This window comes from Globicephala melas, chromosome 20, assembly GCF_963455315.2.
Source record: "Globicephala melas chromosome 20, mGloMel1.2, whole genome shotgun sequence".
NCBI classification, from domain to species: Eukaryota; Metazoa; Chordata; class Mammalia; order Artiodactyla; family Delphinidae; genus Globicephala; species Globicephala melas.
Window position 1 is genome coordinate 40465505 of NC_083333.1, and position 275732 is coordinate 40741236.

The 275732-nt window shown below is 52.2% G+C and overlaps 12 protein-coding genes and 1 long non-coding RNA gene across 35 annotated transcripts; 8 read left to right on the forward strand and 5 right to left on the reverse strand.

Moving 5' to 3' along the window:
* Positions 1-1088: 1088 nt before the first annotated feature.
* On the forward strand, positions 1089-58992 carry LOC115843647 (zinc finger protein 385C). Of its 11 annotated transcripts, none has more exons than XM_060291316.1 (10): positions 1181-1211; positions 22653-22787; positions 27381-27635; positions 48420-48568; positions 50346-50456; positions 51776-51941; positions 55493-55786; positions 56313-56509; positions 56810-56920; positions 57451-58991. In XM_060291316.1, exons 3-10 carry the CDS (start codon positions 27383-27385, stop codon positions 57685-57687), a joined length of 1518 nt encoding a protein of 505 aa, XP_060147299.1. In that variant the 5' UTR covers positions 1181-1211; positions 22653-22787; positions 27381-27382; the 3' UTR covers positions 57688-58991. The 11 variants fall into 11 exon arrangements, with proteins under 11 accessions (XP_060147300.1, XP_069900644.1, XP_069900646.1 ...); XM_030839851.2 differs by lacking the exons at positions 1181-1211; positions 22653-22787; positions 27381-27635 and adding exons at positions 39019-39158; positions 43385-44121; positions 45289-46081 and having other exon boundaries at positions 57451-58992; XM_060291317.1 differs by lacking the exon at positions 22653-22787 and having other exon boundaries at positions 1089-1211.
* Positions 52972-63170, reverse strand: NKIRAS2 (NFKB inhibitor interacting Ras like 2). 3 transcript variants are annotated; one of them, XM_070044548.1, is made up of 6 exons: positions 63049-63170; positions 61953-62060; positions 61312-61553; positions 60577-60669; positions 56084-56148; positions 52974-55944 (listed from the first exon to the last, which is right to left on the reverse strand). In XM_070044548.1, the coding sequence occupies exons 2-6, from the start codon at positions 62044-62046 to the stop codon at positions 55902-55904; spliced, it is 537 nt and encodes a 178-aa protein (XP_069900649.1). In that variant the 5' UTR covers positions 62047-62060; positions 63049-63170; the 3' UTR covers positions 52974-55901. The 3 variants fall into 3 exon arrangements, with proteins under 3 accessions (XP_069900648.1, XP_069900649.1, XP_030695719.1); XM_070044547.1 differs by having other exon boundaries at positions 52972-56148; XM_030839859.2 differs by lacking the exons at positions 52974-55944; positions 56084-56148 and having other exon boundaries at positions 60290-60669.
* Positions 63171-64889: 1719 nt separating this feature from the next.
* Positions 64890-92714, forward strand: DNAJC7 (DnaJ heat shock protein family (Hsp40) member C7). 4 transcript variants are annotated; one of them, XM_070044465.1, is made up of 15 exons: positions 64890-65511; positions 73339-73377; positions 76407-76495; positions 78208-78332; positions 78712-78825; positions 79474-79548; positions 83207-83325; positions 84030-84183; positions 84716-84880; positions 85704-85795; positions 88811-88884; positions 89263-89409; positions 89642-89794; positions 91905-91967; positions 92376-92714. In XM_070044465.1, the coding sequence occupies exons 1-15, from the start codon at positions 65435-65437 to the stop codon at positions 92411-92413; spliced, it is 1524 nt and encodes a 507-aa protein (XP_069900566.1). In that variant the 5' UTR covers positions 64890-65434; the 3' UTR covers positions 92414-92714. The 4 variants fall into 4 exon arrangements, with proteins under 4 accessions (XP_069900566.1, XP_030695714.1, XP_069900565.1 ...); XM_030839854.3 differs by lacking the exon at positions 73339-73377 and having other exon boundaries at positions 64894-65511; XM_070044464.1 differs by lacking the exons at positions 64890-65511; positions 73339-73377 and adding an exon at positions 73510-73536.
* Positions 92715-93922: 1208 nt separating this feature from the next.
* On the reverse strand, positions 93923-101098 carry CNP (2',3'-cyclic nucleotide 3' phosphodiesterase). Its single transcript, XM_030839856.2, has 4 exons — positions 100945-101098; positions 99000-99669; positions 96855-96994; positions 93923-95441 (listed from the first exon to the last, which is right to left on the reverse strand). The coding sequence occupies exons 1-4, from the start codon at positions 100945-100947 to the stop codon at positions 94992-94994; spliced, it is 1263 nt and encodes a 420-aa protein (XP_030695716.1). The 5' UTR covers positions 100948-101098; the 3' UTR covers positions 93923-94991.
* Positions 101099-102451: 1353 nt separating this feature from the next.
* Positions 102452-129942, reverse strand: ODAD4 (outer dynein arm docking complex subunit 4). Its single transcript, XM_030839852.3, has 12 exons — positions 129754-129942; positions 127950-128081; positions 127545-127695; positions 126843-126904; positions 126210-126375; positions 124670-124894; positions 124288-124495; positions 118684-118770; positions 111173-111369; positions 107574-107674; positions 105870-105954; positions 102452-103211 (listed from the first exon to the last, which is right to left on the reverse strand). Exons 1-12 carry the CDS (start codon positions 129865-129867, stop codon positions 102790-102792), a joined length of 1950 nt encoding a protein of 649 aa, XP_030695712.1. The 5' UTR covers positions 129868-129942; the 3' UTR covers positions 102452-102789.
* Positions 129943-140310: 10368 nt separating this feature from the next.
* On the forward strand, positions 140311-183198 carry ACLY (ATP citrate lyase). 2 transcript variants are annotated; one of them, XM_030840277.3, is made up of 29 exons: positions 140311-140474; positions 145451-145632; positions 146808-146930; positions 148650-148712; positions 149167-149357; positions 149823-149902; positions 150982-151112; positions 151910-152028; positions 152622-152758; positions 153590-153651; positions 155454-155571; positions 157555-157709; positions 158160-158250; positions 159337-159366; positions 162500-162641; positions 162926-163094; positions 164855-164959; positions 166136-166332; positions 168783-168864; positions 169561-169671; positions 174003-174130; positions 174728-174821; positions 176860-177014; positions 178358-178508; positions 178708-178851; positions 180901-181014; positions 181380-181462; positions 181745-181821; positions 182239-183198. In XM_030840277.3, exons 2-29 carry the CDS (start codon positions 145474-145476, stop codon positions 182331-182333), a joined length of 3306 nt encoding a protein of 1101 aa, XP_030696137.1. In that variant the 5' UTR covers positions 140311-140474; positions 145451-145473; the 3' UTR covers positions 182334-183198. The 2 variants fall into 2 exon arrangements, with proteins under 2 accessions (XP_030696137.1, XP_030696138.1); XM_030840278.3 differs by lacking the exon at positions 159337-159366.
* Positions 183199-184164: 966 nt separating this feature from the next.
* KLHL11 (kelch like family member 11) lies at positions 184165-194970 on the forward strand. Of its 2 annotated transcripts, XR_004035881.2 has the most exons (3): positions 184165-184755; positions 189205-190960; positions 192504-194970. XR_004035881.2 is itself a non-coding variant. In XM_030840279.2 (2 exons), exons 1-2 carry the CDS (start codon positions 184211-184213, stop codon positions 190784-190786), a joined length of 2127 nt encoding a protein of 708 aa, XP_030696139.1. In that variant the 5' UTR covers positions 184165-184210; the 3' UTR covers positions 190787-194970. The 2 variants fall into 2 exon arrangements, 1 of the variants encoding a protein (XP_030696139.1); XM_030840279.2 differs by having other exon boundaries at positions 189205-194970.
* A 208-nt stretch (positions 194971-195178) lies between these two features.
* On the reverse strand, positions 195179-200778 carry KLHL10 (kelch like family member 10). Its single transcript, XM_030839812.2, has 5 exons — positions 200585-200778; positions 197692-198181; positions 196209-196826; positions 195773-195922; positions 195179-195553 (listed from the first exon to the last, which is right to left on the reverse strand). Exons 1-5 carry the CDS (start codon positions 200776-200778, stop codon positions 195179-195181), a joined length of 1827 nt encoding a protein of 608 aa, XP_030695672.2.
* Positions 200779-201642: 864 nt separating this feature from the next.
* NT5C3B (5'-nucleotidase, cytosolic IIIB) lies at positions 201643-209308 on the forward strand. Of its 3 annotated transcripts, none has more exons than XM_060290387.1 (9): positions 201649-201675; positions 201899-201997; positions 202568-202637; positions 202724-202770; positions 205026-205111; positions 205678-205767; positions 206753-206915; positions 207751-207951; positions 208808-209308. In XM_060290387.1, exons 1-9 carry the CDS (start codon positions 201664-201666, stop codon positions 208940-208942), a joined length of 903 nt encoding a protein of 300 aa, XP_060146370.1. In that variant the 5' UTR covers positions 201649-201663; the 3' UTR covers positions 208943-209308. The 3 variants fall into 3 exon arrangements, with proteins under 3 accessions (XP_030696145.1, XP_060146370.1, XP_060146371.1); XM_060290388.1 differs by having other exon boundaries at positions 208672-208809; XM_030840285.3 differs by lacking the exon at positions 201899-201997 and having other exon boundaries at positions 201643-201898.
* A 1183-nt stretch (positions 209309-210491) lies between these two features.
* On the forward strand, positions 210492-214811 carry LOC132594124 (uncharacterized). Its single transcript, XR_009560313.1, has 3 exons — positions 210492-212027; positions 212698-212841; positions 213220-214811. It is a non-coding gene; the product is annotated as an uncharacterized lncRNA (long non-coding RNA).
* Positions 210874-218843, reverse strand: FKBP10 (FKBP prolyl isomerase 10). The gene is made up of 10 exons (XM_030840282.3): positions 218326-218843; positions 215609-215754; positions 215092-215281; positions 214832-214977; positions 214184-214373; positions 213927-214072; positions 213136-213328; positions 212676-212818; positions 212284-212447; positions 210874-211912 (listed from the first exon to the last, which is right to left on the reverse strand). Exons 1-10 carry the CDS (start codon positions 218685-218687, stop codon positions 211727-211729), a joined length of 1866 nt encoding a protein of 621 aa, XP_030696142.1. The 5' UTR covers positions 218688-218843; the 3' UTR covers positions 210874-211726.
* Positions 218844-219469: 626 nt separating this feature from the next.
* On the forward strand, positions 219470-226004 carry P3H4 (prolyl 3-hydroxylase family member 4 (inactive)). The gene is made up of 8 exons (XM_030840283.3): positions 219470-220210; positions 220325-220477; positions 220595-220766; positions 221496-221624; positions 222512-222657; positions 223314-223397; positions 224867-225011; positions 225337-226004. Exons 1-8 carry the CDS (start codon positions 219728-219730, stop codon positions 225357-225359), a joined length of 1335 nt encoding a protein of 444 aa, XP_030696143.1. The 5' UTR covers positions 219470-219727; the 3' UTR covers positions 225360-226004.
* Positions 226005-236876: 10872 nt separating this feature from the next.
* Positions 236877-263561, forward strand: JUP (junction plakoglobin). 4 transcript variants are annotated; one of them, XM_030839689.3, is made up of 15 exons: positions 236877-237029; positions 247721-247936; positions 251227-251483; positions 251721-251959; positions 253055-253256; positions 254044-254188; positions 254315-254418; positions 256125-256463; positions 258081-258236; positions 258447-258566; positions 261049-261199; positions 261308-261429; positions 261977-262016; positions 262282-262447; positions 262776-263561. In XM_030839689.3, exons 2-14 carry the CDS (start codon positions 247729-247731, stop codon positions 262431-262433), a joined length of 2235 nt encoding a protein of 744 aa, XP_030695549.1. In that variant the 5' UTR covers positions 236877-237029; positions 247721-247728; the 3' UTR covers positions 262434-262447; positions 262776-263561. The 4 variants fall into 4 exon arrangements, with proteins under 4 accessions (XP_030695549.1, XP_030695551.1, XP_030695553.1 ...); XM_030839691.3 differs by having other exon boundaries at positions 236888-237113; XM_030839693.3 differs by having other exon boundaries at positions 236888-237048.
* Positions 263562-275732: the final 12171 nt, after the last annotated feature.

The window sequence follows — 275732 nt, forward strand, 5'->3', positions numbered from 1 at the left end:
GGGCTATTTCTGTAGTAAGCAGCCCAGCAGGCAGGAGTCACCTTCAAGAGGAAGGGAGGGGGCTAGGGCAGAGATTTGAGAGCAGGATGGCAGTCCTTCCTGCCATCTAACCTCCTTCCCTCTGGTACATCCCTGGTCCTGCCTAAGGGTAGATGGGAAATAATGTGCACTCCCTTCTCCCAGCATCTTTCTTCATCTTCTGATTGAAGGCTGACATTTCAGTACCAGTCTTTTTGGCCTCCACTCCCCCAGAGAGTGTACCCCTCTTTCCTAGGGCCTCTCTTCCTGCTATTCTCCATGGCTCCAGGAGTCACCCTTCTCCTCCCTCCTGTCCCATCTCTGCCTCCCGGGGCCCCTTCTTCTGCCCCTCTGCTCCCCACTTCACCTTCACTTGTGATCTCTCCTGCCAGCAACGTGCCTTTTACAGGTCAATAAAATTAGCGACTGGGGGCAGCGGGAGGGGGGCAGGGGCCCAGGGGTGCTAAGCTCAATGGCCTTGAGTGTGGCTGGATGCGCGGAGTCCAGATGCCTGTCATTCCAGGGCTGAACAGTGACAGCTGAGGGACCTGAGCTGGTGTTGAGGGCAGGGGTGGGGGTGGCGTGGGGTGTGTGTGTGTGTGTGTGTGTGTGTGTGTGTGTGGCTGTGTTGCTGGGAGAGAGATGGACTGAGGATAAAGATGACCTGGGCACCTAATGGTCCCCTCGGTGGCCTGAGCCCCTACACAGCTGACCCCTGGATGGGGGGGCCCTGACTTTAGAGGACGTGTCCTATCGCGCACCCACCTTGCCAGGCTGGGAGAGCTTTCCTGAGCTCAGCTGGAAGGGGGAAGGCAGACGAGGAGGGGTTCCCGGGCTTGCTTCTTCGTGTGAGGGGGTCTTCATGCGGAGCCACTGCCTCCTGGGCACTTGGGTAAGGCTGCCTGAAGGAGGGCACTTCATGAGGTCCTCAGGACCCAGGAATCCTAACCCCAGCCCTCAGAATAGCTAGAGCTCCAGAGCCTCCCTAGTGGCCCGGATGCTCCCCCCCTTTATGCCCACCTGAATAAACCGGCCCGCTCCTCCCCGCGGAGACTCGGGGAGGGGCTCGGCCGCCGCTCCCCCAGGCCCCGCCCCCGCGCCGGCCCCGCCTCCGCCTCGGCAAGCGCGAAGCCGCTGCGCTACGGAGCGCGGTGAGAGCAGGTGGCCGCGGCGGGCTCGTCTGTGCCCCGCAGGTAAGTCAGCGACGCAGGCTGGTCCACGCTGAGGACCTCGAGGGCAGTGCGGGAGAACAAGGCAGCCCCTTCCACCTGTCCTGTGCCCTCGCCTCAAAACTGGGGGACCCCAAGGGGCAGGGAGGATATCCCTATTGGATCTGAGCACTAATGCTGGGCATCTAGGTAGCGGGTGAGACTAAACTCTGGAGAAGTTTAGAGGGTCACGGCTGGCGTTCCTTGATGCCGAGGCAGGCTGTGAGGGACAGAAAAGGACAGAGCCGGACCTGAGGCACGCAGCTTTCTGGAGGAGAGCAGGTTACGGGTGGTGACTGCGGGGCTCCGGGTGAGGAACCTCACTGACTCAGAGTGCCCCGTGCCTCATTCAGTGCAGCATCCTACTCCCTCCTCCCACTTAGGGGGTGATGGGGTGACCCAAACGGCCTCTGAGGGAAAATGCGGTAAGAGACACTGCATACCTGAGTTGGAGCCTGGGTTTTCTGGTGTGCCCCAGGGCACCTGCATCATTTCTTTACACCCTGGAAACAGGTGTGTGGGGGTGAAGGGGAAGAGGGAGCAGGGGCTGGTCCAGATGGCCTGGGGAACCCAGAGAGCCTGGGGACTGAATAGATCTTCTCTGCGTCCATGTCCCAGAGCCGGATGGGGGAGGTGATCACAGAAGTGGGCGTTATTGTAGACGTGGGTGCATTTGCACCTTCTGTGTTGGGATTTGGGCTGTAGGGAAGGGGTCCTGCCTCCTAGGACCTCGAGGAAGGCTTCCTGGAAAAGGAGGTCCTGAGCTGACAGCTCAGATGGGATGCTTAGAGCTCTGAGCCACAAAGGAGAGTCAGACTTTGGGCCTAGCTGCTGTGTTAGGGTAGAGCAGAGGACCCCAGATAGTAGAACGGAGGGAGGTCAGGGTGCTTGTGTCTGGATCCAGCCAGCACCCCATGGACCTTCTAGAGATCATCACAAGCTAACAGACAGACCAAGACCCAACTCAGGTGGCGGGGCTTTCTGTGTCTGTCTAGTTTCCCCATTCCATTGTCTCCTCTCACCACATACACTGTCACTGTCAGGAAGTTCTCTCTCCTATCTGACCTTCATCCCTTCTGCTTCTGTGCCAGCTTCTTGCTTCTGGGAGGCAATGTGCTATGGTGGAAAGAGTGGGGACTCTGGGGTCACTTAGACTTGGGTTCTGTCGCCTCTACCTACCGTGTGACCTTAGGCGAGTTAGTTCACCTATGAGTTCGCTTCCCCACCTGTAAAATGGGGATAATAATAGAACCCACCTCATAGGGCTGCAAGGATTAAATGAGAATGTGGGCATAGAGTGCTTAGCACAGTGCCTGGCGCCTGGTGAGGGCTCAACAACTGCAAGTGTCCCCTCCTGGGTAGGACAGCAAAGCCGATCTGCCAGGGGTAGGGGTGGGGTTGGAAATTCTTTTTTAAACTTGGCCAGAGAGAGCCGTGCCCTTCACCCCCACCCCCACCCAGCCCCTGCTGGTCCCTGGATCTTGACTGGGTCTGTCTGGGCTGCCCAGGTCCCCTCACCATCTTCTCCTTAGTCACCCTGTTTTTTGTCTCCAGGGTGAGAAGACAGGGCGGGGACCAGCAGCAGCCCACTTGGGGAGGGCTGTGCCTCAGGGGAACAAACTGGCTTAGAGACCCAACCAAAAAAAAAAAAAAAAAGCCCTGTTGTCATCACCTCTCTGCCCTCCCCACATCCAGAAATCCACAAGTTGGGATCAAGCTGCACTAAATTTTTCCAGGAAGATAAATAATACAAGTGACTGAAAGTCCTGTTTGGGGACTGTCCAAGCTGCCCTCCAATGGAAAGACAGCTCCCGTTCCTGGCCCGAGTTCTGGAGGCTGCCAGGGAAGTCTGGGTCTAATGAGCGCCCTTAAACCTGGGTGAGGGAGGGGTGGCCCATACCCTGGCTGGGTGCTTTCAAGGTCTCTGCTCTGACCCTCCTCTTGCCATCCCTCTCCCTGTCGGGTGAGGAGTACTCCGCAGGGCCAAGGGGATGAGCCTGGGTATCCCCTTCAAGACCACAGGCGCCACACCTGTGACTCCGGAGGTCCCTGCCCAGAAGGTCACTGGCTTGCTCCCAGCACATGCAAGCCTCTTCCCTGGGCCTGTTCTCCTCAGGGCAGGTCATGCCACTAGTGTGTGCACCCCTAGACCTGAAGGACACCTGAAGATGGCTAAGGGACAGCTGTTTGCAGGGCGCGAAGATGGAACCAGGATGTGAGTTGAGGCTGGGTGTCGACCTCCATGCCTATGAGTCCCTTGCAGTGTAGAAAGGAGCTGGCAGTAGGAGGGGGGGCTGCTGGCGGGGCGCAGGGTGGGAGTGGAGCTGTCTCTCCCTATACAGAGTTGTTCTGCAAAACTCCCAGGAGTCAGAGGCATCTAAATTGGAAGCTGGTCTTCCAGGACATTATGAAAGTGTATTTGTCAAGGTGGGAGGTTAGAACTTATTTCTTTATTTTATTGGGTTTGCTTTTGGGCCGCACCACGCAGCTTGCAGGATCTTACTTCCCCAACCAGGGATCAGACCCGGGCCCTGGCAGTGAGGGCGCTGAGTCGTAACCACGGGACCGCCAGGGAATTCCCAGAACATATTTTAATTAGCAGTTTACTAGCTCGATTTATAACTTTTAAATATTTAGACATGGGCAGGTGGGCCCCCATTTGTGCTCCTGCTTCAGGCCCTGCAAATGTTAGAGGTGGGCCTGGCAGCATCTGTGACCGAAACCGCTATTTGGTGAATTCCCTTCCTGCTCTCTCTGTCCCCCAATAGCACCCCTGTAAAACTGGGCTTAGGACACGCCCACCTGGACCAGGAAGGAGCTGCAAGGTGAAATGAAGACTGTCAGCTGCCACCGACAAGCAGTCCCCCCTTGGGCCTGCTGACCTCATTCTCCATGCCAAAACTGGGACATTTAAAAAATGTCCTGTGATGCTTAAGAGGGAAGGGATGAGAGGGAGAGAGGTTGCTAATCTCCTGACTGTAGGGCGGGTGTGGGCACTCACTGGACCCAAGGAGCAAGCAGGGAGTTCAGTGGGGCTGCAGCAGCAGGAGGGATGGAAGTCAGACTGGAGCAAGATCAGGGCTGGACCATTTCTCCAGCTGCCCTTCTCAGAGGGCGTGGGGCCCGCAGCCAAGAAGGGGGCCGTGTGTCTGGAATGTGGGTCCTCCTCTAAGTTTGGATCTTGGGCTTTGGATGAGGGAGAGTGTGGGGGCCAGCTGGCCAGGCAGTGGGGTCATCCCCAGCCGGAAGGAATGGCACGTTGGTCTCGACTGGAGCTGAGTGCCCTGTGGCACCTGAACACACCGTCTGTTCAGAACGAGAGGCGCGCAGCCTTCTTGTGGCCGCCTCCGACTCACTCATGGGTCCTGACTGGGCTGCTTGAGGATCAAACCTGCTGCCTTGGCCTCATTAGCGCTGTGAAGTGCTTGGTTGAACTGGACACACACACACACTCGCATTCAGACACACACCCAGGCAAGCATGCCCACCCACACCAACCCACAGACGTCACTGAACCGTGGCGCACACCTAATCACCACTGCAAGTGCAATCCGAGATACAGATCCCCCGCGGACCCATCCTGACACGTGCACTACACCAGCTCCTTTGCCTTCATTACAGTTCACATTCCCTCTCCCCTATTGGTGACTTCTCATTCACCTTGGGTGACCCACCAGCTCCAGTGGCCAGGGCTTGGCTTACTTGAGGGTGGTTGGGGGCCAGATGCCTGCAGGGGTTCAGCGTTAGGGACAGGAGGCAGCCATGCCGCCCTCCTGGGACTCCCTGCAAACCCCGCCAGGCTCAACAATCGGCCCCTCTGTTCCCCCGCGGCTCTCAGGGAGTGTCTCCAGGTCCCTGTGTAGTTCTGGAAGCCTCTCAGCCTGTACGGGTGTCTGTCCCTGTGTCCCGTGTGCTCTCTGGGCGGCCCTCCCCCTGCTCCTGTGCCTGTCATTTTCTGTCTTTCTCTGAGTCTCTCTTTTTCTGTGTGTCTTTCTTTGTTCCTCTCCCCTTTTCTCTGTACATCTGTCTCTGTCTCTCTTAGTCTCTTTCTGTGTGTGGCTCTGCCCTTCCGTCTGTCTCTCTGGCACGGACACATGCCGCCTCACTCTCAATCTCCTTCCTTGTCCGTTGGCTCTGTGTCTCTGGTCGTGTGGCATCTCACTAGTTCATCTTTCTGTGTCTGTTTGTCTTTGCCTCTCCCCATCTTTGCCGCTAAGTCTAGGTCTCTGTCTCTCCAGTCTCTTTTCCTCTCATGAGGCGTCCCAGGGAACAGGACAGCCAGGTGTCTCTGAGTGCAGAAAAAGGTGATAAAGCGTCCCCAGGCACTGCCATCACCTCTGGCCCCTCCAACTGCCAGGAAGGGGGAGGACTATCAGGTTCTGGGGAGGACGGATGTCGGCCCACCCGCCCCAGCTCCTCTGTTGAGAACTTGAGAATCTGGGGGCTTTGGCTCCAGACAGAAATATTCACAGCATCTTCTTCTGCAACAAGGCTCCAGGTCACAGGCCTGGGAGCAGGGCTGGGGGTTCAGAGTGACGAGGGAGAGAGCCCCTTGTCTGTGGCCTTGAGCCGAGGGAAAGGTCTTGGGGGCTACGAGTCTTCCTCAGAAGCGTCACTGACCAGAAGCGTCGCTGACCACTGACGCTTTTCTTTTTCCTCGAAGCAGCCCAGCTCAGCGCACCCACCCCAGGCCCCAGTGGATCCAAACCACCACTGCGCTCCCCGCCCTGTTCCAAACATTTCTGCCAACTGCCCCAGGGCCGCGGGGCCTGTTCAAACAGCCTCCCTGCCCTCTCCCACAGCCTCCCCACTTCAGGGGGCCTCTCCTCACTGCCACGGCTTCTTGGCTTCTCTTACAGGAGCGGCTGTGTTGGCTGTTTGTTTATTTGACTAAGGTTTCCTCGGGTGGGGTGAGGACCAACTCCATAGGTGCTTTCTTCCCCCACTTCAGATGCCCAGGCCAGAGGCCAGGCCGGGCCCTGCCATGCTCCAGCCGCCCTCACTGCCCTCCCCCAGCACCCCCATCAGCCTCTCCTACCTCCCCAGGCCCCAGACATCTCTACCCTCCTGATCTCAGGTCTGTTGGTTCCTACATCTGATGCCAGCGACCCCCTTCCCACTGGCCGGGCAGGAGAGGGAGCTATGACACAGCCCTGCAACCCCCATCCCTCACCTGGGGTTGGCGGAAATACCCTGAGAAGGTGTTGGGAACTGGATCCCTTGGGTTCTCTGGGGGTTCCCAAAGAGAACACATGGGGTGTAGTTTTCAGAATGTGGGAGACGTCTGCCCACCTGCCTACCCACCCTCACTGGCTGAGCGTGGAGCCAGCGGTAGAACAAGACTTCAGTGGAGGAATATTTCTCTAATGGGTTTGGGGCCCTTCCCAGGATTCATCCCAGAATGATCTCCCTCGGACCCCAAGGGTTACTCTGTCCCTGGATTTTGTATGGTACTGTACTGGGTACAGAAGTGCCACATCCCACCCTATGAAACCTGGAGAGGTCATGAAGTCCCCATCCAGGCAGAGTGTGGACTCGACGCCAGGTCTCCTCATTCCCCACAGCTAGGCCTCCTCCCCGGGCTGAGCCAGAACTGCTCTGTGGGCAAAAAGGAGCCCAGGCTGACTTGGCACTCCCTGCATCTCACCCTCACCCACGCCTCCTCCATCTTCACGGGCTGCACTGGAGACTCCCGTGTCTCCAGCTGGGGAGGGAGTGTAGGGGCACGAGTCTTGTGACCTTGTTCCGAGATCTGCTGTCCTAGTTAGCGGCTTCCTGAGGGGAGAGGGACACGAGAAGCTTTTAGAGATGGTTGCAACCATCTGGGTGCTAATTGAGAATGCGACTGTCCCTAGGTTGAGGCCGGGGACAGCTATTCCGGGGCTGTGGGATGAGGTGTGGGAGCAGAGAGGCCAGAGGGGGGATCAGGAAGTTTCCCCAAATAGCCTGGCCAACAGCCAAATGTGGGAGCCAGGCCTGGGGGGGGCAGGGTGCCTAGCCCAGCTGGGGTGGGGGTGGGGCAGCTGGCCAGTTGGCACATGGGCTCGGACCTTGGGAGGCTGGGCAAGGGGCAGAAATGAAGCAGAACTTGTACTGTCCCCTCCTTTCTGCTGAAATGGGCTTCTCCAGAACCTGGTGTCATGAGTAAGAGGGGGTTAGAGGTGGAAGACTGTTCCCTTGCCCTGTCTCTTTGCTCTCCCGGGGCTTTTGTAAGCCCTAACCCATCCCCCCGCCCCTCACCCTGGTGCTACTGATTTATTCATTCATTCAACAAATATTTATTGGGACTTCCCTGGCGGTCCAGTGGTTAAGAATCCACACTTCCATTGCCGGGGGCACGGGTTCGATCCCTGGTTGGGGAACTGAGATCCTGTAAGCCGTGTGGCATAACCAAACAAACAACTATTTATTGAGCACCTACTACGTGTTACAATTTGGTAGGCCCTGCCCTGGGAATTCAAGGAGGAATAAGACAGGGGGAATAAGAGAGCACATGAGGAGGCAGGAAGGACATCTACCTTAAAGAGGGCAAGGAAGGAAGGCCTCTCAACGGTATTTCAGCATCAGCCATGAGAAAGAGAGGTAGGAGCCAGGGGGAAAAGAGCGCTGCAGGCAGTAAGAACAGGTTCTGAGACCCTCCGGGGTGAGGGAGAGCTTGCTGTGCTCCGGGGAGAGAAAGAGCCTAGTGTGGCTGGAGTATCACAAGAAAGGCAGGGAGAGGCACGAAAACAGATCCGAGGGGCACAGGATATTTTGACCTGGACATTTTGACCCAAAGGATGTTTTGAATGCAAACATTTTAAATCAAAACATACCAACACTGAAGACTTTTAGAAAGTGTTTTCCAGTTTGAACCCTATTCATCCAGCTTAACTCCTTGATCAGATTTTTCCATTTTCCCCCTACAATTAAACAAATTTCCTTTTTTTTTCCATTCTATTTTAATTTTACTGAAATTATTTTCACTGGCATCGATTCTGTGTAGATTTTGCCACCGAGATTTGATTCACTGATCAATTTCACAACGATCAAAGACCCCCAACCCTAGTCTCTGCCATTGCGTGAGTGACTGGGTAAACTCCAATTTTGGAAGATTCGAACGTAAAAAGAGATTTGTGGTCAAGATTAGATTCCTGTGTCCACTTTAGTCAATAACGAGTCTTCCTGTATCTGGTTCCTAGCTGTTACCAGTGTTACTTCTACCAGCCATAGCCTTAAGTGGAGAGTTGCATTTATATCTCAGTTAATCTGTGGGCAGGATGGTGGGTTGCAGAGGAGAAGGGTTTTGGGAGACGGGTAGGGGCCAGATCTTCCAGTCGGTAAGGATTCTCTTAAAGTGAAGGAGGGACTTCCCTGGTGATCCAGTGGTTGGCACTCTGCACTTTCACTGCCATGGCCCAGGTTCAATCCCTGGTGGGGGAACTGAGATCCCGCAAGCCGCAGAGTGCGGCCAAAATAAAAAATAATAATAATATAATAAGATAAAAATCAGGGAGTTCCCTGGTGGCGCAGTGGTTTAGAATCCGCCTGCCAATGCAGGGGACACAGGTTCAAGCCCTGGTCCAGGAAGATCCCACATGCCGCGGAGCAACTCAGCCCATGCGCCACAACTACTGAGCCTGCGTTCTACAGCCCGTAAGCCACAACTACGGGGCCCTCATGCCTAGAGCCTGTGCTCCGCAGCAAAGAGTAACCCCCACTCACCGCAGCTAGAGAAGCCCACGTGCAGCAAAGAAGACCCAATGCAGCCAAATAAATAAATAAGTAAATAAAATTTTTTAAATAAAAATCAGATTTGATATTTAAAAAAAAATAATAATAAAGTGAAGGAGAAGCCTTTGGAGGTTTTATGCAGGAGAATGATAAGTTCAGATCTGCCTTTTTTTTTGCGGTACGCGGACCTCTCACTGTTGTGGCCTCTCCTGTTGCGGAGCACAGGCTCCAGACGCGCAGGCTCAGCGGCCATGGCTCACGGGCCCAGCCGCTCCACGGCATGTGGGATCTTCCCGGACCGGGGCACGAACCCGTGTCCCCTGCATCGGCAGGTGGACTCTCAACCACTGCGCCACCAGGGAAGATTTGCCTTTTAAAAAGGCTCTTCTGGCCATGTGGAGAATAGACTGGGAGTGTGGGAGGTGGAGGAGTGGAGGCTGGTGAGGAGGCTATGGTGCTAATCCAGGTGGTAAAGAGAAGTGAACAGATTGAAGACAGGTTAGGGAGGTAGAAAGGGCCAGGTACCCTCATCTCACTCCCTGGATCCCACCACGGCCCTCCCCACTGCCCCAGAGTGGCCTCCATGTCATTCCTCACACCCTCAGCTCTTGCCCCTCCCTTCCTCTGAAGCCCCAGACACCCCAGCGTCCGACCACTTGAAGTTTGCACAGGATAGAGACCGAGAACTAGGGTGTTTTCCTCGGGGCTCCCTCCCAGTCTGTCTCCTGGCTGAATGTGGCGAGGGAGGGTGAAGGATGCCCTGCTGAGGTTGGGGTGGGGGGCTGGGAGGGGTGGGGATGGCCCTCAGGCCCACCTGCCCAGAGCACATGGCTGGAGCAGCCAGGGCGACCACAGATCTGGCCGTGAAACAGACCCAGACACAAGGCGCTTGTCTGGTCCGTGGCTCCAAGCTCTGGGTGTGACCCTGGGCAGGGGTACAAAGGGGCCTCTGTCGGTGCGGGGCACAGAGCCCACCTGGGCCAGGCCAGGCGCCTGAGGAGTAAGGGAGGTGGGCCTTGGGGTGCTTGAAGGGAGAAGGCTTGAAGTAACTGACCTGATCCTCAGTCTCCTCGCCTGTAAAATGGAATCTTAATCCCAGCCTCCCAGAACTAGCGCATCGTCAGGACCCACTTTGTTGACTGACTAAAGCATCACCTTCCTGGAATCGTGTATTTTTAAAAATTAATTAATTAATTTATTTATTTATTTATTTATTTATTTTTTGACCGTGTTGGGTCTTTGTTGCTGCGCGTGGGCTTTCTCTAGTTGCGGCGAGCGAGGGCTACTCTTTGTTGCGGTACGCGGGCTTTCTTGTTGCAGTGGCTTCTCTTGTTGCGGAGCATGGGCTCTAGGCTTGCGGACTTCAGTAGCTGCAGCACACAGTCTCAGTAGTTGTGGCTCACGGGCTCTAGAGCACAGGCTCAGTAGTTGTGGCGCACGGACTTAGTTGCTCCACAGCATGTGGGATCCTCCTGGACCAGGGTTCGAACCTGTGTCCCCTACATTGACAGGCGGATTGTTAACCACTGCACCATCAGGGAAGCCCGTGGAATCATATATTTTTAAATATTATTTAACAAACACACATAATGTACGATATACCTGTTTGCTAAACACTGTACAAATTTTGACTCATTTAATCCCCGTAACAACTCTCTAAGAAAGATACTATTTATCCTTATCTTACAGATGGGGAAACTATGGCACAGAGGTGGCCAAGGTCCCACAGTTGGGAAGTGGCAGGGGCAGGATTTGAACCCAGTGTGGGGATATGGCTATACTACGCTGCTTCCCTAAAGGGTGAGCATCCCTTAGGCCAGGCAGCTAAAGCATGAGGCGGGGCGGGGACCTGATTCTTCAGCAGGGATGTAAGGGGATTCTCTCCCATCCCAGGGCCTGGCCCTTAGGGCAGGGCTGAGAGCGTAGTGGGAGGGAGAGAATTCAGACTCCACGGGAGGAGTCCTGGGATCAGAGACCCAGGACAGGAGAGGGGGGTGGAGCAGGGATTTCCAGGAGCAGGTCACAACCCTGCCGCCTTTGGCCCAGTTGTGGGAGCAGCTGTGTCCAGCAGAGGCTGGGGTAGGTTTGGTACTCCTTCAACCAGGACGAGTCCTACCTGTGGGGTGCCAGACTTGGAGCCACGTGGTTGGACATGAAACATGGACATGGAACAGAATGGCGTGGGGGCTTCGGCCAAGAGGCTGAGGAAACAGAGTCCAAGCCCACAGCGGTGGGGACCTTCTGTCTTCACTGTTAAGCCCAGGAGCATGCGCAGAACTTGACGGCCTGAGAAAGGAGGCGGGGCTTCCCAGGCTGAGGTCAAACAGGTGGGTCCTTTTGCTCCTAAGCAGCAGGGCGTGGCTCTGGACAGGACAGTGCTGGAATCCCAGACCACACCTCTAGGCCTGTCTGCTCTTCAGAATCACCTGGGTGCTTGTTAAAAAGGCAGACGCTGAACCTCACGCCAGCCCCTGAATCTGAACCCCTGGGATTGGGGCCCAGCCCAGGATGACCAGCAAGCTCCCAGGTAATGTTCAAGGGGCCAGCCATTGGGGAAAACTGCAGGGTGAGGGGTTCTCACCCCTAGCTGCACGTGGGAATCACCTGGGCAGAATTGAAAAGTCCTGGTGCCCAGGCTGCACCCTGGACCAAGTTCATCGGAATCCCTGGGGAGGGGCCCCAGCATCATTTTCAAAGCTGCCCAGGTGATTCCAGTGAGCAGCTACAGTTGAGGACCCTCAAGCGGGCCTGTCCCTCACATCAGCCAGCTCTGGGCTGAACCGTCCTGTCCTCAGAGAGGCCTTTCCTGGCCTCTTGTTCTCCCTGACCTTGTGTGTTTGTCTGCGTATTGACCTGACCATCTCCCTAGATTGCAAGCCCCGTGAGGGACCCTTAGGACTTTTGTTCACTGCTGGATCCCCGGGGCATAGAATGGAGGGCCTGGCATAGAGTAGGTATTCAATGAATGTTTATTGAGTGAGTTTATCGAGCCCCTACTCTATGCCAGGCCCAAAGGGAGACACTCTCCATATATATCCCTTAATTTTCCCAACAACCCTGCAAGGTAGAGTCTATTGTGCCCATTTTACAGATCAGAGGGGTGAAGCGACTTGCCCAAGGTCTGATGGCTCCAGAGCCCAGGCTCTGTCCTGGGGCCCAGGCTGTCTCCCAGCCAAGGCCTTCTGGCAGCCTCTACTGTGGGAAGCAGCCTGGCAGCCTGGAGGCTGAGCGGAGGGCCTGGGGGGCTTAGGGCATGTTGACACAGCCCATCCCCAGGGCGTTTCTTGGAGCCTCTCTGCTGGTTTTGAAAGGCTTCCTTCATGGCCTGCAACGGCCCTGTGCTTCCACCCACCCGACTGATCTGAGAGGAGGACTCCTTGTGGTCGGCAGCTGCTCCCTGGCCAGCAAGGTGGACCGCGGCCACCCCACCATCTCCCTCAGCCAGTGGGCTTGGAGTCTCTCCCCCACCTCGTGCCCCAGGTGACCCCAGATCCTCAGGGTCATCCTCAGCCTCCCCCTGCCTCCATCCTTCTGAGGTTAGGATGCGTTAAGTTCAGTTACTTATACTGAGGAAGAGGAGAGGACCTCAGGGTCCGGTGGGGTGGGAGCATTCTGCTGGACAAACTAACTAAATAAAAGCATCAGGAAATGAAGGGTGGGTTGGGGAAACTCAAAGATCTTAATTTCCTCAGGGTTGATCCTGGCTGGTAGTCAGGGCCTCTCCCGGCCTCTTCTGAATACAGCTCTTTAAGTAAGAGGGAAGGTAGCCAAGGTCCCAGTGAGGACCCCTGGGCCCTCAGCCTTTCCTTCTCTTCCATGGGGCAGTATGGGGAAGTCCCCCCAGTAAGCTGACTGCCTTCTAGACTGCTGCTGTTGCAATGAATATTCTGGGGAGGGGGCTACCCCTGCTGTGGACACGTCAGTTCCCAGCCTCCTCTCCTCCAGCTTCGGCCTCTCCTACACAACACAGGCAGCTTTGCCAAGCTGAGTGAGGAGGTTGAAATAATTTCCATTGCGTTGGTAACAAAAACAAGTTGGATATAGCTCTGGGCTGGGAAAGCCTGGGGACGGGCTGATAGACTTGTGAGGCAAGATGACAGGCAGGAGGGGAGGGGTCTAGTCTGGGTATGGGGAAGGGCACCCTGTGTTGGGAAAGGGGATCATTGGTGAGGTTTTGGGGGTTCTGCCCAGGCCCGTTTGTCTTCCCTCTCTTTTGCCCCATTAGTTTCCATTGCACAGCTGTGAGGAAGTTCTTTCTGCAGTCTTACCACTGTCCCTCCTGCTTTAACTAACAATGTCATCCCCTCACATCACAATGGCTCTCTATAGCCTGCAGGGTATTTTCTATTTGTTATCTTATTTAATCTTCTTAGCTGCCAGCCTTGGGTTAGGGGAGTTATTATTAGTTATTATTATTGTCATCCCCATTTCACAGATCAGGAAACTGAGATGTGGGGAAAAGGGCCGTGTTCCCAGTCACAGGTCAGTACGTGGCAGAGTTGTACTTAAATGCATGTTTCCCTGATTCCAACTTACTCCGGTTCTCATGAGACTCCCCCAGATTACTTTCACAGACACACACTTATCCCCTCCCCGGCTCCTCCCCTTTCCATCTCACCACAACTCAGAAGCAGCCCAGGCCTGGAAAGGTCGTCCTGTCCATCCTACTGCCTCTAAGCCAGTGCAATGGAGCCTCCGTGTGGCCCGTATTTGGAGCTCATCTGGCCATGTTTCCAGGAGAGGGTGATGGTGGCAAAGTCAGGGGAGTCGAAGGCGTCAGCTGCTGCTGCTTCTTTTTATTGTTTGTTTGTTTTATTTTATTTATTTATTTTCTTATTAGTTATCTATTTTATATGTATTAGTGTACACATGTCAATCCCAATCTCCCAGTTCATCACACTACTACCACCACCGCCCGCCACGTTCCCCCCTTGGTGTCCATACGTTTGTTCTCTATATCTGTGTCTCTATTTCTGCCTTGCAAACCGGTTCATCTGTACCACTTTTCTAGATTCAACATATATGCGTTAATATATGATATTTGTTTTTCCCTTTCTGACTTCACGCTGCTGCTTCTTTTTGAGCAAAGACTTTTAAAGTTTAATGTGAGAATCTCATCCTGATTACTGAAAACTGAGGACCTCTTGCGCGTCCAAGAATCCACTACTGACCATGCGCGAGGAGCAGGGAGACTGTGCTGGGCCCTCCCCCCACCCCCCATCCTCATGCATGTTGAGGTGGCTGAGACTTTAGGTTTTGTGTTTTGTTTTGTTTTTGTTCTTAGCGGAAAGAGGTATTTTTAGATCATGGTAGGCATGATTTGGGCCTCCCTACTTCAAGACCTGGACCAGGGGATCCCAGTCCTTCCCTTTTACATCTAAGAAGTTGATGTTCTAGGAAGGAACTGCTGGCGAGTCTGGGTGTGAAGCCAGTCAGAGGGCACAGAAACTCAGGGACCCAGAAGGTCATCACGTCTCCCCACCCCATCGTCCCGGCTGGGAAACCGAGGCCTGTGGCTGTTGTCTCCACATCATGCCTGCCCAGAAGTAAACCAATTAGCACCGTGTCTGGTTCTGTGTTCCCAGCGCCTGTCTCATTATTTGGGGATTTATGTCTCGGTCACCGTGAAGGACAGCTGTCCCAGCTTCCCCTGGGGGGAGCCCGGCCAGCCATAGAGCCCGGCGGCGGCAGCAGGTTGTGCCATCCTGCTTCGGGCAGGATGGGGATTTAATTTCAGAGGGATTTGCAACAAGTGGGGAGACGCCCTGGGCACATGGTGGCTCTGGGCTATTTTAGGAGGCAAAAGGCTGGCCCCCTTGGGGGGAGGGCTCTCAGCCGTTAGTGATTCTGCCCTTTCAGTGGGAACGGAAAGGACCCATGATGGACAGGGCAGGCCCACCTGAGGTTGGGGCTTCCCCCGCCTTCCTGGAACACAGGGGCCTAGAATTACTCTGCACCCCCAACCCCAGGTGGGGCCATGAGCAGAACAGGAGCTGCTGTCTGGGCAGGGGTCTTTGGCTCCTCTCCTGAGCCCCTTTGCTACAGGCTTTGCCTCAGCTGGGGCCCTTGGTGTTATTAGTATAACCATCTCCTATCTTTGTGATAGGGATTTCTATTTATTGAGCACTCAGGGGAGGCCCTGCGGTGCAGGGAAAAGGGCACAGCCTTAAGGCCAGACATACCGGGCTCCCATTCTGTATGGGCCACTTCCAAGCTGGGCATAACAGCTTGTGTGTGTTACGTAAGTCCCTTCACCTCTCTGAGCCCCGGCGCCCCGTCTCTAAAGCAGGGACCATAACACCTCATTAATGATACCCGTTTTATTAATTGGGCACATATTATGTCAGTCATTCTGCAGGGATGATCTCACATCACCCTCCGCCATGTTATTATGTGTTCTTTTTTCCTTTCTTTAAAACAAATTTTTTTTTTTAATAAATTTAATTTTGGCTGCGTTGGGTCTTTGTTGCTGCGCGCGGGATTTCTCTAGTTGTGGCGAGCGGGGGCTACTCTTCATCGCGGTGTGCAGGCTTCTCATTGTGGTGACTTCTCTTGTTGCGGAGCACGGGCTCTAGGTGCACGGGCTTCAGTAGTTGTGGCTCGCGGGCCCTAGAGCGCAGGCTCAGTAGTTGTGGCGCACGGGCTGAGTTGTTCCGCGGCACGTGGGATCTTCCCGGACCAGGGCTCGAACCCGTGTCCCCTGCATTGGCAGGCAGATTCTTAACCACTATGCCACCAGGGAAGCCCTATTATCTGTTAATTGTCCTGTTTTACAGATAAGGAAACTGAAGCTCAGAGAGGGAAAGTAACTTGCCTCAGCCCACACAGCCAGAGCAAGGAACCCAATCCATTTTTCGTGCCCACAGTGAGAGTTGGTTCGTCCCTCAAATCCAGCAATACGTGTTGGCTGCGTTTGGTGTGCCAGGCACTGTTCTAGGGCTGAGGATTCATCACAGACAAAACAGAGGAAGAGGAGATAATGGGATGAGACTGAGCAGCAGGGAGAACTGAGCGGCCCAACTAGAGACTCCGTAGCCTTATTTAGACTAAGGGTCATTTTTCTGGCGGCATTGGAGGGGGAGGACAATAACTAGGGGCCTGAATCCCTCCTTGGATGAGTGATGGGCGGGAAAGGGAGCACCAGCCCAACCTGGCACCTCCAGCTCTCATGACGAAGAAGAGGTTTTCTGTGTTTTCTTCCTCCTCACCCACCTTTATAGGAAAAATGTCTGGGTATATTGGGATAAGGCCTTTAGAGGCACCATTACATAGAGGAAAGAGGCCCTAGAGTTTAGAGTCAACCAGATGGGGTTCAACTTCAACCCTTTCTAGTGTGTGACCTCAGGCAGGTAAACTAACCTCTCAGAGCTTCCCTTTCCTCATCTTTAAAGTGAGGAGAGGAATACTGACTTTTCAAGGCTATTTGGGAGGATAAAATGGATCGATAAAGCTGTGGGAAGGGTCTGGAAGGCAGAAGGCTCACAGATGAGAGCAGTGTTGTGTGTGTGTGCAGGGTTGGAGTTCAAGGGCGTGTTATCCCTGTGTATCTAGGTGAAGCCACGTCTTTGTGGTGGCACTAAGCTGGCACTTGTGGTCCCGCTGAATGATTTCATCAGGCTGGGCAGAATGGGAGAGCCAGCAAGCCCAAACACAAGGTCTGGTTGTCATAGTTCGAGAAATCACGCTCTGGGCAGCTAGATGGGGAGGCTGAACTTGCCAACATATCACGTGAAAGTAGACATGGGAGGTCCCCTCAGCTCTATATAGAGCTGACTCAGGAGGGCAGAAAAGTTAAGGGCTGGGCAGCATTCATAGAGGACGGGATGGAGGATGGGGGGAGGTGATTATCTCCTTTGCTCTGTTCTAAGCAGGACATTGAAAGCCTAAGTAAGTTTAAGAGGGATGTGAGTGGGGTCATAAAACCTCTGGAGACAAATTTTTATTGAGTTGTGCAGTTCAGGTCACTGGATCACCATGCAAGGGACTGAGCAGAAGGGAATGAGTAAAGGCCCAGAACTAGCCTATTCAGCACAGTGGGATGGCTGGGGCAGGGTTTGGGGGACACAGTTCAATACAGTATGATAAGTGCAGTGTTAGGGCCCATAGGAGATGCCCTAGGAGCATGTAGGAGGGGCTTCCTGGAGGAGGTGGCCATGTAAGGGAAAGAATAGTTGAGGAAAATAGGTCTATTTTGCTGGGAGAAGAGACCCCTGAGGAAGAGGCTGCCAGCCGTCTTCGGCAGGCTGTGGAAGTCAGGGTGGGTTTTTTCTGCATTACCAGAGAGCAGCTCTAGAACCCTTGCACAAGCATTACAGGAAAGCAACTTCCAGACCCCATATTGACGAGCTTTCTATCCTCGAGAACCATCCATCAGCGGAATGGGCTGTGTTGTGAGAGAGTGAGTCATCAGTATAGGCAAGCAGAGGCCAGAGGCTAACCTGTCAGGGATACGTTACAGAAGGGACAGGATGACCGCTAAGATCCCTTCCAAGTCTGAGCAACTGCAGTTCCCCATGGACAGACACAGGATGTGGACTGTGACGGAGAGAGATGTGACTGGATCAAGTTGTGGGGGGGGGGGTGCTGGGGGATGGCGAGGTACCCGTGGGGGACCATGACTGTCAGCCCCACCCTGCACTGATTGATTTGTGAGTAACCACTTTATTGAGATATGTCACATAGCTTACAATTCGCCCATTTTAAAGTAATTTTATTTATTTTTGGCTGTGTTGGGTCTTCGTTGTTGGGCGCAGGCTTTCTCTAGTTGTGGTGAGCAGGGGCTACTCTTTGTTGAGGTGCACGGGCTTCTCACTGCAGTGGCTTCTCTTGTTGAGGAGCACAGGCTCTAGGCACGCGGGCTTCAGTAGTTGTGGCTCGCGGGCTCTAGAGCGCAGGTTCAGTAGTTGTGGCGCACGGGCTTAGTTGCCCTGCGGCACGTGGATCTTCCCGGACCAGGGCTCGAACCCGTGTCCCCTGTGTTGGCAGGCGGATTCTTACCCACTGTGCCACCAGGGAAGCCCAGTTCGCCCATTTAAAGTGTACACTTTAATGTGGATTGACTCTTAGCGTGGAAATGAATTCATGCATTCGTTCAACAACTCTTCACATGGAGCATTTATTAGGTACGCATCAAGCTTTGCGCTGGTGCTTCCGATATCTGGGAAATAAAGGCCCTGCCCCCATGAGGGAGACAGGCAAAAGCATTACATCCTGGGAGATGTGCTAAGAGGGAAGTTAACCAGGGGCTGGGATAAGGTATAATGGGGCTGGGGAAATGGGGTCCTGGGGAGGTGATACTGGAGTTGAGGCCTGAGTGACGAGGAAACAGCCCTGTGAAGATCAGTTCCAGGCTGAGGCAACAGCAGAGGCCTCAAGACAGGAGTGAGTTGGTGGGTGTGAGAACCAGAAGTGCTGGGAGGGAGCGGGCATGGCATCTCCAGGGCTCCCCACAGCGGGACCTCCTCTCTGGAAGGCCTCTTTCACGTGAAGCCTGCCCGGAGCATGAGGTGGGGTGCGCAGCAGTGGTACATCTTCTTTAGGTACATAAGCCATTCCTATCCCCTTTTGGGGGGACTCCCCAATAATGGAATGATGGCAAGAGCTGTTAGGACGTTATGCCACTGGCCCCTGCCTCCTGCCCTCCTCTGCTTGGCTTCATACCCCTGCCTTGTGCCCTGATGCAGCCCAGACCCAGTGCACTGATTCCCTGGGAAGAATCAGAAATGTCTCCCAGCTGCACACACCGGTGATATCTCCCCAGCAGGCGCACCGGCCTGGTTTGGTGCTCTGACCTCCCGGCAACCTGGAGTCTCCTTTTCGGCGCTCACTTCCTGAGTGACTTTGGACCAGTTGCTTAACATCCCCAATCTTTCATCTCCTGCTGTGTAAAATGGGAATCAAACCAATCTGGGCTGAGTTGTTAGGAGGATTGAATGCCATCCTCCTGGCACCCAGGAGGTGCTCCATGAATGTCAGCTTCCTCCTTCTCCCTGAACTTCCCCTGAGAAGAGGGGCTGGTTTACAAAGGGGTAGGGAAGGTCACAGCAGGCCACTGGGAGGTGGCCACTTTGGGGTCCCCTCCCCTAAACTCTGGGACCCCTCTGAAGGCGAGGAGCGCTCAGGACTGGCCAGCCAGGGGTAGGGAGGATACTCACCCATGGGCCCAGCCCCGCCACCAGGAGAGCCCCTGGGTCTCCCCTCCTCTCCTTCCTGGGGAGCCCCATCGAGGGGAGCAGCCCCTCTCGCAGCCTGCTCGCCTGCCCTCCGTTCGGGGCGGCGTGGCTCCTGGCACCTGCTTCTCGCGGGCCGCCCAGGGGCGGGCTCCGGAGACTCCGCGGCTGCCCCGGGACGCGGGGGCCCGGGACTCACCCGCCGCTCACCTCTGGGAGCCGAGAATCCAGATCGCCCCGGGTGGCCGCGGGCGGCTGGATGCGGCCCCGCTCCGGTCGGGAGCGCCCTTCAGGTAGGGGCGGGCGCGGGCCATGGGACCGCACTCCTGGCTCCCCAACCGGGACCGACGCGCCGCTGGGGCTGAGCGCCCGAGAGGGCCCGCGCGCGGGGTGGCGGTTTTGGTGTCTCTGTAGGGCTAGTGGCAGCGGCGAGGACCCTGCCCCGCCTTGTGCTGGGGTAAGGTGGGAGACAAGAATCACGACTTAACCGGAAACAGAGGTTGGGAGCTGGGACAAGGGTGATGGCCAGAGGACTTCCAGCTCCCACGAGGTAGGGGAAGGGAGGCTGGGGACCACGGGGCAGAGACGGTGAGACTCTCATCCTAAAAAGGAGGGGACCGTTCTCTGCAGACAGGGGGCTCCACCAAATAACCTACCTTCTTCGTCTAAGTTGTTTAGAGACTCCAAAAGTCAACCCCCCCTTATTAGCCCCTGGGATAGAGTAGAATGGAAGGGGTGGGGGATGGGAGATCTGTTGTCTTTTGGGGCAGGGGTGCAAAGAGTATGCTCTCCACCCCCGGGTCCCATCCCCCTCATTCACCGTCTTTGGAGGCCTTCCTGCCCGCCCCTCCCCCTTCAAGCAGAATGCTTCCTCTTCTGTCAGGGTCAGGGGCAGAGGCTGGCCCTCGCGGTCCAAGGGGGAGGCAGGATTCTATCTCCCACCCACAACTCTCACAGTCTTAGGACGTCTCAACCCTCCTTCCTCTGGCTCTCAGGACGCATTCACTCAGCCCCAACTTGGAAGTGCTGATAGGGAGTTGCTCCCCATTGTGGGACAATCGCGATGGCGAGCACGGATTGGGGGAGCCGCTGTTCAGTCTTATGGGGAGTTGTGCTGGGCGAGCAGGCGGTGGATGAGGCTGAGCTGTGCCAGCGTCCTGGGCAGGCAGTGTGGAGGGTCTCCTGCACAACAAGTAAGGTTCCTAGGCCTTGCCTGGCAGCAGAGGCTAGAACAGGGGGTACTGAGGCTCATACCCCCTCCCCCACCCCCACCTCAGAGGCAGCGGTTCTGTGTTGCCACTGTGGACCCTGCAGGAGGGATGCAGCTTAGATTGCAAGAAGGACTTCCTTCCTGAGGGTGGCCTGAGGGTCTTTCAGGGGAGTCTCAGTGTCCAGGAGAGGCAGCCCTTATCTCTGGGGGTGTCAGGAGGGAAGGAGGCCCTCTGGGACTCCCAGCCAATAGGGGGTGAGGACAGATTGGGGGAAGAGAGGGCCGGGGGGGGGGACGGTGACCTCATCTCTGGGCCATCGCTCTCCATCACCTCCCATGCCCCCTCTCTCCCATCCTTGGAGCTGGAGTGTTGACTTTCAGCACCTCTTATCCAGCTCACCCTTGAAATCCCCAGCACCCAGTAGTCCCCAGGGAGAGGTGACCGGCTTTCTCTGTCATCACTTCGGGGGGGAAGACAGACACGGCTGACTTGGTTTGCCTAATGGATCCCCACCCCGCCGCATCTGACACCTGGACCGGCTGTTGCCTAGCCCCAGGGCCTCCTGTTCTGGCCAAGCAGGGACGTGTGGGTTGGGGGTTGCCGTGGCTGCCCCCACTCGCGCCATCCCACTCCTCGAGGTGGGGGTCTCTGACTCCTTTGGGGAGTCTTTTGTGTGAGTTGAGAGACCCCAGCTCTCTGGGCCATCCCACGTCGGGTGCCGCTCTATGGTGGCCGCACAACTGAAGTGAGTTATTGCCCTTCCTCACCCTGCAAAGTGTCAGCCTTGGGAGAGTAGAAGTGGCAGGAAAGAGAGACCAAAGTGCTCAGTGGTGGCTCCTTGGGGACACTGAGGGGGCAGCCAGGCCCAGGAGGGCTCACACTCCATTAGGACGAGAACGGATGAGGCCTCTCTTCTTCCAGGCACGATCCCACACTCATGCTCGTGACCCTGTGAGTGACGGGGATGGGGGCCGCCGCGGTGTGCACCCCCTGCCCCTTCATCATAGGATGGTACAGAACTGACCCTTTTCACCTGCCTCTCTTTTCGACTGTGAGCCTCAGCTTCCTCATTTGTAAAGCCTCACGGGGTTGTTATGAGGGTTAACGGAGGTGCTGTCTACACAGTGCCCAGATGGCAATGGACACTCTCCATGGGGCAGTTCTTTCTCTATCCCCACCCTGCCTTTCTCTGGCAGCTGAAACAGACAAATACAACTTGGCTTCCCCCCTCCCACCCCAATCTGAGAGGCAGCTGCTCTGTGTTGCCACTGCCCACCTTCAAAGGACCTAAGAGATTAGCCCAGCCCCACCCTCTCTCTTTGAAGAAGGGGAACTGAAGCCCAGAGGGGCAGGGACTGGCCCAAGGTTGGCTGGCCAGCCAGGCTCCCTTCTCAGAGGCAGGGCCTGGGACCTGGCTCAGGGAGGTGGGAGGGTAGATATTGACAGACCTGGGGAAAAATACCGGAGTGTAGTTGGGCTCATTAAGGGTTTGGTGAGGGAGCCCTTCATGCCCTGCCAAAGGCTGGAACAGGCCTAGAACCTTCCTCTCCTGTTAACCCTTTGGCAAAAGCAGCGCTTTCCCGAGGACACCCTTCCCCAGGCTGCGGCTGAAACAACTCCCCGCTCTGCACTTACGGCCTCCAGAGTTCTTTCTATCCACCCCTCTTTGGATAGTACAGTCAGAGAATCCCACACAGTGCCCGAGGACTCCACTGAAACCTGGGGCCCTGGGACTTCCCTGGTGGTGCAGTGGTTAAGACTCCGCGCTCCTGGTGCAAGGGACCCAGGTTCAATTCCTGGTCAGGGAACTAGATCCTACGTGCATGCCACAACTAAGAGTTCAAATGCCACAACTAAGAAGCCCGCGTGCTGCAATGAAGACCTGGTGCAACCAAATAAATTAAAAAGCAAAAAAGAGGCTTCTCTGGTGGCGCAGTGGTTGAGAATCCACCTGCCAGTGCAGGGGGACACGCGTTGGAGCCCTGGTCCGGGAGGATCCCACATGCCGCGGAGCAACGGAGTCCGGGCGCCACAACTACTGAGCCTGTGCTCTGGGGCCTGCGAGCCACAACTACTGAAGCCCGCACACCTAGAGCCCGTGCTGGGCAAGAAGAGAGGCCACCGCGGTGAGAAGCCCGCATACCACAACGAAGAGTAGCCCCCCGCTTGCCGCAACTAGAGAAAGCCCGAGTGCAGCAGCAAAGACCCAATGCAGCCAAAACAAGAAAAAGAAAAGAAGAAACCTGGGGCCCTGAAGCCCACTGTCGCCCAGGAAGAAGGGATGGAAATGGGCCCTGGGGCCTGCCTGAGTGCTCCTTTCTGATCCCCTCTAGCTCCATATGGATGGACACACAGACAGACAGGCAGACAGCAGCCCTGGCCTCCATCAACTCTCCAGCGCTGCTTTGAGCCTGCCTTCAAGTACTGGCTCCCTCCCTGCTGCAGCCTCAGCCCATCTCTCGGGGAAGGTGAGAACAGAGGGAGCTTTACCCGCTTCCCACGTAAATCAGACAGACAGACACCTGGGTACACGCATGCTCTTTTCCTCTGCTTTCACCTGGTCTTTTCCCAAGTTAAGTTCAATTCTCCCCCTGTCTTCACACCCCTTACTCCCAGCCTCTCTGGCTCTGGCCCCCACTCTCCCTGCCCAGGGTGTAGCACCTCCCTGCCTGCCAGGTAGGGGCTGGGCATCCCTGAGCCTCCCCAGAAGCCCTTCTCTGTATCTGTAGCCCCCCTTCCCACCCAGCAGTTCAGATCAGGACTTGGCAGGCTTTAAGGAGAGGTGGGACGGGGCCATGAAACCTCTCCATGCTTGTTCTCTAATCTATGAAGTGGGATAATAGGTCAATAATGGTACCCACCTCATGGGGTTGTGAAGTTTAAAAGAGCTCCTGTGTGTAAAGCACCTGGCACACAGTAAGCTCTCGGTAAACAGAGGTGTAATGATAAAGAAGAGGTGGTCTGGGCAGCTGAGTGGTAGAGAGGGAAGCAGGGAAGCTTCCAGAAGCAGTTCTTGTACTGCCTGTCCATGTACTTTGAAGCAAGTCCCCTCCCCTGCTCTGGGACTCGATTTCCTCTTTTGTTAAAGACAGTGTGTCCTATCCAAATGTGGGTCCAGCGAGGGTGAGTCATGCTGGTTCTGAATAGGGGCCAGCAGGGGGTGTACTGGCTTCTTGATGCCCACAGCAGGGGTTAGACTGACCTGTGTGTGCCCTAAAAATTGCCCACCCCTCCACATTTTCTTGCTGGGAGCCTTAGCTGAGCTGGAGTGGTGGAGCTCCTGAGAGGACAGCTGTGAAGCCGGGGTTAGGCAGGGCAGGCTGCAGCAGCCCCAGCAGCCTGGCTGGGGGGGGGGCACAATTAGCCCCGGAATCCAGGAGGGCTCTGTGAGCTCAGAGGCTGTATATCACAGGGGTTTAATCAGCCCCATGGCAGGTATTTTTTGTCTGCTCTCTTGGGCTATGTCCTGGGCCTGCCTGTCATAAGTTGCACTGAGATTTCAAAATACCCCTGTCCCCTTGCTGGTGGAGCAGGCAGCTCTCCTGGGCATGGCCAGGAAAATCTCATTCCCCTGAAGCCTCTTCCCCCTGGCTGGTTGGACCCACCTCCCAATACCCAAACCTGGTACTTTCTTCCTGCTCCTCTTTCCTGCTGGGAGAGTGGGGGAAGACTTGTAAAGGCAGGAGAATAGCTGTGATGACCTCCATCTAGAGGTGAGAGCAGGTAGACTCTCACAAGGTGATGGAGTGACTTTCCAGTGTACCCTCCGTGGGCAGAGCTGTCCCCTGGACCCCAGACATGGTGCCCAGGAGTTTGGCATGGCTCAGAGGGGGCAACCTAGTTGCCTCAAGAGTGTGGAGGAGTGGGGTCCACCACCCTGCCGGGTGGGGTACCGAGTTCCACCTCTTATCTTCCCGCTAGATGCTCTCTGCGCCACCTGGAGGCTATCTCTCATACTGCAGCCCAGCCAAACCACCAGGCACAGTGCCAGGGCCCCTCAAGTCACCAGGCACCTGGGACTGCACAAGGGTCAGATCCATGGTGTATTCGTTTTCTAGGGCTGCCATAACAAAGCACTACAAACCAGGTGGCCTAAACAATAGAAATGTCTTGTCTCACAGTTCTGGAGGCTGGAAGTCTAAAATCGGTGTCATCAGGGTTAGTTCCTTCTGAGGGCTGTAAGGAAGTCTGTTCCATGCTGTCGTGGTCCGAACGCGGGTTGGAAAAGAATTTCCAGACACAAAGCAGAATGTAAAGAAGATGGAATTTATTAGAGGGAAGGGTCACTGCCAGAACAGCGGGCCGACTTCCTAGTAGTCTGGGAGAGTCGAGCTCGAACATGTGCTATTGATCAGTTTTTATAGCCAGAAAACAAAAGAATGGTCCGAGGTGAAAATTTCCTTTACTGATTGGTCGAGGCACATATACCTTCCTTCTATAGGGTGGGAGTGGGACAGGGCATATGCCTTTCCTTATTTGGGACAGGTCCCGTTGCCCAGGTGGGCGTCTGCAGGGCATGCTTCTGGTGGCCGCCCCCAGGAACCAGGAAGAAATTCCGGCCCTTCCCCCAGTGTCTCACGCTGGGCCTGGTTCATAACCTGTTTCCCCTGCCGGCCAGCAGCCTGCTGTTCCTGGTCTCTCCCATGACTCCCATGTGCTGACGTTTATAGGACCCTGAGAGGCGTTTTATATAGATCAGCTTGTCTAATCCTCACAGTGCCCTTATGACTTGGGAACTGTTCCTCATCACCCCCATTTTACAGATATACAGATGAGAGGACTGAGGCTCAGGTCACACAACCAGTAAGTGACAGAGCTGAGATGTGAAACCAGGTGGGGGTCAATATAGAGCTCGTGCTCTTTTTTTTTTTAATTTTAATTTTTTTAATTTTAATTTTTTGAATTTTTGGCTGCATTGGGTCTTTGTTGCTGTGTGCAGGCTTCCTCTAGTTGTGGTGAGCGGGAGCTACTCTTTGTTGCGGTGCACGGACTTCTCATTGCGGTGGCTTCTCGTTGCGGAGCATGGGCTCTAGGCGCGTGGGCTTCAGTAGCTGTGGTGCGTGGGCTCAGTAGTTGTGGCTCGCGGGCTCAGTATTTGTGGCGTATGGGCTTAGTTGCCCCGCGGCATGTGGGATGTTCCCGGACCACGGCTCGAACCCGTGTCCCCCGCATTGGTAGGTGGATTCTTAACCACTGTGCCACCAGGGAAGTCCCAGAGCGCGTGCTCTTCATTACTGTGCCCCTCTGTTCCATTCACTCACAGTCCCCACACACGTCATGACAGCCCATTTTGTGGGAACATTGCCTGCAAAAGTGACAAGCAGCTTACTAAGAGCAGGAGGTGGGGTCCAGGGACTGCAGGCAAGCTTCTTGGCTGTGAACTTGAGAAATTAATTTTCTTTGTTCAGATGTGGGCTCCACTACTAGACATGTGGCCTTATGGGAACGTTATGGCATCACTTGACTTCACTGGGTCTAATTTGCAAAATGAACACAAGTCTAAAGACACAGGAAATGTCTTTTAGGAGGATGTATTGGTTCGCTTAGGCTGCTGTAACAAAGAACCACAGACTGAGTGGCTTAAATACCAAAAATTTGTTTTCTCCCAATTCTGGAGGATAGAAGTTTGATAGAAGTTTAGGCTCAAGGTGTAGGCAGAGTTGGTTTCTTCTGAGGCCTTGTTCTTTTGCTTGCAGATGGCCATCTTCTCCCTGTGTCTTCCCATGGTCTTCTCTCTGTAAACGTCTCTGTCCAAATTTCCTTTTCTTTGTTTTTTTTTTTTTTTTTTTTGGCCGTGCCACATGGCTTGTGGGATCTTAATTCCCCAACCAGGGATCTAACCCGGGCCCTCGGCAGTGAGAACATGGAGGCCTAACCAATGGACTGCCAGGGAATTCCCCAAATTTCCTCTTCTTATAAGGACAACAGCCATATTGGATTAGGGACCACCCTAATGACCTCATCTTAACTTAATTACCTCTTTAAAGACCCTCTCTCCAAATCCAATCACATTGTGAGATACTAGGAGTTAGGACTTCAACGTATGAATTTGTGGGGAGGGGGGCAGGGTGGGGGTCACCAGACATAATTCAGCCCATACAAGAGAAATGGGCTCTGTCACTTCTCACTCAGGCCCTAGCCTTGGGGCTCCCCAACTCTGAGCGAGAGACACAGTCCCTGACCTCAGGAATTCTCTGTCCTGGTGAGGGGGACACCAGGCCTGCCCTCGGGAAATACCCAATCTGAAGCAGAGGCAGGAAGCATGCACACAGATTCAGGAGGAAAGTGAAAATCAACCCAGTTCAGTCTGAGGAAGGTCATGGGGCAGAATAGAGCCAGTTAGAGGCAGAAAGGTCCGGTGGGTGGGAAAGGTTCAGAGAAGTGAGTGGGAAAGGAGAAGGGGAGGGGCCTGGAGGGGCGATGCGCATGCTCTGCAGGGCCCAGCGCGTGCGCCGCGTGCGTGCGTGCGCCGCGTGCGTGCGTGTGTGTGTGTGTGTAAACACCAACTGTTGCCCTAACAGCAGGGGGCATCGGGAGCCACGCGGGGCAGGGGTGGGGATGGCTTCACGCACTGTCACCGTTTGTGAATGTCACCGGCACTGGGCACGAGGTGGTTGGGTTTCTGCAGTCATCCTCTGGCGGGCAGCTCCTGCATCTCCAGCAGGCACCACAGGCCTGCCTGTCCCAGCACTGTCAGCGCCTGGCCTGCCTTGGGCCAGGCTAGTGTCTCCAGTAGCCTCTCTGCTGGCTCTCCCTCCACGTCGCCTGCTTTCTGAGAGCCCCGCTCTCCCTCTGAGCGCTTTGCTCTGAGCCCTCAGGTGTCGGCCCCCCAGTGTGTGGCCATTTCTGACACTCTTGCAGATACCCCTGCATTTTACTGCTGCTTTGTTTAAAACAGCCCCCCTTCTGCTCCCTTTTGCCATCCTCGGGTTGCGGCTTTCAGAAGGCCAGGGAATTTCAGCTGGGATATGGGGCACAGGCATCTGGGTCCCCAAGCCCTCTTGCTCCTTCTGTGTATTCATTGCACTCGCCTTTGTTTACTTGTCTCCCGATCTGCCCAGGTATGAAGCGGCCACTGAGCCCATCTCCCCCGGGTGAGAAGGAGCCCCCCGGAGGATCTGCAGCTGCTGAGTGCCCCCCTCGGCCTCCAGAACCACCTAAACCCAAGCGGGAAAGAAAACGGCCGTCGTACACCCTCTGCGACGTCTGCAACATCCAGCTGAACTCGGCAGCCCAGGCCCAGGTGCACTGTGGGGGGCGGGCCCACCAGAGGCGCCTGCGGCAGCTCAGCTTGGGAAAGACGCCCCTGGGGCCAGGTCAGTGTGGAGGGGCGCTGCTCCCACAGATTTGGTTCTGGGCCCCTGTGAGGGGCTCTGGGTCTGTGGCCTCTCTCTGTGGGGTCTTTTGGTCTGGGGTACCCTCCATGGGGTCTTAGAGTCTGAAGTTCCCCAGATGCCATCAAGTTTTTTTGCATCCGGACAGCCCTCTATGGGGTCTCTCAGGGCCTGAGGTCTGAGGCCTCCTCGGGATCTGGGGCTCTCCCTGTGGGGTCTTTTAGGACCAGGCCCCCTAAGCAGCATTTCTCCAGCCAGGAGCCCCCTGGCAGATAGTTTTCCAGATAAGGGCCTCACCTACGGGGCATCCCGGGCTCCTGCTCTGGTCTCTGAAGGCCAGGGTCAGCGAAGTACACGACACTCCGGCTAAGGGCTGAGAGGTGGTCAGGGGAAGAGCGGGGAGAAGCCCCTCTCCCTTTGGCCACTGGACTCCTGGCCAGGATTTCGGCCTCTCCCTGGCTGGCATGACTCTGCAGAGGTTGGGCTGCAAGAGGGCCGCTGGCTGCAAGGCAGATTTCTGGGCGAAGTGGGTGAATGGATTCGTGAGTATGATTCCAGCTGACAGGCACATGGGAGTCATGGGAGAAACCAGGGGCAGCAGGCTGCTGGCCGGCAGGGGAAACAGGTTATGAACCAGGCCTAGCGTGAGAGGCAGGAAGGGCCGGAACTTCTGCCTGGTTCCTGGGGGCGGCCACCAGAAGCATGTCCTGCACACACACGCTGCAGCCCAGGTTGGTAGCTTTGCCAGAGGGCTGCACTCTGACCTCTTGAGGGCTGCCTGTTGTTTGGGTGAGTGTTTATGGGATGCCCTCTGTGCTCCCCACACTGTGCTGGGGCCTGGAGACGTTCCAGTCTTGCTCCTCCCGCCACGGCCCCCAAGACTGAAACTGTCTTTTAGGCTGAGACAGATACGAAATGAGCAGATGAGTGTTGTGGGTGCTACATGGGACATGACCCCAGGGGTACAAAGGAGAAAGGGCGATTCTACCTGGGGTTACCACGAAAGGCCTCCCGAAGGAGGGGGGCTGCAGTGAGCTTCGGAACAGGGGTCAGAGGAGAAGGGACCTCGCAGAGGTCACTGAATAAGCAAAGCAGGGAATGCTCTAATGGCTGGTACCATCTTCCCCACCTGAGCACTTGGGGCTGGACCCCAGGATGTGACTCTGAATAAGGGCATATTCAACTGTATGGATGTTTCTGGAGTGTGCGTGTGTGTTCAAAATTCATTCATTAATTCATCAAATACTTACAGACAGCTTACTATGTGCAAGCTGCTGATTGGGGGTATTCATATTTTTATTTTTATTGTTTTTCTATCGAAGTAGAGTTGATTTACAATGTTGTGTTAGTTTCAGGGGTACAGCACAGTGATTCATATATATATATATACATATATATATATGTTCTTTTTCAGATTCTTTTCCCTTTTAGGTTGTTACAAAATATTGAATATTGAGTATATTTCCCTGTGCTATACAGTAGGACCTTGTAGTATTTTTTATTTTTTTGTATTTTTCTTTATTGAGATATTACTGACATATAACAAATGTAAATTTAAGGGGTACAGTGTGATGATTTGATACATGTATATATTGCGAAATGATTACCACAGTAAGGTTAGTTAACACCTCCATCCCCTCACATAATTCTGAGTGTATGTGTACAGATAACAGTTAAGATTTACTTCCTTAACAACTTTCAAGCGTATAAGGCAGTTCTGCTAATCACAGCCACCATGCTGTGCATTAGATCCCTGGATCGTAGTTATCTTACAGCTGGGACTTTGTACCCTTTGACCCACATGTCCCCATTTCCCCCACCACCAGCCCCTGGCAACCACCACTCTACTCTCTTCTATGTCTATGAGTTCCGGTTTTTTAGAATCTGCATGTAAGTGAGAACATACAGCATTTGTCTGGGAATTTGTCTTTTTAAAAGGCAACAGAGCTGCCTGTTAGGAAAGAACTGTCTAGATAACTACATGCAGACAAGTTTGTCCAAGATAACAGCAGGCTTCATAGATGTGGGGATGGGCTCCTTTGAGAAGTGGGAGGGAGAGGTGAATTGACATAAGTCAGGGAACGCTTCAGAGAAGTGACACTGAAGGTGGATCTTGTTGGCTCTTGTCGCCCAGGCAGGGAGACAGCTACAGCAGCTAGAGCAGTGGTCCCCAACCTTTTTGGCACCAGGGACCGGTTTCGTGGAAGACAATTTTTCCACAGACTGGGGGGGTGGGGGAATGGTTTTGGAATGATTCAAGTGCATTACATTTATTGTGCACTTTATTTCTATTATTATTACATTGCGATATATAATGAAATAATTACACAACTCACCATAATGCAGAATTAGTGGGATCCCTGAGCTTGTTTTCACTTGCCACTTACTGCTAGGGTTTTGTTTTTTTAAAAAAAATATATTTATTTTGGCTGTGTTGGGTCTTTGTTGCTGTGTGCGGGCTTTCTCTAGTTGCGGTGAGCGGGGGCTACTCTTCGTTGCAGCACATGGGCTTCTCATTGTCGTGGCTTCTCTTGTTGTGGAGCACAGGCTCTAGGTGCGCAGGCTTCAGTAGTTGTGGCACGCGGGCTAAGTAGTTGTGGCTTGCGGGCTCTAGAGCTCAGGCTCAGTAGTTGTGGCACACGGGCTTAGTTGCTCCGTGGCATGTGGGATCTTCCCAGGCCAGGGCTCGAACCTGTGTCCCTTGCATTGGCAGGCAGATTCTCAACCACTGCGCCACCAGGGAAGCCCCCCACGGATAGGGTTTTGATATGAGTCTGCAGGCAGTTGATTTATTGTGGTCTCTGTGCAGTCAGACCTCTCTGCTAATGATGATCTGTATTTGCAGCCGCTCCCCAGCGCTAGCATCACCGCCTCAGCTCCCCCCCAGGTCATCAGGCATTAGATTCTCATAAGGAGCCCACAGCCTAGATCCCTCGCGCGTGCACTTCACAGTAGGCTTCGCGCTCCTATGAGAATCTAATGCGCTGCCGCTGATCTGACAGGAGGCGGAGCTCAGGTGGTAATGCGAGCAATGGGGAGCGGCTGTAAATATAGAGGAAGCTTCATTCACTAGCCCACTGCTCACCTCCTGCTGTGCGGCCTGGTTGCTAACAGGCCACGGACCAATACCAGTCTGCGGCCCGGGGGTTGGGGACCCCTGAGCTAGAGCAAATGCACCCAGGCCTGAGGCCATAGCTTTGCAGGGACAGCAGGTGGTGCTGGGCTGGGCAAGTGGCTGGCGTGGCAGGAGGTGAGCAGGGGCTGCCTGTAAAGTCCTCAAAGCCAGGCTGGGCATCTGGCCTTCGTCCTGAAGGTGACAGGCATCGCTGAAGTGTTTTGAGCGGAGTAGTTAGTGTTTTTAGACGTCTCTGGTGAGGGGGAAGGGTGAGTCTCGCGGGTACATGAGAAGGAAGGGGGAAGGATGGTGGAACCAGATTCCGGGGTTTTTTCTGCAGGACTTGGTGACTGACAGGATGTGGGGCCAAGGGGAAGGAGGTGCCAAGGATGACTCTGGCTTAGGGGATGCTGTGTGGACAGTTCCGTTATCGGAAAGGGGGCGCTGAGAGGGAGGCAAGGGTGGGTGGGGAAGGCCATTCCTGTGACCAGAGGACTTGGTCCCACCCCTGCTCCCCTCTAACGCTGGCTTTTCAGGCCTTCCTTCCAGGCAGTGGTCCTTCCTTCTCTCCCCCACCCACCATCCCAGTGTGGAGAGAGCAGGTGGGGTGTGAGGAAAAGGACCGCAGCACTAGACACTGGTGGCCACAGACAGGCTGCCCAGAGGGATGGGGTCCCCCTTCACTTGGCTTCCCTTTTCTCACAGTCCTTATCCCCCGAGTACAGGGTAGGTTTGGGGGGTCACCAGGAGACACGATGCCTGGTACTCCCTCCCAAGATTGTTAAACAACACCTCGTAAGTCATTGGCCCTCCAGTCACCTGTCCTGCATCACCAGCCTTCCAGCCCTGCGCTGGCCCCGTGCAGGATGCCGGGATTCTGTACTGAGCAGTGCTGGGCATTCACGGTCTGGAGGGAAAGACAGCCACGGGGCCAGACCATCCCCCACCACCATGCTAAGAGGAGTGAGCGGCACTGTGGGAGCATGGTGGGCCGGGGGGTGATCTGTGACTAGAGCGAGGATGTTGCATCCTCAGATTTCTGGGAGCCCTGGAATCCCGGGGCTCCAGCGGAGAACCTGTGTTCCATTGGCCTGGTTATCTTTTTTTTTGGCCACACCAAGAGGCACGTGGGATCATAGTTCCCTGACCAGGGATCAAACCCGTGCCCCCTGCATTGGAACCACGGAGTCTTAACCACTGGACTGCCAGGGAAGTCCCTTGGCCTGCTTATCTTTGACCCTACTTCAGGTCATGACCCCCCAGCAAACCACCCCCTCCATGGACTCTCCTGTCTCCTTGGCCCTCTGGGAGTTGGGGGTGGGAGAGGCAGCCCAATGCTAGCAACTTTCCCCAGGGGTGAGGGAGTGGGGACCTCAGTCATGCGGAAGTCCTCTCAAGGAGGCTGGACCAGAGCAGAGAGCCCTGAGGGCACGGCTGACTGGGGCACCCTCCGGAAATGGAGAGAGTCACGTCTACTTTCAGGCAGCTTGAGGCAAAGTGTGAGGAGCCCTGAACGCAGGGCTTTGTTCCTGGACACCTGAGATCTCAGTCCTGTGGCAGCCAGGAGGGCCGCCCCTTCCCTGAGAGGGTGCTGAAGTGGTGGGGGTGACGGCCCAGTCATGCCCCTTCGAGGCTCCCTTTCTGGGAGGCCTCCTGGGGCTGTCACTCTGATTAGGGGTCTGGGGGGGCTGGCGCCTTGCACAGTGACAGGCCGTCACGGGCAGTGAGGCGGGATCCTGTCTGGAGGATCCTGTCCCTGAGGCCATCTGTGGGAGGGAGATATGGGGGGCGGCTGTCCCCTCTCTCAGCTTCCTCACCAATGCCTGTGTCAGAGGCCTCCTTACTCAGCCTCACCCAGCTGCCCACCATGAGTCAGCCTGGAACACCTAGGAAGGGGAAACAGCAGGAACCGCACCCTTCCCCGGCCCCTCCTCCAGGTCATTCCCCCACCTGCCCTCCTCCCGATCTGTCTCCCACACAGCAGACCCTTTCGTCCCTCAGGAATGAGCCATCTTTCACCCTACCTGCCCCCCATGGGAGGTGTGGGCACCAGGAACCTCCGCCTCAATGTGGCTGAACTCAATGACCCTACTGACCATCACACACACACACACACACACACACACACACACACACACACGTGCGTGCGCGTACCCCTAAACAATTTTAGGTAGTTCTTGAACATCTGTAGAGAGAAAGGTTTGCTGCCTCAACCCTCCTACCTCCAACCTCTAGTGTAGATGTTGGGCCAGCACCGGGCTTGGGGGACGGACACCTGGACCTGGACCTTGGGGAAAGAGCTGTGACCTACCCCCAGGGCCAATGAGCATGTACTTAGGAGATGAACTGTTTGCAAAGCACTTCCACAAGCAGCACAGCATTCCCTCCTCACCCAGCCATCCCCGGGCGTAGCTGACTGGCATTCAGCCCTCACTTTAGAAACTAAGATACTAGAACTCAGAGAGTGTAAGCAACAGGCCTGAGGCCACAGCGAGGTTCAGATCCCAGCATCTCTGACTCTGAATCCTGTCCCTCACGTGCCTTCCCCACCTTGCTGCTGAGGAGAGCAGCATACCTTAAGAGAGATAGAGCCTTAATGTTTCAGGAATGGGGAGGAGGGATGGCCCAGCGCAGGCAGACCAGCTCCCGTGACAGGCAGTTCAAGTGCTCAGAACCCCTGCCTTGATGTCCTCAACTGAACAATGGGGAGATGCCAGCCATCTCCCGCTCTGCTTAGGCTGGCTCGGGACAGGGAGGGGAGCCTTCTAACTCCAACTGGTTCCTCCCCCTGTCTCTTGGCAGGACTGACCCAGCTGCCCAATTTAGGGCGCATCCCCTGTTCCCCACCATTGCAACATGACACCAGCGGGGAGAGAAGGAGATTTCAAAAATGACTTAAGCTCTGGCTTACCGAAATGGCCAGACGGGACTCGGATGGGGAGCACAGGGCAGACACTAACGGGGACAAGAAAGCAGAGATGGAGTCAGACTATATTGGATTTCAGGGCAAAGTTGGCTGCAGCTGTACCAGACACCCCTGTGCCTTTGGGGACGGGAAGGCATCAGAGTGGCAGATGGAGGCTGTCCCCGGCCCTGCGCCCTCAGACCTCTCCTAGATCCCGTTCTAAGCAGCCCCTCCACCTCCTCTCCTAGTCTTGACTGCAGAAGCCTCCGGCTGCATTCTGAGCCCCAGAGATCAAAGGCCTTGAGCTTGGGTCACCCCTGAGTCACTGGCTTGATGAGCTCCTCTCCCTCCACTCCCCGCAGATGGATTAATTTCAGTCCCATCAGGAGGCCCCGGAAGCCCTCCAGCCTGTCCCCCCGTGGCTTCAGTATCTCCCTGGGTTTCCAGTTCCTCCTCAGCACCCCTCCCAACCCATCCCGAGGCCTCTGCATGCCTGTTTCACCTTGGCTCCCGCAAGGCCACTAAGAAGTTCTTGGGGTCTAACCAGTGCCTCCTGCGGTTCTCCTTAAGTGGCCGGTGATGGCGGTGCCCTCACTCTCCCTGGACAGCAACCCCTCACAGATGTGAACCTGACCATTAGCACCTCCCCCCAGGGGCCACCAGGAAAGGCAAAGCTGTCTGGGTGGAAATTAGGGGGCTTAGCTCAGATCCCTGCCCCCGCAGAAGACAAAGGTTCCGTCTGTGTCTCTGGGTGGGTTAATTAGCTCTGGGCTTGAGTTTCCTTCCTCTCCCCACACCAGCAAGTCCTTCCTCCCACAGAGCCTCTTCCTAACAAACCTGTTTTCAGGGGCTGCTGCCGCCACCCCCTCCCCAGACCTTCTTTGCAGCTTGAGAACCGGCTACTCCAGAGATTACGGGTTATTGTCTGGTGGAGACAGGATGCTGGGGGGGTGGGGGGCTAGCGCTGGGACCCGGGCTTGGAATGCGAGACTGGATCCAGCTGTGGCTGGGCTGTCTCCTCTCCCGCATTCCACCCCCCTCCCGGCACCAGGTGCTCAGGTGAGTTAGGAGCCCGCAGGTTTCAGGAAGAGGAGGGGGAGGAAGAAGCCAAATCAGAAGAGAAAAGATGGGTGGGAGGGAAGGGTGCGGGCAGATGAGGCGCGTCAGAAGTTCTAGGTGATCAGATGAACACCCCTTCCCCGCTTCCTGGCATTGCCCAGGTAGCAGGTCCGGCAGTCCAGGTACTGAACTGCAAGCCACGTGCGCTCGCTTCCCCCTCTCTGAGCCTCGGTTTCCCCTGCAGCAAAAGGAGGTAAATAAAAGGGGATGGGGGGGCTTCCCTGGTGGCGCAGTGGTTGAGAGTCCGCCTGCCGATGCAGGGGACGCGGGTTTGTGCCCGGGTCCGGGAAGATCCCACATGCCGCAGAGCGGCTGGGCCTGTGAGCCATGACCGCTAAGCCTGCGCGTCCAGAGCCTGTGCTCCACAACGGGAGAGGCCACAACAGTGAGAGGCCCGCGTACCATAAAAAAAAACAAAAACAAAAAAAAGGGGATGGGGGCAGAGGATAAGTAAGGCTAGATAGGAGAACGGGGCCCCTGCGGCAGCAAGCCCTGAGGCAGGGCTTCAAAGTTCACAAGAAGAATTTTCTGGCAGGCAGAGAAGGGGCTGGAAGCACCTCCTGTCCTGGAGGCCTCTGTGGGCAGGGTCAACTCTTCGCTTCAGTATAAGAGGCACTAGGTCCCCGGACACCCTCCCCCTGTCCCCATACCTTCGGGGAAGAAGCGCCCTGTTCTTTCCACCGGTGGTTGGGATGGGGAAACCAGGGAACAGGCAGCGCCTTCCTGGAGAGGGGAGACAGGGCCCGGTAACCGTGGCTTCCCAGCAGAAGCAGGAGCCCCTCCCTCGCACCCTCCCCTCCTGTCCCTCCACTCCCCCACCCCTTCCCTCTGTCGCTCTCCGGCTGGGTCTCATTCGCTTCTCACTCTGCGCTCAGCGGTTCCTCCAAAGGCAGAGAATGCTCTTGGGTGAGTGCTGAGGACGCCTGAGCTGGGGGGTTGGGGCGGGGGCTTCCAGCCGAGAGTGGGCCTCTCCCCTCTCCCCTCTCCCCTGCCCTATTCTTTTCCTCCTGTTGTCGGCCCCCCCAGAGTCGTCTGTTTAGAGGCTCCAGTAGCCAGCTGACTCTTGGTACCTTTTCCCAAGTTCAAGGATGGGCAGGGGGAGCCCCCACTCTGGCCGGGAGCAAAGGTGGGGCCGGGGTGGCAGGAATGGTCGGGAATCTGGAGGTCCAGACTGCAGGAATGAGGCTGCTGCGCTCTGGGGCAGGTGTGCATCATCCGAGGAGCCGCTACAAAGGTTCCTTGTATCAAATCACACCTTCAGCTGCCTCTAAGGGGCTGCCTGGAGGAGCAGGGGTCGGGGGTTAGAGGCAGTTGTTAATGCAGCAGAGGAGAGAGCCAGGCGCCCGCTGAGGTCCAGCCACCGCGCTGGGGTCCACATCAATGCCCCCCGTGCTTCGCTCGTGGTCTCCGGGCTCACCTCCCCACACAGGGCTTGCCTGGTCCTTTCTGAGGGAAACAGCCGTTACCCTTTAAGGATGTGGGGGATCTCCTTCCACAAGGGCAAGGGCTGGAGGCCATGGGGCTGGGAGCAGAGTTCCTCTTGTGACTGGGCTCGGGGGTCTTCCTCAGGTGCAGGGAGGGCGGGAGTCTGGAACATCAACGCCTCCACAGTGCTGGCCAGCCCAGGGTGGTTTGGGGGCGCTGGGGAATGTGGGGAGGAATCCTAATCCTAGCGGGGAGTGAGCAAGCTGGGGGCTTGGTTCAACCTCTCATTCCCTGCCTTTGGCGCTCTCTCCCTCCTGGACTCCCTTTCTTCAGAGTTTTGGTTTTATCTGTGATAGAAACGGCAACTTTACTATTTGAGAGGTGTGTGTGTGTGTGTGTGTGTGTGTGTGTGTGTGTGTGTGTGTGTGTGTGTGTGTGTGTGTGTGTGTGTGTGTGTGTGTGTGTGTGTGTGTGTGTGTGTGTGTGTGTGTGTGTGTGTGTGTGTGTGCGCGCGCGCGCGCACGCGCGCATGTGCGTGTGCATGTCTGCCTTGGGGAGGACCCTACCATCTGCCCCTATGGCTCGAGGCGGGGGTGGGAGGGGGACTCTGGGTTTGGCTACATGAGCTTGTGTGTGTGTCAGATGCATTTAATTTTGTAAGGGTGTGTGTGTGTTTCTGTATATGGATGTTTGTGCACGTGCACCTCTTTGTGATGTTGTGTGCCACTGCATGCCTGTTGTTCTGTATTGTCCGTATGTGCGTCTGTAGGGGTCTGCGTGTCCTCGTGTGTCTGTCCCTCTGGGTATATATGATCTGAGTGTGTCTTTGTTGCTCTTGCCTGTCTGTGTGTTCACGCATGCTCATGCGTGGCCTCTGTGCCCGCCCCTTGGCCAGCAGGGGTATCTGTCTGTCTCTGCGTGGGTACCACCTCCGTATGTACACACATCAGTGTGCATCGACGGTCTCACCATAGGGAGATGTGTGTGTGTGCCTTGGTGTCTGTCCCTGTCACTATCTGTGTGGATGCCTGTGGACCTCAGGGTGTGTGTCCCTGTGCTCTTCCGTGTGTATCTTTCCCAGTGATGGCAAAACAGCAGGACGTAGTTTCCCCGGATTCTCTCCCTTGGATGGCAGGCAGGGTGATGTTATTTCATGAGACACCTGCTCTGCGCCCCTGCCCTAGGCTCTGTTGGACCCCTGGGGGTGGCCTTTTCTCCGTCACTTCGTCTGGTTTATTCCTGTTTGATCAGAGTAGCAACCCACCCTCTTGAGGCAGCCATCCAATGAGCCCCGGGTCCCGGCTGTGGACCCCTGGCCAGGGGTGGGGAGGGACTGCTCTGAGACACTTAGCCAGGGTGGCTGTTCTGTTGCAAGATGCTACCCGAGAACACCCCCCAACACACACCTGACCGTTTTTGGGGTGCAGAATTCTAGACCCGTCAGGCTGTGTGGTACCATCTTGGGACGGGTGGGGGCTGCCGTGTCTCCCTTCATCTGAGCGCACCCACAAGCCAAGTGGCCACACGCGTGTGTGCATGTGTCATGACTCGTGCGTCATCCCAGCGGCCCTGGGGGCCAGGGCTCACAGTGAATGTCAGAGGCAGGTGGTGGGCGGCTCAGAGCAGCGCTGCGTGAAGGGGGCTGCGGGGAGCTCCCAGCAACCACTGGAGAGGCCCTGATCTCAACGTGTGCCTTAGGCCTTGAGTGGGAGAAGAGTGTACCCAGTTGTGCAGGGGCTGGAAGGCATTTCCGGGTGACTTTGTGCTGACCAGAAGGGTAGACTGGGTCACCAAGTGCCCTGCACCCCCTGTGCAAACAGCCTCCACACCCAGCATCTTATTTGGTCCTCAGACCCATTCCTGTCCTGCCCCTTCCTCCTTACCCAGCTGTAATTTCCACTTCACAGGTGAGGAAACTGAGGCTAAGTCCTGGGCTGCCAAGGCCTCAGAGTTTGATGTCATTACTGGAGCTCCACTGCAGGCTTCTAGGTCTAGGAGGGTGGGGTACCACCCACATTCCTCCTGCAGGGAAACCCACACAGGGGTGAGGGTCTCCTGGGCATCTGAACGTTCTAGGAAGAGGTCACTCCTCCCACCCACCCCATTTGTCATCCCTGTTACAAATAACTCATTAGATTAAAACACTGATTTCCTGGGAATTCCCTGGTGGTCCAGCAGTTAAGACTCTGCGCTCTCACTGCTGAGGGCCCAGGTTCAATCCACATGATTTTCTAGCTCACCCGCCTCCTGAGGTTCCCCACAAGGCCGGAAGGTCAAAATCCCCAGCATTCACTGTAGAGCTTCCATACCTCTGTTCTACCTTGAGCTTTGAGAACCTGCACTCGACTTTGAACTTCACGATGGTTCCCAATGGCTCTGCCATTCCCACTGCTGAAATGCCCTTTGCCTGGTGAAATCTCACTGACCCTTTTGTGAAACCTAATTGGCTCTCCAGGCTGATGACCTTCAGCTGCCCGCCTGCTCCTCTGTGATCCCAAAGCATTTTGTTCATCACTCGCTCGGGGCATTTGCCAGAGTGTAGCCTCCCTAGCGCTCCGCCTGTTTGGCTCTCACCAGTCCGCTCTCACCTGTGAGCTCCTCTAGGAACCCACGGATACCTGTGGTGAATGAATGACCACTGTCCCTCCCGCTGGCGGGGAGCATCCTTCCTGCGGTCTAACCTGAGCTGCTCCTGCTGCAGCGCACGCGGTGGGGAGGGTGAGAGCGACGCCGGGCTAAGGGTGCGCCGGGCCAGAGCGGCGGCAGGTGGGCGCGGCCGGCCGACCCCCGGGGGCGCCGCCGCCCTGCCCGCGACCCCGGCCCGCGCCGCCGCTGGCGCCTCTTCGCCCCGGTAACCGCTAGTGGCTGCTGTCGCTCAGTGGAGCCCAAGGAGACCGCGGCCAGAGCGTCCACCGCGCAAGATGGTGGCTCCCGAGACTCAGTGAGTGCGTGCGTGCGGGGGCCGGGGAGGGGAGGGGGCCGGGCGGGACGCCCCCTCCAGGAACCTCCAGGCAGGGGGCGGCCACAGGGGCTGGGGGTCCTGCGGGAGAGGCGGCACGGCGCGGGCGGCGCCCATCGAAGAGCTCCTGCACCACGCGCCCCCCAGAGGAAGTTCCCCAGCCCTCCGCATCCAGGCCCCGGGAGGATGGGCTGCCAGGGGACGGGGCTCCTGCCCCTACTCTGCCGGGAGCGTGGACTCCTCTTGTGGGGTCCCGAAAGTAGGAGACCCAAAGAAGCCTGGGGAGGGGACTGGGGACCCCCATCCTGGGGCCATATAGACACTGTTTGAGGCTTAAGTGCTGGGGTGGAGTGGGGACCACCGGCCAACACACATCGCCCCAGGGGCCCCTCAAGAGTCACGTCTTACATCCCGCCCCACCCAGCCGGTTCCCTCAGGTTGAGGTAGGAGAATGTCAATGGCTTTTGCCTGGTCTTTTAGAGCCGCGCTGTTCAGTAGAACTTTCTGGGTTGCTGTATATGTTCTCTATCTGGGCCATCTAGTACAATAGCCACTAGCCACACATGGTTATTGAGAACTTGAAGTGTGGCTCGTGTGGCTGAGGAACTGAATTTTTAAAAATTTAAAATTCTGGGGAATTCCAAGGCGGTCCAGTGGTTAGGACTCTGCGCGTCCACTGCCGAGGGCGTGGGTTCGATCCCTGGTCGGGGAACTAAGATCCCTGCAAGCCACGTGGTGCGACCATAAAAAAAAAAAATTAAAATTCTGATTAATTTTAAACAGTCACATGTGGCTGGTGGCTACCCTATTGGACAGTACAGTTTCAGAATCTCCATCTTCCCAGGCCTCCTCCCTCCCTACTGTTTTGTTCTTTTCTCAAAAACCCAGAAGGGTGTCACCTTGACTTTGCACCTCCTCTCCATTCTAAGACCCTTTGGGTGGTGGGCTAGACAAAGTCACAGAATCACGGGATCTTAGGAGGAAAGGCCGTCAAAGGCAGCTGTTTTAGCCACCCAAAAAGTGCCCAGGTGTCCTCTCCATTGCTCTCTCTGCCTGAGAGCTTGTGCTTCCTGATTCATTTACTGCTCAAATTTTGTGGAGCACCTGCTGGGGGCCAGCCGGTGGTTCCCTTCTCTGGAGTCCAGAGAGGAACAAGTAAATTACCTTACCTGCCCTCAGGGAATTTTCCAGGGGAGGGGGGCGGACGGCAAGAGCGCAAGCAATACACAGAAATAAGCATATCTGTAAACTTTGGGGAGTGCGCTGGAGGGAACAAACGGGGCAGTGACAGAAAATAAGGGGACTTGCTGGGGAAGGATAATTAGAGAAGCCTCCCCTGAAGACGTCATTATGCTAAGACCAGAGGGAAATTGGATTAGGCAAAGTGTTGGGAGGGAGGGTGGGAACATTCTGGAAGAAGTCGCAGCATGTGCAAAGGTTCTGGCGATGGGACTGTGGCACTCTGGAGGAAGAGAAGGCCAGTGTAGCTGGAAGGGAAGGGAGGCACAAGTGGCTCCCAGAGAGGTCAGCAGTGCCTGGGCATTTGGTAGGTCTTGAAAGGGATTCTGGTGCTGGCCTCAGAGCAATGGGCAGTCATGGAGGGATTTTAAGCTGTATGTTTTAAAAAGCCCCCTCTGGCTACTGAGAGTCTCTGACCCCAGACAGGGGTAAGAGTGGAGACCCAGAGTGCCATCGGGAAGCAACTGCCGTAGTCCAAGCAAGAGATGATGGTGGCCTGGACAGGGATGGTGGCAGTGGCATGGAGAGAAGGGATGAGTTAAAGGTAGATCGTAGAGGTGGAATCAACAGGACCTGTGGACAGACCAGGTCCTGATGCGGAAGAGAGTGCGGGTTGGATGGGCAGTTTTCCAGCCGGAGCAGCTGGGTGGGAGAAAGGGCCGTTTTCCTGAGCGGGGCAGCCTGGGAGAGGAGCATATTTTGTAGGGACAGATACAGGAGAGATCTGTTTAGAAAAGCCAGGAAGGCAGTTGGATGGAAAGGTGTGGTGCCCAGAGGAGGGTCCTGTAGAGATGGTTCTGAGCTCTTGGGACAGTTTGAGATAGGGAAGAAGAGGATGAGATGACATCAGAGGAGTGGCTGACGGGAGCAAGGAAAACCAGGGGCTGTGGTGTCCTGGAAGGCAAGAGAAAAGTGTGTTTCAGGGGGGTGTGATGAGCAGTACCAACTGCCACTCAGAGTCCAGGGGAAGAGGACCAGCAAGGTTCACCCACTTCTGGCAACATGGAGTGCTTCTCCTTACACTGAATGGGCTGCCCGTGGAATTCTACTCATCTGCCCTTACTCTACCTACCTACTAAGCGCCAGGTTCCACACAGGGCGCTGGGTGTAATATCAGGTGGGCAAGACAGTCACTGCTTTCTCAGAGTTTAGAATCAGCTAAACCAACAGCCTCAGAAACAGGAAGTTGTTGGGACTTCCCTGGTGGTCCAGTGGTTGGGACTTCGCCTTCCAGTTCCGGGGGTGCAGGTTCAATCCCTGGTCAGGGGAGCTGGGATCCCGCATGCCTCCTGGCCAAAAAACCGAAACAGAAGCAATATTGTAACAAGTTCAGTGAAGACTTTGAAAATAGTCCACATCAAAAAAAATCTTTAAAAAAAAAAAGAAGCAAGAAGTTGTTTCATATAGCCAAAATAATCCTTTCGTTCTTTTAAACAACCAGCTTTTGCTGAGAGCCATCTGCGTGCCCAGTCCTGTACAGGGACGTAGAGGTACAAAAATGAACAGATGTGATCTTGACCTTCCAGGAACCAAGTACAGAGATACATAGAGCATCCCTGCGTTCACCATATTGTGTTACAAAGACTCATCCACGGGGAATTATGGGAGAATAGAGGACAGGTACCAGCCCAGGTTCGGGGCGGGGGGAATTAGGGTGGCAGAGGGGATGCCTGAGCTGCTCTCCAGGTATGAATGGGAAATAGCCAGGGAAAGAGGAGGGATAGGGAGTTCCAGGCACAGGGGATGGAGGCAGGAGCAGAAAATAACAGTAACGTGTGTGGGACGTGGGAAGCCTTTGGAGCTGGCTGAGCAGACAGGAGTGGGAAGGCTCTGGAGGTGTCCAGAGGCTGGGGGGGGGTCTCGCTGGCTCACGGTGAGGTATGTAGACTTAGGCAATGGACACCACCAGAGAGGCGGAAGCAGGGCAGTGACACAGTGGGATCTGTGTGTGGCCTTGCTCTCTGGCCGTTACGTGAGGTATGAATGTGGTGGAACAAAGGCAGAGGCGGAAGCCGCTGTGTAATCCAGGTGAGACGGTGCAGGCCAGGGTCTCAGCATGGCCTGTGGAGTCAGGGGGACTTGGGTTCTAATTCCACCTCAGCCACTTACTGCTTGGCGAACCTCGGGCAAGTCACTTAAAGCTCCCGAGCTTCAGTTTCCTCCTGTCCAAAGTGAGGATGATAGCATCCTCAGAGAGTAGTTGCAAGAGTAATCTTGGTCTCCTGATGGGGTCACCCCAGTCCTTAGCACAGGGCCTGAGTCAGTTCGCACTCGGTAAATGGTAGTTCAGTAACCGTGGAGGGGAGGGGCAGGTGTGAGAGATAATGAGGAAGCAGAGGTGGCAGGTCTTGGCCATCAGCTGGACTCCTCATCCTCGCCTCGCGCCTGGCGTGGTGGTAGAGGGAGGGAGGTAGAGGCAACCAGCTGGCTGCCTTTAGTCTGGAACCCAGCCCCCGCTTCTGGGCTACCCTTCCCAGAACCACACAGCTGGTGTGTGTGTGAGCGTGCCCACGCGTGTGTTTAGGGAAGGGAGCTCCAGAGGAAACAAATCCCATTCCTCAGTCCTGTGGCTCTGGGAGCTCAGCTTCGTGCTAACTTCCTTCTGTTGACACAAATGACTGTGGCCTGATGGTACCAGTTATCCTTCGGGCGAGGAGCCAGGATTCAGCCCTGAGTTATTCGTGAGCCCTGAGAACCAGCGCTGTCTCGAGATTATACAGTGTGTTTGCATTGATGGTGCTGGTCTTTCCAGCTCTGAGTTCTGACATGCCTTGTCCTGGATACACGGAGACCCTTAGAGGGGGCTGCAGACCCCGTACCTCTACCCACTTTGGATAACGCTTTATGGCCCACTCCCAGTAGCCCTTCCCCATTGGGTCCAGTCCACCCCTCGCCCGGGGAGTCCTCTGTGGGCAGTGTGAACCCCCAGTGGACGCCTAACACCTCTCCCTTGTCTCTTTCACCTCCAGTCTCCCACCAGCGGAGTGGAAATAAACTTTCCGGGCTAAGTTAGATGGATGGTCCCCATTAGCCTGGCGGGCTGCCCCCCTCCTGCCTCCCCACCGACTCCCCTTGTCAAAGGAGGTGCTTCGGTGTGCGGGGCAGGCTGGGGGGACAAGAGCATCTGGGTGGGGGTTGGAGGTGCCCTGCCCCTCGAGCAGGAATGGTGCCCCCGGGGAAGAAACCAGCCGGAGAGGCTTCCAACTCCAATAAGAAGTGCAAGCGTTACTTCAACGAGCACTGGAAAGAGGAGTTCACCTGGCTGGACTTCGACTACGAGCGGAAGTTGATGTTTTGCCTAGAGTGCCGCCAGGCCCTGGTGCGGAACAAGCACGGCAAAGCGGAGAACGCCTTCACTGTGGGCACCGACAACTTCCAGCGCCATGCCCTGCTGCGCCACGTGACCTCGGGGGCCCACCGCCAGGCTCTGGCCGTCAACCGGGGCCGGCCCACTTTTGAGGGCCAGGCTGAGGGTGGAGGGACCTGTCCGGGCCTGGCGACCACCCCCAGCTTCAGGAGTGTCAAGGTGGAAGCGAACCCGGCCAAGGTGGCCGTGCTGACCACAGTGTACTGCATGGCCAAGGAGGACGTGCCTGACGACCGCTGCTCTGCCCTGCTCGAGCTACAGAGGTTCAACCTGTGCCAGGCGCTGCTGGGCATGGAGCACGGCGATTACTACAGTCCTAGGAGGGTGAGGGACATGCAGGTGGGTGGCAGCCAGGGCTGTGGGGGAGGGACTGAGGAGGGAGAACATCGAGCCATCTGGGCATGGTACCAGCACGCCAGGCCCCCGGGCAGCAGCCAAAGCACTTCATTCACACCTTCGCCCATCAGAGCCTTCACTGAGGGCGTACCAGGTGCCAGCTCCTGGGTGCCCAACAGTGAAGAGGCCGGACCAGGCCCTGTCCTCAAGGGCTCAGGTCCGCTCCCCTCACTACCTAGGTCAGAGGTTGCAAACTGGTGGCCTGGGAGCTCGACTGGCCCACAGATGTGTTTTGGTGGTTTTCACAGTTTTTAAGAAAACTTAAATTAGTCTCCAAGATAAACAAAAAACAACAACAAAAAAACCCCAAGAGATTACATATAAAAATGTGGATTTGTGACTTCTACTAAAAAGCTAGGTCCTGTGCAGTCAGGGCATGAAGTTCTGGAGTTGGAGAGCAGGGCATGGGCTTCCCCATTCCCTTTGGTTTATCCCTGGCCCACTTCAAGGTCAGTATCACCCATGTGGCCCCTGGGGGCATGCATGTTGCAGCTCTGTCCTAGGCACTGGCTGTATGAGTCCTGGGGGCTGGTAAGGGGGTGGGGGAGTTGGATCTCATCGCCCAGAGAGACGACAAACAGCACACAGTTGGGGCCCTTTGTAACTGGTAGGGAGTCAACGTGTCTAGCAGTTAATCCCTGAGCAGCAGAGCAGAGGGAGACCCCAGGAATAAGGCTGACAGGGGCAATGCTGTAGAAAAACACACACGCACAAAACGCTGTAGAATCTTTATGGTTCCTAAAGCATTTTTACACGTATAAGTACAACACAAAATTACATTGATGGGAATTCCCTGGCGGTCCAGTGGTTAGGACTCCACACTTTCACTGATGAGGGCCCGGGTTCAGTCCCTGGTCAGGGCACTAAGATATGAGTCACAACAACCTTTTGAGGAGCTTGGGGGCAGGTATCAGCCTGGCTTTAGAGCTGAGGAAACAGAGATGAACAGCGAGGTGAAATGATTTGCCCAAGGTCACACAGTAAGTGGCAAAGCTAGGGTTAGTCTGACCCCAGGCCTGTGCTCTTTCTATCACCCCACCCTGCCTGCCTCCCCTTCCCCGGACAAGCCTAACTCTGTCCTCCCTCCCTTTCTTTCCCTGGCTGTCCCAGGTGGCCATTGCCAGTGTCTTGCACACAGAGGCCTGCCAACGCCTGAAGGCATCCCCGTATGTGGGCCTGGTGTTGGACGAGACCAGGGACTGGCCTGAGTCCCACAATCTGGCCTTGTTTGCCACTTCGGTGTCCCCCTGCGATGGCCAGCCTGCCACCACCTTCCTGGGCAGTGTGGAGCTACAGGAAGGCGAGGCCACTGCTGGCCAACTCCTGGACATTCTGCAGGCTTTCGGCGTGTCTGCATCCAAGCTGGCCTGGCTCAGCTCAAGCCTCCCCAGTGACCGCCTGGGGAGCGTGGGCCCGCAGCTCCAGGCTGCCTGCCCACTGCTCATGGAGCTGCACTGCCTCCCCGGCCGGACAGATCCCAAGCCCCCTGCCTACCTAGGTGAATATGAAAGTGTGCTGGATGCCCTATTCCGCCTCCATGGTGGCCCCAGTTCCCACGTGGTCCCTGAGCTCCGGGCGGCACTGGACCTTGCAGCTATTGACTTGGCAGGACCACGGCCAGTGCCCTGGGCCTCCCTGCTGCCTGTGGTGGAAGCAGTGGCTGAGGCTTGGCCTTGCCTGGTGCCCACGCTGGAGGCCTCTGCCCCAGCCTCACCTACAACCAGGGCACTGGTCCTCGCCCTGCGCCAGTTCACCTTTGTGGCCTTCACCCACCTCCTGCTGGATGCTCTGCCGTCCGTGCAGAAGCTCGCCCTTGTCCTGCAGCCAGAAGAGCCGGACTTGGCCTTGCTGCAACCGCTGGTGACGGCAGCTGCAGCCTCCCTCCAAGCGCAGCGCAGCTCAGGTGGGGCGCGTCTCCAGGGCTTCCTGCAGGAACTGGCAACCTCCAGCCCTGACTTGGGCCGCGGCCGCTGCACCTACCGCGGTGTGGAGCTGGTGGGCTACTCCGAGGCTGCGGTCCAGGGCTTGGAGCGGCTGCGGGGGGCTTTCCTGGACTCCATGCGGCGGGGGCTGCGGGACTCCTACCCCGGGCCCTCGCTGGACGCCGTGGCCGCCTTGGCGGCGATCTTCGACCCCCGCCGCTACCCGCAGGCACCCGAGGAGCTGGGCGCGCACGGCGAGGGGGCGCTGCGCGTCCTGTTGCGCGCCTTCGCCCCCGCCGTGGTGTGCCAGCGGGCGCTGGGCGACTTCGCGCTCTTCAAGCGCGTGGTGTGCAGCCTGGGGCGGCTGGGCCCGCGGGCCCTGTGCGCCAAGCTGGCGTGCGCGCGCTCTGAACTGCACGAGCTCTTCCCTGACTTCGCCGCCCTCGCCTCCCTGGCCTTGGCGCTGCCCGCGGGCGCCGGCCTCCTGGACAAGGTCGGCCGCAGCCGGGAGCTGCGGTGGTGGGGGCCGGGCGGGGCGGGGGAAGGCCGGGGCGGCCCCGCGGTGAAGATCGCGGTGGATGGGCCGCCGCTGCACGAGTTTGACTTCGCGCTGGCGGTGGAGTTCCTAGAGAGTGGGTGGGGCGAGGGGCTCCTGGGCTCGCAGCTCACGTGAGGGCGGCCTCCTCTCCTCTGTCCAGCTAACCCGGGGCCCTAGGCTCTCTAAGGGCCAAGCCGGACTTGACTGTGCTGCACCCAAGCTGACCTCCTAGCTGTGGCCTCCCATCCAACTTCCCCGTGCTTGCTCTGCTCCACGCTGAGTACTAACCCAGCCCCGTGGGCTGTGGAGGAGGGGCTGGATCGGGGGCGGGGCTCGGGCCAGTGGGCAGAGGTGCTGGGGTCTGGGGCACCCTAAATATCACTCCTGACCTTTCCAGAGTTTGGTGAGAGTAGCTCACCCCTTTCCCTCTGAACTCAGCCCAAGTTTTGGTCCTAGAAAAGTTGAGGGGCTATTGGTTGGAGGGAGGAAGACAGGGTCTGCGCAATTCAGGGGTTGAAGGAGAGGAGACTGGGTCCTTGACTGTTGGCCCCCACTTCTAGCAACATCTCTTCAGATGTGACTGGAGAGCAGATGACAACCCTTGTTTTTGACACACAGCACAGCACCCTCTCTGTGCACAAGCTAACAGTTCAAGGGAAGTGGTGGTGCCCTCCTCACCAGTAGGCTGCCTGAGGCTTTTCTCTATATGGCTGTGTATATCGACATACACATCTATAAATGTAAAATAAATCTATCCTATCTTTCACAGTGTTAATACACGAAATCTAAAAGGACTTACTTTGGTTTTGCAATGACAGGGTCCAAAAAAGTCCCAGGTGGACTCAATTTATTTCTAATTTTTTTCTCCTCAAAATCTGGTTGCTCTCTAAGTTCCTAGCCTTCCCCTGCCCTTGCCTCAGACTTTTTTTTTTTTTTTTTTGCCACACCAGGATTTTAGATTTTAGTTCCTCGACCAAAGATTGAACCTGGGCCCTCGGCGCAGAGTCCTAACCACCGGGCTGCCAGGGAATTCCCAGCAGATTTTTTTTTTCTCGCCCACTGCTTGGCTTGTGGGATCTCAGTTGCCCGACCAGGGATCGAACCTGGGCCCCTGCCTCAGACCTTTAAGACCAAAGACTGTAAAGCCACAGTGCTGGACTGGCTGACTCCGAGATGCAGCCTCAGGCCCAGCACAGGGATGTCGGAGGGCTTTTTGCCTCCTGAAGGAAGCAGCTGGGGCCTCACCAGAGCTGGGGAACACATCCTTTCAGGTTCCAGTGGGTTTCCCATCCCCTCTGTCAGCCCTTGCTGTGAACCATGTGGGGATCTGGACAGGGTAGGTAGTGAGAGGGGAGGGGGCTGGCCTCTCCCCAGGCCTCCTGGGTTTGGGTTTAATTTGCAATAAAGTGGAAACCCAGTGCATCGTGCAGTCTCCGTGGTGGTGTGTGTGTCAGGGGCCTGACTCCCTTGGCCTGACTCCCCTCTGGGCTTCATTTAGGTCGTTACGCTGCCCCTATGGGTGGGGTGGTGGTCATCCTTCTGGGCTGGTAGCCTGGAACTGTGGACTCCCTGCTTCTGCTTCCCCAGTGGTGGAGAGGAGAGGCACAGAAACGCGCTGTCCTCGCCCTGGACTCGGCCAGTGCTACTCTGTGAACAGGGAGACAGGGGCTTCTGCTCTCTCTCTCCACCCAAGAAGCCCATCAGCCTCGTGTTCTGGCTGCGGAGGGAGGAGTGAGCCCCGTGGCTCCCCGTTTCAGACCCTGCCCTTCTTCCTCCTGCAGCAGGCCCGGCCTCCAGCACCCCCAGCCCCCTGCTGGCCTCCCTGCCCCTGCCCGCCAGGCCTCTGCAGCCCCCGCTGGACTTCAAGCACTTGCTCGCCTTCCACTTCAATGGTGCCACCCCGCTCAGTCTCTTCCCCAACTTCAGCACGGTACGGGCTGGGCTGGCGGGTGGGGGGCATGCAGCCGAGTGTGGGGGTGGAGGGGAAGGGGGGCTGCAAGGGCCCAGCTCTCAGAAGCTGGTCACCAGAGTGACCAAGTGCTCCTGAAATGGGGCCCAGCTCCCACTTAGGCCAGGGATCCAAGATGGTATCACCCCCTCCCCCCAGCAACTACTGCTGGGCCCTGGGGGGGCCTGTGAACTGCAGGTTTCACTTGAGTTTCTCTATGGGGATGTCTGTGTGCACTTGGGGTGTGCCTTTCTGTTTTAGTTTGTCTCTATAGGACTTTGTCGTTCGTGGGTGTGAGCTTGTGCATGTGTGTTTATAAACTCTGTGCCTGGGTAGTTGTCTGTAATTAGTGTATGTGCCTGTGTATCTGAGTTTTTTGTGTCTTGGTGTCGACTGTGTATGTGTTTGGTGTGTGTCTGGCCTCTGAGTGTGTGTTTTTGGTGGTTTGGGTGACCGTAAGTGTGTGGATGTTGGTGTGTATTTTTCTACTTGTCTCTGTAATTTGTAACTGCCTGTAAGCTTATGCGCTGTGTGTCTGTCTACTAGTCTGTATACACGGAAACATGTATTTCCATGTGTGTATGTGTGTAAATATGAAATTTACTTCACTACATGACCTATAAGGTACGTCCCCTTTTTTAAAAAATTTGGAAAATCAAATATAATCATTGATGAGCCCCACCCCATCCTGACAAGATGGTAGGAAATTCCGTCTCAGTCACCCTTGGGAGCTCCTTCCTTCCCACCCTCCGGGGTTGTGCAAACGTCCTATGGAGCCTGAGACATTTGGGGAGGGTCCTCTGGTCTTCGGTCCCCACTGTCACTTGCTGACATGCTCACTGTTCAGGCACATAATCCCTAAGAGGGGGTCAACCCGCCGTCGTCCTCTTACTGGGGGCCCTGCAGGCCACTCTCCTCTGAAGTTCTGTCCTCTGCACGCCCCCGCCCTGGGTGCTGTGGGAGTTAGAGCCTCTTTCTCTTGTCAGGGAAGTTTCTCTCAAAGTTTCTGTTCTCCTCTCTCAGGAAGGTTTGGAAAGTTCTTCTTCCAGACAGCTTCTGCTTTGGGCCCAACAACCTAGCCCCTGAGAAAAGGGAACATAAAAGCTTGGTTTGATAGAAGAAAAAAAATTTATTTAAAATAAGGAAAAGAAAAAAACACGCAAATTAATATGCCAGAGAAACGACCCTACTACTCGGGGAACCCCCCTCTGGCTTCCATTTGCTGCCCCTGCTGCGCCCGCCCAGCCCCCCACCGCCCCTGGGCCGTGGCTGTCCCTCTCCCTCCCAGACCCGGTGACAATGGCAGAGCTGATAAGATAAGCCTTATGTCCCCCAGCCCGCAGGTCCAGCGCAAGTCTGGGTTATGGGAGAGGAAATTCCAAATTCCTTTCTCTGCTTCTGCCTGCCCCCAACTCTCTGTCCCGATAGTTGTGACTCTTGCGAATGAGAAAAAAAAAGAGACCAGAGGGGCGGCAAGAGATGCCAGTGTGATCGCCAGCGCATGGTTCTGTTCCGCAAGGTCATGGAGGTCATCCTGGCCATCCCCCTGCCTCTAAGCAGAAGCGTAGGCCTACAGGGAAGGTCAGCCAGGGAAGAGGCTGTTTCTTTTTCTCTAATATCCACAGACATGGGAAATTTCTTCCTCTGGGCTGGTCACTGCCCTCCTCCGTAGTCTTAGTTTTTGGCATTTTGCAGTGCCCGCCCCCCGCCCTTACTGAGCTGACCCCAAAGTTACTGTGCACTCCCACCCCCTTCACAGATGGACCCGGTCCAGAAGGCCGTCATCAGTCACACGTTTGGGGTTCCCTCCCCTCTGAAGAAGAAGCTTTTCATTTCCTGTAACATCTGTCACCTGAGGTTCAACTCAGCGGTGAGAAGGAGTAGTGGAAACAGGCTGGGGAGGGGGCTGGAGACTGGGCTTCTGGGGTCTTTCCTGGAGGAATAGGGGTGGCAAAGGGACTGGGCTCCGTATTTTCTGTCCTTCGTTGCAGAAGAGCCCCTCCTGGTTCTGTATCCATCCCATCCTCTCCTCTCTCCAGATTCCTCTGCCCCGTCCCATCCCATCCCCCTGGGATTTCATTTCCCTCCCCTGTGCCTCTCTCCTGTGTCCTGGACCCTTCTGCCAGAGAGAAGGCTGCCCTTCCCTACTTCGGGTCCCAGGGGTCACCATCGGCTCTCGGTCCAGAGCTGAGTTCTTAATGCACCTGAGAGTTTCCAGAATGTGTTCATGCCTATCCTCTTAATGAGTTCTCTTGATACATCTGTGAGATGGATAGAGGTGCTATCATCAGCCCCACTTTTCAGATGAGGAAACTCAGCCTCAGAGAGGTTAAGTGACTTGCATGAGGCCACACAGCTGGTAAGTAGAGCTGGGATTTGAACCCAGGCCTGGCTGACCCCATAGTCCGCATGCTTTCTACCATGGCCCGCCCCTAGAGAGCGGACCTTCCCTGCTCTGGTGAGAGTGCCCAGGGAGGGGCCACGGGGGCCTGTCTTTCCTACTTTCGGGAGCAACAAGAAGGGACCTCTAGTGGACAGGCCAGATCTGGAGGGTCCCTCCAGGCCTTCAGGTTATGTAAGTCATGCAAGTGATGGACAGAGAGACTTCACTCTGAGGGAGGAACCGTTATCTTCTTCATACCAGGCCCAGCACAGTGCCTGGCACATAGCAAATGTTCAATAACTATTTGTTGGGAAAATGTACAAAGGGTTGAATGATCTGAGGTGCACATTCCCGAAAGTGTGGGGACTGTTCTGTTTTTCCACTTGTGCATTTATAAACCTGTTGGGAACTAACATTCACTGAGCACCTACTGTTTGTACTAGGCCCTTATCATTCATGTTCTCATTTTAATTCTCACAACTCTGTGAAATCAGTATTATCATCACAGAGCTCACGAGCGAGGAAACTGAGGCTCAGAGAGGTGACGGGACCTGCCCAAAGATGCACAGTTAATAAGCTGCTGAGGCAGAATTTGAAGCCAGGAGCTGCTTGCCTGGGAGCTCGTGTATGAGAATGCATTCTGTAAACCTCAGGGCCACACACATGCTGTGATGATGACAAGGATGCGCCCCCTGCGTGGCCGGAGCCGTGCCTCCCTCTGACCTGCCCCCTGCCCAGCGCCAGCTCATGGATGGGGCAGGTGGATTCAGCCAATGAATGGTGACCCCATGCCCTCCCCTCCCCAGAACCAGGCCGAAGCACACTACAAAGGCCACAAACACGCCAGAAAACTCAAGGCTGTCGAGGCCACCAAGAGCAAGCAGAGGCCGCAAACCCTGGCCCAGGATGGGACGCTGGTGTCCCCATCCCCGACTCCAGCCAGTGGAGCCCCTGAAGAGCCACAGAGCAAAGGTCAGTCCTGAACTTTTCTCCCCCCATCCCACTCCAAATCTGGCTCTGACAAGGGGTTGAGCGATTTCTGCCTATTATTATTCCTGCTCGTGTGTATTCCATACATACAGGGAAAGGCACACATCACATGTGTAGAGCGCCACGGATTTTCCAGTCTGGATCTGCTGAGATGAAGAAATGTGTCACAAGCACCCCAGAAGCCCCTCCTTGGGTCCCCTCCCGGTCACTACCTTGTTGTTAGCTTCCTAGGGCTGTGATAACAAATGACCACAAACTGGGTGGCTGAAAATAACAGAGATGTGTTTTCTCACAGTTCTGGAGGTCAGCAGTTTGAAGCAAGGTGTCAGCAGGGTTGGTTCCTTCTGGGGGCACGGTTGGGTGGGGGGAATCTGTTTCCTTCCGCTCTTCTAGCTTCTGGTCGTTGCCGGCAATCCTTGGCTTGTGGATGCCTCATTCCGGTCTCTGCCTCCGACTTCACATCACATTTTCCCCAGTGTCTCTGTGCTTTCACATGGTCTTCTTATAAGGACACCAGTCATTGGATTAGGGCCCACCCTAGTCCAGTATGATCTCGTCTTAACTAATTACATCAGCAAAGACCCTATTTCCAAATAAGATCACATTCTGAGGTTCCAGATGGACATGAGTTTGGAGGTGATGCTATCCAACCACCTACACCCCTCCCCCAGAATAACTGTGAGCCTGACCTTTCTCACCAGAGATCAGTTTCACCTGGTTTTGGTTAATGATATACAGATGGTCCCCGACTTCATGGTGGTTTGGATTATGATTTATTTATTTATTTATTTTTTTTGCGGTACACGGGCCTCTCACAGCTGTGGCCTCCCCCGCCGTGGAGCACAGGCCCCGGACGCGCAGGCTCAGCGGCCATGGCCCACGGGCCCAGCCACTCCGTGGCATGTGGGATCCTCCTGGACCGGGGCACAAATCCACGTCCCCTGCATCGGCAGGCAGACTCCCAACCACTGCGCCACCAGGGAAGCCCTGGATTATGATTTTTTGACTTCACAACAGTGTGAAAGCCATATGCATTCGGTAGACACTGGACTTCCAATTTCGAATTTTGATCTTTTCTGGGCTAGCAACATACGGCAGTGGTCCCCAACCTTTTTGGCACCAGGGACCAGTTTCACGGAAGACAATTTTCCCACGGACCGGGGAGGGAGGGTTGGTTTCAGGATGATTCAAGCGCATTACATTTATTGTGCACTTTATTTCCATTATTATTACATTGTAATATATAATTAAATAATTATACAGCTCACCATAATGCAGAATCAGTGAGAGCCCTGAGCTTGTTTTCCTGCAACTAGTTGGTCCCATCTGGGGATGATGGGAGACAGTGACACCCGAAGTGTGTTGCTTATGTCCAGTCTACTCCATAAGATGCAGCTTAATTGTCACTTGCCACTCACTGATAGGACTTTTTTTTTAAAAAGAAATTTATTTATTTATTTATTTTTGGCTGCATTGGATCTTCGTTGCTACGCATGGGCTTTCTCTAGTTGCGGCTAGTGGGGGCTACTCTTTGTTGTGGTGCACAGGCTTCTCATTGCGGTGGCTTCTCTTGTTGCAGAGCATGGGCTCTAGGGCACTTGGGCTTCAGTAGTTGTGGCGCATGGGCTTAGTTGCTCCACGGCATGTGGGATCTTCCTGGACCAGGGCTTGAACCCGTGTCTCCTGCATTGGCAGGTGGATTCTCAACCACTGCGCCACCAGGGAAGCCCACTGATAGGTTTTTTCTTTTAATTAATTAATTAATTTGTTTTTATTTTTGGCTGTGTTGGGTCTTCGTTGCTGTGCATGGGCTTTCTCTAGTTGCGGCGAGCAGGGGCTACTCTTCGTTACGGTGCGCTGGCTTCTCATCGCAGTGGCTTCTCTTGTTGCAGAGTATGGGTTCTAGGGCACTTGGGCTTCAGTAGTTGTGGCGCATGGGCTTAGTTGCTCTGTGGCATGTGGGATCTTCCCAGGCCAGGGCTCGAACCTGTGTCCGCTGCATTGGCAGGCAGATTCTTAACTGCTGCGCCACCAGGGAAGCCCACGGATAGGGTTTTGATATGAGTCTGCAGGCAGTTGATTTATTGTGGTCTCTGTGCAGTCAGACCTCTCTGCTAATGATGATCTGTATTTGCAGCCGCTCCCCAGCGCTAGCATCACCGCCTCAGCTCCCCCCCCAGATCATCAGGCATTAGATTCTCATAAGGAGCCCACAGCCTAGATCCCTCGCGCGTGCACTTCACAGTAGGCTTCGCGCTCCTATGAGAATCTAATGCGCTGCCGCTGATCTGACAGGAGGCGGAGCTCAGGTGGTAATGCGAGCGATGGGGAGTGGCTGTAAATACAGATGAAACGTCACTCGCTCACCCGCCGTTCACCTCCTGCTGTGCAGCCCGGTTCCTAACAGGCCACAGACTGGTACCGATCCGATCCGTGGCCTGGGGGGTGGGGACCCCGATATACGGTAGGTGCATACTCTTTTGTGATGCTGGTCAGCAACAGCCGCGTGCCCAGGAGGGTAAACAACTGACACACAACCCATTCTGTGCCCATGCAAGCAATCTGTTTTTCACTTTCAGCACAGTATTCAATAAATGACATGAGATATTGAACACTTTATTATAAAACAGGCTTTGTGTTAGATGACATTGCTCAACTGTAGGCTAATGTAGGTGTTCTGAGCACATTTAAGGTAGGCTGGGTCAAGCTATGATGTTCCGTAGGTTAGGTGTATTAAATGCATTTTTTAAAAAAAATTTCCTTCCTTTTTATTGATTGATTGATTTTGGCTGTGTTGTGTCTTAGTTGCGGCACACGGGATCTTTCGTTGCGGTGGGAGGGCTCTTTGTTGCAAGGCGCAGGCTTCTCTCTAGTTGTGGCATGTGGGCTCAGTTGCCCTGCAGCATGTGGGATCTTAGTTCCCTGACCAGGGATCAAACCCATGTCCCCTGCATTGGAAGGCAGATTCTTAACCACTGGACCACCAGGGAAGTACCTGCATTTTCAACTTATGACATTTTCAACTTACGGTATTTTCAACTTACGATGGGTTTATCAGGATATAACCCCATCAGAAGTTGCTGCGTGTAGCTGTATTTTGTCCTTTTTCATTGCCATGTAATATTCCATTGCGTGCCCCATCAACTCTTTTCACTATTCTCCTGCTGACAAATATTTGGATAGTTTCCAGTTTTCTCCGCTATGAATAGAGCTCCGTGAATATTCTAGCACATCTTTTGGGTGACTTCCACATATTTAACAGCTCCCTAATGACTGCAGATCATCAGGGCTGGGTGGGCTCTCTGAGACCACTGGATCCAACTTTATCATATCAGGTGGGAAAGCTGAGGCCCAAGGAGGCCCAAGTCTGCCCAGTGCTTTGGTGGGGAGTCTGGAATTCAGTGCTGGTCATATCTACACCAGGGACCCTTTCAATCTGCCATGCCACCCCCAGAATATCTGTGCTTAAAATCGTGGTCTTGAGAAATCATCTTGGGCCTCACACTCTTACCCCACGCCTTCCATCTCCCCAGCAGTTCCTGCAGCCCCTCCTCCTGGTCCCAAAGTCCAGCCACCCCTGAGTCCGGAACCCACGCCCAGGGAGCCGGCCCACTCAGACGTCTTGGATGCTGCCTCCTCTTCCTCCTCTTCCTCTTGCCCACCCTGCTCCCCAGAGCCTGGGAGAGAGGCGCCAGGGCCTGAACCGGCGGCGGCTGCTGTGGAAAGTGGTGTGAGTGGGGAAGGCAGGAGCGAGAAGGGGCGCCTCTACTGCCCCACGTGTAAGGTGACCGTAAACTCCGCCTCCCAGCTTCAGGCTCACAACACAGGTCAGTGCGCCCCTCACCAGCTCGAGTCCCGGGGAGGAGATGGCCCTCAGCAGGCGTGGGCAGGCGAGAGCTTCCGGGCACTTTGCTCCAGGGCTAGGCGACAGAGGCGCTGTGCTCAGCTATGGCTGGGCGGGCATTTCAGGTCCTCCCGGTAGTGCCTGAGGAGGGAGAGTCGGGGAGAGAAGTCAGGCAGCAACAACTGGAGGGTCATCACTGAAGACAGGAGACACCCCCCCATCTCTCCTTGCATCAGACCCGAGGGAATTGGGTTGGAATGACAGCCAAAGGGAAGCCGACCTGTTACTCAGCAACGAGGCCTTCCTTGGGGGATGCTGGCATGAAATGAGAACAGCCGGGAGGACCTTTGGGAGGGAAAGAGAAATCTCACATGGCTGGAGGGGCTGGCGGTGGCTGAGCAGCCTGGAGGCTTCAGGGGGCAGCCAAACTGACCTGGTTTGGAGGGGGTCTCCGTGGCCCCTGAAGCCCCTCTTTGGTGCTAGCAAACTGTCTTCTCTCCTCCCTCCAGGAGCCAAGCACCGGTGGATGGTGGAAGGTCAGCGGGGCGCTCCCCGCAGGGGCAGGGGCCACGCAGTGCCCCGGGGAGGAGCTGGACACAAGGCCAAGAGAGTGACGGGGGTCCGCGGGGGCCGGCAGGGGCCCAGGCCCCCTTTCCACTGTGCTCTCTGTCAGCTCCAGGTCAATTCAGAGACCCAACTCAAGCAGGTGGGGCAAGTGCGGCTGGGATTGGGGGTGGAGCAGGGGTGAGGGGGGTGGGCCCAGTGCCAGGCCAGGAGGAGGGAGCCTGCGGGGAGGAGGTGGGTAGAGCAGAGCAGGGAGCAGTGGAGGAAGAGGTGCGAGGCTCCTGGAAGGCGAAGGCCAATTCTTAACCTCCCCTTCCCAGGGCCGCTGCAGGGCCATGTGCATTAGGTGTGTGAATTGTGGGTAGAGGAAGGGTGAGCTAGCCGTAGTTTGGGGGTCCTTGGGTTCCTCATCTTGTTCCCAGTCTGTCTGTCTGTCCATTAGCACCTGAGCAGCAGGAGGCACAAAGACCGCCTGGCCGGGAAGCCCCCCAAGCCCTCCAGCCAGCACAGCAGGCTGCAGAAGCACGCAGCGCTGGCTGTGAGTATCCTCAAGGTATCTGTCTCCGGGCGACAGAGCTGGGACCCGGGTCCAGAGGGGAGAGGGTAAGGGGAGAGGGTAGGCCGGAAGGGAGGGCCAGCTGGGGGGCTGGGAAGAGGGGCAGGAAGGAAGCCACCCCCGTAGGAGGCTGCCTGGGCAGGGAAAGAGCTGGGGTTGGGTTTTTGGCTGTCTGGGGATCTGCTCAGAAACATTTCCGGGGGGAAGGTGGGCCCAGGTAGTAACCTCAGGGGCAACAGCGAGGCGTGGGCGTGCATCTCCCGGAGACCATCTCCACCCCCGCTCCCCATAGCCTCCTCCCTCGGCCCATCCTAAGATTCTCCTCCCTCCAGGCAGGAAGGCAGGTGGTGGAGAAAGCCCTTTGGAATGAATGTTTGGGGGTGGGAAGGGAGGAGGATTTAGGTTTGGAATCCTGACAGGCACGTTTCCCCCCCACTCCGCAGCAAAAAGCCCAAGGAGGGGGCCCAGGGAGGGGACGGGATTTTCCTGGGGTCAGAGACTTGAGTCCTTTCCTCTCTTCTCTGCAGTCTAAACTGGCCTTGCAGAAGCAACTCACCAAGACGCTGGCAGCCCGCTTCCTGCCCAGCCCGATCCCCACCGCGGCGGCAACCATCTGTGCCCTCCCAGGGCCCCTGGCCCTCCGGCCTGCGCCTACGGCAGCCACCACCCTCTTCCCGCCTCCGATCCTGGGCCCAGCTCTGTTTCGCACCCCAGCAGGAGCCGTTCGCCCTGCCACGGGACCCATCGTCTTTGCCCCCTATTAGCCCTCCTGGGGAGCCCGGGGCTGATTTCCCAGCAGTTGCCCTCCCCCTCCTCCTCTCCCCAAGATGCCTCGGTTCCCTGCGTCCCACAGGAGACTGCCTTTTACAGCCTAGGGGTTCCTGCCCAATCTAGGAAGAGCTGGGCTAATGCTAAGAGCCCTTCATTCAATCTGCACTGGGGATTCAACTAATGCCCCCACCCCCCCGGCCCGAGGACCATCCCTCTGCACCCTCCCCTCCCCAGGCCTCTAGGGCTAGCCCTGGGCTCCCCTCCATTTCCCATCCTGATTTATGGGGAACAAACTGGAAAATCCAAAGATCTATGCAAAATCCTAGCCCCAGCCCTGTGGTGCTCATTCTCCCACTCAAGACCTATATATACCCATGTGGCCGAGGTCCGAGGAATCTTACCTTTTCCTAGCCCGACCTCTATACCCATGCCCTGGGGGCAGGGAGGGGAGGCCCTCCCCATTCACTGGATTCTCTAGAGAATCACTGGTGTTGAGGGGGCCGTCTCAAGGGAGAAGCTAAGGGGACAGTCACAGCCATCCCAACCACAGGGTCTCAAGATGGAGTGGGTTCAAGGTTACCTGGACGAGCTGACCATTGGGGATGTGGTGGAAGACTGTGGAGGAAGGGAGCAGTGCTAAGTGGGGCAAAGCCAAGGGGTGGCTGGAACTGCAAGCCTCTGGGGCTTTCCATCCGCTCTGACAGGATGGGCTACGACGGGGAGGCCAGGGTAATGTGCTGGCCGGGCCCAGTTTTTAACAGAGGAAGTGCTCAGTCCCACACACGTCTCCTCTCTTAGCCTTTCATCGATTCCTCCTGAATCCCAGCTCTCGGGGCGGGGTGGGGGGAATGGGGGGGGTGACACTGGGTCTCCCTCAGACTATGGGTCCAGCTAACACCGAATCCCCCCAGGGCTCCCAAACCAAGAGCTTTCCCTTCCAGCTCTCACCCCAAACTGGCCCCTAGCGCTCAATTCAGCTTTCCCTTCCCCCACGAGCACCCCAAGGCCCCCTCACTGTGACTCACCTGAGTATTGGGATCCACTTGGAGCCACTCTCAAGACCCGTTTTCATGCTGTCAAAATTAATGTCATAACCTCCATCCCACCCCAGCAGCACTGCCACCCTCACCCCACAATATGGGACTTTGCCAGTATCCACCTGTATCTTTTTTAAAGCTGTTTCCAATGGGAGAACAAGAAAAAGCGGGGAGGGTGGGAAACTTTTTGATAACAGTTGTGGTTTTATTGTGTCCAACGCATCAATAAATCAATTTAAGCCCAAGCCTGTACACGCCCTAACTCGCCCAGCCTGGGCCACCTGACCCTGCTCACCTCTCCCATCTTGGGGAGAAGGGGCGTGTACTGAAGGTCACCTGGCTGTAGTGTCTTCACCTATGCTAGGTGTGTACATCAGAAGCACGAAGTGGGCACGGGAAGTTGTGGGTCACCAGCTCACTTTACAGCGTGTTGGAAGCGTAACCACCCTTCTGAGCCCCCAGAGATCTGGCAGCTCCTGAGAAGCTGCTGTTGGCCGGCTTTACTCTGTTCAGGCATCTGAGGTAAGAGGGGAGGGCTAGACGAGCACCTTGCCCAGCCTCCACCATGGCGGCAGGCATATAAACACAGGTAATCTATAAATAGAAGTCCAGCTATCAGCTGAAAACAACCACAGGAAAGGGTGACGACCAGTCCCCAGGGCTGTGAGGTCCGTGGATCGGGCACTGGGCAGCCACTCTGGCAACTAGAGTGGGTAGTGCACTCCTGCCCCCTGGTGGTTGGGGGGTGGGGAGCAGTGTCCCAGCCTCCAGGGCCACAGGCATAGCACCTTGAAACGGGAGAAGCTAAGGGAACAGTGCAGCCAGCCCAACCATGGGCAGTACACACACAGGGCTGGAGAGGATCTAGATCATCTAAGCAACTGCCGTCACCTTACAGCTGAGAAAACTGAAGCCCCTGGAGGCGAAAGGCCTCGCAGGGCCACAAAGCCAGCTGGTGACTCCCAGCCCAGTCGGCATTCCATTCCACCTCAACCAAGAAAACGCTCCCTGAGCAGGAAGGGGAAGCAGGAAGCTGGGGGAAGAGTTGAAACAGAAGATTATGCTCCCAGCAGGCTAGCTTCTCTCAGCCCAGGAGAGGACAGGAGAGAGGTCAGGGTGTTGGATGAGGAGGCGCCCCGAACACCAGCACACACACGTGTGCACATCTACACACACACACACACACACACACACACACACACACACACAAACGAGACACCTGGATGCCCTTTCTCTAGAATCCAGGCTGGTGCCGTAAGCGTGTGAGTGTGTGTGTGTGAGATTGGCAGGAAACCCGGAGGTGTAAGACCCCTGCGATAAGAATCAGACCCTAGACTGGGCACTTCCACACACAGCTCTGCTTCCTGTCCAGGGCCGGCAGAAGGGACAGTGATCCAAAACCACCCTAGACCTGCTTAAAAGCAAAAACTGATCATGTCACTTCACTGGCATAAATCCTATCAATGGCTTTCCATTGCTGTTAGGATACAGCAGGATGGGGGCTGCGGGCTTGGGGACCGCTAACCTAGACTATTTGCATTTCCCAGAGTTGGCAGGGAGCAAAAGTGACCTGAGCCTGGGACAGCCCAGCTGCCTGGCCTAGTGGGGAGCTCCCCCCTTGACTGGGAAGGACAGCTTGCCTAAAACCCCCCCTCCCTTTCCCCTCAACCCATCTTCCAGAGCTGGCAAGGCAGCTCTTCAGCCATCCAAGGAGCCGCTGCCCTTGTTCTTGCGGCTGAGGGGGAAGGCAGACTTGCTCTGGGGCTGGGTCATCCTGCTGGCCAGGTAGACGAAGGGCTCCAGCAGTGAACGGCGGTCAGCCACCGACACCTCCCAAAGCTTCACCTTCTCTGACTTGGCCCAGTGCTGAGCCACATCCGGGTCTACACGCCGCTGCTCCTGCAGGTCACACTTGTTGCCAAGGACCACGATGGTGACCTGGGGAAGAGGGACAGAGTAGAGGCCCGTGGCTGTAGCATGGACCTCAAGAATGGTCGTGAGGGCCAGTGACCACCTTGGGCTTGTAATGGAACGCCTGGAGGGGGTGCCAGATGGAGGCCAGAATTTGAACAGAGAGAGGAGAGGAAAAAGCAACCATTTCCACCTAAGAGTCCTAGGAGAGGGAAAGTCTCAATGGCTGATGGCTCATCTCTTCCTGTATTAGAAACTGTGAACGGGGGCCTCCATCTGGAGGAGTTCCATTACAAGCCCTGTGTCACCAATGCCTGATCATTACTGGCAGTCAGTTAGTTGTTGGCAAAGTAACCGGTGAGGAAGCGCTCCCAGAATGCCTGCAGCTTAAAGCGGGATTTGAGAACAAAAGGGCCTTCACAGGGGAGAGCACAGAACCATTATAAAGAAAGACTAGTGGGGACGTCTTAAACTGGAGAAGCCTCTTTGGTAGAGCTGCCTCAACATACGGCCACCTCTAGGAGTGAAGACACCCTCCAGTGGCCTCCATCTCCGCCCTCCAGCTCTAAACCCACGTCCTGGCAAATCAGTGAAAAACAGAGCCTTTCCAGGCCTCCCAAAGCCAGCCCAGGGCCCACTCTCTCTCATCACCAGGGTTCCCACACACACCTCCTTCTTGTCTTTGGATTTGTCAATCTCCTTCTTGAGCAGCTCCACGCGCTGAAAGGACTCTCGGCTGTCCGTGCTGTAGACTAGGACGTAGCCGTCAGTGCAGGAGAAGCAGTGCCGGGGCAACTCAGCCCCATCTCGGAGCCCCCGGGTGTCGTAGAAACGCACCTGCTCCCGCACCCCCCGGTCAGTCTCAATGGAGCCCACGTAGATGTCCTCCTGCGTCTCGATCATCTCAGAACCTGGGACAAAATGAGGAGAAAACTTGTTTCTAGGGAGAAAAGAGATTGGGAACATGAGTGACTGAATATATCCTAACAGGCCAACCAGACAGGGAGAGAAAGGTACATGGGGGCTGAGGAGAGAGGGCCAAAGACTGCGAGTCTGGCCAGACTGGAATAACTTGGGGGGACAGCTCTAATCTCACGCTGATACCTTGCTAAACACAGTGTGACACGGAAGTTTTTCCTTCCTATCTCGGACATTGGGTTTTCTCTTTCCAGATGTCCTCAGTGTTGTAGAGTTGGGATCTTTCGGTGTAATGACCAGCAGCAGCGACCTTTAGCCTTTTCGTGTTGTGATCAAATCCTCTCCTCATTCTTCCACTTCCTCCACCATGCCTCACGCCCAGCAACACTCACCCACTACGTGGTTTCCGTACAGAAGCTGCTCCAGAATTGAAGTTTTGCCCACAGAAGCCTGGCCACACACGACCACCTTGCAGCTCTTCCCCATGCTTAGCTTTCAACCTTGAAGAACGGAAGCACACTGGGTGAGGCAGGATCAAAACCAAGGGCAAACTTCCCTTGACTGAGGACGCAAGTTCTGAAGTGGATGCATGGCCTCAGGGGTTCGGCCCTGTCTGCTACCCTAGGCAGGGTGTACTAAAGTGATGTGTCTATATCCACTACTGGACAGTTAGCTGTATATTATTCATCTTATTCCCAGTACGAGGCCAGTAACTGGCACAGAGCAGGTGCTCGGTAAGCGTTGCCATAAAGGGGGAAGAGAGTCGCTGGTTTAAAGGAACCACTAGCCAGGTTCCTTTCTGTGCACAGGATGTGGAGGACCAGTTGCTGAAGGGAGCTCTGGCTCAGCTCCCTCTCTTTAACCATGACCCCATGGGGAAATAAGCAGGACTATTATTTTGTGTGGATCTGTCTTATACCACTCTTCCTGGGGAGAATGGACAATTAGGAAGAACATTTTGCTTTCCCGTATGGCTTATCCAGACAATTAGTTCCTTCGAATTCCCAGTCAAGGCCATGGCTCAGATGAAAAAGACAGAAACAAAAGAGTGAAGGAATCTAAGGAAAAAAACGCTTCAGAAAAAAGAATAATTTTGTTTCTCTTGAACTGACAAACCCAGATAAGGCCTAGACACAGAAATCCCTTCTCTGTTTGGAGGTCCCAAACAGAGATCTCCTCGAAGGCATCCCAAACACAGGCTTCCCAGAAGGAGCCCCAGACGAGGATTCCGCCCCCGCCAGAGGAGAGATACAGAGATCACTCCCCAAAGGGATCTTAAACAGAAAGCTCTCCAAAGTAAACTCTTAGTACAGATCCCCCTCCCCGCGAGGGGCCTCATATAGTGAGCCCCGAAATTAAGGGATACCCCGACTGCTAGGCGGGCCTCCGGAACAGAATTCCCCACGAGAGGGCTCCCAGAGGGAATCGGAATCCTGCCACCTAAAGGGTCCGGAAGCAGTGGTCGATCCCGGCCTCCCAGCTCCGTACCTCCTGGGGCCCTAGCAGCAGCCCGGCCGGGCCCCTCTACGCGCGGCGGGACTAGGGGTGGGGCAGCACGGCCGCAAACACTCGGATCTTCCTCCGGGTCTTTCCGGGCTCCGTCTGGCCCCGCCCCGTAGCTTCCATCCCGCAAGACCTATTTTGGCGGTGGAGAGCCGGCGCCAGCCGAACAGCGCCTCCAGAGGCCGGCGGGGAAATGACGGCCGGGACCTGGGCTGAATGGTCTCCAGAGCACAGGGTTCTAGGCTCCCTAGACCGGCCGGGTGCTGTTTTGGTGCCTCAGATGCCCATATGTTCTTTCTCTACAGGCTACTACAGTAACACTTTGTTTACTCAGTCATTTATTCATCCAATGTCTTCTGAGCTCCTACTCTGTGCCAGGTACAGGACCACGTACTGAGAAAAAGCGGAGGAATTAGACACCGTTGCCGCCCATTAGAATGTCACCATCTAGAGGAGCTAGACATCTAAACCAATAATTACAGTACAGCATGGTAAGAACTATTACAGAGGTGCTATGGGAGCACAACTAAGGGCATTTAACTTGGGGGCAGTGGGCATTACATTCTCCGTGGAACCTTCCTAGAGGAGGTCAGGTCCGTGTTGAAGTTTGAAGGGTGTGGGAGGAAAGGGTGGAGGAAATACGGCAAGAGTCATGGCATTTACTGGAACTACAAGTATTTGGGTTCATTATTGATGGTAGAAAGGAGCCAAATAATCAAAGGCCTGTGTGCTGGCCAAAGAGTTCAAACTGTATCCTAACAGCAGTGGAAAGCCATTGATACGACTTATGCCAGCGAAGTGACATGATCAGTTTTTGCTTTTAAGTGGATCACTCTGGTAAAAGAGTGAAGGTTGGAGAGAGGTGAGACTTGGGGTTAGTTAGACTATGGTAGTATTCCAAGTTTTCCAAAAAATGATGAGAATCTGAATTGGGATGGAAAGGAGATAGATTTGGGAGACATTTGGTAAGAGAATCAACAAGACTTGGTGATAACTTGGGAGTTTTAGATGCCGAGAACACAAAGGAGGAAGATGGTTAAAGACAGATGGGCCTCCTGCATTAGACTGTAGACCGTGAGCCATTGGCAAGCAGGTTAGATGGTCTGAGTCTGCGCTTTCCCAACCCAGCACAAAGTAGGTACTTTGGAGAGGGCTGTTGAATGACTGGCTGGCTGAATGACTTCTCTCTTCCAAACCCCTGAGCCTCTCCCATCTTCCGCTCCCCAGTGTTAGGTGTGATCTCAGCTCCCTCAGCACTGTGATAGGAAGAACCATGCAAGCGTCCTATGGACAATGGCACAGACTGTTTTACTGGAGAAGCAAGCAAGGGCGTCAGGGGTCTGGGGGGCGGGGTAAATCCTTTTAAAATTCTCTTGACCCATTCTTATTTTAGTACCCTTTAACTTTAAAATTTTAACCTCAAACTCCCCCAGTTTAACCTCAGGAAACCCCTATTTAACTCAAGTCCACAAAAATTACTAGTTTGGGTGAAGGGAAGTACTACGAAGGGCTGTGTCCTTGCCCCCTCTGAGTTCCCAATCCAGACTGCAACCGGCAAGACAAGCGTGCTGAGCACAGAGTTTATATGAGGGTTGGGAGCACTGAGGACACTGTAGAGCAGGGACTTCACCCCGCGAGCTACCTTATAAACTCCAGGACAGGGTCTGGGGCCCTGTGCCACCCTCCCTAGGCTTAATGCTGAGATGGCATTCCCAGGCGGCTGACATGAAAGCAGCCTCATAAAAAGGTCAGCGTCATTAGGGTGATGAACGAGTTGGTGCTTGGAGATCCGGAGGGGATGAAAGGCGTGGTGTGAAGACGCCCTGCGTTCCCCTCGCTTGGTTGGTCAGGGCTTCCAGGGGCCGATGAACGCTGAGGAAACTGGATTCAGAGTGTCTCTTCTTGCCTTTCGCGGGAGGAAGCTGTGGACATACTCCAAGGTCGGGAAGGTGGTAGTGGGGAGCACTTTCTCTGCAGGGTACAGGGTCACCGCGTCTCTACCCAACGCAGACTCCCTGAGCCTCACAGGAGACTCTCTAGGATTGGAAGTTGTTATGGCAACGAGGCTCTCAGAATACTGAGGAAAGCCAAAGCCTAGAGAGCCGACACCCTCCTGTATTCCCCCTTACGACCCACGGGTAAAGTGGCGCCCCCTACGCACAGAAACCGTCCTTGGGCCCCCGCTCCGGCGAGGAGACCACCCTGGACCTCCGGGGGCGGGAGGCCGCTCTGGCCCCAATCAGGGCCTCTCGCTGGTAGACGGGCCCGAGGTAGCCCCTCTGGGCGCAGCGCCGCCGAGCTGCTCGATGCTCCGACCGGAAGTGCTCTTCACCGCCGACCTCCCACCCGGCTCTCTGGTCCCGGCGGTAAGATGGCGGCTGCCGCGGAGTGCGATGTGGTAATGGCGGCGACCGAGCCAGAGCTGCTAGACGATGAGGAAGCGAAGAGGTAAGCGGGTGGCAGGGTAGGGGAAGGGGCGATCTTCAGCTCCATGGCTCCGGTAACCCCGTCCTTGCCGTGGTGCAGGCCCTACAGAGGCAATGCCCCGCCCTCCGAGAATCCCCCCTCCCCCATCTGAGATCGAGTCCGGATGGACCCCCTGAAGGGGCGCTCTCGGAGGTTTGCCCTCCTCTCCTGCTTCCGCCTGGCTGAGGAGCTGAGGCATGGCGTTGTTGCCCAGCAGAGAGGAAGGTTGTCCTCATTGTAGAGGCCGGGTCTCTAAGGGGGTCTCGGAGGTCTGTTGCCGGGGGGGGGTGGCGGCGCGGCTGTGATGACGCCTTCTTACATCGCCCCCGACCCCTTCCTTCTCTTGTTAACTTCTGTATCTTGTGTCTCAGCCCTTTGCGTCTCCGAAGCTCTTGCTGTCCTCACTTCCTTTCCTCAGTAATTATACCCCAGCGAGCGCTAGTCTGGGCTCGAGGTATTGTGTGTCTCCGTTATTGACCTGGTGGTCCCTCGGTTACCCCAGAAGTCTAAGGTGATAGAGAAAGAAGGGTGAGGGGTTTTGTCTCGTGCTCCACACGTCAAACCCTCTCCTTCCACCCTTTCTAAGGTCATTCTTTCAGGGCTGTTTCTTAAATTAAGCAGCAAGGAGGAGGGCAGCTGCTTGGGCGCTGTTGGCTCTGCTGGGCAGCCGCAGTGGCTCGAGATTGCCAGTCCGGACTCGGCAAGGGAGCTGCAGAGTGAGTGGTTTTCGAGAACGCTCTGGATTTTGGCTACAGCTAAGGCAGGTTATTGGAAGTGGGGTTGGAACACAGTTGTGGGTAGTCATACTTGTCCTAATTCTGGAGCAGAATTAACGAAAAGCTTCTGGAAGTTTGGAGCCCTGTCCTCGTCAACCGCAGGTTAACTGACTACAGTTCTCTCAGTCTCCTTCCCACATATTTCATGTCTTTATACCAAGCCCATTATGGTTTCAGTCTGGAGGATTCGAGGTGGTGATTAGTTCATGAGATCTGAAATCAGGATTCCGAGAATTTTTACCTTTTTTAACTATCTAGGTTTGAAACATCAGAGGTATTCAGGGAGGCAGAATGAATAGTTATCAAGCTTAAGGGTAGTTACTACGGCCAGTGTCCCAGGTTCCTGATCTGTTGCGAGCAGGAGCTGAGAGCCTTGACAAAGTGTAGTAGGTCCCTGGGATATCAGAGAAGGCAGGAAACCAGAGCCTAGTCTCTGTCTGTTCCTGGTTTTGGGGTTTCACAAACCAGTTCTTTCCAGGTGTTTAGAATTAAGCATCATTAAGGAACTGCAAAACAGGACACAAAACTCCCACCAATACAGGCAGAACTTAAATTAATTGTAGGGATTTACTTTACTTGTGTTTGGAAGGAGTTCAGTGGTTCTTTGTGCTGTAAGAGGGAGTTGGGCTATATGTAATTTAAAATAAACTCAGCCTATTTAGTATAAATCGCTGACGTAGGCACTGTCCTTAATTTGAGTTTCCCTTCAAAGTTCCTATGTAAAGCAAATTTTTTTCCTTAAAACAAAATCAGGCCTTTTATGATATTCTATCATAAAAAAACATAAAACAGGTGATGCCGTAATGTGACCACATCAGACACACAAAAAAGTATGGTATTTGGTAGCAGTAAACAGAATAAGGGAGGGTGTTGACTGATGTTAACTGCCTTATTTCATGGAGTTTTAAGATGTCATTGGTTGTAAAATGCACGATTGTTTTCTCTGCCACTAAGAAAAAAACTGTAACTGAAAAACGCATTCTTATGAAATAGACTTATATGTAAAACATACATAGATCTTTTTTAGACATAATAAAATGTAAATGTTTATTGTATACCACTTATGTGAAAAAATCAAAAGGAAAATACAGTGAAATAAAAATATCACCATTTGACTTTCCGCCATATAAGGCATCCTTAGGAGGGTAAATACTGGGCTCTGTTAGTAAGAAAAAGCCTTGTTTATGTGTAGTTTTCCAAGGCTGAAAATGGAGTGGTGACTTAGAAGTTTTGGAGGAAGATTGTTTTACATTTTTCACATATCCTGGAATCCTCCTGTGTAGCCACAGCAGAGGGCAGGGATAGGCACATCTCTTACAAATGCCCTTTACTATCTGACTTGGTTAGTTATTAGGCCAAGTTCGTGTCTCTTGTTACAGTCCTACTCCTAGTTCACTTGGGGACACAGGAGTTGATGGGTCTCGGGTTGTTTTTGTAAAGTCCAGCAAGGAGTCCTTCTTTGCATCGTGGCCCAAGGGCATCCTGCTGCTGCTGCTGCTGAATTGTCACAGTCCCACGGGGGGGGGGGGGGGGAGGGCGGGCACAGTGAGAGGAACTTTCAAGAAGTTGGACCTCATGGTTGTAGCATTTTAAATGGCTACATGTTTTATTTCCTTAGCATTAGAGTCTCTACAGAAAAAGAAATGGACTCCAGTTTTTTTGCCTGTCACTCTGGACAAAGTTCTTTTTCCCTTATAGCAGCTGAGAAGCTAAAATAAAAGATGTGTTATTTGGCACTCCAAAATAGATCAGGGTTCTGGACATGAAGATTATTATTTCTCTTTGCCCACCAGAATAGATAAAGCTGCTTGGGGAGCCAGAGGACTAAATTTCAGAGGTTTTACATTTCAGCTAATTTAAAAACTTACATTTTCCTGGGAAGTTGCTGATTGTTTTACCTAATACATGAATGCCTGTCTTGAGTGAAGGCTGTCAGGTCGTATTTCCTGGACTGGGGAGTAGTTTGGTCTCCGTAGGTGGTCTTTATTATGGTAAAATCGAAGGATTTCAAGTTGCTAATCAACAGAGGAAGTACTTCTGTGTCTCAGCATATATCTGGCCTGACTGGGCAGTGAGGTCCAAAAGAACCAATGGGAGCCATCGACTTAGGAGCCAAGGGCATCCTTACCTGATTCCTTGGGCTGATAATCTTAACTTCTCAGTGTCTGTTTTCCTGGTGGAGGAGAGCAAGAACAATTATTAGTAGGCCCTTTCTTAGTACCTAGGTATCGTAAACTCTTTTGGGATTTTGCCTTTTATTTTTCTATGAATATTGTTGGTGGGAAGCACTGAACCCTGAATCCATATCCTGGGGGCTGCTGTAGTTGCTATTAACTGCAGCTTCTTGGGGTGTTTTGGAGTTTGTGGCCTTAACTGCAGAGCTTGTGGGGTTACTTTTCCCCCTTCTTCCCCACTCTGTTTCAAATTCTTAGGTTTGTGTCCCCCTAAACTTTCTCTTGAAGTTCCAAGGCAGGCAGCTAGACAAAGCCTGCAAACTGAATGGGAATTTATCTTTGACCTGGAGCCCAAATCAGTGAGAAACACTGCTTTCAGCCTTCACTTTCATTTTGGTATGCTTTAATTGTGGGGTCAGAGATGAAGAAGTGGGACAAATAAGTCACGGTTAAGGAAGGGATAAAGCTAGGAATACAGAATCCTGAATACCAGCAAATAATTGATTGAATTGAACCCTGGTATTAACAAGTGGCAAAACTGTTAAATAGTCTTTACTGGAGCAAAGGTAGAGCACAGAGAAAGGGTCTCTCTGTTCCTTGCTGGTTTAATTCAGATTCATGTATTAACTGAAGCCAGGTAAATTGAGCGATTTTAATAAAATGTTGGGCCAAGTGAGTGGCAGTTGCTCTAGTGTCTAGGTCATTCCCAACAACCAGAACTCTGATTGGCTTAAAGATCAGCCTTATTGTACATTCCAACCAATCAGGAATTGGTTTAGTCTTTGAAGGTAGTATTTTTTAAGTTTTTAAAAGCTGCATACTGGGCACTTGCCTTTGCTTTCTTTCTCTAGGACTTTAGAAGATTGGAGAACAATGGTCAGTGGCTGCCTAGGTGCCTTGTGGTCTGCAAAGTCTCTGAGAGCCCATTTCTCCCTTACTCCACTAATGTTTGGTCCCCTTTCTCCAGTGCTGAGTGATGTGGAAGTTACTTAGAGGTCGTTCCAGGTATTCTTTTAAATTGTCTGGATTTCAGCAGTAAGAACAGGATTCAGCATGCAAGTTTTTCCAGTAGTTTATTCATTTTATTGGATTAACAGTTTTTTTCTTTCCCATGCAGATCCAAACAGCAGTTTCTATGTTTATCCCGCCATGGCAGGGGTATGAGTGATTGAGGCTTTTGAGAATGGTAATATGATCAGGAATATTTGACTTTCAGAGTTGATTCTGAGACCTAATACTCTGTTGGCCTATGATTTTGTGTGGGGTGGCCAGATTGTCAGATAAGCAAAGTGTTACCTGTCTTTTCTGATTCTAATATTAGGCTTTTGGGGAGGGTGTGTGAGGCAGGCAGGGCTCTCTCTTATTAGAGTTTCTGTCCTGAGAATTCTGCCTCGGGCAGTTTGCTCTGAGACAGTCAACCACCTGATGAGCTAAAGAACCACAAAAACTTGGGAAGCAAAATAACAGTTGACAGTGTAGACTTCAGACTCTAGTTCCCATCTCCATCTCCCCCCCTCTTTCCCCACCCCCACCAAAAAAAAACAACCAAAAAAACTCAGAAAGCAACCTTTTTCCTAATTATAGTTCCTCAGTTCTAGATTTTTTTTTTTTTTTTTTTTTGGCCGCACCACATGGCTTGTGGGATCTTAGTTCCCTGACTAGGGATCAAACCCGGGCCCTCGGGTGTGAAAGCACAGAGTCCTAACGACTCGACCGCCAGGGAATTCCCCAGTTCTAGATTTTTGATGAGTGCTAGTGTCCCCGTGAGGGTAGTGGGAGATGTCACAGAATGGGAAACCAAGGGATAGAAAATGGTGGGTTTGGGGAGGTATTATGAAAACAAGTCTCTGGCTAATGCCAAAAAGCCAGTGGCTTGTGTCCTCAGAGTAGCTTCTGAGAAGCTTATTTCTCAGAAGCAACTTCTTGGTTGTGTCTCCTGCCCCCAGGGGTAAATGAAGTTTAGGTAGGTGCCACTGATTTTGACACCTCCCATTTAAGGAACTAGCAGAAGTTTTTAACACAGTTGAGGCTGCTATTTCTGTGTGAATATCCTTCTGCCTGCAATGATGGAATTTCCGTCCGGATTGCTTGCTTGCTTGCTTGCTCTTTTTCCCCACTGAATAAGACAGCCACCTCCAGTGCGTTGCCTGGTGTCCTTCCCTACTTGAGCAGTAGAGAGAGCTGCTGCCTTGTGTAGTCTGTATCTGTGACTGCACTTGGTGCCTTTTGGTCTCTTCTGGCTCTGCCCCTGTTGAGATTCCCTGAGTGTCCAGACGGAGGACAGTTTGAAGTGGTATATTTTTTTCATCTTCATCTCCTTCTCTTTTTGGGGGGAGGGTGGGTGTTTTAACTGGGCTTTTAAGTGAAAGCAGAAGCTGCCTATTCTATAGGAAATTGGGTAAAGGAAGCTGGGTAGCCCACCCTTACCAACAGGTAGAAGTTGGATAGAGTCCACCCTCTATTTTCTCTGGACCTTTATGAAGCCTTTATTTGCTCTCAACATTTAGCGCCTTGCATTTTGGCAAACACTCTCTCTGTGGAATTGTTCCCGCTCATATATGGCTTCCACCTATCCATGTGAAACTTAAATTGTTAGAGGATAAAAAAGAAAGAAATCGAATAATATGCATTTGGTAAGATGGAGTAAAAGGCTTCTGGGCTCCTTTTACTTTACTCTCTCATGAAGGTCAGAGAGAGTACAACATGAAACAGGCCCTGTGACATGCCTTTGGGAACAAGAGGTCTTGTACTGTGGGAAGGAGCAAGGAATTTCTACTCTGAGACTGGCCAAGATCCCGTAAATTCTGAAGGGTGGAGGGCATTCCTTCATCAACGGGCAACTAGTAAATTTGACTGAATAAAAGAAATGGGTGCAACAATCTAGAGTAAGGGTGACATTTTGGAAGTAGTAAATATAATAGGAATGCATAAAGGATATTTGACTGGTTGGCAGTATAAAGTATTATTATTAAAGACCTGAGGGTAAAAAAAGGAAAGATATCTTTCTTTAAAGTTCTTCCTGCCAGTAAAATAGTCTCCAGGTCAGAGGCCCCTAAACGCTCCTCTGCTCTCACAAGAAATCACGTTGTCCTGAGTTGTAATTTTAGTAGATTTCTCTTCCACTTCTGGAGTAGCAGACTACATCAAGAAAATGCAAAGAAAAAGAAAAAAAAGATCTCATTCAAGCTGCTACGTCTGTTTTGATTTAAACTGGTATTAATGGCTATTGGAAGAGCGGAACTTTATTAAAAATACATTATTCTAGCCAAATACTTGAAATAAATAAGAGTACTGTGGTTCACCACCCCGCTTCCCCCCCTGCCCTTGGTCATTCAAAAATCTAATCAGTATTTCCTCAGTTGCAAATGTAGAATAGTGAAGCCATGTTAGTCTTTATTTTTCATGCAGTGGGGTAGAATAAATCTAAAAATGGTACATTACACATATACATGTGAAGTAATTCCAGAGAGAACCCAGAGATGTTGAGACGTTTTTTAAAAAAAATACTTGCCAGTGAATCCTGCATTAGTGAGAGTTGAGTAAAGTTTCTAAATACCTCTTTAATTTCTAGAAGATAGACTAGTTGGCCTAAGGCAAAGATATTGCTTAAGGTTCAACTTGGAAGTATTTAGAGAGAAAATGGAAGTTTTTATAGAGCATCTAATTTGGGGCACATTACGATTTCAACTGTGGTGTTTTAATTTGTTTTTAATTTATCTGTAAATGTGCAAAGTTGGCTGGTGATCATAAGCCCAAGTTGTCTGATTTGATCACATGATGCTGAGCCCTGCTAAGACCTGTGTGATACCAAATGATTCCCTTGGCAGTGTTTGTTGGAGTAATTAGCATCTGTGATGAATGAGTGCTAAATTGGGAGAGAGAATGGAACTGTGTGATCAGAGGATATACAGATTTTTCACGCACATGTAATGTTAGAAGAGCAGGTTTTCATACTGCAGTTTTCTGATTGATGAGGTTGTTTCTGAAAAATAAATACATTTTAAAATAGCAAAGCAGAGCAAGAGTAGAATGTATTCTCCTTACCTACATCTGTCAGAGAGAAGGCCGGCCTGGCCCTCTGACACTGATCCCGTTGTGGGACACCCTCCCATCATACATCCAAAGAGGGCAGAGTTTTTGGAAAACCTTTCATGAGCTGTTTTCACAGGAATTTGTTGCTGGCTATTCAAGTGAAAGGACTGGTCTGGTAGAGGTAGTCATTCCCAGCATCTCTTGGTGAATCAGAGAAGTGAAGCTTTTTCTGCTTAGAGGTGATCCAAGGATTGGGTGGGGAACTGGATAAATTAGTTTTAATCCAAAAACCTTGCCACTCACAGGATCTAGCGGGGAAAACATGGGACTCTAAGATTTAGGAAACCTGTGCAGCCACCTTGGGTGCCTCACTAGCTCTTCGTCTGTTGGAGGACACGTGATATTATCACCATCACCACTTCAGAAGGCTGTTGTGAAGACCCTCATCGTAAATGTTTTGAAATTTTGAAAATGCACTAGAGATACAGTCTCTGTTAATAGTGTCATCGGGTCAGTTATGGCCAAGTCTATATTTTGATGTGGTGTTATATTTCAGGGTTTAGTCTGAATTTCATTTTGTGGCCACAGAAAATAGTCTGTAGTTTAATGTAGTCCCTTTTGGAATCTGTTCCTTTTTTTTACCTAATCCAGGTGAACTCAGTTAATCCTAATTCTTCCTTTCTTAGTACTGATGTGTTTTAGTTAGATACATGTTGTAACCTCACTTGGTTCTCAAATGAATTGACTGGCAGTGAGTGGAGTGACAGATGCCACCGCCAGATTGCCCTCAATTCTAGTGTTAACCAGCTCTTCTCCTTCTTTTCCAGTCCTACGCCTTTGACATCTCATCCTTCAGTCCCTTTGCTGTAAGGGCAACTTGAACAAGCTTCAGCCCTTTCTCAGACTCCCAGGCAGGACTTGAATGGATTTGACCCTGGAATTGTTCCTGATGCAGCCTTGTTCAGTTCTTGCTGCTGCCATGCTGGATTCCAAAGATCCACTCTTTCCTCGGCTGGTCTCGCAGGGTCAGGCCCATTGGTTAAAGCTTGTTGTGTATTTGGTGGGGAGGTTCAAGATGACGGAGGGACTCCACTTTGGGCGTTGGACCTGGAGGCAAAAAATAAGCATTCAGTCTAAAAGCACTAAGTGCCCATTGTTTAGGCAGCTGTTAATCAACCATGTTTCTATGAAAATAAGTCCTTTTCATAAGGCAGTTGTGTGGGAATAGCTAATTCTGGCCTGATGCTGTGCAGTGTGAGGTTAAAAACATGGTAACGTGTCACAACACAATTCTTCTTGTTCTTTTCTGCTGTGGGCTGACTCTACATTACTCGCTTTGTTTGCTCTAGAATGGAATCTACTCACCATTTACTAAAATGAAATGCATTTCTTGGGGGAGGCAAAGTCCAGTTCACTAGGTCTTGCATCTTAAAGGGAAAGGAGCCTTACTCTGTCTGTGACTGATTGTTAGGAATGTCATTTGGCTTGTTTAAATCCAGGTTGCAGTTCTGGAGTTGGATTTTATACGCTGGGCAGTTTTGTGTTTTAGTTGAAAGAAATTCATATTCATTGTTCTTAGCAGTACAGATTAATTTTTAAAGTCTTAGGCAATAGGTAGAGGTGAGTATTAGAGAGAGCTTAGCATAGTAGATAGGGCACAGCTCTGGGATCTGCAGGTCTGGGTTGACACCCTGACCCTCTGGACAGTTTTTAATCTCTAACCCTTAATTTCCTCTGTTGAAAAATGGGAATAATGAAACTCACCTGATAAGATAATGTATGGAAAGTACCTGGCCTCAGTAATAATTACTGATTTTCCACAGAAGTCGTCCTTTACATTTTTGCTGGAAAGCCAATGCTGAACTCATGGCCTCCACTGGAGTGAGTGTTTCAGGAAAGAAAGGGTATCTCTCTGTATTTCTACAGATTGTCCCCCCTTTGACTCACAAGCTTTATATGCTGATACAACGTCTGTCCAAGTGCTCAGATGCCTTTGGTTTTCCTCAAGGATTTGTGTGGTCTTTGCCACTAGCTGACTGAATAGAAGGCTAGATCTTTTCAGGTACAGTTTGGGCCTATTGCTTTTGAATTTACTACTCCATTTCTTCATAGTGGTTTAATTCAACTTCTGACATCCTGTGTTGGGGAAGCCCCTTCTTCAAATCTTTTGGCATGTCTGCTCTTAAAGGATAGGTTCTTCATAGTTCTTATAGTGCCTGGCTTAATTTAGAGTTGTTCAGCATGTGGAAAGTTTGTGCTTGGTCTTATAAGTCTTGCAGTTGGGGGATCCTTCTTGAGAACTTTTAATAGCAGATGGCCTCTTTACATCATTGTGACAGTTGGTGTAATAAAATTATTCAAATCCATCACAGTTCAAATCTGTCATTTATAGGTCATTTCCACTTTCCTTCTCCCTTTTTTTTGGCCATGCCACACAGCTTGTGGGATCTTAGTTCCCCGACCAGGGATCGAACCCAGGCCCCCTCAGTGAAAGCGCCAAGTCCTAACCACTGGACCCCTAGGGAAATCTCCCATTTTCCGTCTCCTTTCTGCTAGCAGACTTTTCTTGTTAATAGGGCTTGCCAAGACAGTGATGGAGAAGAATGGAAAGGGAGATCGCCTCAATAAAAGGAGGGTGGTTTTGCCAGTTTGTAGTTTAAAATACGTGAGTAAATAAAATCACAAATCTTCCCATTGCCGATGTCCATGGAATCAAGCTGTAAACTCCTATACCATCACCAAGGTTAAGAACTGTATTTTTGTCCCCACTTTAGCCAGCCCTTGAACTGGGCTTTTAGCATGCGTGGAGGACAGAAAAAGAAACAAAGATTCTTCCTTATAACAGAAATGCCAGATATTTAGCTATGTTGCAGTAATCATTTTGGTAAAGAATTATCTTTGTCACTCAAGTTGGTCATTAGAGTGATTTTGGGTATCTCTGATAGAGGTTACAAGTTTGTTCTTTGAGACATTGTTGGTCATGTCTGAATTGATTCTAGTTCTTTGGTCAAGAATATAATTTGCAATTATATATCATTGTTTCTTTTGGAAAGTATAGTTTGTCTCATGCACAGCTTCAAAAAAATGGATCTTGGAGTAGGGCAAAATTTTTGATATTCATAACCACGCCATTGGGTGGTTATACAAGGTACTAGAGGGATGGTTGAGGAGGCAGTTAAGTATCCACATAGATGTGATGGGCGGAGAGCATCAGTAGGTGGGTACTTGTTAGAGCATGGCACTGGCAGTTTATATTTTGTATGTCCCTGTCATCGAAGTTCTTGGTCTCTGCTGTCACTCAACTCTGTCCTCCATCTTAAACACCAATATGCTGTGCTTTTAACACCTTTGCGACCTGCTTTTGCTCTGCTTGTCCTTCCAGTGACAAATGCATGAGCCAGTTTTCAAGAGAATAAATCATTAAAACTCCAAGAATATGACCCATTTCACATTGAGAAATCAGTTGCCCCTGAACAGCATTACCTATAACTGACTTTCTGTAAGTTTGCTAAAGAGGCAGAAGTTGTGGCACAGTGGAAAGGAAATAAATATAAAAATTCTGTCTCTGTGAGAGAATGTCTAAATTTGCCTGTCCTAAGGGGAATGATTACAGGTAGGAGTAGTGAGGAAAGGTCAGGCGACATCAGAGAGGTTTCTTGATTTAGTTTGAATGTATCTAAGTGACAAAAAATAGCATCTGAAGAACTTGGATTCGTTCATTAGCACCTCCTTTTGGTCCATCAGCCCATCAAACAAATCTATAAATTCCTTCAAGTATCACATAAACTTTCAGCTCAATGTGCTGGGGGCTCTAGACCAAAAGATTGTTCCCATGAGATTACAGGGGTTATTCCCTCGGTATAGTAACATGATTCTCTTTCTCTTTCCTTTTCAGGGAAGCAGAGTCTTTCAAGGAACAAGGAAATGCATACTATGCCAAGAAAGATTACAATGAAGCTTATAACTATTATACAAAAGCCATAGGTGAGAAGGGATACACTGGAAAATAATTTGCCAAATATTGTTGTTGTTTTAAATTTTTATTTATTTAATTTTTTGGCTGCGTTGTGTCTTCATTGCGCACGGGCTTTCTCCAGTTGCGGCAAGTGGGGGCTGCTCTTCGCTGCGGTGTGCCGGCTTCTCATTGCAGTGGCTTCTCTTGTTGCGGAGCACGGGCTCGAGGCGCCCGGGCTTCAGTAGTTGCGGCACATGGGCTCAGTAATTGTGGCTCGAGGGCTCTAGAGCGCAGAGTCAGTAGTTGTGGTGCACGGGTTTAGTTGCTCCGCGGCATGTGGGATCCTCCCAGACCCTTCCCGGACCAGGGATCAAACCCGTGTCCCTTGCGTTGGCAGGCAGGTCCTTAACCACTGCACCACCAGGAAAACCCCCCACCAAATACTGTTATAAATAGCTCCTCTCTAAGAAGTAGTCTTTCTGCATAGTGGGTTGATAACTGTTACTATGTGAAGTCTTTGGGTTTAATGTCCTTAGTGGCAGTGATCCCCAACCTTTTTGGCACCAGGGACCAGTTTGGTGGGAGACAGTTTTTCCACGGGGCGGGGTGGGGGGGATGATATGGTTCAAGCGGTAATGCGGGCAATGGGGAGCCGCAGATGAAGCTTCGCTCACTCACCCGCCGCTCACCTCCTGCTGTGCAGCCCGGTTCCTAACAGGCCGAGGACTGGTACTGCTTGGCGGCCCGGGGGTTGGGGCCCCCTGTTATGAGGGATAACTTTTTCTAGCTCAAGCAGGTAGTTCTTCATTTGGCAAATTAAAGGCAGTTCTAGAAATTCTAGATAATATGGCAATAAGATACCCACCTAAATGCATCTCAGACATTGCCAATTCATTTACCGTCTTAGAAAATGGTCTTTGTAGATATTAACAAGTCTTAGTTACCTCCATGCTCAATTTGCCAGTATATTTTAATCCCATGCCAGCATTTTTCTCACCTAACTTGTTTACAGGCTCCCCACCCCCAACTCAACAAATGCAAATTCATTTTCATGTCTTGTTACATAAAACACAAATCATTAAGAAGACAAATATGCTAACCCCTTAACCCATAAAGGATAATCAGTGGACTTGAAAGCTAAGTATAAATTATTATTATTATTATTATATATATATTTTTAAAGTATCCTAAGCAATTCTTTTCCCAAGCTTTTTTTTTTTAATGTTGGGGGTAGGAATTTATTAATTAATTAATTTATTTTTGCTGTGTTGCGTCTTTCGTTTCTGTGCGAGGGCTTTTTCTAGTTGTGGCAAGCGGGGGCCACTCTTCATTGTGGTGCACGGGCCTTTCACTATCGTGGCCTCTCTTGTTGCGGAGCAGAGGCTCCAGATGTGCAGGCTCAGTAGTTGTGGCTCACAGGCCTAGTTGCTCTGCGGCATGTGGGATCTTCCTGGACCAGGGCTTGAACCCGTGTCCCCTGCATTGGCAGGCAGATTCTCAACCACTGCGTCACCAGGGAGGCCCCATATTTTTAAATAACTTGTCTTTGTAAAGTGGTTGTACCATTGCTGCTGTCCGTTTGTCCAAGTAGTCAAAAATTTGGCTGTGGCCTTTTAGAGTATGTCAGCGTTCCTGTTACAGTTTGATTGCCTTGATATAGCTCTGAGGGAGACGGCCCCTGAGTTTTTGAAGCAGTGACCCATGCTAAACTTCGTTTCACATTCTTCTGCCTTTCCTGTAGATATGTGTCCTAAAAATGCTAGCTATTACGGGAATCGAGCAGCCACCTTGATGATGCTTGGAAAGTTCCGGGAAGCTCTTGGAGATGCACAGCAGTCAGTGAGGTTGGATGACAGTTTTGTTCGGGTATGTAATGGGGCTGTTTGGGGGGGTCTGAGTTGCTGTAGTTGGATTCCTCTAGCCCAGGGTTTCTCAGTTTTGACACTGTTAACATTTGGGGCGAGATAATTCTTTATTGTGGGGAGCTATCCTGTGCATTATAGGATGTTTTCAGTAGATCCCTGGCCTTTAACTACTAGATGTGAGTAGCACTCTCCTCCCTTCCCAGTTGTAACAACCAAAAATATCTCTAACGTCGCTGAATGTCCCATGGAAGGCAGAATCACCCCTGGTTGAGAACCGCGCGGCTCCATCCCTTGTTGGTTGTGTGGGCATGTTGCTGCTGTTGATTTCCTTTGGCTTGGCCAATCATGCTCCTTTTCTTCCCTCTTTGTGTTTCTTCTAGGGACATCTACGAGAGGGCAAATGCCACCTATCTCTAGGGAATGCCATGGCAGCGTGTCGTAGTTTCCAGAGAGCCCTAGAACTGGATCACAAAAATGCTCAGGCACAACAGGAGGTATGGGTCTGATGCTGTCAGTATCAGAAGAAACAGCAGGGTGGTATATTTGGAAGGAATAGTGACTTGAGAATCAGAACTGAGATCTTGTCTCACTTCTGCCATCAGCCACACCTGGGTGAATGTGTGCAAGTCTCATAGTCTCTGAGCCTCAGCTTCCTTATCTGTAAAAGGAATTTTGCATATGATTTACAGCTTTGAAAATCTGTGCAATTTGGAGGGTTTCTGAGATAGCTGGGAGGATGGGCAGATGCGTCAAGGAACTGATTTGAGTGAGGTTAAAAAATTTGAATTCATATCCTGATTAAATTGGTAGCAGCTAGAAGATGTTTTAGTTGCATCTTCATATGTACCTAATTTACTCCTGGATGCATTTAGTGAGAATCTCACTGAACCTCTGACAGTGCCTTTTATTTTATGTATGTGTATCATGGCTCCTTTGTTTCTGACCTTAAGTTCAAACTGAGGGTAAAGGTTGGGCCTTAACCTTTCTGTTAAGGAGTCTCGGCTACATCTTCACCAAATTGATTTGTGAAAAGTCTGTGGTTCTGATTTTCTTGAAATAAACTCATCAAGTCCTTGTTGGTTTTTCTGGTTGTTGAATCTGCAACTTCATTAAAACTCTCTTATATGATTTTTCTGGTGTAGTTCAAGAATGCTAATGCAGTCCTAGAATATGAGAAAATAGCAGAAACGGATTTTGAGAAGCGGGATTTTCGGAAGGTAAAGTAAAACTGTGAGGAAGTCTCATCTACACTTTTCTCACAAAGTTCTCTGTGTGTGTGTGTGTGTGTGTGTGTGAGGTAATTAGAGGAGTAGTATGGTACAGAAGATCTAGAATAGTAAATTATCACTTTAATTTGGCATTGACCTTTTCTTTCCCTGTTTTTTTTTAAGACTTCTATTTATTGTTTTTAGAGTATTTATTGTTTTTAGAGTTTTAGGTTCACAGCCAAATTGAGAGGGAAGTACAGAGATTTCCCATATATCCCCTGCCCTGCACATGCGTAGCCTCCCCCATTATCAGTGTTCCCCAGAGGAGAATTCCAGAGGTACATTTTGTTACAACCAAGTTTTTGGCAATTATGAATAAAGCTGCTCTGGATATTTTTGTGCAGGTTTTTGTATGGATATAAGTTTCAACTCTTTTGGGTTAATACCAAGAAGCACGGTTGCTGGATCCTATGGTAAAAGTATTGCAAGATTGTTTTGCAAGAAACTACCAAACTGTCTTCAGAAGTGACCGTATCTTTCTGCATTCCCACCAGCAATGAATGGGCGCTTCTGTCGCTCCACATCATCAACATTAAAAACATTTTTTTTTGTTAAGGTTCTTATTTTCTTAGTTATATTTCGCTTTATCATAAAAAGCGGTATGAGTTTGTTACTTGAGTTCGTTCCTGTTTCTGATATAAGGTATGCTGGTTAGTAGAGGAAAAGCCAGTTGGAATTAAATATTAGGTTTGGATAACCCATTTTTATTAGAATAATGAGAGCTAGCTTTAACACCTGCTTTGTGTGATCTAGATGGAGCCATAAATAAAAGATAAAGGCCCCTTTTACATTTTTGAATAGTGTACGTAACCTGTCGTCATACCTTTTGATGTTAAGCCTTTCCACAGAAGCACACTACCGTCCTTTATGGAGCTGTGTGATAGTACGTGAAGAATGTACATGCCAAAGGGATTGACCTATGTGAAGTATGGGAAAGGTATCAAAGTTCCAGGTATCTTTCTAAGTCTTATTTGTAGTGGTTATCTCTCATCTGAGTAATTCCTGATTCCCTTCTTTAGATGGAACTTGGAAGTAGCTTTCACTAGAGTTTCAAAAGGGAGGTAAGTGGCCTCCAAAAGGGTTAAAAACCACTGATCAGGATCAGTTTTCAGGATCACTTATGATTGTATCATCCAAGGACTGGAGTCGTCACTTCATATGTGGGAATTTGCTCAGTGCTTTCTGTAGCAGGTACTCAAATGCGTGATAAAAGGGTACAGTTAAGAATCATTCTTAAGTCACAAACTGTGACAGTCTTTTATTTGGTAATATCTGATTAGCTTATACAGAGTCCTAGCATTAACTTATTAGCGTCCCTCTTCTGTCCATTGGTTTTAATAACCACAGTGTCCTTGTAGTGCAGTTCATACTTTGTTTTGTGTGTGTGTGTGTTTGGAAAGCAATTCTGCCCCGTGTCACATTTTTAGAGCTTTGCATAGGCAAAAGCTTTGTCTCAAAAGGCGGTCTTTTGGGTTTCTTTTCTTTCTTGCCCACCCTGGAGCCAGAATCCCTAGTCTGTGACAGAATCCTCTGTTTGTGACATCCCAGCACCCCCACTGTAGTTCATGGTGATGTCACAAATGAAGAATTATGATCCTGGCAGGGGAAACAGATGAACTTGGAAGAAACAAAGATCTTCTTTGCCTGCAGCTGTCCATAGTCATGGGGAGGTGGGGGTGGGAAGTGAGGCTCCAACTGACACTCCCCACCATGAGCTAAACCCTCTCCGTACAGAACGTCACAAAGGCAGCAGGTTGTGGCTGCTTACATTTTGACTGACTGCCCTCCTCCCAATTCTTTTTCTGTTTAAGGAGGGGAAAATTAGCACCATGACTGCCCTGCTCAGTACCTGCATTTTCATATTGTCCTTAGAACATAAGCTGTGCCATTCAAGGAAAGGTGTCCCCACCACTGCTCTGTTGACCCTACGGAAAGCCTTGCCAGTGCAACAGCTCATGGTGTTTACCTACTTCCCTTTATTTTTAAATTTAAATATTTGAGTAGGTGCTATTCTTGGTTCAAAAGTTAGAAAGTATAAACAATTACTCAGTGATAAGTGCTCCCCCCAAACTTATCTTCCATCTGCCTATTTCTCACCCTTTAGGATAACCACTGTTCTTGTTCTGTTTACTGCCACAGTTTTGTTCTACATAAACAAATACAAATACAGCATTTTTTTGGCCGCGCCTCGTGCCTCGTAGGATCTTAGTTCCCCGACCAGGGATTGAACCCTGGTCCCAGCAGTGAAAGCACCAACTCCTAACCATAGGACCGCCAGGGAATTCCCAACAAATACAAAGATAGATTCTTAATTTTCTTTCTTTCTTTCTTTCTTTTTTGCATGAAAGGTAATAACGCTCTGCAAAGTTCTGTACCTTGCTTCCCCCCCCCCCCACTTAATAGACCTTGGAAGTCTTTCCATATTAGTATATGCAGAACTTCTTCATTCTATTTTAGATCCACATAGTAGTTAGTGTTCTAGTATATGAGTGTCTACATTGCCTAACCAGTCTCCTGTTGATGGAATTTGAGTTATTTCTGCTTCCAGTTTTCAGACTTCATCTCTTCCTGATCCCTATGACCAGATTCTTAGAGGGAACGGGTGTCCCTTAACTCCAGATTTCTCCATTGGGTCAGTTATTCTTGGAGGAGAGTATGATTCAGGAAGGATTTCCCAGGAATAACAGATAAACCAAAGTGAAAGCTCAGAGAACAAACTCAGAAAAAATAGGAATATATGGAAGTCTTTATGAAGCTGAAAGACTGAAATAATCTCAGCTGTGTGTGTGTGTGTGAGAGTGTGAGAGAGAGAGAGAGAGAACCTTTTTGGTTTGTATAGCAATGTGTTAGGTATAGTTTAGGACTATTGAAAGCAAACTAATGATCAGATATTTCTGTACTAAAGTGGAAGTGGAAGAGTGGCCACCATGTGAGGCTTATGCCACAGGAAGGAGGGAACTGTGAGCAATTTCAGTAATATAGGGAGTAATGATTCTTTATCAGGTTCTCTTTTTGGTATTCCTTGTCTTATTAGTAGGCTAAGCATGATGAATTATGCAAAGTAGCAAATAATGGTATTTCTACTAGAAGAATGTGAGTTTTGATCACAGTCACTATCGATATGATTCCCTGTGGAGGCACCTTAGTATGGTGATTAAGGTTATAGGCTCTGGAGTCTTTGTGTCTAAGATCAAATTCTGTTCCTATTTGGTCCAAGGTCCAAGCTTTGGTGACCTTGAACAAGTTACTTAATCTCTACTTCAGTTTTTTCATCAGTAAAATAAGGGTATTAATATTACCTGCTTCAGAAAATTGTTGTGGGCATTAAATGGGTTAATATATAAAGTACTTAGTAAATGTTTGCTGTCATCATTATCATCTGGATCGGCTGCTCTCCTCATTTCAGTGGTTTAATCAAATAAATTAGGGGTGTGTTTGTGTGTGTGTGTGTATATATATTTGTTTGTTTGTTTGTTTGTTTAAACAGGTATATTCTTAAACTCTGGTATTACTTCCCTTTGAATCTGTTGCCTGTAACCAAACTAAAGTCAAGACATTTTCTGGAGTCCAGGATGAAGAACCTTATTTGCTTTCTTCTTCCCCATAGGTTGTTTTTTGCATGGACCGTGCCCTAGAATATGCCCCTGCCTGCCATCGCTTCAAAATCCTCAAAGCAGAATGTTTAGCAATGCTGGGTCGTTATCCAGAAGCACAGTCTGTGGCCAGGTATGAAGTCAGGCCAATTTTGTATTAAAATGCCAGATACCACTGGACGAATGCTGTCTGGCAGTTCCCTACAACAGGAGTTAACATATTGTCCTGTAGGTAGGCCAGCCAGGGTGATCAGACCTTCCTGGGACTTAAAGCCAAAGGTTAGACCGGGTATTATACCGAAAATCCAAAGGTATTTATGTAGGAGTTCAGTAGGTACTTGAGCTATATGTGAAAGAAGAGATGTGTGGATTTTTTGGTGTGTTTTTGTTTTTTTAAATGTCCGTTTCTTTCTACTCAAGGGGTTTGTGAACTCTAAAGGGCTGGATAGTAAATATTTTAGACTTTGCAGGCCGTGTTGTCCCTGTTAACAATTCAACTCAGTCACTATAGTGTAAAAGCAGCCATAGATAATAGATAAACAAATGGTGTGGCTGAGTTTCAATAAAACTTTATTTACAAAAACCAGCAGCAGATAGGATGTGGCCTGTGGGCTGTATTTACCAACCCCTGATCTAATAAAGATTGTGAGACACAAGAAGTATATAAGGATAGATACAGGTGATTTATTTGGGGACAGGTTGGGAAGAGTGCTTGGGAATCTACTTTTGGATACTTTCCATATTAGACACATGGTCAAGAAAAAAACTGGCCAAATGATAGTAATGGTGGGAGAGATCCTAACCACAGCTGAATGTGCCCCTTTCTGGCTATTGCAGTGACATTTTACGAATGGATTCCACCAATGCCGATGCTCTATATGTACGAGGTCTTTGCCTTTATTATGAAGATTGTATTGAGAAGGCGGTTCAGTTTTTTGTCCAAGCTCTCCGGATGGCTCCTGACCATGAGAAGGCCTGCGTTGCTTGCAGAGTAAGTTCTAGGCACCAGATCTGGGTAGGAAAGAAAGCTTTCTTTTTGAGCCTTTTAGAGAGTTAGGGTGGAAGGTTTTAGAATCACAGGGAATGTGATAGCACTTCTTCCCTCCTTGCCAGGATGCTTGATCCTTTCATGAGAAATTATTTCAGGGCAACTTTTATTTGCCTAAAGGTAAATGTGATCTATAGGGTCAGATCCTTTTAATATCTAAGTGTGTTTTTTCTTTTTTTCTTCCTTCAGTGAAGAAAAGATAGTAATGCTTATCCTGGGGAGTGGAGGTAAACCCTGGGTAACACAGGTCTCATTGGTATTCTTTTATAAATCTTGGTTTCCCCTGTCCACTCTGTAGGAAGCACCAATGAGCAACAAATAGCCCAGGTGGTGGGGTTGCGCAGGGTGGAGGGCCATGTGATGCTAAACCGCTGGGATCTAAGCAATTGAAAATAGACTCTGGCCTCTCTGTGCAGTGGCCTCTCAGACGAGGCTTTCTGGATGTGAACTGACCTCCCCTTGCTTTTCTCTGTAGAATGCCAAAGCACTTAAAGCAAAGAAAGAAGATGGGAATAAAGCATTTAAAGAAGGAAATTACAAGCTAGCATATGAACTGTACACAGAAGCCCTGGGGATAGACCCCAATAATATAAAAACAAATGCTAAACTCTACTGTAATCGGGGTACGGTTAATTCCAAGGTAAGCACTTGGTCTGGGGCTTGGGGCCTATGGAGATATTTTTAAGGGCCAACAAAGCAGTCTTGGGAAATTTGCCCAATGAGGGTAAGCCAGATGAGAAAAGGTTGATGTTTCAGCTTGTTAGGAACTTCCTTCTGAGAGGCAAGCTTTTAGTTTTTCTGTGGAATTTAGGGGCACTTGAGGGACAGTTCGGAAGGATATTGCCACCTGTTGTTCAAGTTTCTTTCTTCCAGTAAAAGAATGGCTAGAGGCTTTGGGACAATTTTTAAAGCAAGTATTGCTTCTTTTTGCCTAAGCAAGTGATTATTTCTTTTTTAGGAGTGATTTGGAGGAAATTTGAGTATGAGGCAGGCTTAGTTTTTTTCTCCAGTATAACTGATGGTCACCATGCTCAGTTGAAAATGTCCTAAGTTCTGTCCCACACAACTGTCAGAAAGAATAGGCTCCTTGCTCTTGCAGAGTCCTAGTGGTTTAAAAATCACAGTAATTCTGATCCCTCCAGTTGGCCTCTGGAAGAATAGGAGGCAAGAACCACCCTTACTCTTTCCATGTCTTGGTTGGGCACTAACCTGGAATGGTAGAGGTGGTTTATCCTTGCAGATAAGTGTGCTTTGCTTCCATCATTTAGAAAAGAAACCAATTTTGAATTTGGTGTCCTTAACCCTCTGAGATACTGGCTTTCCAGTGACCAAGAATGAGTGTGGCGGTTAGGGGGCCAGCATGACTGATCGATCCTCCTAGAATTTTGAAGCCATGCCCACAGCTTCTGGGCTCCCTCAGTCACCCAAGATGTGAAGTATGACTGCTCCTCTTTTTCCTGAAGCTTAGGAAACTAGATGATGCAATAGAAGACTGCACAAATGCAGTGAAGCTTGATGACACTTATATAAAAGCCTACTTGAGAAGAGCTCAGTGGTAAGTTCCTCTGGTGGGTGGGAGGAAGAGGGTGTTGCTGCTGGCCTGCCAGGGGAATTGCATTATGGATGATGAAGCAGACCCAGGGATGTTGTGAGGTCATTTGGTCCTTCCCCCTGCCTCTAGGTGGGATTGTTCCAGCCCTAGACTATCTTTATAGACCTCCAGCGAAGGAGATTGCACAAGCTCCCTCAGTCTCCCATGCCAGTGTCTTACGCCCCTCACGGTCAGTAAGTTTCCTCTGATGCCTGACCCAAATTCCTTTTGTTAAAGTTTAAATCCATTTCCTTTGGAGATTTTATTTTGTGTTGTACACTTTTGCTCTAACTTGGCATAGTGCTTGGTGCTTGGCACACAGTAGGTGCTCACTCAATTAATGTTTGTTGAATGAATGTATGGTGCTTGGAAGAGGAGGAAAGGTATCTCTTGTGATAGTTGAGAGTTGTGCCTATCCTGTATGTTCTGGGTTAGGGAAGCCAGTCTTTTGACAGGAAGGGATTTAATCTGGCTCAGCCTCCCAGCAGTATATGGAAGCCCCTTTTGAAATATCCTTGTCTGACTAGGATATTCCTGCCTAGGTCTAGTGCTCAGATTTGCCTTCAGAGTCAGGTTGCTCCCCAGCATACTTGTTCATTTTATTCTTGACCCCACTAGACTCTTTTCTCCGGACAGGAACATGAGCAGGGGCTAGGAGAGACCTCTTCCCAGAATCCGTCTTTTCTTTTTTCAGGTTAATTTCCCAGCCGGAGAAGAATGTCCTGTCTTTAAAGTTCCTAAAGGAAGACCTATTTGTTGTATACCAGTCCTCCAACACCCATCCCATTCCTTGTCATGAAATGGCATAGCCAAAGACAGGTGCTGTTACTGCTACCTGATGAGCCCATAGTTCTTCAAGCTTTCCAGTCTCACCAGTTGTGCAGAGCATGGGCTACTCCCCATTTAGTTTTCTCAAAATTATCCACGTTTTTAAAAGATAGGAAAACTCCCGTGTGTAGTGCTTTTTTTTTAAGTGAATTTCTAAGTAGATGACTAAATCTGTCCAACAAACATACACGGAATTATATTACAGATTCTGTGAGACCAACTGTCAGTCATCTCATCTTTTCAAACCACTTGCAGACACACATGGAAGACAAAAGCGTACCCTTTGACCCAGCTAAAGACTTATTTTATCAGACACAAAATGCTATATACATGTTTACTGCAGTGTTATTGTAATAGCATAAGAGGAGAATCTCACCTAGATGTCTAGTGGGAAGGGGGTGGCTGGATACATAATACTGTATCAACTCAATGGAACACTGTAGTGTTTGAACAGCGTTGGGAAGAGAACAGAAAATTCTGGATTTGTTAGGAGGGTAATGGGATGAAGGACTTTGTTTTTCATATGTGCAATAAATAAAAATCAGGAATTGCTTTGATCAGATAGCTCCTTATCTTTGTGGTAGAAACAGAACTGTTCTCTTGAGTGGCTCTGCCATGAGATCCTGCCGCAGAGGACAGCGTGCACTGTTCGGCACAGTCGGCGGAGGGCTTGGCAGCAGTCCCCTCAGGCAGCTGGGATTGACAAGAAGTACTGGAGATTAGTTCAGGCCAGAGCCTTACGAGAGCCCTGACTACTGCCCCAGTCCGCCTCAGCTCACCCCTACAGGTGGGGAGAGGCCAGATCTTTGCTACATTTCCCATGATGGGCTGGAGTTTTCCATTTGTCCTAAAGCTCTACTTTTCTACTTTTTCTTCAACTTAAAAAAAATATTTTAATGTAAGGATGTCCTTGAATTAAAAAAAAATGTGAAGTAAAAATGCAAGTCACTAATATAAGCTTATTTAGTACATTATGTAGGGCCTGGTAAGTCCATCAAGGTAGCTTGTTTGTCACATCATTTCTATACCCAGAGCTGTCAGTTCTTAATTTTCTGTTACTTCAGTTTATATTATTATACTCCATCCTGCAGATGGGTTCTCTGTACTCCTAGTAGCATTTGTGCCTTGCGTCTGTGGGGCATTGGTTTTGTCACCATTTTTTAAAAGTCATTAATCAAGATGTGGCCAGAAAATCAGATGCCTAAGATGTTGGGCTTCACTTTTGCCAGCCACATCAGTAGTGCTCCCCCTGCTCTGGCCTCTAAGCCTGGTGGGGCTCTGTGATGTTTGCAAAGATCGGCTTGTGTGGCAGCAGTGTAATAAATTGAACCTCTTTGTGCAGTGGCTAGCTGCACTGCATGGTCACTTCCCACTCCCCAGCTGATGGTGACTGTCTGGAACTGCTACCAGAGTCTGTTTAATCGGTAGGCCAGTCTTGGAGCCAGTGATATTATCAGGAAAATGCCCTTTACTTCTGTGGAAGAGACACTTAAAAGGTCTGGCGATCAGCCTGTCAAGCTTGTTTCCTCCCATCTTGGGCCAGGGGCCCTCCATTCTTCTGTGCTGTTGAAGTAGAAGCAAGCCTGTGTTTACGTCTCCTTTTCTATCTCATTAACCTACATCTCTCGGATTGATTAGTCTTAATGGAAGCATTTGCCAGCAGCCACCACCTTGAACTTGATCCTTCCAGTGGCTGACGAATCCCACACCTCTGGATTGGAGCTGGCCCTGCATGTTTATGGTACTCACTGTTTCCAAGCTCTTCCATATCCATTGACCTCACTTGATAGTTTTTCTCCTGTGTTTCAGTCCCAAGTAATCAAGTAGGTACCTTCACGTTTGTCTCTCCTGAGGTGATCCAGATGCCTCTCGGTGGCTCTGAGTGAAATCAGAAGGAACTTTCTCCTCTTGGTTGCTGTCTGCTCAGAGCAGAATATCACTTTGCTGGTTAGGTGCAAGTGGCATGAGACCTCTCTCTCTCTCGAGGACTTGGTAGTTCATTTTTCACATGGCTAGCTTAAGCACTCCTGTTTCATGAAGCGTCTCAACCAAAAGTGTGTGTCTCTCGCTTGAGCCGCGCCTCTTCCCCTAGAGTGGTACTGAAGGCCACTGCTATTTACGTCGCTGTACTGCCCTGTATTTCCTTCTCAGTTACATGGACACAGAACAGTATGAAGAAGCAGTACGGGACTATGAAAAAGTGTATCAGACGGAGAAAACAAAAGGTAAAGGAGTTCGAGAGCATGTTTCTCAGGGAATTGTGTGGTCTGACTTGTAGGTCCTAAAACTGGACATAGGAGTAGTTTGATTCAGGGATGAATGAACCTGGAGCTTATTTGAAGAAGTGAGCAGAGACCCCGAGAGTGGGACAAGGCACCTGTTTTCTGGTCCCCAGTCCTCCCTGTCACTTTCACTTGCTTTTCTGTGTGATGAGGCCAATGTGAAGAACATACCTAGCAGTAGATTTTTTTAATCTCCAGAAGAAAACACCGTAAAAGCCCCTGGTAAGGTTAATGAGGCTTCTGACTCCAGGGCATCTGGGCGGGGCCTGGTAAGGGAAGCCAGAATCAGGCGCGTCGTTGACGCCAGATGTCTTCCTCCAGAACACAAACAGCTCCTAAAAAATGCACAGCTGGAACTGAAGAAGAGTAAGAGGAAAGATTACTACAAGATTCTCGGAGTAGACAAGAATGCCTCTGAGGACGAGATCAAGAAAGCTTATCGGAAACGGGCCTTGATGCACCATCCAGGTAGCGCGGGTGGGGAGGGGGCTCGGTGCGAGGAGCAGGCTAGGCCGGCCGCTGCCACGCTCAGTCCAGCACGAAAGCCTCAGAGAGGCTGCTCAGCTGGAATAAGGTGTTGCTCAGTTCCATACCCTCCAAGTTCGGGAAGTACCAGATTCTAAAATCAGGGATAATGTGGTCTTTCTGTCAGACTTTGTTTTCTTCAGGCTCTGAGTTCTTCCCATACTCCTCCCTTTAGATCGGCACAGTGGAGCCAGTGCTGAAGTTCAGAAGGAGGAGGAGAAAAAGTTCAAGGAAGTCGGAGAAGCTTTTACCATTCTCTCCGACCCCAAGAAAAAGACTCGATATGACAGTGGACAAGACCTGGATGAAGAGGGCATGAATATGGGTGGTGAGTTGGCAGTTGGTTGGGGCAGCCTAGGATGAATCTGACAGCTGCGGAACGTTACCATTTTTTTAAAGACACTCCAGAGGGAGAGTCTTATGTAATCAGCCAGTGATGCGCTGCAATTTGTAAAGTGCACTCTGATAAGTACCCGTAATGTGTGAGGTACTCTGATGGGTGTGGAAAATAACAAAGGTGAATCAAACATTCCCTGACGTCCGGGAACCCACAGTCCAGGGGTTTGCAAACTCTGGCCCATAGGCCAAGTCTGACCCCTGGTCTAATAGACACGGAGTCCAACGAGGGCAATAAAATATAGCAGGTGTCAAGGGTGCAGAGTGGGTGCCAAGGAGGTCAGCACTAGCAAGGGAAGGCTTGGGTGTGCAGAAAAGCATAGCACCTTGTGGGAGCTACCAGGGGCTCGGCTAGGAGGATAGAGGGTGCTCGAGGCACAGAGCGGTGAGAACTGCACAGAAGCTGGCTCAGACCTCAGCAGGCCTTAGAGGCTACAGGAAAGAATGTGGGCTTTTCCTTTCGGCTGGAAGTTCTTTCTTCCCCCACTGCAAAGTGTTTGCTGATACTTATGCGTCTCCCACATTCCTGTAAGCCCTCACAGACTGCAGTTTCCCCAGAAGACCTAGAATGAAGTAAAGTGCAGCCGTGAGCGTCATTGCTGACTGTGAGCTTAGGTGGAGATAAAAGAAGCCCCGAACAATGCCCAGTTCTCAGACCGCTGCCTCTGACGCCAGGCCTTTCTCTTCCACTGAGAAAATGTACTGGAATTTTAAATAAGGTTGATGCTCTACAGATAGTTCTCACCTTGCCAGTTCGTGTGTATGTGTCAGTGTGTGTGTGTGTCTGTGTGTGTGTGTCTGTGTGTGTGTTATAAAACCTAGCTTTGGACTTTCTGACGGTCCAGTGTTTGGGACTCTGCGCTTCCGCTGTAGGGGGGCATGGTTTTAATGCTGCGAGGTGCAGCTCCCCCCCCCCCCCGCCAAAAAAAAAATAATAAACATTGCTCTGCCCAGCAGTTGAGAAGAGTTGTAAGCAGTCGAAAGCTGTTGAAGGGATACAAGTCGGGAGCGATGGACCTCATTTAGGCTCTGGAGATGTATTTGTGATGGCAGTGAGGCGAGCTGGTTTGGAAAGGGTGAGGAGGAGGGAAGACACAATCACTAGGAGAGAATCGGAGGGTACAATCGGGAGACAGTGTGAGAATCAACAGGAGTGGCTGCAGAACATGTTGGGCGAGGCAGAGGACTAAGTCAAGAGTGGCTTTGGCACAGCTGGCCTGATGGGGCTGTTCCCTGAGCTGGGGACCCAGGAACATGAGCAGATACACAGGCAAAGAAAAATTCACTTTTGGACACGATGTGCCTGTGGGTGGGATTGGCTGGTGGAGATAAATCCTGTGCAGCTTAGGGAGTTAGGCAGACTGGCGGTGTGAGACCTGCTGTGGCCTGGTGAAGAAAGCACGGTGCTAGAGGCACACAGGAGTTGGCAGTGTTGTTTTGTTGCTTTCACTGGCCGCGTGATCTTGGGCAAGTTACTTGAGCTTCTGCTTAGGTTTTGTTGAGTATAAATTGGTACTCAATGATACAATGTATGCAAAGTACCCAGCACCGTGGTTGGCACCTGGTAGGTGCTTAGTAAACTATAGCTTTTTTCCTGGCATACAGTGTAGACAGAGTATGGCATCAAACACATGCAGTAAATCATAGGTCTCATTCTTATATACAGTCTTAGTAGCACTTAAGTGATACATTTTAGTCTTTTCAGTAGCAGCCCCAGCATTATAGGGAGACAGTGTGGAGAAAGTCTTACGTCGTAAAGCGCAAATGGCATTTCCAGTTGTTGAGAAGGCCCAGTGAAGTGGGTTGAGGCAAAGAAAGCTTTCCTTTGGGACCATGCTTGGAAGAAGGGAACACATCCTGGGAGTGGGATCAAGTAGTGGGATCACCTCTCGTCGGTGAAGTTTGGGGAAAGGAGGGAAGTGATATTATCTGGGAAAGCTTTGGAGACCCATTAGAGAATGGGTCTCTCTTAAGTTCCTCTTCAGACACTTCTAATTTTTTCACCTTTTTGTGCCTTCTCTGCTTCTCACTTTGCTTCGCAGATTTTGATGCGAACAATATCTTCAAGGCATTCTTTGGCGGTCCTGGGGGCTTCAGCTTTGAAGGTGGGTGTGCCTGAGTTCCCAGACCACAAACCGACACAAGGACTCCCCAGTTAGGCAGCACTAGGGGCCCAACAGTGGAGGCAGCAGAATTCTCGTCCAGCAGTACATCTACACCCTCGGGTGCTGCTGAGGATGGAGGAGGGGTTTGCGGGCACACCAGCACAGGGTCAGGGAGACGTCTCTAAGCTTCCTAGTACCGGAGCTTCTCTGCAAGAGTGAAGGTGTTAGAACTACGCACGTGCAACCTGCTTGCATGCTCCCTCCTGCACCCCAAGGCCCAGCCTGTTTGATACCCTTAGAGGTTTGTCTGTTTGAAGTAGCCCTTAAAGACTCTCCATAATCAGGGCAAACTGATCTTCCCCCAGAAAACCCACAGAGTCAGCTGACAAGCTTTTCTTTTCCCTACAGCATCTGGTCCAGGGAATTTCTTTTTTCAGTTTGGCTAATGAAAGGAAACCATCCAGAACCCAGAAAATGCAGACTTGCTCCGTTTAACCTCGAATGTGGCTGGACACAGCTCACCTCCTCCCTTCATTATGATCCACGTACTTAGAGCAGTTTCGTTTTCTCAGTTGGATACCCAGTGTCTGTGTGAGTGGGGTGAAGGAAAGGGAGCCAGTGCCGAAGACTGCGGGTAGGGGAGGGAGGTGGGGGGTGGACAGGGCAGCTTGTGAATTTTTGTTTTACTGTTTAACTTTATTAAAAAAAAAAAATTAAGAGAATAAAATGTTTTGACCCTTTCTGGCACTTTGCTCTGGCAACTGCTTTGTGTCACTCCAGAGTCAGTGGGCCAGAGCTGAGCCCCCAGCACGGAGCTGATGCCCACGTGGACTTTAGGCTCCGCGAGCCACCCCACGAGGGGTGGGGGCACCTGGGGGCAGGTGGGGTGCTGGCTGCCCCCAAATCGGCTTGGCATGGGAGTGCTGAGCAGGCCCTGGGGATGCTGCCGTGCCCAGCCTGATGCCAGTCATGGGGCAGCGAGTTCAGAAAACACATTTTATGGTAGGGCCACCAGAAATCACTAGAAGCTGCATGTGTCCAAAGTGGGTGCCAGGTGTCAGGCTGGGCTAACTCAGAGGTTTACACGGGCTCTGAGTTCTCACTGCTTGAGGGAGATGGTGACAAGGACAAAATCCTGCCTTTTTGACCCTCAGACCCTTTCCAAGTGGGACAGGCAGCTCCTGGGTGCAGGGATCTGGGCGCTGACGTCAGCTCACTTAGCTGGAAACAGCATTCTTAGCAAACGCCCCTTGACTTCTCCACTGGTGTCCCTTCCTGTATGGGAGGCAAGCAGGGGGACGAAGCAGTGGTATATGTCATGCTGTTCAGGTCAAGCTTTTGTGTTTGTGGTGAATAATTTCAGTTCCAGGCAGACACACTTGAAGCTTTGGCTGAAGCTCTGATTTTGGTGCTTTGGGTAAGTAGAGATGGCTGGGTAAAGACCTTGGCCCAAATAGCTATTTCTCTTCCATCTGAGCCTCTGCCCCTTTCTTTTCAGTCTTCCCCCTTTAGTGCCAAAGCTGCGCTGAAATGCTGACTGCGTGAGGCCTGGGAGGTTCCCATGTAGCCATCCAGGCCCCTGTTGGCTTGGAAGAGTCAGCTCTTCCCTTGTGTTTGAAGTGGCACTGATCTGAAGGTGGCCTTCCCTAGAGAACCGCAGGCACACCTGTGGGCCTGTGCCCAGTTGCTGGGGGGTGGCAGCTCTGTGCTCCACGTCCCTCACGCCGGCCAACTCCCACTGCCTGTGTGCATCCAAGACCAGCCTCTCTCCCTTCTGCCTCCTCGTGAAAGCCAACAGTGTTCCACTGCCCAGCCTCGCCGCAGCTGTGCTCAGCCCGCAGAGGGGAGACAGGACCGATGGCCCCAAGCTGGGGACAAAGGCAGTCCTGATGCACCCTGCCCTTGCCCCAGGGAGACTGAGCTGGGCACAGAGGGCGAGAGAGACTGCACGCAGCTAGGATTAACACGATTTATTTCATTATCAGTCTTACAAGTTGCTGAGGTTGGGCAAAGCCAGGATAGTAACTAAAATCCCGGGCACTTCTGTCAAGTGACAACCCGATTAGCAAGGCCCTGTTACTGAGCAGAGGACAGCAGAGGGCACCCCAGGAACCACAGCACCTGCAGCGATGTTAAAAGCCCCTTCCCAGAGGCACCGGGTGGGGCTTGGCACGAAACTGCTGGGGGCCACTCCATTGGCTCTTGGTACCCACTGACCCCCTTTAGCGGAGGCACAGAGGCCTCCAGAGGCACCAAGGAGGCAAGATGGGCTGGGCAGACAGCAAGATTGGAGCTCTCCCACCGAGGCGCTGTCTCTGGCCCTGATCTCCCCATCCACACGACAGAGCTACGCCCCTGGAAGGATGGCAGCCCACCCGCTTCCTGGGGTGAGACCTGTAGCCAGCCTGGGATGTGGCTGCTGCTTATTGTTTTCTTCCCTAGTATCAAACTGTTACCTAGTTACAGTGTGAGGAGGGGACAGGCACTTAGGACCAAAGGTGGAAGGTAAAAACCCCTTTTCTACCCCGGTAAATAGCCCCAGGCTTTCTGGGGCTACACTGATTAAGAAATGGGATCAAAGCCCAGGGATCATCCCGTCTCAAATCCACCACTAGTCTTCTGTGGCCGTGGTGACCACCCCGTGAATACGAGCAGCGCTGGGGTGTCCCTCCCCACTAGCCGGCCCCGTGTGGGGCAGTGGGCCTAGGGGCCCAGCAACTGTAAGCGGGGCTTGGGGTCGTGGCTCCGGTCCAGGCCCAACTCTGGCCCAGCCTCGTCAGCTTTGGTCCAGGTTCCTGAATGGCGCCTACCCACCCCCTTGTGTTGAGAGCTTGAGCGTTAGAGGGGAAGGGGGTGGGCAGGAAAAAAGAGCAGTTATTTTACACGTTTTTAAAAAGTTACAAGAAGGTTAACTGAGTAAAAAAAAAGAAAAAGAAAAATCTTAAACCAAAAATCAAGCAGAGGGATGCTTCCCTCTCCTCCCCATTCCCTTGAAAAGAGCGGGGGCCTGTGGCCCGGGAACACTCAGATGATGGTGCAGGACTGAACGGCGCCACCCTTGCGGCCGCCCCGTGTGGGCACGGCCTTGCCCTTCCCGTAGTACCCCGTGAAGATGGCCCTGACCTCCATCTTCTTGGCCAGGTTCAGCATCCAGCGCCCACTGCCCAAGGAGTAGAGCTTGCCCCGGCTGAGCTCACCCACCTCCTCGCCGCGGTTACCCCCCTTCTCCTGCTTCACAATCTCTAGCAGGTCAATACCCGTCTGCACGGCTTCCACATCACCCGCGCAGCCCAGGGTGATGTGCGCGCGGCTGCCCCGTGCCAGGCTGTCAGAGGGGGACAGCTTGTCCACGTCGTTCGGCCACAAGGCCAGCTCCTGCTCACTCAGCTCTACCCGGGCTCCCGTCGTCTTGGGTGTCACAAAGAGGGCAGAGATGGTCAGCGTGAAGGCCTTGCCGTAGGATTTCTTCACCACCTACGGAGAGAGGACAGAGGACTGAGCTGGAGGTGGCGGCATCAAGAGAGGACAGTGAGTGCCACCGAGCAGAGCCCGCAGACATCCACATCCACGGCCATGTGCTGGCAGGATGTCTTTCCACTGACACTGTCCAGGCTGCTTGAAAAAATGAAGGTGCCAGAGAGGCAGGAGAGAGCAGGCGTGAGACGCAAGGCTTCTTGAGCTCAGGCCGGGCTCCCCACCCACTAGCTTCAGGGCTCATTCACCTGTAAGAGACAGCTGAGGCTAGAACCTTCCTCAGCGTGAGGACTAAAGAAGAGCCTGGGGCTTCCCTGGTGGTGCACTGTTTGAGAGTCCGCCTGCCGATGCAGGGGACACGGGTTCGTGCCCCGGTCCGGGAAGACCCCACATGCCGCAGAGCGGCTGGGCCCATGAGCCATGGCCGCTGAGCCTGCGCGTCCGGAGCCTGTGCTCCGCAACGGGAGAGGCCACAACAGTGAGAGGCTCGCGTACCGCAAAAAAAAAAAAAAGAAGAGCCTGACAAGGGCTGTTGTCGTTACTACTCGACTCACCCTGTGAAAGCACCCTGGTATCCAGGCACTATCCTGGAGGGTGGGGTGAGGTCGGAAATAAAGGACTTTGATCCAAATCGACTCCATACACTTTGGCTTACATTATATCTGATTCTCTGAAAAAGCCCATCTCTCCGATTTTGACCATGAAATCTTCCCTATTTTGCTCACACCCCCTGGTCCTAACAGTGTCTAGTGCATAACAGGTGCTTAATAAACACTGCTAAATGAATGAACAGAGATGGGAGTGAAAGTGCTGTGTTCATTCATGCAGCTGTGGTAGGTGCTAAGGATACAAGGTGAGCCACACTGTAAATAGTGCTGCCCTCAGGGAGCTTCCATTCGTGTGGGAGGAGACCAATGAATAAACAAAATGGCTGCGTTAACCTAGGCAGAGAAGTGGGGGAGCTGGCAGAGGGTCAGGGACGGCCTTGCTGTGAAGGCAACCTGAAGGAGGCTGGAGTCGGCCAGGCCCGGTGGTTAAGGATCCCATGTCAGAGGCTGTGGGCGGGGCTGGTACCCCTAAGCCAATAAGCCTCCCTGTCGACACTCCCCACTTCAGAGCGCAGCCAGGCTTCAGACTGGGGGTAAGGGACTTCTAGCCTTTGGAACTGAACACAGGCTTAGAGGCCAGAGCAGGAGCTGCTGCCAACAAGCATTCTCTGCGCATCTGCAGAAGCAACAGGCTCTGATGGGCAGGCCCTGCGGGGCACTACACAGGCTTCGGTGAGCTGGGGATGGAGCTGCCTCTTTTCCTGAGAGGCTGTCTGGTTTGTGGTCCCTGCCTTGAGCCGGTACCCATCTCCAGAAGACCCTGCCCTCTCCCCACCTCAGCCAGGTGTCCCCGAGGAGCACTCACATCCTGCTGGGCGTACTCGTCTGCCCCAGCGGCCTTCCCATAGTCACAGAACTTGGTTGTGCAGTGCAGCACGCCCGGGGGTCTCTTCCCAAAGTAGGTGACCAGTTCCATCTTCTCCCTGGGCTCATCCCCAGAGACAACTGAAGGGAGAGAGAGTGGGGCAGTCAGGGCGGGAGAGCAGGGGCATTGCAACATCTATCACCAAGACCATGGGAGACCCAGAGGAAACAAATCAGACATTAGGTATAAATTTGCAATCCACTGTAACTGAGCGATCCACTACCATCCATTAGTTGGTCAAATAGCAACTCTGGAGCTATGAAAAGGTGTTGATACGCGTTCCCTGCTTTATGTTCTGCAGATGTTTACGTCTCTTACCCAGATGTGAAAACTAAGGCACTTGTAACCCAGGGGTAGGCGGCATATGCCACGGGAATCTGAACTGCACTAGCTACGCATCTGGAAAGAGGGAAGCAGCTCATGAAAAATGGGGCAGAAAGAAAAAAGAGGTTGGGAACTGTGTGGTATAATGGAAGGAGCCCGAAACAGCATAATTAACATCCAGCCCACTTCCAAGCCTGTGGACCTGGGGCAAGTGATGGACCCTAACCTGTCAATCAAATACAACTTGGGGTGGCCACACATCCCAGTTTTCCCAAGACCACCTAGGTAAGTATTAGTCGTGCCCCATTTCACTCAGCGGCCACTTGAACAAGAAGTTACCTGGTCACTGTAATAATAGGTAGCTTACAGCCTTGTTTGGCGAAAGCAAGCCTACAATGGGCCTGGTGCAGGAAGGGTCTTGGGAGGTAACAGGATGACATTATGCGGCTGGTAGTTTCGATGAGACTTGGGGTATCTGTGATTTCAATTTCCAGACTTCAAGCCTTGTCATGGCTAGCTTCAGAGTCACTAGGCTTTTCCTGTTTACCCCCAGGGTTGAATCCCTGTGAAGGACGTCGCTCACCCTCCACAGGGGAGGGAGACCTCTACACTGAGGGCAGGCCTTGTTTGTGGCCCATTACATTTCTCCTGCTGTGTCCTGGGCAGAAGGATCCCAGTTTTTAATGGTAAAAGCAGCTTCAAGAGGCAATCTCCAGGGCAGAACCAGCTCTAACTAGGAGCCCTGCCTTGGGAGCTTCTCTGCCACGCTCTTCACGGGTAAAGGGCTCACGCCCGGCTGGTGCAGGTACCACAGTTCCCCGGTTTCCCAGCATTCGAATTTTAGGAGCCGAGATAAGAGTTCTCTGAGAACTTATACCGGCACAAATTACCTCTGACAATGCAAAGAAACACGGGTGGGGATATTTCAAGTATGAAGATAGTCTAACATCAGGGGGAACTAGGAATGAGTTAAAGGAAGAACAGATGATTAGTGGGAGTGGGTGACATATTCCCCAAAGGGCCACTGGAGAAGGAGGGCCACCAGGGTCCTTCCCTATCCCAAACCTCCCCTCTCGATGGAGCAAACAGCCCCTGCAGGAGCGAACCCTGGTCCAACCCAGTAAGGGGAGGCCCCTCTAGAGGCAACAGAGTCGAGCTTTCACTACAGCTTTGGGCAAACCCCGCAACCCTTCTGGGCATTTTCCCATCTGCAAAAACGAGGGGCTAGACTAGGGAGACTCTTCTCTGGAGCTGTGGGATGCCACAGGAGGTGCGCTGGATAGCTCAAGGCCTGGGAACCATCGCCAGTGGAGTCACAATAGTCCAAGTTGTCATTTTTCTGCAGCTTAGGGCTGCATGGCATATTCTATTCTAGAAAATAGTTCTGCTGCTAAAAATGAGTTTGAGAACATCGGACCAGATTCTCCCTCCAAGGTTTTACGAAATGTTGATGTAGTAAGTAATTTGTTTTTCCCACCTCTAAGACGGGGTCAGTGGCCTCGATCCAGGCTGGGAGAGCGCAGATGGGGAGCAGAGGGCAGGAGGAAGGGTGCGGTGAGAGGGAAGGTGCCTGGCAAACGCCTCTCCCGTAACCCACGGAGCGTCCACCACCCAAAGCGGCCTCTGCCGGTACCAGGTGAGCCCCCTGCCTCCCCCAGTGCTTTGAGAACAATGGCCCCGGGCACGCAGCACCCTGTGCCCAGCAAGAGGAGCTTACAAATAAGGCTAACTGCCCCCACCCGCCCCCACCCCGCCACCTACAGTGTCGCAGCTCCTTCTTGAAGGCCTTGTGGTTGCCCAGCTCCTCGAGGAAGGCCTGGCCGGCTTTGCGGAGGCCCTCGGAACTCTTCCTGGTCAGGAACCAGCCGAAGTAGAGCGGCAGGAAGTCCTTCTCCAAACCAGGCTTCAGCTTCTTCAGATCGTCGGCTGACAGCTGCCACTGGTTCTTCTCCTTGAGCTGGGCACAGTCCAGCCGCCACGCCGTCTTGGGCTCCACCAGCACCACCTGGTACTGGTACTGGTCGGCCAGCTCAAAGAGTTGTTCCAGCCGCTCCCGCTCGTGGTTGGTGTCATCCAGCACGAGGACCCGGACGTCCCGGCGGCAGTAAGCAGCCAGGTCCTCATCCAGCTGCTTGTACTCCTCGGAGAAGGCCCCCCGGGCACCGGGGTTGATCTTGTAGGTGTCGGCGGACACCATCTTGGTGCCATCCCGGTACCTGTCCACGATGCTCCGGGCCAGCGTGGACTTGCCGCTCCCGGGCAGGCCGCGCAGGATGAAGAGCGTTTTGCATTCCTGCAGTGCGGCCACCGTCTCCTCGTCCTGCAGGAAGGGAAACTGCAGCTCTGGCTTGTCCTTGGCCCCTGAGGATGACATTTTGCGGAAGAAGATCTTGGGCAGGAACGTTTGGCTCTTTCGGGAGAAGCCTCTATTCTGTGTGAGGAGGGGAAGACAGACATCAGCCAGGTCACTCAGGGCCACCCCGCCAGCTTCGCCTCCTTGTCTCTGGCCTCTTTCTAACCGGGAACCCCAGCTGGCTCAGGTGCTACGGCCCTGATTGACAGGCACCCCTGGTGCCTTGGGCACCCTTCCAAGCCTTGGGTTGCTGGATGTCTCTCCTCGGTCCTCGAGACCTGATGGCTTCTGGCTTTGCAGGATGGAGAGGAATGCTTGTCTGAGCGGTCCTAAACTCTTTCCTCTAGTGAGAACCGTAGCCTCAAGGATTAGCCTCAAGGATCGCCCACTGCTGCCACCTCGAAAGGAAAACGGTGCTGGAAGTGCGTGCAGGGGCGGGCCTGAAGCCTGCGTTTCTAGGAGTGAACCCTAACTTTATATTCCTGGCACTTATTAAGGATGACCTCTTTGGAGGTGGGGGGCTCTATATCTGGGCAAAGCCATAGCGGCCGTGGCCCTGAGGGCACAGAGCAGGGTGAGGGTGGAGAAGGGTCACCCAAAGACCGCCTCCCTTCCCCCAACAATGCCAGTGACAGATAATACTCTCTTGTCTGGGATGGGGGGACAATGGTCCCACAGAAGGGCTGGCGGGGGGCAGGGCAGGAGAGCGCTAGACAAAGGGCTTCATTCAGCACGCCTGCCACCTCCTCCTCCTCTCCCTTGGACCCCCCACAAAGTCGTGGTCTTTGTGCCTGCCCCAGGACTGGGCGGTTCAGGGCACCTGCGTCCAGGGTCTAGCTCTGCTCACCCCTTGCTGTGTGTCAGCAGCACCTGAGTCACTTGTTTTCCTGCCTGCTAAAACCCACAGGTGACAATCAGTAGTTTTTACTGTACAGCGCCTTCTCCTCTAAACCGCGAGGCCCCACCTCCCGCCAGCACCCTGAGTGCTCGGCTGGCGTACCTTTATCTCAGACAAGGCCCTGGGCAGGGGAGGGCGCCGAACGCCAGCCCAGCGCGGGCCCAGCGCATGCTACCCCGGCCCACCCGCCAGCCGGGTCGGCTCCGGGGCAGCACCTTCTGCAGAGCGGTTCCCTTCCTCCTCCAGGTCCGTCCGCACTCCCCACTCTCCCAGCATCACCCCTACCTCAGGCCTGTACCGGAGGGCCAAGAAAGCCCCGACTCAACTGCGGAACTTCGGGTCCTCATTTGCATGCCACTTCCTCTCCCAAATTCCCCAATACTCCCGTTTTCCGTTAAGGTGCCACCCCGGCCCGGTTTGCTTGCTCCCCTCCCGGCCTTCCCGCGCCCGCTTACCATGATGAGGAGGGGGCGCCGCCGTCACAGCACCAGCTCTCCGGGGCCGCCCGCCTGCGCGGAGGGACACGGAGTGTAGCGGTGACGCGACCCCACTGGGCGCCGCCTTACATAGCCCGGGGGCGGAGCGCGCGCGGGCTGGCCCCGGGTGGGCCAAGCCCGGCCCCCTTTGCGCAGGCGCGGCGAGTCGAAACCCGAAACTGACTCGGCGCTGGGGCGTGGCGGCAGTGCTGCCGGCCGCCCTCCCGCACGCCCGCACGCCCGCCGCGTGGGGCACCTGGGCTCCGAGGCACCTGTGCGGCGACGTACGCTGGGGGAGGTGGGGAGTGGAGGGCTTGTGCGGCCTCTTCTTCTCGTACAAGGTAATGATGAACTCCTTGAAGAGGCAGGCAGTCACCCCTCCCGGGTCCCGCGCCGAGATTAGGTTGAGGCGAGGGAGGCAGGGTCGTGCAAGTACAAGGTCGAATCCTGTCTTTATTTTAAATTTTGATATTTTACTCATCATCGGGTTTTGCATTAATTGTTTTTTACAGTATTGCGTTAAAATACTTTCTCTTCCTTATTGAGTTTTTTGGCCCTACGTTCCTTAAAAGTTGCATCTGAAATGCCTCACTTGCCTCCCCCTAGTCCGGCAGGTCCCAGCCTCTGCCCCAACCAACCCCAGCCGTTTGGGACTAGGATGGCAGTGGCCAAAGGGGCAGATGAATAATGTAATGAAATCCTAACTCGCGTCCTCAGCTGCTCAGCCACCCCCTCTGTGAAACCACTGAAAGCTCAGTGGGTGGGTATTTAAGAGCTTCCTGTGCACCAGGTGCTGTGCTAAGCACCCGTATAATCTTTACACCAGTCACTGAGGCAGGTACTCGTTACACAGAGGAGGAGACAAGCTGGAGGAGCCTGGTTTACTTGACTGTACCGCCCGGCCCTGGGGTGGCACAGGTGGGTCCAGCCGCAGCTCCTACTCTCAGCTGCTCCCTGTTCGTGGGCAGACACCTTCCTTCTCCGTCTGGGCTCCTAGAGTCCCACCAGTGCCAGCGTGCACTTCATTCTGTTTTCAAGGCTTAGGGGTTTACAAGTAGGTCTCCCTCACTGTGTGATGGCTGAGGCTGTCCCATCCTTATTTCTTCCAGAAAGCCTCCCACAGTGCCCTGCACACAGTAGGTACTCAGCAAGACCAATGGCCAGCAGCTGGGCAGACATACCTCTACTCCCAGGCCTTTCTCTTTCCTCCCCCCTTTAAGCTTTTTGAGCTCCTTGGAGCTCGTCCGTTTCTTCACTCTCCTGAAACCCTTTCTTCTTAGCACCTTTCTGATTTCTTCCATGAGGTCCTTGCACAGGGCCTGGGGAGGAGGACCGCATTTCACACCTTGGTCACATTCTGGGTCAGGCCTTGTTTGGGGGGTCTCCGTGTTTCTCACCTAATCAGAACATCAGAGTTCTGCTTGGAAAGTGGTACCCCATGCCCACTCATTCATTCTCTAAGGCTCTTCTGAGAATGGGTGGGGGTAAGGAGGCAAAATGACAGACTCAGGGTTTGTAAGAGTGAAAGATGCACATTTAAAGGGAAAACAGTAATAGAAAGAGACAGAGGTGACCTGTGGGACCCAGTCCACATGTTTTCCTATTAGAGACAAATCTCAGCTTGAAGGTCCAGTTTAATAAGATCTCCGTGGTCCCTGTGAACACCAGCCTCCTGATCGTAATGCCTACTCGATGGCTTCATTCGTCTTCCTTTTCATCTTTTTCCATTTTTTCAGAATTTTCTGTTATTTCCGGTTCTCTTATTTCTCCCGATTCTGTTTTCCCCAGTGCTCTGGACCCTCTTCTGCCGATTTCTGAAAGTGTCTACTCTAGTCCTTCGGACTCCCTCGTGCTTGATTCTTCTGAGAGGTTTTGGTCCAGTTCTGAAGGCCTCCTGTAAATTTCTCTTGTTTCCCCTCTGTTCACTGCTGTTAGTTTCCTGCCTGCTTCTCCAGATTGTCCCTCGGCAACATCTCCTGGACCTCCCTCCATCGCAGCTGGTTCTTTTCTCCTTGAGGGGCTGGCTTTTTCTACTTCTTCTCTCTGCCTATGTTCTTCTGGTCCACTAGCTGTGATCCCCAGGGTTTCCTTAGACAAGTCACCTTCGGTCTCTTTCTCACTCTCCATTTGCTCCCGCTCGCACTGCTTCATCACCTTCTCGGTGACCTTCTCGGGTTCATCTCTCATTCTCATCGTTTCCTTCTCCTTTGCCATCACTGTTATACTATCCAACGTAGTGGCATCTTCTGAAAAACAAGAGAAAGGAGGGAAGAAAGGTAGAAGTTTGTCCGTCTCCGGGCCTGGGGGAACCCCAGCCTGTGGGGGCCTGTGTTTCTAAGAGACAGCACCCCTTTCCAAAATGAGAAAAGGGATCATCATTTACTGAGCACCAGCTCTGTTCCTGGCATCATGTGAGCAACACAGATTATACCGTTCAGTCATCAAAAAATTGCATAGTGGGGCTTCCCTGGTGGCGCAGTGGTTGAGAGTCCGCCTGCCGATGCAGGGGACACGGGTTCGTGCCCCGGTCCGGGAAGATCCCACATGCCGCGGAGCGGCTGGGCCCGTGAGGCATGGCCGCTGAGCCTGCGCGTCCGGAGCCTGTGCTCCGCAACGGGAGAGGCCACAACAGTGAGAGGCCCGCGTACCGCAAAAAAAAAAAAAAAAAAAAAAATTGCACAGTGTTACTGATTCGAGTTTGCAGTCGAGGGACCTGAGATTGATAAAGGGGAAATCACACACGATGGTTACATTGCAAATAAATAACTGGCAGAGCCAGGATTTGAACCCAGGACAGTCTGCCCCCAGACCACATTCTTTCTTTTTCCCTACGAGAACTAGCACAGGTGCTGGGAAAGGACAGAGGCTTCTCCTCCAGCATGCCCATTCTGCATTTCCCTTCGTCCCTGGGAAGCATATTCATCATTTGTTGGGAGGTTCCCCGTAAAAATGTGAGCAGATTGTGGTGGAAGTTCGGATGGAGAGCAATTTTACAACCCAAGGGATCTTTGCTCGTTGTTTTTACCAGCTACAGAGAAAAGTTACCAATCCCTTCCTGAGTCTCCTTCCACTTCCTGGAAGTCCTGGTTTCTAAGCCGCCTATAGGGGCTCTGGGTTCAGAGCAGGAAAATGACGTGGTTTGGCCAAGACACATGCAATGCTGCCACCTGCTGTCCGGGAAGGGAAGTGCCCAGCAGCGGCCGGCCTCAGGGCCTTCCGGAGGAGTTTTCAGGATGCCTTTCCCAGCACTCCGTCGGCCAAGGGAGGAGGATGCTTGGAGCATCTGCCACTTCCCTGCTGTACCCTTCACATTATTGCTTCTGTGGCTTCTGAGCGCAGTTCCAAAGGTGTGTGGAGGCAGAGGCAGATCTTCTCTGAGGGGATCTGGCCACCACGTGGCAGGTGCTGGATAATAAAAGGCTGTCATCTGCCTGCTCAGGTGCCCAGAAACCCCGTGCCCAAATTCCCGCTGCTGTACCTGGATCAGAGAGGGTTTCAGCCTCGGTGCCTGCAAGGGGCTCTGTCCCCCGAGGAGCCCGGAGCCCCAGCCCCAGCTACCCTTTACTGCGATCTGGCTGGAGGGAGGGCCCCTCAGAGGGGCAGACAGAAACTGCACAAGCGTGGGAAAAGCATGGGTTCCAGGGGTAGGCTGCTGGAGACTGGAATCCGCTGTGGGACTTTAACCCCTCTGCCTCCATGTCCACACCCGTAAAATCAAGCACGGAATACTTATTTCTTAGTGCTCTGGGATCAGAGGAGTCGGTATGTATAAAGCTTAGACGAGCGCCTGGCATGCAGGAAGCACCGAGTGGGGGTCAGCTTCTCTTATCATCCCTGCCCCTCTGGGGCCCGTCCCTGGTCCCTGTCGACTCCGTGGGGCCTGGAGTCCCAGCCACTTCCTCTTCCCTCACTCCTTTCATGGGAGCCAGTCAGACAGCCTAGAGCAAGGCGGGGGATCAAAGGCCTCTCTACTCCCTGGAGCCCTCGGGAGAAAGAATGTGATAAGGGCTAGACCGGCCAGCAGGAGCACAGCCCTGCCACCTATGCACCTCAGCTGGCCCTTGGGTCCCCTGCCCCGACCCCTGCGCTGCCCACTGCTGGCCCTGAAGACCAGCTGCCGGCAGCAGGGGAGCGTGTGGCTCTGAGTCAGACTGCTGTGTGACGTGGGCAGATCATTCAGGCTCCAGTGCCCCCAAAACAGTACCTACCTCCTAGGTGGTGAGGACCGAGTGAGATCATTCTGTCTAATGCTTAACCCAGTGTCGGGCCAGTGGTTAAGAGCCCCCACAGTGTAAGCTACTGTCATTCCACCTCTGTGTCTGCTCCTGCTGTTTCCCACCGGAAATGCCCTCAACCTTCCATCTTGTATCTGGAAAATGCTTGGGCATCTTTTGGAGCCTGAAGCAGAAGATTCTCCCTCTTGGAAGCATTCCCTACCTCCCCACAGAACTGGGAGCGCCCCTGCCCGGGCCCTCACAGCAGAGCACTGTCCCCCTGCACAGCAGGCTCCGGTGCAGGAGCCCTGGTCGCTGGCAACTCTAATTGCCTGGCTCTCCCACTGGGCTGTGGGCTCCTCCAGGGCAGGGACCGAGCTTCTGTCTCCTCCCAAATCTCACACCTTCCTGGCACGTGACAAGCGCTCAACAAATAGTTGATGAATTGATTAAAGAAATACGGGAGTACTGAAGAAATAGGGCAGACAGCACAGGTTCTGACCCCAGCCCGAGGTCTCCCTCTCCTGTCCCAAGAAAGGCTGGGGTTGGTGGCGGCACTGAAATCAGAATACTTGGTGAGCAGTGCCAAGCCCCCAACCGAAGGAATGGCAGGAAAGCATGGCGAAGACTGCCAGAAGGAAAGCAGAGGGAGCGTTCTGAGGTTGCCGTCTTCGGGGCCCCAGAACTCACCTTTCTCCTTCTTATCTTTGAGTATCTCCCTGTAGTTGGTTTTCTTCAGCTCTTCAATGATGCACTTGTTGACATCGTCCAGGGCCTGTGGGTGGCAGAGGAGCTGGTGAGCTCTCTTAACCCCGTGTGACCTGTCGTTTCCCCACCCAAGCCCCAGCGCCAGGAGGCAGGGCTGTGCAGAACCCTGCCCCCTCCCCTTTCCCCTGGCTCTTCTGAAGACTGCCGCCCTGAGGTTAGTGGATACTATGCACTTGGAACTCCCCACACTAAGTGGTATGAGAGATAGCGCGGCTTGCAGGCAACTCAAACTCATTTCCCTCGGGCTCAGGCCTGTTCTGGGGGGTTGCGTCTGTCTACTGAGTCCCACCTTTTTACCTAAAGCTTCTCTTGGCTTCAGCCAGCGTAAAAGAGACAAGGCAAGCCCTTCAGCCCTCAGCCAGGCAGCAAGCCACGGAAGGGACTCAGCCACACCCTGTGGCTGGGGGCTGGCCTGCCTTCCGGGGGGCTCCCACGGTGTCTGCAGGACGCCCGGGGACCTGGAACTCAGCCTGTGCGCATCTTGAGGGCAACTCTGCCCTCTTCGTCGCAGCCCTCCCCCTGACCCCCCCACCAGGGCAGAACACCACTAGACACTCAGGAAACGTCTGCCGGGCCTGGACTCTCTTGTGCAGCGCTGGTCTGCCCCCCTCGTATGCTTTCCTGCCTGGAGATGCCATTCCGGGGGGTGAAAGGTCAGGGGCCTGATCCCATGAGGAGCCACTTAGGGCCGTGGGTCCATTTGGCTTGACAGGCGCTTCTCTTTGCCTCCTTTCAAAACCTGCCCAGCCTCCAAGGCGACCTCAAACCCTCCTTGAGGGGAAAGGCCCAGCCCTGCCTACCCACTGAGGCTCTCACGCTGCATCCCCTGGTCCCTGTCGCACGGGTCAGGAACGAGGGCGTTGCGTTCTAAGCTTCCTGTAGACACCCCACTTCCTGAGGGCCGGGACCACGGTCGTCACCTTTGGTGCAGTGATGGGAAGACTTTAGATCTGCACCGTGTGGTACCCAGAGGCCTCACGTGGCTATTGGGCACTTGAAACATGGCTGGTGTGACCGAGGAACTGAACCGTAACTTTTACTTACTTTTAATTCCTTTTACTCTAAATGGCTGCCTGACGAAGCAGCGCAAGTGGGTGAGGCCATCACGCTGATTTCTTACTGACTCCTGGGGGGGGGGCGGGGGATGGGGGGGCTGGTACTTTTCAAACCGCAAGTCCTAAAATGTGCTTAGAAGGGCTCAGCCGGCATTAAAGAAAAGGAATGAAAATAGAACAGAGTAGGAAATAGCGTACATAGTAAAGGTAAATATATTTTGTGAAACTTTCTATTTTTTGTCTGTTTTTTCAAAGAAAAATATGTGTATTGAGGTGAATTCTCTGGCAGTCCGGTGGCTGGGACTCCGAGCTTGCACTGCCGAGTGTGCGGGTTCGACCCCTGGTCTGGGAACTAAGATCCTGCAAGCTGCGCTGCAAGGCATGGCCCCAAAATGAGAAGTTCACAGCATGGGCACTGGCTGGGCTGCTGTATAAACTGATGGCGGTAACAGTGGAAAGCCACTGCCCTACCCAGAATGTGCCCTGCGGTTGGGGGGTGAGAAATATCTGGGGCTGAGAGCCCGGGGGGCCCACCCAGCCCCAGAGCCGGCCCAGCGGGGAAGAGGCTCACGTTGATGATGGCCTGCTGTGCCTGGCTGTTATGGACGAGCTTCGCTCTCTCCAGGGCCTTCTCAAAGTTGTTCACTGCCGACTGGAAGTCTGTCAGCTTCACTGAAGAGCACGAGGGAGACAGGTAGATTGTGACATTGTGTGCTGCACGGTGCGGCTGCCCTGCAGGTGCCAGCGGCCCTCGCGAGCAGCCCCAGGCGGGCAGCATCTGGGCCTCCCAGCACCACCCTTTCCAGACATTCCTGGGTCCCCACCCAGGACATTTCTGGTCCTCACCGCTAAGGACCAGAACCTGAGAAGCTGAGCCTTGGATGTCAGGTGCAAAGAGTCAGTGAGGGAAGGGGTCTGTGCCCACATCATGCATCTCCAGGGGGACAACTCCATCTTGCCCCACCTTTAGATTGTTCCAGAAAAGATCTTTTTTTTTTTTTTTTTTTTTAACGTTCACTCAAATTTGTTAAGAACACTGTGGAGACCAAACACATCTGGACGGGCTGGCTGTGACTCGTGGGCCAGCGGCTGGGACATCAATGCCCACGCTGGTACAATCCGAACCCAGAGAGGAGGCAGCTCCCCCGAGCTCACTCACCGGACAGGTTAGTGCTGGGCCAGGGATGACGGCCTATGGACTGATTGACTGCCCTTGAAAAGAGGTTAATTTCAGGAAGGACGGAGAAAAGTGCTCACCTGCCAGGGTCTGGGAACGCCACACTCCACTTTCTTTGCACACCACTGCTTCCTCTTATCACTGAGGACCCCAAGATCCACCCCTCCCCATGAACTGCTTTGGGATCCCCGGGGAGAGAAGGGCCTTGTGTCCATAAGTCAAACGGCAAAAGGCCTTATATCTGAAAAGCAATTCTAATATAGTTCTGAAAGTCTGTGGAGTCACAGTGAATGAGGTCAATACATATTTCTTTTTCAAACACACATTTGAAAAGAAGGAAAGTCACTGTAATCCCTCAGAGACCACCCTGAATAAATGTCGATGTCATTCGGACACCGCAGGTCGGAACAGGAGTCATAACACTTACGGGAGTGACGCAGTAAAGGCCGTTCCTTTTAACTGAATCTATAACCTGGAGTTAGCTTCATTCTGGGGGCCCTTTTCCTCTTCTTTTCCCCCCTCTGTGTATCCACAAATCTATACATTTATATTTACATTTTCGTTGAGCCATAAATCGACTTTTCTAAGGATTGTAATTGTTTCTCATCTGTGTTAGAAACACTTACGGGAAGCTGACGAGAGGGCAGGAAGGAAGAAATGAGTGTTTCTGGAGTGCTCGCTATATGCTAGCTCTAAGTGCTTACACGCCTAAGTATTACCTTATTTCTTCACACCAACCCTCTAGGTACCTACTATTGATATAATCATCCCTATTTACAGAGGACGAAACTGAGGCACAGGGTGGCATTTGCCAGGAGGGCCCAGAGCCCAAGATCTGCCCGCTCGGCTGTGTTGCCTCTACAACCCAGTGGCTCTCGGGCTGCTGCACTCGATTGGATTTTTCCACCCTAGAGTGGGGAAACTGAGACCGGCAGTAAGTGGCCTGTTTCTCCAAAGGCCCTCAGGGCCTAATAAGACCTCCAGTGGTTAGGACTGGGTGCTTTCACAGCTGGGGTCTGGGTTCAATCCCTGGTTGCGGAACTAGGATCGCGCAAGCCCTGCTGCACAGACAAAGAAAGAAAAGTCCTCACAGGAACAGGAAAGAGTTCTAGGAAAAGACACAGTAACCATGTCTTCCCCAGTTTACAGTTTTCAAGTGGTTTTCTCTATGTTTTTAGGAAAGAATCTACAAGACGTAACGAGGCCCAGGAGGCCCTGTGGATCTGGCCCCTCACCAGCCTCCTCTCTCCAGACTTTCCTGGCCCCCAGCAGCTTGACACTGATCTCCTTCAGTTTCTTAAATCAGCCAGACTCCTGCCCACCTCCCTAAATGCGGTCCCTTTGGCTGAAAAGTTCTGGCTTCAGATCTTGGAACAGCTGGTGCCTTTGCATTCTTAATGTTTCTGCTTAAACGTTACTCCTCAGGCATGCGGGCAGGATAGTTACCAGTTTTGCTCCCTACTGTATGCCCAGCTTTGGTGCCTAGAAGGTGCCAGGTAAGCATCTGTGATGTGAATAAGTGAATGTGTGGTAAGGCCCCTGATCAGAGCACCTATCACGCTTCCTCCTTCTCTGGGGTCAGCTGTGTGCCCGGAGCAGGGCAGCTCAGCACAGCGATTAGAAGCCCGAGCTCCACTGCTTGCTTATTACTGTAAGCTATTTGTTTTTTAAGTTCATATTATGAAACATTTCAAATATACAGACAAGTCGGAGGAATAGTATCACGAGCCCCCATTACTCATCACCTAGCTTCAAATATCATATGACGTCACTTGTATGTGGAAGCTTAAAAAATGATACACATAGGGCTTCCCTGGTGGCGCAGTGGTTGGGAGTCCACCTGCTGATGCAGGGAACACGGGTTCGTGCCCCGGTCTGGGAAGGTCCCACGTGCCGCGGAGCGGCTGGGCCCGTGAGCCACGGCCGCTGAGCCTGCGCATCCAGAGCCTGTGCTCCGCAACGGGAGAGGCCACAGCAGTGAGAGCCCCGTGTACCGCAAAAAAAAAAAAAAAAAAAAAAAAAACCGCAGGAAGAAAAAAGATACACATAAACTTATTTACAAAACAGAAACTGACTCACAGACTTAGAAAACAAACTTACCAAAGGGGAAAGGTTGGGGGGAGAGATAAATTAGGATAAATTAGGAGGTTGGGATTAACATATACACACTACTACATATGAAACAGATAAGCAACAAGGGTCTACTGCACAGCACAGGCGACTCTACTCAGTGCTCTGTAATAACCTATATGGGAAAAGAATCTGAAAAAAGAACAGACCTATGTATACGTGTGACTAAATCATTTGGCTGTACACCTGAAACTAACACAACATTGTAAATCAACTATACTCCAATATAAAATTTAAAAATTGTTCAAAATACCAAAATATCACCAATCTTGTTTCATCTGTTCCTCCTCACCCCTGCCCCTTGCTGTTTTTTAACAACTTTATTGAGATGTAATTCACTTAGTATAAAATGCACCCGTTCGAAAGTATACAGTTCAATGATTTGGGGTAAATTTATAGGCTTGTGCAATGATCAGCACAACCCGATTTTAGAACTTTTCCATCACCCTAAAAAGTTCCCTCACGTGACCTGGGGCAATCTGCTGAACCCCGTGGAGTTTCCGTTTCCCCAACTATAAGAGGACAATGATGCCTCCATCCCTGGCTTGCATGGTGATTAGGTACAAGAAGGCACACGTAAAGGCTACCGAGGCAAGAGGAGTGGAGCTGTTTTCATGACCACATGACACTGTGCTGGTCTGCAGATGACTTCCTCAAGGGCAGGGCAGCTCTCAGGGGCCCCCAAGCCCTACCTGAGCTTAGCTTAAACTAGGCACTACATACGCTGGTCAAAATGCAGGGGTTTAGCCCCACTCTCAGAATCGGAACTCTCAGCGCAGGGATACACTGGGATGGTAAGTTCAGGCCACGGGATTCCCGGCCCTGACATGGGGAACGTAGGGTGGTCCTCATGGGGCCCATACCTTGTGCCTGTGCCACCAGAACACCGGCGTTCAGCTGCCACTCGATGTCCCCTTCTTCCTCGGCGCACTGCAGGGACTTCTCACCATAATTCTGGGCCTGCCAGGCCTGGTCCAGCTCCAAGTAGCAGCGGCCAATCTCGTGGAACAGCCAGGTCTTCTCCAGGGTGCTTTTGGCCAGAGGGATCTTCTCCTCCCATCTGGGGACACAAGAACCAGGGTCGGCTCCTTCCGCTCAGGCCCTGCACTCGGCCATAGGAGGCCGGGCTTCCTACTGGTGGCAGAAGAAAAACTGTTCTCCAACTACCAGTCCTTTTAGAAACGGGGGTGGAGCTAACAAGCATTCACATATTTTTAAACTACCAAAGTTATTTTGGTACATCTATGGGACTGGCTTTGATGATGCAAGGGTTGAAAATAATGTTTGTAAAACAGGATTTGAAATAACATAATAACATTTAAGAATATTATTAAGCACATGTAAGAGAAAATCAACACAGAAAAAAGACTGGAATGAAAAAACAAAATATCAATAAAAGTAAGAGCAGGATTAGAATTAGTATTTGTCTTTGGGTGGTGGGACTGAAGACTTTTTCTTTTACTTTTCTATATTTTCCAAATTAATATTTTAACATTAAGCACGTATACTATAAAACGTTTTATTATAAAAAGATACAGCGATTGGTTCAAGAGGGTGGAGTAGAAGGACGTGCTCTCACTCCCTCTTGTGAGAACACCAGAATCACAACTAGCTGCTGGACAATCATCGACAGGAAGACACTGGAACTCACCAAGGAGGATACCCCACATCCAAAGACAAAGGAGAAGCCACAATGAGACGGTAGGAGGGGCGCAATCACAATAAAATCAAATCCCATAACTGCCGGGTGGGTGACTCACAAACTGGAGAACGCTTATACCACAGAAGTCCACCCACTGGAGTGAAGGTTCTGAGCCCCACGTCAGGCTTCCCAACCTGGGGGTCTGGCAACGGGAGGAGGAATTCCTAGAGAATCAGACTTTGAAGGCTAGTGGGATTTGATTGCAGGACTTTGACAGGACTGGGGGAAACAGAGACTCCACTCCTGGAGGGCACACACAAAGTAGTGTCTGCATCGGGACCCAGGGGAAGGAGCAGTGACCCCAGGGGAGACTGAACCAGACCTACCTGCTAGTGTTGGAGGGTCTCCTGCAGAGGCAGGGGGTGGCTCTGTCTCACCGTGAGGACAAGGACACTGGCAGCAGAAATTCTGGGAAGTACTCCTTGGCATGAGCCCTCCCAGAGTCCGCCATTAGCCCCACCAGATAGCCGGGTAGACTCCAGTGTTGGGATGCCTCAGGCCAAAAAACCAACAGGGAGGGGACCCAGCCCCACCCATCAGCAGACAAGTGGATTAAAGTTTTACTGAGCTCTGCCCACCAGAGCAACAGCCAGATCTACCCACCACCAGTCCCTCCCATCAGGAAACTTGCACAAGCCTCTTAGATAGCCTCATCCACCAGAGAGCAGACAGCAGAAGCAAGAAGAACTACAATCCTGCAGCCTGTGGAACAAAAACCACATTGACAGAAAGATAGACAAGATGAAAAGGCAGGAGCTATGTACCAGATGAAGGAACAAGATAAAACCCCAGAAAAACAACTAAATGAAGTGGAGATAGGCAAACTTCCAGAAAAAGAATTCAGAATAATGATAGTGAAGATGATCCAGGACCTCGGGAAAAGAATGGAGGCAAAGATCAAGAAGATGCAAGAAATGTTTAACAAAGACCTAGAAGAATTAAATAACAAACAAACAGACATGAACAATACAATAACTGAATTGAAAACTACACTAGAAGGAATCAATAGCAGAATAACTGAGGCAGAAGAACGGATAAGTGACCTGGAGGACAGAATGGTGGAATTCACTGCTGTGGAACAGAATAAAGAAAAAAGAATGAAAAGAAATGAAGACAGCCTAAGAGACCTCTGGGACAACATTAAACGCAACAACATTTGTATTATAGGGGTCCCAGAAGGAGAAGAGAGAGAGAAAGGGCCTAAGAAAATATTTGAAGAGATTATAGTCGAAAACTTCCCTAACACAGGAAAGGAAATAGCCACCCAAGTCCAGGAAGCACACAGAGTCCCATACAGGATAAACCCAAGGAGAAACACGCTGAGACACATAGTAATCAAACTGGCAAAAATTAAAGACAAAGAAAAATTATTGAAAGCAGCAAGGGAAAAATGACAAATAACATACAAGGGAACTCCCATAAGGTTAACAGCCGATTTCTCAGCAGAAACTCTAAAAGCCAGAAGGGAGTGGCACGATATACTTAAAGTGATGAAAGGGAAGAACCTACAACCAAGATTACTCTACCCAGCAAGGATCTCATTCAGATTCGATGGAGAAAACAAAAGCTTTACAGACAAGCAAAAGCTAAGAGAATTCAGCATCACCGAACTAGCTCTACAACAAATGCTAAAGGAACTTCTCTGAGTGGGAAACACAAGAGAAGAAAAGGACCTACAAAAACAAAGCCAAAACAATTAAGAAAATGGTAATAGGAACATGCATATTGATAATTACCTTAAACGTGAATGGATTAAATGCTCCAACCAAAAGACACAGGCTTGCTGAATGGATACAAAAACAAGACCCATATATATGCTGTCTACAAGAGACCCACTTCAGACCTAAGGACACATACAGACTGAAAGTGAGGGGATGGAAAAAGATATTCCGTGCAAATGGAAATCAGAAGAAAGCTGGAGTAGCAATACTCATATCAGATAAAATAGACTTTAAAATAAAGAATGTTACAAGAGGCAAGGAAGGACACTATTTAATGATCAAGGGATCAATCCAAGAAGAACATATAACAATTATAAATACATATGCGCCCAACATAGGAACACCTCAATACATAAGGCAACTGCTAACAGCTGTAAAAGAGGAAATGGACAGTAACACAATAATAGTGGGGGACTTTAACACCTCACTAACACCAATGGACAGATCATCCAAACAGAAAAGTAATAAGGAAACACAAGCATTAAATGACACAACAGACCAGATAGATTTAATTGATATTTATAGGACATGCCATCCAAAAACAGCAGATTACACTTTCTTCTCAAGTGCGCACAGAACATTCTCCAGGATAGATCACATCTTGGGTCACAGATCAAGCCTCAGTAAATTTAAGAAAATTGAAATCATATCAAGCATACTTTCTGACCACAATACTATGAGATTAGAAATCAATTACAGGGAAAAAAAGGTAAAAAAACACAAACACATGGAGGCTAAACAATACATTACTAAATAACCAAGAGATCACTGAAGAAATTAAAGAGGAAATCAAAAAATACCTAGAGACAAATGACAATGAAAACACGATGATCCAAAACCTATGGAGGCCGGGCTACTCCACCCTCTTGAACCATGGGATGCAGAAAAGCAGTTCTAAGAGGGAAGTTTATAGCTGTACAAGCCCACCTCAAGAAACAAGAAAAATCTCAAATAAACAATCTAACCTTACACCTAAAGGAACTAGAGAAAGAAGAAGAAACAAAACCCAAAGTTAGCAGAAGGAAAGAAATCATAAAGATCAGAGCAGAAATAAATGAAATAGAAACAAAGAAAACAATAGCAAAGATCAATAAAACTAAAAGCTGGTTCTTTGAGAAGATAAACAAAATTGATAAACCATTAGCTAGACTCATCAAGAAAAAGAGGGAGAGGGGCTTCCCTGGTGGCGCAGTGGTTGGGAGTCTGCCTGCCGATGCAGGGGACACGGGTTCGTGCCCCGGTCCGGGGGGATCCCACATGCCACGGGGCGGCTGCGCCCGTGAGCCATGGCCGCTGGGCCTGCGCGTCCGGAGCCTGTGCTCCGCGGTGGGAGAGGCCGCAGCGGTGAGAGGCCCGCGTACCGCAAAAAAAAAGAAAAAAAAAAAAAAAGAGGGAGAGGACTCAAATCAATAAAATTAGAAATGAAAAAGGATAAGTTACAACGAACACCACAGAAATACAAAGCATCCTAAGAGACTACTACAAGCAACTCTATGCCAATAAAATGGACAACCTGGAAGAAATGGACAGATTCTTAGAAAGGTATAACCTTCCAAGACTGAACCAGGAAGAAATAGAAAATATGAACAGACCAATCACAAGTAATGAAATTGAAACTGTGATTAAAAATCTTCCAACAAACAAAAGTCCAGGACCAGATGGCTTCACAGGTGAATTCTATCAAACATTTAGAGAAGAGCTAAACCCACCCCCTTCTCAAACTCTTCCAAAAAATTGCAGAGGAAGGAACACTCCCAAACTCATTCTATGAGGCCACCATCACCCTGATACCAAAACCAGAGATACTACAAAAAAAGAAAATTACAGACCAATATCACTGATGAATATAGATGCAAAAATCCTCAACAAAATACTAGCAAACAGAATCCAACAACACATTAAAGGGATCATACACCATGATTTATCCCAGGGATGCAAGGATTCTTCAATATATGCAAATCAATCAATGTGATACACCATATTAACAAATTGAAGAATAAAAACCATATGATCATCTCAATAGATGCAGAAAAAGCTTTTGACAAAATGCAACACCCATTTATGATAAAAAGTCTCCAGAGAGTGGGCACAGAGGGAACCTACCTCAGCATAATAAAGGCCATATACAACAAACCCACAGCAAACATCATTCTCAACGGTGAAAAATGGAAAGCATTTCCTCTAAGATCAGGAACAAGACAAAGATGTCCACTCTCGCCACTATTATTCAGCATAGTTTTGGAAGTCCTAGCCACGGCAATCAGAGAAGAAAAAGAAATAAAATGAATACAAATTGGAAAAGAAGAAGTAAAACTGTCACTGTTTGCAGATGACATGACACTATACATAGAGAATCCTAAATATGTCACCAGAATACTTCTAGAGCTAATCAATGAGTTTGGTAAAGTAGCAGGATACAAAATTAATGCACAGAAATCTCTTGCATTCCTATACACTAATGATGAAAAATCTGAAAGAGAAATAAGGAAACACTCCCATTTACCATTACAACAAAAGGAGTAAAATATCTAGGAATAAACCTACCTAGGGAGACAAAAGACCTGTATGCAGAAAACTATAAGACACTGATGAAAGAAATTAAAGATGATACCAACAGATGGAGAGATATACCATGTTCTTGGATTGGAAGAATCAATATTGTGAAAATGACTATACTACCCAAAGCAATCTACAGATTCCACGCAATCCCTATCAAATTACCAATGGCATTTTTTACAGACCTAGAACAAAAAATCTTAAAATTTGTATGGAGACACAAAAGACCCCGAATAGCCAAAGCAGTCTTGAGGGAAAAAAACGGAGCTGGAGGAATCAGACTCCCTGACTTCAGACTATACTACAAAGCTACAGTAATCAAGACAATATGGTACTGGCACAAAAACAGAAATATAGATCAATGGAACAAGATAGAAAGCCCAGAGATAAACCCACGCACCTATGGTCAACTAATCTATGACAAAGGAGGCAAGGATATACAATGGAGAAAAGACAGTCTCTTCAATAAGTGGTGCTGGGAAAACTGGACAGCTACATGTACAAGAATGAAATTAGAACACTCCCTAACACCATACACAAAAATAAACTCAAAATGGATTAGACACCTAAATGTAAGACTGGACACTATAAAAGTCTTAGAGGAAAACACAGGAAGAACACTCTTTGACATAAATCACAGCAAGATCTTTTTTGATCCACCTCCTGGAGTAATGGAAATAAAAACAAAAATAAACAAATGGGACCTAATGAAACTTAAAAGCTTTTCCACAGCATAGGAAACCATAAACAAGACGAAAAGACAACCCTCAAAATGGGAGAAAATATTTGCAAACGAATCAACGGACAAAGGATTAATCTCCAAAATATTTAAACAGCTCATGCAGCTCAATATTAAAAAAACAAACAACCCAATCCAAAAATGGGCAGAAGACCTAAACAGACATTTCTCCAAAGAAGACATACAGATGGCCAAGAAGCACATGAAAAGCTGCTCAACATCACTAATTATTAGAGAAATGCAAATCAAAACTACAATGAGGTATCACCTCACACCAGTTAGAATGGGCAACATCAGAAAATCTACAACAACAAATGCTGGAGAGGGTGTGGAGAAAAGGGAACCCTCTTGCACTGTTGGTGGGAATGTAAATTGATACAGCAACTATGGAGAACAGTATGGAGGTTCCTTAAAAATCTAAAAATAGAACTACCATATGACCCAGCAATCCCACTACTGGGCATATACCCTGAGAAAACCATAATTCAAAAAGACACATGCACCCCAACATTCATTGCTGCACTATTTACAATAGCCAGGTCATGAAAGCAACCTAAATGCCCACTGACAGACGAATGGATAAAGAAGATGTGGTACATATATACAATGGAATATTACTCAGCCATAAAAAGGAACGAAATTGGGTCATTTGTAGAGACGTGGGTGGATCTAGAGACTGTCATACAGAGAGAAGTAAGTCAGAAAGAGAAAAACAAATATCGTATATTAATGCATATATGTGGAACCTAGAAAAATGGTACAGATGAACTAGTTTGCAGGGCAGAAATTGAGTCACAGATGTAGAGAACAAACGTATGGACACCAAGGGGGGAAAGCGGCGGGGGTGGGGGGGTGATGAATTGGGAGATTGGGATTGACATGTATTAAACTTTTATTTAAAAAGAAATATATGTATTTTAATGTAAAAAAGATACAAGTGGGTAGGTAAACACTCACAGGCCTGTGTCTTTTGGCAGCTAGACACCAGGGGCCATTCGGGAAACCATATGACGTGGAACAGAAGGCTCTGGTGATCAAGTCTATTCCAGTCAAACCACGAAGGCCTGAAGGACAATTTCTCTCTGTGTGGTCAAGCCCGCTCCCAAGTCTCCCTGGGGCTGAGTCACCCCACTGGAGCAGGTCACCAGCCCCAGGGCTGGACATGGAAAGTCCAGAAGTTAAGCCCTCTGGAGAGCTCAGACTCCATTCCCAGTGACCCCATGTGACTGCACAGAGGGACAGAATAACCGCTGAAGGGCTCCCAGAAGTCAATGGTCCACCTGGTCCTGAACTTGCCCAAAGTAAGGGTCACCTGGAGTACTTGTTAAAGTCAGATTCCTGAGCTCTAACCCAGACCTGGAGAATGAGAATTTCCAGGGGAGAGGCCCAGGAATTCATACGCCTAACAAGTGTCCTCAGTGACTCCTGTCACTGGGAAATTTGGAGAAAATAATGATTCTATTCTATTAATTAATTTAACTGATGAGCCACAGAGTTTACAAAGTGGCTTGCCCCTGGTCGCTGAGCACAGCCAGGAGCCAAACTCTGGTCTTCTGATGCCTCTTTGCCTGACATCCTGCCCCAGCCTGGGAGTCCAGTGGGAGGGTGGGATGTCCTGGCCCCAGAGTAGGGAGGGGACAGTCCCGGGTCACTCACGTGTCAATGGCTTGCTGGAATTTCCCAACTCTGGCAAAAACCCTGCCAATGTTGTCCAGGGCCCTGGACTTGGCATCAGGAAGATCACTGTGGGGAAGAAGCAAGACAAGGCCATTCTAGGCACTACGGAAACTGAAAAGAAGGCAAAGACGGGCCAGTTGGAGGGACGATGCCCAGGCTGGCAAGGCTGCGGTACCCAGGCCCTCTTGAGCCCTGTGGCCGGGAACGGACATTATCGGGACTTTTCCGGAGGGCAAACAGGCAACAGCTTGCAAAGATATCTCTTTGGTCCAGCAACTCCCCTTCTAGGAATTCACCTCCAGAATATAATGTAACAAGGACACTCAATAGAGTGTTGTTTGTAGTGATAAACAGTGGAAGCAATCTGAATTCAATCAGTGCAATTTTTTGTGTACGAAAAAAGTCCCTGATATATTAAGTTAAAAAGTCAGATTATGGGAGCACATACAACGTCCGTTGCCCCACTAAGTGTTAAAAGTGAGTGTGCGGGCCTGAAGCAGAAGCTGTGCTCAAAGCTCTGACGATGGAGGAAGGGGCCACGAGCCCGGGAGTGCAGTAACTGCAGCTCTAGAAGCTGGAAAAGGCAAGGAAACAGATTCTCCCCAGAGCCTCTGGAAGGAGTGTGGCCCTACCAACACCTTGATTATGGCCAGGGAAACTGCCTTCAGACAGCCAACCCCCAGAACTATGAGAGAATAAGTGCGTTGTTTTAAACCACCAAAAAAATAAGTAAATAAATTAAAAAGCGGGCATTTTAAAAAGAAATGGAGAATCTAAATCTAACTATTAACAGTGACTGCCCAAGGGAAATGAGAGTATGAAGGAAACTTTTAATTTATCCACATAATCTACATTTTTTTTTCAGTATTCACGTGTCATCAGAAAAGTGATGAATATATTTCCATAAATGGGGGGGGGAAGGGATGGAGGGGGAGTTTGGGGTTAACAGATGGAACTATTATGTATAGAATGGATAAACAACAAGGTCCTACTGTATAGCACAGGGAACTATATTCCATATCCTATGATAAATCAGGTGGAAAATAATATGAAAAAGAATGTATATATATTTATAACTGAATCACTCTGCTGTACAGCAGAAATGAACACAACATTGTAAATCAACTATACTTCAGTAAAAAAAATTTACACCTTAAAAAAAAAGGTATTTCCATAAAGAAAAGGCAATCGCTCCCCCCTACACTGGTTCTTTACTATTACCATATTACCATATGAACATTCGGATCTGTTAAAAAATACCTCTTTCCCAACAAATAAACCAAGAAAGCCCTCCCCCAACCGCAGCCCCCTCCCTCAGCATCCCTCCCTGACTCCCTCCCTTCTCAGGCAAGCTCCCCTTCTTCCCTTCGCCCCTCAGCCCCTGGCCCACAGTGGCAGACTTCCTCGTCTTCCAGGAAACCCTGCTCTGATTTACTCTCCCCACCGTGGCCGCGCTGCCTTTTAAATGCAAACCTGACCAAGCCATCCGTCTACCCGCGGACATACCCACATCTGTCTGCAGTCTCAGCGAAGCTCTGTGTGTGCAGGCAAAAGGGAACAGCCTCAGTGTCTGTCCGCAGGGATGCAGTTACCTACGTGCATACTGTGGGTGCCGAAATACCTTTCTATGAAGCTATTCGAAGAATGAGACATTCCTTTCCAAGGCACGTTCTTTTTTAAAAAACCACATAAGTGAGTCACTTCTGTTTTAAAAATCCTACGTACGTGTACGTGCACATAAATATGTAGGTAAATACATTGCAAAGGGGCCAGGGGGACACATCTCAACGCGGCCCTGGGGAAGCGAGGGAGTGTGGTGTTGAGGGCTGTGGGGAGACTTAGCACCACACAGCTCTGGGTCGAGCACAAGGCCGTGGATGGGTGTGAAAACAAAGCCCTCATCGGCCCTCACTCCTTCCGGCTAGGTCCTCCCTCCTCACTCCCCACAGGTCCTGGCCCCCCTGCCCAGCACACGAGCCGCCGTTCCCCCAGCCCTCCACCCCTGCCCTGTCCCTCTGCCTAGGGAGTCACCCCTCTTGTCCTATCTTTTCCTTCCCTCCTCCCTGAGGCCCCCTCAGCTCCTCTCTCTTCAGCGTCTGGGCCACGTTTACTGCTCTGATGTCAGCCTCCCCTTCCAGAGTGGGTGCTCTTTTCCGGTGTGAATAGACAAGTTGAAATACGTTACTTTGTTCATAACAATAATGTGTACTGTTATCTTTGACAGTGGTGGGACTGAGAAAGCCTGCCATCCAGTCATCCACAGAGTAATCAGAGAAAGGAATTGAGGGCTGGGGTCACTGAAGAAGCTGCTCAGACAAGTCGGGATTTGAGCTGCGCCTGGAAGGATGGTGGGCTTTGGAGGTGGGGGCAGGGTTGATTCCACTGAGGACACCCGTGGGGCGCACAAGTGAGACTCATGGGTGAGACTGGCGGCCCGGGGACTTCCCTGGTGGTCCAGCGGGTAAGACTCCAGCGCTCCCAATGCAGGGGACCTGGGTTCGATCCCTGGTCGGGGAACTAGATCCCGCGTCGGGGAACTAGATCCCGCATGCATGCCGCAACTAAAAAGATCTCACATGCTGCAACTAAGACCCAGAGCAGCCAAGGAAAAGAAAAAAAAGACTGGAGGCCCGTTTGTGGATGTTGCAAAGGAACTAAGCTTGTTTAAGGAACACCTCTGTTTGCTTCATCAGCCAGTTAGCGCACATGCATCACATGCCCATTACGTGGCAGATGCTGGGAAGAGAAAGGGAGTAGCAAAGTCCAAGGTCTACGGGGCAGGCGAGAAACGTACGGCGTGTGGAGAGGGAGCACGAGGAGGGCTGCTAAGTCACTCTGGGGCACATGGTGGGCTTCCCCCTAGAAAAAACCACTTCTTTACAATTTGAAGGATGGGGAGGAGGGAGCTGACGAAGAAAGGGCTGGCAAAAGAGAAGGCTGAACAGAAGCAGAGCCGAGAGGTGCTGGCCAGGGCTCAGGATGCCCAAGGGCCCGGAGAGAGCCTGGTCAACCGAGGTCAGGGTAAGTCAGGTCAGGAAGGACGGTCTGAGCTGAGCAGACCCGGGCGCTGGAACTGTCTCCCGACCACTGGCTTTGTTTTGCACAGAAGGGCCAGCTGGGCGGCAGGAAACCCAGGTCGGAGGAAACAGGCAAGAAGTGAGGAAGGTCTGGACTGAGTTGTGGGAGGGAAAGAGAGAAGGGAATGTTTTAATTTACTTTTATTTTAATTAATTATTTATTTTGGCTGCGTTGGGTCATTGCTGTGCGCGGGCTTTCTCTAGTTTCTCTATTCTTCATCGTGGTGTGCGGGCTTCTCATTGCTGTGGCTTCTCTTGTTGCGGAGCACGGGCTCTAGGCACACAGGCTTCAGTAGTTGCGGCGCGTGGGCTCAGTAGGTAGTTGTGGTGCACGGGCTTAGTTGCTCCGCGGCATGTGGGATCTTCCCGGACCAGGGCACGAACCTGTGGCCCCTGCATTGGCAGGCAGATCCTTAAGCACTGCACCACCAGGGAAGTCCGGGGAATGTTCTCTTGATGGCAGGAGGAGGCGTGGATGGGCCACGGCGGGCTGGCGTGAGCGGTGAGGGGAGGGAGGTGTCTGGGAAGCCACCTTGGCTCCTTCCTGGGGACTGAGTGGCCACCAGTGCCATCTTCACGGATAGGGGGCCCTGAAGCAAGAGATTTGGCAGGACGATGAGGGGCTCCACTTTGGACATGTTAAATTTGGGGCTCCTGTGGGACATCCAAGTGGAAATGCCTCGGACTCTGTTGCATATGCAGGTCCGGAGCTCAGAAGGGAGGCAAGAAGTAAAGATTTATGTCTTTAGGGCACGGGAGAACGTTGGATCCAAAGTACTGTATATACTTATTTAATCCTCAAAATCCCCATGAGTTGGTATTATTATGCCTTCATTAGAGATGAGGAAACTGAAAGGGTCAGCAACTGAATCAAATCCACACTGCTTCTAAGTGCCAAAGGCAGGAATCAAATTCAGGTCTGTCTCCAAAGCTGGTTGTTGTTTGCTTGTTTTCTACTCCTGGAATGGCCAACATGTGAGATTCCTGCTCAGCGCGGTGAGGGCAGGTGAGAAATGAGCTGGGAACGGACGGACGGCTTCTAGGACTCGGACGAGCAAGGGGGAGAACACAGGTGGCGGGCGTGTTCAGGAGATCCGGTTTGGCCCAGAAGGGTGGACTGACATTGGAGGGCTGTGCAGAAGTGGGTTCCGAGAGGGCCCTGAGTGCCAAGTGAAGGCATTTGCTTTTAACCTGCAGGAGGTGAGGGCCCAAGGCCTGTGTGTCAGCAGTGGAAGGACAGTCGACAGGTGAAAATCAGCATGTCTCTGGAGGTGACGTGTGGGAGCAGCTCGAGGCAGGGAGAGGTGAGGGCTGACCTGAGAGGAAGTGGGAGGATGGGAGGGACTCCCCTGGCGGTCCAGTGGCTAAGACTCTGTGCTCCCAATGCAGGGGGCCCGGGTTCGATCCCTGGTCAGGGAACTAGACCCCGCATGCCACAACTAAGAAGTCTGCGTGCCACAATAAGAGATCCCACATGCTGCAACTCAGACCCAGTGTGGCCAAAATAAATAAATAAGTTTTTCAAAAGTTAAAACAGAAATGGGAGGATGGGAGACTGAGAGAGGCTCAGAACAGTGGGGTGAGTAGAACCGGGCAAGAGAAGGTCACAAATGACTCCAGAGGTTAGAACCAGGGTGCCCAGAAAGCGATGGTACCCCTGAGAGGGGCCATCAAGTCTCGGGAAGAGCTGGTTCCCGAGAACCAACACAGTAGTCATCACGGATACGCAGCGCTGTTCTGAGATCTTCATGTAAACTTCTGCATGTCGCCCTCCCTGCTACCCTATCGGGTAAGGGCTACTGTTTTGTCCATTTGACAGAGGAGACCCAGGCTGCAAGAGGTTAGTTAAGTGCCTGCCTAAGGCCCCACAGCTGGGAGGTACAACTTCGAAGCCCAAGCTCTTAGTCAGTGCCATGGTTTCCGAGGCCCTGCTTGATCCAACCCCTACCTGCTTGGTCCAGTCTCCTCTCGGCCTTAAGCTCCCTCCTGCCTACCTCTGGGCCCTCCCACAAGCCAAGTGTGTCCCCAACACCCAGTCAAGTCCTCCTGGAATACACTTTTCGTAGCACCGGGTCCTGTACTTTTTCCTTATGACACTTATCACAGTTGCAATTTATTAGCTGTGTCACTTTTTGTTTTATCTCTGCGGGGAAATGAGCCTTGTGTCTGGTCACTGCTGTGTTCGCAATGCTAGCAACATCTGGCATGTCTGGAGTTGATGAATGCTTGTGGAGATGACATAAAAATAAAAATATCCCTAAGAGCCAAACCACTGGGAGCTTCTTGGAGTCTGGGGCCACTACCTTCCTTTTGTGGCAAAAAAAAGCTGACAGTCTAGGCGTGCCCTTGTCCTGGGTAGGTGGCTCCTCCCTCTGGGGGAATCCACCTCAGGCACGCAGGGCAGAAAGTGGGAGCTCAGCCACCAGCAGCCCTGGCAAAAGGCCGAGACGTAGCCCCCGCCCCAGGCCTCGGCCGCTTGGCCTTCCAAGCCCTTGCAGGCACTCACTATTCCTTGGCGATCTCCAGGTCCTTCCTGTGGCTCTGCAGGGCTGCCACCATCTGCCCCAGCTCCATCTGGGCGTTCCCTATGCAGCTGTGCAAGTTTCCAACCAGTTCGTCCTTGTTGGGCACCTCCTCTTTGTTCCATTCCAGAACCTTCTTCAGCACTTTTTCAGCTTTCTGAAGGCTGCCTTCAGCACTGCCGCTGGTCAGCACTGGGAAGGGAGAGAGGCAATATGGAGCGGGGAGCAGCCCCCCCACCGGATGACAGGGGGGCCCACTTCCCCCTCCAGATTCCATCCACAGGCCAGCGAAGCCAGGGGCTCCTGCTGCCGTGCGGCTCTGTCCCCACCTGGCCACAGGCCCGCCCTTCTGAGAACACCACTCACACATGTCAATGTCCTCCAGGCTCTTGAGGATGTAGCGGGCCGCCTGTGAGGGCCGGCGCTTGCGGTCCCCCAGCCGCTTCTCTTGCATCAGTTTCCTGTCCCGCTCCCTGGCGTAGATGGGCTTCTGCTGCCTCCAAAAGTCACTGCGCCTGTCCAGGTAGTTGACGCCCGTCATGATGAGGTCCTCCACGGTCAGGCCGTGCTTGATGGTGCCTCTGATCAGGTCTGTGGGCAAGGGTGTGGGGAGGCGTCTAAGGGGAGTCACCTCCTCTTGGCTCAGGGTCTCCCTGTGGGGACCTCTCCCTGGAATTGGGGGACAGTAATGAAAGCAAGAGCACATGGGTGGGACAGTGGGTCTAACTGGGTCCAGACGAGGCCACAGCCCCCTTCTTGAGGCACTCTCATGGCACAGGGCTTCGAGCATAGGCCCCTTACGACAAGACATGAGGAGCTAGCAGAAGCAGCAGCTGGTAGACAGCTTTCTGAAAAGCTCCCAGCCCTCGCGGCTCCCTTATTTCAAGCTGTGTCCTCACAGAAGACAAAGTAGAAACGCACAGCCTGCTCCAGGTCGCCAGTGACAAGCAAGCCCCCAGGTGCCAGGTGTGACAGTGCAAGCCGGGACCCGGAGGGGCATGCCCGAGCTCTGCCCACCTGCCTAACCAGAGGTCAGAGCTGGGAGCAAAGCTGCAAGGCCACTTGGGTAATGCTCCGGCCACCTCTTCCTTCCATGGAAGCTCCTCTGCAGGGAGGGAAGCATCCAGGCCTGTTACAGAGGAGTTGTGCCAGCAGTGAGGCTGCCCCTGAGACGCACCCTGCCGGGAATCCTACACAGGACCTTGGGAAGTCAGTTCTGGAGAAAAGGCATTGGCTTCAAGGGTGACCCCTGCTCAGGCTCAATAGCTAATGGCAACACTCCCACCACCCATGTTTATAGGAGACAGTCATATAATGAATGTCTAATGAGGAAATAGGCTCCGTCCTATCTCCTCTCCCTGCCAGCATGGTGTGGTGGGAAGAGTGCTGCACTGGAGGTTAGGAGGCCTGGGCTCTGCTGCCAACTCCACCACTAGCTTGCTCGTCACCTTGGACAAGTTACTCCCCATTCGGGCTCTAATAAAAGGAGGGATTAGAGAAGATGAGGTTTTAGGACATTATGGTTCCACGGTCCTAGGATTTCCCTTCTAGCACCTCCAAGCTGGATTCCTTTGCCCTCTGTACAGACTGAAGGCTCAGGGGATCCCCCTCTGGGGACCGCAGTGGTAAATCTTCGACGTTCCCTCCCAGGGTACCATAGCACTTAAGAGCTCTGGTTCAGAAACTGGACTTCTTGGATTCAAATCCGAGAGCCGTGTCACTGAGTTACTTAACCTCCCTACGCCTCAGTTTCCTCATCTGTAAAATGAGAATGGTAGCAAAACCTTTCCAGAGGAACGTGTCGGCAAATATCCTTTGAAAGGCTCTGCCTCTGGCTTATACGTTAAGCATCCACCCCAGATTTCCTTCGCCCCGAGTTCCCTGTTGCAAAAAAAGTGTCTGAAACCTTCATCCAACAAGAGCTTCTCCAGATACTCCTTGTCCACGTAGAGCTCGCCCAGGAGCTGTCGGATGGTCTTCTCGCTCTTGAGCGAGCCCTTCCGCTTGGACTCTCTCTTGGGATGGTGTACGAGCTTTCTCACGGGATGAGGCTTCTGCTGGGCTTTCACGCTCTGGGAATACGGAGCAATACCCAACAGAGCCTGAGAAAGGAGCCTGGAGCACCCAGCCAAGGTCCCCTGAGCCTGTGATCCCAGACCGCTCCCTCCAGGACCTCCGTGGGCTGAGAACCATGGAGTGTGTCTGGTCCAGGAACAGCTACACTCCCAAAACCCCTCAGGAGCTGGGGCAGAATCTCATGACTGCCCGCACTGGCCAGGAGCTCATCACTCCCAGGCACGAGGGCCGTTAAGACTTGTTTTTTTATTGGAGTATAATTGCTTTACAGTGTTGTGTTAGTTTCTGCAGTACAGTGAAGTGAATCAGCTCTATGTATACCTATATCCCCTCCCTCCCAGCACTGCCCCATCCCACCCCTCTAAGTCATCACAGAGCACCGAGCTGAACTTCCTGTGCTCCTCAGGCACGTGTGGCCTCTGCCTTCCGAAGGAGATGATGTCAGAGCAGCCAGGGCCCTTACCTCCGCCTGCTTGCTTATGAAGGACAGGTCCCCTTTGTTCTCCAGCTTAATAGAAGAAGGACCTGCAAGGACAAAAGCTGGGGCTCAGGTCGGCCGGGCCCCCAGGCACAATCTATCACATATTTTATGTGGAAATAGTTGCCTTTGGCAGGAGGATGGTGGAAGCTGGCTAGCAAGCAAATGGTTCAACACTCTCCTAGGAGTCAGGCAGCCCCCACTAGCCTAAGGCCACAGCAGGCCCTGGGCACCAGGGGTGCTCTCCACTTCCACACTCTGCCACCCACAGTGGCAAGCTCTCCACCCACCCCCACCCCCACTAAGCTGATGGGCAGAGCCAGCCCTTGGTGCGTATGAGGTAAGGGAGGAAGCCAGGGACCGGGGAAGGCTGGGCTCAGGACCTCATTCTACCCTATGACACCAGGCCAAAAGAAGCCCTACTCGTCTGTCTTGGGGTGAGTAAAATGGTGCTTCTCATCTGGCTTTGGAGAGAACCAGACACTGCAGTACAGCGGATCGGGGGACTGGTCTTCCCAGTGGACAGTTCCTAATCCTCAAGGAAATCATGAGCAGCCAGATCCACGCTTGGGACTCCCTGTAGCCCTTCCGGGGGTGGCTGCCCACCCAGTGCACCTCGGGCCTTCCCCCAAACCTAAGGATTCCAGGAGCCTCCTGGATAAGGGCAGAGGCCTCACGGTCACTCACTTCCCACTGAGTTGTTGATGGCTTCCTGGGCTTTCTGAATTCCAACTCTGAATTCCCGATCGGGCCTCAGCTTGTAGCCTCGATGATAGAACACCAAGGCAAATTCAAAGTCTCCCATGGTGTACAGGGTCTCTGCCTTTTGTAAAATCCCCTGAAATGAGAGCAAGTCAAATCAAGGAGGGCAGACGAGGCCTTCTAGGACTCAGGTGTGGTGGAACAGAAGGGTCCCTGGCTTGAGGATAAATGTTGGGATACAGGGGCAGAGAGCCAGGCAAGTAACCTAGGAAGGGAAACGGCAATCGACTCCAGGCAGTCTGGCTGGTTCTTCAACCAGTACTAATCAGAGGCTGCTGCAGCCGGTGGCAGTGATGAAGAAAGAGTGAGTCCTCCCACCCTTACGGTCACCTTGCAGAAAGTCGGGTCGCCCTGGAGTGAAGCCTCAGCGTCTGCCAAGGATTTCTCCAGCTCTCCCATCCTGAGGAAGCACTTGGAGCGGGCAACCAAGCAGTTCTTATCTCCATTCTGAAGGTGAAGAGCCTGAGAAAGAAACCACTCAGATCAACGGGCACCAGGCAGGGTGAGGTAAGAAGCCGAAACGGACACAGCAGCCCAAACCCTCCTGCCAGAGTTTCAAGGGCACTCCACAGGCCAGCAAACAGGTCTTTGGATCTTTCCAGACTAAAAGCAGCACCACACCGATCTCCGCTCAGTCAACTAGGTTATCTGCATGTGGCTCATCTGGAACAAGGTGAAATCACAAGCTATCGTGGAAACCACTGTTTGAGAAGCGAGAACATGCTACCCTGTGGGTATTCGGAATTTCTCCTAGTGTCTGGGATGCCTCCAGTCCACTCAGAATCATAGGGTGTTTGGTGCATAAAAATTCAACCATGAGCCCGTAAATGGCTGCACAACACATTCAAAATACTATTCGGAGGCTAAGCCTTCTGGAGGCTAACAGAATGGGCTTTAGACAATCTGCAACTTGGTTATCCATTCCACGTGCCCTCTCTTCTTACATAGCTTATTTGAGAATGAATCACTATTTCAGGGGGTTAAGATGAAAGTACCGAGAAAATGGAAACTGTGATTTTGGCCCTAAAGTGGCAGCGAATGCTTCCCCTCCTCCCCATGTCCTCCCTTCTCTTAAGATCATTACCATAGTCTGCAGTGTACTGTCCTTCCTGAGGCATCAGACGGTACCCGCCCCTGTCTAAGACCTTCCCACTTTTCCAGGAAGACGAAGTGGCTACTTTCTTTCCTAGAAAAGCCCACTTCTCACCTAAAGCTGTAGGCCCCCAGGATGTTCTTTTCTCACTACCTGAGCTTCTCCAGGATGAAACAGGATCCAGAAAGAGGAGAATGCGCGGGGCAGGGCCCCTGAACTTAATTGTTGGCCCATCCGATCAATTATTTTTGGTTTTAGGATGTGGTTGGTGATGCAAAGGGCCAAAAGACTCTAGGTAGCAGTTGAGAAGCTTGACTTTAGGGGGAGCCTTCGGACTGGTTACAGGGCTATCCTACCACTCACTTTGTACCAAGCGGGCTATTTGTTATAAAAGAAACAGTCATAAAAACATACAAAAGCTTATTTGGGAGACAGTACAGTAGAGTATGGTGGTTAGCACCTCAGCACTGAAGTCTGAGTGCCTGAGTTTGAATCCTTCCTCTGCCACTCGTTAGTTCAGTGATCTTGGGCGTGTGACTCGACTTCTATATCAGTTTCCTCATCTACAAAATGGCGTAATAACAGCACCTCCCCCATAAGCTTGCCACTTAACAGTACGCCTGGTATCTTAAAATAGCACTCAATCCCCTTAGGGTCGAGTGAAGCTATTTATACTACAGTAAAGTTTTACGATGTTAGTTATTCACTGACCACCTTCCAGAAGCAACCGTGTGCCAGACTTCACTTCTGCAAGCAGCGTCCCAGCCACTCTCCCAGCCAGTTACGGGAAACTGAGGAAGGAGGCCAATCGCGAAACATTTGAGTAAAAAAGTAGGAGACGAGGTCAGTGTTAACACAGAGGTTGGTTACTAACAACCAGGCAGAAGGCAAGTGGGAATTGGTAGAAAACGGCCAAACAGGGGCTTATCTGTCACAGATGTGCATCAATCAGTAACACTGGAATAATGGAAACAATAGGGTGGTTCAGGAATCATCAGGACCTCAGTGATGGGTGGCTGATAGGTTCGGAGCGCGACTCACGTTGCTGAAGCTATGGGCGGCTTTAGCGAACTCCCCGCACAGATAGAGCCGCTCGCCCTCCGCCATGTAAGAGGTGAAGGTGCTTGGCAGGCCTTCAGTTTCTGGGTCCGCCATGGTGACGCAATTCGGAGACGATGAAGCGGAGAAACGGAGGAAAAAAGCCTGAGACCGTCTGTCTGGCTTGTGGAACCTCCGTCTCTTACCAACAGGGAGACGTAGACTTGCTTCCGGCCCCGCCCCTCGCGCGCAAGGCTGAGTCCCGGGCACAACCGCTGCCAGCGTGCGCATGCGTCCAGGCAGCCGCGCGTTGAGCGGGGCGAGAGGAGTTCGTGGCCAGCGGCTGCAAGGCGCCCGCGAGGCGGGAGCGCTCTGTAATGTTGGCTGTTGCACGCTACATCGGTTCTTCTCGGCGTTGCGTGGCGTTCAGAGTTTACAGTCAGGAAAACAGGAAGAAGGTCGGGGGCAGAATTCCAAATAGGGGTAAGGCATTCGTGGCAAGGATATGTGCACGTGTACCACTATTAGAGGGAGAGAGCCCTGGGCTTTGGAGCCGGAGTGCTAGGTCTGTGTACACTCACTGCGTGACCCTGGGCCAGGCACCTAAGGACACTAACCTTCAATGTGACACATTTAGTGAGCACCTGGCAGGCCCTCACCCGCTCCAGGCGTTTCCTGATATCCTTCCCCATACCACCACTTCCCCCCAAAAAAGGTGGACTAGGTTCTTCTAGGTTCCAATAAACACCCTGCATTTACTACATATTTTTTTTAAAGATTTATTTATTTTGGGCTGCGGGGGGGTGCTTTCTCTAGTTGCCGTGCGTGGGCTTCTCGTTTCTGTGGCTTCTCTTGTTGCGGAGCAGGGGCTTCTGGTGCGCGGGCTTCAGTAGTTGTGGCACAAGGGCTCAGTAGTTGTGGCTCGCGGGCTTAGTTGCTCCACGGCACGTGGGATCCTCCCAGACCAGGGATTGAACTGTGTGCCCTGCATTGGCAGGCGGATTCCTAACCATTGCGCTGCCAGGGAAGTCTCTACTACGTTACTCTGGAACGTCAACTTCCAACACCAACGAGATTATGAGGGCTTAGCCTTGTATTCATAGGGGGAGCTAAAAACAAACAAACAAAAATCATTGTTAAGGTTTAAATAGCAAAAAGATATCCTTAACTACGCACAACTATACACCAATGAGTACATGTAAAGGTGGCGAAACCTGAATAAGATCTGTGTTTATTTTCTAGTTGAGTTATTGCACTAAAGTTTTTCAAAATGTTACCATTGGGGGAAACTGGGTAAAGGGTACGTGGGATGTCTTTGTATTATTTCTTAAAACTGCATATGAATCTGTAATTATCTCAAACTAAGTTTAATTTTAAAAAAGAATACCGTTAGTACCAATATAAAAAAATAACGTGATTTCTTTCCTGGAAGAGTTCTGTCTAACCAGGGAGAGAGTTGCATAAAACAATAATGACGGGGCTTCCGTGGTGGTGCAGTGGTTGAGAATCTGCCTGCCAGTGCAGGGGACACGGGTTCGAGCCCTGGTCTGGGAAGATCCCATATGCCGTGGATAAACTAGGCCCGTGAGCCACAACTACTGAGCCTGCGCGTCTGGAGCCTGTGCTCCACAACAAGAGAGGCCGCGACAGTGAGAGGCCCGTGCACTGCGATGAAGAGTGGTTCCCGCTCGCCGCAACCAGAGAAAGCCCTCGCACAGAAACAAAGACCCAACACAGCCAAAAATAAATAAATAAATAAATAAATTTTAAAAAATAAAACCAAAAAAAACAATAATGACTACACAAAGTGATATTGTTATTCAAAGTTCCGTGTGCCTGTGAGGGAGATGAGGACACACGTACTTTAGAGCTACAGTAATGGCATTAGCATAAAGATCAATATATAAATCAATGGAATAGAATAGAGTCCATAAATAGATCCACACATATATGATCAATTAATGTTGCTGAGGAAACTCATGGGGGAAAGAATAATCTTTTTGACAAATGATGCTGGAACAATTGGATGACCATATGCCAAAACAAAGCAAAATAAGAAAAAATCTGACCCTTACCTCATACTACATACAAAAATTAACTCAAAAGACTTAAATATAAGAGGTCGAATTATAAAACTATAAAAAAAATAGATGAAAATAATAGAGCAAAAAAACATGAAAAAAAATAAATTTGATATCATCAAAATGAAAATCCTTTGCTCTTCAAAAAGACACTGTTAAGAAAATTAAAAGGCAAGCCACAGACTGGGATAAAATATTTGCAAAACATCTATCTGACAAAGAACTTGTAAGTGCAATAAGTAAAGAGCTCTTACAACTCCATAATAAGACAAATAAATTAAAAAATGACCAAAAGATTTTAATAGTTATTTCATTGAAGAAGATATGTGGAAGGTCAATTAGCACATGAAAAGATGCTCGATGTCATTAGGAAAATACAAATTAAGAACCACAGGTACGGGGCTTCCCTGGTGGCGCAGTGGTTGAGAATCCGTCTGCCAAGGCAGGGAACACAGGTTCGAGCCTTGGTCCGGGAAGATCCCACATGCTGCGTGGCGACTAAGCCCGTGCACCACAGCTACTGAGGCTGTGTGCCACAACTACTGAAGTCCGCGCGCCTAGAGCCCGTGCTCTGCAACAAAAGAAACCACCGCCCGCTCACCGCAACTAGAGAAAGCCCGTGCGCAGCAGTGAAGACCCAACACAGCCAAAAATAAATAAATAAACAGATAAATGAATAAATAAAAAGAACTACAGGTAGACACCACTACACACCCGCTATAATGGTTAAAGTGAAAAAGACTGATGTTACCAGGTTGATGAGGTCGTTAAGCAACCAGAACTCTCACACACTGCTGGTGAGAATGTAAAATGGTTTAACCACTTTAGGAAACGGTTTGGCAGCTTCTAAAAAAGTTCAACACACTTAGCATATGACCCAGCCATTGTACTCCTAGAAATCTACCCAAGAGAAATCAAAGCTCTATGGGAACATTCATAGCAGCTTTAGTTGTAATAGCCCCAAACTGGAAACATAGCCATCAACCGGTCAATGGATAAACAAATTGTAGTTTATCCATGTAATGGAATACTACTCAGCTATTAAAAGGAAAGAACTTTTTTTTTTTAAAGATGTTGGGGGTAGGAGTTTATTAATTTATTTTTGCAGTGTGCGTCTTTGTTTCTGTGCGAGGGCTTTCTCTAGTTGTGGCAAGCAGGGGCCACTCTTCATCTCGGTGCACAGGCCTCTCACTATCGCAGCTTCTCTTGTTGCAGAGCACAGGCTCCAGACGCGCAGGCTCGGTAGTTGTGGCTCACGGGCCTGGTTGCTCCACGGCATGTGGGATCCTCCCAGACCAGGTCTTGAACCCGTGTCCCCTGCGTTAGCAGGCAGATTCTCAACCACTGCGCCACCAGGGAAGCCCAGGAAAGAACTATTGATACATGCATAACATGGATAAAGCTCAAAGTAATGATGCTGAATGAAAGAATTTGTACAAAAAAGACTATATAATTCCATTTATATAAAATTCTAGAAAATGCAAACTTAATCTGTATTGCCCAAAAGCAAAACGGTGTCTCCTGGGAACTTGGAGGTATAGGGCAGGGAGGGATAGATTACAAAGGAGTAGAAGGAGACTTTTGGGGGGTAAAGGCTATGTGTATTATCTTGATTGTGGTAACATTTTCATTGTGTATGCATGTGTTAAAACTCATCAAATGGTACACTTTAAATATGTACAGTTTATTGTACTTCAATTATATATCAGTAAAGATGTTTTTTTAAATTCAATAAAACAGGCTTCCCTGGTGGCACAGTGGTTGAGAGTCCGCCTGCCGATGCAGGAGACGCGGGTTCGTGCCCCGGTCCGGGAAGATCCCACATGCCGTGGAGCAGCTGGACCTGTGAGCCATGGCCGCTGAGCCTGCGCGTCTGGAGCCTGTGCTCCGCAATGGGAGAGGCCACAACAGTGAGTGGCTTGTGTACCACCACCAAAAAAAAAATTCAATAAAACAGCAACAGTAACATGTGCTTTTTGGCAGTTTACAAAACACTCTGTGAAATTCACAGCACCCAAGGGAGGGAGGGAGCCAGGCAGTACTTTCCTGGTTTCCCAGATGAAACACTGGGCCTGAGAGAGGTGACAGGGTTTGCCCCAAGCCACAGCACCAGGATATAGGGGAACTGAGCTGGGACATGTGTCTTGGGTTGGATTGGTAGGGTAAAAGGCACTGGAATTGGATCCCAACCTGTCCCAGCCATTTACTAGCTTGTCTCCTTATGTTACTTCTTTATTTCCTCATTTACTGTGAATTAAAACATAGGTACAGAAACATCAATGAAACATGTACAGTTTAATAGATAATTATAAAATGAACACCCATGCATTCATCACACAGGTAACTCCCTGTGAGGCCCCTCCCCAATCACAACGCCACTCCTGCACTGCCACCCCTACCCAGGTAACCACCACCTTTCCAGTTACTGCTCTGGTCAGAGCCCCCATGGTCTCTCTCTTGGATTAATGCAAGATCCTTCCAACTAGGTCTCCACGTTCTACCCTTGCCCCCTTCTTTCTCAACACAGGAGTCAGAATATTCCTTCTAAATTATAACTCAGATCATGGCACTCTGTTTAAAACCCTGTAGTGGTCCCCTATTTCACTCAGAATAAAAGCTACTCTCCCCATCACGCCCCGTGCTCCAACCACCTGGCCTCCTTACTGTTCCTCATGCAGGAAGACACCAGCTAGACTCCTTCCTTAGGGCCTTCTCTTGGCCTGTTCTCTCAGCTCCAAGGGGCCTGGGACTGGGCTGGAATACTGCCTCCCCACCACTTAACTGACACTTTCCCCTCCTTCATGCATTTGCTCAAATCTCTCCTTTGCAATGAGGCTAACCCTGCCCATCCTCTATAATACTGCAACCTACTTGCCCTCAACTTCCAATGCGGGAATTGTTTATTCATTTATTTTTTTTAACTAATTAATTTTTTTATGGAAGTATGTTGATTATAAAATTGTGTTAGTTTCAGGTGTACAGCACAGCGATTCAGTTATACATACATATATATATATATATATTTCAGATTCTTTTCCCTTACAGGTTATTACAAAATATTGAGTAGAGTTCCCTGTTCTATATACAGTAGGTCCTTGCTGGTTATCTGTTCTATATATATAGTAGTGTGTATATGTTAATCTCACCCTCCTAATTTATCCCTCCCTGATTTGGGAATTCTTGAGCCTCCGTGCTTTTCTTTTTTCCATAGCACCACCTTCCAATATATTATTATAACTTCTTTATTTATTTTATGAATTGTTTATTGCTGATAAAATGTGAGCTCCACAGGGTGAGAATCTTTGCTTGTTTCATTCACTGTTGTTGCTCCCGTGCCCAGAATAGCATGTGGCACATTGCAGGAGTTCAGTAAACACATATGAAATGAAAGAACCACTGTCCTTTTTTTTTTCAATAATCATTTCCTTGCTTTTCTCTGTGGTTTTTCCACCTATGTATCCATTCCAAATAATACAATTTAGTTTTGCTTGTTTTAACTCTATGTGAGTTGAATCCTACTATAACTGTGTGGGTTTTTTGGGGGTTTTTTTTTGTTTTTTTTGCGGTACGCGGACCTCTCACTGTTGTGGCCTCTCCCGTTGCGGAGCACAGGCTCCGGACGCGCAGGCTCCGGACTCGCAGGCTCAGTGGCCATGGCTCACGGGCCCAGCCGCTCTGCGGCATGTGGGATCTTCCCGGACCGGGGCACGAACCTGTGTCCCCTGGTCTACTTTCTTTTGCTCAACACTTGTTTTTTGAGATGCATTCATGTTGCTGTGGGTAGCTGCAATTCATTCATTTTCCCCTGCTGTCTGTCAAGTTTTTCCTTGTATGAATATACCACAACCCATCCATCCATCCAACTGTTGATGGACATCTGGGCTCTGTCCAGTTTTTGGACAATCTTGCATGTGTGTCCTCGCACATATGTGTGTGAGAGTCTCCGGGGTACATACCTAGGAGTGAAGCTGCAGGGTCTTAGTGTATGTTACTCTTTAATTTTATAAGATAAATGCCAAATGATTTCCAAAGTAATTTTTTTGTTTGTTTTTTTTTTTTTCGCTGCGTTGGGTCTTCGTTGCTGCGTGTGGCCTTTCTGTAGTTGTGGTGCATGGGCTTCTCATTGCGGTAGCTTCTCTTGTTGTGGAGCATGGGCTCTAGGCATGCGGGCTTCAGTAGTGTTAGCACACGAGCTCAGTAGTTGTGGCTTGCAGGCTCTAGAGCACAGGTTCAGTAACTGTGGCGCATGGGCTTAGTTGCTCCGCGGCATGTAGGATCTTCCTGGACCAGGGATTGAACCCGTGTCCCCTGCATTGGCAGGCGGATTCTTAACCACTGCACCACCAAGGAAGTCCCCCAAGGTAGTTGCATCAATCTGCCTTCCCATCTGCAGTAAGGTCACCTCTTTGGACCTCAGTTTCCCCTGTATTTCCTTTGTAAAATTAGAGAATTGGACTAGGGTATTTCTGAGGTCTCTTTTGGTTCTGACTTTCTATGAATCTGTCATCAAGGAGCCCTGAATAAGCAGCACTAGGGGCTGTGCATCCTTGCAACAACACCTAAGTTGTGAGGGAGAGAGGAGAATGCAACCTGTGCTTGGGACGAGGCCTCCAAACATCCCAGGATGTCTCTTAACATTGGTGTCGGGAGACTTCCCTGGTGGTCCGGAGGTTAAAACTCCTCGCTTCCAATGCAGGGGGCCCGGGTTCGATCCCTGGTCAGGGAACTAGATCCCGCATGCCTCAACTAAAAGATCCCATGTGCTGCAACTAAAAGATCCCGTGTGCTGCAAATAAGACTAGGTTCAGCTAAATAGATAAATAAATATTAAAAAAAAAAAAGATTGGTGTCAGGGTAGAGACTTTGGCCCTGATGGAGCCTGACAGCTCTTATCTGTACACCTTCTACCTGCCCTTGAGAGAATTCCCCAAAATGGAACGCAAAGAGAGACAAGAGGCAAAAATGACAAATTCACTCAGAGATAAGGTAAAACATGGCAAGTAAAGGTCAAGGCTGAGTGATCTGTTAGGGAAGAGTCATGCAGGCTCTGTCTTGGAACAGAAAGTGGTAAACTGCCTTCCTAGGGGAAAGTTTCCTGAAAGAAGGGGGAATTTCACAGGAAACTATTGCAGCAGCAATTTTTAAGACAGGGTGAGGGTAAAGTTGGAGATGACTAGAAAGAGGCCATCCAGGAATTGGTTGGTCTGGCTGGAAGATACTTCCTGAGTACAGATGCTGGCTCTGGTGGACCCTCCCTGGGGCACTTCTCCAGGGCACACAGGCCCTTGGCTCCAATTGGTGTTGGGAAAAAATTGAGTGTTGCAGGAGTGAGAACTCCCCCTGGTTCTCCACAGGGTGGAGGACGATGGGTCTCTGCTGTAAGCCCCTGTCTCTGGCTGTCACAAGAGAGAGGTGGATTTAGAACTGCACACTCCCGTAGACCCTCCTCCTGGCTGCATCTCCTCCCTCCTCCCCCTACTGTCCCCCTATGATTTCTTTCTTTCATTCACACATTCATTCCAGCGTATATTCAGTCATATATACAGTGAGTGCCTAATGTGTGCCTAGCCCCATGCTAGGCACTGGGGATGCCATAATGAACAAGGCACATTCCCATGTCTTGAGGAGCTTATCGTCCAATGGGGAGATGCACTGGATATGATTATCTTTCCCTCCTCTTCACCTGCAGCAGGTTGTAGTGGACTAGGCAAGGGACCTGGTGGCAGAGGGTCAGTTGCTTATCTGCAAAATGATGATGACACTTAGTGCAAGGGGTTGCTGTGAGGAGTATGTGCTAGCACCCATGCCTTTCACGTAGTAGGTGCTCAATGAATATTAGCCAAAATGGATTAAAATCTAGGAGGGAGTCATTAGGTAGTCTAAGGCTTCTGAAACTGAGATAGAATGCCCAAAGCCTGAGCTCAGAGATGGTACCCAGTGACATGGACCTGTCCTCTGCCCAGTCTAAAAGAGGAGGGAGGTGATTCAAAAGGGAAAATCAAAAGAGTTTAGAGCTTTTAAGTCAGAACAGAAAGATGAGAAGATGGGGCCCAGATTGATTAATTTGAAGCAGAGGAGCCTCCGTTGGGGCATGGTGAGGTAATGAGGGAGTCTTCCTGGGCAAGGTTGGGGGTAGAGGCCCAGAATGGGACCACTGAGAGAACTGAAAAACCTCAGTGATTGGCTCATGGACACTCTGGCCAGCACCTCTCCTCCCTCACTCCTTGGACAGTTACTTTCTTGTTGTCCTACCCAGGACTAGTCAGACTTGGGTCCAGCAACATCTAGATGGGGAACGTAATCACTCAGCAAATATTTATTGAGCATTTACTATGTACCAGGCCCCACTCAAAGTGCTGGAGAGACAGCAATGAAGAAAACATGTACATCTGCAAATATATCTGAAGGATAAATTGTTAGAAGTGGAATTGCTGGGGCAAAGGACATGTGCATTTAAATTTTTTCTCCACATTGTCAAGTTGATATACAAAGTTTGTTATAGTTTATGTTCTACTTGGATGCCTGTTTCTGGATGAGCGTATTTTTTTTTTTATTTTGTTGAAGTATAGTTGACTTACAATGTTGTGTTAATTTCTGCTGTACAGCAAAGTGTTTGTTATACATATATGTATTCTTTTTTATATTCTTTTCCATATGGTTTTTTTTTTTTTTTTTTTTTTTTGCGGTACGCAGGCCTCTCACTGTTGTGGCCTCTCCCATTGCGGAGCACAGGCTCCAGAGGCACAGGCTCAGCGGCCATGGCTTACGGGCCCAGCCGCTCCACGGCATGTGGGATCTTCCCGGACCAGGGCACGAACCCATGTCCCCTGCATCGGCAGGCGGACTCTCAACCACTGTGCCACCAGGGAAGCCCTCCATATGGTTTATCACAGGATATTAAATATCGTTCCCTGTGCTATACAGTAGGACCTTGTTGTTTGGATGAGTGTATCTTTCTAACCAGAGGGATAATTGCTACGCAGTTGATTCCCCCTGACTGAAATCTTCCCACTAGCCCACGAAGATCCTGAGTTGCTATCCACCAAGGCCAGAAAAGGAGTACCTTCATAGGAGACGGTTTCTTTAGCTGTGATGAGGTGATCTTTCTCCAAGATTGATGCTATTTGGGGAGATTCTTGGTAGGGGTGGAGCTCACTCCATGTAGGAGTGGAAGACTCTTTATGACCAGGAGGAGAGGGGAGTTGAGGAAGTGCTATTTCAAAAAGATGCCCAAGGGAAGGGGCCAGAAAGTGACATCAACAGGGATCATTTGTTCAGGCATGGGCAGCAACTTTAGCTGCCCCCCTCCTCCTGGCTATGACTGGATTGCAGGGAGAAGGGTTTGGCAGAGTTTCTGTGCACAAGAATGTCAACATCGTTACAGTGTATGACCCCAGTGCTTGGCAGGGACACGGCCATGGGGATTCTCTGCACACTGGGCTGACCCCTTCACCTGAGCTGCTCAGCGCATGATTCTCCTTCCTGGAGCTAGACAGCTGTCAGGGTCAGGGAGCAGCTCGGGAGACCTAGAGGACTGGGGTGGACATAGGAAAACTCCAGAATGTCTTAGCAGTAAATATATGTCTTGGTTTCCGGGACTGTCTGATCTCAAAAATACTGCCCCACAAGTTCACCAGCACCTGTCAGGCCGGTGTCCCAGATTTTGACTTGGAAAATATAGTCTGTCTCACAGGTAATGGAGAAGGGGGAAGGCAGCAGTTCGTTCATTCGTGTCTAAGCGTGGGATTGTGGGGGGAGGGGCGGGAGCAGGAGACCAGCAGAGATGGGCCCAGCTCTGTGCTAGAATCTCCCGTTGAATTCTCAGCTCTGCGCTGAGGTGAGCAGGTGAGTAGGACGCAAGGTGGTGTGATTGACACCTTTCTAGCCCCACCTGCTCACCCGGTCCTCCGCCCTATCCCACCCACTTTGGGAGGTCTAATCTATAAACCTCAGCTCTCTGCCTCGCCCCACCAGCTCAACGAAGAAGGTCCACGTGCAAATGGGAAAGCAGTCTACCACGGCTGCTTAAATACCTGGTCTAAGCACCTGGGTTCGTTGTGGCCGATTTCAGGCTGCGGGGATACGGACGTCAGTTTCTCCCCCGGGGAGACAGGAAGGAGATTCCGAGTCCCCAGAGCTGCTATACAGCCCGTTCGGTTGACACCCCAGCCCCCCTCCCCAACTCCCCCATCGCAGCGGCGGTCCGCCCACCTCCTAAGCGATCAGGCCACTGCCCCTAGCCTCCTACGTTCTCCTCCCAGTGTAGCCCGGCCTATCTCCCCACCCGAGGCCCCGCCCCCGACCCCTCCCTGTCCTGGCAGGCTCCGGAGAGGCGGTGCCGGCCAGCGGTCTGGGACAGACGCACCACCGGGACTACAAGTCCCAGCAGCCACTGGGGCCCGGCCTCGGGGGCGGGGCTATACCGGGCAGCGAATTGAGAGGAGCTCTGGAGCTCAGGCTAGGGAACGCGTGTGGCCAATCGCCGGGCGGCTCGGGCAGTGTGCCGTTGGGGGCGGGGAGAAGCCCGCCAGGGCCGGGACAAAAGCCGGATCCCGGGCGGCCGCGGGAGGCTGGAACGCTCCCGGTAGTGGCGGTGTTTGGGGCCCTGTAGACCGAGCGCCGCGCACAGGCTTTCGCAGAGAGGTGAGTGGCGGGCGACTGCTTTCGCGAGATGGACCTCACCTGGTCCAGAGCTTCCTGCCTCCCTCCCCCAACCCGGAACCGCCTCCCCCGACGCCGGCTTCGGGCTCACGCGCGCTCCCTGCACCTGCTTGGAAGTTTTGAGGGTCTTAAGCTTTAGGTTAGCCTTCGCCGGGATCCCGGCTGGTTGCCTCGTGTCGCCCCCTCCCCTCCCCCACTCCTCCACATTCCAGTTCCTCGGAGTTTGCACAGGGCTTGCCGCCGTCCTTGGCTGTCTTCTCTCCGCCGAATTGCATTTGCCCCTAACTGGAGCCCCTCATCCCCACCCCGGGGCCAGTCATCGAGCCTCGTCGGGCTTTATCCGGCCACCTCTTGCCCCCATCTGGGTGCCTCCCACCGGATGCCGGGGACGGGAAGTAGTGGCTAGTTTCCCCACTCCTACCCCTCATAAGCCGGGCTCAGGCCCTTCCTCTTAGTTCTGTGGAGAGTCGACTGAGCCCCGCGCCGAAGTGGAGGGAGCGAGCGGGGCACGCAGCCGCTGCGGGCCACATGGGGCCGGGCCGACCCAGGCCTCGCCACGAGGACCTAGCCTTGGATCGGCGGTGCAGGAAAGACCCTCCTAGCTCTGGAGGTGCCGTCGGGCCCAGCCGCTAAGCGACAGATGGTCGGGGTACCCGTGTCCCTCCCCACCCTTGACGTTGCTGCCGAGCTTGGTCGAGGCAAGGTCCTCATGGGGCTGGAGGATGCTGCCGCCGCCCTCCTGTTGGGCTTGGCAGAGGGCCAGTCGCGGCGCCAGCTGCCCTCTCCAACCTTGGCAGATACTGTGAAGGGCCAAGGAGTTCTGCCATTAGGTGGTCCTCCGGAGTCTGCCTGGGAAGAGGATTTTGCGGGGGTGGGAGGGGAGCAATGCATAGCACAGTTTGGTCAGCCAGCCCACAGCCCGCTTCTCTCTCCTCCCTTTAACTTTGCTCTGGGTTCCAGCCAGCTCAGATCGTTGGGTTTCTGAGATTCTGAAATGTTGGGTGAAGGACAGCTGGTAGACCCAGCTGCCCAGAGGGTTGTTTTCACCTCTGAAAGAGCTGCTGCTGCTTCTGCTGCTTCTTCTGCTTTTTTTTTTTTTTTTTAAGAGCTCCTTAAACAGCTTGGAGGATGGTGATGGGAACAGCCCTCAGACACTGAGCTGGGTGGTTGGTGCCCCCACCCCCATTCTCCACTATGTTTGCTGCAGTAGAGGACCCTCAGAATTCTGCCCCTCCTTTTACTCCAGGGATTGTCTGTCGTTTCAAAAAAATCCCAATCCTACGGATACTAACCTTAAAATAAGTGCTCTTTGGCCTTCCCACAGAGACCATAAGTAGCGTCCCCAGTGGTTCCTCTCCACTGGCGGTGTCCCAGGAATACAGTCCTGGGGAACAGGCTCCTTTCATTCAGCCTTGTCTGTGGGCTGCTTCTGCCCTCGGTGGCTGCTGTGAATGAACTCAGTTCTGGGCCACTTATCCTGTGTGCAGAAAAGACCCCATTCTGCTCAGAAGGTCCCTCCTTTGGATAGAGAGAGAGAGAGAGAGAGAGAGAGAGAGAGAGGTGTGTGTGTGTGTGTGTGTGTGTGTGTGTGTGTGTGTGTGTTTTCAGGTTCCTTGGCATGATATCTGCCACATTTAGCTAAGTAACAGTTTCTGGGGCCCCAGAGTGGACCCCTGGGGTCTTCGCTCTGCCCTGAAACCATCTCTCACCAGTTTGATAACACATTCAATTATTCAATTCCTGAGGAGGCAGCCCAAGACTCTGTAGTGGGGTGTGTGTGTTTGTGTGTGTGTGTGTGTGTGTGTTGTGTTCCCAGCCCGGATTGGTATACACGTTAAGTCCTATTGTCTCTTGAGCAGATGTTCTTAGCTACTGGTCTCTGGGCTGTCAGGTCATGGTCATAGGTCACCACCTTGAAATGATATGCACAACTGGGTATGTGCACGTTTTTCTGGGCTTTTTTTCTGGTGCTCAGAAGAATCTGAGACCTCAGATAGGTTAAGAGCCACTGCCCTAGAGAGGCCCTACTGAATGATTAAACTTGCGGATTTATCTCCACCCAGTCCACTCCCTGGTTTTGTGAGCCTTCTTACCCTGTCTTGAATATGCAGAGGCCAGATTCTTTCCATGCTTTTTTTCTATCATGTAAGTTCTCTGTCTTGGCTTTGAGAGGGCCTTCGCCATCTAAGCCACAGTGCTCTAGTGGCAAATCTGTGTTTGGGTGAACTGGCAAAACTTTTCTATCCTGTATCATCCCCTGTTGTCTTCTCTCCCATCCCCTCCCGGGGACTGGTTGAAGATGAGTTCTTGGATCTGAGATTTGAACAAGGGCTCAAGAAAATTGTGATTTTTTTTTCAGCTGCAGAAGGTCCCATTTCTCATCCGTGTTCTTTCCAAAGTTGGGTCTCTGTTTGGGGAGGTGCCAGGTTTGGGGGGTTGTTGTTCTGGGAGTGCCCTCTGCTGGAGAGGCTTAGCGAGGGGCTTCCTTTCTCCTGGAATCCGTGATCAGCCGGCGGCTGATGTGTCAGAACCGCTAAGGGTGGTCAGCAGCTGCCCCCTCCTTTCTCTGCTTGATCTGCCCTGGGCTGCACTCTGTTTGGGAGGGGGGTAGGGGCACGTGTACCCATCTGATTTCAGGACCAGTTTTTCTGGTCTGAGTCAAGGAGGTTGGGAAATGGAGCTGGAGTGGGTGGGGGGTGGACGGCTGTGAGGCAGTGGGGCTGGTTGAGGTACCTCCTTCGGAAACTTATGTTGAGAAGGAGCCGGAAGTCATCCCAGGGGAAGGTGAGAAAAGGGAACGTCTCCTTTGAGCCCCTTCCCAGCTACCCGACTTTGGGCCAGACACCAGACTGAATGCACCCATTGTGCCGAGCTGGGGACTAGCTGGGAGGCTGAGGGAGCCAGCCAAGCCAGGGTGAGAACCTGAAGCCCAACCTGGCTTTTGGGAGGGAGGTGCAGAGTGGCCCCTGGAACTCTGGCCTTCCCTCAGCTGGGAATGGAGACCAGCCTTCCTGAGTGTATAAACCAGCCAGCCCTCCAGTTCCACCCTCCTTTATTTACACTTGACTTTTCTCCCCCAGCAAATTCAACAACTTCAGTTCTGGGTCTTTGTTGGAGAGGCAGGAGTGACTTTTCCTGATCTGGCCAAGCTCTTGGCATGAATGACTTGGTTTCCTTTCCCTCCCTGTCTCCCCACCCTTTCTCTCCCCAAATCGCTCCTGGCACTACCCAAGGGAGAATGGGTGTGTCAGGACAAAGCGATGGGGAGGGAATATGAAGAAATTGTCATCAGAGACTCTTCTGTGAGGTGAAGGTAGGGGAAATGGCCTGGTTCTTGGAGAACTGCTCTTTTCTCTAGGGCTGAGATGTGGGTTTTCTGGGGACCAGGAGTGAGAGGGTTTGGGTTCAAGCCTTGGGTCCTGGACTTCCCTGGTTTGGTAGTCGTTAAGAATCCGCCTGCCAATGCATGGGACACAGGTTCTAGCCCTGGTCCCGGAAGATCCCGCATGCCGCAGAGCAACTAATCCGGTGCACCACAACTACTGAAGCCCATGCGCCTAGAGCCCATGCTCTGCAACAAGAGAAGCCACCACAGTGAGAAGCCCGCGCACCACAACAAAGAGTAACCCCCGTTGGCCACAACTAGAGAAAGCCTGCACGCAGCAACGAAGACCCAACACAGCCAAAAAAGAAAAAGCCTTAGGTCCCCTGCTTTTTTTTTTGGGGGGCTGCATTGGGTCTTCATTGCTGCATGTGGGCTTTCTCTAGTTGTGGCCCGCGGGCTTCTCATTGCAGTGGCTTCTCGTGTTGCGGAGCACGGGCTGTAGGGCTCAGGCTCGGTAGTTGTGGCTCACGGGTTCTAGAGCACAGGCTCAGTAGTTGTGGTGCACGGGCTTAGTTGCTCTGCGGCATGTGGGATCTTCCCGGACCAGGGCTCGAACCCGTGTCCCCTGCATTAGCGGGCGGATCCTTAACCACTGCACCACCAAGGAAGTCCTCCCCGCCCAACCCGCTTATTAATTAGGCTTCTTGGACAAGTTATCTTAACCCCTCTGAGGTTTTATTCCTCATCTAAGAAACAAGGCCATACATCTCCATGTCCCTCCCAGGGCTCACGTACATGTGACCGAGGATGGTTTCTGCCTCTTCTCCCAACTCTGGCTCAGTTAGAAGTGACCAGTATGGGTGGTCCCCAGAGAGGCCTCTGTTTTGCTCTAAATTAGTAGCTGGATGACTCAGTGGGGTGGGTGGGATGCACTGAAAGTCACGGTTCCGCCAGCCTGTTTCTGCTCTGAACTTGGGTGGGAGTCTAGTGTCCTAGGAGAAATGGGCTTTGACGTGACTCTTCCTCTTTGCTCCTTGGGGGCTTGGTCCTGCGTGAGGCTAAGTAGACTTGCTCGCCCAGCCTTCAGGCTGGTGATGTGTATAAGAGTGTGAAGTGGGTGAGTCTGGGTGTGGGGGAGACCAAACATGGAGGGTGTGTAAGGCCAGCATTGCACCATTTGGCCGTGTTCCCCACAGGTCACAGGACCAAAGGGTGTGTTTCAGTGTCTGTATGCCCACCTCGGCTGGGACTAGCACTCAGGTGTGGGTCACATCCCTGCGATTCCTGGTCTCCCCATCTGGCTTCCTTTGTGCCAGGATGCATGTGGTCTTGGGTGAGCTAGTTTTCCTAAAGGGAGTGGAGGCCAAGAGTCTCTGGGGGAATAAATGCCACCTTTGTTTTTCTCCACCATCTTTCCTCATCCATCGTTTCCCGATCCTCCTTCTATGATGTTAGGAGTGCTGTTTGAGATCTCCCTTCCATCCCTCCTCCTGGGGCAGCCCTCTTCTCCCTCAGAGAAGCGCTGAGATCTGGTTTTATCGTCTGGGGGCAGCTGGGCATGGGTCTGCCCTGCTGGAGAAGATGGCACCTCCATCTCCCCACCCGCTCTGACCAGCCCCTCTCACCCCACCAGGTAGAGCAGGGCCCTCCGCAGCCATGTCGGCCAAGGCGATCTCCGAGCAGACAGGCAAAGAACTCCTCTACAAGTACATCTGCACCACCTCGGCCATCCAGAACCGGTTCAAGTATGCCCGGGTCACCCCTGACACTGACTGGGCCCACCTGCTGCAGGACCACCCGTGGCTACTCAGCCAGGTGAGCCCGCCCCCCGGCCTGAGCCCCTCCTCCAGGCCCAGAGTCCCAGGAAGAGAAAGCAGTAGGTTTGCTGGAGATGTCCCCCCGGGGCATGTGATGGCAGCCGGTCTGCATGGGTGGGCAGGGTGCAGGGGGCTGAGCACGTTTTGTGTTTGGCCCCGGGCCCTGCATACTGAGGTCCCCTGGCACGGCGTACAGAGCCTGGACTGGAACTGGACAAACCGGAATTCAGATGGCAGCTCTCTGCATATTAACCATGTGGCCTGGGGCAAGCCATTTCACCTCTCTAGAGTTTTAGATTCCCCATCTGTCAAATGGGCATAGTACTCACCCTGTGAGTTTAGGGATTAGTAACAATGTCTGGAAAGTATTCAGTGTGCTGCCTGGCACTTGGTAGTTGCTCACTGACAAACACCACCCTGTCAGGAATATGTCAGGGCCATGAGGAAGTGTGACGTTGTACTTTGGGTAGAACGGCTGATGGGATGCACCCTGGAGTAGAGGCTCCTCTCTGTAGATCTCTGCAGGGCCATTGTTGGGACGGTGTCTGGAAGCTTAGACTTCTTTGGCAGGCCCCAGGGGGCGGGACTGGGACCAGTAGGGGGAGGCATTCAGGGATGCAGGTTTCCTCCCACCATGAGGCAGCCCAAACCACAAAGCAAGCTGCCTCCGGAGGCGGTGAACTTCCTGGTCCTAGAAGTGTGTGAGCAGTGGCTAGGGGCTGCTTGTTGGTCTTACAGACAGGGTTCAAACCCTGGGATCGGGTGGACCAGATGTCCTCAAAGGTCCTTTGTCACCCCAAGGCTCTGTCTCCGTTCTTTCTTTTGAAACACAGGTGCTAGTCGATAGTCTGAGAAGTTGAATGAAGCTAGGATACCACATAGGGAGGGTAGGGAATCACTTACTCATTCAGCACATATTCAGTGAGCACCTGCTCTGCCAGACCCCTTCCTGGGTGAGGATGGCTTTAGATTCCTTGTCGTTAAAAGAAAGATGTTGGCTGGGGTAGGTGAGGGAAGCTTCTGGGAGTTGACCTTGAAGGGTGGGTGGAATTCGTTCTGGGGGTGGGGTGGATTGGAAGCCACCAGGCTACGCTGTGCTTTGGGTCCCCAAACTGTCACCTCTTACTCTTCCCTATCTTTCCTTGCTGTAAATACAAACCCCTCTTATTCCAGAGCTTGGTGGTTAAGCCAGACCAGCTGATCAAACGGCGTGGAAAGCTGGGCCTAGTTGGGGTCAACCTCACTCTGGATGGAGTCAAGTCCTGGTTGAAGCCACGGCTGGGACAGGAGGCCACAGTGAGTCTGGGTGTAGGGTCGGGGTGGATGTGCTGTGGTAACAGAAGCAAATGTGGTCGCCTCCAGATCAGCACTGTGGGTCACCCCCCCAGCTGGTCAGATTGCAGCCTGGGGAAGGCAGGAGCCCGGCAGAGCTGCCTTAGGCAGCAGGGCCCCCTTGGTGCTCGTTCCCAGCTCCCCTATCAGGGAACGGCAAGATGTGCTGTGCAGGTAACCCCAGTACAATTAGAGAGCCAGGTGGAAATGGTCTGTTTCTTTAACAACAGTCGTGGAGATGGGACTCTGAGAACTATTCTGGGAACTCCTTTCTTTTTAGTTTCCAGAAAGGGTAAGGTAGCTTGTCATGACCTGCGTATATAAGCGGGTGGGTAAAAAAAAAAAAAAAAAACTTGAAGGGAGATGCAGGATCATTTAGGCAGAAACGTTCTTGGGCCAAGAACCTAGGAGGAGGAAACAATTAATAATACTGAAGAGTAAACTTAATTCTTGCCTTCTTCCAGCTCATTGATCCATTTCAACTCTGTAGATGAGATAGTTAAAGTGAAATACGGCTTAGGAAGGCTACGTGATGCCCAGAAATAAAACTGCGTTTCTTTTTCTTCTCCCAAAAGGAGCTGGAGAACTGAAGGGAGGGAGTAAGCTGAGGCTTGGCTTACGCTGGGGAGGATGTGCTGTCCATACCTGGCTTTGTCGCATCTGGGGTGACCATGGACCAGGGTTGAGCTGTTCTCTAACTTGGTTGCCCGGGAGTAGGATGAAGATGGTGATGGAACCATCTTCCTTTTTACTGGCCTTCCTCAAATTAAGCTCTTCACGTTCATTTCCCGGTTTCTGGCTCTCCTGGGTAAAGAGGGATCCTCGAAGTTACACACAGGCCTGGGGGCAGAGGGATCTGGACCTTTGTGCCCCCAGGCCTTTGGGGAGAGGACCGCAGGGTTGGGGGCTGAGCAGTGTCCCCAGGGAGGTCCTCATGCTTCCTTCTCCTCCGCTGTCTGTTGGGAGGGGGATGTCAGGGACCTCTGAGCCGGCAGCAGCGTTGACCCCAGCGGGAGCAGCTCATTACCTCTGATGGATCACTGTCTGGTCCTGACTCAGCAGTGACGCACGCATGGGTGGGCGGGGGCTTCGGGACACGCTGGGAGGGATGAGGGCTGTCTCGCCTCGGCTGCTGCCAGGGACCCACTCAAACTGATTAGCTCTGCAGGCCTGTTGTCCTCAGCCGGGAAGGTCTGTGTGGAAAAGTTTTCCCTGTCAGGCTCCCCTCCCTCCCCGCTCCGAGCCATTCCCTGCGCCTAGACTCATGCTCTGGGGCTGGGTCTCCCTGCCTGCGCTCTGGGGTAGACAGCCTTGGTTTGTCTGAGCGCTTTAATTTGTGGCGCAGCAGAGGGGGAGACGCTCCTGATCTCTGCTTCTGGGGGCGGGCTGTTGCTGCAGCTCATTTATCCTCCTCCAGAGGAGGCAGGAAAGGATGTGTGAGGTCAGTGTTGAAGTGTAGCTGGCACGAGGTGGTGGATGGAAGAGGAGATCTCATGAAGACTTCTTGAGCCCACTGCCCTGGTTTCTGGAAAGATCTCTTTCTGGCAGGTGTTGTGGCAGTAGTGCTTGGGCCCCGCCTCTGATGGGAGGGCGAGGTGGAGGGACCAGAGGGCGATCCTTCCTCCTGCCCTGCGAGCAAGACATGCCTTCTGGTCTAAGCTTTACCTCCCTCAATCTCTGTAGGTTGGCAAGGCCAGAGGCTTCCTCAAGAACTTTCTGATCGAACCCTTCGTCCCCCACACTCAGGTATGTGGGAAGTGACTCCAAGCTGGGGCTTCTCCCTCTGGGAGCTTTGTGCCTGTTGGCCCTAAAATGATGAAGGAGAAATCAAGCTGCTGGAGAAAAACCAAAGGGACCAGAGTCTCTGAAGCGGTGCTGAGGGTTTGAGGGTGCTACGGAGCAGGGAGTCCAGAGATGAAGGAAAGGGCTTAGTTTGCAGCAGGAAGGAATCAAGGTTGGTAACAGAGGGGACTTCCCAGTGCTGGGATGAGAAGGACTTGAAGGCAGGGCCCCTTCCCCCAGAGCAGGTCACGTTGGCTCAGTCTGGACTGTCAGCCAGCAAGGCAGTGGCCTCTTGTCTCTTGTCCTCAAGGGGAAGATGGTGATCTGCTCTTACCTTGTGAGAGGTGTCTATGGGGTTTTAGAAATGATACCACCGGGGTTGGGCCCCTCACCCACGTGGTGCTCTCTTCCCCGTAAGGAGGAGGAGTTCTATGTCTGCATCTATGCTACCCGAGAAGGGGACTACGTCCTGTTCCACCACGAAGGCGGGGTGGATGTGGGTGACGTGGACGCCAAAGCCCAGAAACTGCTCGTTGGTGTGGACGAGAAGCTGAATCTTGAGGGCATCAAGAAACACCTGTTGGTCCACGCCCCCAAAGACAAGAAAGAGTTGAGTGAGAGGGGTGGCAGGGAGGTGGCAGCGGAGGAATGGGGAAGGCCGACAGCTCTGGGTGCAGAGTGGGGAAAGCAGAGTGGTCTATCCCTGTCTGGGCACCCACTGCGCCGCCCCAGCATCTGGCCGGAAGGTGGGGAGCAAAAGGCAGGCACCGCCACTCCCCGTCCCCAGGAGGGATGCTGCGGGTGGAGGGGAGGCCGGCTCAGACTGAAACGTGCGTCAGTGTCCCTCACCTCCGTGCCCCTTCTGTCTGGTGCGTGTCCCCCTCCTGCTGCATGCCTGACAGCTCCCTTCCGCCTCAGCGGCTGAAGAGTGATGTCTGGGGAGCGGGGTTTGGAGCGGAAAGCGAGGGGTCAGCGGGGTGGCTGTTGGCAAGTGGAGCTGTCAGAGGCAGTGAGGGATTGCTTCTGCGCCCGCTCCGCCGCGGATTGACAGTCCCTCTCTGCCTCCCCCTGTAGGATTCTAGCCAGCTTTATCTCCGGCCTCTTCAATTTCTATGAGGATCTGTACTTCACCTACCTCGAGATCAACCCCCTTGGTAACTGTCTCTGCTGGGGTGGGACAGGGCAGAGTCTGAGTACTTATGGTAGCCCTGGCCTTGACGTTCCGAGGACCAGACCCCCACTTGCAGGGGGCAGCGCAGACAGCTGTGCGTGGGCGGAGGGATCTCCGGGCTCCTGTTCCTGAGCTCTCAGGAGGCCACGGTCATTCCTCTTCGCCATCTCCAGTTTCTTTCTTTCTTCTGTGCTGGGGAAGTCCTGGCTGTGATCTGACTCTGCCCTGTGGCTCTCGCTGCCAGTGGGTTAGGCTGTTCTACCAGGAGCTGAGCCGCCCCTGCATCCGCCTGACCGGTCAGACCCTTCCTTCCTCTTGGTGCCTCGGAGACCCCCTCCCCGCTTTCCCCTCCAGGAGTTGGTCCATCATTGACCCCCGAGGCTGGAAAGACCTCGGCGAAGCCTCTCGCGCTGTGAAGGAGGCAGATGGCGTGGGCTGGCTCTGGCCAGGGCTTCATAGGGCAAAGTCCTGATAGATTCCAGCTAGGGACGTAGCCCCTTTAATGGACCAGATGGCTCTGTGCTGACTTAATTAGCTAAATGGCCCTGGGGGAAAGGGAAATGGACTCCAGTGAGGCGGCAGTAAATGAATCCTGCTGGCTGGGGGCCCAGTGTGCCCATGGCTTCCCACTTCTTGCTGGACCCTAGGAGCCCCTGGTGTGTGCACCCGGGGGCCTTAGAGACTGTGCCTTAGACACTTTTTTTGTAAATAGCAGGGTTGTGGTGGATGAATAGTTAGACATTTAAGGCATGGAGTATAGCATTTTGTAAAAATGCTTAAAAATTGCCATGGCAACTGAAACAGACGTTCCTGCCCTATTACCTGCAGGTCAGGCAGCGGGGACTGGTCTTGTAGAATTTGTTTTTCCTTGAATGAGGGAAAAGCTGTGTCTCCATAAGGACCAATCTGGTTTCTTGTTGAGCTGGAGGGTCGTTAGGCCTGGGTGGTCCCCCGTGGGAGTGATGTGTGGGGAAGTCTGGAGGGGGTTGGAGGTTGATGGTCACCTCGGCTAGGGCCCATGTCTGATTGCCTCTTCTTTGCTTTTTTTTTTCCTTCTTAAAGTAGTGACCAAAGATGGCGTCTACGTCCTTGACCTGGCAGCCAAGGTGGACGCCACCGCCGACTACATCTGCAAAGTGAAGTGGGGTGATATAGAGTTCCCTCCCCCCTTCGGGCGGGAGGCTTATCCAGAGGTAAGGCTGGTTTGGGGAGGAGATGGAGGGGGACCGGCGGGGTGGGGGAGTGACTGATCTCCTATGAGCATTTGGCAACCCTTGTGGGCTATGTATTTGGCAGGAAAGGAAGGCCAGGAGCCATTTAATTTTTTAAAAGCCCTGGAGGAGGAGGGTGTGGGGGTCAGCCAAGCCCCTGAATCCCGGCCGGAGATCCTTTCAGACTCCCCTCTCAATCAACCTCCCTGGGCTCGTGACGTGACTTGTTGTTTCTCAGTAATTCTGAGTGGCTCCCCGAATCCTGCCAGGAAGGTAGTTCTCTCGGCCACTTGCTGAGAATTTTAATTGCTCCTTCCCACCCCATCCTCTGAGAGGTCCTCGCCACAGCATCAGGCATGTGTGACGGAACCCAGGTCAAGGGAAGAGGCTGGGCTGGGGGGAGGGATGGGGCCTGGGGGGCACAGCACGGGATGAGCTAGGCAGGCAGATGCTGGGAGTGGGGGCCATGCTAGAAGCAGAGTGACATAGCGAGGCCTGGGACTTGGGCAGAGAGCCAAGGACTTGAAGTCGGAGAGAAAGGACCTGGGAAGTTTGCCTCCAGGTGGTGACTGGCTGTGGGGGTTTTGGTGCTTGGAGACGGCATCGGCATCACGTTTTGTCCCAGGCACGTGAGGCCCTGCACAAGCCCTTCTCCCTGACACTGTGAAGGCAGTGGAGGACCTCTTCATATGACCCCAGGAGAAGGGGAGGGGTCCTGGGATCTGTGACCTGGTGAAGGGTGTGCCCCCAGGGCCCACCTGTTGCTGTCTGGCCCCTAGGAAGCCTACATCGCAGACCTGGATGCCAAAAGTGGGGCAAGCTTGAAGCTGACCTTGCTGAACCCCAAGGGGAGGATCTGGACCATGGTGGCCGGAGGTGGCGCCTCTGTCGTGTACAGGTGACTGAGAGGGCTGCTGAGGGGATGGCAGCCAGGTCCACCTAGGCTTCCCACATGTGGCCTGGATCAAGTCGCTTCACCTCGGGGTCTCCAGTTTCCCCCCGCTCGGTGCAGAGCAGAACTCGTGGGCATCCCAGAGGGGCCTACACAGCGTCTCTGCAACCTTCTTCTTTGCTTCAAAATGAAATTATTAGTTATAATTCTTATCATTAGTGATAATGTGCTCCATGCAAAAGTACAACAAATACAGAAAATGAACCAGAAAGTGAATTTTGCTTGGCTGTGTCACCACCCCTCCCCCTACCAGGCCACCACGTTGGGTGTCCTTCCAGGTGTTGTAGTGCCTGTGTGAATAGTCACACTTTTACACTTCATAGAAGTCTTGGGTAGGGCTGGGAGGATGCCCCCCCGGGAGAGTATGATGCAGGACAGTTAACCTTCAAGTATGACTTGTTTGGGCCTTGAGGGTCTGAGGTCCATAGGCTGCCCGGCCTCAAGGCTTCAGGGGCGTCTGCGTGGCCTCGCAGGCACCAGGCCGCCACCCTCTGCCACTCAAGCTGGAGCCAGCGCTGACTTCCTTGCTTCCCTGGCAGCGATACCATCTGCGACCTAGGGGGTGTCAACGAGCTAGCGAACTACGGGGAGTACTCGGGCGCCCCCAGCGAGCAGCAGACCTATGACTACGCCAAGACGATCCTCTCCCTCATGACCCGCGAGAAGCACCCCGATGGTGAGACACGCGCTCCTTCCCCGGGACAGCCCAGCGTCCTCGGTGGGGACAGCTTTGGCTGGGCTGTGAGGCACCAGGGTTTTCCTGGTCCTTTGCAACCTGGGACTAGTTATTTAACTTCTGGACCTCAGTTTCCCTGACTGCACAATGGGCAGTGACAGGGTCTGTCAGACTGGGGGCTCCGAGGGGGCGAGGAATGGATGGATGTGTACAGCCCTATGAGTAGGTGCAAGGGGAGGCGGTGGTGGCATGCTTTTGCTGACTGCTGTAACGCGGTTCTTAGCGACTCACTTACACATTTATTGTCTGGGCTGTGTGATTCCCAGCTTTCCTGTATCACCTGTCCTGTGTTTTGGGACCACACATACCAGTTCCCCTTCCCTTGAGCCAGATAGAGATTCCCACCAGGGGTATCCAAAAACCAAGCTGGGTTTCTAGATGCCAGCTAGGAATGACGTAGAGATTCTGTGGGTTCGAGAATTCCCTGGCCGCCCAGTGGTTGGGACTCCTCACTCTCAGTGCCAAGGGCCCGGGTTTGATCCCTGGTCAGGAAGTAGGATCCCACAAGCTGCACGACGCAGCCAGAAAAAGAAATTGAGATTTTCTGGGCTTGGATCAGCCGCCTGCTTGGTGGCATAGGTTATGGAGAGGTGAGCTGATGACACTGAACAGGCATCAGGAGAGACCAGCTTGCTCCCCCCGCCTCTGCACTGGTATCTCCTAACAGCTGGGGGACGCTCACTCAGGAGAGAGCACTCTCTCAGTTGGATTTCTATGATGCCCAAGTCTACCTTTCTAACCTTTTTCTGACTTCTCTTGCTCCAAACCCAGGCAAGATCCTCATTATCGGAGGCAGCATCGCCAACTTCACCAATGTGGCCGCCACATTCAAGGTAACCAGCTGCAGGGGAACGTGGGTGGGTTGGGAGCAGGGAAGGGAAGTTTCTGTGCAAGTAGGTTTGAGACAGAAGCAGGTTCCCATGAGTTACCCAGTCCGGGGGAGGGGCTTTTGACCTAGGGATGCACAAGACACCGGGATGGATCTGGATCCGAACCTGTGTGTCTCTGGCCAAGCAGCCGACCCTCGCTGGGCCATAATTCTCCCATCTGAAGTGTGGGGAGAAGGGGAATTTCTGCCTTCCCCCCTTTCAGGACCAATTCTTCAAAAACTGGCTTGACTGATCTCATTTCCAACACTCCATTGTAAGACTCTGGGTTCTCTGCACCTCCTAGCGTTTCTGTTTCCCAATCATCTGCCCCTTCTCCAAAAGGTTGGCATGAGGAAGTGTCTGATGCCCTGGGGCTCCTGCTCTTCCAGCCAGAGGCCCGTCAGCCTGGGTCCCTGTGCACAAGTCAGGGGCGTGGGCCCCAGTTTAAAGAAAGTGTGACTGCTGGTCAAGAAGGATGACAGCTAGCGTGTCTCGAGACTCCTCCCCTTCAAGGGGGCCGCCTCAGGAGGCCACGTATCCCATCCTGTCAGGTGCTCACTGAAGCCCTTCAAAAGAGTGTCTTCCATCTGGTAGTTCCACATAAGCTTTGAAAATAATGCATAGGGCTTCCCTGGTGGCGCAGTGGTTGAAAGTCCTCCTGCTGATGCAGGGGACGCGGGTTCGTGTCCCGGTCCGGGAGGATCCCACATGCCGTGGAGCGGCTGGGCCCATGTGCCATGGCCGCTGAGCCTGCACGTCCAGAGCCTGTGCTCCGCAACGGGAGAGGCCCACGTACCGCAAAAAAAAAAAAGAAAGAAAATAATGCATAAATAAATGTCAGTCTTGAAAGTCTGAGCTCTCGAGAAGGAGGGGACCAGGCCTCGCCAGTCCTGCCTAAAACAGGTCCCTAATTGGACCTGATTCAACAAACAGATCTGACACAGGTGAATCTCAACAGCTTTGTTTTAACTTCTGAGCAGCCTGTAATAAAGGCAGCGCGTCGATAAGGGCGGTTATGTCTGGAGCAGGAACTGTGTGTAGAGCTTCCCGTGAAATGCCACGAGCGACAGAACGTAGACTCAGTAAACTTGCCCTCCATCTGGAGAGACAAAACTGGTCCACACCTGTACGTGCTCCCACGTTTCCAAAGTTGATACCCATTGCAATGCTTTTCCCCCAAATCACTTGAAGAAGCTTTTGTAGGACTTTGACATTTAAGTAGACAATGTCCTGATCACCCTGACAGCTCTTGCATAGGACCTCGGTATAGAGTTTCCCCCAAAATTGCAGTAAGAGAACAAGGACGACTATAGATTGGGATAAGAGAGACCAGCAAAGCCCCACTGGTGTTGGAGGCCCAGCACCCCGCGCATCGAGGGGTGTCACCGCTAGGTGCCCCATGTTCTCACCTCAGCACCATTAACAGTGGTTGCTTGTCCTGGGCCTTTGGGTCGCTTGTGTGTGCAACACGTGTAAAATTCTTGAGTGCCAGGGCCTGCCGTGCTTTGTGAGAAGCCGCCCTATTTTTTTCGTTTTGTTTTGTTTCTGGCTGTGCCGCACGGCTTGTGGAATCTCAGTTCCTCGACCAGGGGTTGAACCTGTGCCGCGGCAGTGAAGGCGCTGAATCCTAACCACTGGACCACCAGGGAACTCCCAGCAGCCCTTGTAATCTACGCCCTGGGACATTTGTTTCCCATGGTTATAAACGCTTGCTTTATGGCTGCGTTCATTCTAGTCACATGTCTGTTGTCCCTTGGTGCTTCCAGGGCATCGTGAGAGCGATTCGAGATTACCAGGGCCCCCTGAAGGAGCACGAGGTCACGATCTTTGTCCGAAGAGGTGGCCCCAACTACCAGGAGGGCTTACGGGTGATGGGAGAAGTCGGTAAGATGGGGAACCTTTTCTGTCTCTCCCACCCTGAGTGTCACGCCTCCTCGGGATTCCTGCAAGAGTCAGTCTTCCAGTGCCTCCGTGCCCTCCCCCCCGCCTCTGGAGGTGCAGCTCGCTTCTGCTGCTGTTCTGTGCCCTCCTGACACAGAGCACCTGACCGAAACCTAAACTCGGAATGGGCAGGAAGGCATTTTCATTCAGCTGTTCACTTAACAAATAATTGTGGAAGGCCTGCTGTGTGCCGGGCCCTGTGCTGAACCCTGGGGTCACAGCCACGTGCGACAGATGACGGGCAGCGAGCCCTCGTGCAGTTGAGAACAGTGACTGCAGTGTCAGGCGGCATGAAGGAAGATGAGCAGGGAGAAGGGGCGGGACATCTGTGCCTCTAGCATCTGTGGGAGGGGACAGGGCAGTTTTAAATGAGGCAATCGGAGAACGCTTGACCAGAAAGGTGGCATTTGAGCAGAGACCTGGAGGAGGGAGCAGTCAGTGGTGACTGTCTGCCGAGGAAAGGGCAAGTCCCAAGGCCCTGGGGTAGGACGAGCTGGGAGGGCTGAGGGACTGGGGTCGGGAGAGCAAAGGCAGGGGGTCCGGGGATGGAGGCAGAGAGGCCGAGGGAGCAGATATGCGCGGGGCTAGAACAGGTCCCGTGGGCACTTGGCTGTGACCCTGGCAGCTGCTGGAAGACTGAGCAGAGGAGTGACACCATTTGACTTAGGTTTGAGAAGGTTGTTTAGGCTGCTGGGTGGAGACAAGACCAGAGGGCAGCCAGGTCGAAGCAGGGGGACCACCTAGGAGGCTGCGGCAGCCTCTAGGGCAGAGTGGTGGCCTGGACTGGGGGGCGGAGGAGGGAGACAGTGGTAAGTGTCCAGGCCCCGACCGCTGGTGGCCTGGTTGGAGGGAGGGGTCTGGTAATTGATAGAACCGGAGGGAGTTGCCCCTCGCTGAGGTGAGGGCAGAGAGGATGTGGGTCCATTTTGGTTTCCTTTCTTCCTTCTGCATTTTGGGCGTCTCCTGCAGGCTCCTGAGACCTCAGACTCAGAGCCGTCAAGAACTTGGGGACCATGTGATGTCAGTGAGGACTAAGACTGGGTCTCCCTGAGTTGACCTGATAGAACCAGCAGCTTTGGTCTTGAGTGCAGCACGACCCCGTTGCTAAGAGCAGTTATGTGTGGGGTGGGGGGGTGTGAGGGTGAGGATATGAGACACTCCTGCTCGGTGATCATGCCCTCTAACAGGAGAGACAACCTTTCCACCTTCCCATTTCCCCAAATCTGATATCCATGGCAAACACTGACCCACCTAGGTCACTTGAAGTGGTACCAAGTCCTAGTTTTCACCTGAAACTGTGGACCTGCCATGGACGTAGCCCTCGGAACAGCACGGTGAATGTTACTCAGTCATGCCTGGGACGTTCAACTCACGGGACAATGAACAAGTAAACAGCGGCTGGAACAAGAGGCTGTTTGGTGGGGATCTCCAGGCAGGGCGGTGTGGAGGGGAGCGACTGTCGAGGTCAGAAGGCCTTTCCCAAGAGGTGGCACTTGAGCTGAGCTGAGTGACAGCCAGGTGACAGCTCCATGCAGAGGAAGGAACAGGGCCAGAGCCCTGGGGAAAGGAGCCCGGCTGTTGAGGAACAGAGGCCGGGCCTGGGTGGCTGCAGCGTGGTGGCCACGGGCGACAAATCTGGAGGGGGTCGGAGAGCCGGGGAACGTGAGGAGCGCAGGCTCTCGTGCTGCCTGTGGTCACTGGAGAGTGTCTGTAAGGCTCTTTCTTGCTCTTACTGGCAGGTAACCTTTACAGAGTTTTGTTTGATGGTGAAGATAATGACCACCAACTTCTCCTGGGATAATTGGTCTTGCACAGAAAGCGCCAGACATCGGGCGGGCTGTGAAGGGGCCTTGCCAGTCATATGGCCTTCCTTGCAAGGCACTTATTAGGAGACTTGAACCATGGATCCTTTTCCGTCCCTCACAGGGAAGACCACTGGGATCCCCATCCACGTGTTTGGCACTGAGACTCACATGACGGCCATTGTGGGCATGGCCCTGGGCCATCGGCCCATCCCCAATCAGCCGCCCACAGCGGCCCACACTGCAAACTTCCTCCTCAACGCCAGCGGGAGCACGTCGGTAGGTGCCAGTCTTCCTCTGCCGTAAAGCCTGCAGAGTCATCTTTGTCGCCCCTCACATCCCATCCCATCCTGGGCACGGTCCCCAGCTTTTTGGGGGCACTGGGGAGGTATGGGGAGAAGGTAGTATGTGGTTGGTTTCTGTATCTCTGCCAGTTTTTCCTGCCCTATCAAAGTAGTGTAATGGAAAGACCAGGGATTTTTTAATCAGACCTGAGTTCAAGGGAGGGACCTTGGTGGGTATCGCCAAGAACCTCAGTTTGCTCACCTGTGGCTTGGGGACAATACTAATTCCTATCTCAGAGGGTTGTTAACTAGTTCTTTTGGAAACAGCTTGTAGAGAACAGAGCTGTGCATAGTTCTTGTTACCTGAGTTCTTTGGGGCCTTAATGACCGGTAGCTTTTTTTCCAGCTGTTCCCTGCGACTGTTTCTCTCTCCTTGTTCCCCCAGACTCCAGCCCCCAGCAGGACGGCGTCTTTTTCTGAGTCCAGGGCTGATGAGGTGGCACCTGCAAAGAAGGCCAAGCCTGCCATGCCACTAGGTAACTCCCAGCAGTTTCAGGACCCTCCTGTCCCCCTTCCCTTCCTGGGCCCCGCTGGGCCAGCAGAGGTGGATGGAAAGCGGTTTGGGCTTTGCTTTTGGGCCTGGTGCATGGGATGGGAACTGACACGAGGAAGTGGTGGCTGGAGCCTTCCCCGTGGGCTCTCCTGGTGCTGAGGGCCCACGCTGCGCCTGGGTCACCCCACTCCCCATTGTCTTCCCCTCCGCCCCCTTCTATGGGGTGTGTGAGCTGGGCAGGGAGGCTGCGGAGGAGACAGGGTTACAGAAATACCAGGTGGGGGCAGCGTCCCTCAGCCTCTCCTCCTGAGTGGACGGCAGGAGCCCAAAGCTCAGAACGGCGGAGAACTCCCGCGCCCATGCCCCCAGCCATCCTGGGGCTCTTCCCAGGACAGTCCCTTCCGGTGAGCCCACCGCAAGGGCGCACATGGTCTCCCAGCCCGTCTGTGCTTTGCCTGCTCGTCTGTCCCTCCTGTGATTCATGAGAGACGTGATCCCTGCCAGCCAGCCCTTGCGACCAGCACTAGGTAACCTGTGTTAGTTACCGCTGGGCTGACATGGCCTGTGTGGCCTCTTCCCGGGACGGACGGAGCGTGCTTAAGGCATCTTGTGAAATAGTGACACTGGCTCCAGGCGCTCAAGATTGGAAGCCGCCGCCCTGCAGTCCCCAAACCGGTAGCTTTGTCCACAGCACAGAATGACAGGTCCAGTCCCTCGGCCTAATCATCTCATTGTGCTTCATGGGGACAAAACAGGTCAAGAGGGTGGGAGCGGGCCTGCTGTCCCTCTGGAGGGCCTGGGCCTTTGGTGCTCAGCACACCCTCCAAGCCTTGGTGCTTTTGCTCCTCTCTGCGCTCTGTGGGCCTTCTCCCCTTCTTGCCTCCACTCTGCTGATCGGGGGTCTCTCTTCTGTTGGCCTCGCTCCTGTCTGTTGTGAATAGACAAGAGACGGGGAGCGCAGCAGCCCTGCAAGGCTTGTCCATGGACCTCTCCCTGTTCCCACCCGCTCCCTGCAAAGCCTCCAGCCATCAGCGGGTCACTCAGTTGCCTTGGTCATTTTCTTTGACAGATTCAGTCCCAGGTCCAAGATCCCTGCAAGGTAGGATGCCCCCAGCTCCGCGTGTGGCTTGATAGCGGGTTACAGTCTTACGGTGTGCTTTGTCTCCCCGTCCCCGGTGGGTTGCAGTGTTGTCTGGTATACTTTCTGTCCCTGCCTTGGTGTGGCCTGCCCCAAGTCCTAGTCTTCGCTCTCCTTTCTTTCCCACCCCTGCTTATTTCACACCCCCGCTTTCCTTGCCGTGGGGCTGTGACTCCATGTGGGAGGGGGTGGAGAGCGCAGGACGGGCAAGAGCCAGGCCCACAGCCTTGGGCAGTGGGTGGAGCTGAGGAGGGAGGGTCCTCCTGGGAAAGAGGGAGCCATGGAAACTGAAGGGGGCGTGGCAGAGCCAGCGGGCCAGAAGGGGAGCCACTGACCACCTGATTTTCATCTACATCCCATGATGTCCTCGTTTTCTTTTCCCACCTCAGCCTCACCACCGCCGACTTCAGCCCAGACTCCCAGCACCAGGGACAAGTTTAGATTTCTCTGGGATTTGGGTGGAAGACAGAATGGAGAAGGAGAGAGAGAGACCCGGAAGGGTGTGCAGTAAATCTGGAGGAGGGACTGGGCTTTGTCTGCTGTGTGAGGTCACTGTTTAGCAGGGACATTTTCTGTGTGTGTTCACACAAACTTGTACACGTTCACCTGTTGACCGAGGTGAATAGGTGAATCGGTTCAAAGCGTCAGCGCCTTCATTTACCTTTTTGACATTGACAGCTGTGAGAGATCCCCCGCTCTGGGGAAGGGGAGTTTCTGGTGAAGGGGGGTTTCGTAATGATGACCTCTGACTCCTTGCTAAGAAGAGGAAAGGGGTAACTAGGCAAGGTCAAGTAGCCCTTCCTCCCCTACCTCTGGCATCATCCACTGTTACCTAAAAGACCAGACCTGAGGCTGAGCCCTGTGCAGAAGGACAGAAGGAACGGGGGCAGACTCTCAGTGAGAGCTCTTGGCTGTGGAGGGTGGAGGTGGGGTTTAGTCTCACTGTCCTGGGCGGTGCTGAGACGTGGGAGAGGAAGGATGGCGGTGGATCAGGAAGGGAGGGTAGATTGGGCCAGGACAGCAGAGCCAGTGGAGGAGCCTGGTGGGGGCTTAGCCCCGGAGCACAGGTTCTCTCTGGGGCCTCCATCTGTGCTGCTGCTGGGCTGACGATTGCCACCTTCAGCTTTGCCTTCTCTGTGCTCTGAGAGCTCCAGTTCTGCCCCCGTTCGAGCTGGAAGTGCGGGTGGGTTCGTAGAGATTCCAGGCCTTGTCCTGATTTCTGTAGCCTCTCGGGTGGACAGATGGGTGTATGTGCACTTGCGTGCGTGCTGACTCTTGGGGATGTGGGCTCCCCGAGGATGGGGAGTGGTGGGGCCGTGCTGGCTTTATATCCCTCCTCAGTTGCACAGTTGAGCTGCATCTCAGGTTAGGACAGAATCCTGGCTCTGATGCTAGACGACCTACAATCTTCGTCATTTGGCAACTCTGGCCTTCAGTTTTCTGGGACTGGAAAGTGAGGGAACTGGATTAGGTGGCCTCCCTTGTTCTGTGATCTCACGTCTCATTGGAACCCAGATGGGTCCAGGGCACAGTAAATCCCGGGTGTTTGCACCAGCAGGAGCCTTCTGTCATGAGAAGCTTATGGCTGTGATGGAAAAGGCAAGCCTGCGTAGGGATGAGAATCTTACATGCCTTGGGAAACTGGTCTCTTTTAGCCAAGCCTGTGCTAGTACAGTAGGTTAATTAATACCAATGCCCCTGAGCTCTCTGCGTTATTTTCCTTGGGGGAGCTGAGAACGTCCCCTGTGGGCTACTTTTCTCCAGCAGAAAGCAGGAAGGTCAGGTGACCTGCCTGTCTGGGGCGACAGCTCAGGAGGAATGCACTTCTGCCAGCTCTTGTTGTTCCCCTCACCCCTTTCCTGACGCCCCTTTCTGCCCCTTTCCTGCCGCCCTGTCCAAGAGCATTGTTCCGAGCAGGAAAGAGCCACCTGGGAGGAGGCTGTGGGGAGAAGGTCAGGTGGAAGGTCAGTTAGGATCAGGCTACAGCAGACCTCTTCATTGGACCTACGCTGACCTAGAATCAAGAGGATTCAAATCCTGTCCCGAGCTGGCTTATGTCCAAGTTCACAGGCGATAAGGATTGTTGGGGAGCTGTTTGAAGTCTTGTGGTAGACAACAGGGTCCCACGGTATAGCACAGGGAACTATATTCAGTGTCCTTTTATAAACCATAGTGGAAAAGAATATAGAAAAGAATATATAGATGTATAACTGAGCCACTTTGCTGTACAGAAGAAATTAATACAGCATTGTAAATCAACTATACTTTAATTTTAAAAAGTCCAAGGGATTTCCTTGGTGGTCCAGTGGTTAAGACTCCATGCTTCCTAAGTCAGAAAGAGAAAAACAAATATCGTATGTTAACGCATATATGTGGAACCTAGAAAAATGGTACAGATGAACCAGTTTGCAGGGCAGAAATAGAGACACAGATGCAGAGAGCAAACGTATGGACACCAAGAGGGGAAAGCAGCAGTGGGGTGGTGGTGGGATGAATTGGGAGATTGGGATTGACATGTATACACTAATATGTATAAAATAGATAACTAATAAGAACCTGCTGTATAACAAATAAATAAAATTAAACTTTAAAAAAAAAACAAAAAAACCAAACGACTCCGTGCTTCCACTGCAGGGGGTACAGGTTCAACCAATCCCTGGTCGGGGAACTAAGATCCCGCATGCCCACGCCCCCCGAAAAAAAATAAAGTTAAAAAAAAAAAAACTTTCGGTCACCCAAATTGGGAGAGCTTAACATTTTTTTCTGGTGACTTTAAATAATTGATCAAGCCCTCATTTGCATATACATACCTTTCCTGTGAAGTTGAGCAGGTCCTGTAGGAATTCTGCTGTCTGTTCCCTGCTGAGCCCTTTGCCAGCCAGGCAGGTTCCCTCCGTTCATTTTGCGCTCTCTGCCACCTCTTTCCAGAAGAAATCTAGGCGCCTCCTCCCCCACGTTCTCAGAGTTCCGTCTTCTTGACATTCCTTTGCAGTTTTGACGCCTCGCCCTCGCGGGACGTGGGGCGTGGAGGGGTCTGGCAGGCAGCCCCCAGGGGGTGTGTTCTGGGTATACTCGCTCTGTCTCTGCCCCCCAGGAAAGAGCGCCACCCTCTTCAGCCGCCATACCAAGGCCATCGTGTGGGGCATGCAGACCCGGGCCGTGCAGGGCATGCTGGACTTTGACTACGTCTGCTCCCGCGACGAGCCCTCGGTGGCTGCCATGGTCTACCCTTTCACGTGAGTCGCGCACGGCAGGGAGGCTGGACGCGGCCACTGAGCGGGATGTCCTCATCCCATCTCCTCCAGCAGCAGCACAGAGCTGGGCGAGCCCTGGATTGTCCCCTTTGCCCGAGAAGCATCTGCCCACCCCAGACGGGGTGGTCGATGTTCCTGGGGGATCTTTTTCCCCCACAGACTAAACTCTTTGAAGGCAGACCCTGCCTTTCCGCCTTCCGGGTGAAGCCCCTCCCGAGCCCTGGCCGGTTAAGAGTGTCCTGACCCCTCCTCTGCCTTCCTCACAGCGGGGACCACAAACAGAAGTTTTACTGGGGTCACAAGGAGATCCTGATCCCCGTCTTCAAGAACATGGCTGATGCCATGAAGAAGCACCCGGAGGTGGATGTGCTGATCAGCTTTGCCTCCCTGCGCTCAGCCTATGACAGCACCATGGAGACCATGAATCACGCACAGGTAGCTCCCTGCGCCCTGGGGCAGGAGGCAGGGGCACCCTGAATGGCGTCCGCTGCGACAAAGGCCTTGGGACTCGGGACTGGCCAGTGATTGGGGGGATAGTGGTTGGAGACCTGATCTTCAGGAGGCAAGGTAGTCACCAAGGGTTGGTGGGCTGCTTACCCGGGCTGCCAGAGAGTCAGTCCGGGGCCGTCTGCCTCCACCAGGTCCTCTCTGTGCTGAGACTGGCTTTCAAAACAGGATCAAAAGCACTTTTTTTGCTTACTGTAAAATTGTTACGTATTTATTATAGAAAAGAATTAAATGCTGATAGTAAGAAGAAGAGGGTAAATACCTCGGGTCTCATTTCCCAGAAATATGGTTGCTGACGTTTGAGTACATCCTTATTCACACCTTTTTCTGGGTTTGAACAAATGGAATAACGCTGTATCTATCTTATAATCCTTCAGTGACTCTTTCCACATCAATACTTACCAGCAACATCATTTTTGCTTTTTCGAGTCTCATGATGAGCATAGATCCTTAATTGTTTCCCCAGCATAAATGTCTCGAGGTCAAACTGCTGCATCAGAATGTGCAGATTTGAAAGCTTTTGATCCATCCTGCCCAGGGGCCCTCCAGAAAGGTCCAGAACTGGGGATGTAAACTCCCATCACTAGCATGAGAACGACTGTTTCTCTGTACCCTTGCCAACATTGAACGCTTGGACATAAAGAACGTACATACTTGACAAAATGATAGGCATTCTATTTAATTTGCATATCTTTGATTATTAACTAAGATGAGCTTCGAAAATACGTATTGGCCATTTGCATTCTGTGACACGGCCTCGCCTCCTTTTTCTCTGTTGAGCTGTTTATCTTTTTTGTTACTGATTTGTAAGAGCCCTTAGGGATTAAGATACTGAGTTTTCTGTTCAAAATTATTGTCTGATCCCAGACTGGCTTACTTCAGTTTATGACTGGAGTAAACTTGTTCTGATATCTCGATGAAGCAAAAAAGAAAACACACCTGCTAAAAATGAGTGGCTTTTCTAGTTTAGAACAGAGGTTGGTGAACTACAATGCAAGGGCCAAACCCAGCCCCCTGCCTGTTGTAAATAAAGTTTTATTGGAACACAGCCATGCTCACTCATTTACATATTGTCCGTGGCTGCTTCTATGCTGCAGAGGCAAAATTTAGTCGTTACCACAGAGACCACATGACCAACAGACCCCAAAACACTGTCTGGCCCTTTATAGAAAAAGTTTGCCTTGGATCTTCCCCCCGACCCGCCAACCCCCTCTGGCTTCTCCCTCAGCCCACTGTCTGGTCCAAGTGTGGAAGCAGCTTGTTTCTATCAAGGTTTTGTCCTGTGGGGGTGTAGAGTCAGAGCCTCAGAGGGCACAGCAGGGATAGCCCTGGATAGCTGCTTTATGCTCCGGCACCTGGACACGTGGGAAGCAGGTGGGGCTGAGTCTCATGAGTTTTTGGATAGGTGAGAATAAACAGTTTTGACTACAGCAAGTTTTCAGAAACATTTGTTCCACTTGGTTACTGACTCACTGTGGTGTTAACCAATGGAGCGCAGTTTTGGGTGCCTCTCTTTGGGGGGAGGGTTGAATGAGCAGGGTAGGAACAGAGGCCTGTGGGAAGAAGGGGGTGCATATTGTTATCATTACTCCTGGAAGGGGCCCTGGGAGATGGGTTCTGGAATGGTCACTGCCTCGACATCTCTAGTGGTGAAATGATAACGGGAAGGGACTATCCTCGTGCCCTAGATCCGGACCATCGCCATCATAGCTGAAGGCATCCCCGAGGCCCTCACGAGGAAGCTGATCAAGAAGGCAGAGCAGAAGGGAGTGACCATCATTGGACCTGCCACCGTGAGCATCCCTTCCACTTCTGGGCCCGTAGGAAGCTCATTGCTGATGCTACTGTCTCCCATCTAGTTTGAAAAGATTGAGAGAGTACCTGTTGAAAGTCAGGCTGTCCATTTCCAGTGAATTTTTTTTTTCTGGCTGCGCCGTGCGGCCTACAGGATCCTAGTGCCCCAACCAGGGATCGAGCCCAGGCCCTGGCAGTGGAAGTGCTGAGTCCTAACCACTGGACCGCAAGGGAATTCCCTGTCCACTTCAGTTAATAAAGGGCTCTCCGCAGACCATATCACCTTTACAGTTTCGAGGGGCTAACAAGATTTTTTTAAGTGTCCACCCTCAGACAACCATAGCATGGTCTTTGATTATTCCTTCAACTGTAAACCAAAGAAGAATCTACCTAGGGACCTTATTTTTGACCCAAAGGCCTTTACATAAGAAAAAATGGCCCTGTGAATGTTTTTTTGTTTTTGTTGTTTGTTTTTATTTAGTTGTTGCCTTAAAAATTTGGCTGAAGCTAAGAATTTTTTTTAACATCTTTATTGGAGTGTGCTTGCTTTACAATGGTGTGTTTCTGCTGTATCACAAAGTGAATCAGCTGTACGTATACATACATCCCCATATCCCCTCCCTCTTGCATCTCCCTCCCACCCTCCCTATCCCACCCCTCTAGGTGGTCACAGAACACCGAGCTGATCTCCCTGTGCTACGCGGCTGCTTCCCACTAGCTGTCTGTTTTACGTTTAGTAGTGTATATATGTCCATGCCGCTCTCTCACTTCGTCCCAGCTTACCCTTCCCCCTCCCCATGTCCTCAAGCGTAAGCTTTTTGAGCTAAGCAAGGGACCTTTCATCTTGGAGACAGAGGGTGATCTTGAGCAGAGGTGCACACTTGCATCAGACACTTTTACTGGGTGCTGTTGCCCTTTTGGAGCAGAAGAGGCGACCTGACCCTGAGTGTACACCTCCAAATCTGCAGTCGTAAGCCACGTTTTACCAATAAGGCTCCCTTTTTTCTGTGTGATGTCTCTTGATGGGAGAAGAGAGTCTTCCTCAGCAGGAACCCCGACATGCAGGTGCTGGCCAGGGTGGGCTGGGCGGGTAATCCAGGGCTCTGTGACCACCCCCCGAGCTCTATGGTCAATCAGCCCGCCCTCCTCCCTGACCGCGGTTTCCGCCCTTGCAGGTTGGTGGCATCAAGCCCGGGTGCTTTAAGATCGGGAACACGGGCGGGATGCTGGACAACATCCTGGCCTCCAAGCTGTACCGCCCCGGCAGCGTGGCCTATGTCTCGCGTTCGGGCGGCATGTCCAACGAGCTCAACAATATCATCTCTCGGACCACGGATGGCGTCTACGAGGGCGTGGCCATCGGCGGGGACAGGTGATCAGCTGAGGGACAGGGCGCTAGGTCCTCTATCTCTGCTCGCCGCCCGCCGCTGAGCTCCATGCACACAGGGATGTTTCTTAAGTCCATAAAGTGGGGCATCTCTTCTCTGTCTCAGGACCAACATGAGCATAAGATCAGAAAATACAGAGAAAAACACAGGAAGGTGTTTTAAAAGGTGTTTGGGCTTTGGGGGTAATTCCCTTTGTTGTCTGAGCTGTGGCCGGAGGGTGGCAGCAGAGTGCACTGCTTAGCAGGGCTCATTCTGAAATCAGACCCTGGGGGTTCAAATCCCAGTTTCCCTGTTTGGGGGGGCGGGGTGGGGGCAATCCTGGGCAGGTTTCCAACCCTCCCTAGACCTCCATCAGCCTTACGTAGCAAATGGGTAAGGTCATAATCTCTACCTCCTGGGGTTGCTGGAGGATTAAGTGAGACTAACACAGGGCCTGTGCTTAGTTAGTACTCAGTGCTAGTTGTAGTTAATAAGAGTGAAAGGAAACACTGTTCCTTTACTCACTACCATACTCATACTTCTGGCCACAAATGTGGCCAGATTTTCCCACACCAAGCAGTTCTCTGATTCTCTGCAGATAGCAACTGGAGGTCCTACAATTCAGTTCAGTTCTGACACTCTACTTCAAGATGGCATCATAGCGTCAGGTCCCACAGGTTCAGGGCTCAGTCCCACAGGAGTGCCCCCAACTTCATATGTCAGTCACAAGTCCAGCCCTCTGGTACTTCTGACCACCGGCTATAAATCAGAGGCTCCCATGATCCCCTCCTCGAGTTCGATAATTTGCTAGAAGGGCTCACAGAACTCAGGAAAAGTTTGCTCACTAGCTTACCGGCTTATTACAAAAGGATGCAACTCAGGAACAACCAGATGGAAGAGGTGCATAGGGCAAGGCATGTTGGGTGCGAGGAGCTTCCCTGCCTTCTCTGGTGAGCACACCGCAGGAGCCCTCCAAGAGTTGCCTCATGAGAACAAAAGACACTCCTATCACCCCCATGACTAAGGAAATTACAAAGTTTTTAGGAGGGCTGTGTCAGGAACCGGTGTCAAAGACCAAATATCAGAACAGACGATGCTCCTAGCGCCCCTGGTCACTCAGGAGATTACAAGGGTTCTCAGAGCTCCGTGTCAGTAACTGGGAGCAGAGACATACATACTTCTTATTATTTCGCAGATAGTGTCCTCATTATTTTTGTTAGTAGGAACAGTAATCGGTAGGTCATCAGTTGAGTAATGTCTTCGAGCAATGCTTCGTATTTATTACCATAATAAATGTTAGCCATCACTGTTTACTGTCGTTACTGCTGTCACTGCTGCAGCTGTTTGGCTCAGGAAGCAAAAGCTGTTGGGAGAGTGAGTCACCTTGTCAAGGCTTTCTGGCTCCGCCAAGTCATTTCAAATGGAACAACTGTGTGAGAAGGGAGAGGTCTTCAGGGAGGTGGCCTTGGGACCCTAGTCCCCAGGTGCTCCCTGACGAAAGGCTCTGGGTCAGACGGGTCTGGGCAGTGCTGCCAGTTATACTGTCCTCTTGGGATTTAAATGCCCCTGAGCATATCAGAAGCACTCGAAGATCTACAAGGACCTTGTAGATCTGAAGCTTACTTGGCCTTAAACAACTCTTTTGCAAACTCATGTGACAGTAGAAAATTTAAAAAAATATTTTGGTTTATACATAGACCTTCTAGCAATCGCCTAGGATATAGCTTGGTACATTGTATTAATTATCTTTTGCTTTGTATTAAAAAAAGTCACCCCAAAACAAAGTGGCTACAAACAACAATAAACGTGTACCCTCATGGTTCTTGTGCGTTAGGCTTCAGGGCTCAGCTGGGCAGTTCTGGCAGGTGGGCTCTCTGTTGAGGCGGTCAGATGTGGCACGCTGGAGGTGACCCATCCACGTGGCCGGCAGGTGGTTCTTCTCTGTGGGCTTCTGCACAGGCTGCTGAGAGTCCTCAAGACTCGGCGGCTGGCTTCCCCTAGAGCGAGCGATTCAGGGGAGAGCGCTGGACAGAAGCAATTTTTTTATGACCCCGCCTTGGAAGTCAATGTTACAGAATGACTTCCTCCATATTTTGTTCCTTAGAAGCTAATCATTAAACTCAACCCAAATTCAGGAGGAGAGGCATGAGTTTCCACACTTTTCAAAGAACTTGTGGACATATTTTAAACTCACCCCACATGTGCTCTCGAGGCATCTCTTACTGCCGTATGAACTTCTCTGGGCTCACTAATTCCTCTTCCTTCCCTTCCCTTGTGCCCCATTTACTACCTCCCCCTCCCCCGTTATTCCTAAGGCATCTCTGGACCCTCACTGGGCATCCACACCCACAAAAAACCCCACAGTGTTCTTAGTACAGGTGTGCTTCCCACACGGGTACACACACCTCACCTCACCGAGTCTCCTGCTCATGAATATCCTCCCTGCTCTCACCAGGTACCCCGGCTCAACGTTCATGGATCATGTGTTACGTTACCAGGACACTCCAGGAGTCAAAATGATTGTGGTTCTTGGAGAGGTGAGTTATTTTTAAAAAATGGTTTTACAGCGGAGATTGACACAACACTGTAAATCAGCTATGCTTCAATTAAAATAGAAAAGGTTACTTGATTATTAAAGTAAAAAAAAATTTTTTTCTGATTATAAAAGTAACGATGATTTTAGTTTTTAAAAAAATCATGCATTTTGGTTATCTATAACTGAAAGTGGCAGTCCCTGGTAATCCTGCTCCCTAGACACTGGGGCTTAGAGGCTGCCACGGTTAACACTGCCATGTTTGTTCCTAGGAGAGAAGTTCTTGCCTCTCAGCGGCACAGATATTTTAGTGCCAGCAGAGGAGAAGCTTTCACTGGCTGGCCCCAGTCTGTCCCTGGTGGGCAGTGGGTAGCTGGAGTCAAAGAGCCTCTCTTACTTGTGCCCCTGATCAGGTCTGGTCCTAAATTATCTCATACCCTTAGATCAGGAAAGGGGAGTTCCGGGGACTCTCCGAGGATACCCACTGCCCTTTAAACATTCTTCCTTGCATCTGATCTCAATCTTCCAGGCCAAAGCCCATGTCCCCTCATTTTCTAGCCAAGTTCTAACTCGGGACACCTGATGGCCCTGGCCTCTACCTGATGTGGGACAGATTTCCTGCTGCACTGCTGCTCTAGGTGCAACTCAGAATGGGTTCCACTGACTTGGGGGCTTTTTCTTGTTCCCTGTTCTCTGGCAGATAGGAGGCACGGAGGAATATAAGATCTGCCGGGGCATCAAGGAGGGCCGCATCACCAAGCCCGTGGTCTGCTGGTGCATCGGGACCTGTGCCACCATGTTCTCCTCCGAGGTATAGCCATGACAGATCCCTGCTGGGCAGGGAGGCCGAGAGGGGGGGCGTCTGCGGGGAGCCGTGTGGTCGTCTTATGAAGCAGCTGGTTCCTTCGATAAACGTTTATTACCTGCTTGGTTCCTACAAGGTCCAGCTGGGGCCCTGCTCTCTAGAAGCTAAAATCCAGTTGGAAGAGACAAACTCATAGCCAGATTAAGGCCAGAACAAGGCTCTGAGTCCCTTCTCAGAGTAGAAGCAATTTACTGCCTGGAGGAGTTGAGGTGGCTTCCTGGAGAAGAGGAACCGCTCCTTAAGGAATAAGGAGGAATTTGCTGAGCGAGAGGGAGGCCTGGGAGGGAGAGGATACACCCTAGGCTCAGAGCTGGGGAGGGCGGTGGTGGGAAGTTCTGCACGGGGAGAAGCTGTAGAAGAAAACCTCTGTATGTGTTACCATGACCGGATGCCCGTGACAGTGCCTGTGGGCAGAAGTAAGTACAGCCTGTAGTGGACGTTAGATAGAAAAGCTCTGAGCTGTCGGACTCCTGCGGGGTGGGATCGGCCAGACCTCAGCCCCTGTAGTCCAGCTTAGACAATCCTCTATCTCGAAGATGGCCCACCTGGTGAGGAGGAAACCGAGGAAACCACCACCTGTCACCCATCAGTTCATCAGTGGCTGAGCAGGCTCTGCGTGTAAGGCCTTGACCTCTGCTCTGTGTATATGAAATAAAACTCGGCCATCAAGGATTCCTGCAGCAATGATAATCCCTACGCTTAAACCCTCGATTCTTCGAGTTAGCCTGTCACCCTATCCTTTCCCCCGGATTGCTTGCCTTTCCCCTTCAGAGTCCTGCCCTCCTCCAAGTGGCAGTATTTTGTCCGGTTGTAAAATGCACCTCTTTTGAACCAGCAGTTCCATTCCTGCAAATTTACTCTGTGGGTCTGCGTGCAAAAATATTTCAAGGTATGTGTACAAGGATGCTCACTGCAGTGTTGGGATGGCAAGAAAAGGAAACACCCTAAATGCTGGTCGGGAGGGGACTGTGTCCTCGCGGCACGGCCACGTAATTGGAAAGCAGGCAGGAGAAGAATGAGGTGCATTTTGAGATGTCGACATAGAGTTCAGGTTATGTTGACTCTAAGAAGGGGCAGGGTGCGATAAATGCTTATCATAGGATCCATCTGGTGTAACTATGAACTGTGTACGTGTGTGTATCTGTTTTCTAAGTGAAACGGGAGGGAGCAGGTCACGGAATCCTGCCCATCGTCCAGGGCTGAGCTCCACTCTCACAGGCTTGAGAATCAGCTCTTGGTGGATCTGTGTGACTGGGGCAAGTCGTTTAGCCTCTCCGTACCTCAGTTTCCTGAGCTGTAAAAAGGGGATGATTCGGGATTGTTGCCTCACTTACATACGAAGGTAATTGTAAAGGTCTGCCACATACAGTTCTTAGCAAATACTCATGTCCATTCTTCAACACACCTGTTCCATGAAGCTCTTCCTGATTCTCTTTCTTTTTTTTTTTTTTTTTTGCCGTACTTGGGCCTCTCACTGTTGTGGCCTCTCCAGTTGCGGAGCACAGGCTCCGGACGCGCAGGCTCAGCGGCCATGGCTCACGGGCCTACCCGCTCCGCGGGCATGTGGGATCTTCCCGGACTGGGGCACGAACCCGTGTCCCCTGCATTGGCAGGCGGACTCGCAACCACTGCGCCACCAGGGAAGCCCCTGATTCTCTTTCTTCACGGCTGCTCTCCCCTCCACCACAACAGCCAAAAATAATTCCTCCCTTCCCTCCAGGGTTTCTCTTCACCAGCTCTGCTGTATAAGAGCCCCCCACCGCCCCACTCCCGTTATGCCGAGGGCACCTCCTAGAGGGCAAGGACCCTGCTCTTCTGTTTCTGGCCAGGTGCTCAGCATCGCCCTGTGGGTAGGGCAGGTCCTCAAGGTGTTTTGCTTTGTGATTCATTTTTTTAACAGTTTTCTTTGTGTAGTTTCAAGGATATACAAATGTAGAATAGTACCTTGACAGGCCAGCTAAGAAGTGCTTTTTGATTTCTTGAACAGGTCATATGACTTTGCAGAGCTTTCTGCCCTGTAGAGGAGATGAGATAGGTAACATCCTCAGTTCAGTGCCTCGGGGAAACTGAACTGAGAACTGGGCTCTGGGAGTAGAGACAAGGGGACAGTGGTAAGGTGGCATTTTCACACAACACTGGTCCTGTAGCAGTGGTCCCCCAAACAAAAACAAACAACGGGAAGCTCCTGTAAATTATGAACATGCAATATCATCTCTCTCCCTTCTAAAAGCTTTAGTGTTAGCTTTGAGAAATCTGAGTTACACTTGCTTAACTTCCTTGGACGCAGTGTTCTCTAAGTTTATGTGAGTACAGACCCTCCTTCCCACCCCATCCACCCATGCAGATTAAATGCTAAAGAAGGCATTGGGAACCCACTTTGAAGCATGTGTCTTCAAGCCTCGCTAACTGGAGCAGTGGCTCCTAACCTTTTCAACACTTGAGCCCCTTTTGTTTTTTTTGTTTGTTTGTTTGTTTGTTTTTTTGTTTTATTATTTTTTTTTTGCTTGGTTTTTGTGGTACGCGGGCCTCTCACTGTTGTGGCCTCTCCCGTTGCGGAGCACAGGCTCCGGACGTGCAGGCTCAGCGGCCATGGCTCACGGGCCCAGCCGCTCCGCGGCATGTGGGATCTTCCTAGACTGGGGCACGAACCCGTGTCCCCTGCATCGGCAGGCGGACTCTCAACCACTGTGCCACCAGGGAAGCCCTTGAGCCCCTTTTGTTATATGTCGTGCTAGAGCACAGTGAGAGGCCACATTGCCTGGTTCAAATGCTACCACGTACTACCTGTGTGACCTTGGGCAAGTGACTCTACCCCTCTGTGCTTCCATTTCCTTGTTGAGAGGAAACAGTCATAGCTACTGAGTGATGACATTTGCAAAGCTCTTAGAAAAGTGCCTGGACACAGTGTTATTTAAACAGGGAAGGTATTGTTATGATTACCCACCACACCTGCCCTAATCAGGGTTTTATACCAAGTTTCAATAGGTTAATTCCTTTTCCTTGTTGCTGAATCAGAGACAACAGGTAACACGTAGCTCTTCTGATTGGTTTTCTCTTCCCTCTCACTCCCCATAACAGTTACCCCTCCATATTCTGTTGAGTTTATAGTTTAATCTTAGTTCATGCTCAGGTGGAAGGGGGCAATAGCTAATTGGCTCCCTGTGATCGTTGCTAAGTAGGAATACAGTACAGGCCAAATGGTGCAAAATCTGACTTTTTTTTTTTTTTTTTTTGCGGTACTCGGGCCTCTCACTGTTGTGGCCTCTCCCGTTGCGGAGCACGGGCTCCGGACGCGCAGGTTCAGCGGCCATGGCTCACGTGCCCAGCCGCTCCGCAGCACGTGTGATCCTCCCGGACTGGGGCACAAACCCACGTCCCCTGCATCGGCAGGCGGACTCTCAACCACTGCGCCACCAGGGAAGCCCAAAATCTGACTTTTTATAAGAAGCTGGAAATTTGTTGTTGTTGTTGTTATTAATTAATTTATTTACTTGTTTTTGGCTGCGTTGGGTACTCGTTGCTGCACACAGACTTTCTCTAGTTGCGGACGGGGGTTACTCTTCGTGGCGGTGCGCGGGCTTCTCATTGTGGTGGCTTCTCCTGTTGCTGGGCATGGGCACTAGGCGCGCGGGCTTCAGTAGTTGTGGCACGCAGGCTCAGTAGCTGTGGCGCACGGGCTTAGTTGTTCCGCGGCATGTGGGATCTTCCCGGACCAGGGCTCGAACCCGTGTCCCCTGCATTGGCAGGCGGATTCGTAACCACTGCGCCACCAGGGAAGTCCCATTTGTATTTTTAATGATACCTTCTGGTGTTCTGTTTTGCTTAATAAGGGTACATCCTTTATACAAAGTATGCGCAGGACAGTCAGATCATGCCTATGAGCTCAGCTTAGCTAAGGTTGGCAGTTTGTAACTTCGCACAGTTGCTCAAAACTAATGGCTATTCTCTGTCTCCCTACCCCCACCCCAACAAGTGCCCCACGAGAAGCCAGATGAAGGTGTTTGTGGAGTTGGGCACCTGGCTTGGTGTCCTGGGTGTAGTGCCCCAGCTGTGTGACCTTGAGTAAGCCCTTGAACTGCTTGCTGCCTCGGGTTCTCATCTGTGAATGAGAGTCAGCCATCGTGCCTATTTATTGAGCCTTCTGGAGGCTTGAAGTGATTCACATAGAGCACTGAGTGGGGTCCGGCCTATAATCAGTGCCGATGGTCCCAGGAGCCTTTGTCCTCTCTTTCGGGGGATTAACAGGCCTGGTAAAGCCGTTCTCCTTTGCCTTCCAGGTACAGTTCGGCCACGCTGGAGCTTGTGCCAACCAGGCTTCTGAAACTGCAGTAGCCAAAAACCAGGCTTTGAAGGAGGCTGGAGTGTTTGTGCCCCGGAGCTTCGATGAACTTGGAGAGATCATCCAGTACGCGGAGCTGGTGGAGCATGCCACCTCCCTGTCCCTTTCCCATTCCCTCCCGAGGACAGCACCCTCTCCAAAATATAGGTGTCTGATATTCCTGGACCCTCTCAGGTGTCTAAGGCAGCTCTACGGATGGTGCAAAATCCTTTCTTTTTGGCTTTCATTTTGTTTTGTTTCTAGAAGCAGCAGTTACGCACCGTTCAGACTGGTGTTAAAAACATTCCGTTTCTGAGCCTACCTAGTTGGCGGGCCATAAATGAGAGAAGGGCATAGAAACATTAGAAAATGTCATCTCAAACCAATTGATAAAGAGCTGCTAGATAAGCTATTGTCTCTTCCTGTTCCTTCCCTCTGGCCTTCCATGGCCTCCAGATTCTCAGCCTTCTCTAAAGCCCCATTCAGAGGCAGTGGGGCAGGCCTTGGCTAGAACCTGTTTTCGTTTAGTTCTCGGGAATCCACCTGGTAACTGCAGACAGGAGGGGGTACAGAGCTGGGAAACTCTGGGGTAAGAGGGAGGACCGTTCGTGGGGCAGCTTAAAGAGCCCAGAAGAATAAAATCCACATGGATGTCTTTTCTCCTCCCCTTCCCCTGCCTCCCAGGTCCGTGTACGAGGATCTCGTGGCCAGAGGGGTCATCATACCTGCTCAGGAGGTGCCGCCTCCGACGGTGCCCATGGACTACTCTTGGGCCAGGGTAGGTGCCACGTGTGTCCCTGACTGTGTGGGCAAGGTGCACTGGAGCTTGTGAGGTGGCCCCTTTTGACCAGCAGGTGAAACAAATGCAGGGCCCAGGAGGGCAAGGGGCGGCGTGTATCTCCCACAGCTGTGTGGCCTGACCTGGGGACGGGGGCTGGGGACAGACGACGTCCTCTAGAGCTGTTTGCACCTGCTAAGAGATTTCAGGCTACTTGTCTAAGGCGGGGGCATAGATAAAGAGGGAATTTCCTTATATACAAGAACTCTTAGAAATCAATTTTAAAAAAATAATTTATAAATTATTTACTTATTTTTGGCTGCGTTGGGTCTTCATTGCTGCACGCAGGCTTTCTCTAATTGCGGCGAGCGGGGGCTACTCTTCGTTGCGGTGTGTGAGCTTCTCATTGCGGTGGCTTCTCTTGTGGAGCACAGGCTCTAGGCGCGCGGGCTTCAGTAGTTGTGGCACACGGGCTCAGTAGTTGTGGCTCGCGGGCTCTAGAGCGCAGGCTCAGTAGTTGTGGCTCGCGGGCTCTAGAGCACAGGCTTAGTAGTTGTGGCACACGGGCTTACTTGCTCTGCGGCATGTGGGGTCTTCCTGGACCAGGGATCGAACCCGTGTCCCCTGCACTGACAGGTGGATTCTTAACCACTGTGCCACCAGGGAAGTCCCTAGAAAATCAATTTTTAAAAGACCAGTACCCATTAGAAAAATGGATAGGAGATGTCCTTTCAACATAAAGAGATGCTCAACTTCACTCTATAAAAAAACCAAAGTAGAAGCTGTGACACCAATTTTGCTCTACAGGTCAGCAAAGAGAAAAAAAAAACAGTTCTCTGATACATTGTTTGTATGGGTGTGAGGAGGCTGCTACATTCATTCATTGGTGGCGAGAGTGGAATTGACACAGCCTTTGTGAAAGGCAGTTGGGTAATGTCAATCCAATTTAACAGCACTCCTACCTTATGGCCCGGCCGTTCCAAGTCTGGAAAGCTCCTTCCAGGAAATGCTTGCGTACACACACTTGTTCAAGAATATTTTTCTAGTTGATGGTCATCAGTGGAGGAATGGCCAACCTGTAGGATTGTCATACGAGGGGATACTCTACAGTAGTTAAAAGGAATGAACTAGATCTACGTATGTGCTGACATGTGTAGAGCTCAGATTCATTGAGTGACCAGCACATTATAGGACAGTATTTATATTACGATTATGAAAAATGTAGGCACGCAAAACACCGTTGTCTCTTCTCCACGTGTCTATGCGTGTAAATAAAAGTGGAGAAAGAAAGGTCAAGAAAGATGTCCACTAAACTAAGAAACACGAAGGCAGAAAACCAAGATGGGGTGGAGGTCAAAGGCAACATGATTTTAGCTGTTCTAGTGTGGATTTTTTAAAAGGAGGATGTATTCATGTTGCTTCTATTAAAACATAACTTAAAAGCATTTCTTAAGTTCACAAGGGATAATTGAAGAAATGGGCTTGGACAGAGTTAGCTGATGCTACCCCTGTTGTGCCCCAACTCTGGAAACGGAGGATTCAGGAGCTCAGTCCCCTCCCCCAGGGAAAGGACGTGTTGAGGGGATTCCCCATTTTCCCAGCCATGTGCCTCATTGTTTTGCTGGGGGACTGGTAGCTGTGTGTAGAGTATTTTAAAAATTGTCCCTTGGGATTCATTCTTCCATTTCTTAGCCAGGCGACCTGGGACTGGTTACTCTGTTTGTGAGGTTAAAATGAACCCCTGGATTTCAACAGCTTAGCGAACTGCCTGGGCCCGCAAACGCTTGGTAAAGACCAGCAACAGTGCCCAGGCTGAGCGGGTGCCATGGCGTGACTGCTCCTATTTTCTACGCCCCACATGATCTAATAAAAGGGCTTTTGCGTTTCCTTATTGGGAGGACTTTGAGAGCCGTTGCTTGGCCGCCAGAATTTGAGACCTGCCTGGGACACTGGTTCTGGGCACAGACAGTGGGGCTGTTGTGGGAAAATCTCTGTGGTCACCACAGCCCTGCTTGCCTCTGCCCCCATCTCTGCTCAGGAGCTGGGCTTGATCCGCAAACCTGCCTCATTCATGACCAGCATCTGTGATGAGCGAGGCCAGGAGCTCATCTACGCAGGCATGCCCATCACTGAGGTCTTCAAGGAGGAGATGGGCATCGGCGGGGTCCTCGGCCTCCTCTGGTTCCAGAAAAGGTGAGGCGTGGAGGGCAGAAGATGGCAGGGCCCCGTGACTCAGAGTTAATTTTCTTCCCCTGACAAGGGAGTGGGAGTGGGCAGCCTTGGGGACCATGTCCAGGTCCACTCTTTATGGCCACAGATCAATTGAAAGGTCAGAGAAAAGAGATAAAGGCTGGTCCTAGGTCTTCCAAGGACAGAAAGGCCAGCCTTAACCAAGAGAAGTAGAAAGCAATGACCTCATCAGGGATCTTGTATCAGCCCCTTTCCCATGGGAACTTTTAAAGAAACGGGCCAGAGTTGAATGCAGGCCTCTTTGAGAGAAAGGTAGGGGTTAGCAAAGGAGGTCTAGAGGCGTCCAGTAGCTTAAGGAGTGCAGGCCTGCTGCAGTTGCTGAACTGGCACAGTTAAAGTACCTTGTATTGTGTCCTCTGTAAATTTGTGTCTCATCAGCCTGCATGGAGAAAAAAATTGGTTTTCTCTGCAGCTCCCAAGCTTAGCCCTCCCCTGGGACTGACAGTTGGGCAAGGAGGCCGATGAGTACATGTTCACAGAGCCCTGGCTTGGAGTGGCTCTGGGCAGAAAGCCAGGTGGAGGTCTTGGTTTGTGTCCTGCCCTCACCTGAAGAGAGATGGGTCTTGGTCCTGCTTTGGACCCTTTGGGAAAAGTTCAAGGGTTGTAACACCCGAGCAGGTTTTACTGTGTGTGCTCTTGCGTCCCCACGGCTCCAGACTTTGGTTTTTGTTTGTTTTCTTGTTTTTTGGGATTTTTTTGGCTGCACCGCTCAGCATGTGGGATCTTGTTTTTGGGGGGTTTTTTTGACTGCGCCGCACGGCTTGCGGGATCTTAGTTCCCCAACCAGGGATTGAACCCGTGCCCTCGGCAGTGAAAGCATGGAGTCCTAACCACTGGACCGCCAGGGAATTCCCCAGACTTTGTTCTTAATCATCAGCTGGGAGGCTGATCACTGTGCACTGTGAAAGGGACAGGGATCTCACCTCCTCTCTGGCATGTGGAGAGCAGTAACCACAAAAAAGGTCACATCCTGTCACAGCAACTCAGGCTGAAAACTGCCTAAAGAAGAGATTTCAAACCCTGCTTGCTAACCTCAGTTCTAAAAGCAGTATTTGATCTGGGCGACATCCAGAGCCACTCAGGAATCAGAGGGTGCTGCCTTGGAGTTGTAAGATAGTATTAGGCCTGGACTGGGAGGTCGCTGCCTTTCTTGAGTTTGAGTGACTTGTTCAAGGAGACGGGAGACAGGAGGACCGTGGCCTTGTCAGCGTATCTCCTGTTCAGCCTCTTGCCTTTGTTCCAGCTCTCCTGTCCTCTCCCCTTCACTCCTTTACGCCCCCCTCCAGGTTGCCCAAGTACTCCTGCCAGTTCATTGAGATGTGCCTGATGGTGACGGCTGATCACGGGCCAGCCGTCTCTGGGGCTCACAACACCATCATCTGCGCTCGGGCCGGGAAGGACCTGGTTTCCAGCCTCACCTCGGGACTGCTCACCATCGTGAGTACCGTCATCCTGGGAGGTAAACAGCAGGGACACCAGGCTTTAGCATCATGCCGCCTGGCTGCAGGAGGGTCGTAGAGGGAGCTGTGGAGTGTGACACCCCGTGCTGGGGGCTGTTCGGGGCACGCCGGATTGGCCTGCGAAGCTGAAGGGGACTCCGACAGCTTGGGGCGACATGGGCTGGCTTCTCCTATAGGGCGACCGGTTTGGGGGTGCCCTGGATGCAGCAGCCAAGATGTTCAGCAAGGCCTTCGACAGTGGCATCATCCCCATGGAGTTTGTGAACAAGATGAAGAAGGAAGGAAAACTCATCATGGGCATTGGTCACCGAGTGAAATCGGTAAGTTGTCGCTCTCAAGGCACTGGATCTACAGGGTGGATGAGGATGAGAGAGCACTGATCTAGTTGGGCACAGCCGGGCTCTCGGCTCCCAACATGAAAAGCTTTGTTGACAGATGCCAGCACTGAGGCAGCTGGGTTTTTTTGTTTTTTCTGTGGTACGCGGGCCTCTCACTGCTGTGGCCTCTCCCGCTGTGGAGCACAGGCTCCGGATGCTCAGGCTCAGTGGCCATGGCTCACGGGCCCAGCCGCCCCGCAGCATGTGGGATCTTCCCGGACCGGGGCACGAACACGTGTCCCCTGCAACGGCAGGCGGACTCTCAACGACTGCGCCACCAGGGAAGCCCGAGGCAGCTTTTTTTCCATTATAATACAGACTGCCCTTAAACAGTTTTTATTGTGTTCAGTTGTGGTGTGAAAATACAATGAGCTGGAAACTTGGTAACTTTAGCTTCCCAGGTGAATCTTAATAGGAGAAAGGACTAAGGTCAGGGTTAAGGGGACATATTGGTCACCATAGGCTACATAATGCTGCAGGTTGCTGTAACAAACAACTCCGAAAATCTCAGTGGCTCACAGCAGCAAAGGTTCGTTTCTTACTCATCCTCCATCCACTGTGGGTTGGCTACGGTGACGGCTCTGTCATCTCCACCGAAGGAGCAGCCCCTATCCAGGAGGTGCTGGTCTCATGTCAGAAGGAAAACAGCTGTGGCAGAACCACAAGAAAGCTCTTGAAGCTTCTGTTTGGACGTTGCACAGCCCCTTTTTCTTCACTGACATTTCATCGGCCAAAGCAAGTCAGTGTGGTTAAGCCTGACACCACTGGGGCGGGAAGAGTAATAAAATCAGGGCCAGCCCGATTGGGAGAGGCCAGCGTGACTATTCTAAGTAATTAATAGAGTCTCTCACAGGGCATCTAGTCCTCTGTGTGTCCTGTGTGAGCTGTGTTTAGAAATCAAAGGCAACGAGAGAAGGGGAGCTGCTCGGGGTCCTTGGCTCCGTAGCTCCAGAGCCCTCACTCTGCTGCTCTGAGCGGGGTGTATGACTCACATTAATACAAGAGGGTCATGCGTGCGATCCAGGCATCCCCGTGCTGGGCCAGCTCAGGGTAGATCCAGAGGCAGCTGGATGGCAAAGACTGAACCAGGGACGGTGGTTCCTTCTGAGGGATGTTGCATCTGGGCTCACAGAACTTGGCTCAGCCATCGCCACCTCCCAGGCAGACGGCACACGCACAGCGCAGGGCATCTTCCCCAGCTAGCGGCAGGCCTGTGCTGCCACGCCCAGTCTTTGGGTGCCTTCCTTCCTGGACTCCATCCTGACCTTGCGTGTCTTGGCCAAGGGAGGAGGTCCCTGTGGTATCGGGACTTGGCGGGCGCCTAACCTGTCTCACTACCCACCCCCCACCCCCAACAGGTGATTAGTGTGGGTCTCTGAACAGAAGGTTCATCTCCATTCATCTCAGGTCCAGACGTTTTCCTGGAATTTCAGGGATGCTTTGCTGCTCCACTGCCAACACGTGCTTGCTTAGTTAAAAACCTAGAACTTGGTTACAGCTTGACTACGTTGCCAAGCTGGTGGGCAGTATGGCTAGCGGCTAGAACCTCAGACTTCCCATTGAGGGTAGGCGCCCCAGCCCTGCTGCCTGACCCTATGGCTGACTTACCCAACATCGCCACATCTCAGGTGGTTTTGAGGCTCAAATAAGATATGAGAGGACGTCAAAAAACCTTAAGCCCCACAGCAGTGTCGTGATCTGTGCTGCATGGAATCATACATGTGGATCAAGTCCCTGAAACACACCTCCTGGATATGACACGTACAGTTGTGTCCACCTGTGTGGGACACAAGCATGAACATATCTTTTTTTTTTTTCCCCCTTTGGCCGTGCCACACAGCATGCAGAATCTTAGTTCCCCAACCAGGGATCCAGGCCCCAGCAATGAAAGCGCAGAGTCCTAACCACTGGACCACCAGGGTATTCCCAGGAACATGTCTTTTAACAGCAGTGTTAGAGTGGGTTCCTCTGTAACTTTGGGTCACTTCCTAGATAAACAACCCAGACATGCGCGTGCAGATCCTCAAAGATTACGTCAGACAGCACTTCCCTGCCACACCCCTGCTTGACTATGCCCTGGAAGTAGAGAAGATTACCACCTCGAAGGTAAAAAAGAAAATGTCCCTAATGCCCGAATCAGAGTTTTGGCTGAATTTCTCGGGGAAAATGAGAGCCAGGTTACATTTTGACTGTGCAGCTAAAATTGAACCTGGTTTTCTGGAAACTTTTGTTTCTGTTGTTTAACTAAGTTGAACAGGCGTACTAAGTGTCAACGAGGGGTTGGGTCCTTTGCTAGACATTGGGAATTAAGTAAGACACTGTCTCTCCTAATCAACTGGGATGTTTTGGCGGGAGCCTTTTAAATGGTGGTCAGGAATTCGTAGTAATAGTTGTCATGGTAATAGTGGAACATTACGAGGAACAAAAATGAGTACTAATGATAAATACTTGGAATTTTTTTGCCTTCCCAGAAACCAAACCTTATCCTGAATGTAGACGGTTTAATTGGAGTTGCATTTGTAGACATGCTCAGAAACTGTGGGTCCTTCACTCGGTGAGCTTGCAGCTATATTCTTCTTCCTAATGCCTACTGATTTTTCTTGTTTCCTCCCAACTCTAAAAGCAACGCATGCTCATTAGAGAGGATTTAGGAAATATGGAGAGGTATAAAGAAGAAAAAAAGTGCCTCTACACCTACCATCCAGAACATCCCTTTTTTCTACTTTGAGTTCAAAGAGAGCTAGCTTCTCATTCCTGGGCAGAAATTGTACTTTCTTTGGGGAGGAGGGCAGTCATGTGAGCCACTGTAAAACTACAAGTGGATTGTGTGTTGCAGGGAGGAAGCTGATGAATATATTGACATTGGAGCCCTCAATGGCATCTTTGTGCTGGGGAGGAGTATGGGCTTCATTGGTGAGTTGGCAGTAAGAGTTCTGTGTGTTTGTTTTTGTGTTTTTTGTTTGTTTCTGTTTTTGTTTGTTTTACCCCATGGTTCAGGTATACCACTTAACCTATGTGGCCAGTTTCTGGGAGAGAGATGACACCTTGTCTTAATCATTGTTCCGAATCCTTCCTTTCTTAAACTTCTGCCTTATCTTTATCTTTGTTCCTTTGTTCTTGGAAATGAGTTTGATTGCTAGCCCAGGGAAACAGAATGAAGTCCAATAGTTCCCTTTTACCAAGGCTGGCATCTGCCTGGGGGATGGATCGGGATGTCCTTCCCCATTTGTTTTGTATTAGTTAAGATTTCCCTTCCTTATCTCCTCCCCCTCACCAAAATTTAAAAAACTCACCAACTCTTAACAAAAAGATGCGTTTGCTTCATGTTAGGACACTATCTCGATCAGAAGAGGCTGAAGCAGGGGCTGTATCGTCACCCATGGGATGATATCTCATACGTTCTTCCGGAGCACATGAGCATGTAATGGAGCCAGGAACCCTGCCACAGTAAAGTGAAGACGAGAACGCCTCCCCCCACCCCCGGGAAATAGCCACAGACAGCTGGCACTGGAGCTTGCTTAAAGGGTGGGCCTGGAATGTAAACAGCCACCAGTGTACAGGCACCGAAGACCAACACCCACAGGCTAACACTGTTCAGTCTACACAAAGAAGCTTAATATTTTTTTTATAAGCATAGAAATAAGAACCCAGCCAATACTTGTAACATTTGCTTTGCTACCTGCTGTATTTATTATATGGAAGCATCTAAGCACTGTCAGGATAGTGTTTTTCCTCATTGTAGGGTGTTACAATGTTGCTTTCTTTTTTCCATTAGTTAAAAAAACGTTTTCCCCTTGAAGGAAGGGAATGACACTTTTAAGACCTCAAGATACTCTCCACTTAAAGGACCCCTAATATGTTGTTTTTCCTTTTCGCCCTCCTCATATAACCTGAAGAGCATTGTATTAGTCTGATTTTTTTTTTAGGATCTTTTCGTATGTTGTGTGTTAAGAGTTTGTTTGGTATCCCCCTGAAATGTTCCATGTTGCAGACCAATGTCAGGGGGACAGGACTATTGCATCCTTAGCCATTGTTACAGAATATGTGGAGCAGTAATTTAAAATGTAAAGTCGTAACATACATATGTTTAAAATGGAAGCGCCAAGCAAAAAGCTGTGAAATGTCTTGTGTCTTGACATTCTCTGTATTTATGCAGCTGACTTGTCTGTTATCGACTTGTCCTCAGTTTGCATCTGTAATCCACAAAGATTCTGGGCAGCTGCCACCTCAGTCTCTCCTCTGTATTATCACAGTTCGGTTTAAATAAACTATATAGTAACAATGAAAACATACTGCTGTCTCATGTCATCCATTTCCTTTCATCTGCATTCCTTTGAAGTGTACTTTCTAATAGTTTTACTACATGTAGTTTTAAAAATGTTCATCCATCTCTTAAAAAAAAAAAGAATCAAAATACTACCTTCAAAAAACCCCCACTATCTTCTCCCGTGAATCTGTACCTCCCATTTCTCAGTGAATGGGAACCAAAGCTTTACTTAGATACTCAAGCCAAAAGCCTGCCTTCACTTCTCTGGTTGCCAAGTCCTGTCGATTTACCCCCCTGATCTACCCATATCTGGTCTGATAACTTAGTGCCCTTAGTTCCACTTTTGTCCCCTTACGGTCCATTCTCCACACAGCCACCAGCGACATTTTAAAACAGGCATCTGATTGAGCCACTCCCTTGCTTAAAGCCCCAAAGTGGCTTTTATTTATCTTTTTAACACGTATGTATGGAACAGTAACTGTGGACCAAGCACTGTGTAAAACACCTGACAAGCATCTCATTTAATCCTCACAGCGGTCTTCCAATCTAGATAGTATCCCATTTTTTAGAAAGATAAATTAGTTCAGAGATAATAAGTAACTTGCTCACCCGCATCCACTTAACTGGGGCTCAGTCTCGAGTCTTTTTTTTCTTTTTCAATTTTTACTCCAAGGCCATTCTAAACGTTTAAATAAAAATCCAGTGTTGCCACCCAAGACAACACTGGGTGAGGGTCTAAGGGGGCTTTTGTTTTACAAAACGATCACGAAGAGCACGCTGCTCTCTAAGGGGATGGAAACAGCCATCCTCCCAAGGGCGTGTGGATGGGCGGCCCCCGGGGAGACTGTCATAACTGGGGAGCATTACGTTTGCACCTTACCTGAGGGGGACGCGTTAGGGCGGGGGGGCGCATGCGCAGACCCAGCGGCGGCCGGCTCCGCCCCGCGCCCACTACTTATTCCCAGAATCCCTCTGTGTCGCACCAGGACTGCCGGATCCTTCGGGGACTGCGGGGTCGGGGGCGGCGGCGTCAAGATGGCGGCGGCGGCGGTGGCGGCAGCAGCAGCGGCGGCTGCGGCTGCATCTCTGCAGGTGCTAGAGATGGAGAGCATGGAGACGGCCGCCGCCGGCTCGGCGGGGCTGGCCGCCGAAGTCAGAGGCAGCGGCACGGTGGACTTCGGGCCTGGTCCTGGCTTGTCTGCAATGGAGGCGAGCGGGGGCGACCCGGGCCCGGAGGCCGAGGATTTCGAGTGCAGCTCTCACTGCTCGGAGCTGTCATGGAGGCAGAACGAGCAGCGGCGCCAGGGCCTCTTCTGCGACATTACCTTGTGCTTCGGCGGTGCGGGAGGCCGCGAGTTCCGGGCCCATCGCTCGGTGCTGGCCGCCGCCACCGAGTACTTCACGCCCCTGCTCTCGGGCCAGTTCTCCGAGTCCCGCTCGGGCCGGGTGGAGATGCGCAAGTGGAGCTCCGAGCCCGGGCCCGAACCCGACACGGTGGAAGCTGTTATCGAGTACATGTACACCGGGCGCATCCGCGTCAGCACGGGCAGTGTGCACGAGGTGCTGGAGTTAGCCGACAGGTAGGTGGCGAAGGCGGGATGTGCAGGGCGGGGGTGGGGATGCTCGCCGACCGAGGGCCGCATCCAGGGAGGGCGCAGGAGAAGGCGGGGAGGACAGTGTCCAGGGTGGGCTCGAGTGAGCCCTGACGAAGTGCATTCGTTTGATACTTATTGAGCTCCTGCTGTGTGCTGTGGGGCCGCCCCTGCGCTGGGTGCTGAGGTTGCAACCTGCCAGTCCGGCGAGGGCAGCCTGTCAGACTCCAGGTGAAGGGACAAAGGCAATGAAGAAGAAGGTCCGCATGTAATAAGTACTGTGTTGACATTTAAAAAGGATGAAAGGGGGCTTCCCTGGTGGCGCAGTGGTTGAGAGTCCGCCTGCCGATGCAGGGGACACGGGTTCGTGCCCCGGTCTGGGAAGATCCCACATGCCGCGGAGCAGCTGGGCCCGTGAGCCATGGCCGCTGAGCCTGCGTGTCCGGAGCCTGTGCCCCGCAACGGGAGAGGCCACAACAGTGAGAGGCCCGCGTACCGCAAATAAAATAAATTAAAATAAAATAAAAAGGATGAAAGGATAGTGATTGCGTAGAGGAAAGACCTTTCTGAGGAGGTGACATTTAAACAGACCTTTAAACGGCAACGGAGTACTGGCCATGCAAACATGAGGAATGACCATTTCTGGCAGATAGCGCGAAGGCCCTCGGGCGGGATCTCATTTGGCTTAGAGAAGAAGTGAAAAAGGAAAACTCAGTGATCTAGTGGATGAAGGGGAGAAGGGTGTGTGAAATGCGTTGGGAAAAGGAGTTTGGATTTTACTGGGTGATGGGAAGCTGGCTAAAGAAATGATCTGATTTAAATATTTTTAAAGATGATCCTGCTGCTGGGGAAGATGGATTGTAGGGGGCCCAGATGGATGTTCCAGAGACTAGGTAGGAGGCAGGTGAATGCAGTTTGGAGGTGGGGCGGAGTCTTTGGGGGCGGTATTATGTTACACATTCGTTATTTGAACAAATACCTATTGAGTACCTATTATGCATCAGTTCAGACACTGGGTTCTAAGCTGCTGGGAATTCAGCAGTGAACAAAACAGACGAAAGTCCCTTTCCACATTGCACTTACATTGGTAGATGGACAATAAATAAAACAGCATGTTAGGTGATTGCTAGAGCTGTTTTGAAAAATGAAGGATGGTGGGGCATATAGAAAGTGCTGGTGTAAAGGAGCTGTTTTTAAAATTGGATGGATAGAGAAATCCTTGTGAAGAAGACATTTTGCAAAGAACCGAAGGAAGTGAGGTTAAGGGTGTTTCAGGTTGGGGACACAGGTGCTTGTCCTGAGGTGGTGCTTGTCTGGGTGTTAGAGAATAGCAGGAGGCCAGTGTGGCTGAATCAAAGGGATGCAGGGTGAGAGGAGTAGGAGAGGCCTGAAGGTGGTAATGGGGATGGATCCGGATCCCACAGGGCCTTGTCAGCCTGTGGAAGGACTTGGGCTCTTACTCTGAATGACATGGGAAGGTTTGGGCTAGAGGAATGATGCACTTTGATTTGGAGAATGCTGTTGTGTTGAGAAAAAGGATGAGGTGGTGGGGAAGGGGCTGCAAGGGCAGAAGCAGAGAGACTAGTTTAGGAGGTTGTGGCAATGGTGGTGGAGGTTTGGATTGAGGAGGGAGAACGAAGAGTGATGAGAAATGCTTTGATTCTAGACATATTTTGAAGGCAGAGGAGATGCATTTGCTGATGGATTTGATGTGGGGGGTTAGGGAAAAGACTGCTAGTTTTTTGACCCACTGGAAAGATGGAGTTCGTTCATTATTTATTAAGATGTGAAAGACTGCAGGAAAGTGTTTGGGAGGAAAATCAGGAGTTTGGTTTTTGGTCCAGGAAGTGTCTAGTAGGCAGTTGTATAGAAGAGCACTGGGAGCTACAGATTGGAAGGAAATTAGCAATAGGTGGTAATTAAAGCCTCGGATGAAATTACTTAGGAAGAGAGTCTAGATAGAAAAGAGAAACAGCGGGACTGAGCCCTGGGGTTCTCCAGAATGGTAAAGAGGAACCAGCAGAGGAGACTGATCCCATGGAAGCCTGAAGTGTGTCAAGGAGGGAGTAGCCAATCATGTCAGCTCTGTCAACTGTAAGTGATCATTGGATTTGGTGATAATAGAGGTCCCTGATGGCACTGACAAGAGCCATTTAAGTCTGACTGTCAAGAGGACCAGAAAAATGATACACATGGACATGTGTGGAGAGGAGTCCAGGAAGGTCTTCCCCCCCAACCCCAAGACAGGAGATAGTGGAGCGTGTTTGTGTGCTGATGGAAAATGAATCTGTGGAAGAGGAGAAATTGATGTTATAGGACCAAAGTCCTTGAAACCAAGAAGGGGATGGAATCCATGTTAAAAGTGGAGAAGTTGGACTGGGAAGGCAGAGTATAGGGTACAGCTGTTAGGCAGACAGATTGGATAGTGGGAGAGAATTCCCCGGCAGTCCAGTGGTTAGGACTAGGTGCTCTCACTGCCGGGGCCCGGGTTCAATCCCTGGTCGGGGAACTAAGATCCCACAAGCTGCGAGGTGTGGCCAAAAAAAAAAAAAAAGGTAGTGGGAAAATGAAGTTTCTGCCTGACTGCTTCTGTTTTCTCAAAGCATGAGACTGGGTCATCTGTTTGAGGGTGGGGTTGGGTGGGTGGATGTAGGTCTGAGAGAAGAGAGGGAGGTTTGTTGAATGCAGATGGATAGAGAAGGGTCATTGCACTCATTCAAGCCGCGTTTGCTTCTGTCATGTGAGCTTGTGTTCTTTCAGATTTACTGCTGCTTTACTGGAGAATTGGGGTGAGGAGAGGAGAGAACACCCCAGGCAGTTGACTTAACACTTTAACTTCTCTCCATATGTCAGTTGCTGAGCAGCTGCCTTGTGTTTGGCACTAAGCGCCCTGCAACCATCACATCCAACCTCACCCATCAGCTCTGAGGCAGGATTCCTTTACTACCTCCCCACCTCCCCCCATATACTCTTTCTGTTGATCACACCTACCTTGCAGGCACCTACAACCTGAAGGGATAATAGGAAGTGCCCAGCATGATGCCTGTCACGTGGCGCGTGCCCAGTATACAGTAGCTATTGTTCTCATAGAGCAGTGTTTCCAAACACCTGTCCAAGGGGATGCGTGTCGGCTTACCTGGAGTGCCTGCCAAAAATCAGAAGTAGGGCGTGGGGCAGCCCAGGAGTGAGTGACCCTGGCACCGACATGTTTGAGAGCCACTAGAGCTCTTACCACTCAACCTTGTCTCTGGTTTATGTCTGAGATGGTGTGTTCTCTGGAGAGGGTGAAGGGAGCCTGTCTTGAGATTCATCTTCATATCGCAGTCAGTTATTAAGCACAATAATCACAATAGCAAATGGTTACTGACGTGAGAGAGGCCTGGACTGATGAAGTCATTCCTTTTTTTTTTCCTTTTTTGGCCGTGCCAAGCGGCCTGTGGGATCTTGGTTCCCCAACCAGGGATGGAACCCGCGTCCCCTGCAGTGGAAGCACGGAATCTTAACCACTGGACCCCAGGGAAGTCCCGATGAAGTCGTTCTTACATTATTTAATGTTCTCAGTTCTGGGGACTTACTCTTCAGCAGTGGTCTCAAATTGGCCACCCCTGGGGCTGAATTCTGCCAGATTAATTTATGTGAGCAAACAGCATCTAGTCAGCTACATGCCAAACTACTTTCTTTACTTTTGTAACGTGGACCATCCTACACGTTTTCTGTTGTTGTTTTATTTCCTGGCTTCTTCAGATGTTTTCGTTTGCCTTGCCTCACCTGCTTTAATGAGAACCCAGCTCAGGACAAAACCCCTGAGCACCACCCCTGCCCCCACCCCTGGGCTACTCAAGGAGAAAGCTCTGGTGAAGAAAGGATTAAAACCTCTGACACAAAGCCTGCACCGCCATTCCCTCTGAGAGCTGACCAGACAGCCTCCCAGGAGTCACAGTTCCTGTACCATGTAGCTGATGCTAAAGAAATTCTCTTCACTGAGACCCAGCCTCACCTAAGAAGAGGCTGGTTGCTGGCAAAGGACTAGGGCAGGATGGCAGAGACAACCTTGGATAGGGATTTGCCTTTGCCAAGGGCAAGTTAAAGTGGAAATAAAGTATGGGACTGTTGCACTTTATTGAAGGATATGTTCTGAAACACCTTACATAATCAAAAATTCTGTGTGTGTGTGTATTATACATACTTTGTGTAATATATAGTACATATAAACTATCTAATGGAAATAATTTAAAATATATAAAGATGATTTTTATATATGCTTTTACACCTACTTTTCAGCACAATCCTTTTTAATTTGGGAGGATATGCTTTTTCAGGTGTTGTGCATGAAGTGAGATGAAGCTTACATTTCAGTTTATAATTCAGATGCTCTCAAAAGTACAGCCACATAAAATACGCACATTTGAAAATTCTTTCTCTTTTTCTTGATTTTAGGTTCCTATTAATTCGTTTAAAAGAATTTTGTGGAGAATTTCTCAAGAAAAAACTTCATCTGTCTAATTGTGTGGCCATTCATAGTTTAGCTCACATGTATACTCTAAGCCAACTTGCTCTGAAAGCTGCGGATATGATACGGAGAAACTTCCACAAAGTAATTCAGGATGAGGAATTTTATACTTTACCGTTCCACCTCATTCGAGACTGGCTGTCAGACTTGGAGATTACAGTTGATTCTGAAGAGGTTCTATTTGAAACCGTTTTGAAATGGGTTCAGAGAAATGCTGAAGAGAGAGAGAGATACTTTGAAGAACTTTTTAAATTGCTCAGATTGTCCCAGATGAAACCTACTTACCTTACTCGTCATGTCAAACCAGAGAGGCTGGTGGCCAATAATGAAGTTTGTGTCAAGTTAGTGGCCGACGCAGTGGAGAGGCATGCTCTTAGAGCCGAGAATATACAGTCTGGCACGTTCCAGCATCCTGCTTCTCATGTCTCATTATTACCTCGCTATGGGCAAAACATGGACGTGATCATGGTTATTGGAGGCGTGTCAGAAGGAGGGGACTATTTAAGTGAATGTGTGGGATATTTTGTCGATGAGGACAGATGGGTAAACCTACCCCATATTCATAATCACCTTGATGGACATGCTGTTGCAGTAACAGAATCCTACGTGTATGTTGCTGGGTCGATGGAACCAGGGTTTGCTAAAACTGTGGAAAGGTATAACCCAAACTTGAATACCTGGGAACACGTTTGTAGTCTGATGACAAGGAAGCATTCTTTTGGACTAACAGAAGTCAAAGGGAAGCTATACAGCATTGGAGGACATGGCAACTTCAGTCCTGGTTTTAAAGATGTGACTGTTTATAATCCCGAGCTTGATAAATGGCACAACTTGGAATCAGCACCAAAGATTCTTCGAGATGTTAAAGCACTAGCCATTGAAGACCGGTTTGTGTACATCGCTGCCCGCACTCCTGTGGACCGGGACACTGAAGATGGATTAAAGGCTGTCATCACTTGTTATGATACGGAGACTCGACAGTGGCAAGATGTGGAATCTTTGCCACTTATTGACAATTACTGCTTTTTCCAAATGTCTGTGGTCAATTCAAACTTTTATCAGACAGCCTCATGCTGTCCCAAGAGTTATTCTTTAGAAAATGAAGAGGCAGTAAGAAAAATTGCCAGCCAAGTTTCCGATGAGATCCTTGAAAGCTTACCTCCAGAAGTCCTAAGCATCGAAGGAGCGGCCATTTGCTATTACAAAGATGACGTTTTCATTATTGGAGGCTGGAAAAACAGTGACGATATTGACAAACAGTATCGGAAAGAAGCTTACCGATATTGTGCCGAGAGAAAGAGGTGGATGCTTCTTCCTCCCATGCCACAGCCTCGTTGTAGAGCCACTGCCTGCCATGTGAGAATCCCATACCGGTACTTGCATGGCACTCAGAGATATCCTATGCCTCAAAACTTAATGTGGCAGAAGGACCGGATCAGACAGATGCAAGAAATACATCGACACGCCCTAAACATGCGACGAGTGCCAAGCTCTCAGATAGAATGCTAGGTTCTCTGATATGTGCAGCTCAAAACCGTTATACCTGTTCATGAGGCTGAAGATACCCAGACTGTTACTTGAAAAAGTATGTCAATAACTTATTTTCTACATGAACTGATTATCGCCCCATATAAAGGAGATATAGTCAAAAACTGAAGAATGGGAAGATCAATTCAATACATGGTAATTTTTGTTAGTTTGCAGTCTTTATCCATCTTTGGTTTGCGTGTGTATTAGCTGAATAAGATCTTACTAAAGATAAGTGGAAAAACCAGGTGTAGTTACTTGACTGTTTGTCTGCCAGCAAGTTTTAACTCCTTTGTCTTAGGGTCTTATGTTTTGAACATGCTTTAAGCACCAGTTATATTTGCACATTTACTTTGATAATCTTTTTCATTTTTTTCCCGAATGGTTGGTTTTGACAAGATCAGAATTTATGCATTGAGCCGTCATCTACAGGAGGTATGTGCAATAGTGAGATTGAAATTTGAAGGGAAAAGCACAGTATTTCAGCAAGGTGATTTCAGAATGTTTGCATTGATACTTTTTTATATTTGTTTATCTACAAATGCTGTCTTGTTTATTTCTAGAAGAGATGATTGATAAGAACTTTGTGATTGGCTCATGCATTTTTTGAGTATTTTTCATTTCTTTAGCAACTGTGTTATAAACTTCAAGTCATCGCTCTGAGACAGTGGTAGTTGGCAAGAGTACTGATCTTTAGCTGACTGATTGAATACAGAGGAAGTCATATCTGTGAGATTTATTTCTCTAAGAAGAAAAGTATTATTAGTCTAGAGTAAGAAATCAAAGGCACCGAAAAATTTAAAAACGCTTTTTTCGGGAGTTGCAGGCTTATTTGAAGATAAATTAATGAGTGTAAATAATGCCAATGACAATCGACACAATGCCTTCAGTTTTAACTTTTGCTCTGATGCATATTGTATGGAATCCTTACCATTCCTTTCTAGAAGAAACTTTCTTCAAAATGGGAAGGAAGTAACAATTTAGAGAAATGTTGCTAAAGAGAAGCCTTATTATTTCTCAGCCTGGATTATTACAATGTTTTATCCAGTTGCCCTAGACTTTCATTGGAACTTTGCCTGAGCCTAGAATACTACATTTGGGCGCATAATTATGGCTCTTAAAAATTTATCACTTTGGTTATCTTTTATTTATTTTTATGCATTCTTCTGATATTCTTATCTGCGCCCAGGCTTTATGCAAATTAGCACTTAGGTTGACTTTTAGCACTCAGTTAACATAAGGGACTCCTGCTCTAACGGTTTGAAGTGTGGGTCCAGTATACTTTTCTTGTTTCTTTCAGAATGTCTCTACCTTCTTAGACATTCTGGAATACCATTCTAGAAGGTGAATTCCAAGTACAGTGATTTTTTTTTCCCCCTAGTCCATTATAGTTAATCTTATTAGTTGGATCAAACATCAAAAGGAAAAAAAGCACAACCAGGAATTTTGGCTCTCAGTGTGCTGTGAGACTATTAATGTTTAGCCCTTGGACTCTATACTAAGAGCTTAACTGAAATTTCTGAATCGGTATCCCTGCCTAGGACAAAGTTTTTCAATAATGTGTTGGAAATCTGCTTTAAAACCATTTAATTTAGGCCGGGGTAGGGATGGGAGACTGCAAGTCTATTTCTTTTTTTTTTTTTTTTTTTTTTTTTTGCGATACGCGGGCCTCTCACTGTTGTGGCCTCCCCCACTGCAGAGCACAGACTCCAGACGCGCAGGCCCAGCGGCCATGGCTCACGGGCACAGCTGCTCCGCGGCATGTGGGACCTTCCCGGACCGGGGCACGAACCCGTGTCCCCTGCGTCGGCAGGCGGACTCTCAACCACTGCGCCACCAGGGAAGCCCTGCAAGTCTATTTCTATATGAGGATATATTATCCTACCCCACCTCTACTGTTTTCTTAATTTCCATTTATTTGTAGTTATTTTAATAAAAGCTATTTGGATTCTGAGAAGTGCTAAGTAGTTGTGAGAGGTCTATGCAAGTAAGACAGGAAAGCTCACTGAATGAAGTTCTCATTTCTCTCTGATAGACTGTGCTAGCAAACTGCCTTTTCTTGGTGCTGTTGAAATAATTTAGTAGCTCACTAAGGTGCCAGTTTCTCTCCAGAAGGGTGTAAGGTTTTTGATTGCCTTTTTTTTTTTTGTCTCAGAGTTGTCTTCTGAGACAGTCATTACCAAGTTATTTGTAGGGTTATCTTTTTTTCACATGATGTGGCGGAAGTCATAACTCATAAGATTTAGGTAGAATCTGGTTTTGAAAACGTGATTGAAACTGTTGTTTTTTAACTCGGCAGGCAGCCGAGGCCATGGCTGGAAAGAGAGGGTAAGTCCTTCCTTCCTTGCATGACGATGTGTGCAGGGTTCCTGACTACTGGATTCCTAATTTTCATCTTTGAATTCACATGTGTGATTTCACATCAGTAACTTGTGTTTCTGAAATATCCTAACTAACTTGTTAATAAGGAAAGAAACCAGATTTGCTTAAATCTGTTCAAGGCTGACATTCTGAAATTCTAAACTGGAAGTAACTTCCTGCAGTATTTGGAAAGGTTCTGATTATGATGACCAGCCTAAAGTGGCTCTTTGGGAAAGAAATTTCCTTTTTGATGAAACCTTAAAGATTGTGTTTGATAACTTAAGAAGTTAAAAATGCAGCTTTAAAAAGACAGCTTAATATGTATTCAAGCAAACCTTTTTTGCTTTTGTTTTTGTTTTGTAGAAGGAAAAGAGAGGAATTGATTATACCAAAAAGTAATACCTATATGAGTGAGGCTGCTTGTATCTTAGAATGGATATCCTTTAACTATACCTACCCCACCACGGTTTAAAAAAAAAAAAATCAGTGTATATATTGAGAATGTCAGTCATGAGCTTAGTGTTTAAGTAATACATCTCACTTGCAGTTGTTTGCATGATTAGTCTTGTGTATCTTGATACCCAACTTTGCTTTTGCTGTGCCAATTCAAAACTACTTTGCTAAAAAAAAAAAAAAAAAACCCTCAAAATTCATTGACATCAGTTTTGTCTTGATTACTTGATTTTGTATTGTATTTCTGGGACAAAAAAAATTTTGAAATCTTTTTTTATGTAGGACAGAAGTTTGAAGAGATAGAAAGATAGTGTTTATGGCAGATTTCTGTTCTTCTGTATATTAAACTCCTCAGGCTGCTGGTAAGGCAGTTTCTAGGGCACACTTTTTTTCCTCTTTATGTTTCTTGCTAGTGTAGACGTGGTATGTGTAAATACTTCATTCTCTGCTTCATAATTCTAATATGAACACTATACTATTGGTAGACACATAAGCTGAATTGTATATTTTAGTTACTTGGCCTAATCGAGCATAACCAAAGGGAGGTTTTTTTTGTGCTTGCCTCAAACTAAGTGTATCGGCCACATTTCACGTCTTTTCCAAATATGTAGAATTGTCAAGCAAGTTCTCTGCCTACACTAGAAACATAGGGTGTGTATAGGTTGTCATTTAAGTGTAGAATATTTGGAGAAACAGTTCAGTCTCTCCTTTTTTAAACTGTTAAACATTCTGTCACAGTTCATCACTCCAGTTTGTTACTTTCTTGAGAATAGTCCATTTTTGTTTTTGTTATAATGCTTACTATTATAATATGTTTTGGTCATTGGAAACAAAACAGCTCATAGTCGTGATGTAATACAATAACAATAACAGAATCGTCATTTTGCTTCAAGGAATTTAATTAGATAGCAAATAACCACTCTTTGTTGATTACCTTTGTAGGGCTTTTGTCTTACTCTCCATGACCATTACTGGAAATGTCTGACAGTGAAGCACATACAGTAGGGCACTTGTTAACTTAATCCTCCTGCATAATGCACTCCTGAAAAGTAGTGCTTGCTACATGGTCGAAGATCTTATGATCCATGTGCTGGGGCTCTTTGAGTTATTTGTAAAATAAATATTTAGTTCCAGTTGATACAGTGAGTTTTCTGGGCTGACAGTATCAAGCCCCTATCTACTGCAAGTATAATCTTGACTGCCCCCCCTTAAGTCAGAGGAGATATAGAATTTAGGACGCTTTGAGACATTACATTGTAAAATAGCTCGTTTTATGTTCCCAAGCTATCTTGTTCTGTGTTATAGCTACTAATCATCTCAATGTAAGTTTTAAATAAATGTATTTCTTTAGAGCTGATTTGCACTGTGATTTTTCCTTTTTAACTCTGCACCATTGAATATAATTGCTTTCTTCCTCCCCTCTTATTCCCTTCAGTCATGCAACCCTTGGCTCCCTTAAGTTGAACATTTTCCAATACTCCTAGAAGTTTAAACACTGCATTTATTTAAAAGAAAATTCTTATTGCTTGCTTAGACTTTTTATTAGCTAAGTGAAGAGGCTCATACAGGTAGGGTACTTGTCGAGGCGGAATGCCTTACTTCATCGCGCAGTGCTAATCCTGTGAAGTTGCCTCGTCTAGCTGCGTATTCCTCAACGTTGGCCAGCCCTGGTACCACACAGCAGCTCAGAGCACTGCGGTATATACTCATGTCATGAGCATCATACCACTCTTCGGTCTTTTCATCATAGCACTCAACATTAAAGGTGGTGGTAAAGCCATTAAAGCCACCCACCACAAACAAGAGGTCGTCTACCACCCCAATACCAAAATTGCTACGAGGAGTAAACATAGTGGGGATTGTGCGCCAGATATTAGCCACTGGGCTGTAGACTTCTGCACTCCTAAGTCGATTAGCTCCATCAAAGCCGCCTACCTGTGGACAGCAGAGGAAACACAGCTGGCTGTTAACCATCGCTTCTGTTTGCTGAGGATGCCCTCTTTGGGGGTGGCGGGGGGGACCAGTGATTTCATACCTCCCTCTTCCACTATCTTCCACGGAAAGAAGCTTTCAGATTCTTCCCAGTGGTAGTGTAAACCTATTTGCTAATAGGAAATGTAGGGCTATAATTTTTGTTGTGCAAAAGGAACTCACCGCATATACGTGTTCTCCATAAGCAGTTACGCCTATTCCACTCCTCCTGCTTCTCATGGGTGCTATGACTGTCCACTGATTACTCTCAGCGTTGTACACTTCTGCCGTTGACAGGCATTCATTTCCGTTAAACCCACCACATATGTAGACCTGTGTGAAGAGAGTTCCAAGATTATTAAAACTGGGGAGTAGAAAGAAAGCGTGTGTATATGGTGGTGGCTGGGGCAGGGGACACTTCTGATGCCAGTCTTCAGTCTGAGTTTCTTTTTTCCACATGTGCACGCATTGCTTTTTAATAAGTAAAATCAGAAAAGATAGTCATTTGATGAAGGAGTTAGTATTGCAAAGTGAATCCTGCCACTTCTGTTTTCCATCCATTATTTCCAGGCCTGTTTGCTTTCACATCTCCTAACCCCACCTTCCCCTGGGGTCTTACCTTTCCATGGAGTGTTGTGGCACTCGCATCACTCCTCTGTTCATGCATGGGGGCAATGAGTGTCCATTGGTTGGTCTCTGGCTCATAACGTTCAGCAGTGTTGAGACGCACATAGCCATCAAATCCTCCCATGGCATAAATAAAATTACCGAGGACTGTCACGCTGACATAGCAACGCTTGGAGTGCATCGGGGATACCTGGTGCCACGTTTTCTTGACTGGGTTAAAACGCTTGACACTATTGAAATAGTCTATACTATCGAACCCCCCAACGACATAAACATAGCCTTTCAAATAAGCTGTCCCGTGGTAGGCACGAGGACTCTCTTCCTCACAAGTGACATTCAGCCATCTGTCTGCCCGAGCATCATATGCCTCAATGGTATTGGTGGGGCTCCCACCACTCCAGCCACCAATTGCAAATAGGATGGCGTAGGGCAGGCGGGGCCTGGTGAGTGGGTTGGTGAAGTCAGAATTAGAAGATCCGTTCATGTTTAGGTCATACATGGCCTTCAGTGCATTAATGATGACTGGCTTGCATTCCTCGCTGTCTTTGATATAGTCATTCATCTTAACATTGGTCATGAAGTATTCAGCATGCATTAGACCCAGGCGAACCTAAGAAGGAAATAGAGAAAGTCATTCAGACTAGGTGTGGTGTCTGGAAAACCCATGTCCTTAAGCCCGCAGTTTTACAGTCTTCTCCGAATGCAGTAGGATCATGTTTTGTTTTGTTTTTGTAATTTACAGCTCACAGTTTAAATATTTGTGTTTTGGAGGTGGTATACATTGGATGCTGAGAATGAGCGAGATAGAAGCCACCTCAAGTGGTCACAGAGCTAGTCCATTCCTTGGCCCCTGGACAGGACTATTAGACCAGAAAAAGCTGTGGTCATTATTCAGTAATTGGATATCTATGTCTCTGTATGTAAAATAACATGAATTAGCACCAAATGGCTACAATTGAGTGCAATGCTCATGATCTGGTTTCTTGTCCAACTCCTGTTTTGGTTGGGGAAACTCACAGAAGGAAAGGGGTGAGAGGAAGACCCTTTAGAATTCTTTTGAAGGCCTGCCCTCTCCTTCCCCCACTACCAGGGAGAATCTTGGTCAAAGAGAATATAACTGGAGCAGAAGGAACTAGCAATGTCAAGGGCAAAGAAAATTGCAAAATTCCAGAGAATAGCAGGGGATGCCTTCTGTAGAGGTACATATATAAGTATATGTAAGTATAACTACAGCCTTGGAAGCTGTCAAACATCTGAGTATGGCTCTTGGGACAATCCCTCTGGGATAAATGAATCAAAAGTGAGCAATTAAGGGAATTCTCTGGCAGTCCAGTGGTTAGGACTCTGAGCTTCCACTGCAGGGGCATGGGTTCGATCCCTGGTTGTGGAATTAAGATCCCACAAACCATGTGGCACAGGCAAAAAAAAAAAAAAAAAAAGCAATTAAGCATCCCACAAAAGAATAACTAAACGACCTTGGGAAGCAAGACTGAAATATGCTGCTTTCTATTTTGGGGGTCATAAGAAGTCCATTTTACAATGGCCTCAAATACAGCATCTTCTTGTTTGACGTTGAGTTCATCTTTCTCAATGATATCCTTAAGTTCAGTGACTGAGAGCTCTAAAAACTCTTCTGAGACTTTCACCATCTCCTCAAAGTTGTGCAGTATGAACGTGTAGGTCTTCCGCCTCAGCTCAGGGCAGTAGATGTAGTCTGTGAACTTGCAGATGCCGATACAATTATCCAAACACAGCTCCGACTCGAGGAACTCACAGCAAGCCCTGACAATACCCATGATGTTAAATTGGTCTGCAGCAACCAGCAGGTTCTCCATGTTGTCTGGTGTGATGGGGACGGTCCGGGTGTACGCATATTCGATAATTAGCTTCATCATGTTGGGGGTAATGCCAGGGATGTTGTATACCTTCTTTTCAATGTTGTTCCAGCCACTTGTAAACAAAGCTCTGGAAGAAAGAAAGAAACTAGCGGTCACTGAAATACTTCTCTCTAGTTTGCCATGTTCCCTACCCCCGCCACCTTCTCTTGTTGTGGGACATTTGGACATTTTCCAAATAGTGTGCACAATAAGTAAATTGGAAATAAATTGGCGTGAGGAAGTGGGGGGAGGAGGGTAGGTTTTATACAGTGGTCAAGAGAACCTTTCCAAGAACTTTGACTTCGGTCACTTGTATTCCTATCTTCATGATAAGTAGGCTTTTTCCCATTTTGTGGATGGAGAAACTGGTATCTACAGCTGGGAGTAAGACCGAGGTCTTTTTCTGTCTCAGCCCATTGCCCACCAAATTCTGTCTTAATTAAGGAAATTAAACTTGAGCAAATACACTTTTAAAACAAGTATTATTGGGCTTCTCTGGTGGCTCAGTGGTTGAGAGTCCGCCTGCCGACTGGGGGGACACGGGTTCGTGCCCCGGTCTGGGAAGATCCCACATGCCGCCGAGTGGCTGGGCCCGTGAGCCATGGCCACTGAGCCTGCGCGTCCGGAGCCTGTGCTCTGCAACGGGAGAGGCCGCAACAGTGAGAGGCCCACGTACCGCAAAAAAAACACACAAAAAACCAAGTATTATTCAATCAACACATATCCAGAATCTGATCGCTTCTCACCTCTCTCATTGCTACCTTCTTGGTGTGAGCCACCACCAGCTCTTGCCTAGATTATTGGAAGTAAACCTCCCAACTGATCTCTCTGCTTCTGCTTTTGACACCTCCAGAGTTTATAGTCTTATCCCAGACACCAGCATGCTCCTTATGAGTTGATGCTCCTCTTCCGCTCAGAACCTTCCACTGACTTCCCTTGTTACTCAGAGTAAAATACAAAGTCCTTACCAGGGACTACAAGAGACCTCTGAGATCTGGACCATGAATACCTCTCTAACCATATTTCCTCTCACCTTCCTCCTCACCTTGCTCCAGCCCTGCTGGCCTTGCTTTCCTTGAATACACCAGAGATGCTTCCATCTGTGCACTTTGCTTCGTACTCTGCCTGGAAGGCTCCCCCAAGATCTCCGTTATTTCCCAAGAGCGCAGCCCCTTGAAGTCTTTGCTCAAATGTCACTTTGTCAGCAAAGTGATAATCCTATTTAAAATTACCACTGACCCCTCTCTATCTTCCTTTTTTTCCCTAGCACTTATGACGTAATATGTATTTTATTTATTAAATGCCTGTTCCCCCTACTGGAAGGTAAACTTTACGAGAACAGGAATGTTTATACATTGTTTTATTTCCAGTACCTGTCACAAAATGGGCACTCCATAAATAATTATTGAATGAGTAAAATGACTACTATTCTACAACAACTTATTGGGTCCCTACTATGTAGCTAGGTACTTCTCTAGGTGTTGCAGAGGACAGAAGTCCCTGCTCTAATATATTTTTCCTTCCTTTTTCTAGGAAGTTTAAGGGAATGTGGGCTCAGAGATCAAATTCTCTAGAGAAGAGGTCTGAAAACCTACAGCCTCTTGGCCAAATTCAGGCCAACTCTTGTTTTTGTACTGCACGTGAGCTAAGAATATTTTTTACATTTTTAAATGGGGAAACATTTTTTTCTTTTCTTTTGGGGGGAAGATATTTTGTGACACCTGGAAGTTAAATTCAAATTTCGGTATTCATAAATAATTTTATTGGAACAGAGCCATGCCCTTTCATTTAGTATTGTCTGTGGCTGCTTTCCTACTAAAGGCAGAGTGGAGTAGTTGTGACAGAGACTGTATGGCCTGCAAAGCTTAAAATAGTCACTCTTTGGTCATTTTGTATACCCTGCTCTAGGTCTAGATGAATGAGAACTTTTAGCAACGGGTGGCACGCACTTATCATATCTTCATTGGAACCGAGTACTCACATATTTTCAGCTCATGAACAAAATAGGTCTTTTACTTCCTGGGTTACAATAGTTTTGGCTCAAACTCCTTTTTTCTTCTGAAAAATATTTCCTTGGTTCTTTCCCCTCATCCCCCTTCCCACCCTCTCAGTCCTTGTTAATTTGTCACCCTGTTTGAGATAGTCTCAGATAGGGGCTTAAGGGGTGGCTGGAGTGGCACTGTCATCTAGGTTTAAGTAGGAAACCCACTACAGGTGTCCAACCTTCCCAAAGGTTGGTTTGGGTGAAAATCAAAGAAAAAAAGCATCTGGCCCACCAATAGTTGGTTGAAATCTAGTTGCAAATGAGACAGAAGAGGCTCTGGCCCTAGCTGTGCCTCTTCAGAAGACAAAGGAGCCAGTCTACAGGAGCCCAGGGCTTTGACAGTGTCCCTAAACTTAAGATAATGGGGTGGGAAATATGAAATGAACCAAAATGTCTCAGAATGAGCCCCATTCCCCCTTTTGGCTTAGTCCAGCAACCGTGTTGTACCTAAAGTAGGAACTGCAGCTACAGAGGATGTTCTTGTGGGCATTGAACTCAAAACCATTGACCTTGATGACCACGTCGCAGAGCTTGCCCTCTAGCCTAAGCTCGTTGAAGATCTCACAGGTCATCGCACTCATCTTCCTCTCCATGTGAGGCTGGTGGAAACCTGCGGAGGCCGCCGTGCTCTCCATCTCCATGGCGCCCTGGGACAAGGGGAGCCAGGCTGCTCTCCTAGGGTGTCGGGGAGGGTGGTCGGGGCCCTTTAGCCAGCTGTCACTCCTTCTTCCTACTATACCTTTCACATTGGGCCCAGCAGGCAGCCCAAGTTCCAGAATCCTGGGCCCGCTGTGACATCACTCTCAGGATTGTGATGTCAGGTTCTGGAACTCTCTCCTGTCCCTGTCCTCATTCCTCCCCCCCCCCCGCCCCCATGGCATCACTCAGGCTGAAGACCACCCCACATCTTCCGCAACCAACCAGAAGCAGGACGTGACCACTGACACCACGTAAGACTTTTGATTCACTCTAGCTCCTGCTGCCCGCTTCCGGTGCTCAGTTTGGCGTCTCTGTGGCAACCATCTACCTTCTTCCGCAGCTTGGCCCTTGGCTCCTGAGACACTGAGTTCAAGGAAACCGAGTCAGAGGAGGCAGAAGGGAGAAGTAAAGCTGATGGGTTTTCATTCTGGCCCAGATGTCCAGGGCCCTCCTGCCCTCTGGACTGAGTCACTCATCTTCTGTGATGAGGAGCGAGGCCCGTGAAGGAAGCACCTTCTGGATCTTCAACAGAACTCACTTATGGCTCCTTCACACCCCCTCCCATCTGCGCCCTTTTGCTCATGCAAACCTTAAGCCTGGAAACGTCCATTCCGGTTAGGGTTTTTGTTCTAAAAAGAGTGGCACCCACCCACGTAACCCCAGCCTCTTGGGACACTCCCCGTCCACCCCCCACCCCCCGCCCCCCGCCCCGGACCCGTTCCCCGTCCCCGCACCTCACCCCCACCCCGCCCCGCGGAAGCGACGCCTGCGCAGTGAGGCCGCGGGGCGGTCGTTGTGCCCACGCCGCCAACAGGCCGGCGAGCGCCATGGCGGAGGAGGTGAGGCGGGAGGAGGAGACCGGCGTGGGGCGGGCCCCGAAACCCCGGGCGCTCCGAGACCCCCACCGGGCCGCCTGGGCCTCGCCGCGCCACTGCGGCCCGTAGGCGCCCAGGCCCGGCCGGAGCCCCCGCTCGTCCCCCGCGCCCCCGGCCCGGCCTCGCCGGCCTCCCCTTGGGCGCAACGCGGTGCCGGGGTCAGCGGTTCTCTCGGGTCTCGGGACAGGTGAGCACCCTGATGAAGGCCACGGTTCTGATGCGGCAGCCCGGGCGGGTGCAGGAGATCGTGGGCGCCCTCCGCAAGGGCGGGGGAGACCGCTTACAGGTACCGCGGGGGCGGGGGGGCTGGGGATGTGGCCTGCCCAGTGCGCCTTCCCGCTTTGCTGCGGACACCAGCAAGCATGCCTTCAGCCCCTAGAAATGGCCAGCTGCCCGAGGGCAAGCCTGTTTTGCCTTGGGGAGAGCCCACCTGCCCAGCAACCTAGATTTCAAATAGGTCGTGCTGTAGACAGAACGCACCCCACACCAGGCCTCCGGGTCTTGTCCTCACTAGCCGAGGTTGGTGGGCTCCCCAAGAAGACGCAGATGTGTAGATGGGCCAAAAGGTGGGGGCATCTTACGAAGGACCAGGGCATTGAGATGGGTGCTATTGAAAGAGTGGAAGGGGTCCTGATTCTGCAGTCCCCACCCCCATCCTCAGAGAGGCTGGATCTTCTCTGGGTTAGCACAGGTATTAACTAGGATTAGTTCTTCCTTCGGCGCTTCCTGACTCCCCCAGGGCTTTGCCCGCAGACCTGCACTGAGCTGTTTGGACTTCCATAATCATCCTCCCTGGCTGGCACAGGGCCACCCTGGAAGGAGCCTGTCTAGGCTTCATCTCTCTTTTGCATTTTAGGTCATTTCTGATTTTGACATGACCTTGAGCAGGTTTGCATATAATGGAAAGCGATGCCCTTCTTCTTACAGTAAGTCACATACTAGCTTGCTTTATTGGGCTTGACAGGACGATGGCTTATAAGGGGCAAGTAAAAGGAGTTCCGTGTTTTTGCAGATATTCTGGATAACAGCAAGATCATCAGTGAGGAGTGCCGGAAAGAGGTGGGTTACTCCCTTCTCTGCTCAGGAATGGCTATCATATACGACTTCCAGTGGTTCTTGGTTAGGACCAAAGATTCCAGGGTTGAGACCTTAGAAGATTAATTTTTTTAAAAATTGTTGTTATGCTCAGGTGGACCTAGTCTTAATACACTGAAACAGCTTTTCCTTATTGGCCAAGACACGTGATGATAGATGGTTGGAATATGCTTACTCCTATCTGTAGAACTTAATAGGAGACTTTGATGTTTGCTGTTTAACCCTCCCACAACTCCGAGAGGTGGATAGAATCATTACTGTCTCCATTTAGCAGATGGGAAAACAGAGGCTTGGAGAGGTTTGAGCAACGTACCCGAGGTCATACAGCAAGATGCAGAGCTTGGTTTTCCCATAGATCTGATTCTGTTCCCGAACCCTTTCCTCTATATTATGCTCTTTCCTTGATAGTATAAATTTTCTTGGTAAGGCAGCAGGTACCAAGAAAGACTTCTGAATTAACATCTGTGTATGAAACTCCCGTTTCCATAAGATGCATACAGATACTGTAAAGCGATCCCTGTAGCCTTGGAGTTCATTTTACTTTGCTACGCGTTCTTCCCATCAGTGTCCTCTTTGCCAGAGCAGAGCTGTGCTAGCCCCTCGTTTCTCTGCAGGTTGCTGAGCTCTTTCTGCTAAAGAGCTATATCATTTAGTTCCACTTGATTATGAAGTTCACCAAATTGGTTACTAAGTGGTCTGCTGGTCTGCCATATTGGTCAGATCTTCTAATACTCTGTCATGATTACTGGTTATTAAGATGGACAGTGAATTATAGATAGCTCTTCTGTTTCTACACCTGTCTCTCTGGTGATGCCACTTGTAGCTTAAGGTAGATTCTGGCTCCACCACTGATTACCTTTGGCAGGTCACTTTTTTTGGTTCCTCACATCCCTGATCATAGCAGCTTCCAGAGAGCTACGTCCACAAATAAGACAATAGGTTTGGATGCCCTCTCTGGGATAAAGAAGCTAGAGAACATTAAGATTTGTGGCGTTGATGGGTTCCTGAAGAAATTAACAAAGCAAAATTTATGTAAGAAATCTTTTTTCTTTTTAAAAATTTATATTCTGGGGGTTTCCCTGGTGACGCAGTGGTTCAGAATCTGCCTGCCAATGCAGGGGACACGGGTTCGAGCCCTGGTCTGGGAGGATCCCACATGCCGCGGAGCAGCTAGGCCCGTGCGCCACAACTACTGAGCCTGCGTGTCTGGAGCCTGTGCTCCACAAGAGAGGCCACGATAGTGAGAGGCCCGTGCACTGCGATGAAGAGTGGCCCCCGCTTGCCGCAACTAGAGAAAGCCCAGAAACGAAGACCCAACACAGCCAAAAATAAAATAAATAAATTTTTTAAAAAAAGAAATTTATATTCTGTTGAATTCTGTTATACTTTCAGAAAAATGTTCTCACACTCAAGGAACCATTGAGAATCTTAATACATTTTAGGAGCTTTCTGTCTCTGTCACTCTTTGTATTTAACCCTCTTTTGGACTGATGGTCAGGGACTCCATTTGATCTCATAATATTCCGACACCATGCACGTATTAAAATTAAAATTTTTTACTCAGTCAATTCTCATTTTTATTGGGCACTGTTACTGACTGAGCCCATGTGACACATGATCCCTGAAGCAGCCTCCCTAGATTGTGGAAGGTCCTGGCATGTGGAAGGTGACCTTAGCCAGAGGAGGTGCACAGAGATGCTCCCCGTGAGGTTGTCCACCTGACATTGGCAGTGCGATGGAGTTATCCCCTAACATGCTGTGTCCCAAGCTCCAGTCTTCTAGTTCACTTGAATGATTTTTGCCAGATCTGTGTAAATTACCCTGCCTTTAAAGATCTGAATGCAGTTAACTTGCAAAAGAAAGGAGCAATCTTCATGAAAGCATGAGTGTGCTATTCTAGTTTTCTTTTTTTCCGACATACATTAAAATGAATCCCAAACCACTAAAATGAAAAGTGTTTTTATCCATGTACGCCCCCCCCAAAAGTTATCTTGCCTACCACCTGAGAAAATGTACCACATTTTGGGAAATACAGCGTTAAATCAGTTCTTACTGATTAAGCGGGAGTGCAGAGGGATGGCCGGCTCTGCAGCTCCAGTCACTCCCTTACCTGGAGTTGCATCTTCTAGGTGACTTTTTTCTCATGCTGGACTGTAGGACTCTGCTGGGGAAAACTTGATGTGGACTAAACGGCTTTTCTCTTCATTTCGATGTCACAGCTCAAAGCGCTCTTCCACCACTATTACCCAATTGAGATTGACCCACACCGGACCATCAAAGAGAAGTTACCTGACATGGTGGAATGGTAAGTGATGGTGGTGGTGAAACGCCCCTGGCCCTCACGATGCTTGGTCTGGACGGGGGCGTATTTTTCCTGAGCTTTGGTCAGATGCAGGCTCCTTTACCTTACTGAATGCTTAACTGAAGGCCACAAGCGCAGCTGCTAGAACAAATTGTCCAGATAAAGCCAGGCTACGTGTGGCTACTGCTAGAGTAGAGGGCTCACCAAGTATCCTTGGAATGAGTTAGAAGCCCCTTAGTTTGGGGCAATAAGTGCTTTGGGGCAATAACCCTCCTAAGGAAACCAGTATCACTGGGCAAAGCCCCAGTTCTCCATAGAGTGGGGTCACAGAGGAAGGGATTCAGAAGAGCTTTGACATCAGCAGCAACTTGCCCAGCTCTTGTGTTGCTGCTGTGTTGCTGTCTCACCCTCTTCCTTTAGGGACAAGCAGGGTCCTTCAGGAAATGGCTCTGGGGGAAAGGATGAGGCCTCCGCTGTCAGTACTTCCAGAGGAGACTCGGCCCTGAGATGGGAAAGGTCACTTTACTTAGTGGTTTGAATTTGGGGTTTCGTGGGGTGTCTGTTTCCAGGTGGACCAAAGCGCATGAGCTCCTGTGCCAGCAGAAGGTTCAGAAGTTTCAGATAGCCCAGGTGGTGAGAGAGTCCAACGCAATGCTTAGGTGAGCTGCCTGCTCTGGAAAATGTTTCTGCCAGACTGTTTGCGATGGGTTTGCTCACAAAAGAGAGGCTGGGAAGAATCAAAGAGGAGTCGGTTGCTGGGAGAGTCAGAAGCGATCGAGCACCATGAGTAGATGACGTGGAGAAGGTCTTGCTTGTCCTCTCTGGACACAGCCAGAGAATTTTCTATCCTTGGGTGTGTCCCAGGATGCAGTCTGCTGGTAGTGGATGTGGTGTGAATATGACCAGGGCTCCATCTCCTGGAACAAACAGCGTCTAGCTCATTCTTCCCAATGATAAACAGACTTTTGGGGTCCCCATGGCGACTGGCGTTCTTTATCCAGACATGGGAGTTGGCTGACCTAGGGCCCTTGATCTTCCGTGGCCTTCACAGTGCAGCTGTCTGCTGGAGCGTTCTTTACTGGAGGAGGGATGAGGGCACGTAGAGGAAGGAGTCCACACGGGTGCCTTCCCTCAAGGATTGTGTGTCCTGATTGGGGAGAGAGGCTAGCTCGTGGAAAGCGAGGAGAGTAGACACGTGCAAACCCAGTAAGTGCCTGGGTGGGTTGGAGGTGTTCCCCAGTGACGCTGCCTCAGGATAGCTACCTGGTTGTATTTTGCTCAGGCACAATAATACAGAAACAAACAAACAAACAAACAAACAAAAAATGTGGTTATATGGTGTATATGAAGTTCAGGGGCAGGGAGAGCAAATCAATGGTGATGTGAAGTCAAAATGGGGGCGATGGCATCGACTGGGAAGGAACATGAGGGAATCTTGACCTGATTAGTAAGTACATGTGTGTGAACATATGTAAATATTAACTGAGCTGAACACTTAAGATTAGTGCACTTTAATAATTTACTGTATGTATTTTATACCACAATTTAAAATGTTTTTTAAAAATGTTAAAGATGTAACCCAAATAGAAAATAAAGAACAGTCGCAGAGGCAGTGCCATTTCAGAACCGTTCATGTCACTTCAGGGATGGATACAAGACGTTCTTCAACACCCTCTCCCAGAACAGCGTTCCCCTTTTCATCTTCTCCGCGGGCGTTGGGGATATCCTGGAAGAAATCATGCGGCAGAGGAAAGTGTTCCACCCGAACATCCACATCGTCTCTAACTACATGGAGTTTGATGAAGATGTGAGCTGGGGCTGGAAGAGGGGTGGGGACCGCCAGCCAGGGTGCTTCACCCTAAATGTTAACCCTGATGGGGGAGGGGGGAGGGAAGGCATACCACCTTCTTTGCCCTCGGCAGTTATTTATTTATTAGTGCCAGCTAAAGACAGTCGCTTTTGAAGGACCCACTCTTGGGTGTTGGCTGACAGTCGACTCTGCCAGGGAGGACTGAGTTTAGGGCTCGGCCAGGCCCCGTGTCACTGTCATGGCTCGTGTGCCATCCTAGGTACTCAAGGGCTGGGACTTGGACTTGTTTTTCTTGAGCCAGAGGTGGGCTGCTCTGACTCACCCGTGTTCTGACTTCTTCCCCTTAAAACCAAGGCTGGAATTTTCATCCCTTTGACCTGTGGTTAGGGTGTGGCCCACAGCTGAGGTTAGCGCACATGTAGCCAGGCAGCGCTTGTATCACGGGCTTCATGCTTTCACCAGAGTAGGCGATCAACAATATTTGATGGTTCCTGTTAATTTAAACCAGGGGTTGTAAACTTTTTCTGTAAAAGACCAGGTAGTAAGTATCTCGGGCTTTGCGGGCAATATGATCTCTGTCACAGCTACTCTGTCACACAAAAAAGCACCCGTAGACAAGATGTAAACAAATGGACCAGCAAAGCAATTTACAAAAATAGGCCAAATCTAGTCCACGGGCCCTAGCTTGCTGGCCCCTAGTTGGATCACAATGAAGTTCTGGCATTATCTGTGGCTTTCAGGATTCCCTTTCCTCTGTGGCAGAGACAGTGGAACACTGGTCCCGAATGGGTCCTTGTAGTCCTTCTGTCTGTCTCTTGTCTTGATTATTTAGGGCTTCCTAAAGGGATTCAAGGGCCAGCTCATACACACCTACAACAAGAACAGCTCCGTGTGCGAGAACTCTGGTTACTTCGAGCAGCTTCAGGGCAAAACCAACATCCTCCTGCTGGGAGACTCCATGGGGGACCTCACCATGGCCGATGGGGTTCCTGGCGTGGAGAACATTCTCAAGGTTGGCTTCCTAAATGACAAGGTAGGTAGGAGACCCGGGTTCTCCATGGCTGGCTTCTCCTTCATTCCTGTTAACGGGTGCTTATTGAACACCTTCTGTGGGCTGGACCCTGTGTGAAGTACGAGAGGCACAGAGGTCAGACACAAGCCATAGTCTCATAGGAAACAGAAGAAATACCCAGTGGTTACAGCTGTGCACGAAGCACACGGCGTGACCCAGAGGTCAGAGCACGTCATCAGCCCACACTTACCGAGTGCTGCGCACGTTAACCCAGTTCATCTGTGCAGTCATACTCTGAGGTAGTGACTGTTATACCCAGTTTACAAATGAGGAAACTGAGGCAAGGGGGTTCAGTAACTTGCCCAAGGTGACATAGTTTAGAAAGTGGTTGGGCTGATTACCAGTCCTCCTAAATCATACCAGTAAGGCATGATTGAGATGGGAGATGTTGGTATTCAGGATGTGGGTTTATAATTTAGAGAAGGAAAGCATAGGAACAGACCAGAGGTTGACAGGGGTGAAAACATAAGGTCACAGAGGGGCACAGTATGGCATCAGGCTAGAAGGCCTCCAGTTCTCACCCTCAGCCGGCAGGTGCTGAAGCCTCATGAAGATTCAATCCAGATAGATTAGAGGTAACGTCTGATAGTTTTTGTTTCTAATGGTTGTGATGGTCCTTTTGGCACTGACCCAAGGGTTAATTGTGGCGGCCTGCATCCATGGCCATCTGTGTCTCCAAAGGGCAGGTCCCGGTGACCTTGAGCTCCTCCTGGGGAGTCGCAGCTTGAATGCCCTCTTCCCCAGCCCCAGGTGGGCAACAGCGGACAACGCGGAGGGCAGGGCGCTGGGGGACTCTCGGTCTCTGCTCCCCCGGCAGGTGGAGGAGCAGCGGGAGCGCTACATGGACTCGTATGACATCGTGCTGGAGAAGGATGAGACGCTGGACGTGGTCAACGGGCTGCTGCATTACATCCTGCAGCAGAGGGACTGGACAGAGATGCAGGGCTCCTGAGGGCGGGCCGGGGTCAGGCCCCGCGGGCTGTGATGCGGACGGGCTTCACCGGAAGGCTACTCTGCTCTGAGCACTGCTCCTGCCTGTGCTGCAGAGAAGAGTCCGGGCGGCCGGGAGCTGCTGGCCCACGCCCCTCCCTCCCCCTTTCCCTGGCTTCGTGGCTTGTGTTCTGCAGAGCCTTGAGGGAGCCCTGCCAGCCCGGAGGGCAGCAAAAGCCATTCCAGATGAGCTGGACCTACACAGTGTTAGCACTTTAGGAATCATTTGGTCCAGGGAATCTTTTTTCCAGTATTTTTTAACATGGGAAGCTGCTCTTCAAACAAATCTAATATGTGAAACAGATCAAAATAAAAAAAGGAAAACACAGAGCTGTTCCGATTGGGGTGGGGGCGGGGCAGAGCCTGTACCTCCTGGTTCTGGAGGCGCAGGAACCTCCGAGAAGCTGCTAGAGCTCCACGGAACACAGTTTGAAAACCCCTGAATTAGCCCAGGAGACACTGAGCACAGCGAGCACAGCCTAGTGTATCTGTGGGCATCACGGTGGGCAGGCAGGGTCGGAAGGGTGTGTTTCTGGCCTGGAATGGTTTGACTTGATTCTCGTGCAGCCGTTAAACGTGAAATTCAGCAGGGATCAGCTGAGCTTGGCCGGCCCTGGATGCAGAGCCCCCTCTCTATGGGTCCCTAAAGTGATGCATATGAGTGTGGATTTTCACTGGGGCCCTTGGCTCCTGTCCTTCCTCCTCCTCCACGGCCACTAAAGTGCACGACTTGAGGGTGGTTGAGTCGGGACCTGAAGGGAGCCGGTGCTCGGTGCTCAGGGTGGTCGGATCCGTTCCCTCATCCGCCTGCCTGGTGGCTGGTAAGTTGTGTTTGTCTGCAGCTCAGCAGAGAAAGTGATGGGCCAGCTGTGTGCACCCAGGTGCTGCAGGTGCCGTTTCATCCTCACAGGGGTCCTGCATGAGGTACGTTTCATCCTCACAGGGGTCCTTTTCCACTTAGAAAGGACCAGTCCTTTCTAACACTGGGGTTGCAGTGTTTCCGACAGAGCCAGCCTCCTCTTCTGCATCACGCTGCCTCCACACGGACTTAGTTCAGGCTGTCCTGTTAGGCTTGGGGGAGGGTGGTCATCATCTGAGGCCGTCACCTCTGTCGACCCCGAGGTGCTTTCTGTGCTTTGGGACCAGGGAGTATCAGTCGCTGGCGACCGTGGGGAGCAGCTCCGCCTCTCGGGGGATCTTGGGCAAGAGCTCGGTGCTTGTGGGGGCAGTTTGGGGTGTGAATCCAGTCATTTTCTCTCCCAAGCATCCCCCCCACCCCACCCCCTTGGATGGCTTGGGTCACCTCTGTCGCACTGGCCAGAGTCCAGCCAGGCAGGTGAGGGCAGATGGCCTGATGAGTGGCTGAAGCAACTCCTTCCTCAGGACACCAGAGGTTTGAACTCCATTACCTTTCTCTCTGGCAGGAGGGAGAAGCACCAGGCAGGTGGTAACAGCTGGCGGCCAGGAGCAGGGAGAGGTGGGAACGTCGCCATATTAGAAACGGTCTGTGTGAAAGGGGAATCTGACCTGTGTGGTTTAATTTAACCCCTGAGCTTTGCATGTTGTGTTTGAGTTCAGGGAACTTGTTTTTCCATTCAGCTGGGACCCTGAGGAGATCAGGATCATGTCTCCAGGCCTCCCCTGCAGGCCCCTCTCTGTGGACACGTACCCCCCAGCCTCCCTCCATGGTGAGGGCCCCAGCTGGGCCTCAGGGAGGCAGGAGGCTGAGACCTAGGGACACAGGGTCTTGAGCTGAAGGGCCATGGAGATGGCCTGCCTTGCTCCCCTTCCTCCCAACACTTGGGTCTAAGCTTCCCGCCACCAATCAAGAAAGACTGCATCCCGAGGACTTTGGTTTCGGACGTGTTTTATTTGGCACAAAGGAGAAGGGGGTCTGACACCAGTTTAGCCTTTTGAGTGTGCAGAGCTCTGCCCACCCCCCCTCACCCCTCAATAATGAGCCCCTTTTCCACATTTATCTCAGCCCCGAACCAAGGATTTCGTAGCCCTAAGATCCATCCAAGTAGGTTTCCTCATACCACCCCCCTTCAATTTGCTCTTGTTCTTTGGTCCCTAGAGAAGGCAGCCTTCTTTAGGGATAAAAGGAGACACAAAGCCCAGCCCTGAAGTGCAGCACCCTAGGGGCTCTTCAGCCACCACTGGTCGGCGGCGAGGGGGCGTGGGACAGGTGAAAGGAACCGGACAGGTAAGGTAGGGCTGCCCCCCCGGAACCGTCCCCTTCCCTAGGAACCAGCCGGAGCCGAGGGAGGAAAGCTGGGGGTTCATGTTCCTGGGGAGCTGCCAGGACAGAGGAATGGGGGCCGTGGGCGGGGGCGGGGGGTGCGGGTTGAGGATGGTGAGGAAAAGTACAGGTAAAGGGGAAGTTTGGGGAGAGAAGGAAATGATGAGCTTGGCCTTCCTCAGTGTCTGGTGACACGGAGGGGAGGTCTGAGCAAGGGGCCAGCAATGACCCCAGCCAACCCACAAACTCCACCAATCCCCAGATTGGCTTTGTAATTCCAAAACTTTTAAGGAAGGGGTTTGGGGCTGGGAGAGAAAAACCAAATAGAGATCTGTGCTGTGGATTTTACTCTCGGGCAGTGGGAAAACCAGAGTTGTCCCCTCTGACCACTTTCTAGAAACTTCCAGACCTCATGCCAGCAGGGAGGGTGACTGTTGGGAAGTCGGCCCCACTGCCCGCTGTCCCCCTAGACGACCTTTGCAGTTGGGCCCAGGCCCCGGCCCTTCAGAGCTCCTCGTGGACCCGCTCCTGGTCTTCGTCCGACTTCAGCTTGAGCTCCTCAGCGGTGATGTTCCCATCCTGGTTGCGATCCTGGTTCTGGAACATGTCTCCTATGGTTTTCTCAGGGTCCTGGCCAGGCAGGAGGCGTCCCTTGCCCTCACTGACTTGAGCCTTGATGAAGGTGGAGAACTGCAGCCAGGAGAGCCAAGGGGAGGGGAGAGAGCGTCCTGCCTGAGCAGCTGTGCTCATCTTGGGACGGGTCCCCAGGTGGAGGCCTTCCAGCGAGGACTGAGGAGAGGAGCTGGTTGGTGCTGCGTCCTGAGGGGGGCGGGGGCGGAGGGCGTGCCCAGGGTCGGGCAGCCACGGGGCGATGGGCTGCATGTGCCAGAGGTGAAGGCGGGAGGAGGGGCTTAAGGCACACTGACCCGCAGAAGGGCAGCAAGACGGGTGCAGACAGGATGGTGGACACACACTGTGTTCTCGTTAGATGCCACCGTGCAAGGTGGCTCCTGCCAGGTGACAGCGTGGGAGGGATTACTAGGGGTGAACTCCTCACCCACCTCCTCCGGGGGCACCTCGCCATCCTTGTTGAGGTCCATGTCTTCAAACAGGTTGGCAGGAGGGTCTTCGTGCCACACAAACAGGTAGCCTGTGGGCAGCCCATCCTCCCGGGACATCAGCTCCACCTCAAACAGGAGCACAGCACTTCCAGGAACCCCCCGGGCTGGAGGGAGGGGAGGAGTAGAGAGAGGGAAGGGTCTGGGCCCGGCTTCACTGCCTGCCCAGTGCGCTCCCAGCCTACAGGCCTCAGCTCCTGCCTTGGCGGCTGGAGAGTGGGGCATGGAATGGGAAGCATTGGGAAGGCCTCACTCACTCCTGCCCGCAGCCATCCAGGCTCCAGGGGGCGGGGGCAGAGGGGAGGAGGAAAGCCATCAGGCCAGTCTCTGCTCACCTCCGCTCTCTCCATGGGCCAGGTGCGGAGGGACCACCAGCTGCCGCCTCTCTCCCACACACATGCCCTGCAGGCCTGTGTCCAGACCTTCGATCACCTTGTGGGCGCCCAGAGTCGCCTCCTGAGGGGCCCCGTAGTCGTGGCTGGGGGGAGAGCAGATTCCCAGGTCAGTGCTCATCCTGGTCCCTGGCAGGCCCAGGGCAGGGTGCGGGGACCCAGCAGTGCAGAGATAGGATCAATCCCCTTATCTCGTAACTGCCCTGCAGTGTGGCCGGGGGCTCATCTCTCCCTGCTCATTTCCCTCCACTGAGTGGAACTAGCAGCTCCCCTACTGCTTACTTCACCCTCCCTCTGCCTGTGGACTTAAGAATTTCAGCTTAGATGGGAACTTAGGGAGGAAGGGTCAGGGGTGCTGCTAGGCCCACCCGCCTGCCCAGCCCTGGCCCTGCCCCGGACCCACGAGGAGAAGAGCTTGGTGCCGTCCAGCAGAGAGCAGTTGTAGTGGTAGCGAACGAAGTCCCCAAGCCTGGCCGTCTCGTTACAGGCCTCCAGGGGCCGGGACAGTGTCTTGATTTCCACTGGATCTGCAGGGTTGTGGAAGTCGATGATGTGGACGTCGAAGATCAGCACAGCAGAGCCAGGGATCTTGTCTCCTGGGGCCAGAATGGGGGCGTGGATCAGCTGGAGTCTAGGAGGGGCTGCTCTAGGTCTCCATGGAGGCCCCAGACCTTCCCCATCCTGGGGTTTTAAACAAGGATGGGATGGGATGTTTGTCTACATAGTCAGCTCTTCTAATGTACTCTGTGGTGGTGAGGAGGCAGGGGAGGGGAGGGGCACGCCAGCTGGAAAGCCTTTTCCATATGTATCTTGCAACCTCCCAATAACTCACCCTGCTGATCGATGTGATTAGGTCCATTTTACAGGTGAGCAAACAAAGGCTTCCAGCAAAGCTGGGACTCAAATCCAGGTCTCTTTGCTTCCCAGGGCTATGCTGTTTCTGTTCTTCCATAACCACCCTCCCTCCCCAAGCTCAGGAGTCTGCTGCCTTTCTCCAGTGTGGAAGGGGAGAAGTGGGGGACTGCCCCCTGGAGAAAAGGATGGAGTCCTTGTGGCAGGAGTTGGGTGGGGGACCAGTTTTTTCGATGAGAGGGGCAGAGCAATGGCTGGAATCCGCCCCCTTTGCCCCTGCCCATCAGGGGGAAGGTCAGGAGGAACTGCGGTGTTGGCTTGGGGAACAGGGAGCATGCCTACCAGTCCCGTTCTCCCCATAGGCAAGGTGGGGGGGGATGGTGATTCTCCGGCGCTCCCCCATGCACGAGCCCTGCAGCCCCCGGTCCATCCCTGGGATGACATAGCCCTGCCCCACATAGGTATTGTAGGTGCGGTTTCGGGAGTAGCTGCAATACATACAAGGCGGGGAGGCGGGCAAGAGAGTCACAGCGGCCCCGCCCTTCCTGCAGCACAGAGCCGCCCCCAGCCCCCACCGTCGTCCTCAGGACCCCCCGGACCTGGAGTCAAAGAGGGTACCATCCATCAGGGAGCCGTTGTAGTGGTAACGCATGAAGTCCCCAGCCACGGCTCTCCGGACGCAGCCAGGTGGCAGCTCCAGTGTCTCCAGCTGAACCGCGTCCTTTGGGTTGTGGACGTCAATCAGTAGGACTTGGAAGACCAGGGAGGCCTGCGGGGGGATCACAGTCCCTGGGGAAGGGATAGGCTTGAACCATACACGTGGAGAGCAAAGCAGGGCTCTTCCACTCAGGAAGGCCTATGTGAGCACCGTGCAAAAAGGTGCTAACCCTGCTTTCCAGAGCCTTTGACGCCCATCAGCAGCCCCGGTTCTGCCCCTGTGAGGCCTGAGCTGAGCTCTCCCCAGGGCCACCACCAGCCCGTATGAGGCTTTGTGTGAATCGGAATAAAGCACCTTTTGTTTTTTGGCTGTGCTTCGAGGCTTCCGGAATCCCAGTTCCCCAACCAGGGATTGAACCCGGACCCCAGCAGTGATAGTGCCGAGTCCTAACCAGCCAAGCACCCCTTCTTAGTGAGGTGACCACCAAGGGCTAGATTGCATCACTACTTGCCTCCCTGGCTGGGTGTCCTTGTGCAGTACTCAACCTGAACAACTATATGTGGCAGCCCAAGTCCCTGCTTGCCCTCACCATAGCCTTTCTCGCCATAGGCCAGGAATGGAGGGATGACGATCTTCCTTCTCTCTCCAGGACACATGCCCAGCAGCCCCTGGTCCATGCCCTTGATCAGCCAGCCAGAGCCCACGTAGGTGTCGTAAGTGCCACCTCTACTGTAGCTGCAGAGGATGAGGTAGGGGTGAGGCTGCTGTTGGTGGGAGAGGCAGGAAGGCCCCCGACTCTCCGCTGCGTGCCACAGTCCCTGGCGCCCCAGGGCTCCTTCCAGCCCTTACCTGGTGTCGAAGGCAGTGCCATCCAGCAGCGTGCCGTTGTAGTGGTAGCGGACAAAGTCGCTGTCCTGGACCATGCGGGGGCAGTGGGGCGGGCGCAGCAAGGTGCTCACCTGCACAGTGTCCGCCTTGTTCCACACATCCAGCAGGACCACATCAAAGTAGAGGGTGGCATCCGGGGGAATAAGCCCCGCTGCGTTTGGTGCAGCCCCCAGAGTGGGGGGTGGAGTGGAGGTCTGAGCATCCTGCTTGGCCTCCCACTCCACCATCCTTAGTTCCCCTTCTCCCAGGTCAAGCTAGGATCCTACCCAGGGCCCTATTATTGCCCTTCCTCCCGCCCCAGGGGCAAGAGACGGAAAAGTCTAGTCCCAGACCTGCCGCGCTATTCATTCTGCGGCGCATGCGGCGTGACCTTGGAAAGCCGCTCTCCCTCTCTGAGCTTCAGTTTTCCGGCCCTGAGCCCTTGCTTCTGCCTCCTGGTCTCCTCCCCCCCCCATGCCTGGGCCCCGGCTCTCCTCACCCACGCCGATGCTGCCATAGCCGAGGTGCGGAGGCACGATGAGGCGTCGCCGCTCATTGACGCACATGCCCATGAGGCCTCGGTCCATGCCGGTGATGAGGCGTCCCACGCCCACCACGATGGCCACCAAGGCGTGGCGGTCATAGCTGGGGAGGGAGGGGACAGGTGGGATACAGTGGCCTCTGCCCATGGTCACATACATGCACAGGTGCACAAGTGCGCGCGTGCGCGCACACACACACACACCATCCCCCTCCCTACACAAAGGTGCAGGTCCACAGGCTCCTCAACTCTTCAAGCCTCCCTCCTAGATGCGCGTGACTCCCGCCTTAATAGGATGGGCTGTTATGAAAGGAAGTCCTCCAGGAGGCCAGGGGCTTTTATCTACCCTGGGGTGGGGGGATGGTGCCAGCAGTCCCATCTGCTGCTGCTATCTGCTGACAGAAAAGGAGTGGGAAGTGCAGACCCAGGGCGGGGTGGGGGTGTGTGTGTGGGGGGGGAGACCAGTTATCCAGCACTTAAATGATAAGGCCGAAGAAATGGTTGGCATTTTGCATTCATTATCTTTTTAAAAATATTTATTTATTTGGCTGTGCCGCATCTTTAGCTGTGGCACTTGGGATCTTCGTTGCGGCATGCGGGATCTTTTAGTTGCGGCATGTGGGTTCTTAGTTGTGGCATGCGGAATCTAGTTCCCTGACCAGGGATCGAACCCGGGCCCCCTGCATTGGGAGCGCGGAGCCTTAACCGTTGGACCACCAGGGAAGTCCCTGCATGCATTATCTTATTTAATTCTCTCCCTGTGAGGTGGGCATTATTATTATTATTATTATTTGCCGCACCATGCAGCTTGTGAGATCTTAGTTCCCCCACCAGGGATCAAAGCCGGGCCAAGCCGGGCCACAGCAGTGAAAGCGCCGAGTCCTAACCACTGGACCACCAGGGAATTCCCGAAACGGGCATTATTGATTTCATTTTTCTTACGAGAAAAATTGAGACTTGAGAGACCAAATGATTTGCCCAAGGTCACACAGCTAATGTTTGGTCTGTTGAACTCCAAAGCCCACGTTTGGGCCACTGCACCATCAATTCACAGAAGAAAGGAAGGGAAAAGCAGAGCTGGCTGGGGATAGGGATTGGTTTTCAATTTTGAAAAAGGCTACTCTAAAATCGCCATGGCTTTTACTTGATTTAGTTAGGTTTAAGTTTTAAGAAGTTAAGGAAAGATGGGAGATTATTATTTTGATGGAAGCTGTCATGGGTTGTGAAAGTTTTCCAAGCTCAGCACTGCTTGGATGCAACCTGGGTCCAAGAGTCCCTATCAGAATCCCCGATAGGGAGGCCATTCTCCAACTCCCAACCCCCCCTCCACTCCTGGGTGGCCACAGGCTCACAGCTGTACTCCTGTCTACTGCCTATGCCTCATTTTGCCCACCGAGCTGGTTGTACGGCCTGCTTCCTCCACAGTGCCGTTGTGAGAGCCCAAGCATGGCAAGAAGCTTCTACCAGTTAAACACTACCAAAGTTCTCCCCAGAGTCAAGGCTAATCAATGGGTACTGAACCCGCTTGCAGACCGTAAGGTACTGTGTGAAGTTCACGTTCATTCATCGTCTTGAGTCCTAACATCAGCCTTAGGAAGGAGGGATGCAGTTTTCCAGACTGTTTTTTAATCTCCTTGTTTTCAGATGAGGAAAGTAAAGCTTAAAGAGGCAAAACTCCTCGTCCATGATCACAGCCTGGGTTTGAGTCCAGGGTCTTGGTCTCAGGAGTTCGTGTTCTTACCCAATAAACTGCTCGCCTCCAAAGCCACTAACCTCTATAGGCCGAGTTGTGTGTGCGACCTGGACCCAAGGTTTAACTGAGGCTGGCCTGGCGTACGGCCCTGCCCCCACCGAGAAAAATGGACTTGCCAGAGCAGACGGAAAGCCTGGACACAGACCAGAAACCCATCTCTCAAACCCCAAGGCTGGCAAGATGGGCGACAGCACTGACCTGGTCGAGCTAAGATGGAGGGAGATGAGGGTGCGGGATCACGGGGAGAGGGAGGCATGAAAACCCTCGGAGGAGCCCAGGGTGGCATGTGTGACCGTGTGACATGTAGGCATACAGGGTCCTTACACCAAGCTATGCCCTGCACTCCCTGATCCATCCTGCTGTCTTAGAGTGCCCACCTGCTTTACCCCACTGGCTGCTAAACCCCCTCCCCCTCCCCCCAAAACTCTACTTCTTCTTCTCTAAACACAAAGGCACTGAAACCTGTGGCTGGAACCAGAAAGGGAGTCAGGGTGGATGGAAAGGTAGAGGGTGCTGTGCTGAGACCACCGGAGGATTCACATGCAGCAGGGACCATGCCCTTCCCCCCAACTCTGTGGACCAGAAAACCCCCTCTATGTCTTTAAATAGAGCACTGGTAAGTAAATAGAGCAGTTCACCGTGATTCTCAAGCACTCTGAGAGACAGAGAGAGTTTGTGTGAAAGAAACAGGGGTCTTCTGAGAGGCGAAGGTTTGAAATTGAGGGCAGGGATGTCTGGGGAGATGGACGTCTAGGAGTCCCCCCACCCAGGGTGCTGTGTTTGAGGTTAGGGGATCACGGTGTGAGTAGGGAGCATGCAGACACAGCTTAAAAGCAGCAACGGGGGAACCCCAGGACTGAGAGAGCTTGGTCCCGGGCTCCGGGAAGGGAAATGGTGAGTCTGGGGGCACCCAAGCCGTTACCTCGAGTCAAACTTCTTGCCGTCCTCGAAAGTACCGTTGTAGTGGTAGCGCACAAAGTCCCCCATCTGCACTTCCCGGGGACAGGCCCTGGGGATGTGGTACCTCTCGATAACCACATCTTCCAGGGGGCTCCCGGCCGGGCTGGCGCGGCCCAGCCCCCTCCCCACGGCCTGCAGCAGTAGCAGCAGCAGCGACTGCAGCAGGGGGAGCCGGAGGACGGTGTGGCTGGGGCGCCCCGCGCGGAACATGGTGCCTGGAGCTGGGACGGCCGGCAGTGAGGGCGAGCGAGAGAGCCGCCGCCGCCGCCAGACTCCTTCGCCCCCCTCCTCCCAGAGCTGGCTCCCCCTCTTCCTGTCCTCCATCCTCACCCCCGCCCTGGCTGGTCCACGTGGAATGGGGGCTGGGGAGGCTGAGCTGGCGGGGTGGGAGTGGGGGGAAGGGGTGTGGAATTGGAGGAGGAGGGCCAGGCTGATAGCTTTAGAGTACAAGGAAAGCACCACAAAGCCCTCCAGATTTCCCCCCACCCGTACCCTGGGGCTGAGAGACCTGGGAGGGGTAGGGAAGTTCCGGAAAGTTGGGAAAGTCGGAGCCGACTTAAAAAAAAAAGTTCAGTCTTTCTTCTGGAGCCCCCCGGGTCCTAAAGCCGGACTGAAGCATCCCTTGTTTCTTTGGCTGGCAACCCCAAATCTAGGTCCCTCCAGGTGGCTGGTGAGGCTCCGGAATCGGAGGGGTATCTCAGTGCTCCCTCCCACCCCTTCTGCCCCAGGGACGGCCTCTCCAGGGACGACGGGCTGCTTTGTCCTGCAAAAGCTGGACTGCCAGAGGACTTTCTGACGTGGGGATGGAGATCGAGTGGGAGGTGGTGAGAGTGGAGGACGTGCAGGGTAAAACCGGGGGTGTGCCTCCCCGTCGCGGGCTGGGGGGACACTTGGAGGAACGTCTTCGGGGCTGGGAGTGGGGAGTGAGCAGAAGGACCACTCTGATGGAAGAGCAGATTCCACGGCTTGGGTAAAGTAGAGTGAGGTGGCACTTCCCTCAGTTTCTCTATATTAAGGTCTGGGGGTGGGGGGACTGTCTTTGTGTGGGAGGGGCTTTCTGGGCTCCGCATCCCTGCGGGAATTGTTCCTCCACCCTCTCACCGTCTGCCAAGGGGAGGACCCCCAAGGGCAGGAGATCGGAGACGCAGAATAGTGTTGGCTTTCTTAAAAGAGTGGAGACACAGCCCTCGGGCCCTCGGGGGATCTGACTCAAGCCACGACCCCGCCTCGCTGCCCCCGGTACCAGGCGCTAAGACCCAGCGGGCGCGCCGGCCAGTCCCGGGCCCCTGAGCCCGCCAGCCTGCCCGGCAGCTGGGCCGGGACGCCAGCTCGCGGAGGGAAGAGACAGCTGCGCGGAGGGGGCTATGGGTCGGGCGGCGTGGGGGCTGCTGTGGCTGCTGCTGGGCAGCGCCGGGGCGCAGTACGAGAAGTACAGCTTCCGGGGCTTCCCGCCCGAGGACCTGATGCCCCTGGCCGCGGCCTACGGGCACGCGCTGGAGCAGTACGAGGGCGAGAGCTGGCGCGAGAGCGCTCGCTACCTCGAGGCCGCGCTGCGGCTGCACCGGCTGCTGCGGGACAGCGAGGCCTTCTGCCACGCCAACTGCAGCGGCCCCGCGCCGCCCGCCGCCGCGCCCCCCGGGCCTGCGACCCCCGGCCCCGACGGCGGCCGCGGCGACGAGTGGGCCCGCGAGCTGCGGCTCTTCGGCCACGTCCTGGAGCGCGCCGCCTGCTTGCGGCGCTGCAAGCGTTCGCTGCCCGCCTTCCAGGTGCCCTACCCGCCGCGCCAGCTGCTGCGCGACTTCCAGAGCCGCCTGCCCTACCAGTACCTGCACTACGCGCAGTTCAAGGTGTGCGTCCAGCCGGCGGCGCCTCCTAGTCGGGTCGGGGGGAGCGCGGCTCCTCGCGTGTGCTTGGGGCTGCGGGCTCTGGCCCTGCTGACCGGCCCTGTCCCCACGCCGCAGGCGAACCGGCTGGAGAAAGCGGTGGCCGCGGCCTACACCTTCCTTCAGAGGAACCCGAAGCACGAGCTCACCGCCAAGTATCTCAACTACTATCGCGGGCTGCTGGACGCCGCCGACGAGCCCCTCACGGACTTGGAGGCCCAGCCCTATGAGGTGGGGTGCCAGGGTAGGGCCAGCCCTGACGCAATTCCCTGAGTCCCCCATAGGGCCCGTGGGGGAGGGGAGGTGTGGGGGTCCCCTTGACCCCTGTGCCGCGTCCCCTCCCCCTAGGCCGTGTTCCTCCGGGCTGTGAAGCTCTACAACAGCGGAGATTTCCGTAGCAGCACCGAGGACATGGAGCGGGCCCTGGCCGAGTACATGGCCGTCTTTGCCCGGTGTCTGGCTGGCTGCGAGGGGGCCCACGAGCAGGTGGACTTCAAGGACTTCTATCCAGCCATAGCAGGTATCCACCCCCGTGGGCATCCCTTTCATCGCAGGGCCCTGCTTCCCAGAACTTCTAAGGCACCTTAACACAAATATTCATTCCATACACATTTACGGAGCGCCTGCTAAGTGCTTGGGAGGCGGACAGGCATAAGGCGTTATCCCTACCCTCAGACCCTTTAGTCGGCATTGGCTGAGAGGGACCAACAACACCTGCCACTGGGTGCAGAGGGCTGCAGTAGGGAGTGTCCAAGGTGCTGGGCATCGGTGCAGAGAGGAGGTGACATCCCAAAAGGGTCTGGGGAGGTTGGGTTCATGGGCCTTCCAGGCAGAGGGCAACGCAGGTGCAAGGTTGCTGAGGTGGGAAACGATCCAGCAGGTGTGTGTAGAAAGCAGTTTGTGGCCAGAAATCACACCTAGTCTGGGGATCCCTAAGGGCAGAGTCCCTCAGCAGGGGCAGAAGGGACTGTCCTGAGCTTCTCTCTTTGGGCTTCAGTCCCACCTGCAGGCCTCACCTGCCAACCTCCCAGTGTGCCCTGGCTTCCTCTGGCTTTGGGGCGGTGGGTGAGCTGTGGGGGTGATAAGTCAGCCCAGGCCACTGTAGGCTTCCGCCGCATCCCTTGTCCCTCGACTGTCTCGTGGGATCAGCAGGCAGAGCTGGGACTGGAAGCCATCGGCCGTCCTCCCCATCAGCGGGATGGAGCGCTTCAGTACACCAGCTCCTCACCGCTGCCACCCCCACCCCCAGATCTCTTCGCAGAATCCCTGCAGTGCAAGGTGGACTGTGAGGCCAACTTGACCCCCAACGTGGGTGGCTTCTTCGTGGAGAAGTTCGTGGCCACCATGTATCACTACCTGCAGTTTGCCTACTACAAGTGTGAGCGTCCTGGGGGGCTTGGGGTGGGGGAGAGCACTGCACTGGGAATGAAGCCGAGCCAGAATTGAGCACCCTTGGTGATGGGAGGGAAGGCTGGCGGTGGTGAGGCAGGTGAGAAGCTTGTGGCGGGGAACAGAGAGCAGCCTCAGGGGAGAATGCCAGGGCCTCTTGGGTAAATGACTAGATAGTCAACAACTGCACAGCACTTGATAGTTTACAAAGCCCTGCCACATCTGTTTATCTCACTTGATCCCCTTACAAGCAACCGGTAGCTGGCGTTACTGGACCCATTTTTCAGATGAGGAAGCCGAGGCTCACAGAGGGTCAGGGGCCATTAGTTAACATGGCTAATAAAAAGTAGCACCAGCACTTAAGGCCGTCCTCACTTACGGGGGATTCTGGCATCAGCCGGGGCTAAGATGGTCAATCTCCAGGGTTTCTGCAATGCAGAGATGCCAAGTTTCAGACGGGCTGGAGCTGGAGAGGAGGAACTGAAGACCAAGGGCCAGGAGACCCTTTGTGTTCTAGTTGGCAAACAGGTTGAGGGCTGCGCCACCGGCTTCTGATTCCCCAGTGCCATCATTCTCCAGCTGTGTGAGCTCAAGCAGTTTACCTGACCTCTCTGTGCCTCAGATTTCTTATCTGTAAAATGGGGATGACAGTAACAGTGAGGTTTAAATGAGTTACATGGGGCATAAGGTAAGTGCCCAATACATTCTAGCTTGTATTATTACTGGGTGGGATGAGGCGCCCAACAGGTATTCTGGGAGGCAGCTGGGGAGCCAGGGGCACTGGACTAGATTGGGAGATAGGGGTGGGTTAGTTGAGGGTTATCCCTGAAGGTGGGGAAGTGCCAGGGCCACTACTCACTCCTGTCCTGCCTGCAGTGAACGACGTGCGCCAGGCCGCCCGCAGTGCCGCCAGCTACATGCTCTTTGACCCCGAAGACAATGTCATGCAGCAAAACCTGGTGTATTATCGCTTCCACAGGGCCCGCTGGGGCCTGGAGGAGGAGGACTTCCAGCCCAGGGAGGTGGGCATCGCCGAGGCATTCTCAGGATATACGATTTGATTAAAAAAACAAAAACAAAAAAACCTGGCTTCTTCCAAAGGCAGGGTGAGAAATAAAAAGGAAGAATTTGGGTTGTAGTTGGAGTCCTAGGTTCAAACCCACCAGCTGTGTGGTCCTGGGAACACTACTGGCCTTTTCTGAATCTGTTGCCTCACCTGCAAAATGGGGGTGGAACAGCCTACGTCTCCAGCACAGTGCCTGGCATGTGGGAGGTAAAAAATATCTGTCCCTGCCTGCTCCCTTCCCCACTCTCACCATGCTCACTGCTGGCCTTTGCCCTCCTTCCCCAGGGACCCCATAACCTGGACCAACTGAGGAACCCCTTGGAATTCTAGGGCAAGACTGGCAAATATGGGGCACGTGGTGCCACTCCCCACTTCCTTGTCAGTGGCAGACTTTGCGAATCGATTTAGGCACTCTTTCTCACTGAGCCCTCAGAATCCTTCTTAACCCGGCGCTTCAGGCAGCTGTGATTTTTCGACCAGCATGTGAACTGATACCTGTTCCCTGCTCCTCGAGCTGTGAAAGGGCCAGAGGGCCCAGATCCTAGGAGCTCTGGCCCCTCCACCATCTGGCAGCAGGGCCTGGCTCACCTCACTTTTCTTCCCTCCTCCCAGGAGGCCATGCTCTACCACAACCAGACAGCTGAGCTTCGGGAGCTGCTGGAGTTTGCGCACATGTACCTGCAGTCAGATGACGAGGTAAGTGGCCCCTTGCCCTCCTGGCTTGGGTGGTGACGGACACCCCTTGATCCTCTTCCTGGGGCCGCTGTGCCGAATCTCAGCCTCAGCTCGTGGCAGTCAGCCATTGTGAAGCAGAGGGATTTCACCTGTCCCTTGTTTACACCTGCCCTCCTCTCCCCACTCCGTGTCCTCACACCCCCGTTCTCTACATGTCTGAATCTCGCTTCTCCTGGGCCCAGCTCTGGTGGCGCCTCTTCCAGAAGCCCTTGCTGTACGTCCTGGCTCTGTCTTCTGGGCTTGCAATGCCTACTCTGACCGTCTGTGCCTCCCTGGACCGGAGTTACTTACAGCCCTGTCTGTCTCACCCCGCCCTTTTCTCCAGCCAGTCTCCTAGAGGACTGGGCTCCAGGACAGGGACCAGGTTATTCCCAGCTCTCCCATAGCACCTGGCACAGAGCTGGCCCTCAGAAACTGGGCTTGAATGAACCAGTGAGTGAATGAATGAACACAGGACGCCAGGAAGGAAGGACCACGGTGTGTTATTACGTTGATTCTAAATGAGGGTTTGAGAGCCTGAATTCTCTGAGGTGTGGCCGCCCAGTGCTTATTTATCTATCCCCCCCATTGTTCATGCACCCATGCCCCCCCTCATCAAACAGGGGGCCAGGTCTGCACAGTGAGCCCCCAGGCTTTGGTGCTTACCAGACTTGGCTCCACCATTTCCCAGTTGGATAGCCTCCAGGCAAGTGTTAGGTAACCCTCTAACTTCCAGTTCTTCATGCATGGAATGGAGAGAATAATGGCCATCTTACACTGCTGTGGTGGGAATTCAATGAGATCTAGGATGTGAATCACTTAGTGTAGAGCTGGCGCATAGTAGGTTCTCAGGGGGTGGTAGCCATTTTGATTACTGTTATTTGTCGCTTGCTGTTTGCCAGACACCGTGCTTGGGGCTGTGGTAAATTGATGAAAGGCACAGTCCCTCGCCCAATCAGATCACAGTTCAGTGCAGTGGGAGAAGTCAGCACGGGGTGCTGGACGAGGCCTCCAGACCCAGCCAGGGTCATCAGCAAGGGCCGCATCCTGGAGCTGATGCCTGGTGTTGGAGGGATAAACAAAAGCTATCCAAGCACAGGGGAGTAAAGGTGTTCCTGGCCGGGAAGCAGCATGAGCAGACAGTATTCATGGACTAGCAGTGTTGCCTGGATATTTACGCTTAAAAGGTGGGCTGTGGAGAGGAAGAAGGTTACACCAACCCTGAAGCTCTGCTGGTGGAGCCCCATGCATCAGTTCATTGAGGGGGCAGTTTGGGAAGAGGACTTAGGGAGAAACCCTCTAGTTATTCCTGTGTGAGGTCTTGAGTGTGACTGGGAAGGAGGGGTTTGGGACCAAGATGGGATGGGAGGGCCCCTTGGCCAGGAAGGGAGCCGATCCGGGTTTGTGCCTGCTATGACCTGGTTTATCCTCCCATCCTGGCGCTGCTCTAGATGGAGCTGAAGGAGACAGAACCGCCCATGGAGCCTGAGGAGCCCCCGTCTGATGCCGAGTTTGAAGGGGAGGGCGACTACGAGGAAAGCATCTATGCCGACTGGTGGCAGGAGCCAGATGCCAAGGGCGACGAGGCTGAGGCCGGTCAGCGACTTGTGTCCCGGTGGAGGGGCGGGGATGCAGCCTGGGCTAGACGTTAGGGACAGGAGGATCCAAGCACTGGCCTGCAGAGGCTGTGGAGTAGCTGTGCTGGGTGCTGGCACCCCTCTTCTGGGGGCTTCCGGCCTGTTAGCAGCCCCTGTCCCACCTGGTAGAGGGGTGGGGGTGACATCCTTCCTGGAGGAGGGACCAGCTGAGACCTGTTCCTGGGGACCCTCACTCCTGCCTGCACCACCTCCCCGAGGACAGCACCCAGAAACCTGTTGGGGATGGGAAGCTAACCCCAATGCTCTCTCCTTTCATTTTTCAGAGCCGGAGCCTGAACTAGCATAAGAAGAGGGCCCCCGGCACCCCTCAAGAGCTTTGGGAATCCCGGGCCCAGTGGTACCACCCCCACCAGCCTGGGCAGCAACAACAACTATTTATTAAACATGTAAATGGACACAGCTGACCAGGCCCCATCCTGTCCCAACTGTGAGCACTGCTCCCCAGACCCCTCTTGCCTCCTCTCTGGGTCTCTGGACCACCGTATGACGGTGCTGCAGCGGCTGCCGGCCTGTCCTCCTCCCAGTGTCCTCCCCACCCGGTGGGGCAGTCTCCTGGAGGAGAAGATGCTAGCTCTTCCTAGTCGGGGTCTCAAGCTGAATTGCAGACACAGCAGAGGGGCAGCTGGCATCCCGAAGAGCACTGGACCAGGAGTCCAGCGGTTCCTGGCACATTGGCCGTCAGTGCTCAATAAACATTTCTTGTTGAATGAATCACAGCATTGGGGTCCAGACTCCCCTGGGCAAGTCCTTCCCTCCTTCCCTCTGCACCCATCTCCCCTCATCAGTAAATGTGGAGACAGGTGAGGGGCCACAGTTTGGCCTCTGTGGATGGACCCTGGGTGTTTGCAACCACGAGGAGCATCAGTCTGCCATTGCAATCTGCCACTAGGGGGCGTGAGGATGCAGTTCTGCCTGAGTCCTGGCAAGATGGTGGTTTCAGATTTCTAAGGTGGTATGTCCTGTATTTTCCTAGTTCAGCATCGCTTCCCTCAGGGAATGTGGGGAGGGGGGGGGGGGCCAAGGACACTTACTTCCGGTTTTTGCTTTCCAAGCGTTTACTGAGAGCAAGCATGCCCTGCGCTGCCCTCTCTGCCCACTCTCCCATTCATTCCACGGCAGGGAACAGACCCTCTTAGTGGCCAGAGGAACCCTAGGGATACGGCTTGATAACATGAGACTTTGTGGTGGCAGTGGGACTGCCAGACCATCTTGCCCAATCTTGCATTGGCTCTGGGGGGGCAGAGAATTTGGAGGTGGCTACCACCCACCCTGTGATTTCCCCCCCACTTCATGATCCCGAGCAGGGAAGTAGAGGCAAAAGGGGTCTCTGCGGAGGGACACCGGGCTAGGGCCAGCCAGGTGACAGTTCTGGCCCACTGCCCACATTTCTGTTCTCCCAGCGGTAGGGTGGTGGAGGACCTTTCTCCTCTTACTGGAAGGTGGAGCGGAAGCTGGTAAGCCCAGTTCTCACCGTCCACACCCCTGCCCAGATGTGCCAGCTGACGTGGCCTGAGCCCTGCCCATCACTGTGTCCAGGAGGACTCCCTGCCTCACCCCATGCCCTTCTCCTGGGCCTTTGGCGAAGATGAAGAAAGGAAGGACAGAGGCGGAATGTGGAGCACGGGCGGGGTCAAAGCTGGGGGCGCCGGTGACCTCACTGCTCCCTCCCTCCCGTAGGTGGGTCTGCAGTGGCAGCGTCTCCGAAGAGCTCCCAGGTACCAGGGCGGCCCTGCCCCACCCCACCCCTCTCAAGCTGCTGTGTAGTCAGCTTCCACCGAGGCCCCGCCCCCTGTTTCTGGGAGGGGCTGCCCTCCGGGGCTGGCCCTCCGGAGGGTGGGGAGTGGGGACGCGCTCCAGCATGCCTGCGTGAGTAGGAGCTCTGGAATCTGGACCGCTGGGTTTGAGTCTGAAAGCGCCTGTGTGCGGGAGCGAGAAGGCCTGTGTGCTTGTGTGTTGGTGTGGATGTGAGCGAGTGCCTGCGTGCACGTGTCTGAGAATGTCCGTGGCAGCGTCGTGGGCAACAGTGCGGGTTTGCGCATGCGTCCCTGAGGGTGCGCGCATTCACCCTAGAATATGTGATTGTACTCAACGCTTATGTATTGGGCACCTACGAGCCGGGTACGTCGCAGGTGCTGGGCATACAATAGTGGGCAAAGCAAGCCAAGCACCCCATGCCTTCCTGGAGCTTGCATTCCAGCGGGAAGACAGGCAATAAACAATAAATGTTACAATGAATGAGTTATCTGGCTATGTTAACATAAGTGCGTTGGAAAAATAGAGCAGGGTGAGAGGATCGGGAGAACAGGGCGGGAATGGGGGTACGGTTTAAGAAGTGTGTTAGGGCTTCCCTGGTGGCTCAGTGGTTGAGAGTCCGCCTGCCGATGCAGGGGACACGGGTTCGTGCCCCAGTCCGGGAAGATCCCACATGCCGCGGAGCGGCTGGGCCCCCGGGGCCTGTGCTCCGCAACGGGAGAGGCCACAATAGTGAGAGGCCCGCGTACCAAAAAAATTTTTAAAAAGTGTGTTAAAAAAAAAAAGAAGTGTGTTGATGTGTGTGTCCAAGTGTGCATCTGAGGGTGAGGGTGTGTGTGTGTATGTGTGCGCGTGCAGGCGTGTGTCCTGGGAACAGAAGGCCGCCCCTCTCTAGGTACTCACCCCGGCGTTACCTCCCCTTCCAGTGGGCCTTACTCAGCTTCTCCATCCCTGGCAGCCACCAGCCACCAGCCACTCCCACCTCTCTCTGATGTCAGTGTCTCCCCATTGCCCGGCCAGCTCCCCAGGCCGGTGAGATCGAGTTCTAGCGAGTCCCAGCGAGTCCCAGCGTGGGCCCTCTGGGGCCCTCCAGCCCATTCTCCCAAGCCCACCCAGCCCAGACGCCTTCACCTCCTCCACGTCTCTGTCTCACTCGGTCCTCTCCTTACCCCGCTCCCAACTACCCACCCAGCATCTCAGCAGCCCTAGCATCTGTAGCAAAATGGCTAGAAGGTTAGAGACAGCCAAAAGGGCACTGGGGATGATGACCTCACACAACAGAGCCAGACTCAGGTGTCTCAGAGGTGTCCTGGATCCAGAAAGGCCCCGCCCCAAGCAAAGCATCGCTGCTACAATGTGTTGAATACCTACTGTGTGCCGGGCACTTGGCAGGTTCTTTACAGCCTTCAAAACAGTCTTCCGGTTCCTGGACTTCCCTGGCGGCCCAGTGGTTAACACTCCTTGCTTCCACTGCAGGGGGCAAGGGTTCGATCCCTGGTCCGGGAACTAAGGTCCCGCATGCCACGCGGCCAAAACAAACAAAAAACAGTCTTGCAACATAGATATCAATTCCCTTCTGCCACAGGTGAGGCTGAGGAATGAGAGCAACCTGTCCAAGGTTCCTCAAGGTGGGGGGTGCCTGAGCTGGGTTTGAAACATTTCTCCCTAAATCCATGATACTCAGAGAAGGGAGAGAGCAGAGAACACCGTGGTCTCCTCTCTCTGGTCCCCGGAGCTGGCTTTGTCCCTTTAGGCTGCCAGCTGGGGCTGGGGAGAGGAAGGTGAGGACCAGATGTGGAGACAAAGCCCACACATTGCCACAGCTCACCGAGGGAGGCAGAGAGTTCCAGAAGGGAGAGAGGGAAGGAGGAAGGGTAGAGAGGAAGGGAGGAAAGCAGGAAGGGGAGGAAGGGCAGGCAGTCAAGCCTCACTCTCAGGCCTGATTCCATAGCCCAGTCCCACTTCCCGCTGTTGGCTCCCTGGGATTGGACCAGATGTTAGAGGGCCTGGGGACAGATTCGCTGGGGTCATTTAGACCAGCCTTGTCTTGAATCCTGAGAGGTGATGGCCAATGGAGGCAGGGGAGGGAGGGTCCTATGGGATTCCCCCAAATTCTTGTAAATTCCAGAGGAAGAAATTCCCTGCTTAGGTTTGAGAACTAGTTCTTGAAGTCTCACCCTAGTGTTCTCCTCCTCAGGGAGAGTACGGTCCCCCTGACCCGCTCCTGTGTCAGAAAGCTGTGTCCAGTTGGCACTGGGGCCAACCTCATAAGCTTACTGGGGGAGTCCTGGCAGCCGCAGGGCCCAAGCCCTCTGCAGCTTCCCCACTCAGGGGCCTTCATCCAGCCCTCCTCTTGCAGCTTCTCTCCAAGGATGGCTCCAGCAGATGGCCCCAAATTCATGGATGGGGAAACTGAGGCCCAGAGAGACTAGATTGGGCTCCCAGGGCTGCATGATAAAACTCCAAGATGACTTGGGGATTATATGGGAGTATGCTGAGTGCTGGGGCTGCCCACTGGAGCCAGCCCCAGCCCACACTGGGGACACATCACCCCATAATCACCACCTGCCTGGGTGCCAGCTGGCGCCGGGGTGCCTGAATAGCATCTCTTCTGACCCCCAAAAAGCCCTTGCGGTGGGAGCACCTTTCATGCCCATAACTCAGGTGGAGAAACTGAGGTAAAAGGAGGACATGGCTGCTTGTTTACCCCCCTCCCCCGCCCCATATACTTGATCCTCTGAATCTGTGGAAGAACGCACTAAGGTATGTCCCTTGGTAAAGAAGAGGCCAAAAAAAAAAAAAAAAGAAGAGGCCAAGAGAACTTGACATTTTCTATTTGGGGTCATCTTTTCAGCTTTCCTTTAACGAGAAGAGTGCTGTGTTATGTTCCTGGAGCAAAGTAAGTGGTGGCCATTTGAGATTCTTTTCTTTTGAGCATTTCGCTAAATCCTGGTGGCTTTCCTGGAGGAGGAGGCTAGAAAGGAGTGAGGTTCAGACAGTCTAACTGGGGAGTCTGGCCTCTTTCCCTGGCCCTGGGTGGGTGTGGGAAGCAGGGGGTCTTTCTGGAGGTTTCACAGCCATGAAGGAGATAACATAAATTTTTTGTTATCTCCAAGTGAGGTTATGCACACAGTTACAGAGACACAGGAATGAAGTCAGAAAATGCTTGTCATGTAACTTTAACCTTTAGCATAATTATTTTGATAACCATTTTTTTTTTGGTAATACCTTGATATCCTCAAAAATGGAAATGTCCCTGGCCTTGGAGCTCCTCCCCGGCCCCCAGCACATACTTCGGATGGAGCTGGCTTCACAGCCGGGTCCAGGCTTCACCCGCCCCCACTCTCCCTGCCCCTCCCCCTCACTACTTCCAGGTTCTCTGCTGGGGCCATAAATTATCCATGAGCTGTAAGTTGGCTGCTTCTTCAACTGCAGGCTGAAGTGCTGATGAAATATTCAAGGATCTCAACTCTCAAATTCCCTGGTGGCCGCAGGATGGGACTAGGGAAGCTGGGATTAGCCTACAAGGCTAGGGGCCTCCAAACCTTGGCCCTAGTTCCCACCGAGGTGGAGTCCAGGTCAGGGAGACCGGGAAGGCCAGTGCGCGGGAGAAGGTGGGGGAAGGGTCTCTTTGCATAATCGATGGCAGTGGGTCTGTGTAGGGCCCTCGCCGGCTTAGAGGGTTTAGAGGAAGTGAGGGAAGGTACTTATTTAGTCCCTGAGGAGGGCCTGCCGGCCCCTGGCTGCCCCACCCCTCCCCCAGCCTTGGCTCTCTAATCCGGAGGTTTGCCTCCTCCACACCTCCAGCTGAAGTCACACCTCCAGCTGACTTCTCCCAAGGTTGGTTCTCATCTGCCCCCCTCCCCCCAACTGCCAGGAGTTTGCTTGTGTGACCTTGGGGAAGTTCCTCTCCTAGCTCCAAATTCAGTGTCCCCAAATATACAAGGAAGGGGCCTCTTATTAATGAGTACTCCTCCCTCTTCCCAAGGATTCTCAGCAGGTGGGAGAGAAACTCCTGCCGTGTGTGCGTGTGCGCGCGCGCGCTGACACGCACGCACGCATGCGGGCCGGGGAGGGGTGGCCTTTCGGTGGGAAGGGTGCCTGTCGGGGCAGGCGTCGCCCCTGGCTTGTTGGGGGAGGGAGGGGCAGGCAGGCAGGCTGGCAAGGCGGGTGGGGCCCCAGCTGTGTCAGCCTGTGAGTGGAGTCGCCCAGGCCAGGAACTGGAAGCGGGGTGACTCAAGCGGCAAGGCCTCGTCCCCTCCCTTCCCCCAACCCACTCAGGACGGGGAGAAGGTTACTCAGAGACCCAGGGAGACGCAGCTCCAGAATAGAATCCTGATGCTTGGGACCCTGCCTTTTGGGCTCCTGAAGCCCTGAAATCGTACTTTGGGACGGTTGAGGTGGGTGAGGGGGGAGGAGGGGGCCGCTCGGAGATGGACATTCTCTGGACAGGTCCTGACCCTCCTCCAGCCTTTCCGTCCACCACCACTGGCCCCTGGTATCTCGCCCTGGCCCGCGCTATTTCTGGCCCATCCTATCTCTGTTTTCTTGTCTCCCTGTTTTCCCTTTGACATTCCATCCCCGCCCACACACCTCGCCTCGCTGGGAAGTGTGGCTGGAGCTACCTCTGCTATTGAGAGCCCTCCCCAGGCCGGCTGGGCACACACCCACTGGGCCAGGCCGTGGGCAGCCTCTGGCCTCGAGGTTCCTCCCCTTGGACAAAGGGGAGCAAAAATGGCAGGAGCACACCCACCCTCACCTCTGGGGCCTTGCACCGTCCTGCCCTGTTCCCACTCCTGGCGATGCTTGGGCCCACCCCAGCCAGAGCATTTGGGAGACCCTTCTGTAGCCAGTGTCCTCTCCCCAGGCCTGAAGGGGTCACCCTGAGCAAGTCCCCTCACCCAAACGCCAGGGGCAGTGGACAGGGGCAGCAGTGCAAACGGAGTTGCACGGACGTAGATCTACATAAGTTACAAGTCAAGCTAACTGTTCAAAGGTACACCTTATTACTAACAAGGACCTACCGTATAGCACAGGGAACTCTACTAATTTTGTGATAACCTAGATGAGAAAAGAATCTGAAGAAGAATGAATATATGTATATGTATAACTGAATCACATTACTATACGCCTGAACCTAACACAACATTGTGAATCGACTATAATCCAAAAAAAAGAAAAAATGGATACGTGAAAATGCTTAGAGAAAATGCTGGAAATATACACAACAAAGTATGAACAGCGATTATTTAACTATGATGGGAATATAGCTGATTCTTTTTCATTTTTTATACTTAACATGTTTTGTAATAAGGAAGAGAAGAATAAATGCTCTTTTGTTCAAAAAAAAAAAAAAATACACCTTGCCAAGTATACCTCCACCGTGACCTGAAAGCCAGGCTGGAATTCAGACTTCTGACTCCTTCTCAGAACATGGAAGCCTGCAGAAAACTTCTCCCTGACCCCCAGCCCCGGGCCATCTCCCCTCCCCTTCGCAGCCCTGGCTTCCCCCACACCACAAACGGCCTCCAGCATGTGGGTGCAGGGAACGCAGCTTGCATGTCCCCGCTGTGTGCATCCCTTTCCCATAACTGCCCCTTGTAGCCCCTTGGCCTACTGTGCTCACACCATGCACAGTGCTGCTATCTGAACAGGAGAAAGAACCTGAGTAAGAGACCCACAGGCCCTAGAAGCAGGGTCAGAGCTGGGCACGTACCCGTAGTGTGCTCTCCAAGGGCCAAGGCATCAATCTGTGTACGTTCATCCCCTTGGCTCTGTGTGGAGGGACGCGACCGCAGAAGGACCAGAGCAGGGGCCTAGGTGTACAGATGGCTCTGCCCCTTTGCCTGGGACTTTGCCACCCGGGAATGACTTCCACTTATCCGTGCTCCTTTCCCGCTGCTGTAACGCCAGGGGAGAGCTGCTGGGTGGTGGCAAGGGACCATCATCAGCCTGAAGTTTAGCGTCCCGTCTGTTTACCTGGTCTTCCTTTATGGAGGCGGCCATCCCCGAGGCCAGGCAGAAGAGGAGGGAAGAAGGCCGTGTGTATTTGAGTGTACTGGGGAGAGAGTGCTGACTCAGCTGGGGTTTGTGTGTATGAATCTGTGCCTGTGAGTGTATATCCTTGAGGTGTGAGCATGGAAGGGTGTGTGTGTGTGTGTGACGTGTGCAGATCTAAATGCCTACTTGCTTCTGTCTGGGGAAGGGGCCTCCACAGAGAAAGGACTGATAACAGAGCCTCATGCACCTCCTTATATGGCCCAGAGGCCTCGTGGAGGTTGAGAAGAAGGGAGAGGAGCTGAGGAGGGTGGCCGGGCTGCCTCGGTCCCCTTTCTCCAGGGAAACGCCTCCCATCCTCCACCGGCTCCCCTCATCAGACGGGCCCCTCTTTGCCAGTAACTCCTGTCTCTGGGGGGACTTGGGAGGGGCCCCTTGATGCCCTTTCCTCCTTTACTCTGAGGCCCCACGAATCTGCAAGGTTGAATTAACTACATGTGTTCTTGGTGGCCCAAAGACTCCGCTTCCACTGAGCTCTGGGCAAGAGAAATTAGTTTAAACTGCAGGGATATGAATGAGGGCTAGACACCAGAAGGAATTTACCAGTGTTAGAATAAGGAGACAAGGGTATTCATATAAGGGAGGCTGGAGAATCTCCTTTCCTGGAGGTTTGTCAAACAGAGAAGTCCCTGCCTTTAAAGGCTTGGAGGCAGGGGACTGGGTAAGATGGTCTTGTGGCCTTTCCTTCAAGTTCAAGCTACAGAGGAGACTGTGGCCACAGGGACTCTCATCCCTATCCCTAGGCACCTCCTTGCCCCATGAGACCAAATCCCCTATACAGACAGCTGATTCTAGTAAACCTCATTTTCTGATTCTTTTCTGTATCCTACAGATGAATCCTCAGTGCCTAGGAGGCAACAGTAGGTGCTTAATAAACGTGCAGAAACTCCCTTGATGTGGGAGATGCAGCTCTTAGCCCAGTTTTTCCTGCTGCTGTGGTGATGCCTCCACCCAGTCTCAGGCTGAGTTTTGGGGCCAGCTTGTTGCAGCATGTTCTAGGCTGACATGCAGGGAGAATTCTGGGGACACACACACAAACACACAGGCTTTATTCTGAAGCCTTATTTCTGTCTCTCCACCCCACCCAGGCTTCTCCACCCTTTTGCAGTCAAACAACCTACTGAAGTCAGGAGAAAGGAAGGGGTTAAGCCAGGCTTAGGTCTGGACATGTGTGTGTCTGTGTGTCGCCTTGTGTGGGTACGTGAAGTGGGCAGGGGAAGATGGGAGGTGGGAGAGGAATGAAGAGAAACGCTGGAGGGGGCAGCAGCCTAGGATTGGGAGCTCTTTTCCTCCCAAGCTGGGGGCTGGCTGCTGCATGGCGCGGCAGGGTGGCAAGCAGGTGGATGGGGCACAGGGAAGGTAGGGAGAAAGAAGTTGGGGAGTAGGGGAAACAAAGCACAGGGCAGTGGCCAGGGCATGTGGATGGTAACTGGCTGGGGATGTTGATGTCTCCCTGACCCCTTCCAGGAAGACTTGGATGGCACAAGCCTCAGAAGTGAGACTGTTTTGCCATCATTCCTTTCTCTGGTGGAGAAAGTGGTCAAGGATGGACATGCCTCCATCCAGCCCATCCTGAGGGCTAGCTTTGGGGATGTAAAGGTTTTTTGAGCGAGGGACCCTTTCCTGAACAATCACCCCTCCAACACCGACACACATGGAGTGGCTAAGATGACCTGTTTACACTTGGTCCTCTGGAAGCCCTTTGAGGGTTGGGGTCATTTGATTTTCCCTGTCACCAGGGTCTAACCCAGTGTCTAGTATACAGTTGGTGCTCAATACTTGTGTGTTTTTAAAAAATAAATTTATTTATTTATTTTTGGCTGTGTTGGGTCTTCGTTGCTGCTCACGGGCTTTCTCTAGTTGCTGAGAGCGGGGTCTACGCTTCATTGTGGTGCGCAGGCTACTCATTTCGGTGGCTTCTTTTGTTGTGGAGCACGGGCTATAGGAGTGAGGGCTTCAGTAGTTGCAGACCGCAGGCTCAGCAGCTGTGGCTCATGGGCTCTAGAGCGCAGGCTCAGTAGTTGTGGTGCATGGGCTTAGCTGCTCCACAGCATGTGGGTTCCTCCAGACCAGGGCTCGAACCCGTGTCCCCTGCATTGGCAGGCGGATTCTTAACCACTGCGCCACCAGGGAAGCCCAATACTTGTGTTAATAAATGAATGTCTGTAAGACCCTTGGCACACTGTACAGCAGGCATTCACTTCATCAACCACAGAAAGACCCTTCCTTGTCTTCTCAACCCGCCTACTGGGAAGTTCTTTCTTTCTTTTTTTTTTTTTTTTGCGGTACGCGGGCGTCTCACTGTTGTGGCCTCTCCCGCTGCGGAGCACAGGCTCCGGACGCGCAGGCTCAGCGGCCATGGCTCACGGGCCCAGCCGCTCCGCGGCATGTGGGATCTTCCCGGACCGGGGCAGGAACCCTTGTCCCCTGCATCGGCAGGTGGACTCTCAACCACTGCGCCACCAGGGAAGCCCTCTTTTTTTTTTTAAATTTATTTATTTTACTTATTTATTTTTGGCTGTGTTGGGTCTTCGTTGCCGCACACGGGCTTTCTCTAGTTGTGGCGAGCGGGAGCTACTCTTCGTTGTGGTGCGCGGGCTTCTCATTGCGGTGGCTTCCCTTGTTGCGGAGCATGGACTCTAGGCATGTGGGCTTCAGTTGAGGCTCGCGGGCTCTAGAGCGCAGGCTCAGTAGTTGTGGTGCACGGGCTTAGTTGCTCCGTGGCACGTGGGATCCTCCAGACCAGGGCTCGAACCCGTGTCCCCTGCATTGGCAGGCGGATTCTTAACCACTGCGCCACCAGAGAAGCCCTGGGAAGTTCTTTCTGATAACTAACCCAGACTTCCACTACTGAGGGGCCTGCTGCCCCATTTCTTTTATGCCAGTGTTGATGTCCTTTAGATCTGCTGCCTGACTTTTTCCAAACCCACCAATACTTTCTCTTTGACACACATCGTGGCTCTTCTGCCTCTCCCCAGAATATTCATTTTTGCCTTTTCCCCAGCCCCTCCCCACTGCTTTGACATTTTATGTCTATGCTATTATTCCACCAGGAGAGCATGTGGTTTGGTGGACCTTGAAGTTAGAAAAGGGGTCTAGTTTAGGATGTGCCATTTTCTAGTTTTGTCATCTCTCTGAAGCAGTTTCCTCATCTTTGAAATGAGGACCATTTTGTTGCCCTAGCAATTTTTCAGAATTGTCATGAGAATTTTTTTTTAAAAACCCATCATTAATTTAACTTTAAGTTTTAGCAGTTGTCCAAGTGACTTCACAAAACTTCCTTCGCCCCCATGAGAGAGCTGTAGCTCATAAACCCATTTTACAGGTGTGGAGAAACAGGGTGAAAGACAAGTAATTTGCCTAAGATCACACAGCTACTAAGTAGCAGAACCCGAATCCAGGACTTCTAATTGTAAAGCTCATGAGCACTCCATCTTTTGGGAAAAAAAATCCCAGCCCAGAAAAAAAAGCCTATGAAATGCTATACTAATACGTTATTACCACTTTGAGGCAAGGGTGAATAAGCCCAAAGAAGCATCATGCCTGACGCTGAGTTGGCTGGCCAGTGAAGTCATCTGTCCTTTCCCATGGCCCCTCCTGACTCACCTGTTGGACAGGTAGGGGGAAGGGGAGAGTAATCATTCTTACCTGCTCGGGGGTAGGGTGGGACAAGACACACCCCATCCCTTCCATTGGTTCTTTCCTTAGTCTTACTGACAGTTCCTTGCCCAATCAGGAGGAAGTAACCCTCAATCTGCCAATAGGTGAGGAGTTAGGATGGAACCTCAAGTTGGAAAACGTCTCTAGGGCCGAGTGGCAGTCCCTGGGGCCAATGGCCAGCGGATAAACAGAGACGGCGGTGAAAGGGGACTGGGCGCGAGGCTCCGCCTCTCCATAGGACAGTCAGGCCAGGCAGCCAGTAAGCCCACATCAGCGGGTGGGCGTCTCCCTCAGGGGCGGAGCTTCGAGGGGGCGAGAGGCGTGGCTTGGCTGTCAGGTCCTTTCGCCTTTTGTTCGGTTACTGAGTTGCTGCCTTGGCCAGAGTCCGGAGCAGCCACCGCCCGAGTGCGCTAAGCTCAGTTCGCAGCCCGCGCCGGCTCCCATCCCGGCCCGACCCCTACCCAGCCCGGCCAGGCTCCAAACGCAGGTGCGGACGATCGGGGCAGGTATCGCTGAGGCGAGGGAAGCGGGGCGAGCGGACGAGAGGCCAATCCCCGCCGTCCCCGGGCAGGTGAGGGCGGGAGCCAGGGAGAGCCACCCTGCACGGGCGGCAGGGGGCGCGCTGGGGTCCTGGGCGCGGTGACTAAGTGGGCGCGAGGTTCGCGCGGAGCGCGACTGGGGGCTCCGAGAGCCGGTGTCTGAGAAAGGTGGGGAGGGATCAGGGCAGGTGCCTCCGGGTCGCGCTCCGGGACCCGCGGAGCTCGCTGGGCGCCGCGTCCCTGACTCTGGCCCTGCTTCTTGCGGGGGAGACTTTAACCTGCTCGGCCTGCGTCCCAGCGCTCACTCTGTAATCAGGAATTTACTGTTTGCGAAACTTGCTGCCGCTGGTCTCTTTGGGGCCACCGTCACCCCACCCCACGCGTTATCCTCGCTTTCCCTCCCTCTCTACTCCCCCAGGCCTGGGTGGGGCCCTATTGTCTACGCCCGGCTTGCCCAACTGTGAGGGCTGAGCGCACATTTTCCTAGAGACGCGGGCCCCACCTGCCGAGCAGGTGAGCACACGGAGTCCGGAGGCCCTGCCCTCCAGCTCTGCGAGCCTGGTCGGGACTGTACCTGCGGCGCCTCTCTCCGCTCCATTCGGGTGGGTGCCGGGCTCTGGCTCCGCCAGCGGAGGCGGGATGGGATGGCAGGGGGATTGGTGCTGGGCCCGGCTCCGCGCCCAGCCGGTGTCTGGCACCCGAGGCTCCAGATAGGGGTCTGGGCGGAGGGGTCGTGCACGGGTGGAGAATTCACCGGCCCAGTTTCCAGTAGCTGCGGCTTCCAGAGTGTTGATATGGGAACAGGACTACCCTTCCTTTCTATCCTCTTCTTGGCGGAAAAATCACGCCGAACAAACTTTCCAGGAAGGAGTATTCACGGCGGCTTTCTCTGGGGGTTTTCCTGCCTCCTTGCCCGGGGCTTCCCGCAGGCTTTAGGGGTCCTTCTCGGAGCAAAGCCCCCTCCCCCAGCCGGCCAGGCTGAACCTGGGCAGTGCCTGCGCTGTGACCCCGTCCTCCCAGCCCCCACCTCCATCCTGTTTGCTGGGCCCCTTGGGGCCTGAGGGGGGGCCGGAGTGGGGGGCCGGGCCAAAGGGGAAGCAGCTTCTTCCTTGTCTTCCTGTCTCCGGGGACCACCACACCCCCTCGCAGGAGGTCTGCCCTACAGGCTCTCTCCCGAGCTCTGCCCCCCTCCCCAGGAATGGGGGTGGGGCCGGGCCGGGCCAAACTGACTGAGGGTGGGGGGAGCGATTGTTCTGGTGTTTTTTTTCCCTCTGTCCCATCCCCCACGTTATTTAGCTGGCTGGGGATTGAGTCCGAAGAGCGCGGAGCAATGGGGCTGGATTTCCATTTGATTTCTGGGTTTTGAAGGTGCATTCCTTCTGGAGGCTTTTGAAGTCCTTTTCCCACCCACCCCCTTTCCGGAGAGACTTCGATGGGGAAGGTGGGACTGGAGGAAGCCTTCAGTGGGGAAGGTTTCAGGCAGAGCTGCGTTAGCTGCTGCCCTCCCTACTCCCCCCCAACAATTTCCTGAGAGCGCCTTCCCTGGCCTCCTTGGGGAACAGAAAGGGGGGATGTAACAGCCAGGTTCTCCATTCCTGAGATGAAGGGAAGACTGGGGGGATCAGGGTTGCTTGCCCTGACTCACTTGGGAAGACCCTTACCCCGTCGGGGGTAGATGGGAGAGTGAGGGTGGAGGTCAGACCCACCCCATGGAGTGCCCTGGGTCAGGGGGAGCCTGGGTCAGGGGGAGTCCCATACCTCTTCTGCTCCAGTGGGTGTCACAAGGGCAAGGAGTTTGGGCAAAATAACCTGTTTTCCCTCTTCTCTGTGCCAAAGTGGAGGAGGGGAAGGCATTGTTAATTACACTGGTTAAATGATTAGGTTAGCTAATCTGTTTCCTGGCTTCGATGAAAAGATAATACTGAGGAAGTATTGTTAGGAGGTGCAAACTGGCTACTTACTGGACTGGAGGGAGAGGGGAAAAAAAGGTAGGATCCAAGTGGTCATTTCTTGCTAGATCAAGCCTCAGCTTGGGTGACATGAGCCCTCTCCATGCCTCCACCCGGTCCCACCCCACCCCAGTTACAACCCCATTTCCTCTGGAATCTCTGTTTGGGCTGCCAGAGATGAGGCTTTGAGAGTGCATTGCATGGGAAGGAAGGGGTACTGACTGGGCAGGTACAGGTGACGGGGGTCTCTCCTTGGCCTGGGAGGGCTTGTGGAAAAGAGCCACCTTAGAATGAGATGGGACAGTTGACTTCTCTACAGAAGGGCTATTATTTGGACAAATGTTATAGTGGGGCAGTTCTGAGCATAGGGATTTAGGCTTGGACTGAGCTAGGTTTGATTCCCAGCTCTGTCGCTCGTTACCTGCGTGGCCTTGGTCAAGTCACTTCACCTCTCTGAGCTTCAGTGACCTCCTGGGCAAAATGGAAATAATAGTACCAACTACCGAATAAGTACTTGATAAGTGGCCACTTAAAAGGTAAGGGGCTACTTACAGATTCCAAGCACTGTCATTAACTGTTCTCACTTAATCTTTATGACCATCCCTCTAGGCAAGTATCATTACCCCATTCTACAGGTGAGGAAGGGGAGTTAAGTAACTTGCCCAAGGTTGCACAGTGAGACCCAAGCAGGGCCAAGGCTGGCATTTGGGTCCTTTGGCGCCAAGCCCAGGGCCCATCTTGCTGTATCACCCCACCATGGCTCTGGGAAGAATTTTGCTGCCATCCCTTTTTTGAGAGTCTCTGCTTAGGAGTTTGGGGAGAAGAGAATTCCAAAGGCTCCAGGGTGGTGTGTGTGGTTGGTGAAGGCGGGGGCAGGTTTGCCAGGTAGGGGTGACTCACGTCCCAGCCTCCTGTCCTCTGAAACCCCTGACCCTCCTGTGGGTTGGTTTTTGGTTCCTGGTGGAGGGGGCTGTCTCCCCAAGGCCAGGGGCTGTGGCGGATGTGTGGAGGAGGTTTCGGCAGGGAGAGGAGGGCAGGGGTCAAAGCTGCTGCCGCCTCCTGGCTTGAGCTGGGCCGAGCCATGGACTGTTCTGGACTTCTCCCTGTATAGGAAGTGGGAGTTGTATGCTTTGCTGGGGGCTGGAGCTGGGCCAGGATAAAGGGGGGCCTGTCCCCTGGGGAGTGGAGAGAAACGAGAGTCAGATTTAGGACCGGACCAGTGTCCTGCCTGGACTCTACCAGTCAGCACTGCCAGGCTGGTCTAGGGCGGGGAGCTGGCTGTCCTCTGGAGCTGGGAGCCCTGGGGGCTGGGAGTAGGTTTTCTGCTGCTGAGGAGGCCTTTCTGGTGTTTGGGGTGGGGTCAGCAGGGCCTGGGTCCTGGAGGGAGGGGCTGGTGTCACTGTCCTCAGACCTGCTGGCACGTCTGCCTACTGGGCACCTGACACCGGAATGGGCCTGGGAAATGGGGCCTCTATCTGTGTCAGTACAGCCTGGGTACTGAGCCTATCGACACGGGGCTTCCAGATCCCTTGAGGTCAGGAGGGGACCCTAGGCATGGGGAGTTACTGATCCTGGAGAAGAGAAGGCTGAGGGGACTTGATGTGACAAAGAAAGAAAGAGAATGAACTTAGTCCCGGGTGATTGCTGTGAAAAGGGTGACAGGCTTGCAGTTTTCCAACAGCCCTGAGGACACAAGAGCGATTGGGACTCTTATGGAAGGAATGGAGGCTAGACAGGAGGAAGGACTTCCTGCCTGTTAGAGATGAGATCTTGACTTGATGAGCAAGAGGGAGATCCTGGTGGAGGCTCAGGGTTGACTCTTCTCGGAAAAGGATGAAGCAGGGTCCCATCCCTGTGAGCTGGGGGAGAGCCAGGCTGCCCCAGGAGAGAGGGCAGGTAGGAATCACTACCCTTTGGGGCGAGTCTGAGGTCTTTTGGGGTCCCTGGGGAAACTCTTAGTCTTGTGTCTTTTGGGAGGAGAGACCTGGCCATGTGAGAGGCAGGTGGCCATGAGCCGCTGGCCCAGTGACCCCTATGAAGAGAAGCAGCAGTGTGACTGGGGCAGGTCATCAGGGTTTGTGTTTCTGCAAGCGACACCTTGAGGCCTGCCTCCAGGGATGTGGTTGAATCTGGGGGAGGTCTGGGGGGCGTGGACTGTCCTGATTTCCAGCAGCTTCCTTGGCTAGGCTGAAGAGAAAGCTCACCGACCACTCCCCCTTTGCTCAGCCTCCTGGCCCCTCAGGCTTTGGGGGCCCTCAGGGCAGGAAGCTCAGCTTTCTAAGACCTGCAGAGTGTGGGTTACAGGTCGACTGTCTTTCCTCCCTGTGGGGACAGAGGATTCTTGTCTCTGGTGAGTGGCAGGGACAGGGGAGAATTGGGACGGGGCTGGGCAATCAATACACTGCTTATTTTGTGGTGAGCGGAGGATGCACTCACTACACAACTCCCGCTCCCACTTGATTGAAAAAGTAACATCTGATCATTTTACAAAACAGTTGGAAAGTTTAGGAAAGTTTCCAAGAGAAGAAAAAAAGTCACCCGTAATCCTGTTGAGGCATCTAACCATGAACATTTCCTTCCCTTCTCTTTTCTTAGCATCCTCCTGTTATCTCAGCCTCGCTCTCGGATGCTCTTATGCTCTGTATACAATAACAAATTTTAACCAAATCTTTATCCGAACCCTAGTTTTCTCCAGCAAATGCTGAACAGGGAAGTAAGAGTTGGGTCTTCCCTGCTTTTCCAGGAGAGGGCCAGGCAGCGATCCTTGCAGAATGAAACCCTGGGGAATCACACCCTGAGGAGTGGACATGAGCTGGGGACGGGCTCCCCAAGCCCCCCTGGGTGGGGGCGGTCAGGTGGGGACACCAGGCACTTGGGTATTGAGATACGTCACCGACCCAAGTGAGTCCTTAGCTGTTGTTTCCTGAGGCTGGTAAAGTGTTTTTCCATTCCCAGGAGTCCCGGTTTAGGGTCATCTGCCGGTTTGGGATTTTTGCCCACCCAGGGTCCCCAGCAGGGAATGGCGCTCCAGCTGGAGCCCTCTCCAGGGGAGCCCGGAGGTTCCCAGGGTCCAGCCACCTGGCTAGGCATTTCCCTCTCCTCCAAGTCCCCTTCATTTTCCCACCCTGGTTTGTTTGCTTTGGGCAGGAGCCCAGAAGGAAGAAAATAAACAGCAGCTGGGTCGGCCTGACCTGAACCTCCACTCGCAGCCAGTGCTGGGCCACAGCTCAGGCTGTCCTCCAGCCTGGAAGTGAGGGGTTTCCTCCGGAAGCTCAGGATGGGCTTCCGTATCTTCTCCCGTCCCCAGGACCCTGGCCACACATGGTACCCGCTTCAGTCCCTGCCCGTTTGGAATGACCAGTCTGATGGGGGAGACCACAGTCTCTGCTAAGGAACATCTAGTGTGCGGGTGGTGGACATTTCTCCTGGAGCCACCCGTCTGAGGGGAGAGGCCTAGATGGGAAGCCCCAGCCTGATGGGGGAGACAGTGCTCTCAAGGGATGCAGTCCTGTCTGTCTCTGTACTTTTCTAGAGTCTGTTTCCGTCTGTGCTTGGGACCGCTCACCAGATCTCTTCTGGAGCCAGAGACAGAGTGGGGAAGGGTGGTGGCTGGCGACACTGTGGAGCCCAGCCTCTCCCCTGGGGCTGCTATGTGGGGAATGTCCAGGCCTGACTGGCCTGCAGGCCCCCAGCTGCAGAAGGCGGCACGTGTGACCGGGGAGAGGGGCAGCGCCATGTCTCCACCTGGCCTCCCCTCCCAGGACCTGGACATAACTCATCCTCCCCGGCCACACCTCCCCCGACCCCAGGGGCTCTGGCCTAGGGCCGGGAGGCAGCTCCCCTCCTAGCCTTCATCTGAGGGGTCAGGGAAAGGAAGCCTGGGTCTTGCCCTGAGTACTGGGTCCCACAAAGCAGGCTGGCTACCGGCTACCTTGCCAGGCCCATCTCTGCTGGCTTCCTCCTCTGCCATGTCTGTGCTTCCCTAGTAGAAGGACGCTTGCCTGGGCCTTTCCTACCAACAGAGGCCTTGCACAGTCATGGCTGTGTACCATCCACACAACACACAGCCGTCTGAAGAAGGGAGTGTCTTGATTGTCTCTACTTTACAGAGGCGGAATGAGGCTTCGGGAAGTTGCGTGATTCGCCCAAGGGCACGCGGCCAGTGAGCGCGGGGGGCTGGATGGAGCCTTCCCCTGACCCCCATGCCCTCCCGCCCTGCCCATGGCCCCCTTCGTCTGTCATTTTCTGAGCCCGTGATCCGTGTCTGCACAGGGTGCTGGCCTCTGGCCCAAGGAACTTCTGGGGGGCCCTGACTGCTCTGATGCAGTGTTTCTGAGCCGGGTCCCAGCTCACCTCTCAGGCAGCCCATTTCCTGTCCTGGTCTCCCCGTGTCTTATTGACACTTGGCGTCCTGCAGCCCGGCCCAGCCCGTCACTGCGGCAGGTACTGGCAGGGCGAAGAAGCCTGATGCAGCTCTGGTGGGGGTTCTTTTTATTTCTCTTTAATTTTTTTTTGGCCGTGACGCATGGCATGCAGGACCTTCGTTCCCCGACCAGGGATCGAACCCGTGCCCCCTGCAGTGGAAGCACGGAGTCCTAACCACTGGACTGCCTGGGAATTCCTGGGAGTTCTTTTTAATGTCAGAGCTGGGCCACACTCTGCCAGGACAGTCTTCGATTTAGGGTGCTTGCTGCCAGCCCCCTGGGTCGGCCACGCGGAGGAGGAAGCAGGAGCGACAGGCAGGGCAGGCCCCAAAGCAGTCCCCTTGCTTGCAGACTCCTGGCCAGTGTGGACCAGTGGGGGAAGGGTCCTTCGCACACCCTCTTCAGGGCCCCTGTCTTCTCTCTTCCTGTCCCTTGCCAGGTCCCCCACCCCACCCAGTGATCTCTGAGCTGGCTTCTTCCTCCTGCAATAGAGACTGCTTGCTAAACAAAGTGCGCCCATTCAACTCAGGGCCCCGCCCTGTGTCTGGCTCTGCCCGGCTCCCGCCAGGGTGCAGGGGCAGGGCCCGCGTCTGTCTCGCCTCCTTCCACCCTGGCTCTGTCCAGGGGCATTGTGGCGGGTGTCACTCCAGGTCCAGGGTGGAGAGGGACAAGACCAAACCGGGTGCGGCCTCCTCCACCCTGGGAGCTGCAAAAACAGCACTTTTGTTTCTTGTGAAAGAATTCCCCTGGGGCTTCCCTGGTGGCGCAGTGGTTAAGAATCTGCCTGCTAGTGCAGGGGACACAGGTTCGAGCCCTGGTCCGGGAAGATCCCACACGCCACGGAGCAACTAAGCCTATGTGCCACAACTACTGAAGCCTGTGTGCCTAGAGCCCGTGCTCTGCAACAAAGAGTAGCCCCCGCTGGCCGCAACTAGAGAAAGCCCGTGTGCGTCAACGAAGACCCAACACAGCCAAAAATAAATAAATAAATATATTAAAAAAGAAAAAAAGAATTCCCCTGGTTCTCCTGGGGAGTAGGTGGGGAGAAAGGTGGGGCTGCTTGACAGCCCTGCCTGAGGTCTGACTTATATCTTTCCTGTGGCGGGAGTGGCTTCCCACCAGCATCCTTTCTTCAAGAAGAGTTCTGGTGCATGTCCTTTCTGGACTGCTTTCCACCTCTGACCCTGCCCACCCTCAGCCTTTTCTGGTCTGTCATGGGAATTCTGACTCTTTATCCCTAGAATCTTAGATATCAACTTTCCTCTGAGATCACCTGGGCTACCCTTTCTGAAGATGAAGCACAGAGAGGGAAAGCTGTTGCCCAAGGACACACAGCAAGTTTGCAGCAGAGGTGGGACTAGAACCTGGGACTCCTGATTGCCAAGCAGCAGGTGCTCGGCTCCACCTGTGCCCCTCCTGCCCCCTGCCCCTCACTGTCTTCTGCAGCAGGGTGTCTGGCATTCTCTCCTTGGTGGGCTGGAGGCTGGTTGGCAGTGAGGCAGATCTGGATTTGAGCAGAGCGCCACTGTTTTTCAGCCTGGAGCTTGTTTCCTCACCTAGAAACTGGGAATAATAAAATGCCGGCCAGGGTTGCTTCTAGGGAAGCATGAGATTCATTTGCTAGTTAAGGCTTTCCCCCGCCCCGCCTCCCCTCCGCCATGGATCCTTTGACCTCTGAGGGCTCTGTCTCGCCCTGGGCAGCTGTCCAGCCCTCAACTTCTTTTGGCTCCAGGCCTGGGCTGGCGGGGGTTGGTGAGGGGCCTGCTGAGGAAATGCCCCTCCTATGGCCAGCCTTGACCTCGGTGGTCCCTTTGCATATGGGGCTGGTGAGGGGATTGTCCCTGAGGTTCCGGCCAAGGCCTGTATCCCTCTTACTTGGCTCAGAAGCATCAGGGTAGGCGGTGGTCTCTACCGGGGAGCAGCTTTTTCTGGCTCGGGTTGCGTGTTTTTACTGATAGGGCTGGAGATGTCCAGTTTGTCCTAAGCGAATCTGACTGAGGCTCGGCGTCCAGATGTCGGCTCAGCCCTCTGCTCGGCAAAGTGGCCTTTACAGGGTTAATGCAACTGTATTTACTGATGCAGTTTCATCTTCCTTCTCCAGTGCTTGGATGTCCAAGGCCTCCTGCCTGAATTTTCTCCCTGGGGCTTCTGCGACAGGCTTTCTCCTCCCAAACTCTCCTGTATTCTCTGTGTCCAGGGAAGGCAGGAGTGCCGGGCAGTGTGTGGTTAGGGTGGGGGTGAGGGGGAAGGGCTTCCCCTGAAATAGCCACACTTGGCCGGTGCCTGGAAAGCAGCTGGGCACGTCTGGAGGCACCGAGCCCGCTTCTGTTTATCAGCCTGAAACTCTGAGTCACTCGGGGTGATGGGAGGAGAGGAAGGAGTCTGCGGGGAGCTGGTCTGGCTCCTGCCTCTGCCGGTTCCAGGTGTGCTCACAGGCAGACGAGGAGCTGGGGTCGCCATAAAAGGCAGGGTGACATGAAGGATCTCTGTCATCCTCCCGGAGGGTAGCACTGGGGCCGTCCCAGAAGACATATCCTTGGTGATCTTTGTTCCTGGGGTGGGACCAGGCTCACCAGCCACTCCAGCCTCGTCCTTAACTGGTCTCCCAACACAGTGGGACAGTGGGTTTGAGGTGCTGGGTACTGATGCCCAGCCTCACGGGTGGACCAGCCTGGGGTCTACTTGCCATCTGAGGCCACACTGGGTGTGCACAGGCCACAGACTCGGGTGTCACTCACACCTGGGCCTGGGCCTGGCTCTGTCATTTCTCTGCTATGCCTCCTTACTGGGTGGAGCCTCAGTTTCCCCATCTGTAAATGCGGGAGCAGAGCATGTGCTTCGAAACCCACTTGTGAGGATGGTGACCTTTTAAAATTTATTTATTTGTTTTTAAAATTTTTGGCTATGTTGGGTCTTCGTTGCTGTGCTCAGGCTTTCTCTAGTTACGGTGAGGGGGGGCTACTCTTTGTTGTGGTGCGCGGGCTTCTCATTGCAGTGGCTTCTCTTGTTGCGGAGCACAGGCCCTAGGTGCGCGGGCTTCAGTAGTTGCGGCACGCGGGCGCAGTAGCTGTGGCTTGGGGGCTCTAGAGCGCAGGCTCAGTAGTTGTGGCGCGTGGCCCTTGTTGCTCCGCGGCATGTGGGATCTTCCTGGACCAGGGCTCGAACCCGTGGCCCCTGCATGGGCAGGCGGATTCTTAACCACTGCGCCACCAGGGAAGCCTTCTTGAAGGACACCAGGAAGGCCCTCACTGGGGCACAGCCTCCCTTGCCCGTCCTCCCAGCTGCTGGACTCTGGAGGTCAGCACCGAGACGGGAGCTGGACAGACCAAGTGGGAGTCACCACCTCCCTGGTAGAGTCAGGCCCAGCTATTCATGAGCCTCAAGTGGCCCCAAGTCTCTGAATAGTAGTCTGCCCCACCCTGAGGGAGAAGCAATACTGATATCTGGCCATGGTCACCAACATTGAACACCTACTGTGTGCCAGGCACCAGGCTGGGTCCTTTACGAATCTGGTCCTCACAACAGCCTACGAGGGAGGTGGTGCTACCCCATTTTACAAATGAGGACTGAGGTTCAGCAGAGCCTCTGAAGTATGTGGCTGAGATTTGAACTGGTTGGTGGGATTCAGAATTCCGGGAAAGGCTTCTAGAAGCTGGAGTGCTGGAGAGATGGGGTCCTTAGGGCCTGAGCCTCTGGGGTCACTCGTGATCCTGCCCCATCTGCAGGAAAGTGAGATCTTGGAGTCTCTGAGGCTTCCCAGACAAACCTGTCTGGCTGCTTCCCTGCCCCACCCGGTTTCCTGCCCAGTGCCTGGGGTGTAGCTGCCTCACCTCTACAGTGCTTCCCAGGGGGCCCCAGTGGATGGGGGTGGGTCTGCGGGACCCTAGAAGCTGTTGAAGGTCCTGAATGCCTTCTCCTGTTCTGGGGGTTTGGGGCTGGGACAGCAAGGTGAGTGAGCTGAGGGCTGGGTTGGGGCATCTGGCCCTTTATACCCCTCCCGCTATTGGGTTCGCCCCACCGTGGGCTGGAGGTCAGAGATGCAAGCCCAGGACTCACAGACAGGTGTCCCATCCTGGCAGTCCCCCCCTGGGCTTGGTCTCTCCTGTCTCCCACCCTCCTCCACAGCCTGCTGACGGCCTTGCAGCTGTGGTGCGGGTTAGGGGTGATGGGCAGGGCCTGGGGAGAGGCTGAAGGTGGGGACTGGGCCTGTTGATGGGATGCCTCACTGCGGCCAGCTGATTTCCTGCCCCTCCTTTGTGTCCCCAGCAGCCACCATGGACGTGATGAACCTGATCGAACAACCCATCAAGGTGACGGAGTGGCAACAGACGTACACCTACGACTCGGGCATCCACTCGGGGGTCAATACCTGCGTGCCCTCGGTCAGCAGCAAAGGCGTCACGGAGGATGATGAGGCCTGTGAGCGCCAGTACATGCTGAAGAAGACCACCACCTACACCCAGGCGGTGCCCCAGAGCCAAGGTCAGGATCCCTGGGGACTCTTCCATGGGACTATTCCAGCCGAAAACCAGGCTGGGCACTGGAGGGAGGTCAGGGTCAGAGGAGGCAGACTTTAGGGGGCTCCCGGTCTGAGGAGGGAGGCACAGCTACGGTTGTTTGTTTGTTTTTTTTAATATATAAATTTATTTATCTATTTATTTTTGGCTGCATTGGGTCTTCGTTGCTGCGCACGGGCTTTCTCTAGTTGCGGTGCACGGACTTCTCATTGCGGTGGCTTCTCTTGTTGCGGAGCATGGGCTCTAGGCATGCAGGCTTCAGTAGTTGTGGCACGTGGGCTTAGTTGCTCCGACGCATGTGGGATCTTCCCAGACTAAGGCTTGAACCCATGTTCCCTGCACTGGCTGGTGGATTCTCAACCACTGCGCCACCAGGGAAGCCCCACAGCTCCTGTTCTTAGACTTACCAGTCTGAGGGAGGAGGCACAGCGACTTCAGAGCGCCCCCATCTGGGAGGGAGGCAGATTCCTCTTCCATGAACCTCTGGTACGGAGCGGAAGCGTAGACCCTGCCCACCAGTCTGAAGGAAGAGGCACAGTCTTTGCCTTCCGTGAACTTACAGTGTGATGAGGAGGCATCACTGCTGCCTTCAGGGAATTCAGGGACTGTGGGGAAGACACAGTCCTCTTGCTCCAGGAGCCTCAAATATGCCGGGAAGGCAGAGCCTTCCCCACCAGCCCAGGGTGCCCTGCCTCTCTGGGGGAGAGGAGTATCCAGTCCTGTCTGTAGTCCACAGATACCTCCAGGGCCCTGAGTGTTGCAGCCCGGAGAGCTATGGGAGCTGGGGAGGGCGCTGGGTAGGCTTTGGCAGCCTGGGCCACGGCAGAGCTCAGCCTCTGCACCCTGGGGAGCTCCTCCCACACGGCAGGCAGAGGCCTCTCAGCCTGGCAGGGCCAGGCATTGTGTTGGTAGCTGAAGTACAGCATCCAGACGGGAAAGTCACGTGGATGGTCTCTCCTTCCCGACTGACTGGAGGGTGGAACCTCTGCCTCCCTCTCTTCGGGGCTTTGGGACACTTGCCAGGGCAGGGCTGCCTGCCAGGGCAGGGCTGCCTGGGAAGCCGGGGCACCTGTTTGTGGGACTCCCAGACCCGCCAGGGGGTGGAGCCTGGACTCTGAGCTGAGAGCCCCCCTCTTGCTTGCTGAAACCCACAGTCTGGACTTTCCCTCTGATCTGCTGTATTCTACTGGGTGGCCCTCTGGGCCTCTATTTGCCTGCCCGTATAATGGGAGAGTTGTCTCCTTTGGGGAGGATGAGGGTATAATTAGAACCGTGAGATTTCAGGGTTGAAAATAGACTGAGGTTGTCTCATCCTACCCCTACCTGGTGGTTAAGGGAGGGGCATAGAGTCGGGGTTGGATTCTGGAGTCAGGCTGTCTGAGTTCAGATCCCAGCTTGGGTTCTTATAACCTCTCTGTGTCTCAGTTTTCCCATCTATAAAGTGGAGATAATAATAGTCCTTACGTTCTAGGATTGTTGTAAGATTAAATGAGAAAAGTATAAGGAAAGCACTTAATTCACTGCTAAGCACATAATAAGTACAGGCACACCTCGTTTTATTGCACTTCACTTTATTACACTTCGCAGATACTGCGTTTTTTACAAATTGAAGTTTTGTGGTAACTCTGCATGGAGCAAGTCAATCGGTGTCATTTCTGCAACAGCGTTTGCTCACTTCATGTCTCTGTGTCACATTTTAGTAATTCTTGCAATATTTCAAACATTTTCATGACTATTCTATTTGTCATAGTGATGTATGATCAGTGATCTTTGATATTACTACTATGACTTGCTGAAGACGCAGATGACGGTTAGCATTTTTGGGCAGTATTTTAAAATTGAGATATGTACATTTTTTAGACATAATGCTATTGCACACTTAATACACTACATACAGTGTAAACATAACTTTTATATGCACTGGGAAACCAAAAAATTCATGACTCACTTTATTGCAATATTCACTTCATTGCAGTGGTCTGGAAATGAAACCGCAGTATCTCCAAGATGTGCCTGTACTCAAAAGATGTTAGCTATTCCTTTTAATAATAATAATCTCTGAACTTTTTTTTAGCAATATGTGCCAGGCACATGCATCCTTTCTTTTTTTAAATTAATTAATTAATTTATTTTTGGCTGTGTTGGGTCTTCGTTTCTGTGCGAGGGCTTCCTCTAGTTGCAGCGAGCGGGGTCCACTCTTCATCACGGTGCACGGACCTCTCACTGTTGCGGAGCACAAGCTCCAGACGCGCAGGGTCAGTAGTTGTGGCTCACGGGCGCAGTTGCTCCGTGGTATGTGGGATCTTCCCAGACCAGGGCTCGAACCCGTGTCCCCTGCATTGGCAGGCAGATTCTCAACCACTGTGCCACCAGGGAAGCCCCCATCCTTTCTTTTTTTTTTTTTTTTTTTTTGCCGTACGCGGGCCTCTCACTGTTGTGGCCTCTCCCGTTGCGGAGCACAGGCTCCGGACGCGCAGGCTCAGCGGCCATGGCTCACGGGCCCAGCTGCTCCGCGGCATATGGGATCCTCCCGGACCGGGGCACGAACCCGTGTCCCCTGTATCGGCAGGCGGACTCTCAACCACTGTGCCACCAGGGAAGTACCTCGTCATCCTTTCTTTTAAGAGCAATTCACAACTTTTTTTTTTAAAGATTTATTTATTATTTATTTTATTTGTTTTTAGCTGCGTCGGGTCTTAGCTGCGGCACGTGGACTCTCCATTGTGGTGTACAGCCTTCTCTCTAGTTGTGGCATGTGGATTTTCTGTTTTCTAGTTGTGGTGCGCAGGCTCCAGGACGTGTGGGCATTGTAGTGGCACGTGGGTTCCAGAGCGCGAGGGCTCTGTAGTTTGTGGCACGTGGGCTCTAGTTGAGGTGCGTGAGCTCAGTAGTTGTGGCACATGAGCTTCGTTGCCCCGCGGCATGTGAGATCTTAGTTACCTGACCAGGGATCAAACCCGCATCCCCTGCATTGTAAGGAGGATTCTTTACCACTGGACCACCAGGGAGGTCCCAATTCACAACTATTATCTCATTTAATTCTTGTAAGAATTCCCTGCGACGGACAGAACAGGTGGTGCCCCATTTTACAGATGATGTAACTGAGGTGATGATGCCCTCCTCAAGGTCACTGGTTAAAGGTAGAACTATGAGTGGTGGTCTGGGAGGCGGTCCAGAGGACCCAGATGGGATGCCTGCTCCCCAGTGTCCCCCTGCCTGCATCCTGCAGCTCAGTCCCTGCCTGTTGGCCCCCAGGTGACCTGGATTACCAGATGTCCACGACAGGCAGAGCCCAGCGGGTGCGGGAGGCCATATGTCCTGGTGTGACAAGAGAGGACAGCTGCCTGCTGGCCACCCAGGTGGAGGGACAGACCACCAACCTGCAGCGGCTGGCTGAGCCGTCCCAGCTCCTGAAGTCGGCCATCGTGCATCTCATCAACTACCAGGACGACGCCGAGCTGGCCACCCGGGCCCTTCCTGAGCTCACCAAGCTGCTCAACGATGAGGACCCGGTCTGTGAGGGGTCTGGCTGGGGTGGAGGCGGGGCAGGGAAGGGAGAGGTCAGGTGTCTGCAGGAGAGGGCCCTACCTGGGGTGGAGGGAGGTCATTGACCCAAAGCCCCATCAGTGGGAAGAGTCTGACCCGGGTCTGTCTGAGCTTTGTGGAGGGGTCTCCTGGCCCTTCCTTCTCACAGTGGCAACCAGCCTGGCCCATCTGCTCAGATCCTCCTGTCCTCCCCCTCCCCCCAGGTGGTGGTGACCAAGGCGGCCATGATCGTGAACCAGCTGTCGAAGAAGGAGGCATCTCGGCGGGCGCTGATGGGCTCGCCCCAGCTGGTAGCAGCCGTCGTGCGCGCCATGCAGAACACCAGCGACCTGGACACAGCCCGCTGTACCACCAGCATCCTTCACAACCTCTCCCACCACCGCGAGGGGCTGCTTGCCATCTTCAAGTCGGGTGGCATCCCTGCCCTGGTCCGCATGCTCAGGTACCGACCCCTACCCACCGCGGGAGCCTGGGGCTTCCCCTCCCTTGGACTCCCCAACCTGCCCACGTCCCTGGGCTTCCATACATTTACTGAGCACCTACTATGTGCCAGGTGCAGAACCACACCCAGTCTTGGTGCTCAGCTGCTCACAGCCTAGCAGGGGAGACAGGCATGTAACTCGCAGGTTAGTTATCAGGATACAGTATAGATGAGAGCAGAGGTGTGTCCAAGATTGGTCAGCGGAGCTCCAAGAAGCTGTTCACTCTAATGGCAGGGGGTTGACGGATGAGTGGAGTTTGGCTGGTGTAGATGAAGGGAAGAGTATTACAGGCAGAGGGAACAGCATGTGCGAAGTCCTTTGCCACCTTTACCTTTCCCAGCCTTGCAGTGTTGATTGGCCTTTTTCCTTACATCATATGAGGCTGCGAGTTACCTAAAGGTGGAGATACTGATCTTATTCCCCTGAGTCCCTTGCAGGGCCTCTCTAGTACGAGGCCTTCCACATGGCAGTTACTCAGTAAGGACAGGTGTCGAAGGGACCAACCGTGCGTTAGCACCGAGCTGGGAGCATAAAGCAGGAGGAGTCCTGGTCCCAGTGGAGAGAGGAGAGATGCTGTGTGCTTTGTGCATAAAAATGGGGCTGGGGGGGGGGTGCTTCCCTGGTGGCGCAGTGGTTGAGAGTCTGCCTGCCGATGCAGGGGACACGGGTTCGTGCCCCGGTCCGGGAAGATCCCACATGCCGCGGAGCAGCTGGGCCCGTGAGCCATGGCCGCTGAGCCTGCGCGTCCGGAGCCTGTGCTCCGCAATAGGAGAGGCCACAACAGTGAGAGGCCTGCGTACCGCAAAAAAAAAAAAAAAAAAAAATGGGGCTGGGGGACTCCCCTGGCGGTCCAGTGGTTAAAACTCTGCGCTTCCACTGCATGGGGCGTGGGTTTGATCCCTGGTCAGGGAACTAAGATCCTGCATGCCGCACAGTGTGGCCCCCCCAAAAAAAGTGGGGCTGGACTCAAGGGACACCATTGGGGTGTCAGTACTGAGAGGTGGCCCACATTTACCTGGGACCTGACTCACGTGACCCCCCTGCCCCTCTCCCAGCTCCCCCGTGGAGTCGGTCCTTTTCTACGCCATCACCACGCTGCACAACCTGCTGCTGTACCAGGAGGGCGCCAAGATGGCGGTGCGCCTGGCAGACGGGCTGCAGAAGATGGTGCCTCTGCTCAACAAGAACAACCCCAAGTTCCTGGCCATCACCACCGACTGCCTGCAGCTCCTGGCCTACGGCAACCAGGAGAGCAAGGTGGGCCGCACCCCACCCCCAACCAAGACCTGCAGCCCCCGTGGCATCACCCTCCGTCCAGCGGCAGCTTCAGGACGCTGCCTTCTTACCCTATTTAGGTTAAATATATATGTGTATACAGATGTACATGTTTCACCATATTACTGGATATTTTGAGGACAAGGGAAAGAAAAAATTCATTATCCTCATACAACCGTGTGCTTCTCCAGTGCTTTCCTGTGGGCATGTTTGTACACAGTTGTACTTAGAGCAATTTACAACTTTGCATCTGTTTTCTGCATGATATTAAATTTTTTTTTTTTGGCTAGACTGTCCGCAAAACCACCCTCTATAACAGCAAATAGCATTTCACTTAAGTGGAGGCCCCAGACTTTATTCTGAGGGAGGGCATCTAGGTTGCTCCCGATTTTCCGCCTTGATGAACGCACGATGCTGTAATGAACATATTCAAGTACACAGCCTTTCCCAGAGAGTAGGAAAAGTTTTTCATCAGTGGGGCTGAGGATTTCTAATATCTCTAAGCTTTTACGCAGAATTCCAGGTACTTTCCAAAAGGATTGCATTATTGCAATGCCATCAGTGGCAACGTGCGTTCGTAGTTTCACCTCATCCTTTCCAGCATTGTGTATTACCTTTTTTTGTAACGTTTTGGCTTATTTAATAGTCACAAAAGCTGTTCAGGTTTTAGATGAAGCACAGTAGTAACAGCTCTGTCACCCCCCTTCCTTCTTTGTTCCCTGTCATGGTCCCTATCTGTCTCACACGCATTTCCCCCCTCCCTCCACAGCTCATCATCCTGGCCAATGGAGGGCCCCAGGCTCTCGTGCACATCATGCGGAACTACAGTTACGAGAAGCTGCTCTGGACCACCAGCCGTGTGCTCAAGGTGCTGTCCGTGTGTCCCAGCAATAAGCCCGCTATCGTGGAGGCTGGTGAGTACTGTGGCCGGTGAGGGTGGCCCATGTGGCTGGGCAGGCGGGGGTAGGGGCTCTGACCAGTGACCAGGCTCAGTCAGCGGTGCTCCCCTGTGGCTGAGGTGCCCCTGTCTCCCACCCCAGGTGGGATGCAGGCCCTGGGCAAACACCTGACGAGCAACAGCCCCCGCCTCGTGCAGAACTGCCTCTGGACCCTGCGCAACCTCTCGGACGTGGCCACCAAGCAGGTGAGGGAGGTCGTGGAGCCTGGGTCTGCCTCTTCAGCCACCTCGTCCTTCCATCTTACCATGTCCAACCTCCTGTCTGGGAGTCTGACCTTAGGAGCTGGGGAAGGGCTGAGACCTCTGTATCTTGCTCCACTGTGGCTGGGGATGGAAGTGCCCTGTAACCCCTCATCCCTTTAGGCTCAAGGCTCTAATCCCTGTTAGGGATTCAGAAAGGGGACTAGATGAAGGAGGCTGATGTTTCTTGGCTGGGGTTCAGGTGGTGTCAGAGGAACAGTTCTGACCTAGACCCTGGGCGGGGGGGGGCAGTAGTGTGCAGGAGACGGCTTGGGGGTCGCCAGTGCCTAAAAACAGCTTAAGGAAAAATGCAGTTTCAGGACAAGTCTTCTGGTCCCTCTTCCAACCTGACTGTCACTGCTAAGAATTGCATCGATCGGCTGCTTGTTGAGCACCTGCCACGTGCTGGGCTCCACTAGGCACCGGGGACATTGGCTCCTTTACCCCTTTCAGTACTGGGAGGTAGAGTGTGGGGCCTAGATGAAGAAACAGAGGCTCAGGTGGTCCAGATACACAGTGGAATATTACTTAGCCATTAAAAAGAATGAAATAATGCCATTGGCAGCAACACAAATGGACCTGGAGATTATCATACCAAGTGAAGTAAGTCATTCAGAGAAAGACAAATATCACACGATGTCGCTTGTATGCGGAAGCTAAAAAAAAAAAATGATACAAATGAACTTACTTATAAAACAGAAACAGACTCACAGACTTAAAGAACAAATTTATGGTTACCGGGGGGAAGGGACAAACTGGGAATTTGGTATTAACATGTACACACTGCTATATTTAAAATAGGTAATCAACAGGGCCTACTGTATAGCACAGGGAACTCTACTCAGTATTCTGTAATAACCTAAATGGGAAAAGAATCTGAAAAAGAATAGATACATGTATATGTATAACTGACTTTGCTGTACACCTGAAACTAACACAACACTGTAAATCAACTATACTCCAATATAAAATAAAAAATTTAAAGAAAAAGAAAGTTTTCACAGAAAAATAGAAAAAAAAAAAAAAAGAGAGGCTCAGGGAGTTAAGGAACGGCCCTTGGTCACAGACAGCAGAGCTGGGATTTGAACTCAGGACTGTCTGTCCCCAGATCCTGGGCTCTTCCTGTTCCATCACGGCCCACATGGCTCCCCTTGGGAGAATGAGGCTCCTGGGTTAGGGGTGTTTCCTGAAAGCAGATTTGGCCTGGGGACCACAGAATGGGCAGCAGCTTAAGGCCCAGAGAGGGGAGAAGCGTGTAAAAGTGGGTCAGCTGGGCCATGGAAGCATGGACCTCCTCAACACTTTCTTTCTGGCCTAGGGGCCTCCCTCGGCCTGAGTAGAGCTCTGTTGGGTCTGAGGACAGGAGCGGGTGGAAGGAAAGAGCGTGGAGCTTACAGACAGGCCTGAGTTCAGATCCGGCTCACTAGCTGTGGGTCTGTGGGCAAGGCCCTCAACCTCTCTGGACCTCAGCTGCCCCGTGACTACCTTCTCACGGGTTTTGGCGGGATCACGGGGATGAACACACACAGGCAGGGCCCATCGAGTATGAGCTGAGTGGGCTGGAGACCTCCGTAGGCCATCTGTTCTCCCGGGTACACTTGGGAAGACCCTGCGTTTGGGAATCTCCCTCACTCTGCCTCCCCCGACCCCAGGAGGGCCTGGAGAGTGTGCTGAAGATTCTGGTGAACCAGCTGAGCGTGGACGACGTCAACGTCCTCACCTGTGCCACGGGTACTCTGTCCAACCTGACCTGCAACAACAGCAAGAACAAGACGCTGGTGACGCAGAACAGCGGCGTGGAGGCGCTCATCCACGCCATCCTGTGTGCCGGTGACAAGGATGACATCACAGAGCCCGCCATCTGTGCCCTGCGCCACCTCACCAGCCGCCACCCCGAGGCCGAGATGGCTCAGAACTCCGTGCGCCTCAACTACGGCATCCCGGCCATCGTCAAGCTGCTCAACCAGCCCAACCAGTGGCCGCTGGTCAAGGTACCGCCCACTGCACGGTGGGGTCCAGCGAGGGGAGGAGCTCTGAAGACCAGATTAGGCGCTGTATGGGTTCAGGCAAAGCTGCGGTAACAAAGAAGCCTGAAATACAGTGGCTCCGATAAGACAAACGTTTACTCCTCTCTCATGTTCCGGGTTAGACCTCCTGAGACCCAGACTCCTTCTATCTCGTAGCTCAGCCATCTCCTAGAATAGAGCTTCAAAGTTTAATATGCACAGGAATGCCCTGGGCAGTCTCATTCAACTGCAGGCTCTGATTCGGTGGGCCTGGGGTGGGCCTGAGAGTCTGCATTTCTAACAAGCCCCCAGGTGATATTGGTGGTCCATGGAGCACATTCCTCATGCCAGAGGGTCTGGTCATGAGGGTGGGCTGTCCTCACACGAACAGTTGGACTATATCATCCCCATAGGTGCCTTTTAGCCCTGGAGAAGTAGGGAGGGCTAGCAGCGACCAGAAAGTGGGACACAGCACTTCAGCCCATACTCTGGAACCTGGTCATTTGGCCACATCTGGATGCAAGGATGTTAGCACTGTTTTATGTGTCCTGCTCAAACTCAGGAGGGTTGCGAAAAAGACAAAGGGTAGAGAGGATTCTGGGGACACTGGGTGTCTGCTACTGGGAGCCAGGGTGGAGCCTTCTTCTCGGGGGGCTGCCTGGGTAGAGGAGAGATGTGTATCAGTTCCCTGTCACAGGCAGGGGAGGTGAGGGTGAGCCAGGGCAGAGCTACCGGTGTGTGTGACACCTGGTGCTAGAGAGTGAGGGAAGCCGCCGTAGACTGGGGTCTTGTCAAAGGGCGCAGGAGCCAGCTGGCAGGGGCTCCTGTTGCCTACGTTTTCAACAATAGAACAGTCCAGATGAGAATGACTCTTAAGTGATTATATATATCGTATTTTAAAGAAAGGGCAGCACGCGGTCCCTCCCCTCCTTGGTCTTGGTCTGCAGCACAAGCTCGAGGTGGGCGGAGGGTTTGCACCCTGACCCAGCAGCTAAGTTGACAAGTGACCTTGGCAGGTCATCCACCCTGTCCTCATCTCCCCCGTGATTTTCATCCCTGCCCTCCTGGTTTCTTGTTTTGAGGATCAAATAAGATGATAAATTGCTCCCCAAGGAGCCCTGGGAGGCCAGAATGGCTCCTGGGAGTGGGAGGACCCTGGGGCAGAGACCTCTTCCCAGAGCCGCCTGCTGGGGGTTGATTACAGTGTGAGCGTCACCAAAGCAGGAGGCTTCGGGGTCACCCCTAGTGAGGACCCCCTCTCCCTTATAATCCGGGTTTGGGAACTATCAGAAAAGCAAGACTATGTTGTCTGTGAGTGGGAGGTAAGAGAGAGGGGACAGGGGGCAGTGTCAGGGCCTGGGGGCTGATGGAATATTCTGGAATGGGGTATCATTTTAGCAGGGGCTCTAAGAGTTAGACATGGGGACCCACAGATTGTGTGGAATACGGGGCATGGGCTGGGGGTGATCTCATTCTCTGGAGATCTTCCAGCATGTCTGTGGCTGGCCTGGGGGGCAGAAGAGATGAGAGGGGAAGGAGGAGATGATGCTGGAGAAGTGATGCCCAGGAAATGCCCTTGATGAGTGTCCCTTTTCTTGCCAGGCAACCATCGGCCTGATCAGGAATCTGGCCCTGTGCCCAGCCAACCATGCCCCACTGCAGGAGGCAGCGGTCATTCCCCGCCTCGTCCAGCTGCTGGTCAAGGCCCACCAGGATGCCCAGCGCCACATGGCTGCAGGCACACAGCAGCCCTACACGGTAAGTGAGCTGCAGGGCCCTGTGACCCTCTACCCGGGGAGTCAGAGTGTCCTCTGTGTGAACGTGTGCGCACGCGAGTGTGTAAATAGGGAGGCGAGTTGCAGTTGATGCCAACTCCAAGGACCAGTGAGGTTTGCCAGCGTCCTGGGGGTGTGTGACCACTCCCAAGGGCTACCTGTTGCTATGCCCCAACGGCTCTCTCTTGTACAGGACGGCGTGAGGATGGAGGAGATCGTGGAAGGCTGCACCGGAGCCCTGCACATCCTCGCCCGGGATCCCATGAACCGCATGGAGATCTTCCGACTCAACACCATCCCCCTGTTTGTGCAGGTGAGTCTGGGGCAGGTGGGCAGGAGAGGTTCCCCCAACCCCTGCTTCTGCCCACTGCTGAAAGGGGAAGGTTGCCAGCCATGGGTTTGAGGGGGTCTGGGCCAGGCATCAAGAGGTCTTTGGAGGAGTTTGGAGAGAAGTGGCCGTACCAGGAGTGACCACTTAGCAAACGCCAGCAAATGAAAATAAAAACTGTGTTTTAATGTCCGACAAAACCTAAAAGCATTGAAAAGTAAACAGCAAACTGAGAACATATTTGCAAGCATTACAACAGGCAAGAGTTTAATATCTTTCATATAAAAAGAGCTCGTTAATACTAGACCCCAGTGCTAGACCCCAGTAGTTATATAAGAAGAGGCACATGCAGTTCCCAGGTGGCTCATAAACAAACAATGCTCGGGACTTCCCTAGTGGTCCAATGGCTAAGACTCCGCACTCCAAATGCAGGGGACCCGGATTCAATCCCACCCCTAAGAGTTCACATGCCACAACTAAAGACCCCGCGTACCGCAACTAAGACCCAGCGCAGCCAAATAAATAAATATTAAAAAAACCAAAAAACAAAAAGCAATGCTCAACCCCAGGAGTTTAAAGAAATGAAGATTACCCTGCAGTGAGAGCCCATTTTCCACGATCAAATTGGCAAAGAAAAAAATGAGTGCTTGGGCTTCCCTGGTGGCGCAGTGGTTGAGAGTCCGCCTGCCGATGCAGGGGACACGGGTTCGTGCCCCGGTCCGGGAAGATCCCACATGCCGCGGAGCGGCTGGGCCCGTGAGCCATGGCCACTGAGCCTGCGCGTCTGGAGCCTGTGCTCTGCAACGGGAGAGGCCACAGCAGTGAGAGGCCCGCGTACCGCAAAAAAAAAAAAAAAAAAAAAAAAAAAATGGAGTGCTTTGTGCTGATGAAGATGTGATCAAATGGGCAGTCTTAGACCCTGCTGGTGGGAAGATAAGGTGGTAGAACCTTTCCAGAAAGCAGTTTTGAAATATGTATAGACAGCCAAGTAGTACAGGTCTGGGACTCTGTCTTTATGAAATAGCATAATGTAATTGAACACATGGCATAGGTGTATGCACAGAGCTGACAATTGCAGTGTTACTACTAATAATTGAAAATTAACCGACTGTCCAATGATAAGAGAATGGTTAAAAAAAGAATGGTCCATTATATCATGTGGTCATAGACAATGGTGTCGAAGAAGAACTTTTAGTTTTTGAAATTGCTTTCCTTTAATTATTAACGTTCAGAGTAAGGAATTGGTGCCGGTAGCTACCTCCACTTGCGATTGATGAGGTTTTTTTACTTTTTGTTGTTGTTTTGCTTTGTAGCATTCTCTTTCTCTCTCTCTCTCTTTTTTTTAAAATTTAATTTTTTATACAGCAGGTTCTTTTTTAAAAAATTAATTTATGTATTATTTTTGGCTGAGTTGGGTCTTTGTTGCCGCGCGCGGGCTTTCTCTGGTTGCGACGAGCAGGGGCTGCTCTTCGTTGCGGTGCGCCTGCTTCTCATTGCAGTGGCTTCTCTTGTTGTGGAGCACGGGCTCTAGGTGCTTGGGCTTCAGTAGTTGTGGCTCACGGGCTCTAGAGCGCAGGCTCAGTAGTTTCGGCACACGGGCTTAGTTGCTCCGCGGCATGTAGGATCTTCCTGGCCCAGGACTCGAACCCGTGTCCCCTGCATTGACAGGAGGATTCTTAACTACTGGCACCGCCAGGGAAACCCCTATACAGCAGGTTCTTGTTAGTTATCTACTTTATACACATCATTGTATACATGTCAATCCCAATCTCCCAGTTCATCCCACCACCACCACCCCCACTCCCCCTGCTTTCCCCCCTTGGTGTCCTTACTTTTGTTCTCTATATCTGTGTCTCTATTTCTGCCTTGCAAACTGATTCATCTGTACCATTTTTTGAGATTCCACAAATATTAATAGTTAATATACGATATTTGTTTTTCTCTTTCTGACTTACTTCACTCCGTATGACAGTCTCTAGGTCCATCCAAGTCTCTGTCTCTTTCTCTCTTGAGTATCAATACGTGCGCGTAGTTTTTTTTTTTTTTTTTTTGGCTGCTCTGTGCTGCTTCTGATTTGTTCTCTGACCAGGGATTGAACTCACGCCCTGGGTAGTGAAAGTGCAGAGTCCTAACCACTGGACCGCCAGGGAATTCCCGTGAACCCATAGATTTTTAAAGAAAAGTTATTGAATAATGTGGGAAAATGCTTTATGCTACAATGTTTGATAAAAAAACAGGAATCAAATATATGTATATGACTATGATAAAAATCCAATGCAAAGACGCTGTGTCTGGGTGGGGGATTGTGTCCAGCGTGCTTTTCCATTTCTTTTTACTTTTCTTACACTTTTCATGCTTTCTACTATGGACTTGGGTTAAATCCAAAAAACGGAGGCAGAGATGGTCAGGGCGGTGAGGTGCCTCATGCCCGCCTGCCTCACGCCCACCCCACGCCCCCTCTCCCCAGCTCCTGTACTCCTCAGTGGAGAACATCCAGCGTGTGGCCGCTGGGGTGCTGTGCGAGCTGGCCCAGGACAAGGAGGCGGCCGACGTCATTGATGCTGAGGGGGCCTCAGCCCCACTCATGGAGCTACTGCACTCCCACAATGAGGGCACCGGTGAGGGGCTGGGCTGGGGGCGAGGGGTCGAGGGGGGAAGCTGGGCCTTGTTCCTCCAGCCTGGGTGGAGGCAGGCACCTGACGCGGCCCGTCCTTTTCTCTGCTCAGCCACCTACGCTGCTGCTGTCTTGTTCCGCATCTCCGAGGACAAGAACCCAGATTACCGAAAGCGTGTGTCTGTGGAGCTCACCAACTCCCTCTTCAAGCACGACCCTGCAGCCTGGGAGGCTGTGAGTATCCCGGGTTGGGCTGCAGTGTCTGGTTGTGCAAGTTGTGTACTGCACAAGGATTGCACTTAGGGAGGCCTCTACCATCCTGTCAACTTCATAGATCTTTATTTTATAATTGGATCATTTATGACAATCCCCAGCAGATGGAAGTAGTGGGTTGAACCATCTACTGTTTTTGACCTACAAAATGGCACTTTTATTTTGTCCAAACTAATCTGAAGTGTTGGGGCAGGGGTGCCTTTCTCTAACTTGCACAAAGGTGCCGTATAGGCTGGAGGCTGCCCTGATCCTGGGTGGGGCAGCTCCTGGCACCCATTCTCTAGTCCTCTCCCCTCTACTCCCCTCCCTGCTCTAGTTCTGAGGGTGCCTCCTAGCATGAATGGTGGGACCCTCCACCCTGGGGAGGTGCCTGAGGAGAGGAGTTCATCAGAGCTCTGTGTAACCCTATCTCATCCTCTGTTCCTTCAAGGGGTCTTTGCCCCCAGCCTGGAGCCTACATTTTCCACCCTTCCCCTCCCACAATGTTTCTCTTTGTCTCCATCCTCAGGCCCAGAGCATGATCCCCATTAATGAACCCTACGCAGATGGTAAGTGTGTGCAGAGCCCAGGGCAGAGGGGGTGCGTGTGTGGGTGTGAGCAAGGGGGCAACTTTGTGACCCCAGGGCCAAAGGACCAGTGACAGCCACTGTCGTGTCCACATGCACTTCTGTCCGGGTCCCTGATGTGAGAGTCTGGGGAAGGGGGCGGACCCACTGGGGGCGGGCAGAGGTAGAAAGTGTGTGGCTGAGGGCTGTCCAGACCCCCACGCAGGGTAACCTGAGACCCTGGACGGAGCTCCCTTCTCCTCCCCAGACATGGATGCCACCTACCGCCCCATGTACTCGAGTGACGTGCCCCTGGACCCCCTGGAGATGCACATGGACATGGATGGGGACTATCCCATTGACACCTACAGCGACGGCCTCAGGCCCCCCTACCCCACTGCGGACCACATGCTGGCCTAGCTGCCTGGACCCTAGTATGGCGACCCCTCCCCGCCCTGCTTTGCGGCTCTCCCTTCCCTCTATGGGCTGCTGAGGCTCGGGCTTTCCCTTCCCTTCAGAACCTCCTTCTCGTGGAGGCCCTCTCAGGTTTCCCCTGACACCGTGGCTCCTTTCTGGGGGGAACAAGTGTGGGGTCTCTCGGTGCTGAGCTCCCCCAGGGAAGGTGTGCCTCGCCTGCCTCATTCTGTTCTCTTTGCTTGAGGCGAGGAGTCCTGCCCCTTCTACCATGGTGGCCGGGTTATGCACGAACTCCTACGGGCCACAGGGCTGGCCTGACCCCTCTGTGTCTGCCCCTCCCTCCAGGTGCGGTTCCCCATCTGAGAGGCTCTCCTCGCGGGCGTTGGGGCGAGATAGCCAAGTGCCTGAGCCTGGGCAGGAGGGCTGCAACTTCCTGCTGAACCCTGCGCCTTCAGAGGTCCTCTGTAGGGTCTTTCTCGGGATGGCGATCTGCTCTTGCTTTCCTGTTCTGGGCTGTGGGTCCAGGGCCCGACACCCCCTCCCACCCCCGAGGCCCTGGCACTAAAGCTTTAGACTTGAGGCCCCCACTCTGTCCCCCCTCCTCCTGGGCTTCCCGTCTCCATAGGGCCGTGGTTCCTTCTCCGGCTGGCTCCGATTTGGTCACTGAACTCCACCAACTGTACTGAGCCCCTGGGGTCTCCAGGCCCCAGGTTCAAGGCCCAAAGGCCCAGAATCCAAAGCCTATCTTGAAAAGTTCAGGGATCCTCTGACCAGGGGGATGGGGCGGAGATGCGGAGAGTGCCTCCCCTGCGCCAGGACATGGCCTGCTCCCTCCCCAGGATGCGCAGTTGGCTTTGGCCCCTCCCAGGGTTAGCAGCTCCCTTGCACCTGTCCCGCCCACACAACTGCCCTAGCTGACCCCCGGAAAAGTGCTCTTGGCTGACCCCTCTGGTGTGCGGTGAGGGGCTTTCTCTTCCCCTTCCTGTTTCAGACTCCCCCCACCACCTCCTGCACACGGGTGTGGGGGGCTGGGGAAGGTCCCAGTAGAAAATTTTATTATTATCGCTTTATGTTTTTGGTTATTGGTTTTTTGTATAGACCAAAGCAAAGAAAATAAAACTAAGGCACAGATCTGGTGGAGGCTGTCTGGGGGAGAGGGGTGGGGGGGGCGGGGCTCCGTTAGCAGCCTGATGCCTCCTCGGCTGGATCCCGAGCGTCCAGGCTGCCTTGTGTGTGGAGAAGGCAAGGTGCGGGGGAGCGGGGAGAAAGGAGCCGTCCAGGAGCTGGAGTTGATTTAATTTAATACACACAACTTGGAACCTTGGGAGGCTAGGAGGGGTGAAGAGATGACTGGGGGTGAGTCCCCCCTTTTGGGCACACCAGGCCGTACTTATCTCTTCAGCGGTCAGCCTCCTTGCCGGCCTCTCAACTTCCAGCCTGCTCTGCCCCCGTCCAGCCTTAATGAACATTGGCCCATCTCTCCAGGGCAGAACACTACCCCCCCCCCCACCCCCCCCCCCCCCGCCCCGCCGTGGCCTGTAGCTTGGAGTCCAGGCCCCTTATTGGTCGGTGTGTGGTGGGCCCGCCCCCGCCCCTGCACCCCTCCCCTCCGTCCCTTCAGCCAACGTCCTCCGCGCTGTTTCTTGCCTCCTGATCATTGTCCATGCTGTTCCCTCTCCTCTCATTTCACCCATCACGGTGCCACTGTCAGCTTATGTCACGGTCCCCCACCCACGTCCCCAAATTCTCCTTCCTGGGGAGGGCTGAGTATAACACACATGCCAAGCCTGGAACATGTGGCCCCTGTGGGCCTGCTCTCACCAGATCCGTTGCCTCATCTCTATACCTGCCTGGAGCTCGGGCCGTGGAGGGAGGTCATGGCCTTGTTCTTGGAGGAGCAGTAGCACAGGTCTGGTGTTGGGGGCAGGGCAGGGAGCCCAGTTAGGCGGCAGCTGAAAGGTGCAGGGGAGAGGTGATGAGATGCTGAGGAGAGCTCTGCTGAGAGGGGCCGTGGAATGGGAGGGGAGAACAGAATTTTCAGAGATCATGAGGAGGTCTTTTTTTTTTTTTGGCTGTGCCTCGTGGCTTGTGGGACCTTAGTTCCCCGACCAGGGATTGAACCCGGGCCCTTGGCAGTGAAAGTGCACAGTCTTAACCACTGCACTGCCAGGGAATTCCCACGAGAAGGTCTCTTAACAATGCGCTTTCTGTACTCTGTGTTCAGGGCCTGCCTTAGTCTGCTCGGGTTGCTATAACAAAATACCATAGACTGGTGGCTTAAACCCCATTTACTTCTCACAGTTCTGGAGGCAGGAAGTCCAAGATCAAGGTGCCAGTAGATTCCATGTCTGGTGAGAGCCTACTTCTTGGTTTGCAGACAACACCTCCTTGCTGTGTGCTCACATGACCTTTCCTTGGTGCTGGCTCAGAGAGAGAGAGATATCTCTCCCTCTTCTTATAAGGGCACGAATCCCATCATGAGAGTCCCACCCTTGTGACCTCATCTAAACCAAATTATCTCCCAAAGGCCCTATCTCCAAATACCATCACACTGGGGGCTAGAACTTCAACATATGAATTCAGAGGGACACAGACATTCAGCCCATAAGAGAGTCCTGATAGGAAACGATCAATTTGGGTAATTTGAGAATTTGCTAAAGGGACAGTTTTACAAAGGTGTGGGCAGGTATAGGAAGCAGGAAGGGAGAGGGTAGTACTCTGGACTAATTATGGTGGCCTCACCTTCTCTACCCTCAGGCAGGAAGGGAAGGAGTGCTTCTTTGGGACAGAGCCCTGTGGATGAGGTTCCTGACAAGGGAAGGCTGTGACCTCACTCCCTACTGGTGCTCCCTGTTGGCCAAACCCAAGCAGAAACCAGAGAGCCCATCAATGTGGTCTATCCATGTTGTATCCTGCTGTCCAGAGCAGAGTGGGGAGTAGATCTGGGGAAGCCAGTGGAATATAACTCTCTCCCACCCACCATCTTTCCAAAAGAGAATTGGAGATGGCTTATAAGAAAGGATTGCTCTTTCAAGTCTCAAAACAGGCAATGAGGACAAGGGAAAGCAAGGGGCAGCAAAGCACCCATGTTAAGGGTTCATACTAGCCATGATTGAGCTTCCTCATTGACGCTGAGCTTCCTGGCAGCCTGGTCAAAAGGGGAAACAATGCAAGTTAAACTCAATGGAGTGAGTTGACTGCTGCTTCAGTTTTCACGCAGGAGCTGTCTGAGCCCCACAACCTTGAGAAAGTCAGTTCACTTCTCTGAACTTCAATATCCTCATCTGTAAAAAGGGGGTAATGCCTGCTCCGCCTACCGAGCATGAGGATGAAATGAGAAAGCACAGCGACTCCAGCAAGAAGAAGGAAAGGGCGAGAGGCTTTTTTCTAGAGAGACACCTAGGTGAGAGGGGCAGACCTGATTGACCCACATCCAAGGAATAGGAACCTGGCCCTGTCCGTCTAGAGGGTCTGGAGGAAGGTCTCTGCCACCCACATGATCAACATCTCTACCTTGGTATCAACAGTACCAATGCAGACAGACACCCACCTATGACAAGGGAGGGTCACTTGCTAGATGGCCGAACCAAGCCCCCACCCGCCCAGAAATGGCGATGGGCCGGAATGAGGGGCAGAATCCAACAAGGTGGGATTAATATCAAGTTATTAAAATACGTCTTTAAAGGACTTCCCTGGCAGTCTGGTTAAGCTTCTACGCTTCCAGTGCAGGGGCCATGGGTTTGATCCCTGGTCGGGGAACTAAGATCCCACATGCTGCATGGCGTGGCCAAAAAAAAAAAAAAAAGTCTTAAAAATAAGTTCTCATCTGTGGACCTAAAATGGCTCTTAAAATAACGTCTGTCAATTAAAAAAATAAGTTATTAAAGGGAATCTTACACTAAACATTTAAAAAACATTTCTGCATGACCTCATCTCCAAAGCATATAAGCTGGCTTAAAAGGTACAATCGATAAGATAAAATAACTAGGTAGGAAATAATTTGATGGAATCCTAAATCCTATACTTTAATCTAAAAACATCTATGCACATATAGGAAATATGGGGAAATTCAGCTACACCCAGAACGTGTGGGAAAGATTAGTTGCCCCGCGGCATGTGGGATCTTTGTTCCCCAAGGAAAGAACTGTCTCTGGAGGAACGCAGTAGCACTGCGTTGGCTCGATTTGTGGATTGTTCATTCATTCATTCATTCATTCATTCATTCATTCATTCATTCATCAACTGCTTCCTAAGGGCCTGCTGTTTGCCAGGCTTTGTTCAAGGCACCGTGGGTAGAGACGCCCATGTTCTTGTCTTCCAGGGGGAAGGTGGATGGACAGTAAACCAAGACCAGCAGGATGGCATGGATGGGAGCATGTGCTTAGGAGTCTGGGTGGGTCCAGGAAGTCCGAGAGGGAGTGGGGGACAATTGAGCCTCATTGTGAATAGGGAGGAGGTATTTGCTGGCCGCCACTGGGAGGCACCGGCATTCCTGGCAGTGGGAACAGCAAAGACATGGACATAGGGATCTGGGTGGGGAGTTCAAGAAATAACAGTGGGTCGGTGTGCCCGGCCCTTAAAGAGGAGGGGGCTGGTACAGTGAGAAACAGGCTGGAAAATGGGGCAAAAGTCAGAGGGCGGAAGGCCTTGTGCATCTGGCCAAAGTGTGTGAACTTGATCCTGGATAAGATGGGGTGTGTGTGTGGGGAAACCACTGAGGTTTTAACCAGAAGGCAGCAGTGACCCCACGTGGAGGGTGAGGTTCTGTCTTGAGGTCATTCTTGGAGGGCCGGTCGTAGTAACAGTCAGTGATCATACCCATCATCACGCATTTACCTTTTTCTTAGTACCAGACCCTCTGCTAAGTGATTTCCTCACAACTTTGAGGGTGAGGACTACTTCCTCTCATTTCACTTTTCAGGCTAAAGACGTTCCAGTGACCTGCCTATAACTCTATAGTTTTAACTCATACTAACAACAGCAGTTATGAGCCCTCAGGTGCAAAGTACTTTACTGAATAATCTCAGTCCCCACATCCCTGTGAGGTGTATAAAATGAAGGTAAATTATATGAGGTGCAGCCCCCGAGGCTCAGAGAGGTTAGAAAACGTGCCGAAGGCAGAACAGCTGTGTGAGCACCTGGGCTGAGATCTGAATCCAGGACACCTGACTCTCTCTTTCTTTAATTTTGTTCTATTTCTTTCCCTTTTCTTAAATATATATTTATTTATTTTTTGGCTGCGTCGGGTCTTCGTTGCGTCATACAGGATCTTTCTTTGTGGTGCGCGGTTCTTCGCAGCGGTGCGCGGGCTTCTCTCTAGTTGTGGTGCGCAGGCTTAGTTGCCCCGCGGCATGTGGGATCTTAGTTCCCCGAGGAAGGAACTGGCATCCCCTGCATTGCAAGATGGATCCTCAACCACTGGACCACCAGGGAAGTCCCCAGGACATCTGACTCTTAATCCCAAGGCGCTTTACCCACACCCCGTCCCCAAGGTTGGGACCCTGAGCCTAGGTCTGCGTTGATGCCATGGCCCCACTGGCAACCCCTGGCTGGTCTGGGGCGCCCCGATGAGATCAGGAGGGATGGGGTTCATGCCCGACCAAAGGATGCGGGGCCTGGAGAAGAGCACATCGGCAAAAGACCTGTCAGATGTGCCAGAGCACTGGGGGGTGCAGCCTCATTCTGGGGGTCCCCAGAGGGCGTAACTGGAACAAGAAGTGGGATTGCGTGTGGGAGTGGGATTACAAAGATCTTTGCTCTAAGCAGAAGTCTTGAGGAAGACTTTTCGAGAATGAGGGCTGTCTGGAAGTGCACAGACTACTGAGCTCCGCGTTACTGGAGATATCCAGGCAGAGGCTGGAGGATGACCTGGTGGGGCGGTGATGGGAGGGGTTCTGCAGCAACTGACAAAGGTCTCCACGGAAGGGCGGGAGTGGCAATGGGGTTGCCTGATAAGGGGACCTCAGGGCATGTTCCTCCACCGGGAATCCTCACTCCTTGGTCAGAGGTGCTAAGCCCCCCTCTTCTGGGGCCAGAACACAGCCCTCTCTCTCCTCCCCACCCAGCAGCACTGCCCCTCCCCTCTCCCTCCTTCCCTGCCCTCCAGCCCCACAAATTCCCCTGGAAGGGCACAGAGCCTGGACACAGACCCAAGGATCAGAGGGGGACAAGTCAAGGAGCAAAGGGCTCTTTGGTATCCTCCTTGGGGCTGGGGGGAGCTCAGAGAGGCCCGAGAGCAGCAGAACATCCTCTCAGGCTCGCCAGCACTGCCTGCCCGGCAGGCTAGACCCGGCTGACGGCACTGCCCTCCTCACAGTGGGTGCTATGGCTTCCCTCACCCCTCTCCCAGCTGTTCCCCACAGAGCCTCCCAGGGCAGGGCTGGCCCTGTGACCTGCCAGGTCACATATCCCACTTAGGCCCACAGCTCTGGTCCCTGGAGGAAGTGAGTGGGGGCCAGGCTGAGGGGCTCTAAGTGAGAGTTCGGGGGAGGTGACTGAGCTGGGGGTCCCCCACGGAGGGTCTGTGGCTCCCATCCTTGAATCCCCTTGCTCCCAACAGGCGCTGCCTGGAAGGTTTCCCAGTGGGGCTCACCTCTGCTGGGGATTGGGGAGCACTGGTCTGGGAGTCTAGAGCCCTGGGCTCTCACCTTGCCTGGGCAAGTCAGCCCTCTCTGAAGCCTTTGGGGGTCACTCCCCCCCACCCCTGCAACAGACAGACTCACCCAGAGAATCCATCGTGTGTTCATTCAACAAATACAGACTGCCTACTCTAATTAGAGTCCTGAGGCTACAGAAGTGAGCAAAGCAGACACTGCCCTCATTGTTTCTATTTTAATTAATTAATTAATTAACTTAGGCTGCTCCACGCGGCATGCAGGATCTTAGTTCCCTGACCAGGGATCGAAGCTGTGCCCCCTGCATTGGAAGCGAGAAGTCCTAACCACTGGACAACCAGGGACGTCCCTCATTGTTTTTATTTTATTATTGTTTTTCAATAGACAGCAAACATGGTCTCCTGTACCCTGAGCTGTATTCTCCTCTTCACTCATTCTTTTTTTTTTTTTTTTTTGCGGTACGCGGGCCTCTCACTGCTGTGGCCTCTCCCGTTGCGGAGCACGGGCTGCGGATGCGCAGGCTCAGCGGCCATGGCTCACGGGCCCAGCCGCTCCGCGGCATGTGGGATCTTCCCAGACCAGGGCACAAACCTGTGTCCCCTGCATCGGCAGGCGGACTCTCAACCACTGTGCCACCCGGGAAGCCCTTTTTTTTTTTTTTAACATCTTTATTGGAGTATAACTGCTTTACAATGGTGTGTTAGTTTCTGCTTTATAACAAAGTGAATCAGTTCCTCATTGTTTTTAAAATAATCAGCTCATGGGTAACAATCTTACCGGGTGAACAGTGAGGCAGGCGAGGATGCCAGGAGAGGGCAGATCAAGGAGACACCCTGGTCTTGGAGCAGGGAGGGCTTCTCAGAGGAGGAGGGCAACCTCAGAAGGACAGATGAGCAGGAGTGAGCCTGCAGGCTGTATGGGTGGCAGGGGTTCTACGGAACAAGAGCCCTGTGGGAGAGAGCTTGGTGGGGCTTGGAGAGGAGGAAATGGCACTCTGCCCAAGGTCCTGGCCATCCTCCCTGGAGCCCCTGCGTCCCACCCTGACCATCGCCCCAGGTACTTCCCCTCTGTCCTCTCTCCTTGCTTCTCTCTCTTCACTGTCCTGGCCAACAGCAGGGCCTAGAAACCAGAAGACAGTGGGCTGAGGTGCTCAGGACCCCAGTGCATCCCCACGTCCTCACCCCGGCTCAGGGGAGGTCTTGGAAGGCTCAGTGCCCCAGCAGTCTGGCTGGGATCCTGGGAAGCGGAGTAAGGGAAAGGGGGCGCTGAGGGGTGGAGGGACCCGGGGGATCGGGGGTTACACTGTCGTGGCCATTGCCTGGTTCTGCTGGGGAAGTGGGACCAGGAGAGGGACGAGGGCTCCCCGGAGGCCTGCGGGAGACAAGCAGGAGTGGGGGTGGGGGTGAGAGGTCTGTGCTGTCCCACGTCCAGGGCACCCCTCCGTCCTGCCCCCCAGTCTGATGCAGAAGGTAGGCCTGAAGCCTGGCCCTGCCCGGGTCCCTGCATTCAACCTCAGGGGCTCTTTCCACAGGGAACCCTGTCCCAGGTGGCTTTTTCCAGGTTCAGGCCAGGGGAGGTGGCCCGAGCTTGGTGTGTGTCGCCCAAGGCTGGGGATCAGAGTGTCTGTGCCCCAAGTTCATGGCTGCGGTGAGGAGTATGCCTGGCAGACCTGGGCAGAAAGCGGCAGAAACCCAACAGCCAGACCGAAATGCTTATTGCGGACGAACTGGGGGTCTGAGCCCTGGTTTTTCCATCTGAAAAATGGAGTCACCATCCCTGCACTGCCTCTTCTGTGGGGTGATGACCCTGCAGGCGAGGGAGCTGGGGTTGGGTGGGGTGTGGGTGGGGGCATGTGGACTGGCACTGCCCTCTGGTGGCTACAGTGAGAGTTGCCAGGCACTAGTGCCTGGTCCTAGAGGGTGTTGTTACCTGGGAGCCTCATGGGTCCCCTTCAACTCTGTCTTCTCCATCCCACTTCCTTCTTCTTTACCCCACACTTCCCAGGGGTCTCAGGGCTACTTTCTCAAGGACTGGGATAATTCAGTTCAGCAAACATCTATTCAGCAAAAATTAAATGGGCCCCTACTCTATGTCCTGTTCTGTGCTTGGGGTTGGAGCTACAGAGATGTCTCCAGTAAGACTGTCCAGGAAGCTAGTGGCTAGTGGGGGAACCACTCGACAGAGCTGCAGCCTCACGTAGTCCGGGCTGTGCTGATGCCAGGTCATGGCCACCTCCTGGTATTCTCCACCCTCCCTGTCCACAGCAAGCCCTTGGGGTCGGGTTGTGTCTTCTTAAAACTTCCTGTTGACAGACAGAGAAAGACAGATATCAAATGATATCACTTATATGTACAGTCTTATATGTAAATAAGTCCACGAATGGACTTATTTACAAAACAAACAGACTCGCTGACATAAAAAACAAACTTATGGTTACCAAAGGAGGGGCGGAGGGATAAATTAGGAGTTTGGGATTAGCAGACACCAACTACTATACATAAAACAGATAAACAACAAGGTCCTACTGTATAGCACAGGGAAATATATTCAATATCTTGTAATAACATAATGAAAAAGAATATATATATGTATAACTGAACCACTTTGCTGTACACCAGAATCTAACGCAACATTGTAAATCAACTATACTTCAATAAAAAAATAATAAAAAACTTTTTGCTGACAAATAAACTGTAGGAAAGACGTGCACACTTCATGCACCTCTATGTTCACAGCAGCATTATTTACAATAGCCAAGATATGGAAGCAAAGTGTCCATCAACAGATGAATGTATAAAGAAGATGTGATATATACACACACACACGTATATATATATATATATGTATAAAATAAAATATTACTCAGCCATAAAAGAGAACGAAATCTTGCCATTTTCAACAACATGGATGGACCTAGAGGGTATTATGCTAAGTGAAATAAGTCGGACAGAAAGGCAAATACCTATGATTTCACCCATATGTGGAATCTAAAAAAAAAAATAATGAACAAACATAACAAAACAGAAACAAGTTTATAGATAAGAGATACAAACAGGTGGTTGTCAGAGGGGAGGAAACAAAAAGTTGAGGGAGATCAAGAGGTACAAATTTTCAGTTGCAAAATAAATGAGTCATGGGTATGAAATGTACAGTGAGGGATCTAGTCAACAACTATGTAATATCTTTGTATGGTGACAGATGCTGACTAGACTTATCATGGTGAGATATATATATATATTTTGGGGGGGGGGTGCCGCATTGCGGGACTTGCGGGATCTCAGTTCCCCGACGAGGGACTGAACCTGGGCCACGGCAGTGAAAACCTGGAATCCTAACCACTATGCCACCAGGGAACTTCCATGGTGATCATTTTGAAATGCATAGAAATATTGAATCACTGTATCGTGCAACAGGAATTAACACAGTGTCGTAGGTCGATTATACTTTAAAAACAAACACAGAAAAAGAAATCAGATTTGTGGTTAACAGAGATGGGGGGTAGGGGAAGGGGGAAGTAGGGGAAGTCAGTCCAAAGGTACAGACTTCCAGTTACAAGATAAAGAAGTTCCTGGGATGTGATGTCTAACATGATAAATAGAAGTAACACTGTTTTATGCTATCTGTGAAAGTCGTTAAGCGAGTAAAGACTAAGAGTTCTCATCACAAGAAAGAAATTTTTTTTGTTTTTTTAAAAAAGATCAGTGGGGGACTTCCCTAGTGATGCAGTAGTTGAGAATCCGCCTGCCAATGCAGGGGACACAGGTTCGAGCCCTGGTCTGGGAAGATCCCACGTGCCACAGGGCAACTAAGCCCGTGCACCACAACTACTGGGCCTGGGCTCTAGAGCCCACGAGCCACAACTAATGAGCCTGTGTGCTGCAACTACTGAAGCCCGTGCGCCTAGAGCTCGTGCTCCGCAACAAGAGAAGCTACCGCAATGAGAAGCCCGTGCATCTCAACGAAGACCCAACGCATTCAAAAATAATAAAAAAATAAAATAAATAAATGTATTAAAAATAATAAAATAAAATACAGCTGCTATAAAAAAATACAGCTGCTAGAACATTTAAAATCACATGTGTGGCAAAACAAAAACAGATGGACATAGAGAACAGACTTGTGGTTGCCAAGGAGAAGGGGGTGGGGGAGGGATGGATTGGGAGTTTGGGATTAGCAAATGCAGACTATTACATATAGAATGGATAAACAACAAGGTCCTACTGTATAGCACTGTGTTCAATATCCTGTGATAAACCACAGTGGAAAAGAATATGAAAAAAATTACATCTGTGACTTGTGTTTGTGACTCCCATTCTATTCTTATTGGACAGCGTTGCTCCAGAATTCATTCTTTACCCAGGAGCCAAAGTGATCTTCTCATAAATGTAGGTTAGACCATGTTGCTCTCCTGCTGGAAAATCCTCGGGGGTGTCCCATCCCACAAGCATCCAAGCAGGCACGGGTCTCCAGGTCTTTGTACTTGCTTTTCCTCTGCCTGAACAGCTCTTCCCTCATATAGGCAGGGCTCACTTGCTTAATTCACTTTGGTCTGTGCCCAAATGTCACCTCCTCAGGGAAGCCTTCCCAGAACACGCTTTCTGAAACAGTAACATCTGTTCCTCCTCCTCCTTACTTGGCTCTCTTTCTCTCCCACAGTGCTTATCACCATAGGATATTATGCATGGTGTCACTATGTGACATTATAGGTGGTGTTACCGTGTCTACTTCCCTAGAGTGGAAGCTCCCGACGGTAGGGACTTGTCATGTTCATTGCTGTATCCCCAGTTCCTAGAAGAGTACCAGGCTCTTGGAGGGGCTCAATGAAGACTTGTTGAGTGAATGAATGAAAGTGTGAGAAGTTCCAAGGGTTGGGAGAAGTCCTGCATGGCTGGAGCGGGGGGATTTCAGTGGATGGCAGAGGTGCAGGTGGGTGAGATGGGAGCCCCAAACAGGAATGAATGTGCTGCCCAAAAGTTGGACTCTTGTTGGCCTTGATGACAATAAAACTATGTAAGATTGGAATGTTCTGGGCGACAAAGCAGGAGAGATGCTTACAACTGATTTTCAGCCCTCTTTGTAGAGGATAGGGAGTTATCAGGGGTAATGTGTGTCTGTGTGTTACTACTTTAAAAGTAAGATTTTATTTATTTATTTATTTATTGGCTGTGCCGCGCAGCTTGTGGGATATCAGTTCCCTGACCTGGGATTGAACCCCGGCCCTGGCAGTGAAGGCGCCGAGTCCTAACCACTGGACCACAAGGGAATTTCCTAAAAGTAAGATTTTATTAAGACACACCCCCCCAATGTTCATAGCAGCGCTATTTACAATAGCCAAGACATGGAAAGAGCCTAAATGTCCATGGACGGATGAATGGATGAAGAAGATGTGGTCCATACATACAGAAAGGAATACTACTCAGCCATAAAAAAGAATGAAACAATGCCATTTGGAGCAACATGGATGGACCTAGAGATTATCGTACTGAATGAAGTAAGTCAGAAAGAGAAAGACAAATACCATATGATATCACTTATATGTGGAATCTAAAAAAATGATAGAAATGAACTTATTTACAAAACAGAAATAGACTCACAGACATAGAAAACAAATTTATATTTACCAAAGGGGGGAGGGATAAATTAGTTTGGGATTAGCAGATGCAAACTACTATATATGAAATAGATAAACAACAATGTCCTACTGTATAGCACAGGGAACTATATTCACTATCCTGGGATAAACCATGATGGAAAAGAATATGAAGAAGAATATGTATATATATGTATAACTGAATCAATTTTCTGTACACCAGAAACTAACACATCGTATATCAACTATACTTCAATTAAAATGTAAGATTTTATTACGGAAAACAAAAAACACACGGGAGAGAGAGAACAGTATTATGATCCGCCTGTGTTTATCCCATGATGACGACACTAGTTACCAACTCATGGCTGACCTTGTTTCATCTATGTCCCCATCGGCTTCCCCCTCCTGTGTTATTTTGAAGCAAATCCCAGACATTGTTTCATATACAAAAAGTTCGGTATCTATCTTTAAAAAATAAAGGCTCAGGCTTCCCTGGTGGCACAGTGGTTGAGAGTCCGCCTGCCGATTCAGGGGACACGGGTTCGTGCCCCTGTCCAGGAAGATCCCACATGCCGCGGAGCGGCTGGGCCCGTGAGCCATGGCCGCTGAGCCTGCGCGTCCGGAGCCTGTGCTCCGCAACGGGAGAGGCCACAACAGTGAGAGGCCCGCGTACCAAAAAAAAAAAAAGCTCTTTTCAAAAACGTAAGGGGACTTCCCTGGTGGTCCAGTGGGTAAGACTCCGTGCTCCCAATGCAGGGGGTCCGGGTTTGATCCCTGGTTGTGAAACTAGATCCTGCATGCATTCCTGCAACTAAGAAGCCCACATGCCCCAACTAAGAAGTCCACATGCCTCAACTAAATATACTGCATGCCGCAACAAAGATCCCGTGTGCTGCAACTAAGATCTGGCGCGGCCAAAATACATAAATAAATAATAAATCAAACAAAAATGAAAGGACATCAGTAGGTGAATAGATTAATAAACCATGATACATCCAGATGATAAAATATTATTCAGTGCAAAAAAAGAATGAGATATCGAGACATGAAAAGACATGGAAGAACCTTAAATACATATTAGTAAGTGAAAGAAGC

What these genes read in the sequence shown, in the direction of transcription:
- LOC115843647 (XM_030839851.2), top strand. Translation starts at nt 43,579, where the DNA reads ATGGTGCCCCCGGGGAAGAAACCAGCCGGAGAGGCTTCCAACTCCAAT. An exon ending in TGAAGAGCCACAGAGCAAAG is followed by an intron (nt 51,942 to 55,492) that starts GTCAGTCCTGAA and finishes CCATCTCCCCAG; the next exon opens with CAGTTCCTGCAGCCCCTCCT. An exon ending in CAGAGACCCAACTCAAGCAG is followed by an intron (nt 56,510 to 56,809) that starts GTGGGGCAAGTG and finishes TCTGTCCATTAG; the next exon opens with CACCTGAGCAGCAGGAGGCA.
- NKIRAS2 (XM_070044547.1), bottom strand. Translation starts at nt 62,046, where the DNA reads ATGGGGAAGAGCTGCAAGGTGGTCGTGTGTGGCCAGGCTTCTGTGGGC. An exon ending in AATCCAAAGACAAGAAGGAG is followed by an intron (nt 60,670 to 61,311) that starts GTGTGTGTGGGA and finishes CCTCTTCCCCAG; the next exon opens with GTCACCATCGTGGTCCTTGG. An exon ending in ACTGGGCCAAGTCAGAGAAG is followed by an intron (nt 56,149 to 60,576) that starts GTGAAGCTTTGG and finishes TCCCTCCCAAAG; the next exon opens with GTCCTCCCGGCTGTTCTCAT.
- DNAJC7 (XM_070044465.1), top strand. Translation starts at nt 65,435, where the DNA reads ATGGCGGCTGCCGCGGAGTGCGATGTGGTAATGGCGGCGACCGAGCCA. An exon ending in GACGATGAGGAAGCGAAGAG is followed by an intron (nt 65,512 to 73,338) that starts GTAAGCGGGTGG and finishes CTTCTTTTCCAG; the next exon opens with TCCTACGCCTTTGACATCTC. An exon ending in TACTTGAGAAGAGCTCAGTG is followed by an intron (nt 85,796 to 88,810) that starts GTAAGTTCCTCT and finishes TTTCCTTCTCAG; the next exon opens with TTACATGGACACAGAACAGT.
- CNP (XM_030839856.2), bottom strand. An exon ending in CAAGAAGGAGCTGCGACACT is followed by an intron (nt 96,995 to 98,999) that starts GTAGGTGGCGGG and finishes CTCTCCCTTCAG; the next exon opens with TTGTCTCTGGGGATGAGCCC. An exon ending in ACGAGTACGCCCAGCAGGAT is followed by an intron (nt 95,442 to 96,854) that starts GTGAGTGCTCCT and finishes CTCTCTCCGTAG; the next exon opens with GTGGTGAAGAAATCCTACGG.
- ODAD4 (XM_030839852.3), bottom strand. Translation starts at nt 129,867, where the DNA reads ATGGCGGACCCAGAAACTGAAGGCCTGCCAAGCACCTTCACCTCTTAC. An exon ending in CCGCCCATAGCTTCAGCAAC is followed by an intron (nt 128,082 to 129,753) that starts GTGAGTCGCGCT and finishes TTTCTTTCTCAG; the next exon opens with GCTCTTCACCTTCAGAATGG. An exon ending in CATCAACAACTCAGTGGGAA is followed by an intron (nt 126,905 to 127,544) that starts GTGAGTGACCGT and finishes TTGTCCTTGCAG; the next exon opens with GTCCTTCTTCTATTAAGCTG.
- ACLY (XM_030840277.3), top strand. Translation starts at nt 145,474, where the DNA reads ATGTCGGCCAAGGCGATCTCCGAGCAGACAGGCAAAGAACTCCTCTAC. An exon ending in ACGGGTGATGGGAGAAGTCG is followed by an intron (nt 155,572 to 157,554) that starts GTAAGATGGGGA and finishes CGTCCCTCACAG; the next exon opens with GGAAGACCACTGGGATCCCC. An exon ending in AACTGTGGGTCCTTCACTCG is followed by an intron (nt 181,463 to 181,744) that starts GTGAGCTTGCAG and finishes TGTGTGTTGCAG; the next exon opens with GGAGGAAGCTGATGAATATA.
- KLHL11 (XM_030840279.2), top strand. Translation starts at nt 184,211, where the DNA reads ATGGCGGCGGCGGCGGTGGCGGCAGCAGCAGCGGCGGCTGCGGCTGCA. An exon ending in GTGCTGGAGTTAGCCGACAG is followed by an intron (nt 184,756 to 189,204) that starts GTAGGTGGCGAA and finishes TCTTGATTTTAG; the next exon opens with GTTCCTATTAATTCGTTTAA.
- KLHL10 (XM_030839812.2), bottom strand. Translation starts at nt 200,778, where the DNA reads ATGGAGATGGAGAGCACGGCGGCCTCCGCAGGTTTCCACCAGCCTCAC. An exon ending in AGCTGCAGTTCCTACTTTAG is followed by an intron (nt 198,182 to 200,584) that starts GTACAACACGGT and finishes TCTTTCTTCCAG; the next exon opens with AGCTTTGTTTACAAGTGGCT. An exon ending in CCACAACACTCCATGGAAAG is followed by an intron (nt 195,923 to 196,208) that starts GTAAGACCCCAG and finishes CTCTTCACACAG; the next exon opens with GTCTACATATGTGGTGGGTT.
- NT5C3B (XM_060290387.1), top strand. An exon ending in GCGGGGGAGACCGCTTACAG is followed by an intron (nt 201,998 to 202,567) that starts GTACCGCGGGGG and finishes TTTGCATTTTAG; the next exon opens with GTCATTTCTGATTTTGACAT. An exon ending in GTGAGGAGTGCCGGAAAGAG is followed by an intron (nt 202,771 to 205,025) that starts GTGGGTTACTCC and finishes TCGATGTCACAG; the next exon opens with CTCAAAGCGCTCTTCCACCA.
- FKBP10 (XM_030840282.3), bottom strand. Translation starts at nt 218,687, where the DNA reads ATGGAGGACAGGAAGAGGGGGAGCCAGCTCTGGGAGGAGGGGGGCGAA. An exon ending in GGTACCCTCTTTGACTCCAG is followed by an intron (nt 214,073 to 214,183) that starts GTCCGGGGGGTC and finishes TATGTATTGCAG; the next exon opens with CTACTCCCGAAACCGCACCT. An exon ending in GGCCCATGGAGAGAGCGGAG is followed by an intron (nt 212,448 to 212,675) that starts GTGAGCAGAGAC and finishes CCCTCCCTCCAG; the next exon opens with CCCGGGGGGTTCCTGGAAGT.
- P3H4 (XM_030840283.3), top strand. Translation starts at nt 219,728, where the DNA reads ATGGGTCGGGCGGCGTGGGGGCTGCTGTGGCTGCTGCTGGGCAGCGCC. An exon ending in TGCACTACGCGCAGTTCAAG is followed by an intron (nt 220,211 to 220,324) that starts GTGTGCGTCCAG and finishes CCCACGCCGCAG; the next exon opens with GCGAACCGGCTGGAGAAAGC. An exon ending in GGGCGACGAGGCTGAGGCCG is followed by an intron (nt 225,012 to 225,336) that starts GTCAGCGACTTG and finishes TTCATTTTTCAG; the next exon opens with AGCCGGAGCCTGAACTAGCA.
- JUP (XM_030839689.3), top strand. Translation starts at nt 247,729, where the DNA reads ATGGACGTGATGAACCTGATCGAACAACCCATCAAGGTGACGGAGTGG. An exon ending in ACCAGTGGCCGCTGGTCAAG is followed by an intron (nt 256,464 to 258,080) that starts GTACCGCCCACT and finishes TTTTCTTGCCAG; the next exon opens with GCAACCATCGGCCTGATCAG. An exon ending in CCATCCCCCTGTTTGTGCAG is followed by an intron (nt 258,567 to 261,048) that starts GTGAGTCTGGGG and finishes CCCTCTCCCCAG; the next exon opens with CTCCTGTACTCCTCAGTGGA.